Consider the following 251118-nt stretch of genomic DNA (forward strand, 5'->3'; position numbering starts at 1 on the left):
TCAAATTGGGGGTCCTAACCCAAAAGGGAGCTGCAGGGGGGTCACAGGGTTATTTTAGGCTGCTATATATTAGCTGTCGCCTCCAGCTGCCCAGCCCTGAAGGCAGTGCTGCTGCCAGCAGCAGCACAGAAGTAAGGGTAGCAGTACCGCATCCCCCCACAATAACCTATTTCCTAGTTGCGATCTCCCACACACACACACACAACTCCTTTCTGGGTCAGGACCCCTACAATTTCAACACAGTGAAATTTCAGATTTAAATAGCTGAAATCATGAAATTTACGATTTTTAAAATCTTATGACCATGAAATTGACCAAAATGGACCATGAATTTGGTAGGGCCCTACTCATACGTGCTAAAGCTTGTGGCCGAGGGCTACATCCCCAAATGTGCCTCTGGGGCCAGAGGTGTCTTTACGATGCATGCTGGGGAGGAGGCCATAGGGGCCTCAGTGGTGCATGCCTTGTGGGGGAGACACGAGTGCCTTCACACCATCTTTTGGACTTCCCGATCCTGGAGGCTGTACCAGCCCTTGGCACAAGTTCGAGTAGCTTCATAACTTGTGCCAGCAAATAGCAGCTAACAAGAGGCTATTGTGCTGTCAAGGGTCACTGGAGCACATTACATTGCAGCCTGCCCCCCTCACTTCTGACAAGACCAGAAGGAAGGGGACAGGAGGGGCTACGCCAGCCCCCCCCCAACTCAGGCGTCTAACTCTGGAAGAATACTCAGCTGCTGCCTCAAGGAGTGGCACAAATAGTGAAGAGAGAATTTTATTTTAGCCATTACTTCTCCCAGCCCAATGTGCCAAAGGTATGTTCCTGGAGCATGGGTGAGTTGGTACCTGAGGGATTCTGGCGTCTATGGAGCTAGGAACACTTGTAGCTCTTATGTTGCTGTTTCAGAACTGTGCTGAAGAGCTGGCTGGCTGGCTGGAATGAGACCTGCCTTTTTGCAATATATTTACCACATAAGCCTTTCACCACGTTAAATGAGTTTGCTGGCTCTCATCCTATCTCTACCTGTGCACATCACAAAACCATCAAACAATGTGGTACATATGGCAGAAGGCCAGGACAGAAACAGCTGGAGGGCTGATGCATTGAAAAAGTGGTGCAGGGTAGATTGGGTTCCAGAATCGAAATACAAAAAGGGGACTGCAGGTCAGCATTTACATGTGATGGCAAAGCTGTGGGGGGATACAAGGATTGGCATAAAGGATTTATATGGAATGGGACAAGTATCTTTTCTTTTTGCAGAAGGAGAGGAAATAAAAATGCAAGATTTGTTCCAAATAAAAATTCAAGAAAAACTCCAAAAGGAGCATTTTCCTTCCGAAGTCGTATGACAGCTGCAGGCTGAGCTGCAGGCCCCTGCCTCCCGCACTGGCAGGAACACCAGCAATGCTTGTCTGATAGCTGTAGTAAAGTGCAAACTACAGAGGCTTTGATTTAAAGGCATTGATTCTTTAATCCAGGTCCTTCTCCTATATCACAGAGCTCCTCTTTAACGTACCATGCTTGCAATTTTTCAGTATTGTTCCATTAAATTTGCAGATATTACACAACATAAATTAAGCTTTTATTCATACTTCAGATGCTATTTTATTAATCCTCTCACCCAACCCGTGCTTCAAGGAGAGAATCCAAGCCCCAATGGGAAACTTCTGGGTAGGAAAGTGGACACTGAGTTCTAAGCATCAACATTACAATCACCACACAAGACCATATGCAGCACACAGTGAGAACTGTGTTATTAGCTGGCAGCTGCCTTGATAGCTTTACACTTGATGCCTATTAAGGTAAAGTGTAACTGACTTAGTTCATGGAAAGTTTTCAGCACAACCCTCTTTCACAATATTTTTTTAGAGAAACAAGTATTAGTCTTTCTGCTGTGCACAACTTAATTCTTTCATGAAGCTGAAACATGCAGCATTTATCACCAGAATGATTTTATATTTGTTTTAATTTATGCAACGCTTAAGCAGACAGAATCATCTTATATAACTGAGTCTCTTTTATTATCTGAAAGGCTTCTGCTTCTCTACATCAAAACCTTAAAGGAAATTAATGATGAAAAGCTGAATTAAGGCAGCATTGATTCAGCAGATCACTTAAGCACATGCTTAATTTTGAGCACAAGTAGTCCCATAAGTTTCAGTGGGGCTATTCACATGCTCAACATTAAGCCCATGCTGGAGTGCTTTGTTGGATCCGCCATAAGACATGTTTAGGGTCAGACTCAATCAAAAAGAAGGAAAGTTGTGAGTAAGACTGAAGCTTCTTCCTTAATTGCCTTGTTTTTAATAGTGACAGAAACACTCCTGGACCAGCCCCACCATGGGTCACTTCTTGGTCACTTACAGCAACAGAGGGAGATTATGTGGCTTTTTCGTTTTGTGTCACAAACTATATTGGATGTTTTCATGAGATTTTGTTTTAATTCTGTGTCTGCTTCATTGCTAATGAAACAGCAGATCCCTGATCAAATGTCTGCAGTCACAATTCAAATCAGAGAGAAGGTTTCCCAAGAAAGTTGCCAGGCTCTAAAGTAGCCAAAAATAAACATTGAAAAATAGTAAAAACAGAAACCAAACCCCAGAATCCATCCCTATGTTGTCATGTCACAAAATTGGTTTATTTTTTAGTACACACACAAGTAAACAGTTTCCCCCTTTATCTCTCATTTGTACGTAAGTTCCATATCTCTCTGCCTTGAGAATCTACACTACATTAACCTCTCGAGGGATCTCAGCAGGGAGGCATCTCAGAAATGGAGGCACTAAATGCAAAAGCAAACTAGATAGGTGAAGTCTCCCTATAAAACTATTTTATTACAAAACAAAATGGAAAATAAACACTTGATACATTCAATATTTGGATAAAATGTTTAATATTAAGGGTCCTTTTCTCAAAAACGTCTGCCTCACCTTGTGACCTCTGGCAGAGGCCCACAAAGCAGTTTCAGTATCTGACAAGTTCCTTCTCAAAGCTCCTGTGAGTGAGGGAAGGGCTGCTGAAAAGCCTCTGTCAGAGCCACATGGAAGAGACTTGAACAATATACCATACACACACTGTAATCAGAGGAGAGTCACATATGTACTACACTTAGAAAGGAATAAGCAATTGCACAAAACTACAAAAATGGGAAATGATTGCTTCGGAAGGAATACTGCAGAAAAGGATCTGGGAGTTATAGTGGATCATCACAAACAGCGTCAAGAATGTAATACTGCTCAAGAAAAGCACATGTCATTCTGGGATGCATTAGCAGGCGTGTAGTAAGCCAGGCAGAAGTAATTATTCTACTCTACTCGCTGATAAGGCCTCAACTAGAGTCCTGTGTCCAGTCTGTGCACCACACTTTGGGAAAGATGTGGACAAACTGGAGAAAGTCCAGAAGAGAGCAACAAAAATTATTAAAGTTCTCGAAAATGTGACTCACAAGGAAAGATTGAAAAAAATTGGTTTGTTTTGTCTGGAGAAGGGGGGGGATGACAACGATAACAGGCTTCAAGTATATAAAGGAAAGGGTGATAAATTGTTCTTCTTACCCAGTGAGGACAGGGCAAGAAGTAATGGGTTTAAATTGCAGCAAGGGAGACTGAGGATAGACATTAGGAAAAATTTCCTGTCAGGGTAGTTAAACACTGGAACAAAATATCTAAGAAGGTTGTGGAATCTCCATCACTGGAGGTTTTTAAGAAAAGGTTAGACAAACACCTGTCAAGGATAGTCTAGAGCAGAGGTTCTCAAACTAGGGGCAGTCCAGAATGTATTCTGGGAGGGCATAAGAGGCTTTAGGGGTAAAATCCTTATTCTCCCTTTTTATCCACAGCAATGAGTAGCAAAGTGGATTCCTCTGGACCTATCAGGTCCTCAGAAAGCGCTGTGCATTTTCATGCAAATCCCAGAAAGCACAAATCTGAGCAGCTAGGATTAGGAAAGTATCTTTAACATGTTCCCTTTTAGAAATGTTCTGTTCTTGAGTTTCATGGAGTGAACTCCCCCAGCAACAAAGCACCATCCCTGCTCCAAGTGCGGGGCACACTTCTCTGCGTGCCCTCTCTGCTATAAACAGAGCAGTGTATGTATCAAAAGCAAAACACCCTCCCTCCCTAATCACAATCTGGGGCGCACACGCTGCTCCCCGGATGTCAGATGGCATTAAGGACATGAACAAACTCCGGCAATGCCAGGGAGGAGCTGGGATCCTCCAGGGAAGGAGGGAGGAGCAGAAGCCTAGAGAGAACAGGAGAGAAGTAGAGGAGGCAGGTGGGAACCTGGAGCCTTTTCTTTGCAAGGGCTGCCGAGGAGCCCTGCCCCGGGCGGCCCAGGGCGCCTGTCCCGTGCTTGGCCCCGGGCCAGGCTGGCTGCAGCCGCGCACCGGCAGCGGGGGTCGCTGCAAAGCCCTCACCAGCCCCAGCGCCGCCGCCGGCTGCTCGGCACCAGGGGCGGGCTCTGCTCCTGCCCGCCCCCGCCGGGCCATGCCCCATCCTCTCCCTGCACCTGCCTCCCCCCGCGCCCCGGGAGCAGCCGGCGAGTCGGGGCGCGGAGCCGGAGCCCGCCATGGGCCGCCTGCGCTGCATCAAGTTCCTGCTCTTCGCCTTCAACTTCGCCTTCTGGGTCAGTGGGGCCGGGCCGGGCCGGGGCCGGGGCCGGGGCCGGGGCGCCCGGGAGCCGCGCTGCGGGCAAGGGCTGCTCCGCGCGCCCCTGATGGCCACAGCGGGCTGGGACCGCGGGGAGCTGGGGGACCGGGGTCTCTGTGGGGCGGGAGCTGGGAGGAGTCCGCAGGGCTCGCTTGCCATCACCCTCACCCTGCGGGCCGGACTGGCACCCACGTCTGCTTCCCACAGTCCCCCTGACCCGCGGAACCCCTTTCCGAGCTGCTCCCCACCCCCCAACACCCACTTCTCCAGGGACACCCACAAGCCATCAGCCAGGCGGGGAGGGGAGCACTGGGGGGCGCCCTCTGGAGCCTGCTGGAGCGCTGACCTCCAAGTAGTTAATCAGAATGAAAAGGAAATGTACATTCGACTAAAAGAAAAGGAGGACTTGTGGCACCTTCGAGACTAACCAATTTATTTGAGCATGAGCTTTCGTGAGCTACAGCTCACTTCATCGGATGCAAACCGTGGAAACTGTAGCTCAGGAAAGCTCATGCTCAAATAAATTGGTTAGTCTCTAAGGTGCCAGAAGTCCTCCTTTTCTTTTTGCGAATACAGACTAACACGGCTGTTACTCCGAAATTGTACATTTGACTGTGATATTTTCTACTTGGTTTGGGGGATCCCTTTACTGCACCCTTCACATGTTTTTCTCTTTGGGCTTGTGAGGTCTTCATGCCAACAGCTGTTTCTGTCTGTGCGGCATGTCAGTGCTATGCAAATGTTAAGTAAGTGTGCACACCGCCCCAGTCCCCTGGGGCAGACGCCACAGCTCTGCACCCACTGAGACACATTTCAGCCTGGCCTTACCCTGGATTTTGGTTTGGTAATTGCAAAGGAGGTCAGACGAGATGATCATAATGGTCCCTTCTGACCTTAATATCTATGAATCTTAATAATATCTATGAATTTTGCAGGCACAAATAATTATGGATGCTGTTTACATCACTTAGACACAACCAGGTATTTAGGCATCTACAGATCAGGAGGAAATCTTGCCCATTCTATTTAAAGTATGCAGCTGCAAAGTAATAATATTTGTAGGTATGTTCATTGGGGGTGCTAAAAATGTTGTCTTTTAGAATGCAGTCTCCCTTCATAGAAACAACCCTTAATTTCAGCATCCCCACAATCACAGTGCTGAGGGAGTGGTCACCAAGCCCTAGGTGCAGTTTTGGGTACGCAAGTTGACTAATAGGCTTGCATAGTGTCTTTGGCAGTTTGGCTTAAGCTTCTCAAACTCTGCTCTTGATCTTGTAAACATTCTGTTCTGTGATGCTCATTAGCAAGAATATTTTGCTTTTGACATAAAACACACACACACACTCTTCTCCCCCAGTTCTAAATACCTACCAGTGTTACCAGCAGCTAGAACAAAATAGCTAGTGATCTGTAGTGAAAGAGTATATGTGGGGGTTTGCCCAACCATACAGCAATAGAAATAAAGAACTTCATCTGTACATATTGGTTTAACAAAAATCATAGCTGTTTATTCCTTGGCATTGTTCTGGAAATTGGTATTTTCCCAGTACTGTGCTGGTATCTTGGCTTGGGCAGTGCTGATAATCATGAATCAAAAGGGAAGCAAAACCATCCATTGTTGGAGACCATGGCTCTAAATATGGAAATATTACTACAATTATGTAAAATTGCCTATTTGGATGTTTTGTCCAGTGTAGTTCTCATGTGGAGCTTTATTAAGCCTCCATGTTAGAATGTGAGAGCGTGGACCTTTGGTCTGCCAGCGGACACACCTTGTCTTGGTGATGTGGTAATAGGAGATGCTCTTGTTTTACACATAACCAACACAGGAAAGAAGGATAAGTATCTCACCTAGTTGCAACAGTCACAGGATATGTTTGTTTCAGCACTGTGACTTTGCTCTAACATTGTGGGAAGCAAATTTCTGGGCAGTGCACATATACATCAAAAGAAAGCTATATTATTTATGTATTACTTCAGATTTAACTTTTAAAACATGCCTATCCAGTGGTCTGGGCTTCTTCTTTGTTGTTGTTGTTGTTTTATTTTTTATAAACCTTAGGAAATGCCTCATCACAGAACAAAATATTCTTGATACAAAGAGAGGTAAAACTCAGCTGAGACAGCATCTTTCTTTAAAAATATAAAATGGACATAGTTAACTTTCAGAGGTGCCCAGTTCCCCACCAGTCAAACAGTAAATCTACAAGCCAAGACATCACACACATGCCAGCACCAAGCTCTTGTGACCTGAGCCTATGAACCTGTCATCTGCTGCTTTTACAAGTTCACCTTATAAGACAAATACTTTCCATCACAGTGTGGTCAGTTCATTGAACAGCATCCTGATATGGTGATGAAACATCATTCCATTGCCGCACCATACTGATATGGGATGATGTGGCACCGACCCTCAAAACTTGAGGGCCCCTAATGGCCACTGGAGGGAAAGCGTAGCACAGTCTCTGTTCTAAGGGCCTGCTCAAAATTAGGAGGCCCAGCTATGAGCAGGCTCCTTCAGTATACAGATATGTGTACACACCTACCATTTTTGATCACTAGGGGTGACTAGACATTCAGGAAACGATCTACATGCACACACAAACACGTTCCGTGTATTATCAATGAGAGTAACTGGGTTTCCCACACATACATTCCATTTCATATCGGTACTTTTTAGTGCCCTCATTACCATAGTAAATGAGTGCCTTCCAGTAGTGCATTAGATGGTGAGACTAGTATTTGTCATCTGCGCTCCATTTCATCTCCGCATCACACAGCACAAAGAATAAATAATAATAATGTGTCAGGGCAGCGCCCAGGAGCCCCCGCGTGGACCAGGACCCCATTGAGCTAGACGCTGTACAATCACAGAACAAAAAAAAGGTTCCTGCCCCAAGGAGCTTACTGTCTAAGTAAAAGACAAGAGACAACAGGTGGATATAGACAGATGTGAATAAAAGGAAACAATGAGACAGTATTGGTCAGTGTGACAGGTAGTGGTCTCAGCACATCTGCACAAGAGCGACCTGATGCTCTTCAGATGCACACCCAGTTCACACCATATGTTGCCAGTTTAGTTTTGGTCATAAGAACATAAGAACGGCCATACTGGGTCAGACCAAAGGTCCATCCAGCCCAGTATCCTGTCTACCAACAGTGGCCAATGCCAGGTGCCCCAGAGGGAGTGAACCCAACAGGTAATGATCTAGTGACCTCTCTCCTGCCATCCATCTCCACCCTCTGACAGGCAGAAGCTAGGGACACCATTCCTTACCTATCCTGGCTAATAGCCATTAATGGACTTAACCTCCATGAATTTATCCAGTTCTCTTTTAAACCCTGTTTTAGTCCTAGCCTTCACAACCTCCTCAGGCAAGGAGTTCCACAGGTTGACTGTGCGCTGAGTGAAGAACTTCCTTTTATTTGTTTTAAACCTGCTACCCATTAATTTCATTTGGTGGCCCCTAGTTCTTATATTATGGGAACAAGTAAATAACTTTTCCTTATTCACTTTCTCCACACCACTCTATATACCTCTATCATATCCCTCCTTAATCTCCTCTTTTCCAAGCTGAAAAGTCCTAGCCTCTTTAATCTCTCCTCATATGGGACCCATTCCAAACCCCTAATCATTTTAGTTGCCCTTCTCTGTACCTTTTCTAATGCCAGTATATCTTTTTTGAGATGAGGGGACCAATCTGTACGCAGTATTCAAGATCTGGGCGTACCATGGATTTATATAAGGGCAATAAGATATTCTCAGTCTTATTCTCTATCCCTTTTTTAATGATTCCTAACATCCCGTTTGTTCTTTTGACTGCCGCTGCACACTGCACACACTCTTCAGAGAACTATCCACGATGACTCCAAGATCTTTCCGATAGTAATCGAAACATCAGATGGCTCATCTAAAGTTATAGAAGATAAACATGTTTCCTTAGCACTTGTGTGTACTTTAAATGTCACTGGCTTTTAAGCCCTTTATTCAGTGGCTTGTAAGTTTCTAGCAAAATTATCTTTTGGGCTGCATTTTCCCATTTTTCTTTTCAGTGGTGCTTTAAAAATTATTATGCAGGTATTTTGGAATGGAGTGAGGGGGATTTCTGCTCTTTAAAAATAAAATCTTACTCATGACTTTCTCTGCCTGGATAACTCAAAACCAGTTTGGATAAAAGTTACCATCTGTCATCCTGTGCACCCACATGGCACAGGTGCAGATGTTCTAGAGATGCAATAGATACGTAGATTAGATAGAGGTGTGGGTTTGCTATGTCTGCAAAAAAACAAAAATAGTTTCCAAGATGAAGAAGTTACAAACTGGTGAAAACTGCATCCCGCACATACCAGTGTGTGGTATGTCATTTGCCTACCAGAAAAGGCAGGGCAGTTTTCCACATTCAGTCAAACATTGCAAGACACTTAAAGTACCCCAAAGTACTGCCAAACATACTAATAAAATTCTGCTCCCCCTGTATTACTAAGACCTTCTGTTTAGGAACAGATTGTTGTCAGTCACTGGAGTGGTCTTTTCAGACTGGGTATGTGCAGGGTCCTCGAGAGACTTTGCATACACCAAACATGGCAAGAGTCCCCCTGTCTTTGAGTTGGCAGTGTAAGGAGCACGGTTGTGTTTGGAGTCTTTCTGGATGTCATTGCTCTAGAGGTCGTGGAGTGGGACTCCGAAGCAAATGTGCAGTGTAACAATGCATGTTAGGGCTTGCTGTTAGTGCAGCTTCCAAGGCTGAGGTTTTATTTGCACAGAAGTCAAGAATACAAGGTACTTTAGCTGCAGGGGGGCTTAGTTATTGTTGCTGTGGGAACCCTCACTTTGAATCCCTGCTTTTAATGTGTTTAATGTCTTATCCTTATTGCATCAGCCTAGCTTTTGCCTTTAATATAGTTTTCTTTGCAGGAGTTTGTGCAGGGTGCCAGTGCACAATTGAAGACACACAGTGAAGTATCTATCGTAGTCTTAACAACAGGGCCAGTTCTCATGATGTCTAGTTGAATACGAGCTAAAGGAAGCTCTGCAATAATACAGCCGTTAGGGATAGTCTTAGGCTAAAAGACCCTTTCCCAGGGCACCCCTTCACATTTTTACTCTCTTTGACCTCTCAGCTGGAATCACACCTGTTGCTTATTGCCCCAGTGTCCAATAGTCCAGGGGTCACACCTCTCACTCACTCCCCAGGTCTTGTCCAGCTTGGGGGCTGCACCTCTCACTGATCCCAGGCACATCCTGACCTGTAGGCTGTGCAGGGAGCCAGTAGCCCATTTTCTTTCTCTGTGCTTTCTCGTTGGAGTTGCCACTTGAGCAGAAGGAGGTTATAATGTTGGTTAGCGCTGTGATTGCTTTGATATCTACAAACACAAGATGGCTTAGATTTTCTACCGCTGGAAAGCAGGAAGAGGACTCAAAGTCTGCTAACCAATGCCATGGCTTGACAACTCCTGACAGCCTCTGGAGAAGTTTGCTATACACACAGGACCTCAGCTCCCATAATTGCAGAACAATACAGCAGGGTTTAATGGTATTGTTATTAGGGATATAAATACCGTTTAAGAAGTTAATCGTTTAAACGATTAAAAATATTTTGTTTAAACGGTTAACCAATTAACGCACCAGCGGCTGGGGCTGATCTGGCTGGCATGGCTGGGGCAGCTCCAGGTGGTGCTGCTTCGGCTGGCGCAGGGCTGCTGGGTCCAGGCAGCCGGCTCAGGGGTTAACGATTAAGGCACGTTAACCAGTAAGACTAATGTTAACATTTTATATCCCTAGTTGTTATCAACAGTGTAGTTACAGCTCTTTGCCAGATATCCAAGTTCTCAGGGAGAGCTGCTCTGGATAAAATTGCCTGGGGTAGTACTTATCTTCCAGTTTGATTTTTGATAATATAAAAGGATTTCTTTGCCATCAGCAATTTCTGTCTGTTGTAGGCAGGTGATTTCCTAGAATTATACCATTAGCATGACCTGCATGTTGTAAAAGTGTTCAGTACTACAGGGCATGGCTCTCACTTTTTCCATAGTATGGGCCGCATCATAATAGGTTGTCTTTCAGACACTTCTCTTCCCATTCAGGTTCAAGTACCATCCTCTGGCAGATACAGCCATTGGTTACCTAGAGAAGTGATTTTAGGAAGCCTTTGCATATTTGTAGCTTTTAGTGTGAGAAGTGTTTGTCCATTTTTAAAAAAAATAGTTACTCACAGAGGCTGCTCCAGCTTTGCATTTCATCTCCCCTCACATCCACGCTGTTTCTCAGCTGGAAACAAGGAGGAAAACCAGCACCAGGTCACCAGGCAGCTTTTTGTGGACCCAAGTTTGGGAACCTTAGACACAGGACACTTCAATTGCACTTTAAATAATTTAACCAAAGTTACATTCTCAGCAGAAAGTATGTGATACTGTAACACTGACCCCATATAAAACCCATTCACAACTCCCTGCCTCTGTACACTGGGGGAGAGGATGCTAAATAGGACAACATTCTCTGTCTTCTTTCCTACTGCTAACTCTCCAAGTCTGCAGAGCTTTCTTGTGACTGAAGTTCTATCCAGTATGAAACATGCCATTGTCCATACAGAAAATATTTGATCTCATTCAAACAGCCTTCTGCCTGTTAAGCAGTTCAGTGGGGCTTGCCCAGAGCTACCTCCATCAGTATCTAGTAGAAAATGTATTCTGAATCCAAAGTATTGTATATACTTGTAATTTTCCCCATGAACTAATGTTGCAAATAACCCCTCCTAGGTTATTCTGACAGAAGGGCTGTAACCTGTTAGTCAGCTGATTGGTATGTATCCTTGTACCTTCTCCCCTGGTACTGCTTAAAAGCCTTCTAGAAACACAGACTTGCTCTGATCGCTGCTTTGTATCCTGAGCAGGGAGATTCAGACTAAATATGGTGCAGACTATAGAACCCAAGCTTGTTAAACAACTAAAGGATAATAAAGGCATTTTCTTTCATAGTATCACTTTTGGGGGGGCAGTCTTGCTATCACTGTATTTACGTCTCTCACCTAACAGTCCCCCTTCTGTAAGGTTTCCCATAAAGGAAAGAAAGAAGAAATCTGTTGTGACTGATGGAGCCACAGTGGCAACTAAATGATACAGCTTTGGGTAGCAGGCACACTTAAAGGGAATATTTGTGTTTGCCTATAGTAGCTCTTCTTTGAAATTGCTTCTCAGTTAAGAGCCTTTACAGTCGCACTCAATGAAAGACATGCAACCCACTCTGCCTGGATGCATGTTTCCTAGGCAAGTCTGGGGTCCCTTCAGCCAGCTGTGGGTAATTTAGGAAAAGTTGATTCCATAGAGACATTTCTACCATGTATGCCATTTGCAATTTCATACTCTGCAGTTTTCCTGAAGTGTGGTTAACTACTGAAAATCTAGCGGGCCCAATTCATGGCATAAATGACACAGAAAACACACATTTCCAGGGCAGTACATTAGCATCTTAATAGAATTATTTAAAAGGACACACATACTTTTTAAATAGCTTTTCACTCTTTCCCCTTTCTTTTCCATACTCTGTCAGAAGCTGCAAAATAGACCTTCTACCTTACAGTTTCAGCCTTTTCTTTTAGGCAAATATAGGTGGGGTATTTTCCCTTTTACCTTGTAGGTTTTGAATAAGGTTAAATTGAACACAGCTCCTTTAAGTGCCACAGTTCCAATGTATACAGTGCCAACGTGCACAGTGCCCTGGGAGTTCTGTTACTCAGCTGCAGCTGTGAATCCAACGGGACCAGTACAAAGCTTTGTGTTATGTGATTTCATGAAAATAACGGCTATTGTGTCTTGTTTAATGTATTGAGAAAGAAGATAGGTTTCAGTCTCTCTGTTCTTGATTGGCTGGGAAGTTGCTTTACATGTACACAACTCTGACACTATCAGTCAGAAAACTTGGCTGAACCTAGAAGGGCACATGTAGCCCAAGTAAACCTGATTTTCCCAATAACTCCTACTGGTGACCCTAATAATCCTAAGGCTAGCCTATGAGTCTGGCTCAGGAGTCTCTAGCAGCATGATCAGGGCACTTGGGGACGCTTGGCTTGTGTACAATGATGAAGTTCACTCCAGTCCATTTGCCTAGGGAAGGCTATGTCTCTGTGTAGGTAGAGTTAAGCCAGACCTCAGAGTCAGTCCAACAGTTTGCCTTCTTGTCCTGTTGCTCATTTTCAGACCATCCTCTCAAGTGCTGCGTCCAGTCTGTGCTGAATTCACTTGCACCAGTATTGAACAGGTGCACAGTAGGGTGAGAGAGACCCAGACAGACCCATCTTTGGCATCTACTGTCAGATGCCAAAGATGTGATGAAGCAGTGGGCTCCCCCACTCTCCTCCAGGTTGGGCAGCGGCTGCAGATATTGGCTCTGGACTCTGTCAACAGTGTTTGTTCTGTTCTGTGTTGGCTTCATCTTTACCTAAATTAGCTTTGTGAGCTGAAATCTGTTGTTATTGGCCCTGAGCTCTGGTTTGCAGGGTCATTCTGAAGCCTCCTGTCCCCACATTGGTGGAGCCCTGGCAGAATTGCCCTTAACAGCCAGGCTGATGTCTGTTGTTTTCATGGTCCTCTTTGAAGCATCTGGATTTGATCTATGCTGATGTGACAGGTTCAGCCGGATAACGGAGAAGGTATTTTTGCCCTTATCTACCATAGGAGTGTCCTTTGCGGAGCACCAGGAAATCGGCCATTTCTGCATTGACAGTGCACTTAAATGCTCTGCACTCAATTCCTCTTGGGGAGCATTGGGTCTGATCCTGCAAAGTGCTGAACACTTCAACCCAATAACATTAGTGGGAGCTGGGGGACTCCTCAGCTCCCAGAAGAGGATTAGCACTTTGCAGAACTGGGCCCATCATCTAAACATTTCTCCTGAGCTGACATCCCATTGCACTGGGTTTGTATTTGTATCAAATGGGATTCTTCTTGATGTTTGAAAAAATTGATACCTTCTTTGCTAGACACGCGTATGGTCAGAGTGTCCCTCATTGGGACAGTGCCCCTAACTCCCTGCTGGGGCTCTGGGTTCAGTAGTGAAGACTGTCCTGTACTAAAATGCCATTGTTACTCCCTGTAGCACTAGGGTTGTCCTTGGTGGCCTCCCCTCCAAGGGCTGATCAGACCTAGCCCTGCTTAACTTCAGCACATTCCCCGCAGTGAAGTAGGATCCTTTTTCGGAATCTTTTCTTCCTGGTTTGAACGTGCCCCTAATCAGAATCTGGCTTGTCTCGTGTGGACAGTGCCATTTGGCACTTGGAGCTCCTGAAACAGAGAGACTATCGTTTATAACCGAGGTGGGGGAGGAGTGTGTGCCCTGGCTTCATCTTCCTCAGAGTTTCAAAGCAGCCACAGGCTGGGCCCATTGCATCTGTGCTCCTCCTGACCATGCAGCAGGGCTAGTGACACACTGGCAGGGGACTCGCCCGGCTCTAATGTCTGTTTATTCAGCTTCACAGCAGCCACAAGATTTTGGTTGAAAAACAGTCAGTGAAGTTATTCCTCTCCCAGTAGCTCTGTCTGTGCCAAGCAAGCGTGGGCCGGCAGCACCATCTCAGCTCCTGGGGATGCACCAATTCCATAGACCTCAGACTTATGTTCTGGGCTTAGAGTAGGCTTGGTTGACCTGCCTTCAAATTAGTCCAGTTGAGTATCTCTGGTGGTAAGGAGCGGAATGGGGAGTGGCTGTGGGGCTAGGAGGGAATGAAGAGAGAAGAGGAAAATGAGCTTTTCTCATCAGGGAACTTTCCATTCGGTGTTTTTACACCACCAGGAAACACCCAAGTAAGTAACAGCACATTGAGCGAATTCTCCAAATTCTGCCTGTTTGGGCTTGTGGGAACTAGCTGTGGCCTCCTGAGCACTGGCTCTCTTCCCCTGTGCCTCTGTTTGGGCCCTGTCATTTTCTGTGGCACTCAGAACCTACACGGCTGCTTGGGGCCATTTTGATGAATGTCTGAGGTTGGTTCTTTGTAATGTTTGAAAGTCATTAATGGGTTAAAAAGCACCGTGGTGTTAAAGAGCCAGAGGAGAGGATAAGGCAAGTTGTTCTGTAACAGAAATTCATTGGTATCCAATATTGGGAGGGGCCTGCTGAGTTCTGTGACTTTGTAATCCTGCGGTTTTGGAGTTTCCGGGAAGCACAAGGAGTCACCCGTTGTAGCTCTTTGGCATGCTCCAGCTCTTTCTGGCCCTTTGCAGTTGTTATTAACTGGTCTGTTTGCTTTCCAGCTGGCAGGGTTGGCTGTCATTGCCTTTGGACTATGGTTGCGATTTGGTGGGGTCCTGAGAGACTTAACCTCAGAGGAAAAATCCCCAGAGTACTTCTACATGGGTAAGTTAAGGCACTTAGACTTTGGCTGTATCTCCAACCTCAGTTTCACCAGCAGGTATGATCCCAAACACTACTCTACACTACACATACAAAAGTGGTGCTTGAAAGTCTGACAGGTGAATGGCAGTAACCTTGTCTCCTGCCCTTCCCATGGCACATTAAGTGACAGCCTCTCTCAATTCTCTCCTTGGCAACAACTTTTGCAGACCTGAATTAATTCTTAAATATGATTTCATAGTTGAATTTTTCTGTAATGCTGATGCTTATGAAACAGAAACTGGGAAGGATTGTGCACTCCTTCAGGTCTGCCTACCACAGCACCCTTTGAGGCCTTTCCTTTCCCATGCTAGCCAGCAGTATGGTGAAATTGGAGTGATCCATATCCTGCCACATTAGAAGCAGTGGCAAGAACATGTTTCCATGAGATTGCAACAGGATCATTTCTGCATATTTCAGGTACAGCTCCAAACACAATGGGAGGACTTACTGCTCATCGCTTCTTCTTGCTCCTGCACACACAGGCCCTCAGTGTTGTCTCAGTGGAATTGGAACAAATCCTGTCATGGTTGAAAAGTAGAATTGCACTGTCATCACCTCCAGAATTGTTCCCACAACCTGAGCAGTGACTAGCCCAGCTCCTCAGCCCTAGGGCGCTTTACTTCGTCTTATGTAAATTTAAAGATGTAATTTTTCCAAAGCTCCAGATGTGCTTTTCAAGCACTGTTGGGGTGTTCTGGGGGCTCCAGATGTTACATGTATATTATGTGCCTAACTGGTTGTTGTGCATTGGTTGCCTGTGGTTTCATACTTCCCATTTCTTCATCCATCCGTTTCCAATTGTGAGACACCTCCCATGCCCTTGATTTGTTTCCCCTTTCCTCTCTGATCACGTTAGGAGAAGTCAGATTCTGTCTATTTTAAGCTTTAAGCAGGTTCACTCAATGCAATCTGATTATCACACTCATTTCATCCTTCTCCAATGCCAAGTGCAGAGCAGCAGCTGGGGATCTCCAGAGAGAGAGAGAAAATCCTGGCTGCTCGTGTAAGAGTATTAAATATGAATCACTGGAGGAGTTGAATGCCTGCCAGAAGTGAAAGCTGATTCAGCGGCAGTGCACGGCACCAGTTATTTCTATCCTGGAGTCTTAGTCCAAGTTTAACCTTCTCTCCAGTTACCTTTAAATGACCATTGTACAGTTAAGAATTGACCCAAACCCCAGTCTCTTGGTGGGTCAAACCCACTTCTACAGATGCATGGAGTGAAAATTACAGATAGAGGCATAAATATATATTGACACATGAAGAGAAGGGAGTTACCTCACAAGTGCAGAACCAATGCTGAAGGCCAATTTAGTCAGGATGGATGTAGTCCACTCCTAATAATTGATGAGGAGGTGTCAATACTAAGAGAGGGAAAATTGCTTTTGTAGTGAGACAGCCACACCCAGTCCCTATTCAAGCCCAAATTGATGGTGTTAAGTTTGCAAATGAATTGTAGCTCTGCAGTTTCTCTTTGAAGTCTGGCCATCATGTACAGCCCCTAGCTAAAACCTCTCCAGCCGAACTGGACAGTTTCTATGTAGATTGGATACATGGACACAAATCAGACATCAGGAATGGTAACATACAAAAGCCAGTAGGAGAACACTTCAATCTCCCGGGACACTCAATAACAGATCTAAAAGTAGCCATTCTTCAACAAAATAACTTCAAAAACAGTCTTCAAAGAGAAACCGTAGAGCTACAATTCATTTGCGAACTTAACACTATCAATTTTCCCTCTCTGGGTATTGACACCTCCTCATCAATTACTGGGAGTGGACCACATCCACCCTGACTGAATTGGCCTTCAACATTGGTTCTCCACTTGTAAGGTAACTCCCTTCTCTTCATGTGCCAAAATAAACCTCTTAATGTAGATTCCATCATCCTTGCTATGCAAAAAGTAGTTTCCTCTGGTGAATGCATAGTGGCATTTCTGAAAAGTCTAAGCTGCTGCTGTAGCCTTAAATGGAAATTCCAAGTGTTATTTAGATTTTGGTCATTTGAGCAGAGGCTTTGAGAATGTCCTTGTAAAAGTTCAGCTGTATCTCCTGATCCAAAACTGGATTTAATTTCTGCCACGCTAATTTTCTTTGGCTGGGTATTTGTAGAACCCCTACACTGCAGTACCTATCTGCTAAGAGGGAAAGTTGAGGAACAGGACAGAAATGTACTGGGAAGTCCTTTGAACTTACACTGTTGCCTGCCCCATGTCCAGTCAAATCCCAGCTGAATAGTACTGTGGCCTGTGGGTAATCTGGCAGGGCTGCACTATTAGCAAAGATTTTAGCACCCTCTACATCATGAAGAGCTAGGAAGAGAGTCAGTGTTTCTCTGTGCAGCAGGTTGTTCTGTTTAGGTGTTTGAACCTCACCCATTGCTGAGGTGCCCCAAGCACTTGACTCTCATTGTAACTTTCAGGTATGAGTCACCCCTCCCATTTTGTCCCCTGAGGCCTATTCAGAGAGATTCCAGGAGTCTCATTTTTCCAGGGGGTGCACAGGAGCTGTGTATGTATCTTCTGTTCCAGACAAACTGGCCCCTTCATGCTGACAGCCAGGATTTTGCAGCACTGAGTCCAAGTGCAGAGTGTGTTTGTGCTATGGAAGGGGCTGCTGCTCAAGGGCACTGCTGTCATCAATGTGACAGGGAGATATAAATATGTTTGGTTATATTAAAAATCTTTCCTCCAGCCTATTTATAATAGCAGCTCTGCAGCCACTTTCTCCAAGCCTGAGGATCCAGATCTTCACCTGTAATCGTATCAGCTCAGAGGCAGTACTGGGGCCTGCATTAGAGCTGCTTTCAGAGTCTGTTTTGTAGCTATGTTAGAGGTAGCTTTTGCACCATTCTGTCCTTTTGGCATGCACCACGTGGCAGGGAAAGGTGAGCAGTAAGGAACGGCTTAGAAATATGCACATTTGACATAGGGGAGACTCTAGAGAACCAGGAAGAGAAAAAATCTACTCTACTGAAAATGATAAGAAGACCAAGAGGAAAGCATTAGAGCAGTGAGTATAACATCTGCTGTGGGACATCCTGGGAGAGCTCCTGGGGACCCCAGTCTGATCAGCATAGGACTGTTCTACACTCCATTTTTGTACCACTAGAACTATATCAGTTTAGAAAGAGAGATGGCTAAAGCGGTGCAACTCTAATGTGGACAGTCCTACTGGCATAAAGGTGCTTCAACATGAACTATACTGCTATAAGGACCTTTACACTTGTATAACTGCATCCAGACTAGGTAGCTACACCGCTTTAAACCATTTCCAAACCAGTTTATAGAAGTACAAAAATGGGGTGTAGACCAGCTCATAAACTTGGTCATGGGATTCATGCTGAACTTGGCTGCGTAAGGCTTGTTCTCTGAGGAGATAACTGCTGCAGAAGAGAAGGGTTGTGCAGGGGGAGTGTTATGCTTAGTTTTAGGGCACTGGCTGTAATCTCCTTCTGAAGGACCATGGATTGAAGGACGTAGTTAAAACTAGGCAGATGGAATGTAGTTAACAGGCCAAATGGACTATGCCTGTGGTGGGTTCTAAGGCTGTTCAGACTAGCTCCCGGGGAAGACACATTCTGCTCATATGGTACCTGGTTTGAACTGGTGTCCCTCTCACACTTATTTATGGAGTGAGATTTTCCTGCATCTGAAATACTTTAACATGATTGATAATTATACCCCTGTATTTTCATTTGGCTGGCATGAACCACCCCAATAACCTTGTCCCTCACCAGCAATCCGGCATCTTCCTTGCCCCCTGGATTTAGTTCTGGCCACACTTGCCAAGCAATCCAGCCAACTTTTCGAGCCACTGAAATACTCCTCTTGGTTGGAGACCGACTGGCAATTTTGACATAGGTAGATTTCTGTGTCAGAGGCTCAGGGCCATCTCTGGTTTGGCTTTTTGTTGGTGCTTCAGGTTCCTCATCACAGTTCATAAGAGCAGGATTGGCAGGAAGGGTATATTTTAGCACTATAGTAATCAAATCTTTTGACTCCTGCAGTCTCTCACCCCATATCAGTGGGCACGACACGTCTGTTTATGAATGAATACGGGAGAGCAAGAGGAGGCAGCTATCCTAGGCCTTAGCAAACTGCACGCACTGCCTAGACTGCTTGAGGGTGTTCACACCTGATAGCAAACATGCCAGTGCCTCTATGTTTTACACCATTTCACAGCATGTGTTTTATGTCTCTGCTGTAAGCAGTGAGATATAATGGCAGCATTTTGCTCCAGCTGTGATTATGCTCCCAAACAGTGATTTTTTTCCATTAGATTTCATGATGAATCTTCAAAGTCTCTTTCCTTTAATTATCTTCTTTCTGGGATATGGTTACAGTGCCGGGCTGCTACTATGCAGACTCATCTCGTCTGTGTTGTCTGCGCTGGTTGGAAGAACAAAGATCTTTTGATTGTTTATTTCCTGAGACCATCAGGCCAAGAAATCTGAAATTAAGGGGCTTGCTTTCTTTGGGAAGAAAAATGAGCCAGGTTCACGTGCCGCCCTCTAAAGGGGATAATGGCCGCGGGCTGAACCCAAGATTTTAGTTGAGTGCATTTCAAAGTGTCTCTGTTCGGTAATTTCCCATTCCTAAGTGAACTTCTCACGCTGGTAGGGATGTTACCTGTGGGGCTGCTGCTTTTAAATTTAAAATGTTAAAACCCAAAATGAAGACAATATGATCCCGTCAAACAGGATGTTAAGTTTGTGACGTGAGAGCTGAGATGGGGAAGCTTCTATAGCAGGGAGTTAAAGCAACAATACGGGACACTCCAGCACAAGGGCTCCCAGACCAGCCCTCTCAGCCGCCCACAGAGTCAAGTTAGAATTCCCTGTGTGACGCTCTGAGGAATCTCTCTTCCCTGTGGCAGTTGGGATGTTCAGCCTCATGGGTCCTAGACTTCCCCAGGTAGGGGCTGGGAACAGAGCCTTCTCCTAGACTCTGGAGGTCACTTCTCCACTTGTCTGTTAGAACATGGATGTATTGTTTCTTGACTTTAGCAAAGCTTTTGACACGGTCTCCCACAGTATTCTTGTCAGCAAGTTAAGGAAGTATGGGCTGGATGAATGCACTATAAGGTGGGTAGAAAGATGGCTAGATTGTCGGGCTCAACGAGTAGTGATCAATGGCTCCATGTCTAGTTGGCAGCCGGTATCAAGTGGAGTGCCCCAAGGGTCGGTCCTGGGGCCGGTTTTGTTCAATATCTTCATAAATGATCTGGAGGATGGTGTGGATTGCACTCTCAGCAAATTTGCGGATGATACTAAACTGGGAGGAGTGGTAGATACGCTGGAGGGGAGGGATAGGATACAGAAGGACCTAGACAAATTGGAGGATTGGGCCAAAAGAAATCTGATGAGGTTCAATAAGGATAAGTGCAGGGTTCTGCACTTAGGACGGAAGAACCCAATGCACAGCTACAGACTAGGGACCGAATGGCTAGGCAGCAGTTCTGCGGAAAAGGACCTAGGGGTGACAGTGGACGAGAAGCTGGATATGAGTCAGCAGTGTGCCCTTGTTGCCAAGAAGGCCAATGGCATTTTGGGATGTATAAGTAGGGGCATAGCGAGCAGATCGAGGGACGTGATCGTTCCCCTCTATTCAACATTGGTGAGGCCTCATCTGGAGTACTGTGTCCAGTTTTGGGCCCCACACTACAAGAAGGATGTGGATAAATTGGAGAGAGTCCAGCGAAGGGCAACAAAAATGATTAGGGGTCTGGAACACATGACTTATGAGGAGAGGCTGAGGGAGCTGGGATTGTTTAGTCTGCAGAAGAGAAGAATGAGGGGGGATTTGATAGCTGCTTTCAACTACCTGAAAGGGGGTTCCAAAGAGGATGGCTCTAGACTGTTCTCAATGGTAGCAGATGACAGAATGAGGAGTAATGGTCTCAAGTTGCAGTGGGGGAGGTTTAGATTGGATATTAGGAAAAACTTTTTCACTAAGAGGGTGGTGAAACACTGGAATGCGTTACCTACGGAGGTGGTAGAATCTCCTTCCTTAGAGGTTTTTAAGGTCAGGCTTGACAAAGCCCTGGCTGGGATGATTTAACTGGGAATTGGTCCTGCTTTGAGCAGGGGGTTGGACTAGATGACCTTCTGGGGTCCCTTCCAACCCTGATATTCTATGATTCTATGATTCTATGAACATGAGTCTGTTGATGTTTATGGGACAGTTCGAGACCCAGCCCTTTCCTCCAGATTGGCTGGGCAGAAGGGGAAGGTCTGTGTTCTGGCCCCCCAGAGCAGGCTGACGGACACTCACTATATATCTCCTAGCAAGTAAAATATTAAACCATAGCATTGTCAGTTACAGTAAGGTATAAACTGAATATAGCCAGTCCATGTGGCCTTGAAATGTACTAGGAAAACTGATCTGTGTGAATGAATCAGCCTGGATGATAACTCCCTGCAGCACACTCGGCTCAGAAGCGCAGCACTCCCTTCACATTACAAGTTCTTCACCACTTTATTACATTGTACTTTCTCCACCCCAGTTATATAATCTGATCATTTGTGGGGGCTAGAGTGGCTGTGGTTGGAAATACAATGAAGGCTGGGGCTCTCCTTTCAGATCACTGAGGAGACTGAATGATCCTACTAGCTTTGAGTGGCTATAATGAGACAGTGCATGCTTTAGGATATGAAGTCATGTCTGCAGCAGACGGATATTAGCAGCTTTTCTCCATAGTCGTGGGTGCCCACGCAAACAGGAGCAGCCCAGCAGCATGACACCATATGAACTGCAGCTGTCTACTCCTTTGCTCAGACCATTTTCAGTGCCACCTAGATGTATCTTTTGGGTCACGCACTGTATCCTGAGTCAGCACTTTAAAAAGTCCTGTTCAGTCTTTTCCGAATCCACAAGCCCATCAAATTCCAGCAGGCCTTTAAAATTAGAACTGGAGGCAAAAGCAGCATCTGCACAGAAAGGCACAATTCCACACCTGACACCTTCTGCCCAGGGACTGGGAATTGCTGCTGGCAATCCATGCCATTGCACATCAACCCTTAGCTTGCAGATACCTTTAACCTCCACCTTAGATTCAGGTGGTAAACTCGACTACCTCTTCTCCTGCACTCCCAATGTGCAGGTACCTCATGCTGCAGTCAGAGGAAGGTTTGTACAGAAAGGGCCCTGAGTGGAAAATGAAAGCTACTGTGCTGAAAGCCACTAAAGGAAAAACTGATTGATTCAAAACTGAAACTGTTAGAAGCTCCTCAACTTGCACTGGCTTTTATCACCTGCCGAGAGCTCCTGAGAGCCAGGACCTTTCCTGTGTTGGCATGGGGAGGTCAGGTAATCAGTGTATTTAAATGGCTTTTTGTTGTCTGAACCCTTATTTCATGATCACAGACGGAAATGTAGCGGTGGAAGATCATCAAGCCCATCCCCCTGTGATGGGACAGGACCAAGTAAACCGAGACCGTCGCTGACCAATGTTTGTCTAATGTATTCTTAAAAACCTCCTGTGATGGAAGCCTGTTCTAGAGTTTAATACCTTTGTAGTTAGAAAGTTCTTCCTAATCTCTAATTTAAATCTCCCTTGCTGCAGATTAAGCCCCATCACTTCTCATCCTACCTTCAGTAGACAAGGAGAACAGTTGATCCCCATCCTTTGTATAACAGCCCTGAACATAGTTGAAGACTGTTATCAGGTCCCCCCTCAGTCTTCTGTTCTCAAGGCTAAACATGCCCAGTCTTTTAAAGCTTTCTTCAGAGGTCAGGTTTTCTATACCTTTTATCATTTTTGTTGCTCTCCTCTGGACTGTATCAATTTATCCACCTTTTTGCCGAGACTTGTATGCACTACTCCAGTGCCTAGAGGAGTGGGACAATTACCTCCTTTGTCTTACATATGATATTCCAGTTAATACACCCCAGAATATTAGCCCTTTTTTTGCAACTGAATCACCTTCTTGACTCATTCAATTTGTGAGCCACTCTAACCCCCAGGTCCTTTTCACCAATATTAGGCAGTTATTCCCTATTTTGTAGTTGTGCATTTGATTTTTCCTTCTAAGTGTCGTACTTTGAACTTACTTTATTGAATTTTGTCTTGTTGATTTCAGACCAATTCTCCAATTTGTCAAGGTCATTTTGAATTCTAATCCTGTTCTCCAAAGTGCTTGCAACCACTTCCAGCTCGGTGTCATCTGCCAATTTTATAAGCATATTCTCCACTCCATTATCCAAGTCATTAAGGAAAATATTGAAAAGTACCAGACCCAGGACTGACCATGTGTGACCCCACATAGATATACCCCAAGCTTGACAGTGCTGTTTCTTCTTGGGTTTTACATTTTCTGTATACTTAAAATCAGGAGGCATTTAATGAGTATAATGAGCCCTTTAACCAAGAAAATACATTTTAAAACTGATTTCTTTGTCTCTTGAAGAGATGCTGGGTGATGAATCTGCCTTCACTTTTCTTCTTCTCTTTCCTTGTGTGGAGCTGCCATTTCTTGTAGATCTCCACCCTACACCAGCAGCAGCTGTTTAACTTAGATTCATTAATGCACTTGCTCTTTAACTGTGTAACTGTGAATGACACATTCCCTTCCCCAGGCCTATGATTCTCTTATATAAAGCACTTACAGATCACCTTGGCACCTGACATTGTGTGTGTTGCTCTCCCCTATGACAACGCCATTTAGCAACAGGCTGTCTGGGTCTGGGTCCCCACTGTCCTACCCCCTTGTGATTCACTGGGCTGATGAAAACTGATTCTGGGGTCAGAGTCTAGTCAGGGGTAGGTAACCTGCGGCACGCGAGCTGATTTCCAGTGGCATTTACGCTGCCCGAGTCCTGGCCACCGGTCCGGGGGGCTCTGCATTTTAATTTAATTTTAAATGAAGCTTCTTAAACATTTTAAAACCCTTATTTACTTTACATACAACAATAGTTTAGTTATATATTACAGACTTATAGAAAGAGACCTTCTAAAAATGTTAAAATGTATTTCTGGCACGCAAAACCTTAAATTAGAGTGAATAAATGGAGACTCGGCACACCACTTCTGAAAGGTTGCTGACCCCTGGTCTAGTCAGACTACCAGTAGTTAGACTCCTAGCTGTACAGTTGTTCCTAGTCCAGACCCGGTCATCAAGACAACACTTGCCTTAATTCAAGAAGCAGACACCCTAAAGCAGGTGATTCAGGTGACTGGGGATAAATTCCTGGTTGTCTTTTAACAAATGAAGAACATTTTGCTGTGACAGTGTATGACGATACCAAAAGCCCAGGCACATACAGGGTTCTTAAATTAGATCCCTTATACATCACACACCCTCTCCTTTTTATAATATCCCAGTTTTAGAATCAAATCTTTAAAAAGGGATAGAAAATGGCTTATAGAAAAAGGAACAGCACAAAAAGCTGATTGTATCATGCGGAAAGCGTCCTACCCTGTGTTACACTCTAACAGAGCTGGAAACACTCACAATGGGAATATCCACTGGGAGTATCAAGAGCAGATTTTCATGGATGCTATAAAGAAGCCAGGATCCTCTCTAGCTTCTGCCCCATCTCAAATGACTCTGAGCACAGATGATAAGGCAGATTTGGAGCAGAGACATGTTAGGGATGGTCCTCATTATTTTCCTGCACTTTCACCCAGAAATTCTCCATGCTTACATTTAAACATCACAAGGGCAGTACATTTCATCGTGTTGACATAACCAAAGGTGCTGGGAGATAACAAGTCAGCCTGCAACACCTTTGCAGAGATTTACACAGCGCTAGGGAATATAACTTTTCTGTCACTAATCAAGCTGCATGTAATCTTAAAGTCCACTGGGACTGTTGAAGTTCCATTAAAAATTGTCTATCAGGTTTAATAGACTAGCATACACTGGTACCTTATTCAGATATTAGCTCAGTGTTTTATAGCACATGCTGAACTAAGCATGGAGTGGAGTCAGCTCCCTGCTTACTACCTCCATGTTCTGGCATAGACAATGGCTGCACTATGTTAGTTTGTATATTCTTGCAACATAATTATTTAGGGTGGTGAATGTGATTTAAGATGGGAGTAAAAGCAACAGTAGTAGGCTGATTCTACTCTGAGAGTGTGTTGTACAGTGTCTACCCAATGGGCCTCTAGACTCTAATGCAAATAAAAGAAACAAAGATTCTGTTTTCATGGAAATATCCTAACTAAGGGGGCGGAAATGCAGGATGGGCAGTTACATTGTAGTGGTGTTTATTTTAGGATTAAATTCAGAAATTATAATGTATCAACAGAAGTATATGTTCTGGTTGCTATTTGGAACACTCAAGTGATTCTGAAATCAGCAGCCCTACAATGCAATTTGTAAATTGGAGTATGATAATCTCTTGTCAATTACTCTCAACAATATCACATAAAAGCTTCATTTGCTTGAAATAGCTGTCTAAATATAGCATGTTTGACAGTTACATCTGAAAAAGTTGCAGGAAGGAAAAAAGGTAAATTAGGCAAATATTACAGAGAAGTGGTCAAACTTGTTTTATCACTTTTTCAGTTAAAAGCAAACCTCCTAACCACAAAATAACTATTAAATTCACAGTAGTTACAGGGTGTGCTTGTGTTTATGTGCTATGCTCATAGGAAGCTGAGAGTTCCATCTCACTCTCTTTGTAAATCCATGTAATTCATTTCTCTCCAGTTGCAAACAGCAGTTGGTTGCTCTCCTGTTTTGTAAACCTGTTGGATAGGAATATTTATAGTAAAAATCTGTGCACACAGAATAATGGGGCCAGATCCTCAGCTGTTGTAAATCGGTGAAGCTCTTTTGGAGACAATGGCACTTTGCCAGTTTACACCAGCTGAGGATATGGCCCATGATTTCCAACAACTCAAGTTTGTTTCTAATTTTTCCGCCACAAAGCATGTGCATCTTTGGTTTCTCGATGTCACCAAATGCAGCCTTGGGATATGATAGCCCCTGTCACAGTTGTGTCAGCCCTTGACAGGGAGAATAGGCAATTGCCGATGGGACTGTAGTTACTTTCAGTCCCATAGTAAGCCAGTAACCGTTCCCTGGAGTTTACTGAGAAGTTCAGTGGAAATCTCTTCCGGTCAAGTCTGGATGCTGGGATCTTCTGCCATCGCTGCCTCTGGCTCCCTCATGCCAAGAATGGGGCTACTTGTTTTCTCAGGTAATGGAGGCTGAACACTTGGCTGTGTGTGCAGTGTTGGCTTCTCAGCCCAGGAGAGAGAGGAGACCCATTTAAATGGAAAAAATACCCATGAAAATATAGAGAGCCAAGTAAATAAGAAACCCATGTGAAATAAGGCCACGTAGAGACACTGTGCCTTTATCTCCCACTGCTCCACAGTGATGGACCTCAGACATGGGTCCATGTCTCAAAGTTGTGAGCAGGATTTTGGAGAAAACAGACCCTATGAATGAGTTTAACTTCTCCTGGCAGGAGATGCTGCACAGAACTCGTGTGTACTCAGATCCTCAGTAAAACTGTGTCACAGGAAGGTAAGTAGCTGAAGAAGGCCATTGGTTTGCATTGTCTGGGAAGAGGCTTTGCTTTATCACACGCTAATAAGTTCCTGGGTCACTGGCTTGTGTTTTCATGTTTCTCCTCTACTTAGAGCAGAATTTTAATTCCTATTCCTATCCATTGTGTGATCCTTCACAATGCAAACAAAGATTGAGACTGGTTCTGAGGATACATTTGTTATTTCGTCAACAGCTGGGATGTTTCTGGTGCTGTGGGATTTCTGACAGATTACAAACTGGTAACCCAAACAAGCAATCTTCCATTGAGGTTAATTAATGTGAAGTTGTGTTGTTTGTAGATTCGCATGTGTGTATAAGGGCTCGGAGGCAGCAAAGGAGCAGATCTCTCACAGAGCCTTTCACTCTGTCTCGGAAATGGGGCCGTCTCTTGCCCCCAACACACGCACAAACATGCCCCAGTTTGCAGCTGTAAAGTTCTATCCTTTCCTTTTCCTAAACAATTCAGAGTGATGGAATTCCACAGTCAGTGCTTAGGACAAACGTTCCATTCAGCTGTGCGTGGTGCACAAAATGCCCTTTATCCTTGTTACTAGATGCTGTTTAAGGCTAGGTAGCTGTTGCCTCGTACCCATTCCAAAATAGAGTCTGTGTCCTTATAGCCAAGGGAAAGAAAAAGAAATAGCATCCTGTACCCAGAGCTTTATATCAGTAACCAGGGAAGACTGATTTGCCCATTCCCATGCCGAGCAGGACACAGGCACTAGCAAGGAAGGCTAGAAAGTGCAAATTAAAGTGTCTGAGTCTGTCATGTGTGGGGTTTTTCCTCAGGCCACACAATAGTGTGGAGCTCCATACTGTGAACATGTGGGGATCTCAACCTTACATATGCATTTGCCCTCCTTCCCTGCGGGTGGCCATAGGCCTCTCTGTTTGAGATTGCCATTGGCTCATTGTCAGTTGCCATCATTATCACAAACAGAGCTGGCTGGAAATTGGAAACCTTTCCCCTGGGAATTGTCATTGGAAAAATCCCCAAATGAAATCTTCCCATTGGGAAATAATGGTTTTCCTATAGGAAAATTTGAAAAATTAAGGAAGTGTGATCCAAACTACTTCTCCCCACTTCCTTTCGCCTTTGCAACTTTTGCCAGTTGGAAAAGTCTAAAAGGTGGCTTCTTTTCCATTTTCTCCCACTTTCTCTTTTCTGACTGACAAAGAAGTTGAAGTGTTATGTGTTGTTTTCTCACTTAAAGAGGAAGAATGTTATTGCTAAAAATGAAAGTGTTGCTTCCTGTTTTTAAATAACATTTTTACCCACTTTTTTTAAGGGAGAGAACACAAAACAGTGAGGTGAGCATTTCCACAAAAATCTCCAAAAATACTGAAAAACTTGAAGGGTTACCCACCAAAAAATTTGTTTAAGAAAACAAAAAATGTAGTCAAAAATTAGATTTTTTCACAAAAATAATAGTCTTAGCTGAGACCCCTTTTTTTTACCAGCTCTATTGCAAAGTGACACTTCTCCCCAGACCCTTCACAGTCAGCTCTCTGCCTTAGAGTGATAGACTCAAGGAGCTCACTCTTTCTGGCTTAACAAAGAGAAGATTAAGGGCAGGGTGGATTTGATTTAAATCAAATTGATTTAAATTGTGATTTAAATCACTAGTCAGGAAGACTCAATTTAATCATGGATTTCTACATAAAAGTGCATTCTTGTTGGTTGTTATAACCTTAATACATATTCTTCACAACTCAGAGACAGACGTAGGTTTCATTTTTAGAAGGTATACACTATACATTTTTAAAGTGATTTATTTTGAAAACTTTTCAGATTAGTTTTACAGCTATATCAGAAAATGAATGATTGTTTGGTTATTTCATTTACCAAAGTAATTAAAGCAGATATTTATGAAGTTATTGGGAGGTGAACTATCTCCAATTCAACAGGTTAGTCATTAATATTTGGAGGATTTTCTTGCCGTGCTCTATTAGGAGGAGAACTTAGCAGACAGTCATTTAAATTGCTTTATTTAAGTAAAACAACAACATTATGTATTCTGGATTTTTTTCTTCAACAGCAAACATATAATATTTTAACAAAACAAGCATATGAATATAGTTAAGCATATAGTTAAACATTCAGGTTTTTTAAATCAGGTTTGTTTTTGTTAAAAAAATTTTTTTAACTGAAATAGTTAAATATTTAAAAAAAAAAAAACAAAAAAAAAAATAAATAAATAAATCAACTATGTCAGCCAGGTCAACATGAGAAACTTAAAATATTGGCTTTTGCAACTAACTCAGTCGTCTTCACCTTCATTTTCCTGTTTGTTCGTAATCTGGAAAAGAAAAACAAGCTTTCCTGCTTTTTCAGGTCCCAAACAATTTCTCAATTTGGAATGAATTAGTCCAAAGGAAGAAAATATTCTTTCTACACTGGTAGAAGAACCTACTGCTGTTAAAAGTGAGATTATCACCTCAACAGTCTCTGAATCCAGATGCTTAAGTGACTTCCACCAGTTCACTGGTGTGACTTTCTTTAAAACATCATCAGCAAACATCTATTTCTTGAATGGTTCACCCTTAGCTCTGAAGTTTATTATAGGTGGCATTATGGGGGGATGGTTGCTGGATGTCCATGTCACAGCCAACTCCTCTTCTTCAGCAGTTAAGGTTTGACCCTAGTATCGAGTATTGAGAATATTTGCAAGAAAATGAACTGGAGATAGTGCTTGTTTCAATCATTTTTTAATGCTTGTAATTTAACTCTGTCATTGCATATTTCTCTCTTTTTAAGATCTCACTCAGTTCCTTCCAAATTTCAACAGCATCAGCAATAAAACAGCTATTTCCCTGCATTTTGTTGAAGGCTGCAGAAATAGGCTTCAGGGTACTCAGCAGGTGTTCAACATTTCTCTTAAGCTCGATATTGAGAACTTTGGCTGTGACAGTGCCATCTATTTTTTCACTGTTTTGTTCACAAACTGTCATCAGATTAGGCCAGTTCCTGATACAGTGCACCAAACAGTCCACTGCTGAGTTCCATCGCACGTCTTATGGGAGAGTTAGCTTGGTTCCTCCCACTTTTTTCAGAGCAGCTGCTACAGAGTGGTTGTTACGGAAGTATTTTGCAATTTCAACAACATTAGCCTTTATTTCTGGAACACTGAAGTCTTTGACTAGGAGGTGCATCAAACGAGCACTGCAACTGTATGTTATTAGCTTGGGACTCTCTTCACTCTCTTCTAAATAATTTCTTGTCATCTTGGACATATTTTCAGCATTGTCTGTGACCAAGCTGCATACTAGACATTTCAATTTTTTTTTCACAGTTTGTTATAGTTTTTACTGCTACTTCTTGTATGTATTCTGCTGTGTGTGCATTTCCTGATGTATCAATTGTTTCTGTAAGGAAGACATTCCCTTCTTCTGTTGTCACACAAGCACATACAACAGGATCATTGTGGATATTGCTCCACCCATCAAGACTCAGGTTAACAATTTTACCTCTAGAACTTTTGCACACTGCTCAATTTCTCTTTCATACACTTTATCCAGCAATTTGCCTGTGAAATCTGTTGGGTGCGACATCTGTTTGCCTGCGGCTCTGTTGGGTGGACTGTATCCTTGTCTTAATGACTGAACCATGTTAATGAAGTGTGGGTTCTCAATCATACGGAAAGTAGCGTTTATTGCATAAACAAACCAGGCAATTTTTTCATCAGTTACCTCTTTTTGTAATCTGCTGGTTCTTATCACAAACTTATCTATGGTTGTTTCTGGATGATGGAGATTTTTTTTTTCCGTTTTGCTCCAGGTGATATACTGTGACTGTGTGACATACATGATGTGACTGAAACACTATCATTGGCAGATAACTCTGAAACTATAGAAAAGTATGGTGATCTTAGAAACATAGAATATCAGGGTTGGAAGGGACCCCAGGAGGTCATCTAGTCCAACCCCCTGCTCAAAGCAGGACCAATCCCCAACTAAATCATCCCAGCCAGGGCTTTGTCAAGCCTGACCTTAAAAACTTCTAAGGAAGGAGATTTCACCACCTCCCTTGGTAACGCATTCCAGTGCTTCACCACCCTCCTAGTGAAAAAGGTTTTCCTAATATCCAACCTAAGCTGCCCCCACTGCAACTTGAGACCATTACTCCTCCTCCTGTCATCTGCTACCACTGAGAACAGTCTGGATCCATCCTCTTTGGAACCCCCTTTCAGGTAGTTGAAAGCAGCTATCAAATCCTCCCTCATTCTTCTCTTCCGCAGACTAAACAATCCCAATTCCCTCAGCCTCTCCTTATGAGTCATGTGTTCCAGTCCCCTAATAATTTTTGTTGCCCTCCGCTAGACATTTTCCAATTTTTCCAAATCCTTCTTGTAGTGTGGGGCCCAAAACTGGACACAGTACTCCAGATGAGGCCTCACCAATGTCGAATAGAGGGGAATGTTCACATCCCTCGATCTGCTGGCAATGCCCCTACTTATACATCCCCAAATGCCATTGGCTTTCTTGGCAACAAGGGCACACTGTTGACTCATATCCAGCTTCTCATCCACTGTAACCCCTAGGTCCTCTTCTGCAGAACTGCTGCCTAGCCATTCGGTCCCTAGTCTGTAGCATGGGATTCTTGCGTCCTAAGTGCAGGACTCTGCACTTGTCCTTGTTGAACCTCATTAGATTTCTTTTGGCCCAATCCTCTAATTTGTCTAGGTCCCTCTGTATCCTATCCCTACCCTCCAGCGTATCTACCTCTCCTCCCAGTTTAGTGTCATCTGCAAACTTGCTGAGGGTGCAATCCACGCCATCCTCCAGATCATTAATGAAGATATTGAACAAAACGGGCCCCAGGACCGACCCTTGGGGCACTCCACTTGATACCAGCTGCTAACTAGACATGGAGCCATTGATCACTAACCGTTGAGCCCAATGATCTAGCTAGCTTTCTATCCACCTTATAGTCCATTCATCCAGCCCATACTTCTTTAACTTGCTGGCAAGAATACTGTGGGAAACGGTGTCAAAAGCTTTGCTAAAGTCAAGGAATAACATGTCCACTGCTTTCTCCTCATCCACAGAGCCAATTATCTTGTCATGGAAGGCAATTAGATTAGTCAGGCATGACTTGCCCTTTGGTGTATCCACGCTGACTGTTCCTGATCACTTTCCTCTCCTCTAAGTGCTTCAGAATAGATTCCTTGAGCACCTGCTCTATGATTTTTCCAGGGACTGAGGTGAGGCTGACTGGCCTGTAGTTCCCCGGGTCCTCCTCCTTCCCTTTTTTAGAGATGGGCACTACATTAGCCTTTTTCCAGTCATCCGGAACCTCCCCCGATGGCCATGAGTTTTCAAAGATAATGGCCAATGGCTCTGCAATCACGTCCGCCAACTCCTTTAGCACTCTCGGATGCAGCACATCGAGCCCCATAGACTTGTGCTCGTCCAGCTTTTCTAAATAGTCTCAAACCACTTCTTTCTCCACAGAGGGCTGGTCACCTCCTCCCCATGCTGTGCTGCCCAGTGCAGCAGTCTGGGAGCTGACCTTGTTCGTGAAGACAGAGGCAAAAAAAGCATTGAGTACATTAGCTTTTTCCACATCCTCTGTCACTAGGTTGCCTCCCTCATTCAGTAAGGGGCCCTCACTTTCCTTGACTTTCTTCTTGTTGCTAACACACCTGAAGAAACCCTTTTTTGTTACTCTTAACATCTCTTGCTAGCTGCAACTCTGAGTGTGATTTGGCCTTCCTGATTTCACTCCTGCATGCCTGAGCAATATTTTTATACTCTTCCCTGGTCATTTGTCCAATCTTGAAGGTGGATAGTCTTCAGAATCTTGTAGGTTGAGGATGGATTCTCCTAAACAAAATAAGGCAATGCAGTTATTTAGTTATTATTACCATACTGCTCATTTAGTATTACTCATTGCATTCACTGACACTCAGTACTAGTTTAAAGGTGAAATTGTGAAAGGAAGATCTGCCTATTTCAGTTATTTATTTTTTAAATAACTGCATCTAAAATGATAGTACCATAGAGTAAAAACTGTATTTTTTTGCTCCAACATGAGAATTCAAGTGTAGTCCAGAAGGAAGACAGGTGGAGATGGATGGCAGGAGAGAGATCACTAGATCATTACCTGTTAGGTTCACTCCCTCTGGAGCACCTGGCATTGGCCACTGTCATCAGACAGGATACTGGGCTAGATGGATCTTTGGTCTGACCCAGTATGGCCATTCTTATGTTATGTTCATTTTGCATACATGCCTGTCTTACCCACAGGTAGAAAAACTCCATTAAAATATTCCCAAACTGGGTCTCTTTTACAGCCTGCTGCCATTATAGGTTTTCTCTTCTAGTGAGAGAATGGTATGGTAGATCTCAAATCAATGAAGGTGTAGGGAGCCACGGTGGCTCCCCTCCGAACCAGAGGGTAAAGAGCCACCCTTTCAGCCTGAGTGGGCGGGGCCAGGCCAAGCTTCCGCCAATCCCCGGAAGGGGAAGGGTGGGACAGGAAGTACAAAGGGCGGGGCCCTCTGCCCAGTGAAGAGAGCACCAGGGAGGGAGGGAGACAGACACAGGCTGCTCCCTCGCAATCCTGCTGCTGACCCAGGCAAGGAGGAGCCTGACCGGGAGGAAGGCCTGTGGCAACCAGGGCTGCCAGCCGCTGAATACCCAGAGGACCTGGAGGGGCCTGGCTGCAGCCCGGGCCAGCGTGACTCCGATACCGAGGGGGAGCGGGAGTGGCCCGCAGCGGAATACCCGGAGGAGATGGAGGGGCCGGAGCTGCCCGCAGCGGAATACCCGGAGGAGATGGAGGGACCGGAGCGACCCGCCTGAGAGACCGGATAGGAAGTAGCCCAGGGCCTGAACTACACCGTGGGGTGGATGTGTTTGGTCAGCGGGCGTGGATGGCCCCACTGACCCAGCGGCAGGACTTTCACCTCCCGCCACTGTCAGGGCCCTGGGCTGGAACCCAGTGGCGTTGGGTGGGCCTGCATTCCCCTACACCGGTGCTCCCCTGCCGGGGGGGGCGGACTACCGACTCTTGCCGGCGCTCCCCTGCCTGGGGGGGGGCGGGCTACCGACTCTTGCCGGCGCTCCCCTGCCTGGGGGGGGGCAGGCTACTGACTCTTGCCGGCGCTCCCCTGCCTGGGGGGGGGGCGGGCTACCGACTCCGGCTGGCACACCTTCCCCGCTAATTCCCCAATGCCCGGAAGGTGTGGCTGAGACCTGCCACGGAGACCATAGCTCTCCATCACCCCTAGGGGCTCGGAGGACCGACTGACACCTGTCACAGAAGGCAACACTCAGAAAGACCTCCAAGACTTCTGGAATATGCTGATCAAACAGTTTCACTTTTGTTTCTACTGCTTGTCCTTTTCTTCTCACATTTATCTCCAGACTTATTCTCCTTGTCCAGATCTATTCCGCCCCCAACAATCTTCTATTCATTGAACTTTTTGAAATGTTGCACTTTTAGAGAAAGGTAAGGGATGGACTCTGTGTACACAAATTTGCAGAGGGACAATAGGGTTGAGGTCTGTTATATCGTACCTCTCTACATTATTTATCTATTTAAAAACATTTTTGCTGTTAACAAGCATGTTATCTCTGGAGACACAAATCCACAACTGCAAAACTAAGCATCTCTGATGGTATCTTCTAGACTGATCACTGAGTCCCATTGGGTAAATAGAAAGATTAGCCTAAATAATCTATACAGAAGCCCATGGAACCCATAAGATTGGGTCCCTCATCCATGAACTAATGGAACTCATTTACAAAACTTTTCTTAAACATTACATGAATATATTGTCTCATACTATAGAATTAGAATTTATAATCCCTATTTAATGAGGAGCTATATTGTATCTTAATTAAAACTATCTTTTAATAGGTTTTTTAACCTCCATCGGAATGCGTGAGTTGTTTGATGTGGTGAACTCCTAAACTGTGAGGAGCCACAGGCTGGGCCATTCAAATGGCAGTCTTCTCCAGGTCTGTAATAAGGTCCCACATTCGGCCTTCACAGTCAATGTCACATTAATGTGGCCATATTCAGTACTTTCTCTTCATAGAATAATAGAATATCAGGGTTGGAAGGGACCTCAGGAGGTCGTCTAGTCCAACCCCCTGCGCAAAGCAGGACCAATCCCCAACTAAATCATCCCTGCCAGGCTTTGTCAAGCCTGACCTTAAAAACCTCTAGGGAAGGAGATTCTACCACCTCCCTAGGTTACCCATTCCAGTGCTTCACCACCCTCCTAGTGAAAAAGTTTTTCCTAATATCCAACCTAATCCTCCCCTACTGCAACTTGAGACCATTACTCCTTGTTCTGTCATGCAGGCATTTGCCCCCAGCATCCAAGGTAAAGTACTGAAGTGTACCATGGCACCGAACAAAGAGCAAGGGACTCAAACCAGCACATGGGCAGATCTGACCTTGCTGTCCCCAAAGCACTGAGAGAGACCAGGGAACCAGAGGATATGTGCAGTTGCAAGAAGAGGTGGTGTGACCAACCTGTCCTTGGAGTCCAAACAAAAAAACTTGCTTACAGAACCCAAACAATGCGGGCTTCCTTTCACCTGTAGTAGGGTGACCATATTTTCCAAAGGAAAAACGGGATACCATGTGGGGTTAGTCCGAGCCCGTCCCCCATGCGAGGCTGGCCACTGGGCAGGGCTTAAAAAAGGGACTCTCCAGGCCAAAACGGGATGTATGGTCACCCTAACCTGTAGAGATCTTACTCAGCTGCAAACAAAAGGTATTTGTGGTAAGAGAAGTGGCTAAAACTTGTCAGGCTGAAACTGGCCCCTTTTGCCTTGATCTGCCACTCACTCTGTTTTCACTTGCACCAGATTATTACTAAGAGGTTCTTTGCTTCAGTGTCTGTGGTAATCAAACACCCACCCCATGCACACACGCTCGTAGTTTTTGCTCTTCCTCCTCCTGCTCTGATGTGGGTGCAAGATTAGTGACCTCCAGGGCTTTGTGGTTCACAAGGGAAGCAGCTCAGAGGCAGAAAGCAGAGCCAGATTAACCCATAGGCTAAAAAGGCTATAGCCTTAGGCCCTCCTATTTTTAGGCGCTACTGTAGGCCCTCCATTCCATACTGAAGTAACAGTTGAGCGACGGTAGCGGGGCATTCAGATTTTTTTTGTCTCATTAGATATTGCTTTGTACAAGTGAATCCATCAAGATTGTGAATTCAGTTGATGGTGATTGTGATTTCGTCTTTGTGGGCTAAGTAAGTGTTTGTGGGTCCAAGCAATATTGAACTTTGTACACAGTAGGCCTACACTGGACAATAGAAACCATCTTAAAGAAAGGAGGATGGCAGAAATTGGAGGAGGCCAGAGAAAGATGGCAAAGACAAGATGTAGTGCTGAAAGGTACTCCTTCTCTCCTCATGTTTTTTCCTCCTGCTAAGTCTGGCGGTGAGGAAGTCCAGGCGAATAGTGAACTTGCTGTGCCTGCACCTGATGAAAAGGAGCAGCCTCCTGTGACTTCTCTAGCTGCAGCCACACCCCACTCCCCTGAACCCTTTCCCAGTGATATACAAAAACATCCTTCACCAATGATCCAGGTGAGTGGGACACAACTTCTCAAGATCTCATGGCATATTGGACTGAGAATGGCCCACAGAAATGCCAGAATCTAGATACTGATTTTTCACTGACAAAGCGAGAGTATACCAATCAGAATCGTTATCTGACCAAATCAGTGTTTGAATATGTGAAGCCTAACAAACAGATTGGCAAGCGAGAATGGCTCATCTATTCGCCTTCTCAGAAGAAAGCGTACTGTTTTTATTGCTGCCTTTATTCTGATACCAAAAAGTGAGGAATGTTCTGCGAAGGCTTCAATGATTGGAAGAATACTGCATACATTACCAATCATGCAATGAGTGAGCAGCATACATTGTCAGTTAGCAGCTACCATTCCCGAAAGAAAGTTAGTGGCAGAATTGATACCCAAATGGAAAATCAGTTTTTGGAAGCTCATGCTTATTGGAAGAACGATCTCAGACGTGTCGTTGAAACCATAGTTTTTCTTGCTGAGCGTGGTCTGCCATTCCATGGCTCAGATGAGACTGTTTGATTGAAACACAATGGCAATTACCTTGGCGTTCTAGAGCTAATCGCTAAGTTCGACCCTCTGTTAACTCAGCACATCAGTGAACACACAAATCGTGGAAAAGGCCATACATCATATCTATCAAAGACTATTTGTGATGAATTGGCAAAGACGACGCTATCAGTCATTGTAGAGGAGATCAAAGATATGGGATATTTTTCAGTGTGTGTTGATTCAACACCGGATGTGTCACGTAGATCAGTTGACTGTCATCTTGCGTTATGTGCCACCCAGTGGACCAGTTGAGCATGTCATGACCTTCATAAACATCACCAGCCACACAGGGGAGAAACTTGCCTTGTTCCTACTCAATTTCCTCACCAAAAATGGGATTGACATCAGCCTTTGTCGTGACCAAAGATCTGACAATGCAAGGAATATGAGTGGCAAATATTCAGGGGCGCAGGCAAAGATAAAAGCGCGCAATGCTTTGGTTGATTACATACCATACCATGTGCTGCACACTCCCTCAACCTAGCTGGCCAGTCTGCCATGGATTGTTGAAACAGTTTCTTTTTTTGGATTTGTCCAAGAATTGTAGAGTTTTTTCTCTGCCCAGTGCCCAGATTGCTTTCAGGGACACAGAGGAGTGCCAGCACTGAAGCTGTGAATGCAGTTATTCTGGGATATCCCAACATCCTTGAAGCACTACAGAGCATCAACGATGATCCTCAAAAATCAGCAACAAGAAAAGATGCGAAGATCCTGAGTGTGCAATGCACACTTTGGAAACTGATATTTTGTGGTTTCAGAGGAGCAGCCGTATTAGTCTGTATCCGCAAAAAGAAAAGGAGGACTTGTGGCACCTTAGAGACTAACAAATTTATTTTGTGTGAGCTCTGGAATGATATACTTCAGCCATTCAGCAGGGGCAGTCTAAGCTTGCAAAGTGCTCAAATTGACCTTTCCACTGCTGTAAACCTAATGAGGCGTCTTGGAACTGTTCTTCAACAAATGCGGGATAGTTTTGATGAGTATGAAATTCAGGGGGCTGATAGGACTGCTTACCATGAGTATAAGTCAGCCAAACACCACAAAAGACAAGACGTGACAATGCAACTGCCCACTCATTCAGTGACAAGGAGGCCTTCAGAGTTAATACCTTCATCACAATCATCAACTAACCGAAAAGTTCATTAGAACATCAGATCGAGGCTTAGAAAAATATTGACAAAACCTTTAGTGTACTGACATTTTTCGCCTAACATTTCAAGTTCCGAAGTCAGTGGAGGAATCAAACATCTGTGTCAGAAGTACCCAGATGATCTCCCAGTAGATTTTACTAAAGAATTTCTTCACTTTGTTGAATTCACATCACGTTCAGAAATAGAGAGAAAAGATGGCGAAAGCAAATCTATTTGGATGTACCGAGTTATCACTGAATCCAATGTGGTAGAATGAAAAGGAGTACTTGTGGCACCTTAGAGACTAACCAATTTATTAGAGCATAAGCTTTCATGAGCTACAGCTCACTTCCTCAGATGCATATCGTGGAAACTGCAGCAGGCTTTATATATACACAGAGAATATGAAACAATACCTACTCCCACCCCACTGTCCTGCTGGTAATAGCTTATCTAAAGTGATCATCAGGTGGGCCATTTCCAGCACAAATCCAGGTTTTCTCACCCTCCACCCCCCCACACAAATTCACTCTCCTGCTGGTGATAGCCCATCCAAAGTGACAACTCTTTACACAATGTGCATGACAATCAAGTTGGGCTATTTCCTGCACAAATCCAGGTTTTCTCAGATCCCCCCCACCCCCATACACACACAAACTCACTCTCCTGCTGGTAATAGCTCATCCAAACTGACCACTCTTCAAGTTTAAATCCAAGTTAAACCAGAACATCTGGGGGGGGGTAGGAAAAAACAAGAGGAAACAGGCTACCTTGCATAATGACTTAGCCACTCCCAGTCTCTATTTAAGCCTAAATTAATAGTATCCAATTTGCAAATGAATTCCAATTCAGCAGTTTCTCGCTGGAGTCTGGATTTGAAGTTTTTTTGTTTTAAGATAGCGACCTTCATGTCTGTGATTGCGTGACCAGAGAGATTGAAGTGTTCTCCGACTGGTTTATGAATGTTATAATTCTTGACATCTGATTTGTGTCCATTTATTCTTTTACGTAGAGACTGTCCAGTTTGACCAGTGTACATGGCAGAGGGGCATTGCTGGCACATGATGGCATATATCACATTGGTGGATGTGCAGGTGAACGAGCCTCTGATAGTGTGGCTGATGTTATTAGGCCCTGTGATGGTGTCCCGTGAATAGATATGTGGGCACAATTGGCAACGGGCTTTGTTGCAAGGATAAGTTCCTGGGTTAGTGGTTCTGTTGTGTGGTATGTGGTTGTTGGTGAGTATTTGCTTCAGGTTGCGGGGCTGTCTGTAGGCAAGGACTGGCCTGTCTCCCAAGATTTGTGAGAGTGTTGGGTCATCCTTTAGGATAGGTTGTAGATCCTTAATAATGCGTTGGAGGGGTTTTAGTTGGGGGCTGAAGGTGACGGCTAGCGGCGTTCTGTTATTTTCTTTGTTAGGATACTCTCATAAAAAAACAACCTTCCACACAAGCTTCCTCGTGGCTGGATTTTATTAAAACTAGACAAGCCATTTACAACGCACACTTTGCTTCTCTACAAAAGAAAAAGGACACTAAACTTTCTAAACTACTACATGCTACAAGGGGCCACAGCAATGGTTCCCTCAACCCACCTAGCAATATTGTTAACCTATCCAACTATACTCTCAGCCCAGCAGAAGCAGCTGTTCTATCTCGGGGCCTCTCCTTCTGCCCCTCCACCCCCACGAACATGATACAGTTCTGTGGTGACCTAGAATCCTATTTTCGACGTCTCCGACTCAAGGAATATTTCCAAAATACCTCTGAACAGCATACTAATCCACAGAGTTCTCCCTACCAACACTACAGAAAGAGGGATTCTAGGTGGACTCCTCCTGAAGGTCGAAACAGCAGACTGGACTTCTACATAGAGTGCTTCCGCCGACGTGCACGGGCTGAAATTGTGGAAAAGCAGCATCACTTGCCCCATAACCTCAGCCATGCGGAACGCAATGCCATCCACAGCCTCAGAAACAACTCTGACATCATAATCAAAAAGGCTGATAAAGGAGGTGCTGTTGTCATCATGAATAGGTCGGAATATGAACAAGAGGCTGCTCGGCAGCTCTCCAACACGAGTTTCTACAAGCCATTACCCTCTGATCCCACTGAGAGTTACCAAAAGCAACTACAGCATTTGCTCAAGAAACTTCCTGAAAAAGCACAAGATCAAATCTGCACAGACACACCCCTGGAACCCCGACCTGGGATATTCTATCTACTACCCAAGATCCATAAACCTGGAAATCCTGGGTGCCCCATCATCTCAGGCATTGGCACCCTGACAGCAGGATTGTCTGGCTATGTAGACTCCCTCCTCAGGCCCTACGCTACCAGCACTCCCAGCTACCTTTGAGACTTCCTGAGGAAACTTCAATCCATCGGTGATCTTCCTGATAACACCATCCTGGCCACTATGGATGTAGAAGCCCTCTACACCAACATTCCACACAAAGATGGACTACAAGCCGTCAAGAACACTATCCCCGATACTGTCACGGCTAACCTGGTAGCTGAACTTTGTGACTTTGTCCTTACCCATAACTACTTCACATTTGGGGACAATGTATACTTTCAGATCAGCGGCACTGCTATGGGTACCCACATGGCCCCACAGTATGCCAACATTTTTATGGCTGATTTAGAACAACGCTTCCTCAGCTCTCGTCCCCTAAAGCCCCTACTCTACTTGCGCTATATTGATGACATCTTCATCATCTGGACCCATGGAAAAGAAGCCCTTGAGGAATTCCACCATGATTTCAACAATTTCCATCCCACCACCAACCTCAGCCTGGTCCAGTCCACACAAGAGATCCACTTCCTGGACACTACAGTGCTAATAAACAATGGTCACATAAACACCACCCTATACCGGAAACCTACTGACCACTATTCCTACCTGCATGCCTCCAGCTTTCACCCTGACCACACCACACGATCCATCGTCTACAGCCAAGCTCTGCGATACAACCGCATTTGCTCCAACCCCTCAGACAGAGACAAACACCTACAAGATCTCTGTCAAGCTTTCTTACAACTACAATACCCACCTGCAGAAGTAAAAAAACAGATTGATAGAGCCAGAAGAGTTCCCAGAAGTTACCTACTACAGGACAGGCCTAACAGAGAAAATAACAGAACGCCGCTAGCCGTCACCTTCAGCCCCCAACTAAAACCCCTCCAACGCATTATTAAGGATCTACAACCTATCCTAAAGGATGGCCCAACACTCTCACAAATCTTGGGAGACAGGCCAGTCCTTGCCTACAGACAGCCCCGCAACCTGAAGCAAATACTCACCAACAACCACATACCACACAACAGAACCACTAACCCAGGAACTTATCCTTGCAACAAAGCCCGTTGCCAATTGTGCCCACATATCTATTCACGGGACACCATCACAGGGCCTAATAACATCAGCCACACTATCAGAGGCTCGTTCACCTGCACATCCACCAATGTGATATATGCCATCATGTGCCAGCAATGCCCCTCTGCCATGTACACTGGTCAAACTGGACAGTCTCTACGTAAAAGAATAAACGGACACAAATCAGATGTCAAGAATTATAACATTCATAAACCAGTTGGAGAACACTTCAATCTCTCTGGTCACGCAATCACAGACATGAAGGTCGCTATCTTAAAACAAAAAAACTTCAAATCCAGACTCCAGCGAGAAACTGCTGAATTGGAATTCATTTGCAAATTGGATACTATTAATTTAGGCTTAAATAGAGACTGGGAGTGGCTAAGTCATTATGCAAGGTAGCCTGTTTCCTCTTGTTTTTTCCTACCCCCCCCCCCCAGATGTTCTGGTTTAACTTGGATTTAAACTTGAAGAGTGGTCAGTTTGGATGAGCTATTACCAGCAGGAGAGTGAGTTTGTGTGTGTATGGGGGTGGGGGGGATCTGAGAAAACCTGGATTTGTGCAGGAAATAGCCCAACTTGATTGTCATGCACATTGTGTAAAGAGTTGTCACTTTGGATGGGCTATCACCAGCAGGAGAGTGAATTTGTGTGGGGGGGTGGAGGGTGAGAAAACCTGGATTTGTGCTGGAAATGGCCCACCTGATGATCACTTTAGATAAGCTATTACCAGCAGGACAGTGGGGTGGGAGTAGGTATTGTTTCATATTCTCTGTGTATATATAAAGCCTGCTGCAGTTTCCACGATATGCATCTGAGGAAGTGAGCTGTAGCTCACGAAAGCTTATGCTCTAATAAATTGGTTAGTCTCTAAGGTGCCACAAGTACTCCTTTTCTTTTTGCGAATACAGACTAACACGGCTGTTACTCTGAAATGTGGTAGAATGTTTCCCAGATGTTGAAACTGCTTTACGGCTGTATTTGTCACTAATGATTTCTAACTGTAGTGGAGAATGTTCCTTCTCTCTTCTAACAAGGGTCAAAAATGACCTCTGATCCACCATGACTCAAAAGCATCTCAGTGCTTTGTCCCTCTTGAGCATTGAGAATGCAATCGTCAGGTCTTTGAATTACGATGACATCATTCATTACTTTGCCACAGCTAAAGCTAGAAAAAAAAATTTGTTTGTTTGAAGAAATGAGCATAGTGAGAGTAGAATAAACTTGTTAATTTTACATAAATAAATAATGTGTAAATATGTATGTAGATAAATGTTTGACTTTATAATTTTGTTTGCAATATGTAATTCATACTTAGGCCCTTCCCTCCCATTAGCCTTAGGCCCCTCATTACCTTAATCCGACCCTGGCAGTAAGAGCTGAAGATGGAGGTGTTTCCCCATGCCTCCCAGTCTCATCGAAGGGAATGAGCCTAACACAGGCCTCTGACTCTGCATCTTAGATTACTGATGACCCAGTGCTCCATTTCAGTGATTGTATTAGGATGACTGGAACTGATCCCTCATTGATCTTGTATGGGTCTAACTCCATTGAGTTCAGAGGGGATATTCCTTGTTTTTTCAAAGAAGATCTGAGTCAGGACCTGTGTCTCTACGCAGGGTCATGAGGGGGATGGGGTCTGTACAATGCTATTTCCCGTACTGCCAGTTGATTCAGTGGCAGCAGCTATCACATTCCCACACCCTCCTGCTGCCCTTCCACTTCACACAGAATTATTCTGCCTGGCTCTTTAGTGGGAATCTGTTACTACTTCTGAGCTTGAGAAGGCCTCACCCTTGTACTTCTTTGTGTTTGGTGCAGGGACATATCTGTGTCTCCACTTCCTCTGCTACCGTTTCTCATCTCTCACATATCTTCCCAGTAAGTCTCTTCCAGCTGAGAAAGCCCGGGCCTGGCTCTCTCCTGGAACCCTGATACACAAGTCCCAGACTTGCACATTGGGAGGGAAACTTGCTCACTCTGAGTTTGTTTTCAGGCAGTTTTTAGACGCATAAACTTTAAGGCCCGAAAGGACCATTGTGATCATCTAGTCTGACTGCCTGCACATCGCAGGCCACAGAACCTCGCCCACCCACTCCTCCATCCTGTGACTAAAGATTTGGTGTCTGTGCGCATGTGTGTTTGAAGAAGACACTTAAAACCTATTTCAGTTTTGGGGCTTTGTAAAAATCTCTTATTCATATTTTCCAGCTAGAGGCAGCAGTGTGCGTCTGGCATCGGCAGTCCCTGCAAGAGCAGGGATGCATTCTGGGATGAGATCTCTTGAGTGGGAGATATACAAAGGTGGCTTTTCTTGGTGGGCACAGCCTCTTGCAGCCAGCAGACCAGGCAGCCCACTCCGGGAGCTGACAGATTTATTTAGTGAATGCAGTGAGAGGCACTTCCTATAACACGCCTTAAAAGGGAAGCTCCGATGAGAGGTAGAAGTTCAGCTATGAGTCATGTGAGTAAAATGTTAAAAGGCTTTGCCATTGAAGTGAGAGCAAATCCAAATGCAACTAGGACTCTTCAAAGTGGTCCGAGCCCCAGACCCCAAAGAACCTCGTCTGATCTAGCTAGAGGCAACATGAACGGAAATAGGAAAGACCCGAGCCAAGATGTTCAATGACTGATAAAGAAGGAGGCAGAGTGTAACATACAGAGCAGGGTCCAGGAAATTTGTATCGCTATTTACACTGGTCTCATCACCATGGGAGCTGAGTGCCCCCTCAGAAAATGAGAAGACGTGACATTGGGCGACATGATGAAAGATGTTCTTGAGGCATGTCACAGATAATATGATTTACCCTCCTCATGCTACGCATGGAGATGAACTCTGATTCCGACCCATGTACATCCCCACCTTAAACCCAGTCAAAAATAGTCAAAAGCCTGTTGCAATGTGCATTTACATTGGCATGGATTATGCTAAGACTCTAGGTAAATAATAAGCTGCATGGTACTAAGATGCTGGTAAATTCAGACTCTGTGAACTCCAAGGAGGAGTTCAGGAAATCCAGCTTCTCTGGTGTAACAGCTGGTGCAGCTGCTTCTCCATTAACATTTCACAAAAAGAAAAGGAGTACTTGGGGCACCTTAGAGACTAACAAATTTATTTGAGCATAAGCTTTCGTGGGCTACAGCTCACTTCATCGGATGTTACCACAAAAATAATCTGGGTACTAGCTTTTAGCAGGATTTATATTGCATCAATTCTTGATGATGATATTACAGAGGGAGAGAGACAGAGAAGCCACTGGGATTTGGGACCCTCAGGCGTGGCACTTTAATGACAGCAGTGGCTTGGCAGTGAGATCTTCCGTTGCTCCTGGACAAGCGGGCAAGAACTCTGACATGGTTTGAGTAAACTGAAGTTCTGAGGCTGTCAGTATTATAATAAGATTATGATGAAAGTTTTTGTTAACATTTAACTATTTTCTGTAGAATTTTTGCTGAAATATTTTCCATTTCTCGACTAGCTCTGCTATTTTGCCTAGCATCCCTGTGTGCTGAATATATTGTGCACAAATGCAGAGAGAGCCCCAAAGAATTTATCCTCCAAAAGAGAGATGCCACGATGCACTGGGGAATGCAGAGCTTTTAATTATTTCCCTCTCAATTATTCCTACACCCTTCTGTGGGGTCTCTGTGCGGGTCTGGATGTGGCAAGGCCTAGTGCATATTCAATGCTGGCAGCTATGTGAATGATAAAGATTCAGGTCAATTTTAAAAAATAAAATGTTAAACATTAGAAAATAGTGAAAGTATGAAAATGCACAGTGTGCAGTTGACTCTGAAAGCAGGGCTGACTGTGCCCTCTAGTGGGACAACCGACCGTAGCATCCCCCACATGCTGCGTGGGACGGAAAGTGCTGCAGGCTCATTTTAGCATTTGATATGCATTAAATATGTCTGTGTTCCCAGCCCCCATGTAAAGATGGCAAAGGCTGAAGTAGCAGGGTGCTGTGCTGGACAGCAGGCCTGATTGTGGTCAGTGCTGCACCCGAGGCCAAGGAATCATAGACTCCATCAAGTAACGAGCACCCTCCTGGCATTCTGACTGAAAGCCTGCAGCCAGGCAGAATTATCATCCATTCATCATTAAACAGTTTACAAATCTAAATAAGATGTGATCTCTGCTCGGAAGAAGCAGCCCCGACCTGTCTCCCTCTCCCCCAGATAAAGTCTAGAACACAAAACCATGCAAGTGACCTCATGCCACTATGAGGTGCACAGAGATTCTGGAGATGGCAAAAGCTGAATAGCTCTCAGGGTGGGGCAGAAATGATCGTTACAATATTTTCTATAGTACTGTACTTTGGCCAGTACTAGTTTTAAATGTATGAGGTGCCAAGCCTGTGTCCCTCAGTGCTAGGGGCCTTTCTGTGCTAGGGGCCTTTCCTCTCCTCTCCAAGCTGAGCTGCACTGGCAGGCTCATCCCAGCATGCTCTTGAGACATCTTGCAGTACCCACCAATACATTCCATGTTATGATTGTCACTGTTTCTGACCAGTCTTCATGCCATGCAAATTCCATACAGGCAAATTTCCTTTGGCAAGATGGGCCCAAGCTCTTCTGGCAACAAGTCCAAGAGAGAGGTTAGCCAGAGTTTCTGGACAGTACCCACCACTCCCAAGTTATCTCTGAAGCACTTAGCCATGAACAGCCAGCCAGAATATGGAGGCAGTTCACAGTGTTCCCATCAGCTATTGCAGGGTCACTCGGACCCTGTCTGATGAAATTGAGGGCAATATGAAATATGGCTGGAGGCAACAGGCCCTGCAGGAGGTGCTGCCTGCAGTTCATATGAGAAGGACTGTGTGTTTTACAAACATAACCACTTTACCAGACCATCTGACCATGGTTTGTCTCTCTTTCTTTATGACGCTGCCTACTATAACACATGCTGCTTTTGCTGGCAGCTTCTGTGGAAGAAAGTCCCTGGCCTTCACATGCTGATAACATGAGCCCCTCTCAGCTCATGTTGTCCGTCATTTTGGCATCTGCATCAGTATGCTATAAGGGCATGTGTGTGTTAATGGATCTGGGGTGTGGCTATCATACGAAGCACTAGTGTCCCTGCCATTTGTTCTGCAGGAAAGAAGCCACACTCCAAATAGAGAAGCATCTCATGTATCCACTGACCTATTGAGAGATGCCCCACCTCTGTGAAAGTAGAGCTCAGCACTGGGATTCACAGTGGCTGACCCTCAGCAGCTTCTTAGAGAACGTTGACTTTTTATTGCCAGTCTTTGTCCACAGGAGTTGTAATGTGATCATCTCATTCCATTTCTCCTGAGACATCAGTTTTCCAATAGGCCCCACACCTTCTCGATTCCAGTAGCCAGCACTATCCTCCAAAGCTGAAATACTGCTGCCAAGGACAGACGGCATCTTGCAATAGATCCTGTGCCTTCCCTTCTGGAGGAGACGGAGAGTGTCATGTTAGCCCTGTGCCCAGACATCCCAGCAGCATGGTTCCATGGGGCTTCCCACACTCACCCCCTGCACAGCAGTGAAGTGTGCTTCCCAACCACACATTGGGCCAGCTGGCAAAACCAAGTCCATACGCTTTAGAAAAGCTAGGGAGGGTTCTATGAGATGGGTCCCATTAGAGGCCAGTGTGACTTTGCACTCTATATGATTTCATGAAAATATGCTAATAGGTGTGAATATAATGTAACTGGAATATGCTTCGTGCAAAAGGTCTCTAGTAAGGTATCATTACAAAGTTTATAATCTACTGAGTGTGATCATCCAGTTTATATAAATGTATCATTCTTATATCTGAAACTAGAAAAATGAAATATAACTCTGAGGTCCTATTGTAATTATGCAAAATGTGGACCATTAATGGCGGTTTGGAATCTTGATGGCTCCCTTTAAGCAGGACAATTGGTTATAAATGGCTCTGTTTACTTGTAAGTCTTCCTGTGTACATGTGTGCTGGCAAGTGGGTAATGAAGTCTTACAGTGACATGTGATCATGTCACCTGAACTGGAATCCATCTTTAGCCTGGTGCTTTTCTATTTAGAAGGAAGGGTGGGAACCCAGAGAGGGACAAAGGATTCCCACCTTCTGCAAAAGATATATAAGGGGGTGGAACAGAACAAAGGAGGCTGCAGTCATGAGAAATCCCTAGCTAACACCTGAGCTGGAACAAGGACTGTACCAGGGGAAAGGATTGTGCCCAGACTAGAAACGAGTCTAGTCTGTGAAAGAAGCTTATTGGAACATCTCTGAGGGTGAGGTTTCATCTGTAATCAGTTTCTTACTGTATTAGGCTTAGACTTGTGTGTTTTTGTTTTATTTTGCTTGGTAATTTACTTTGTTCTGTCTGTTATTACTTGGAACCACTTAAATCCTACTTTTTATATTTAATCACTTTTTGCTAATTAACCCAGAGCAAATATTAATACCTGGGGGAGCAAACTGCTGTGCATATCTCCCTATCCGTGTTCTAGAGGGTGAACAATTTATGCGTTTAACCTGTATAAGCTTTATACAGAGTAAAACAGATTTATTTGGGGTTTAGATCCCATTGGGAGCTGGGTGTCTGGGTGCTAGAGATAGGAGCACTCTCTAAGCCGTTTTCAGTTGAGTCTGCAGCTTTTGTGGGACGCAGTTCAGACCTGGGTCTGTGTTTGCAGCAGGCTAGCGTGTCTGGCTCAACAAGACAGGGTACTGAAATCCCAAGCTGCCAGGGAAAATGGGCTCAGAAGTAGTCTCAGCACATCAGGTGGCAGTCCCAAGGGGGTCTCTGTGACCCAGCCCGTCACAGCCAGGTCAGGTGCTTCAGTGTCACAGGAATTCCGTGTGGCAGAGGCTCTCTCTTCTGCAGAGAAAGTACACTCCAGGGAGATGTGATCCTGAACAGTGCTGACTTCAGAGGATTGTCTTTCCTGCTTCTTGTTCTGTGGTGACTGCTATAAGATGATTCTATATGATGTGATGTATGAAACACAGCACCTATTGGTGGGCAGTGGACTTCTTGCTGGACTGTGCAGGTTTCCATACAGGAGACCTGGCAGGAGGAACCCTTTTCATGCTGGCCTTTGTGGAGCTTAAGGAAGCTTATGAGATCTAAGGAGGTGACTGGTTCCCTTTGGGGGACACAGCAGCCCTGCTGAGGAGCTGTAGAGATGGAGGGGACTGTCCCTTGGGGCACAAACACAGGACTGAGAATGGATGACAGGCTCCTCCCTGCCAGGAAAAGTGATGTAATGTCTGAAAGACTGTTCTGGTTTGAACTCTTCTGAGACGGACTGGTTCTGGTTTCCCCACAGGGCTGTATGTGCTGGTGGGAGCAGGGGCGTTGATGATGACAGTTGGATTTTTTGGGTGCTGTGGAGCAGTGCGGGAGTCTGAGTGCCTGCTTGGAGCGGTAAGTAACGGGCTTGATGGACATCTCTCTGCTGGAGGTTATTCTGATAGAAATCTCCTTCAGGGGTGCACCATTGCATCACTGGTGGGAACAGCTCTTGGGTCAGAGATCAGTAACTTGATTTTACTCTTCATAATAAGCAGCTACTTTATTAACCCAACATCTCCAACAGGTCGCATTCAATAGCTTCCATGTGTGAATTTATCCCCTTGCTAGCTTGACTCAGCTGCTGCCTCCTGGGACTGCCTCCTCTGTCACTTCCACCATCTGTAGCGACCTCCCGGGGTCTATTTCCACCTCATCTGCCCTTTATCTCATTGAAAATCTAATCTGAAAACACCACTCCTTCTCCCTTGCTTCTGCCTGCTAACACCTTCCTCCCTCCCTCAGCTGTTGTGTATTATTGAGCCTTGTGGAAGGATTTGGGATGCAAAGTTTGTATAAAGGCCCTTATGTAAAACTAGTACAGACTCTGTTTCTCCTCTGCAGTTTTTTGCCTGCTTGCTGGTGATATTTGCTGCTGAAGTCACCGCTGGAGTGTTTGCATTCATAGGCAAAAAAGCGGTGAGTAGCAAGGTGATTCTGATGCTATGGGCTGGGTTTGGATTCCTGCTGCTGACTGATCCGAAGAGGTCAGGTAAAGGTCACATTTTAGGGAAGGATTCCACAGAAACAGGAGGACTCTGTGACCCTCTAGACATGGAGAGCTTGTGTTGTCATGAGCCTGAGAAGCTGGGCTTCAAAATGGGACATAGTCTCCATTCCCACATATGAACAGAAAATCCAACAGTATAAATAATCCCTGTATGTGAGAGTAATATCAACTTCAGAACTGCCTGGAGAGCTGTAGGGGAGTGGGTGATGCTCTGGGGAACTGTACATAATCAAAACAATGAACATCTCTTGTTAGTGAACCTCTTCTGGGTTCTGAGTGCCTCGCAGAAATATAGTAAACAAGTGCTGTAGGGTTCTGCCCAAGTTCTCATAAGTTCCCAAGAGCCCTGCTCTCCCAGAGCACCTCTATTACTGTTTCAGTCCACCAGATCACTAGGGATAAAATAGTGTGGAGGAGTCGCTCATGACTCTAGGGGCTGGAGAGGAAAGCCAGGGATGTATATTGGATTTGGAGTAGGATCTGATAGGTCCCCTGTTGTCTCCAGTTCAGTATCTCAATGGACTTGTCTGATTTCTACAGGCAGTACAGGAGGTCCAGACCATCTATGAAGAAGCTTATAAAGACTATGTGATGGACATGGGGAAGAGTAACAAAACTCTCATTCAGTTCCACACAGCTGTAAGTAACTCATGTGAGCTTAAATAGTGCTCACAGTGGTGGCACCCTTCAAAAATTGAATGCCAGGGTTTGCAGAAGGGTGACTGCTTCCCACTCTCTGGGCCCTGAGGGAGTGGAATTGAGGAGTTTGTTTAAAGGTAACCTGGTGGCTCAAGTGTATGCAGCTTGCTTTAGGTGCCAGAAGTCATGGGCTCAAATTGCAGGTAAGTACTAGCATGGGAAGTGCAAACTGCTAGACCTTCAATTTCTGAGTGAAATTCTGTGGGCTGCTTTATACAGGAGGTCAGACTAGATGACCTTAATGATCCCTTCTGGCTTTAAAATGTATTAATATGCAAATATAACTGTGAAAAAATCAGAATTGGCAGGAAATTTCTGAATCAAACAGCATTTAAAGGGCTGCATCAGCCACAAAGGGCTCTCTACAGCACCAGCTATTGAAGGGATTTTCTACATGGGAAGTTGATTGAGATAGTCATTCCCAATTAACTGTTGCTAACTGTCATGTATGGACAAGCCTTAAGGCCAAACTGGCCCCATGCCTCATTCATGTACTTGAGGAAAAAATACCCTACAGTGACAATACTGTGGCTTCCTGCTCCCCAAAGCAAGGAATGTTCCCCATCGGTTTCTGCAGCTGGTGTTTGGGCCAAGTTCTCCCTAGAAAAACTAATGGTGAATGAATACTGTCACCACCAGGGATCTGGACAACGACATTTGTTACCATAGAAATGAAGAAGCCACAACCAGGCGTGCAGTGCCAACGATTTCTCTTGTACCTCAGTTTATCAATGTGTTTCCTCCAGCACAACATTACACATGCCCTTCCCCCTCCATCCTGTTCCTTATAGCCATAGTGCTGAGTAACTCCAGTAACTGACAACAGGGCACAGGCTTAAGAACAATCCAAGGGAGTGGACTCTGTTCACCTGAGTCCTGGGCAGATCTGGTCTCCAGTGCACTAGAGGTGTTATTTGCCCAACTAGAAAACAATCCCCAAAAGAATCTACAACAACCAGCTTTGGCTTCTCCAGCAGGGTCCACTCCAGCTCAACAAAGAGGCCTTTTTCCCATGCAATGCATCAGCACCTCTCTCTGTCAGACACATGGGACAGTTAGCCCTCATGTCCCTTGCTCAAGAGCTGGATGAGTTTGTGAGCATCCCTGAAACTTAGCCTAACAGTAGCTGTACAGACAGTAACTAATTACACCCTTGTGAGAGGTCGTAAACCTTCACAGTGGGGACTGAGTTCACCTCTATGTCTGTATGGTGCCTAGCACAACGGAACACTGATCCTGCCCAGGGCCCCCAGGCCCTACTGTGATGTAAACAGTATTAAAGGTAGATCCTGTCATCATTCCCATTGCACAGCCAGTGAACCTGAAGCACAGAATGAGAGACTTGTCCCAGGCCACACAGCAAGTCAGCGACCAAGCCAAGATTAAAACTTAGCCCTGGTCTACACTAGGACTTTAGGTCGAATTTAGCAGCGTTAAATCGATGTAAACCTGCACCCGTCCACACGATGAAGCCCTTTATTTCGACTTAAAGGGCTCTTAAAATCGATTTCCTTACTCCACCCCTGACAAGTGGATTAGCGCTTAAATCGACGTTCCCAGCTCGAATTTGGGGTACTGTGGACACAATTTGATGGTATTGGCCTCCGGGAGCTATCCCAGAGTGCTCCATTCTGACCGCTCTGGACAGCACTCTCAACTCAGATGCACTGGCCAGGTAGACAGGAAAAGAACCACGAACTTTTTAATCTCATTTCCTGTTTGGCCAGCGTGGCAAGCTGCAGGTGACCGTGCAGAGCTCATCAGCAGAGGTGACCATGATGGAGTCCCAGAATCGCAAAAGAGCTCCAGCATGGACTGAACGGGAGGTACGGGATCTGATCGCTGTATGGGGAGAGGAATCCGTGCTATCAGAACTCCCTTCCAGTTTTCGCAATGCCAAAACCTTTGTCAAAATCTCCCAGGGCATGAAGGACAGAGGCCATAACAGGGACCCGAAGCAGTGCCGCGTGAAACTTAAGGAGCTGAGGCAAGCCTACCAGAAAACCAGAGAGGCGAACGGCCGCTCCGGGTCAGAGCCCCAAACATGCCGCTTCTATGATGAGCTGCATGCCATTTTAGGGGGTTCAGCCACCACTACCCCAGCCGTGTTGTTTGACTCCTTCAATGGAGATGGAGGCAACATAGAAGCAGGTTTTGGGGACGAAGAAGATGATGAGGAGGAGGAGGTTGTAGATAGCTCACAGCAAGCAAGCGGAGAAACTGGTTTTCCCGACAGCCAGGAACTGTTTCTCACCCTGGACAGGGAGCCAGTACCCCGCAAACCCACCCAAGGCTGCTTCCTGGACCCGGCAGGCAGAGACCTCTGGTGAGTATACCTTTTAAAATACTATACATGGTTTAAAAGCAAGCATGTGAAAGGATTACTTTGCCCTGGCATTCGCGGCTCTCCTGGATGTACTCCCAAAGCCTTTGCAAAAGGTTTCTGGGGAGGGCAGCCTTATTGCGTCCTCCATGGTAGGACACTTTACCACTCCAGGCCAGTAACACGTACTCGGGAATCATTGTACAACAAAGCATTGCAGTGTATGTTTGCTGGCGTTCAAACAACATCCATTCTTTATCTCTCTGTGTTATCCTCAGGAGAGTGAGATATCATTCATGGTCACCTGGTTGAAATAGGGTGCTTTTCTTCAGGGGACACTCAGAGGAGCCCGTTCCTGCTGGGCTGCTTACCTGTGGCTGAACAGAAATGTTCCCCGCTGTTAGCCATGGGGAGGGGGGAGGGTTGAGGGGGTAGCCACGCGGTAGGGGGAGGCAAAATGCGACCTTGTAACGAAAGCCCATGTGCTATGTATGTAATGTTAACAGCAAGGTTTACCCTGAAAGAGTGTAGCCACTGTTTTATAAAATGTGTCTTTTTAAATACCACTGTCCCTTTTTTTTCTCCACCAGCTGCATGTGTTTCAATGATCACAGGATCTTCTCCTTCCCAGAGGCTAGTGAAGGTTAGAAAGAAAAAAACGCACTCATGATGAAATGTTCTCTGAGCTCATGCTGTCCTCCCACACTGACAGAGCACAGACGAATGCGTGGAGGCAAATAATGTCAGAGTGCAAGAAAGCACAAAATGACCGGGAGGAGAGGTGGCAGGCTGAAGAGAGTAAGTGGTGGGCTGAAGACAGGGCTGAAGCTCAAATGTGGCGGCAGCGTGATGAGAGGAGGCAGGATTCAATGCTGAGGCTGCTGGAGGACCAAACCAGTATGCTCCAGTGTATGGTTGAGCTGCAGCAAAGGCAGCTGGAGCACAGACTGCCACTACAGCCCCTGTGTAACCAACCGCCCTCCATACCCAGACGCCCAAGAACGCGGTGGGGGGGCCACCGGCCAACCAGCCACTCCGCCGCAGAGGATTGTCCAAAAAAAAGAAGGCTGGCATTCAATAAATTTTAAAGTTGTAAACTTTTAAAGTGCTGTGCTTAAAGTGCTGTGTGGCATTTTCCTTCCCTCCTCCACCACCCCTCCTAGGCTACCTTGGTAGTCATCCCCCTATTTGTGTGATGAATGAATAAAGAATGCATGAATGTGAAGCAACAATGACTTTATTGCCTCTGCAAGCAATGATTAAAGGGAGGAGGGGAGGGTGGTTAGCTTGCAGGGAAGTAGAGTGAACCAAGGGGCGGGGGGTTTCATCAAGGAGAAACAAAGAGAACTTTCACACCGTAGCCTGGCCAGTCATGAAACTGGTTTTCAACGCTTCTCTGATGCGTACCGCGCCCTCCTGTGCTCTTCTAACCGCCCTGGTGTCTGGCTGCTCGTGACCAGCAGCCAGGCGATTTGCCTCAACCTCCCACCCTGCTATAAACGTTTCCCCCTTACTCTCACAGATATTGTGGAGCACACAGCAAGCAGTAATAATAGTGGGAATATTGGTTTCGCTGAGGTCTAAGCGAGTCAGTAAACTGCACCAGCGCGCCTTTAAACATCCAAATGCACATTCTACCACCATTCTGCACTTGCTCAGCCTGTAGTTGAACAGCTCCTGACTACTGTCCAGGCTGCCTGTGTACGGCTTCATGAGCCATGGCATTAAGGGGTAGGCTGGGTCCTCAAGGATACATATAGGCATTTCAACGTCCCCAACAGTTATTTTCTAGTCTGGGAATAAAGTCCCTTCCTGCAGCTTTTAAAACAGACCAGAGTTCCTGAAGATGCGAGCGTCATGTACCTTTCCCGGCCATCCCACATTGATGTTGGTGAAACGTCCCTTGTGATCCACCAGAGCTTGCAGCACTATTGAAAAGTGCCCCTTGCGGTTTATGTACTCGCCGGCTTGGTGCTCCGGTGCCAAGATAGGGATATGGGTTCCGTCTATGACCCCACCACAGTTAGGGAATCCCATTGCAGCAAAGCCATCCACTATGACCTGCACATTTCCCAGGGTCACTACCCTTGATATCAGCAGATCTTTGATTGTGTGGGCTACTTGCATCACAGCAGCTCCAACAGTAGATTTGCCCACTCCAAATTGATTCCCAACTCACCGGTAGCTGTCTGGCGTTGCAAGCTTCCACAGGGCTATCGCCACTCGCTTCTCAACTGTGAGGGCTGCTCTCATCTTGGTATTCATGCGCTTCAAGGCAGGGGAAAGCAAGTCACAAAGTTCCATGAAAGTGCCTTTACGCATGCAAAAGTTTTGCAGCCACTGGGAATCGTCCCAGACCTGCAACACTATGCGGTCCCACCAGTCTGTGCTTGTTTCCCGAGCCCAGAATCGGCGTTCCACAGCATGAACCTGCCCATTAGCACCATGATGCATGCATTGGCAGGGCCCATGCTTTCAGAGAATTCTGTGTCCATGTCCTGATCACTCACGTGGCTGCGCTGACGTCGCCTCCTCGCCCGGTATCACTTTGCCAGGTTCTGGTGCTGCATATACTGCTGGATAGTGTGTGTGGTGTTTAATGTGCTCCTAATTGCCAAAGTGAGCTGAGTGGCCTCCATGCTTGCCTTGGTATGGCGTCCGCACAGAAAAAAGGCGCGGAACGATTATCTGCTGTTGCTCTGACGGAGGGAGGGGCGACTGACGACACGGCTTACAGGGTTGGCTTCAGGGAGCTAAAATCAACAAAGGGGGTGGCTTTACATCAAGGAGTATTTCAGGCAGGACTTCACGGAGGGTTCCAATAAGAAATGGTGCACCTAAGTTATTGTTCTTATTGGAACAATGAGGTTAGTCTGGCCTCTGATTGATACATGGCTAGATTTACCTTGCTGCACCTTCTCTGTGAGTGACTGCAGTGTGACCTAGAGGAATGAGTCCCCTAGACAGGGGCGGGGGGAAGCAAATGCGTACAAAACAAATCTGGTCTATTTCTTGTTTTGATCCACTCCATCTATCTTTTACATCTTTGGCTGGCAGCAGATGATGCAGAAGGACTGCAAGCCATCCACATCTCATGGCTGCTCGGCAGAAGATGGTACAGTACGACTGCTAGCAATCCGTATTGCCTGCCTGCTCACCATAAGACGGTTCAATAGGACTGACTGCAGGACTAAAGAGAATGACCTGGTCCAAATTAGTCCCTGCGCCCATGTCTGTCCAGGCGCTCCCGGCCAACGCGGCCAGGAGCCCCTCGGACATGACGATGACGGCTACCAGTCATATTGCACCGTCTGCTGCCAGAAGGCAATGGGTTGCTGCTACTGTGTAGCAATGCAGTACCGTGTCTGCCAGCACCCAGGAGACAACTGTGACGGTTACCTGAGCGGGCTCCATGCTTGCCGTGGTATGGAGTCTGCACAGGTAACTCAGGAAAAAAGGCGTGAAATGATTGTCTGCCCTTGCTTTCACGGAGGGAGGGAGGGAACGGGGGCCTGACGATATGTACCCAGAACCACCCGCGACAATGTTTTAGCCCCATCAGGCATTGGGATCTCAACCCAGAATTCCAATGGGCAGCGCAGACTGTGGGAACTGTGGGATAGCTACCCACAGTGCAACACTCCGGAAGGCGATGCTAGCCTCGGTACTGTGGAAGCACTCCGCCGAGTTACTGCACTTAATGCACTTAGAGCATTTTCTGTGGGGACACACACACTCAAATATATAAAACCAATTTCTAAAAAACCGACTTCTATAAATTCGACCTGATTTCGTAGTGTAGACATACACTTAGAGCCCTACTTGTGCCCAAGTCTGTGTTCATTTCGTGAAGCAATGCTGCCTCCCATAGAGATCAAGCCCTTCCTTTTGTCACTGTTTATATCATTCCAACATTCTTCATAACTAACATTTCACAACCTCTGAACCTCTTGTCCTTCTCCCATGCCTATTAATTATGACCCAAAGAGGAATTCCAAGCATTTTCTCAGAGATGTGTAAATGGGAAAAACAAACCCACTGAAACATTCTGTTGATTTATCACTAGCCACAAACCCAATAGCATGTTCTGTCTGTAATAAAGACTCTAGCATACTCTGCTGCAGCTTCAACATGGTGCCCACATTTCTACACATAGTGCTTGAACTATTTCTGTTTTCCTGGGTAAACGGATTTAGAAACTGCTGGCCCGTCCATAGCAGGGATTTGTATTGCCTTGAGCAGTCAGGCCCACTTGCTGCCATTGAATGCAGAGTCTCAGTAGGAAACTAGCCTGTAGTTTCTTCCTTTTTTGACTTTCTGTCTCTCTCTCAACTATGTAGCTTCAATGCTGTGGTAAAGAAAGTGAGGTTCAGGTGAAGCCCACCTGTCCAGAGGGCATCCAGGTGCCCAAGGTGAGTGTCTTCTGTGCTGATTGTTTTAATTACCGTTCCCCACAGATATGTCAGTTTGAAACAGAAGTTTCTCTGACACACAAGGAGCAAAAATAGCACTAATGATGACACTGGGACGGACTGAGGTTTATAGCCCAGAGGAGCTAGCTGAGGAGAGACTATGTCCACAGTCGGATCAGCTGGCTTCAGATGATTCAGATATCCTTTGTCCATATCAGAGTTACTTAAGATGAAATTGGAGAAATGTGCAAGTAGAATCATATTCGGGAAAGTCAGAGCAGCTATCTGCTCTGAATAAGCTCCAACACCTTCTCAGCCATGGGCTGTGCAGCTGAACAGCATAGAGGCAGAGGAGAGTGAGGGGTCAGACTCAGAAATGTGAACAGCCCCTGCTCTTGTTGTCTGCAGCCTCCCTACCACCTCCCCAGGTAGCTGTGGCAGTAATGTCACACAGTCTGAAGAGCAGGGGCACTTAGATGTTGGTGTCTAGGAGTCTGTATGAAAGGCCTGCTGAAGGTTGAATTATGGCATGTACCTGTCTTCACCATGCTCAGAGGACCCTGGCTAGGAACGTGGCCAATTAAAATGAGGGAAACACTCTCATTTCTAGTTTTTGTGGCACCTGCCTGCAGTTGCACCATTATCCTGAAAGGCCATATTCCCCTGATTTAGTGTATCCAGACACATAGCTGGCTTTAACTTGTGGGGAAGCTATTAATGAAAACCCACATGTGAGTGCTATTGAGATGGCACATGGGTATAGAAAGGAGTATGGTGAGGACAACAAAGGAGATTATTCCTGGCAATTGAAAGCCTATTGATTGCTCAGATGAGGGGAGAGTAAGCTACCTAGTAGCAAGAAATGTCGAGCAGGGCACAAGGCATAGAAGGCAGGTTAGCAGACAGGTCACTGTGTTAGCCTTTCTCCATGTACATGAAGGCAAGAGTTTAGGGAAATTATATAGAAATATTTGTCTAGGAGTTAAGTGGAACTTTCATTCTGTTTTTAATAGAACTGCCTGGATGAAATCCAGAATTTAATTAACTCGAATCTGCATTTAGTTGGAATCGTTGGAATTGGAATTGCTGGCATCACAGTGAGTAAATACATCATATCATTGTCTTTTCTGTCTATACGAAATCCCTGCACCCTCCCCGAGTCCATATTTCCTGGGAGATGCTCTGCAGTAGCTGCTGGGGAGATTTCCATATGATATCAACTGTCCCTGACGCTTTTCTCTGAGAGTCACTCTCACTCTCCACATAAATTTTGGCAAGTCCCAGTTTTATCAGTTTATTTTTCATCCCCATAGAGTGAATACAAGCTATCTGGGAGAAATTCCACTTTGTTACTGTTGTAAATCAATATAAATTAATAATTTCAGCCAAAAAGGCTGAGTGTACTGAAAACCAACCAGCTATCCTGAGATTTCACCCATTCCAACCCATTGTTGGCACTGGTGTTGTTTGTCCCTAAATATTTGGATCCAAGCTGTACACTCATAATGGATTTGAACATGAAGGATGATCTGTGATTTAACCAGTTGCTTGTAAGGAACTGATTTTCCCAGGTCACGCACATTAACAATCTGGTGAAGGAAAACCTATGATATTGTGATAGATGTTCATGGCTTACCTGGAAGCTAGAAATCAGTACATCCTCATTCCTATGCCCATTGCTTTAACAGAACTGAATTTAAACTAGGCAGATGGCTTCAGGATATATCCCTCTTCTAACTGTTAGGTATCCAGATTAAACAACACCATGTTGTCAGTGACTGATTCATCTAATCGTATCCCCAAAGCTTCTCACTTCACTTGTTTTAAACTTCATCTTCTCCCACAAAAAGTGTGCTTTGCCATTTCCAAAAATCTGTGCGTTCATAACTGAGCTGTGTGGCCACTAGATGTCACACTAGTGCATGAATCCAGCAAGAAGACACATCAAACTGACAGAGGCTTGGAGATTAAAAGCATTTTCCAGCCTGCATCTGCTGCGATCTGCTCCAGATTCAGCAGCCAATGACAGTCTGAAGACACAGGATGAAACCAGATTTCTGAGGAATTACACTCCCACCTGCTCTCTGGAGGAGGAAGTTAATGGAGTTACCTGTACTTTCCAAAGCTCACTGAGTTCAGATGTGGAAGGAGGGTTCATATATTTCAAACTAAAGAGCATAGTAATATGGTCGCTACACCTGACCTGTGGGGATGGAGAGAGGCAGGGGGTGTTAAACATTCTCAGAAATATGGGGAGGTCATAACAACCAGTTAGCCATAGGCAACCTGAAATGTGACTTTTCTAAAATATAATGGCATGCATGGAAAATATGGCAAAGCAATCCAGATGGAACAGAGCCTCAATAAGCAGGCTGTTCAGTGCCTAAGAGTACGTGTGCACTGCATACAGGGATCCAATCTTCATAACGTCCCATTGAAATGGGCACAGATATGGTAAAAGGAGATATCAGATGCCACGCACTTGGGGTCCTCGTGGTCCTGCATTAACTTCACAACTCTCAGGCATCTGGGCTGGAAGGAGAAGCAAGTGCTAGTCCATGGCTCCTATGTGGTAAGGCTGGCCAGCTGTTGTCCTGTGTTCCTGGGGAAGGGATTCAATGGCATGATCATGATCATGGATGATGTCTTTGCTTATTGCCTGTAAACTCTGTTCTGGAGCTAAAACCTGTGACTAGGGAGGAATTACTAGAGACTCTAGCTCCCTCCATTGGATTCCATTCTAACCCCTGCAGTTTCCTGAGCTTTAAGACTATGGATTCTATTTACATGCAGTGTATAAACTTGCCTCATGTACAGTAATTATTAAGAGTTTAAGCTTCTCTCTAAACCCACAGTATCCTGCAGCAATCCCATACGTTAGCCTATCTTACACCCAGAGCTGAGCTCTGCTCTGATTCAGAAGTACACATGATACTCCATGAACAGAGACCTCCTATAACCACGTTTCTGTGCTAGACTGAAATTCAAGTCCTCTGTTTCAGTGCTGGATTTGATACCAGTGACAGTGCTGATCTTGTGTCAATGCAGACAGTATCAGTAACAGTGTTAATGATCTCCCCAGTGATATTTGGGAAGGGCATTATGCTTGCAGAGCATTTAAAACTTCCATGGCACTGCTATGGTCATATCATCTTAGCTCTGAGTAATGGTGATGTTCCTTCCATGTTAACTGTCTTCTTTCCTGAGACTTGTAGAGAGGAACAGTCATCTGTGCCCACTACCCCTCTGGGAAGATCATTAGATTGTTCTGAAATGACAGTTTTGTAACTATATCTACTTTTGTAAGAGGAGGCATTCCATGGAAATCTCTAAATCACATTCCTTCTCTTTTAGATCTTTGGCATGATATTCAGCATGGTTCTCTGCTGTGCTATCCGCAATACAAGGGACATGCTCTAAAACTCACTGCACAATTTCTATGCTCCGGGATTTCCAGACCTTACAAGACTTTACAAGATACATTCTCAGAGTTTAATAATTGTAATACATTTTTGATTAGTGTTTTAACCAACTGAGAGGAAAAGGCCTCATTTGGTGAGTGTGAATTGCATTAATTGTGTTCAAACTTTTAAGTCAGAAAACTGAAATGAATAAAATGAGGGTTTAAAATGTACTTTCCTAAAATGAAAAGGCAAAGGTGGTACCTAAAATTAATTTGTTTTTAAATATCTTTGCATATATATGGCTGAGTGCTTGCGCATCTATATACACTGGATAAGCACCTGCCTGTCTCCACGTATGGATCTGCAAGAGTGCACAAGTACAGATATCTGTATATATAGTACATTGTGTGGGTGAATGCATGCATATGACATATGTTGTGTGGGCACGTGTTTGCATGCACATTCCTGCAGTGTCCCCACTATGTGAGAGTGTGCATAAAGCCCTGGCATATATACAGGTTGAAACCCTTTCATAGTGACCCCTGTTGGCTAATAATCAGTGTAGGAGCAACTGCCATTTTTAAAATAAAACCTTTAATGTAGTTTTTATCCACTAATCCCAAAATTAAAAGGAAATACAATTAATAAATAGGATTTATTCAAATGAGTTGATCTCTAAGGGCCTGTTCCTGAAAGTATGTACGCCATGTGAGTAGTCCTGTTGACTTCAGTGTCACATGCAGAAGTGTTGGTAGGATTGGGCCCTACATCTGAACAAAGAAGGATTCTTGGGGAGTCCTAGGACCAGGCAAAAGGGGAAGGGTTAAGAGAGAGATGGGAGGCTGATGGGCAATGCAGAGTCAGTTATACCAGGATAAAGCGTGCCTTGGCTTCCCAACCCAGTCTGTGTGACAAAATCACGGTTATGCATTTGAAAGTCTCTAAAATCCTATTAATTTTTAAAGCGGAGATTTCAAAAGAAAGGGCCAAAGAGAGCTGAAGCTGACAGTCCCACACTGGGAGCAGCTAGCATGGACTTATACTTGTACAAAGCCCAAATGACCCCAGCAGAACCCCACACAGCACAGAGGCTCGTGCAGGATTGAAGCCTTTATCCAGAAAAGCAGCAGAGTTGTGGGATATCTTGTGCCCAAAGTCTTTGGCTAGCCGTGCTGTAGGGAACAAATAAATTGTGAAGACTGTTAGGGAGAAACAAAAGTGGCACTTTAAAACCTTCATTTCTTCCTCTGCTCTGAACTACTGCGACTATCACCATTTCAGCAGGGCTTTTACCTCAAATCTCTCGCCCTCTCCTTTGGGTATAAGGGCAGGAAGTAAAGGCAACACATTTTTACAGAGTCATAAAGAGTCATTTTCTTATTGGCAATTATGCTTTGCGGGTAAGAGATGTAAGAATTACATTGTATCCTTGAAATACCTCAGGGCTTGAGTTTACACAGCTTGCTTCCATATTTTTATTTTTCTTATTTATTCACAGTAGAATGTTCCTTTTAAAACATTCGACAGCCTGGAAGTATTCTCCCCACAAAGGGAAAATAAAGTACATGAGAGACTAAGAGTCTTATATCTTTGGCTCATTTCATTTGGGAAAGCAGGCTCTTTCTCCCCCCTCCCGCCCCCTAAATGTTTCAGAAAGGGGGCTGTGCTAGAGATGTGCATGAACTCATGTAGTAACCCTGCCTCTCTGCCTATCCTGTCCAGCTTTCTAATGCAATTGTGATTTGGTTTTCCTGGGTTCCAAATTAGAGAGTAAGTATAATGGAGAAGGGCTCGTCTCGACTGATGTCTTAATAAAATGATCTTTGCTCTCCAAAAATCTAGTGCAGTTACTATAATAGAGTCTTTGCTCCATTTAAACATACTGGAAGGATGTAGGACTTCAGGAAATATTTCCTATATCAGGGCATTAATTCAAGTACTGCGTGAATCCAAGTGCATGGGTTTGTATGTAATACAAATACCCAAGTGTGCAGCCCTCACGGTCCCAAGGAACCTCATATTTATACCACCTCAAGCTTATTTTGGTGCTGGAAATCATTCTACTGTTATACCTTTTCTACAATTCATTTAATAATATTTGAGTGTCAGACCTGCCTGTCCTTTACATTTGCCATTTGTAATTTCTCACGAGCAGCATTTGAATGGCCATTGATATCCTAAGGCAGCTGTGTTCTACTAAAAGTAAAGCAGCTGGGTATGCAACACACTGCCATGCCAGGAATTTCTGGGCTTAGCCTCAGGCTCCCCAAGCCAACACGGAGACAGTGTGGCTGGCTCCAAGGAAGAGAGTTAGGTTTGCATCCTTCTGTAGTGACCTCACTGGAGGAGAGTCTTGTGGACACACCTTGTGTAAAGGTAGGGGCTGAGGAGGTTACTGCACTAGCCTAAGGCCAGAACTTCAGGGCCTGACAAAATAGTTCACTTTTAGGAGAGAGTATGAGTCTCTCGACAAAGCATAGAGCCATGTGGCAGTTCTGTGGAGCTGGAGAATACCCCATAAAGAGAAGGCTGGCAAAAAATACACATAGCTATACGGAAGCAGTTGTCTTAGCCTTTGCCAGTCAAATGAAAGGGTCTTTGCAGACCAGTAGGTCTAACACACTAGACGGACATGATGGCATCAGTGATCTTTTATTAACTAAGACCTAACTTTTGTGAAAGACGGGTCTGTACATTGCTGGCCTCGCCGGTTCTCCTGGTCTGGATAGTACAGATAACTGTTAGGCTCACTGCATCCCATGTAGGAGGGCATTTACTGTACACACAGATCCATCTCTCTCATGCACACTCTGAAATGAATATTTTTTTAAACACACACAAACACCCTTGCCATTTTTTAAAAAATTACTGAATCTTGTTTGGCACTAGAACAGGAATAAATAGCCAGAGTTTGCTTCCTTTTTCACTTACAGCAACACGGAGTCAGCCCGGAGATGCCCACTTCTGCTTTTGAGATGCACCAGTACACGAACTGGTGCTTGCAGAAAACTTTTTGCTTGTTTACCTCTAAGTGCCTTTTAGAAACAGAGACGAGTGCCAGTAAGAAAAATATTTCAATACATTCAGACTTGAATCACCTTGCTTTCTAATGAAATAGTTTTTTTCTATACAGTGCTTTCATATTTATATACATAACAGTTATGTGTACTCTGGGTTCTAATGCTATCCAGGAATATTGGATGCACTTTGTACTGAAGATCAGGAATATAATGGTACCAGTTATTGGTTTAATTCTCTGGATTATTATTGTGCATCAGGCCAGGAAGCAGCATATTTAAAATGTCTATCAGGGCCTTTAACAAAGTGTGGCCTTCCCATCTTGCTATTTCATGCTGTTGTTTTGTAGACAGTATATTACTGCATTAGTAACAGTTTCCTCTATCCTGTATTAGCATTTGAAGGACATTTTACTCTGCTCCAGTGGTTACTAGCAATAGGAGGTGAAATTACTATCTTATTCTTGCTGGCCCTTATAACTATTATTAGGATTCTTCTGTAGTGCTTTACAAGCAATAACTAATTAGACCCTTCCTTGGCATTTCTGTGGCTAGACTGAGCAATCCTGTTTATAGTACAGTTGTGGTTGAGCTATAAATCCTACCCTGACATCTGGGAAGAAAAATACTCTCAGTTTCTGTGGAAATATGCCCCATTCGTTGTGCTGCTTCCCCTTTGGTTTAAATCTGGCACTCTCATTTTATTTCCAAACTCTGCACTTCTGCCAGATGGCACAGCACTCTTCCCAACATGCTCCATCTGGCTACAATAAGGAAACTTTCTATAGCATCTGAATCAAAACCACTCAAAAATATAGTCTGTGCTAGAAAATCAGCACATCAGGATTGAATTCATTCAACCCAATTCTGTCCTCAGATACGTATGTGCACGAGAACATCCAATGCACCGATCAGCTCATGGCTCCCTCTAGACCAGTATCCAGTGTCTCACAGTGGCTAGTACCAGCTGCTTCCAAAGAAGTTGCCAGAAACATCTGTAGCAAGCAGCAGCCTGTAGGGGAAGTTCCTTCCTATTCCCATCAATTGGCTTATTATTCTCATTATTCATATAATTGTCTAACCTCTTTTTAATTGTACTGAGCTCCTGAAATTCTCATTGACCTCTGTAGGAGCCATATGTGCCTATTTGAGGGCAGAATTTGACTAGTTTTGGTAGCATTCCGGGGCCAAGCAGGAACTGAGAGAAGTAGATCCCTGGAATATCCATGCAACAAAGAGTTGTGTTTCATTTCCAGTTGTCCCACTGGAAACAAGTGGGATTGTTCCATGGCAAAATATATTCCATCCCTACTGAAAAAGAAAGAGAGCTGTTATCTGAACCCTTTTAAACCCACTTTTTGTGGCCTTTGGAAGACTAACTCCTTTAAATTTTTTGTTTCATGTTCTCTATGTATATAAATCTCCTCACTGTATTTTCCACTGAATGCATCCGATGAAGTGAGCTGTAGCTCACAAAAGCTTATACTCACATAAATTTGTGAGTCTCTAAGGTGCCACAAGTACACCTTTTCTTTTTGCGAATACAGACTAACACGGCTGCTACTCTGAAACCTATTCTTATTAAATGTACATTATAAACATAACTCACCGTCAAATCCTTTCCCCTTCTGTGTTGGCGAATTACGATGCTCGTGTCTTTACCTCCCTGCGAGACCAGGATTGTCTCTTTTACATTGCCTGAGACATGCATTTCCAATACTGAATGCTTGTTCCTGTATTCCAAGTACTAACATTAGGCAGGACTGGGACATCACGTTATTATTATAGGGCCTGTGAGAGCAAGAGCATTTGTCTATATGAAAGTTTCTCTGAGTTGTAAATGTTGGTCAGGTGATTGTGCTGTTGCTGAAACTAGTTTTCATTTGACATGTTCTGAACTGGCTTTTATTGACTTTGCTGTACTGAATTTAAAGATTCTAATAAAAATAACCTGAAATAAAAGAGAAGTGGAGGAAACAAGTCTATGAAGTCCAAGTTTTTGTGGCCTCACAGGAGTGCTAACTGGCCCTGTCATTCACATACATACACACACTATATACTTCACCCTGCTTGGGAAACTTCCAGCTGTGGGAGCCCCACAGTTCTTGTATGAAGAACAAAATTCCAAACACTGCTGCCAGTGATGCACTGGAAATAGTCCTTGTCACCAAGCTGAACCCCTTTGCCCTCACTCTATGCACTTTGCAAGTCAGAACATCCTATGCCTTGTTTCTCAGTAACAAATCAGACAGTAGTACACCAGCCCAGAACCCAAGACACTAAGCGCCAGCTCTGTATTTAACAGTGGTGCGGTGTCCGTCTAACTACAAAAGCGCATTTTTCTGCTGTAACCCAGCATCCCAGTAACTGTGAAGGGTGCAAAGATCTCTGGGGGAAAAAACTGCTGTGATAAACTCTCTCTTTGTCCTTATACACTTTTTCCTAGTTCCTTCCCTTTCATATCCTGGCCCCATTCTCCAGGTCTTTCCACACTCACGTTGGTTTCTGAACATTCCCATTTACTCTGTGATCCCCATCCTGTCTCAATCAAACCACAGCCCCCACAGCCCAATAAAGCTCTCATAGTTTGAACCATGCTCAATGACTTTTCAGTACAGTAGGTGAACACAAGGAATAAAGTTGTATAGGAAAGGGATATGTATTAATAAATCCTGGAATTGAGGTCTATCTGAATTCAGCTCATGCTTTTCACACATTATTATTTGTATTACTACCATTGTTAGCCGACGGCCAAGGATGTTTGGTGAGGTGCCAGCTATGCCCGTTTATACCATCCGTGACTTTAACCGCTAGGACGCACTGTCCCTTCGCGGCGGGCAGCCCGGGCTAGGCTGACGGATGCCCCAAGGTCCTAACCACCCATGACTTTAACTGCTAGAGCTCAGAGCTCCTTCGCAGCGGGCAGTCAATACTGACTGACAGGTGCCCCAATGGCAGCACTAAGAGCCTCTCCACACCCGTGACTTTAACTGCTAGAGCTCAGAGCTCCTTCGCAGCGGGCAGCCAGGATTGACTGACAGGTGCCCCAAGAGTTTGCCCCGTGGAGGCGGCACAACTCAACGCTAGGCTCTTAGTACTCTCACCTAATGGCCAGGCTTTAGAGCCAAAACGGCTGAGGTTCTTTAATTGTGTTGGCTGCTTTACAGTAAACCAGAGAAAACAAGTCAGGCTTATGCACAAATGGTTACCAAAATTTATTAAGCTAGATTCTAATCATATGGTTACAAAATTGCTAGTGCCTACTTATTTAAATGTAGAGATGTTACACACACAAACAAGTTACAAAACTGAAGCCACAATCCCAAAGAAAGAAAAAGTATAGAGCTCTATTTCAAAATATGTGTACACTAAAGATAGGAGATCAGGTGTGGGTGCTTCTTGCCCTCCTTGCATCTCTCGATTCCAGCGGTGCCAAGCCAGGATCGGTCACTCAATTCCGCGGAAAGATGAATAAGGGACAAGGCTTAGGGACCCTCTTAGCTGCAGAAGCCTTGGGAGGCTGTCACTTATCTGACCAGCAGATAGATAGTGAAAAGCACTCAAAAATCATGGTGCTGTAGGTCCCCTACTTATACCTCTGTACTCCTTTATTCTCTTTCTCCTTTCTTATGCCAAATTGAGGCTGGTCTGTCTGGGTGACGCCAGCTTTCGCAAGAGTAGTTTACACTTGCAAGGGAGAGAAACAATAAGTGTCGACTACTGGACATTTCTTTTATCAGGGTAAATATTTTCCCACCTAGGATGTTGGTGTGTGTGCATCACGCTATTTAGTAGGGGCTAAGAGCCATGTCTGTCACAGGGCCTCTGCCTGCTGTGAGCTGAATCGTTGTATCTGTTCCCAGAGGCACACCTGTGCTTTTCACAGCTTCAAAGGCTGTGCTGGAATATATGTTAAGTGCCCTGTTCCGGCTTCCTCCTGTGTTTCCAGCAATGCTGGTCTGGGGGGGAGGGGGGGGCTGGCTGGCTGGCTACAACCATGCCTTAGTGATGTAGCAGGAGCCCCATTATGCTAGGTGCTGTACAAACAGAACTAAAAGATAGGCCTTGGCCCAGAGAGCTTACAGTCTAAGTATAAAACAGAAGACAACAGAAGGATACAGACAGATGTAGGAGTACAAGGAAACAGTGAGACAATATTGATTAGCATGCTAGCCAGGGGTATTCATTGTCAAGTGTTTTTGTAGCCAGCATGGCAAAGGCAAGTTTTCAAGGAGGGATTTGGAGGGGGATAATGCGGTAGCTTTGCAGTGTTTACAGGTAGCTCCTCCCAAGCGTGAGGGGCAGAATGGAGAAAGCATGAAGATGCTTGTTTGAAAATATAAGAAATGGACAATGGGGACTGGCAATATTGGCCAGTTGGAAGTGGTAGTCAACTTTCTTTCATGCCTCAGGAAGCTTGCTCTTCTCTGAGCTCCCTGCAGTTTGTGGAGTATTAGATCATGTGATGACCAGATCTGAATGCAATATACCAGGTGTGGTCAGTCACACGAGACCTGTATAAAGAAGAGTGTCACCTCCCTGCTTCATGACATGATGACTGTGTATATGGCCCAAAATTGTTTTGGGCTTTTTTGCAACCATATCACATTGCAAACTCAGATCTAATTATCTGTCACTATCTCCCTTAGCTCCTCTCATCGGTATTGCTTTCCATGTTTTTTTCCTCTCATTGAAATATGTATTTTGAATCATTTCCCCCGCAGTGTATTAGCTGTATTCATCCAAAGGGAGCCTGTGACTCTATCTGTATCTCCATGCAAGAAGGCCAGGGGATCACTTCTGGTAGTGAGTTTCAGCTGTTCCAATTGATTGTCATAAACTGAATCTGATATATGTCGTGTAAGGTATCATTGGAAAACTAATAGCATACTGATCATTAATAGTCTTGTGTGGTATATGTATGGTAAATGCCCAAAGGACATACAAATATGAAGGAAATGTGAAACTAAAATATGTTTAGCAGACAAGTCAGGCAGGGTAAACAGGTTCCTCCCAAAGGACAAGCTGACACCTCCAGCAGATGTCATCACAGTTGATTAGCAATCACATGTCAAGTGGCCATTTATTTGCATCGGAGAGGGCAGGAACAGATCAATTTGCATTTTAGCAAATACCAGCAGGGGAAGAAACCAGCATGGTTTCACAAAACTCACCACAAAACTCCATGTTGAACTTGAATAAACATCATTGGGGGGGCAACTTTCAGAAGAATCCATTTCATTAAGTTCACAGAACTATAAAAGAAATGGGCAAAGAACCCCAAGTTATCTTTCACCTATGAAAATAAGGGGAACTAGCACCGTGTATATCTGTGGAAGATCCTGACTGAAAGACAGTCAGCCATGCTGGACAAAGAGTGATTGGTGAATGAAACCATCTTAAACAAAGTCTGTACTTTGCTAAATTGTTTTAGACTTTTAGAAGCATGTTTTTTCTTTTATTTGCTTGTAATCATCTCTACCTTAATTTCTTTTACTTGACATGACTTACCCTATGTCCTGTTGTTAATAAACTTGTTTTATTTTAATCTAAACCAACCCAGTGCTGTATATGAATTGAAGTGATTGTTTACTCAAGTTAATGTGGCAAGCTGTTGGGTACTGACTTTTTAAAGGTGCAAACAAACCTTATTATGCTTCTGAATGGTCCAGGAAAGGACTGGACATTTCAGGACACATGGTTTGGGGAAAATTCAGGACTGGAAGTGTGTTTGAAGTCACTTGGATAACCAAGGCTAGTGGATACCAGTATGGCTGGGATGTAACAAGCAGGCTGCTAGAATCAGAGCTGTTAGCACACAGACTCTTAGTACATGCTTGTCTAATGGCTATCGGTGTACAGGCTGTGAGCCACAGCAGGAGAGCATTGAAGGCACCTAGCCCTCACTGGTCTGGATTGCACCCCAACGTGACAGAACCTCCTAAAATGTTCTGCCCTCGTGCCCCACTTATATTTTTACTGTCCTCATTAATGTTTGTAACTTATCCCAGTTTGGGATTATCTGTGAATTTCATTAGCATGCGGTTTAATTCCTCTTCCAAATCCTTACTGAAGATATTATATAGGAATAGGCCTAACGTTAGTCTTTGTGGTACCCCAACACACAGTTCAATACTGGCCTTTGTCATTTCACATTACTTTTTTTCCTTTTAAATAGGTTTTCATTCCCCTGAGTGTTTTTAGCCAAACCAGTCTGAATTCATTTGAAATGATATTTTGAGAGACAGTATCAGATGCTTTATTATTCAAATTTTATGCTAAGGTTTAATTTTTAGAACAGCCCCCCTTCCCTCAACACACACACCATGCTACTTATTGCTTAACATGTCATATGGCTGCTTCCCCACCAAACAACTCTCTGTACGGTATTCCATGTCACCCCTACATATGGAACACCTTTCCTCAGTTAATCTGCAAGACCACCATTCTCCCCTCATTGAAATTCCTCCTGAGGCCCCCACTCTCCTTGGTGGTTTCAAGTGCTACAATGGCATTAAGAATTAGGTGTAAAGATCTTTTCTTTGGTGGGTGACACCCTCTATGAATGCAGCAAACCCCGGTGTTACAGAGTCTGAGCTCGAGATTCAGGGGGACTGGACCTGACAGGCTGCCCTAGAGCTGAGAGCCATGCCTGTGGATCTATGTTAAGATTGCAAATGTAAGGCACAACCTCTGAGGCTTTTTGCAGGTAGCAGTTGACTAAGCAGTGTATTAATGGAGGACTACAAACCAGGAGTGAGGCAGCTGGGACTGCAGCATTCGGAGGAAGTTGACGGAGCAATAACAGAATCCAACTCCATTTATGAAAAACAGATTCATTTTATCCTAGAGTAGCACCAACAACTGACTTAATTAAAAAAAAAAGTCATTAGTGCTCTTCTTCCTGTCCTTTGTGGCAGCAAGACTCATTTGCTGAGGCGGTCTGAAATGGAAAGAGACGTGCGATTGCTAATGGGAGATTAGAAACGAGCCCTTTGCACTGGAAGTAATTAACCGCCCAGAAAGTATTTACAGATGTGAACTGATTACTGGGTCAGGTTTCCTGTGTATTGGTTTGCTACGTGTCTCTCTGAGCCCAGAGTGTACAATGCCAACGTGCTGTACAGAGAGCGCAAGGGTTTCCTCCCTTCCCAGCTGCTCACCCCACAGCGCTTGCACCCCTTCGATAGGAAGGCAGGGAAATGACACTTAGCAGCTCGTCCTGAGGGCTTCCTCCACCCCAGCTCTGGAATTTGAAATCCAGGCCCAAGCTTTGGGGCCCAGCGGGATCACCCCTGTTAGTCTGTGAGCCAGACATGCCAGGCAGCAGGTCAGCACACAAACCTGCTGGCCACAGCATATGTCTATCTCTCTTCTGCAGAGCCAGAGAAACCAGAACCAGCCCAGGCGGGACACAGCCAGGGGTGGTGCAAGTTCCCAGGCCCGCCCCTCTGCATCCCTCCACCAGAGTCCAGAGCCACCTCCATCCCCCGCAGCCACCAGTCCCCACCCCAGGCTAGCTCCCCCCAGCCCAGCTCCACCCAGCCTTGGAGCCCTGGGAGGGCGGGTGGAGCGGCCCGAGCCGGGGCCACCCTACAGGGAGACAGGACTCCAGCTGCATGGAGCAGGAAGCAAAGGGGTCACACCTGGTACCTGATACCCACCACCCATGGACACAGCCAAGGGTCAGACGGGCCAGGGGATGATCTCATGTCTGAGGAGAGGGCAGAAGCAAAGGAACTGCTACATCAGAAGCATCCCCCACTGGAGCCCTGCGAAGAGCAGCCACCAGCGGTTCCCCTTGCTTTCCATATGGGCTTGGGGGGAAGAAACATTCTGTTGCCACCTGTGGCATCCCCCAGGGCCCTCCCATGTGGCTCTCACAGGCAGAGACTGGAACACTTTCAGGCTGGAAGGGACCATCATGATCACCTAGCCTGACCTCCTGCACGTGACAGGCCACAAACCTCTCCCACTAGCGAAATGCCCTGCAGCAGGATTCTGCATGGAAGAGTTCAGAGACACGTACCAAGCACTAGCAAACCCTGTCCCCCAGTTGTTCTGCACTCTGCCCCAGGAGAAGTGATTTGGAAGCCCCCATCCCAGTTGCCAGGGAAGGGGGCTCCATTCTACACCCTGATTATTTCTTTGACATGGCCAGATGTAACATTTAGATAAGTACTGCTCCCACAGGCATGGCTGCTCTTTGACACGTGAGAATCAGTGGAGCTCTCATGGATTACATGGGAGTTGACATGCTGCCCATCATTTCTCTTACAAGTTAGTGTTTGGATGGCACGGCTCAGCTGCCAAGCAGACAGAACAGGGACTTTCTCCCTGTGATTTGCCCTGCTGTGGGGGCTGGGGGGGGGGGGGGAGGAGAGAGGTGTGTTGCTCAACCTTGGACCCATTACTCCAGTCAGGAGGTAGGCACCATACAAATGCTTGGGAAGAACCAGTCCCTGTGTGCTCATAAGCTAAAATCGATAAGGCAGAGTAATGGGGATACAACACAGAAGCAAACCCATCCTGTTTCCGGTTACCACATGCCCTAGCTGAATCTAACTGCTCTGTGGATCTGGATCATGACGACGTTGGAATGAAAGTGCTTCTCAAAGTTTAGGAAATCCCATTTCCCTGCTTGCAGAAATCCTTGTGCATTTCTCTCTAGTTTCCCTTAGGCCACAAGCACAGCTGGGAATATAAATCTTGCTGCCCCATGAACCCAGGACCGTTCAGACTGCAGCACCAGCAGTTTGCAGCCCACAGTTTGGCCTGAAGCAGTCACTGCACGTTTCCCCCCCTGCAGCTATATACAGCGTGTGGGTTTTTCCAATATGACTAGTAGTGCACCTTCCCAAAGAGTCAAGACCTTCCCCTTTGTGAGCCAACCCAGCAGAGCTGGGAGGCTGTCTGCACTTCGCCTGAGTCTCCCCTGTCTGCAGAGCCAGCGTGGGAGCAGTTACAAGAGGCTCCCGGAGGACATGGAGTTACCAGCAAGGCCCTCGCCCTGCAAGCTGACTCCACAGGCAGAGCGCTGTGCTCAGCAGTTTGTCCCACCTAGGTTTAGTTTGAACCCCTCTATTTTCAGCCCCTCCATAAAGCAGTTTTCTCCATCCTGCTGCCTGCTCTCATGTGTAGCCCATGTTCCCTAGCTGGCAGCTGTGGTCTGTTACAGGAGCACTGGGCTGGGCAGCTCCTCTGGGTGTTGGTCAGGCAGCACTATCCCCCTTGCCCAGTGCAGTACTCTTAGCTATACACGTTTTGCATGGCTACTCTCCTAAGAGGTGTCACTACCAGCTAGCTTACACCAGCGAGCTCCAGCCCTGCAGGCTAAACACCCTGTGAAAGGGACCTTCTGAAGCAGCCCCTCTCTCCGCTTTCTCAGGGTGTCCCTGGAGCTAAGCTCAGGTGCATTGAACCCACTGCTCTAGTGTGGGAGCTTCTAGAGGCAGCAGTTCCCTGCCACCTGCCGTCCCTTCCATTCAGAGTCCTGGCCTTGGCCCCTGGGCAGCTACAGTCCACTCCAGTTTGCCCAAGGCCTGGCTCTTCCCCTAGGTCAGCTAGAAAAGGAATCTCTCTAGCAATGGCTGCAGTGCAAGAAACTAACAGCCCTGCCCTCAGCTGGGCACAGGTTACAGAGCCTGCCTTGTGACCCTCCTGAGATAAGCTCTCCTGCAGCCCAGTCAGCACCCTGGAACACCATACACCTGTGTAGGCTTTAACCGGAGCCCAGCAATTAACCCTCCATTAACCCTCTGCACTTGTGCTCTAACGAGCTCTGGCCTGTCCCGCCCCTTGCTCTCTAGTTCCCCAGGATTGTTCTATGGGGTGAGATTAGAAGAGATTGGACAGCCTCTGTTTACTTTTCCTCTAATTACCTCATGTTGGTTCATGCGTCAAGGTCTCCCAATCCACCTGTTATCAGACTGAAAGGGCTCCTGTCTCAGCTTTAATGCCCTTCTTTAGATCCCTAATTACACAGAAGTTTGTTGGATTTCCCCAGGTTGGAACTCAGCAAGGAGGGGATCCAGCTATTGCAGCCCAGCTGCTTCTTACCGGTTCTTACATTTACCCCGGTTCTGAACAAAGATACCTCGTTGTCCTTAGAATTCCAGTCAGCCCTGCCCTAGGGAGGAAGCACGCCCAAGTGGATGGAGCCTCTGGGTTCTGTCACTGAACCCCTGTATGAGCTGGAATGAGCCCCCTGCCCTGCCCCCTCTGTGCCTTAGTTTCCCCAACTGTAAAAGGGAGCAATGACAGCGACCTGCCTGTGTAAATGCTTGTGAGATGTATGGATGAAAATCTCACATATATTCATCCATATGAAATAACGGATTTTATTGAGAGTTCTGTTGTTATTAAGGCACTGGATAAGCCCTCATGGTTCCTTCCTCAGCTATTCTGATCTCTATCTGAGCTAACTGGGCCCAGCCATCTAGCCTCACATTCTGAGTTACAGGATCTGCTCTTCACTTGCACTGAAGAGTCTATACAGTGACATCCAAGCATTAAGAAAAGGAGTACTTGTGGCACCTTAGAGACATGCATCCGATGAAGTGAGCTGTAGCTCACAAAAGCTTATGCTCAAATAAATTTGTTAGTCTCTAAGGTGCCACAAGTCCTCCTGTTCTTTTTGCTTATACAGACTAACACGGCTGTTTCTCTGAATCCAAGCATTACTATCCCTCCCGCCCACAGCCCCTAGCACTTACCCAAATGTAAGCGGTGGAATGTTCCTGCTATCATGGGGAACTTCCCTGGCCTATACCTCACCCGGGTGAAATTGGCTAGCGAAAGGAGTCCTGAGTCCTCACTCCCACTCCCTTTACCCAGAGGCCTGCCTGCCCTCGAGGACTCCCCTTCCTCCCTCCCGTGGGGCAGAGTCCTCATAACCCCAACAAGGCCAGACCCAGGATCCCTGGGGGGGCTGGACCCCCAGTCTTGTCGTGGTCACTTAGGACAGTGGCTAGGGTGTCCCCACGGTGGGGGGGTCTCTCCGCCCCGGCCACGTCCCTGACCCACTGCTCATTACATAGAGTGGTTCAAAGCAAACACGACTGATTAAACAGCAACCAACAAACAAAATAAGGACAAATGGGCCGGTTACAGGAAACCACGTCACCCCCTCGGTGGGCCGGGGACACACCACCAGCCGCCTCTGGGCTGCAAGGGAAGGTCAGTCCGTCCCTCGCACGTCCCAGGCCCTGGCCGCGCGGCAGGGACGTCGCGGGTGAGTTGCCAGGTGTCCAGTTTTCACCCAAACACCCAGTTGAGAAAGGGCCCTCCCCAGCCCGGTGAAACAGAGCGAGTGGGGGAGGGGGGGAGATGGAGGGGGCGGGGCCTCGGAGAAGGGGCGGGGCAAGGGTGTTCGGTTTCGTTCGGTCAGAAAGTTGGCAGCCCGGCGGGTCGGACACTTGCTCTGGCCGGAGCCACCCTCAGGCTCTAGGTGGCAGGGCCCTTCCCCCAGTGTTGCCCCCTCCGCCCGTCGGGGTCACGGCCCCCCTCCCGGTCCGGCCTGGGAGACCCCTGGGCTGGTGACCTCTCCCTGCGCTGGGCCCTCGGCCTGGGGTCCCCCCTCGCAGTCCCCAGCTGCTCACCGCACGCGGCTCCGGACGGCCCCGGCCTCGGCCCCGGCCTCAGCGCGGCTCCCCAGGCGCCCCTCCGGCCGGCCGGCGCGGCTCTGCTCCCGGCCCGGCCCGGCCCTCTGGGCTGCTCCTTTCTGGCTCTGCTCCCGGCCCGGCCCGGCCCTCTGGGCTGCTCCTTTCTGGCTCTGCTCCCGGCCCGGCCCGGCCCTCTGGGCTGCTCCTTTCTGGCTCTGCTCCCCGCTCAGCTCGGGCCCCCGCTCCCCTTAGCTCGGCCCTGCGCTGCCTCAGGCAGCTCCAGCGCACACGGAGGACGGGACCCCGGGCTCCTGACTCCCCCATTGGCCCGTCTGCCCTGTCAATCGGGCTGACCTGGAGGTTGGCCCCTCCCCATTGGCCCCGGGGACCATCAGTCTCAGGCTCCTGATTTCCCATTGGCCCTGCCCCTGTCCTTTGGCACTGGGCGAAGACCCACCAAAACCGCCACTCGGTGTCAGCGAGGGGCCGACGGTCCCCTTACCCAAACGTCTGTAGGGCAGCACCACACCCGTCAGAACGGATCTGCGCGCCCACCACGTCGGGCACCCAGCTGTCCTGTCTCCTGCTCTGCGCCGGCAACAAGTGCATTATCACAAACTTCAGCACAGCCGCCATGTTTCCCTGGCCTCGGGCAGCCCTAGTTGCTATCACAGCGAGTCGTGTGGAGACGCTGTCGCTGGAAAATAGGCTTTGGGGGTCAGACTCAGACAGCACTGAACAGGAATTGTCGCTTTACGAGTGGGGTGACCCCAGAGAGCCTCTGGGTAACATGGAGGCTGGATTTTGTTCTCTGGACCCAGTCACATGAACTGGGGCTGGGTGACAAAGCCGCTACCCTTAATAGGCTGCTGTTACTCCATGTGCAGTCAGAGCCAGGAGCCTTGGTGCCCAGAGGGTTTTGTGAAAAGGCCTGTTTTGTGCACTGATAGGGAGATGCGTCCAGGGCCGGCGAGTTCTCACCCCTCTACAGCTCCTCTCCTAATGGCACATCTGACAGAGTGGTGTGTCCCTCCCTCTCTGTAAGCAGCTGGTTGTTCAGCCTGGTTACTCAGCTCTCCCTCCGCCAGCCTCATGCCGCAGCTCAGAACTGTTTGGAGAGCGACATGTGGAAGAGAAGCATATGGAAGAGAAGCATCTGTTCAGATCTTCAGCCCATTCCTTCCCTTCCCCTCTGGGGCAACATCCCAAGCCTTGGCTGATCATTTACTGAGACTGATCCTGCAAGCTGCCCACACAGACAGGTGGCTGTGCCTGGAAAGAGCCATATGCCATCCACTCTGGCAGCAGGGCTTCTTGGGCTGGGCCTAATGCGTGGCTGCAAAATGAGGGGACGCTGGAGGTAAAGGGCTGGCCACGTTACACGAGGTCATGATGGCTAAGGCTGGAAATTTACCCAATTAGCTATTCTGAATTCTTACTCTGGGATAGTTATTGCACTATAAACCCCGGGTGGACACGCTTATTCTGGAATAAAAGATTAATCAACCGCCAAGATATGGATGATTATTCTGGACAAGCTATTTCAGTCAATCCCAAGTGCAGACAAGCCTTATGTCTTTACTGCCCAGTGAACATGAGTCAGTTGCATTCTGGCTAACTCCTCTCGAGCTCGCCTCGCTCAAGTGAGAGCAGCCACACTGCCCAAGGACATGCAAGTGGCACGGAGAGCATTAGCAGCTGACAAGTTGTGCTAACTCAGCCTGAAGGCTATACCTGCCGACAGGCTAACCAATTTGAGTTCAAAGCACCACCACACTTGGGAGTGTGGACAGGACTTGAATTAGAGCCAACACTTGAGTTATTCTTCGAGTTAACTCCGCAGTGAAGACAAGGCCTGGGAGCTTTCCATACGTGGCACATCAGGTGAGAACCTCCTGATACTCTTGAGTTCCTAGCTTTAGTCCTTGCCACTGTCTTTCCCAAGGGTGACTGAATGCTCTGGGATAGATTCCTGGGAGTAAGGAGACCCAGAATATGCAGATGGGGAGATGTGCAGCAATCACTCATGGGGCAATGCACCAAAGGGAAAAAAGCCAGGGGAAAAAAATCTCATGTCCATTAGTGAACTGGACCCACCAGAATTAAAATCCTCCCTGCTCCAGCTGTCATTGGCCCTCAGTAGCAGCATTGTCCATCTGCCCCAGATCAGCCAGGGGAAGTTTTTGCCTCACACATGGCTTAGGCATCTCTGTACACTGTGCTGCTGATAGTCCTTCCCACAGTACAGTGATTTCTTGGCCTTGTTGAAGTATTTATCCATGTTTTCCATTTGCCAGTGAGAGTGCTAGGTCCAATATCTGGCTATATGTCAGTGCCTTCTCTCATTGACACACAGGATTCCCGGCTGTGGGCGGGAGACTCAATGCTCTGCTTACTGGTCTCTTGGCTCCACAGGCCTTCATCTTCCCAAGTGACAGTGGTAGTTGGTGCCCAGTGCACAATGCCATAAAGGAGCTGGTTTTCAGGCCATGCCAAGCACCCACCCTCTGAGAGCCAGGCCGCTCGAAGGTGTCTAGGCACCCAAAATCATTAGCCTAATAACCAGGGAAGCTGTAATCCACATGTGTTGTGTAAGACCCAGGAAGCAAGAGCAAAGCTTGGCTCATGTCCTCAGGAACTAAGCAGTTCCCTGAATGTGCCGCTTTGACGTTCCTGTGAGATGCTTCCATCACTTTATGGTAATTTTCTTGCCTTCCTAAGCTTTCCAGTGAGACTTTTTCCTCTTGTTCATTCGTATATTTAATACTTCTTGGGGGTGACTCTGAGTCTGGTCCCTGAATGTTCCAGCACTGTTTGGAAATCAAATCCATCTGAAGGCCCTGATTTCTTGGGGTGCAGGAGCTCTACAGTTACAATGACCCGCATTGTGACTAGGTTGGCAGTCTGGTGTTTGACACTGTCCTAGGTACAGGAAGTTCAGTTTTTCTTTGTTCAGGTATATAGGATTTATAGTAGTGGATCAATCCCTTAACCACAGTCTGGTATCCTGCCTCTTGCTGTGCCAGACCATCCATCTGTCTACTCAGCTAGCTCACTACCTTCTCCACCAGCTCCAACCACTGGAACATACAGTCTGGCAGCTCAGCTTTGGAGGAGGTAGAAAAAAAATCTTCCAAATGCCCCTGTCCAGCAGTACCACGCTGCACATGGAGGGAAATTCCGGGGCCCAACAGAAATGTATTATAACCCACATGTCAGGTGGTATGAGGAAGACGCTATAGGGGAGACTGGCTGTTGTGCACTTGGGCTTAGCTGGGCATTGCAGCCTCACTGGCAGACACTCAAAGAGGGACAGGAAGGAACAGGGGGAATTGTGGGTTGTTTGTTTTCATTTTATTTTGTACTTGACAAAGCTGCAGGTTATGCTCATCACCATGGGTGTTTTCCATGGCAACAGAACATATATTAAAATGAAGACTCACAATGAACCATTCTAAGTTATTTTATTAAATTTAATAAACTACATTTTTGAATTCATGTCTAGACTGGATTTCGGAAATAAAGTGTATTGTAAATTCCTTTTTCTTTTTAATTAGGAGTTAAATGGAAAAAATAAACTATACACATAGTTGCATGCTTAATGCCCTGTTTTAAAATATAGAGACTCTCTAAAGACAAAGACAATCACTGCAAGGCACAAAACTGTACAATTATTTTACACATCTAGGTACAGGAAATAAACATTCCTCATAACACAAAGATTCAAGTAAAATTGCCAGTGATGGTGCACTGAGAATGTAAGGCACAAGGACTATCCCAAGATGTTTAATGCAGTCATGTACTAAGTGCCATTCTCTGTAAACCCAGGCTGACTGTAACAATGAGTGAGAGCCTTAGTCCCAAATTCACCATGGGCAGATGACCAGAACAAAGTCTGATCTTACCAGAAATTAGACTTTAAATGGCGCAGTGGCCTAGTTTTGGCCCTTTTCATGGGGCGGCATTCCTTCTTGGGCAATAGAAGCAGCCTACATCTTTCCCTTCTGCACAGTGAGGAGTGAGTAGGGTGACATATTTCCCAGAGAGAAAATGGGACACCCCCAGCTGCTTGCCCAAGGACCATTCTCTCCACACACCCCCTCCGCGAGGCTGTTGCCCATGGCTAGAACCCTGCAGGGGTTGCGGGGAGCCCTCAGGAGGCTGTTGGCCCCTTGCTAGAACCTTGCCACCCTCCCTCCCCCCGCCCCATACTGGAACACTGCCTCCCCTCCCCAGCCCTGCCTCCCCTGTTGCAGGGAGCTGGCATCTCTGCTTGCCCTTCCCTCCCCCCGAAATTCCTCCACACCGCACCCCACCTTTTTGAAAAAGTGGGCATTTGTCCCATTTTCTCTTGCCAACTGTGCCAGCAAGAGCACAAGGGACAAATGCCTCCTTTTGGAAAAAAAGGTCAGGACGGCCAGGGCAGGGCTTAAAAAAGGGAATGTGCTGGCCAAAACGGGACGTAAGTTCACACTAGGAGTGAGCCACTCCAGCCCCATGCACAGACACACACTGCAGCTGATCTTCTCAGCAGGGCCTGTGGAATAAGGTGGCGATCCAAGACTGAACCCATTGCTGGAACGGACTACAGAGCACAACACAAAAGATAAGGGAGACCCAGGGCATTGAAGTCCTGACTGAATGATGGAATCAGTAAGGGCAATTTCCTTCCAATTGCCTCACAATGTGTGCATGGACTGTGGGAGGTTGTAACTGTGACAGCCACGGGTAGTCTGCACAGCACGTGCCCTTTTCATGCACACTTAGCAAAAAAAAAAAAGCACAGTCCAACTTGACTGCACACTGTGCCGCAGGATTCCCACATATTCACAACACAGCTAGAGCTAAAACAATGGTCCTTAGGGTGCTCCAAGACTTTTCTCACCTGGGAGGGCTTTTTCCTTGCCAAGGTTCGGCCTCCAGCCCTCTGCCGTTTCTGCTGTGCAGCTGCTAAAGAAATGACCAGAATGTTTTTCATAAAGGGAAAAGTATCTTCCCTTGCTGCTCATACCAACAAAGAGGACATTTTACATTTGGGGACAATGTATACCTTCAAATCAGCGGCACTGCTATGGGTACCCGGATGGCCCCACAGTATGCCAACAATTTTATGGCTGACTTAGAACAACGCTTCCTCAGCTCTCGTCCCCTAACGCCCCTACTCTACTTGTGCTATGTTGATGACAGCTTCATCATCTGGACCCATGGAAAAGAAGCCCTTGAGGAATTCCACCATGTTTTCAACAATTTCCATCCCACCATCAACCTCAGCCTGGTCCAGTCCACACAAGAGATCCACTTCCTGGACACTACAGTGCTAATAAACGATGGTCACATAAACACCACCCTATACCGGAAACCTACTGACTGCTATTCCTACCTACATGCCTCCAGCTTTCATCCTGACCACACCACACGATCCATCGTCTACAGCCAAGCTCTGCGATACAACCGCATTTGCTCCAACCCCTCAGACAGAGACAAACACCTACAAGATCTCTATCAAGCATTCTTACAACTACAATACCCACCTGTGGAAGTGAAGAAACAGATTGATAGAGCCAGAAGAGTTCCCAGAAGTCACCTACTACAGGATAGGCCTAACAAAGAAAATAACAGAACGCCACTCGCCGTCACCTTCAGCCCCCAACTAAAACCCCTCCAACGCATTATTAAGGATCTACAACCTATCCTGAAGGATGACCCAACACTCTCACAAATCTTGGGAGACAGGCCAGTCCTTGTCTACAGACAGTCCCCCAACCTGAAGCAAATACTCACCAGCAACCACATACCACACAACAGAACCACTAACCCAGGAACCCATCCTTGCAACAAAGCCCATTGCCAACTGTGCCCATATATCTATTCAGGGGACACCATCACAGGGCCTAATAACATCAGCCACATCATCAGAGGCTCGTTCACCTGCACATCCACCAGTGTGATATATGCCATCATGTGCCAGCAATGCCACTCTGCCATGTACATTGGTCAAACTGGACAGTCTCTACGTAAAAGAATAAATGAACACAAATCAGATGTCAAGAATTATAACATTCATAAACCAGTCGGAGAACACTTCAATCTCTCTGGTCACGCGATTACAGACATGAAAGTTGCGATATTACAACAAAAAAACTTCAAAACCAGACTCCAGCGAGAGACTGTTGAATTGGAATTCATTTGCAAATTGGATACAATTAACTTAGGCTTGAATAGAGATTGGGAGTGGCTAAGTCATTATGCAAGGTAACCTATTTCCCCTTGTTTTTTCCTACCTCTCCCCCCACAGACGTTCTTGTTAAACCCTGGATTTGTGCTAGAAATGGCCCACCTTGATTATCATACACATTGTAAGGAGAGTGATCACTTTAGATAAGCTATTACCAGCAGGAGAGTGGGGTGGGGGGAGGTATTTTTTCATGCTTTGTGTGTATAAAAAGGTCTTGTACACTTTCCACAGTATGCATCCGATGAAGTGAGCTGTAGCTCACGAAAGCTTATGCTCAAATAAATTGGTTAGTCTCTAAGGTGCCACAAGTACTCCTTTTCTTTTTGCGAATACAGACTAACACGGCTGTTACTCTGAAACCAACAAAGAGCTGAGCCATTTTTGCTCACCCTTAAAAAGCTCTTCTGGACAGAGAGCAAGCTTGGAATATGTCAGCCTGGAAAGGGAACGTTTCAGAAAGTCTGACAGCAGCAGAGCTCAGGGGTTTATAATAGAAACGGTCACAGCTTTTTAGCTAGGAGTTGCCCTGTGCTACCTAAGAGATCAGACTTGGTGACAGTGATCTTCTATGAACTCTGGGTGAAGTTTCTGCTAGAATGACGTCCAGGTTGCTGGAGAATATGCACCTGTGACTGGGCTTCTGCTCTAGTAGAAGTCCATGTATAGCAAACTGCTGACAGCTCTGCTCTGGCAGAGCTCGCGGCTGGATTTGGCTACCAACATGGGGAACGACACTGATCGCACACACTGGACGCCACAGGAAAGATTTTCTCTTTGGACCTGTTGCCCTTCTTGCCTATATGCAAAGCTTTGCTACAAAATAGAGAGTCATTAATACATGTGTCAGAGAGATTATCCCAAATCTGTCTAATTGGGGGGCTCTTGCACCTTCCTCTGAGGCAGCCAGTGCCACTGGCAGAGCCAGGATACTGGACTAGATGGCCCCCAGATCAGATCCAGTCTGGCAGCTCTATATTTCTATTGGCTTCTAGGGAAAGCACGTGTGCAAAGTGCTTTGCTGGATCAGGGCATAATGTCCCAACTGCATAAACCTTTCCCTGGCTCCTGGCATCGCAGGCAGACTTTGGAACTTTCTCAAACTGGCACAGATGCTTGCTGGGAGAGCTCTCACTCAGCTGAGGGTCCCATGATTGCAAGGGGGAAGGACTGCTCAGGTACTTCACCACATTACCAAGACAGCTGCAGGGAGTTAGACAGTGGGGGACACACTCACTGCATGGCAGTGCTGAAGTTCGTCTTCTGTATTTATTGCTTTGGTCTCTCTCAGATAACGGCACAGAACCTTTATTTATTTCTTAAGGCTTTGTAAAGCCTCTCTGGCTGCTCTGGCCTCCTTTTTCAATTTGTCCAGCTGTGACAGTCTAAAATCAGGGCCCAAAGACTTCCTTGAGATGTAACAATAACTTGCTAGGACAAGGTTCCTGTCATCAGCAGGTCTTGGGCTACTGGTGCTTAGGAGAGTTTCCTGACACAGCAACTGGCCTGGAATCTGTGGCAGATGGAGGAAGATGGCCAAGCTCCCCAACTAAAAAGGACAATTTATTTAAAAAGGAAAAGAAGATATTGCAATAAACTAGTCCTTGGGGGCCTAGGGAAGGAGGGCAACCAGCTGATGGGATACTTGTCAAGCAAGCCTTGTGAATTGTGGGGAAGCAATAGATGTGGTATATCTGGGCTTTAGTAAGGCTTTGGATACTGTCTCACATGACCTTCTCATAAACAAATGAGGGAAATACAACCTAGATGGAGCTACTATGAGGTGGATGCAAACTGGGTGGAAAATCATTCCCAGAGAGTAGTTATCAATGATTTGTAATCAAGCTGGAAGGGCACATCGAGTGGGGTCCTGCAGGGATCCATCATGGTTCCAGTTCTATTCAATATCTACAGTGATGATTTGGATAATGGCATAGAGAGCTCTCGCGATGTGACGGAGAGTCTGCCGAGACTCATCAAGCCCTCGGACCACTACCCCTTCCTGCTTTTCCACGTGGGCACCAGTGATACTGCCAAGAATTACCTTGAGCGGATCACTGCAGACTACGTGGCTCTGGGAAGAAGGATAAAGGAGTATTAGGCGCAAGTGGTGTTCTCGTCCATCCTCCCCATGGAAGGAAAAGGCTGGGGTAGGGATCGTTGAATCGTGGAAGTCAACGAATGGCTACGCAGGTGATGTCGGAGAGAAGGCTTTGGATTCTTCGACCATGGGATAGTGTTCCAAGAAGGAGGAGTGCTAGGTAGAGACGGGGTCCACTTAACGAAGAGAGGGAAGAGCATCTTCGCGAGCAGGCTGGCTAACCTAGTGAGGAGGGCTTTAAACTAGGTTCACCGGGGGAAGGAGACCAAAGCCCTGAGGTTAGTGGGGAAGCGGGATACTGGGAGGAAGCTCGAGCAGGAGCGTGTGAGAGGGGAGGGCTCCTGCCTCATACTGAGAACAAGGGGCGATCAGCTGGTTATCTCAAGTGCCTATATACAAATGCACAAAGCCTGGGAAACAAGCAGGGAGAACTGGAGGTCCTGACAAAGTCAGGGAATTATGATGTGACTGGAATAACAGAGACTTGGTAGGATAACTCGCATGACTGGAATACTGTCATGGATGGGTATAAACTGTTCAGGAAGGATAGGGAGGCCAGAAAAGGTGGGGGAGTTGCATTGTATGTAAGGGAGCAGTATGACTGCTCAGAGCTCAAGTATGAAACTGCAGAAAAACCTGAGAGTCTCTGATTAAGTTTAGAAGTGTGAGCAACAAGGGTGATGTCGTGGTGGGAGTCTGCTATAGACCACCGGACCAGGGGGATGAGGTGGACGAGGCTTTCTTCCAGCAACTCGCAGAAGCTACTAGATCGCATGCCCTGGTTCTCATGGGCGACTTCAATCATCCTGATATCTGCTGGGAGAGCAATACAGCGATGGACAGACAATCCAGGAAGTTTTTGGAAAGGGTAGGGGACAATTTCCTGGTGCAAGTGCTGGAGGAACCAACTAGGGGCAGAGCTCTTCTTGACCTGCTGCTCACAAACCGGGAAGAATTAGTAGGGGAAGCTAAAGTGGATGGGAACTTGGGAGGCAGTGACCATGAGGTGGTCGAGTTCAGGATCCTGACACAAGGAAGAAAGGAAAGCAGCAGAATATGGACCCTGGACTTCAGAAAAGCAGACTTTGACTCCCTAAGGGAACTGATGGGCAAGATCCCCTGGGAGAATAACATGAGGGGGAAAGGAATCCAGGAGAGCTGGCTGTATTTTAAAGAATCCTTATTGAGGTTACAGGGACAAATCATCCCTATGTGTAGAAAGAATAGTAAATATGGCAGGCGATCAGCTTGGCTTAACAGTGAAATCCTTGCTGATCTTAAACACAAAAAAGAGGCTTACAAGAAGTGGAAGACTGGACAAATGACCAGGGATGAATATATAAATATTGCTCGGGCATGTAGGAACGAAATCAGGAAGGCTAAATCACACCTGGAGTTGCAGCTAGTGAGGGATGTTAAGAGTAACAAGAAGGGTTTCTTCAGGTATGTTGGCAATAAGAAGAAAGCCAAGGAAAGTGTGGGCCCCTTACTGAATGAGGGAGGCAACCTAGTGACAGAGGATGTGGAAAAAGCTAATGTACTCAATACTTTTTTTTGCCTCTGTCTTCACGAACAAAAGTCAGCTCCCAGACTACTGCAGTGGGCAGCACAGCATGGGGAGGAGGTGGCCAGCCCTCTGTGAAGGAAGACGTGGTTCGGGACTATTTAGAAAAACTGGACATGCACAAGTACATGGGGCTGGATGCATTTCATCCAAGAGTGCTAAAGGAATTGGCGGATGTGATCGCAGAGCCATTGGCCATTATCTTTGAAAACTCATGGCGATCGGGGGAAGTCCCGGAAGACTGGAAAAAGGCTAATGTAGTGCCAATCTTTAAAAAAGGGAAGAAGGAGGATCCTGGGAACTACAGGCCGGTCAGCCTCATCTCAGTCCCCAGAAAAATCATGGAGCATGTCCTCAAGGAATCAATTCTGAAGCACTTAGAGGAGAGGACAGTGATCAGGAACAGTCAGCATGGATTCACCAGGGGAAAGTCATGCCCGACTAATCTAATTGCGTTCTATGATGAGATAACTGGTTCTGTGGATGAAGGGAAAGCAGTGGACGTGTTATTCCTTGACTTTAGCAAAGCTTTTGACATGGTCTCCCACAGTATTCTTGTCAGCAAGTTAAAGAAGTATGGGCTGGATGGATGCACTACAAGGTGGGTAGAAAGTTGGCTAGATTGTCGGGCTCAATGGGTAGTGATCAATGGCTCCATGTCTAGCTGGCAGCTGGTAACTAGCGGAAAAAGAAAAGGAGTACTTGTGGCACCTTAGAGACTAACCAATTTATTTGAGCATAAGCTTTTGTGAGCTACAGCTCACTTCCTAGCGGAGTGCCCCAAAGGTCGGTCCTGGGGCCAGTTTTGTTCAATATCTTCATTAATGATCTGGAGGATGGCGTGGATTGCACCCTCAGCGAGTTTGCAGATTGACGCTAAACTGGGAGGACGTGGTAGATACGCTGCAGGGTAGGGATAGGATACAGAGGGACCTAGACAAATTGGAGGATTGGGCCAAAAGAAATCTGATGAGGTTCAACAAGGACAAGTGCAGAGTCCTTCACTTAGGACGGAAGAATCCAATGAACCGCTACAGACTAGGGACCAAATGGCTCGGCAGCAGTTCTGCAGAGAAGGACCTAGGGGTGACAGTGGACGAGAAGCTGGATATGAGTCAACAGTGTGCCCTTGTTGCCAAGAAGGCCAATGGCATTTTGGGGTGTATAAGTAGGGGCATTGCCAGCAGATCGAGAGACGTGATCGTTCCCCTCTATTCGACACTGGTGAGGCCTCTTCTGGAGTACTGTGTCCAGTTTTGGGCCCCACACTACAAGAAGGATGTGGAGAAATTGGAGAGAGTCCAGTGAAGGGCAACAAAAATGATTAGGGATCTGGAACACATGACTTATGAGGAGAGGCTGAGGGAACTGGGATTGTTTAGTCTACGGAAGAGAAGAATCAGGGGGGATTTGATAGCTGCTTTTAACTGCATGAAAGGTAGATCCAAAGAGAATGGATTTAGACTATTCTCAGTGATAGCAGATGACAGGACAAGGAGTAATGGTCTCAAGTTGCAGTGGGGGAGATTTAGGTTGGATAGTAGGAAAAACTTTTTCACTTGGAGGGTGGTGAAACACTGGAATACATTACCTAGGGAGGTGGTGGAATCCCCTTCCTTAGAAGTTTTTAAGGTCAGGCTTGACAAAGCCCTGGCTGGGATGATTTAGTTGGGATTGGTCCTGCTCTGGGCAGGGGGTTGGACTAGATGACCTCCAGAGGTCCCTTCCAACTCTGATATTCTATGATTCTAATGTGTGCATATATGTGTATAAATCACTATAGAAACTAACTAGTCTCATTAAAATTTATTTTATCAGGACATGGACAATCGTAACCTGGTCTCCTTACAAGTTGTTCCCACTTCCTCTAACCTCCATATCCATTTAGCCTTACTTTAGAGTGTTTGCTCTAAGTCTTCCTGTGTCTCATCAGTTGTTCGTGATTTTTCAAAAGCAGTCAAGGGTGCAATAAGTTCTCTGGCTATTCCCCTTGCTATCCTAGGACATATATAATCTGGACAGGCAGATTTTAATAACTGTGATTTTACCAAATATTCCCTTTTCTGCTCTTTATAAATTGTTATTTTTACTGGACCTGCCTTACTAATTTTTCAAACTTATTTATATTTTGTGTTTTGTTAACTGCTCCTTTTTAAGTTGCATTTCAGTATCAGCCATTATAATCTCATCCTCCCCCTTTACTAATTGAGCTTCAGTCTCTTTAATATTTGTAGAAGCTGTTCTTATTCTGCTTATAATTAAAAAGGTACCATTTTTTGCAGTGCTTATCTTTTCCCTGCAGCCTTGACTCACTATTTAAAAAATTTGGTTCTTAGAGTCAGTCCTTCATGAAGCCAAATTGGCCACTTCTTGTTCCTTGAATGTTTCTTTTTCAGAGGATTTGTACCATAGTCTGTTATACCTTAATTATGGTGTCCTAAGCCGTATCCCATCATGGTGGTTTTTAATCCTGCCTACTGCTGCACTTTACATGCTAGATCTGATGTCTTAACTACCCACAATTTGCTTTTCTGAAATCATAATCTAAAAACATTGAAGTAACACAAAGAATATTCATATGTGACACATGCACACATATGAAAATGCTGTTGGAAGTGCACTGTGCCTATCCTCCTCCAGCTCCCCTTCAGCCTTGTTCCCAACACTTTTTCCTTTTTTCTGAACTGCTCTGTTGTGTGACCATTTCTGAAAATGATTCTGCTGGAAAGCCAAGCAATCATAGGCCACAATGCTATTATTCCTCCCCACCCCCATTTCCTGAAAGAGGTTTCTCAGAGTTCATAGATCCAAACATGTAACATACTCTCACACATACTTCCCAATCACACTTTCTGCTGTAAAATGCCCACTTCTTCTTAACACCAACTTGTTCTGCCTCCTTTTAATCACAAACAAGCTTCAAAAGAACAAAACACACACATACAAAATACTGTTAATTAGCAGAGTGAATCGGGTATGGAATAAAAGAGTGAGTTTTAGGACATTTTGGTAGATTTGACCTGGTTAATGGCAAATGTATTTGTTATAAGTAATAAATCATTGTAAAAATAACAGCTTTTACAAGCAGCCCCATTGGCTCCAGATTACTATTAATGCTGTATATAGCACCTTTACTATTTGTTAGTTGTTGAGAATATGCTTGGCCATGTACAATATACAGAGACCTGGTTCCCCTGCCTGAGCTGCCAAGAGCACACAGATACTAGGACTCTAAGCTTAGAGATAACCTCAAGACATGCGGTGGGGTGATGTAGCAATGGCATGAGATTGTGGCATTTGGGAGCCTTGGGAAAGAGCTGTGTTTTCAGAAGGATCTGAAAAGAAGGTGGGAACTGGTGCTAGGATAAGGACTGAGCAATTCGTACAGGGATGAGCAGAGGTCTTTTATGTAGTAGAAGACATTCCCTGCCCCAAAGAGCTAAATTGAGCCTCTGTGCCCTAGGTGATCCATGTAGTGAGTGTGCATACGACACTAGCCCAGAGCCTGCACAGGGTAGCATCCTTGCCACAGGAGCAGCTGCAGTCAGTGCCATGCAGGACATGGAGTGCATTCAGTGAATCCTCAGCCAAGACAGCATGGCAGAGCATAGCTGCAGCAGCTGCTGGCTTCACAATGAGCTGCTGCCAGGTGGCCGTGCAAAAAGCAGAAATGGGTGCAAACTGGAGGGAATGAATGTCTAAACAAATGCCTGGGTGAATCAGAGACTCACTGTTCAGCTGAATGAGTGAATCAGAAACAAGTGTACAAAAGAACAACTAGTCAGAGGGGGAGAGAATGAACATAAGAATGGCCATAGTGAGTCAGACCAAAGGTCCATCTAGCCCAGTATCCTGTCTTCCAACAGTGGCCAATGCCAGGTGCCCCAAAGGGAATGAACAGAACAGGTGATCATCAAGTGATCCATCCCCTGTTGCCCATTCCCAGCTCTTGGCAAACAGAGGCTAGGGACACCATCCCCGCCCATCCTGGCTAATGGCCATTGATGGACCTATCCTCCATGAACTTATCTAGTTCTTTTTTGAACCCTGTTATAGACTTGGCCTTCACAACATCCCCAGGCAAAGAGTTCCACAGGTTGACTCTGCATTGTGTGAAAAAAACTTCCTTTTAAACTTGCTGCCTATTAATTTCATTTGGTGACCCCTAGTTCTTGTGTTATGAGTAAAGAACACCTCCTTATTTACTTTCTCCACACCAGTCATGATTGTATAGACCTCTATCATATCCCCCCTTAGTCATCTCTTTTCCAAGTTGAAAAATCCCAGTCGTATTAATCTCTCCTCATATAGCAGCTGTTCCATATCTGGTACGCAGTATTCAAGATGTGGGCATACCAAGGATTTATATAGTGGCAATAATATATCTTCTGTCTTATTTTCTATCCCTTTCTTAATGATTCCCAACATTATGTTCCCTTTTTAAACTGAGTGGATGTTTTCAGAGAACTATCCACAATGACTCCAAGATCTCTTTCTTGAGAGTGTGAATGAGTCATGGGAACACAGGAATTGTCAGACTGGCTCAGACCTATAGGCCATCTAGTGCAGTATTTTGTCTCTTTGACACTAAAGTACACTAGCTTCAGAGGAAGGTGTGTTAGATACTCTGCAGTCTACAAATTTTGGATATTCTGTCCCCTACGTTACGTGTCCTCATGGTCTCTAATAGTTAGAGATTGGCTTAAACCTTGAAGCATGAGGGTGAACACACCTTCCAAAATTGGTTAGCATCAACAACTGTAACTCTGGATGTATGTTTTCCATATAAATGTCCAATCTCTTTGAATCTTGGTTGGTTTCTGGCCTTGATAACTTCCTTTGGCAATGAGTTCCACAGCTTAAGTATGCGCTGAGTGAAAAGTTATTTCATTCATTTTGATTTGTCTCCTTTCTGTTTAATTGACTGTCCCCTTGTTCTTGTATTAGGAGACAGAGAACAAGTTCCTGAGCTGCTTTCTCTAGACCAAAAAGAAAAGGAGGACTTGTGGCACCTTAGAGACTAACCAATTTATTTGAGCATGAGCTTTCGTGAGCTACAGCTCACTTCATCGGATGCATATAAATTGGTTAGTCTCTAAGGTGCCACAAGTCCTCCTTTTCTTTTTGCGAATACAGACTAACAGGGCTGCTACTCTGAAACCTTTCTCTAGACCAGGGGTTCTCAAACTTCATTGCACCACAGCCCCCCTCTGACAACAAAAGTTACTACACAACCCCAGGAGAGGGGGACTGAAGCCTGAGCCCGCCCCACTGTTCCAGGCAGGAGGGGCCAAAGCCCAAGGGCTTCATCCCCAGGCAGAGGGCCTGTAACCTGATGTGGTTGGGCTCAGGCCCCAGTCAGCCTAACACCAGCCCTGCTGAAATGGGGTCGCACATTTTTGTGTGTATTTATCGTGTCCCCTCTTCTTACCCATCCCCAGTATGAGGTAACAAGCCCAGTCTTTCCCGCCTCTCCCTGTGAGAATGTCTGAGTGAGGAGGGGGGAACAAGAGAGCAGGCTGGTGACAGATTGTGGGAAAGTGAGAGGGAGCGAGCCTGGCTCGGTACTGGGCGCCATCAGGGGCTCACGCTGCTGGGCACACTGAGGGATCAGGAGCTACGGGGTCTCTCTGCCGGGCAAGGAGGGGCGGGGCGTTACGGGCTCTCACTGCCCAGCGGCAGGGGGCTCGGGGGCTCTGTGTTGGTTACGGGGTCTCTGTGCCCCGCACGGAGGGGCGTTACGGGCTCTCTCTGTCCGGCGCTGAGGGGCGAGGCGTTACGGGGTCTCTTTGCGCGGCTGAGGGGCCGGGCAGGTGGTTACGGGGTCTCTGTGCCCCACACGGAGGGGCGTTACGGGCTCTCTCTGTCCGCCGCTGAGGGGCGAGGCGTTACGGGGTCTCTTTGCGCGGCTGAGGGGCCGGGCAGGTGGTTACGGGGTCTCTGTGCCCCACACGGAGGGGCGTTACGGGCTCTCTCTGTCCGGCGCTGAGGGGCGAGGCGTTACGGGGTCTCTTTGCGCGGCTGAGGGGCCGGGCAGGTGGTTACGGGGTCTCTGTGCCCCGCACGGAGGGGCGTTACGGGCTCTCTCTGTCCGGCGCTGAGGGGCGAGGCGTTACGGGGTCTCTTTGCGCGGCTGAGGGGCCGGGCAGGTGGTTACGGGGTCTCTGTGCCCCGCACGGAGGGGCGTTACGGGCTCTCTCTGTCCGGCGCTGAGGGGCGAGGCGTTACGGGGTCTCTTTGCGCGGCTGAGGGGCCGGGCAGGTGGTTACGGGGTCTCTGTGCCCCACACGGAGGGGCGTTACGGGCTCTGTCTGTCCGGCGCTGAGGGGCGAGGCGTTACGGGGTCTCTTTGCGCGGCTGAGGGGCCGGGCAGGTGGTTACGGGGTCTCTGTGCCCCGCACGGAGGGGCGTTACGGGCTCTCTCTGTCCGGCGCTGAGGGGCGAGGCGTTACGGGGTCTCTTTGCGCGGCTGAGGGGCCGGGCAGGTGGTTACGGGGTCTCTGTGCCCCACACGGAGGGGCGTTACGGGCTCTGTCTGTCCGGCGCTGAGGGGCGAGGCGTTACGGGGTCTCTTTGCGCGGCTGAGGGGCCGGGCAGGTGGTTACGGGGTCTCTGTGCCCCGCACGGAGGGGCGTTACGGGCTCTCTCTGTCCGCCGCTGAGGGGCGAGGCGTTACGGGGTCTCTTTGCGCGGCTGAGGGGCCGGGCAGGTGGTTACGGGGTCTCTGTGCCCCGCACGGAGGGGCGTTACGGGCTCGCTGTCTGGCACGGCGGGGCGTTACGGGGTCTCTCTACTCTGCGCTGAGGGGACGGGGGGCGTTACGGGCTCTCTCTGCCCGGCATGAAGGGAAGGGGGAGTTACGGGCGGGGTCTCGCTGACTGGGGCTGAAGGGACCGGGGGCGTCGCTCCAGGCTCTCTCCGTTCGATCCCCGTTTAGCGCTTGGCGCCAGACAGAGTCACGGATACGGGCCACAGGAAGGACGCGCCACTGAGCGCCGCCATGACGGGGGGGAACCGGCCCCAGCCGCTACCATGGGCCAAGGGTGGGGCAAAGAGCGGCGCCCGCTCCGCACTGGCTGTCTCTAGGGGCGGCTGGTGCCAATCACTGTGCACCCTTGCGGCGGGGCGGGCTCAACCGGCGGCGCCGAACCGAGGGAGTGAGCTCGGGAGCGCGACGCTGTCTCTACTGTGTTAGGCCCGGAGCAGATGGCGCCTACCGCCCCGCACGTTATTGGCTCTTGCGCCTGTCTCTTATACCCCTTCCCGCCGCTAACAACACCTCAACCCTATTCTAGTCCCCCTCGAGCAGCGCCATTTATCGGCCGCACTGCGCATGTGCACAGTATCCGGGTGGGGCTGGCAGTGACGGGGGGAGTTTGTGTTGGGTGCGTGACCGAATCCCAGAGGGCCGCGGTGCTGTTATTGCCCCGCCCCCTCTTCCCATCCCGCTGCACGCGCTGCACAGGGGAGGTTGGGGTGTCAGGAGCCTGGGCCTACGGGGCTGGCTGGGAAAGCAGGAGGAGGTCGCGTGGGGGGGTGCAGTCCCTGCTAGTGTGATCTGCATTACTCAGGCCAGAGCGCTGCCACTCCTGTGTCCACGCCAAACTTCTTACAGCTTCATGGGGCCCCACTTGGAGGTTTCTGGCATTAACGGGGGACAAGCTGCAGGAGTGCAAGTTGGGCGGTACCCTCCAGTATGCAGTACTGGCAAGAGTTTTTTAGCAGGTATGGGGTATCGGAAAGACTTGGGGCTAGCCCACTCCCGCCTCCATGGGGGGCTGCACTCTGCTCCTTAAAGGAGCAGAATGCGGTTAGGGAGGGCTTTCATTCTTTATATGGTTTTAACAGCACAATACATGTGCTAACAAACTTAAACAAAGGCTTTGTTTAAATTTGTTAGCATATGTATTGTGTTGTTAAGTTGGTCAGGAGTCCTCAGGAGGGATGGGGGGATGGAAGGTGTTTAAACAGTGGTTTTGTTTCTGTTTCTTCCCATTAGTCTGAATTATCCATATAGCATCCGTATGGCATCACATCAAGGCCAGATCATTAGAGGAATGCCTCTGCTTACTCCACCAGTGCCACGACTACACAGCCGTGGCAGCGCTTTAACGTTGGTAGTGAAGACATACCTTTGATAAAGGTAAGCTGGCAGAAGCTTAGTATGGACATAAGGGAGGCACTGATAGTGTGTTAAGGAAAAGGGGGGTGATTGAAAACTTCTTAAATAAGGATAGGGAGGACAATTTGGAGTGCTGCTGGATCCTCAGTGACACCTGGAAGTACAGATGGCACCAGGGGCCCAAGGCATCATTTTACAACTGCATCTATTTAACAGATGCAGTTGTAAAATTTTAGACAGGTAAGGGGGGGGTGTTGGAGGGGACAGGGAGAGTGTGGTGGGTGGGGAGGAGTCACATGGAGGGTCACGTGTCCCTCCCATGAGCGCAATACTGGCAAGATATTACTTCTACTTGCACCACTGATCAGCTGTCACTACAGCTGGGGGCGGGTGCTGATTTGTCACACGTTCCCTGCACATAGAATTTGAGTGGCATGGAGCTGCTTGAAATAGCTTTATTCTCATACAGTCAGTGAAGTAATATTGTGTTATATATATAACAACCAGAAGGTTTTTAAGCTTCATTTTACTTCACAGAGACTACTTGGAATTTTCTGCTTAACAACCAACTCCTCTCCAGGAGCATCTGTATTGAGTGACCAAAAAGTGCAAACACGTTTCATCTGGTGAATTTCAAAGAAAATGACTGAGAAACACATTGGGTAGGTCTCATAGTTCTGGAATGTTAAAAAGCAGGAGTGCTGAAAGTTAGCTGTGTTCCTATGTGAGTACAATAGAACGTCACTAATTCACACTAAAAACTGTGAGATCCTTTGCTAGAGTTTGGAAATTAGCGAGTAAGCCAACAAGCATACTTTAAATGATTAAGATACATCAAAATCAAATAGATTGAAAAACGTATTGTATTCATTTATTTTGACAAATTTTCATTTGTAACTAAAGTTTTCTGTAATATACTAGCATTGTTGTGGATATAGTCTGCAAAATAATGTCTCTACAACGTGCAAAGGTCTGACAATAGTACTATTTAAAATTGACAGTTTTCCTGCACCTGTTCAGAGAATTCAGCTTTGTTTGGAGGTTCCACATAAAGTGTTCAGAACTGGTTTGTTTTTTGTATATGGTTATTTAAGCTATTTGCAGAAGAGGTGTAGCACTAAATTTAAATAACGAATAGAGAGCTTCAGAGCACGCTGCTTGTGATAGTAGTGATGATTGAATAAGGGCAGTATATGCAATGCAAAACTAACACAATTCCAAACTCTAGTTCAAGTTGAAAGGGAGTCTGAGATTACATTAAGTAACTCTAAGGAGATGCTGAGCTTTTCCAGTTCAGCATGAAAAGGTATCAAGGAGACTTGTTGGTTTTACATAGCACAGGTGAGCTTTGAGAAATAAAGATACTTGCTTCATTTGCTTCCACTTAACATGCACTTTCTCTTGTTCAGTCTGCCTGCTAAACTCATCAATGGGGGAGTTGCAGGGATCATTGGCACTACCTGTGTTTTTCCAATTGATCTGACTAAAACCAGGTTACAGAACCAGAGGAGTGGACAGCAAGTATACAAAAGCATGTGAGTGAACATTGGAAATGAATTCTGAAGACAGAAGAGTTTGTATGTGTATGCTGGAGACACTGCCACCAACAAGAAATTTGTGGAATAAAAGCCCTTTCAAGAAATGTTAGAAATTGTGTTAACATTTAGCCTCTTTTGAAATTCGTAATTTAGTTAAGCAAAGAGGGACACACCACTGTGGTACTGTCATGCTGGGTATTCATTAGACTTTGTTGCCTCCCTATTTTGTTGCCTCCCATATTGACCAGTTGCAGGTGCTTCTGCATTAAACATGTGGCTGCACTGCAGTAGTTTGATATGAGCCTTCAGTCTTTTGAATCTTTTTGTGCTGAGACTCTCATTTTCTGTTGCTGCCAAAGCCCTGGTGTCAGCAAGTTAAGCGTCTCTTGAAATAGGCAATTCTATGCTCAGATGACACAGGTTTGGCTGTAAACTCTTTCATTACGATGCAGCTTCCTCTAATGATGATTTAGTTTTTCCTTTGGAATTTCCACTTTTAATATTAATAACTGGAATAACTAAATACATAGATACTCTCCAAAAGTGTATAGAGTATGTTTAGATCTTTGACAGATGAATTCAAATTACTGTGTTGTGTATTGGTCAGGCTGGATTGTCTAGTTAAGACACTGCGCTCAGAGGGCTGTTTTGGGATGTACAGAGATAAGACTTTTTCCTGTTTCGTAGCTAGTTATAGGTAACTCTGTAACACATAATCACAGTGATTCTCATTCCTTTTCGCCAACATTTTCCAAGTGTTTTGGGTTCCCAACATCATACACCATGGACCAAAATTTCAGCAGTATTAATATCAATCGGAGCTGCAGGTACTGAGAAGCTATGAAAATCAGACTCAACATGTCTAAAGCTGGGTACCCAATGTTAGAGGCCACTTTTGAAAAGTTGGCCCTTCAGGACCTAAGAGTGGAACATTACAAAGCACTAGAAAAAAATCTCATAAGTAAGACTGGACGCTTTTAGAATTTTTTTAAATTGTTGTTGTTATTATTATTATTATACATTTTATCCAAACGTTCTGTTGTTTCCATGCTCTGATATGCAAGTACTGGTAGCTAGATGGCAAGCAAGGAACTCAACTATGGGCACGAAGCGGTTAGTTAAAAGCAGCTGTGTGAGCGATCCAGTTTTCAGGTCTCTTCTGGATTTGTGAGAGGCCTAATATATCAAATGGAATCATGATATCCATACCTAAGAGGAGGACAATTAAAATTTAAGGACACACTCACTACAGGAAGGGCTTTGACTCTGCCAAGTAGTGTATGAGGCTCCTTTATTTACTGCATATACCATGTCTTTCTATCAGTTCAGTCCAGGGAAGGATTCACATCCAGGATTGGGATGTGTTAGAAAGGGAGATGGGTATGTCAGGATCCTCTATAAATCCACTTTTATCAAATTGGAAAGTTAGTTCCTAAGATAGCTACTTTTTGTTCACAGGTTCACTATACCTAAAGAATGTTCCCCTCTGATAAATCTGCTTCAAGAGAATTAATTTAGTTTTTAGGAGCCAAAACCGCATAGTGCAGAAATCTTGGCCAAGGAAAAGAAGCTTTCAGACCATGTGAATGGAGACTAAGCAAGAAATGATTCCTTAACACAAAAGCCAGCATTTCAATGTGGAATTTAAGAAAAATATAAAGGCAGACATCCTAATTATTTTCCCTCAGTGACTTTTACTGCTAATACCTATGCAAAGTAGAATGTTTTTTGTGGCATGTGTTTTTCATAATACAGACCTTGGCTCCTGAGAAGTTTGAAGGCTAGTCAATCTGGCCAAGCCACAATGGAACGTTTAATGGTTTTGCAGTGCTGCTTACCATTGCAAACAGGCGTAGTTCCCTTTTTTTCCTGTCTGTAGACACTGCCTAGCTTTAGGTGTTTACTCTCTCAGTAAAGATTTTTTCCCTTAACTTCGATATAAATTCTTTCTCTGCCAAACATCTATTTTAAAGGCTCATCGATATTGGGAGAGTTCCCACTGAATATTGGATTACCAACAAGGAATCTTGACACTATGGATGTTTAACAAAAACATTCAGTCTCATCTTTCCAGCAATGGAAGGTTGCCTTTAATTTGGGATAGATTCTAAAAGTTTAATGGGTTGTTATAGCTTTTAATCTAACATTTAAAATAATTTCTCCCACCCACTAAGGCTGGATAGTGGTGAGCAGACAAAATAAAGGAGTTTGTTAGATAATCTAATTTGTACTATGTATTGCTGGTATTTGGCAAAGTAAGTGAATTCTACAGATCTTTAGTGTGGCAAATGAAAAATTATCGCTTAAATGTACTGTTTTTTATCGCAACCATTTTACAAGCCATTAATCTCATTTGTTTCAGTGTTGGGCAAATTCAGAGTTCTCTCTCACACGTGTGTGACCCGCACTGCTTAAGTGTATTAACCATTGTGGGTGCTTTCCCGATTTATTACTGCCAAAAAATAGTCTGCAAAATTTACCACTGCACGCTGGAGTTGGGGACAAGGCCTTTCAAAAACTTGATCTGATTATAACAATAAAGGACTTTGCCTTTTCTTCTCTTTCCCATTTGCTTTGACTTGTTTAACACACATGCTGCTTTCAGTTGTGTTCCTCACACTTTCTGCATGTCTGTGTGTTATACTGTATGCTTTGTTTTCACAAATAAGAGGAACATAAGAACGGCCATGCTGGATCAGACCAAAGGTCTATCTAGTCCAATATCCTGTCTTACAACAGTGGCCAGTGCCATGTGCCCCAGGGGGAATGAACAGAACAGATAATCATCAAGTGATGGATCCCCTGTTGCCCATTCCCAGCTTCTGGCAAACAGAGGCTAGGGACACCATAATAGGGACACTGTAACAATTTTATAGTCATATAGACTTTAGAATCATAAGCTGTTCTGCACATCATGACTGCATGGATTTAACAGTTGAAATTGGGGATGTAAAACTTTCTGACCCCAAAACACAGTCTTCAGTCATTTGAGTTACAGGTGCATCTCTTGCTGTAGTAGTATTAGAGGTAATAGCTTCTATGGGTCTCTTGCTGTAACGTGCAGTATGAAAACTCATACCTGACAGCTGTGACATTCCCAACTAGTAGAGAACACTGATGACATATATAATGTTAGCTAGTGATTGATACCACATCAATAAACAAGATGTCTTCCAAGCCTTTGTGGTTCTCCATTGATTAAAAATAAGAGCTCGTTTGCAGAGTTAGAAATTTGAGGATCACTTTATGAGGGAGAATCAAACTTCTGTGTACGTATTACATAGAAATGTGACTAGAATATAAATGTTGCAGACATATCACTAACTGCCCATGACAATTGCTCTAGGTAAAGGCTTTATTATAATTCTGCCTAATCTGATTCCATTAGTCTGTCAGAAGCTTTGCTGCAATTAAAATAAAACAAAATGAAGACATTTGGATTTGAGTGCGAGGTCCTAAAGCCTCTTTCCTGTCATTTGCCAAATGCAAAGCTATATGTTACAAGCGTTGTTAGTTTCAAGTTTATACAATACACATCCCATGGATTTTTAAGATTTCTTGCACAGTAATCCAGGGAATTGTAATTTAAATTCACCTGTTTTGTTGGAGCCACATTTCTAGAGATATTCTCCAGGAGAGGGCTGGGAAGTACAGGGTGTTCACTTCTGGGGGAAAAGCTAAGCCTGGGAGTGAGTTGGGGTCACCGTTCAGTATAACCCAGGCTGGTAAGAGCCAAGGTGTGCCTGGCTGGCTGCAGCACACAGACATGGTGGGGAGTGACTTGCAGGCTGGAGGCTCTTTGTGAGCACTCCAGACTGGAGGCTACAACAGCAAGGCAGTGTAAAGGGCACCCCGGGTTAGAGGGCAGGTGTGACGCAGCTACTTATTAGTCTGGATTGTACCCTGGGTATGTCACAGTGGTGTTAAAAATGCCTGCACTCTGCCATAGTACACTGGAGCTGAATCAGCAAAGGAAAGCACATAGGATGCCGCTCTGCTGGTGATACAACAGAGACACTGGTGTAGACAGAGCATTTTTACCACCACTTTTCACAGTAGAGGGCTGAAAACACTTCAGCTCCAGCTGCACTACCCACTTGGCTCTCATTGGTGTATCATTGTTGAATGTTGCTGTAACATAGATTCCGTTTTTTCTATTGTGGATACAAAATTTGCGTAATTGGAAGAATCCCACTCCCCACCTTTGCAGATAACACTGATTCAGGGAGTTTACATAATTTCCTGTACAACTTGTCATAGGTTCACGATCAAGTTGAGCTAACTTAAAGCAGAAATTCTCCCCTTTATGTCATTTCTTGCATCTGAGCCTCCACTTTCAAATCTGCACTGAGCAAATAATACTACGGGCAGTTAAAGGCATTTCTTAGTCACCTTCATAGTTATCACTAAAGAGGAGCATTTAGAGCCTGCTATAAAACACCAGCTGCTTAAGGTTCTCTATTTGATAAAGTGTTGGGTGCACCTGTGACTGGCTCAGTCAGGCCTGGGGATTTCTCTGGGGGAAGTTTCCACAGTGTTCAAAACCCGATTCTTATCTAGTTTCACTTTACAATAGACCAGGTGCCAGCCACAGCACGTACAGTCCTACAGTGACAAGTGACTAGTTTGGGACAAAGCTTGCTGGAAAGTGATCCTCCTGGTCCTTAACTAGAAAGTCCAGGCCCCCGCGGACAGCTGACAAGCTGATGAGGAGAATATTTTCATGTCACATACAGCCTCTGTTGGTGACAGGCATGGGGCACAAGATGCCATTTGTGACCCAGTCTGTGGTTTCCAGTCATTATTGCCAGTGAATGGGGGGTGGAAAACACTCTGCAGGCAATAAAGTGGAGTCGCTTCCTTTTCACATAGCCTCCTGGCTGCTCATGTGAGGCTGGGGCATTGTGTCCTTCACTATGGACATGGAGGAGGTTCAGAATTGCATGGGAGCAGAGCAGAAAGCAGCAGAAAGGTGGGTTTCCATGGGTCCATCTTTCAAGGAACACTGAACCTACCTCGTTAAGGGCCCAAGCCAGAGCGCATTGAAATCCATGGTGAGACTCCCATGGACTTCAGTAGGAGTTGGCTCGGGTCCTAGATATAGCATGCACCATAAAATCTTACTCTGGTACTGGTAGCACAAGTAAGAAATGTGGACCATAGAAACTGGCGTACTGTCATGGATGGACATAAACTGTTCAGGAAGGACAGGCAGGGCAGAAAAGGTGGGGGAGTAGCACTGTATGTAGGGAGTAGTATGACTGCTCAGAGCTCCGGTACGAAACTGCAGAAAAACCTGAGTGTCTCTGAATTAAGTTTAGAAGTGTGAGCAACAAGAGTGATGTAGTGGTGGGAGTCTGCTATAGACCACTGGACCAGGGGGATGAGGTGGATGAGGCTTTCTTCCGGCAGCTCGCAGAAGCTACTAGATCGCACACCCTGGTTCTCATAGGTGACTTTAATTTTCTTGATATCTGCTGGGAGAGCAATACAGCAGTGCATAGACAATCCAGGAAGTTTTTGGAAAGCGTAGGGGACAATTTCCTGGTGCAAGTGCTAGAGGAGTCAACTAGGGGGAGAGCTTTTCTTGACCTGCTGCTCACAAACCGGGAAGAATTAGTAGGGGAAGCAAAAGTGGATGGGAATCTGGGAGGCAGTGACCATGAGTTGGTTGAGTTCAGGATCCTGACACAGGGAAGAAAGGTAAGCAGCAGGATACGGACCCTGGACTTCAGGACAGCAGACTTCGACTCCCTCAGGGAATGGATGGGTAGGGTCCCCTGGGGGACTAACATGAAGCGGAAAGGAGTCCAGGAGAGCTGGCTGTATTTCAAGGAATCCCTGTTGAGGTTACAGGGACAAACCATCCCAATGTGTCGAAAGAATAGTAAATATGGCAGGTGACCAGCTTGGCTTAACGGTGAAATCCTAGCGGATCTTAAACATAAAAAAGAAGCTTACAAGAAGTGGAAGGTTGGACATATGACCAGGGAAGAGTATAAAAATATTGCTTGAGCATGTAGGAATGAAATCAGGAGGGCCAAATCACACCTGGAGCTGCAGCTCGCGAGAGATGTCAAGAGTAACAAGAAGGGTTTCTTCAGGTATGTTGGCAACAAGAAGAAAGCCAAGGAAAGTGTGGGCCCCTTAATGAATGAGGGAGGCAACCTAGTGACAGAGGATGTGGAAAAAGCTCATGTACTCAATACTTTTTTTGCCTCTGTCTTCATGAATAAGGTCAGCTCCCAGACTGCTGCGCTGGGCATCACAACATGGGGAATAGATGGCCAGCCCTCTGTGGAGAAAGAGGTGGTTAGGCACTATTTAGAAAAGCTGGAGGTGCACAAGTCCATGGGGCCGGACGAGTTGCATCCGAGAGTGCTGAAGGAATTGGCGGCTGTGATTGCAGAACCATTGGCCATTATCTTTGAAAACTCGTGGCGAACGGGGGAGGTCCCGGATGACTGGAAAAAGGCTCATGTAGTGCCAATCTTTAAAAAAGGGAAGAAGGAGGATCCTGGGAACTACAGGCCAGTCAGCCTCACCTCAGTCCCCGGAAAAATCATGGAGCAGGTCCTCAAAGAATCAATCCTGAAGCACTTACATGAGAGGAAAGTGATCAGGAACAGTCAGCATGGATTCACCAAGGGACTGTCATGCCTGACTAATCTAATCGCCTTCTATGATGAGATTACTGGTTCTGTGGATGAAGGGAAAGCAGTGGATGTATTGTTTCTTGACTTTAGCAAAGCTTTTGACACGGTCTCCCACGGTATACTTGTCAGCAAGTTAAAGAAGTATGGGCTGGATGAATGCACTATAAGGTGGGTAGAAAGTTGGCTAGATTGTCGGGCTCAACGGGTAGTGATCAATGGCTCCATGTCTAGTTGGCCGGTGTCAAGTGGAGTGCCCCAGGGGTTGGTCCTGGGGCCGGTTTTGTTCAATATCTTCATAAATGATCTGGAGGATGGTGTGGTTTGCACTCTCAGCAAATTTGCGGATGATACTAAACTGGGAGGAGTGGTAGATACGCTGGAGGGCAGGGATAGGATACAGAGGGACCTAGACAAATTGGAGGATTGGGCCAAAAGAAATCTGATGAGGTTCAATAAGGATAAGTGCAGGGTCCTGCACTTAGGACGGAAGAACCCAATGCACCGCTACAGACTAGGGACCGAATGGCTAGGCAGCAGTTCTGCGGAAAAGGACCTGGGGGTGACAGTGGACGAGAAGCTGGATATGAGTCAGCAGTGTGCCCTTGTTGCCAAGAAGGCCAATGGCATTTTGGGATGTATAAGTAGGGGCATAGCGAGCAGATCGAGGGACGTGATCGTTCCCCTCTATTCGACATTGGTGAGGCCTCATCTGGAGTACTGTGTCCAGTTTTGGGCCCCACACTACAAGAAGGATGTGGATAAATTGGAGAGAGTCCAGCGAAGGGCAACAAAAATGATTAGGGGTCTGGAACACATGACTTATGAGGAGAGGCTGAGGGAACTGGGATTGTTTAGTCTGCAGCAGAGAAGAATGAGGGGGGATTTGATAGCTGCTTTCAACTACCTGAGAGGTGGTTCCAGAGAGGATGGTTCTAGACTATTCTCAGTGGTAGAAGAGGACAGGACAAGGAGTAATGGTCTCAAGTTGCAGTGGGGAAGGTTTAGGCTGGATATTAGGAAAAACTTTTTTCACTAGGAGGGTGGTTAAACACTGGAATGCGTTACCTAGGAAGGTGGTAGAATCTCCTTTCTTAGAAGTTTTTAAGGTCAGGCTTGACAAAGCCCTGGCTGGGATGATTTAATTGGGGATTGGTCCTGCTTTGAGCGGGGGGTTGGACTAGATGGCCTCCTGAGGTCCCGTCCAACCCTGATATTCTATGATTCTAAACAGCCCCCCCCCCCCCCCCATTCTGCCTCGCAGGACACAGTCTGCCACAAAGACAGCCGGCGGCACTACGTCACAGTGTGATTTTGTTAGTGACAAAGAATCAAGATGCCAGTTGGTATTTCCTAATCTCAAACCCCCTTAATCAAAGACTAGCACCTCCTAGGCCCTGCCCAGGCTCTGACCTGAACGTTAGCAAATGCGCCAGCCTTCATTAAGGCAGAGTTAAGGTTGCCCTGTGCTGCTCTATGGCCTTCCAGAATGTGGAGAGCCACTAGACTTAAACCTCTGTAAACTAGGAACTAGAGAGTCAAGGGACATGCAAAGCAACCGTAACCCCTGGCTCCGGCCAGAACCACTGGGAATGGTTCAGTGGGGGGACATAATAAGTAGCCTGAGGATCCCCTTGCCCAAGTGACAGCTTTGCACCACAAGCTCTGCGCCCTACACCATGGCAGCATACCAGGTTTTAAAGCGGTTTGCAGACCTGTGGATTTTAGTGCACTTGGACAATGGTAAGGAGCTGATTTTGGGGCACGCTGAATTCCTGGAGCCCCGGAACCAAACGTCTCGGAATTTGCACCACAAGGGCTCTTTGCCTTCCCATGAGCCCCTACACCCACCTGCTCCCAGGAGCCTCCCTCAGCACTTGAGAGAGGAGACGCCCCCTGCAGTCCCCTAGAAACTGGAGCCCCTGCCTTCCCCGCAATGACCCATGCACTCCCAGGAGCCTCAGCCCCCCACCGCCCCTGCCTCCCACCCCCATCCCACTCCTTACCCCCCTGCTGCCAAGATCCTGCTGCCAAGATGCCAGTGCCAAGAGGAGCAAGAACCGCAGTTGCTGCAGTTTTGGCACCTTGAGGGCCCAGTACTTAAAGTGGGCCCCGGGTGCCATGCTGCCCATGCTCCTGGCCACGTGGCCTGTGTGCCAGAGTAGGGAGATTGCTGTACAACTCCCCTGTGCACACCCACAACTTCCAGTTGCAACGTGCCAGTGTTTAACAAGGGGTATAGTGCAACCAGCAAGGCAGCAGAAAAACTAGCCCAGCCAGGTCTTGGTGGCAACCCCAACACATGGTTAAAAGTGGCTGGTCGTGGGTGGGCACCCCCCAGCTCCGTGGCCTCTACAGTCTACCTGGTTCCTTGTTATGCTATCGCAGGTTTCAAGCCAAATTCCCTATATGAGTGGATTTTAGCGTACCTTGCTTATTAACGTCTACTTATTGGAGGGCCCTAGGTGAGGAATCCTTGACCACAACACGCACTGCCAGCTCATCCCCCAACCCTGGTGTGGCACAGCACTATCATGGTGGGGAGCAGCAACACCACAGATAAGACTGCACCGAACTTTCCTTCTTCACGGGGGAAAAGGGCTGTAAACAATTCCATCGTTTGGGTTATTGCCCCACTGCAAACCATCACCCGCTTCCAAATGTGATGGGCACCATGGTGAAAACCAGCTCAGTTAAGGGGTTGTCTACACTCGAAAATGGGGCCACTTTAACTAGGCCAGTGCAGTTAACGAGGCAACGCTCGGCTCCGTAAGCTCTGCCCCCAAGCCCAGTGTGGCTGCAGTGAACCAGTATGAACGTCTAGTCTGGTTTGGGAAGCAAAACAAGCTGTGTAGCTAGCCAACACCTTGAGCCTGATAGACTTGCATCCACACTAGGGCTCAACCCAGTGTAACTACAGGGGTAAAATAATTACAGCCCAACTGACAGTTAGCCCAAGATACCGTCTCTAGCGCAGCACAGGCCTAAGCCTTTGCCAATAAGCTCCAGGCAACAGTGTGGGAAGGGACTGGGCAGAGCCTGGTGAGAAGACACAATACTTTGGCCTAGTGGCTTTGCCTTTGATACAGTGTGTTGGTACTGGAGCCAGCTGATGTAAGTGAAATGATCGGGTATGTCTACATAAGGGTGGGATTTAATCCGAAGAATTCGCAGCCAAAGAATAAAGCTAACATCGCAAACAGTCTCCTCGCTGACTGGACCGTGATGTGTAAGCAGACCTTGTCACCTTGCTGGTGAGTTTCACGATATCGCACGAGCAGTGAGACTAGGGCCTGGCACCCGTACTGCAATACCAGAATTCAAAGCAGATCACAAGCAAGCAGATTCACTCATGTTCTTGCATGTTGCTCATGCAAAGCAAACAGGATGCTAATGTGGAGCTTGGACTCAGGTTGCACTGATGTGCCCAAAATATTGCCCTATTCTTGGGGCAGATGAATTTGATTTCAAAACTGATGTTGGCCAAAAGAAGAGATGCATTCCCATTCCTCGCATGGCTACGGATCTGCGAATGGCCATTGGGCCGTATGCTGCCAGTGGATGTGACTCCACTTCAGCTTTCAGTGGCATGGGGAAAAGATGGCTGAACACAGCAGCTGAGCACCCAGAGAAGTGAACAGAGAAGTTTAGAGCTCTTCTCTCTCCACACACACCCCCCCCCACAGATGTGCAGATGCCTCTCACACACCCATTTAGACACCCCAACACCCAGGCTCAGGCCTCTGTGTCTGGGGCATACATCGAGCCTGCCTGTTCTCAATTCCCCACCTGGGGTTTTGGGGGTGAGGCTGGGGGATGCACTGATGGTGTCTAGTCTGCACTGCCCACCCTGATCTCAGTGCTCGCGGCAGTAACAAAGCATGCCCACTCTCAGCTCTCGGGGACTTAGTGATGTGTCTGTGGTGTGAACTGAACAACCCCTCTTCTTTGGTCGGAGGGCTATTCACCTGAGTCATGCCCATTCCCAGCTCCTGTACAGTCTTAGTGATGTTTGCCTGTAATATAGGCCCAGACCCCGTCTCAGTTCCCCTCTGGCTCAGCACAAAGGGACTTAGGTGTGGCAATTCTCAGTATTACCAGCCCGCACTCATTGGAAGACCAATGGGATCCCCTAAGCCTGAGGTAGGTGCTTAGGCTCCCTCTTCAATAAATGGGGAGAGACAGGCACCTAAGAATGGGAACCACAAAAGCCAGCATGGTAGGCCGGGGGACACCTAAGGTAGCCACTGGGAGAGGCTATCGAAGGGCAGGAAGATGGGGGATGTTAAGCCTGGCCATTCACAGAGTTTGATCCCTATCGCTGCATGTGCTCCACAGCCAGGAACCTGTCTCCCAGGGTCAGGTGACTTCAGTGCCTAATCCCTGTCTTGTGAGATTGTCAAGTTCCTGCCCAAAGCCATACAAAACCAGTGGGGAGAAGGAGACAGAAACCTCCTGTCTGTCCCTTACCCCAGTGATTAGGCTCCTCAGCAGAAGGTATGTAAAAGGGGGTCCAGCACCTCTCAAGTGAGTGCCTTAATTGCTGAGCTAAAGGGTAGTCTGGTGTGGGCTGCTCTTATTGCAGCTGTTCCATTTTAAATATTTAAACATTAATTGGGCCACAGAAGCTGTAAAACTCAGCCTGTAGTCCATTGGTTTGGGGACTCTCCCAGATTTTTGGAGCATCTGGTTTAATCCCCCTTCTGCTTGATGAAAAGGGGTTTGAGCAGTGAGCACCTGCCTCCCCAGTGAATGGCCTAACTGCTGGGGTGTAAATTATTCTGCTGTGGGGCTCCCTCAGTCTTTTCCCTTGAAGCTGTTCCACTTTACTGAACTATGAATTGGGCCAAAGCAATAACAAAGCACAAGAAGCTGAGCACGGTGGTTTGGATATCGTGCTGGACAGTTGGGCGCCTTGGTTCAAGTGGAGAAGGGCTTTCAGCAGGGCACACCCAGCTTCTTGAAGCTGTTCCACTTTAATTAATTGGGTCAGTAAAAGGCTCAGAATTGCTTGATTGGCTGCTGATCTCAAAAGTGCAAGCATCTGCTTCAACACCTCTCTCAGCCTGTTAAGGATGGGTTTGAGGAGGGAGCTTCTTTTCTCTTGAAGCTGTTCCACTTTAATTAACTCTTAATTGGGCCAAGATATTTGTAGGGAACCCTACATAGCCTGGTGGTTAGGGTACTCGGTGGGGCTGGTTCAGTCCTCTTGCTGTGGAGAAGGAATGTGCACAGCAAGTTTCTTTCCTCTGGAAGCTGTTCCACTTTAATCAACTCTTAATTAGGCCAAAGCAGTGTTGCTGTGTAAGAAGCCCTTTTAGAGCCCTGTGATTAGTGTACTCACGTGGGTGCTACAGATGTTGGGTTAATTCCCCCCCTTGCTTGCTGAGAAGGGATTTGACAAGCTCTGAGCTCTTTTCCTCCTCATGCTGTTCCACTTTAATTGACTATTAACTGAGGAAAGCAAGTATCATCCACACCACTCTGTACTTAGCCTGGTGGCTTGGGTCCTGGTTTGGGGTGCTGACACAGTGGGTTCAATTCTTCCCTTGGCTTGAAAAGGGAGTTGAATGGGCACTGCATTAGTGTTTTCTCTTTAAGCTGTGTAATTGTTTAATGAACGATTAAATGGTCCACATCAAAGCAGCCCTTATGTAGCCTGCTAGTCAGGCTGCCTGCCTGGGTTGGTGGTGGCTGCAGCAGCTCAATTCTCACTGTGCTTGATGAGCAGAAAGGATTTGAACAGCTAGCAGCTTTCCTCTGGTTCACTTTAATTAACTATTAACTGGTCCAAAACAAGCTTCATTCCCAGCACTCCCTGGATAGCCTGGTGGTGCAGGTACTAGTCTAGGGTGATGGAAATGCTGCTTCAATTCCGCCCCCCTTGGATTTAGAAGAGAGTTGAGCAGTAATTGCCTCTCCTCTTGATGCTTGTCCACTTTAATTAACTATTAAATGGTCAATCAAAGCTGCTTACTGAATAGCCTGGTGGTTTGGGCCCCACCCACGGTGTTGGAGAGCCTGGTTCAAATCCCCTCTTGCTTTCTGAGGAGAAGGGATTTCAGCTCTTGAAGCTGGTCCACTTTAATTAACTATTCGTTGGGCCAAAACAAGCCTCCTTTATAACACTGCTTTCACAGCCGGGTGGTGCAGGTACCAGCTGGAGCTGCTGGTTCAATTCTCCCCCAATCCCCTTAGATTAAGAAGAGAGTTAAGCAGTAATTGCCTCTCCTCTTGATGCTTATCCACTTTAATTAACTATTAAACGGTCAAATCAAAGCTGCTTACTATAAATCCCTGATAGATCCTGGTTCATAATCCCCCTCTTACTTTCTGAGGAGAAAGGATTTCAGCTCTTGCCTCTTGAAGCTGGTCCACTTTAATTAACTAGGAATCAGGCCACTTCCTGAGCTAGGGTCGCTCTATAGTCTAGTGGTTTGGTTGCTTGCCTTTGCAATGAGAGATGCTAGTTCAAATCTTTCCTCTAAGGATTTGGAGAAGGCTGTCCTGCCTCCCAGAAGGGAAGTGGGAGGTTCCTGTTTAGGTCCCCTTGCGCTTGTAGGAGACCCTTGTCTTTCTGGAAACAGAAGGGGGTTTGAACAGAGATCGCTCACTTCATAGGTGTGATGGAGCGAAGGAGGGGTGGGTAGGGGGCCTGAGAGGAGGGAGTGGCGGTGGCTGGGGCGCCAGGTGGGGCTGTGAGGTGTAGGGGGTGGGGCTGGGAGGCAGGAGGGTCCTTGGGAAGTGGGAGAGCCTTGGTCTAACCCCTTGCAGAGGGGTTGGACCTGGGGTCTCCCACTGCCCGGGTGGGTAGCCTAGCCGCGGGGGACAAAAGAGTGATTTGCTTTTTTAATGTAGCTCAAGGAATATTTAAATAAAACAGAGGCAGCTGATATGTGTGTTGTAAACCCCTTGCCCACAGCAAAGATTGAACCAGGGTCTCTCACATCCCATGCGAGAGCCCCCACCACTATACCACAGAAGGCATCTCTTTTGGCCCAATTCATAGTTTAATTAAAGTGGAACAGCTTCAAGAGAAAGGGACACTACTCACAAGGCAGAGGGAGGAATTGAACCAGAAGCTCCTACACCCCAGTAGAGTACTCTAGCCCCCGTACCATACAGGGCTTCTCAGACTAGGCTTGGCCCAGTTAATAGTTAATTAAAACAATTTCAAGAGAAAACACTCACTTAACTCCCTGCCCCAGAGCAGAAGGAATTGACCCACAGCCTCCAACAGCCCAGGTTAGTACCCCTAGCATGGAGGGCTTCTTATGCTTGACTTCTGCTTTGGCTGTTACTAGTTAATTAAAGTGGAACGGCTTCCAGAGGCAAGACCAAGGCAGCCCCCCATCAGAATAACTCATAGCCCTGTAGTGCGGACATCCTCTTGAGAGGTAGGTGATCACTGCTCAAATCCCTTCTCATCGAATAGAAGGGGGACTGAACCAGACTGGCCCACAACCTAGCTGAGTACCCCAACCACTGCACTGTAAAATGATGCTCCTTGTCCCCCAGTGGCCCATTCGGTTTTGGTAGCCTTCTTGATGAGCAGGAGGTGGTCCCTCCTGACAGGTTCACAGTTTCAGAACAAATATTTTTTACAGTTATAAAGCAAAAACTTAAATATTACCTTACAGCATGTGATAAAGATATTTAAGGGAGATTAATGCATACAGACACTTACAAGCATTTCATAAAGTCTACACACATTGTTATAAGTCCAATACCCACCTTACCTGTGCTAATCCACAGGTGAAACAGACTGTCCAGCAAGCAATTTGTCAGTGCTTGGCTGAGGCCTAAAGCCTTGGCAAGAGCCGGCACTTGGTTTGCCAGTGTCACATAGCTTCTTTTGTTTGGGGAACTGTAATAAGCTACACTGGCAAAAGCATTCTTTTGTCAGTGCAAGATGGGTGTATACTACAAGGATGTGTATATAGTTAGTTCTCTAAAAATTAAATAGAAGAAAAGCTCTGTTTCAATTAAATAGAAGTGTATTTATTTTTAGGTGCCGCAGTAAATCTGACCTTAGTAACACCTGAGAAGGCAATCAAGCTCCTCGCAAATGACTATTTCAGGCACTTCTTGGCCAGGGATGGGTACGTTCCTCTCTGGATAGTCAAGATATCTAGAACATGATACTTTGTATATGGTAGAGTTTGATGTATATACTCGGACTTGCCCTATTAGTCTTTCTGTGGAATACATTCTCAATACAAGGTTTAATTTTAATTAAACAAAGCTGTAGCTCCATCAAAGTCATGTGAATTTCTAGGACCACAGGCAAATAGCCTAGAGAGGGAGTGTCTTAGTTTGTATTAGATGTTTGTTCAGATACTACAGTGATGATAGTTATATACATTAGATAAATATGTAACTTAGCTTTTGAGGGTCCAGTCCCGCATCCTTCACTTACACAGGTAGCCCCGCTGAAATAAATGGAAGACAGCTTCTCTGGAACTCTGAACATGTGTACAGAAAGGCAGAAAGTTAGTAGAGTTTTAAAAACTGAAGTAATATGTTCATAACAATGTAATATTACAATAGCCTGTTAGGTTGCAAGGACACTTGTAATGTTTGACCATCATTACACAGCAGCTAGGAGCATAAAACATGTATGGTGGAGGAAAAAGAAGAAAAACTTCTTCTCATAGGGTAGACATGGCTTTTTCTGCCAGTTTTATTAAACTTAACTTTTCCCCCTTGCTTTGAACAGAACTGAAAGTAACTCAGCTGTTTAACAAAACTGCTAGTTTTATACAGCACCTTATGCTGCCAAAGATGTAAGTAGGAGGTGCAGCACAGTGTTGGGTACAGTGCCAGATAATTAACTTGTTGATTGGAAGAAGTTAGTACCTTTTAGACTCTGCCTCAGCACATTGGAATAAGGTTACAGATGATGAGATTGTCAATGAGGCATTCTGTTGCTCCTGTATGATTTGTGGTCTAAACAGATATTGCTATACCATAATCTTTTTCGTCCCCATTTTAGAACGGTCCTGACCACATCCAGAGAGATGGTGGCAGGCTGTGGTGCTGGAACACGCCAGGTCATCATCACCACTCCCATGGAGATGCTGAAAATCCAACTTTAGGATGCAGGGAGAGTAGGTAATTGAGCACTTATCCCCTTCATTTACAACGTGCTTGGCTTTGAGTGTCAATTTCTGGGCATTAATGTGTCTCTGCTAAAAAGACACATTTTCGCTAACACACAGATCTCTGACGTCGTGAATGATGGAGCTGTTAATATTGTTTCAGGTTTTAGCTCTCATTGCCTGAGAGCAACAATCAGTGCAGATCAATCTTTGTACTGTACAACACTTTGGCCCCAGAGGAATGGAGGACAAAGAGGAATCTTGTCCTGATCTTCTGTCAGTCTGTTGTGGCTGATTGGGTGTGGTAACGTAGAATTGGCAATATCTTGTCAGGTAGGAGCACCGTTTAGTGGTTGGGAAAGATCAGCGAGAAGTAGCAGCTTTGGTATGAGACTTCTTGAGTGCAGGCCAGTTCTTGTAAGAAGGTGCTTTGGGTGGTGGCCATGACCAGATTCTCCAGCCTCATTGTACTGAGGATGAAGAACTAGATCTGAAACTTCAGGAAGAGTGCCAGGAAATAAGTAAGCTTGACATTTCTGGCTTCATTTCAGCATCTCAACAGCTTGCAAGTGGAATCCACTGTTCAAGTTCTGGCTATAAACTTGTAGCTGTCAGCTCTCCCCTGACCAGAGCATATAACACTGGAGCTGCTACACAGATAGCAGCTGCACTTCTGCATACACAGAGGGCATTAAGGGACTCTACAGGGGTCTTGGAGCCACTTTACTGAGGTGGTAATGGTACATTTCTCATTTTCTCCTTTCATTGGTGAGAACTGTTGATCAAGGGGTGTTATGTAAACATGGTGTCTTCTTTACTCAGGGATGTTCCCTTCTCCATCATCTACTTTCCATTATTTGCACGTTTGTACAGACGAGGACAGGAGTCTCTGGAGGAGAGAGCCCCGTTTTATCAGTTATTTCTAGCTGGTTGTCTGGCTGGCTCTGTGGCAGCAGTGTCTGTCAATCCATGTGATGGTAAGAGGCTTTTTATTACACGTTTGGAATCCACATAGGGACCATCGCTTGAAGAACAATCCCCTTCCTGTCTGTGCTTTGAGATAGGCACCTCAACAGCGGTACCATGGATTAGTGAAGAGTTGTTTTTGAGGAGGGCAGCTGTACCAATGGGACCTTAAAAACAGCCCTTGAGTGCTGTTAGGATGTCCCAACAAAGAATGCTGATGACTCCAGGAAAACTCAATGGAAATTAAAAGTCAATATCAGCTACTTCACACAGACATGAATGAAACTTTCTATTGATTTGGAAAGGAGGAGGAATATCTTGGTAGGTGTATTATACACCATTATTGAAGCATTAAGTGTTGGCTATTGCAGAAGGCAAGACTGGCAGACCAATGGTCTGATCAGTGTTGCAGTCCGTATGTTCTTATACAGTACAAATAACATGAGACACCAACACCAGCAGCTCTGTGGAACATTGGGCAGGTAACTGTTCAGTGTTCAACCATGTCAGTGGAAACACATGGCACTTTTTTTAGGCTAGAAGGGGAGTCAAACAGCATTGAACACACTTGCCTTCATCTTTCTGGGTATGGGGCAGAGGAGCTCATTCTGGTCTCTGCTGTCTACTAAAATAAAACAAGAAAAGTCTTAGTATGGATAACAGACAAGATGTGTGTCTTCAAACAGCATTCAGGGGTCCTTTCCTGGCCCTGCCTGTGTAAATCTGTTCAAGCCAATACTATGCTTTACCATGGAACATTTTGATTTTCCAGTAATAAAGACACGGCTCCTGTCACTAACCAAAGGAACAAATGAGGACAGCTACAGCGGACTTGTTGACTGTGCAAGGTAACAAATGAAGAATGATGATGGGCAATATTTTTCAAAAACGACTAATTAAGGGTGTATATGACTTGGACAGCCTTCAGAATTGTACTCTTTGTGGCTTTGAGTCATTTTGTGTAATTGTGGAGATCAGTGAATTCTTAATGGTGAACTAGTTTTGTAGCACTAGGCAGACAGCCAGGGAGTTAATATCCCAATTCGTTTATAAATGGGATATTTTTTGCTGAATATGAATTCATTTTCTTATTTGCTAAAACACAAGTAATAACAGTCTTGTCCCTCAGTGCAAAAGTACTGAGAATCAGCCACTGCCTGGATATGAACTGCCTCCGCTCAAACACCATATCACCAACAAAAATGTGGTGATATCCTTCATCATTGTATTGTTTCCACTTAGGTATGGACAGCTGTGTGCACCCATGAGGGAAATGGCATTGGTGAGCTATACAAGTGGGAGCCCTTCTTAGCTGTCTACCATCATGTAAATGTCAATACACTTTCACCTAGATCAAAGGCATTTAGGCCCCGAACTTGCACTGATCTCAGTGCAGTGGCATGGGGCTGGAAGTCTGTCTTGCCAGTGATCTAAGAACTCCTACCATTAGAATATATTCTTAGCTTTTAATAGATTGTGAAGTATTAGTGCTGAATTAGACAGACATGCTGCTGCCACAGGTTTACATTTGTGTTTTTTCTCTCTCTTTCATGAAAGCTGAACACGTATAAGGAAAAACACTGTGTGTGCAGTGGTAGCATGAACGTTAAATGACCTGTTTGAGAGCCTGGTAACAAAAACAATATATATTGTCTTCTATTTTCAGGAAAATTTGGTGGAAGGAGGGTCGCCTTGCCTTCCTGATTGGGGCTCGCTGCAGAGCATTAGTCATTGCTCCTCTCTTTGGTGTAGCTCAAGTTATTTACTTTACTGGAGTAGGGGAGTTCCTTGTTGAGCTTTCCCAATATGGCAGATTTTCATCCTAACTCCTCATGCCATGGACACGTTGGAACAGAACCTGCAAGAATCATCGGTATAGAGAGGACCCAAGAAACAAATGGCAACTCAGACTGATTTACTTACATTCTTAGTGAATCTGGGGTTCCCTGAATAAACTGTTACTCATCAACTAAAGTTAACGGAAAGTTGGGACAACGTATCCCTGGGCTGCTGCTCAGTGTTGCACCCCAGCTTGGGGATGCTGTATGTCTCCTTTTCATGGCATTTCCTATTTTGCACCACGAGTCAGACTTGTGACACCAACAACCAGTGCAGTATAGGAGTCTGCATATTGTTAGTGTATGGAAATGTCTCCCAGTGCTGAGGGTTGTAAGAGATATAAATCTCTATATGTGAAATGACCATAGCTGCTTTTCTGAATTTTGTGTACTTTTCAGAGGATAGCGTGATCAGACATTAGGGGTATTGATTTGGAACTTCAGTAGGTAGTGGGATTTAATGGGACAGATTAAAGACTTCAGTCTTACATGGAGGTTAAGGACATGCTGTTGAAGGGATTTCATTATTTAATGAAGGGAACATGAACGACATATTTTTTAACGGGTTTGGGGCCAAGTCTTTCTCTATTAACTGCACTTGATTATCCAGCTACCAGACTAGGTATTTCTCTTTGTTCTCTGATCCATCAGTGCTGTTTCATTAATTCACTCGTCACAATTAATTGGGAACAGAAGGCTAGGGCTTATAAAAAGTCATAGTTTACAACTTGAAGCATTTCCTTGTAAAGAAGGTGGTTGCTTTGGTGACAGCTAAAAACAGAAGCCATTTCAGACCATACATGCACAGTAGGCAAACTATCTTAGACAGGCACTCAGGATGAAATTCATCCTGTACAAGGCCTATGTATCACTTACAATATGGGTTCTAGAGAAAGCCCTCAGACGATTTTGTATGCTCATAAACCCATGATTGTTCAGCAGAGACATAGGTGCTACTTGAACTGGTTAGCATAACTCATTCCATACTTGAAGTTCTCAGCAATTAGGGACCAGTTCTTCCCTCAAACAAACATACAGTGCAACCATTGAACTTGCTAGGAGCTGCACCTGAGGGTAAAACTGGATAAAGAGTTTTTAACCATGTTAAAATATTACCTTTGATTACATTTAGCCATTTCTTTTCCTTGGCAGTGAGCTCATGTAATGGCTGCTCCCAGTTTTTGTTGTTGTTGTTGTTGTTTGCGGAGGAATAAACTGGTCAGTATCTTTGGCCCCTTCCCCAAATCCACAGTGTGCAGTCTGGGATTTAAATGTATATGGTGCAAGGAAAGCTTGAAGCCCTTTGTGACATGAATGGCAACTTTGTAGAAGCCATCCAGACCCTGTGCCTGCCATACCACCTTGCAGTAAAAGCTAGTGATCCTTCAGTATTAGTGAGGCATATTTTTTCTTTGCTGCAGCCCTGCATGGCCCCCATGCAGTCTTTGGATAAGTGGAGTGAGATTGACTTGGGCAGAGGCAAGAAGGGACTGAATGGCCCTTTTCCATCTCTGACTTCTGCAATTCTGTTAATAAAATAGACATGTGAATGCTAGGGTTGTAAAATTCCATAAGTGGGTTCTGCAGCTTTTTTCCCCTGCTGTGAACCACCTGCTAGAAACTACCTCGCCTTGCCACTGTGTGTTTGGTCTGTTTTATTTATAGCTTACCATTGAGCCACCTGTTGCTGTTCCACAGCTGCAGGGGTTCATAGTGAGGCAAAAATTCATTCATTCACCTACTCTTATTTCCCTACAAATGGGCACAGACTCTTCACCCATGCCTGCTCAGTACCTAAGAGAAGGCTGCCACTTACTGTGCACAGAGTGGGTGTAGCCCCCAAATTGAGGAGCAGGGCATGTGTAATTTCACTTAATGTACATTGGGAGAGGACCATGTGCCACCTATTTTATTTTTTTTAAAGTGACCAAATGTGCCCAATATGTCCAAACCACATTTCATATAATCTTTAGAAACAAAATTCAGACAGAAGGTTCAGCTTGCCCCCACTCCCTTTACCCTTCAACATAAGTTACAGATAAGCCATAAAGCTCAACAGACGCAGGCTCCTTCAGTCAAGTGGGGAAGGGGGTTTCTCAGTGCAAAGTCCTTGATTCTGGAATTCCCAACCAGATGTTTAAAGCCACGGACATATAGTTTGCGCACCCAAGTTCACTACTCATGGGGAGAGGCATCTCTCAGACAGACAGTATTAAGCTGTGTACATGGATGTCAGCACCTGAGAGCAAAGAGGAAATGAGCACACTACAGTGACCCAATCTAGAAGGCACCAAGGGTCAAGGAACAGATCTAAAATAAATAATCACAATCAATCAGGTATTGAGCCTGGAGATGACAAAGCAGCAGATCACCACACCTTAGATCACCATCCAAGAGGCCCGGGCGCATCCCCCTGGCAATGCCTAACTCCTCCCTGCACACCAGTTATTTTTATCCTTTTTGCCTCCCTTCACTTCCATCAGTGCCCTCCAATGTTGTAGTTGCTTTGTCCTAGCAGGGTGATACAACAGTAAATTTGCTAGGATTCCTTTAGATTAAAAAATTCTACAGACCAACTTGCAGATCTGTTGTGAAATACAATTTTATTTATGACTCAGTTATAGATAGCCACTAGCTAACTGTGGGGCAGAAGGTACATTTCTAGCTCATTCAGTAATAAGCTCACACATTATAGGGCTTCTGTGGTTTAGTGCAATAGTCTGTCCTGACTGTCTCATGAATGCAGTCACTGTAATCAGTGTTACATTTACCACACTTGCAGTTCGTCGCCACTGGGTAAGAGTAATAGGGGACAGTGTGTCGTGGGCAGCCAGGGAGTACCACTGTTCTGTACACCATGTCTTTATATGTGCACACATTCTGGGACAGGGCACTTTTGAGGACTAGCTTCTTACCATTGATGTCCTACAAAAAAAAAAAGAGAGATGTTATTCTGTTTTACTGAAGGACACACAAGTGACCCAGAGACTCAAGACCACCCGGAGTCATTCTGATTGTGTTCAGAAGGCAGGCATCTTTCCCTGCAGACTGTAATGGCTGCATTTCTAGTGTAGTTCTACTGAGATCTCTCACTGAAAATCTGCATGTGAATAGTCTCCACATCTCTATAAAGACTTCCACATTATGCTGCACCTGCTGCCTGGCTGAGGTAAATCCACACGTAACACCAGAGCTCCGTGACCTGCACTGGCTGCCTATTGGTTTAAGGGTGGAATTTTAGGTGCTGGCTCTAAGGGTAGCACGGGACCTGCCTATGTGTGAGAGACACCTCTCTCCCCACACCGTACTGCCATCACTGTGATCAGTGCATTGACTTACGAGCTGCACACATGATGAGGCAGAAGTTACTGAAACAATTCACTTAGTAATCTAAGAAAAATTCTGTCCCTCATTAAATGGGAGAAGAACCTCTTTTCCATCCTAACCCCCAAATTCATAGGAGAAAAAGCCATTGCAATGTGAGCGGCAGCTGCCAATCTTCTACTACAAGATTTTTGCTATAGGCACCAGATCCATCAGATGGCTTCTCCCACCTCCCTGCATCACCTCTGTGTCTGAATGATCTGCCAAATGTGGCAAGTGTGTGATTTTCTATCTATTGTAAATAATGTAAGAAATTAATAGTTTGTCCCGCTGATTTTCTAGAGAAATTAATGAGTGAGCTCAGATGTTCATACCACTGCAGTGGGCACAACAGAAGCACCCGCCTAGAACAGAATAGTGCCTGGTACCCGTGTCATGCAGAATCCAGCACAGATGGTTGTGTTGATGGCCAGGCAGTAGGCACATTCTCTCTTCTCCACGTGGATGATATACTCAATGGGAGCACAAAAAGACATTGCTTGCCCAAAAGTCAGGCCAAAGAGAAGGGACATCAGAAAGATGGGACTCATGCTAGATGAAAAGACAAAATATCAAAGGAGAAAGCGTTAGATGTGGCCTTCTGCCATGTTCTGAAAAGCAGTCACTGGGGAACCAGTTATATTATTCCCAAAAGTGAAAGACAACGAAATTATATCTAACAAGAACCTGACAAAGTTCCACTACCCTCAGTCCTTTATCTGAAATAGTACTGACTGCTGCCAGAGGCAGGGTGCCAAAACGTGGAACAATGAGACAAATCTCATGTTCACTTCCTCCTATTAAATCCCATTACACGGAACTTTCTGTTAATGAGTCCTAAAATGCTGACACAATAAAATAGCAGGAAGTATCCCCAACCCTCCCTACTAAAGGATTTAAGAAATGTGACAAACGAAAGAAACAATGAGCGCTAGAGTTCAAACCCAAAACCATTCCATTGGCTTTAAAGAAAGCAAGTCATATAAAACGGTGAAAAAATGAAAAGAAATGGCTGTGTAGACAGACTGCATAATCACACTTCTGACGCTCCAACTGGCTGTTTTAATTAGAGGCCCATTGACTGGAGCTGGTGAGATATGCACACTGCCAGTAATTTAAGTAACATTCTAGTAAATGACAACAAATGACAGAACATCAGTAAAGAGTTCAAATCAACCAACCATCTACCAGCTCTGCTGACCTTTCGCATACATGCTGAGGGATCCCTAGAATGAAGTTCTGATTAGCTCCAGGGTCTGCTCAACAGCCTCCAAAGTACAAAGTTAAACTGACAGTGTCTACAAATTTATGGACATCATCCTCTGAACTCTCTCAGCCTCTAGTTTCCCCAGCCAAAGCCATTATGTTGTCCAGTTTACAACACCCAGTAGCTGCAACAATGCTGAACCTGCAAAGACCAACCTGTTGGCAGCTGAATCTTTCCTCAATACAGTAGCCTGTGTCTGCATTGTGGAGTTGGAGAGGCTGTGACCCAGCACAAGCTCTCACTGTGCTTTATACTCTCCAAGCTAATACCAGGCTGAGCATACTGTTTATATAATTGCATCTTTATTGCTGCTTTCTTATCTCAAACCTATCTATTGAAAATTCATACTGAACTATAAGGCAAATGTAATTGGAACAAATGTTCCATTTATATCCTCACATGGAAACTGGGACTGGAAATCTAATTACTTTAACACTCATTTTCCTCTCAGCCTTTTAAACCAAGTGTTGCTTTAAAAAAGCTTTTATTGATGAGTTTAGTGACTACACAGGACAGTAACATCATGACAAAAAGGCTACCATGGACATATAGCCAACCTGGGTGCTTAGAACTGAGAGCTGCTATAGGAATTACAGATGATTATTTTCCCCTAATTGTTTATTTTGGGGAAGGACTTAACTCTGGTTCCCACTGGATGCAATGATATAACAAAGAGGCAGTAGCATGCACAGAAAGGGCTAGATTCACAAAGGAACTTAGATGTGGAGATGCTGAGTGGCACCATGCCTATAACTTTCAGGTGCCTAGAAAATCACTGGGATTAATGAAGTCAAAGTCAGGCACTGGGGCTCCCTGTACAATGAATGTGGAGAGACAGGCATCCCAGAATGGGATTCGCAAAAGCCAGCATGCTAGGCAGTTCCCCATCTCAACTAGCCAATGGGAGATTCCAAGAAGAGGGGGGTGTCCTAAGCTCTCCTCCACTCAGGAAGTTCAGCACCTTGCTTTGCTTGGGATTTTCAGTTGCAAACTCTCTCTTGTGGTTAGGTGACTACACCATTTTTGCAAGTAGATGCTCCCTCATAACTTTTAGCAAGTGGTTAGGGTATTATACCTGGGATGTGGAAGACTTCCAGCTCAAGACCCATCTCCACCTGAGGTGACAAAGGATCTGCCATCTGTCAGATGAGTGCCGCACTCACTGGGCTATATATGGGACATTCTGATATGTGGTTCCCTCAGTCTGTCCTGTTGAAGCTGTTCCACTGTAAATAAATAATGACTCACTCAACCAGAGCAAGAAAGATCTCAAGCATGAGAATGACTCTCTATCCTGATGGTTAGAGCACTACTTGGAGACTCAGGATCCAGTCTCCCTGCTCCAACTACTTTTTAAAATTATTTCTTTACAATGGAACAGCTTCAACAGCAGAGACTGATGGAGACCCACATCAGAATATCCCCTTGCTCAGTGTGTAGGCACTCACCTGAAATGTAGTACAACCCTGTTCAAATCTCTTCTCTCTCTCCAGTAGAGGGGGGACTTGAATGCGGGGGGGAGGGACGATGTATCTCACAACATCCCAGTTGAGTACTCTAACCAGCGAGCTGAAAGTTATGAGGGAGGTCCTCTCTGCCACCCGGCCATTTTGCATCCCCTATAGAGATCCAATTTAGTAGATGAGCTATGACCACACTTGGTGGATCAATCCCCACAGGCAACTTTGGCAGAGGAATGCCTAAATTCCCCCAGCTCATGCATCGTTCTGGGGCTTAGGTATCCAGAGGTCTGGGGTAGGGCTGCAGTGCACATGCAGAAATGTAGGCACATAGAGAATGCTTACTGCAAAAATTTAGGTGCCAAGCAAGTTGTGACACCTACTGGCTTCAGTGGCAGATTATGGGGTTGTGAATCCCAGTGGGGCTTCGTTCTGGAATACAGGTGCCTAAAATGGCAGTTAGAGGCCTAAGTCCTTTTGTGAATCTAGTCCAAAATGAATAAGATTCAAACTGTAGCTAATCTGAAAAAATTCCCTCAGTCACTCCACCATTTCACATGGGAACAGGAGTTTTCATCTACCCACACAAGCAGATATAGAAATGATTTGGGCATTGAACCTATTTTGCAAAAGATTGATAGCAACAATTGACTCAAAATTAGTCATATCCAATGGGAGTCAAGTCTCTAGAAACAGCTATATGCAGCATGGCTAGAAGCACCATATTCAATATCTATGTCTGGAGAATGTCTAGAAATGGGAGTGCTCAGGTCCCAGTGGAGAGTGGACAGATACTGGGGAAGCACTCTGGGTGGCTAAGGGGGTTGCATGGCTGCATGTGAGTTGGCCTCAATGAAACGTGTGCATTCTCATTTATAGTAGGGCTGTTGCCCTCTCCTGCTTCATCAGGAGCCAACTTGCCTTCCCATCTCATTTATTTTGTCCTTTGAGCTTTTCTGGTTCTTACTCCACTGTTAGCATCCCAGACACATCCTCAGTAACCACTAGCTGCTGTTAAGTTTTCATGAATCTGATCCAAAACAGCCCCGTTCTCCATTTACATGGACATGAGAAATACAATACAATTAAGATTAACTTGACTTTGGTGAGCACACAGTGATTTGGGCAGGAGGAATCCAGTTAGCCCAGACTAGTGCCAAGCTACTCCACTCGCTGGCACATTAGGTTGCGTCACTGCCATGACTTCAGACTGCAGTACGTGTCTCTTTGTTCTGGGTAGTCCTTCAGTGATACCATAATGTCAGAAAAAACACATTTTACTCCTCCCACCTCATTTCTCAGGGTCTCTAATAATGGGTTTCTTTATATAACCTGCCAGGAATTAGGTATGACTCTTTCTGGCTTAAGGGTATGAGTGTAGTATTAATTGTACTCTCGGTAACATCTGTCTATGCTGCCTCAGCAGTAAAATTATAATACTGATATTTTGCTACTATTACTATTTAACTCTTTCTTGTCCTGATATAATTAAAATGTAACTAGATATACTGTTTGTATGTGTACATATATTTTATACAGGTGAGTGTATGTGCATAAAACTAGTCTCAGGGAATAAGTTCCTGCCTGAGAAAATCTAATATTTACAAGCATGCACAAGGAGACTGGAGTTTCTGTTGAGATCCAGAAAGGATACAAAAGGTCAATGCAAGAGAAAACATACTTCCTCCAAAATGTGGTAAAGGGGAGATAAAATCCAGTGAGATGCAAAAACTGCATAGACACCTGTCCTATCCAGAGTCCCTCTTCCAGTCCTGCATAAGTCAAAGCACTGGCATCTGACACGTCACCTTCCCAGAATACCTGCAAAGGGTGCAGTTGGGGAACAACTAGTGCCTTTCACCCACAGATCTCAAAGTCCTTTACATATAGGACCCCAGGCTGTTGGGGTTGTGCTTGTATCTGTTGGTCCTGACATGAGGAACCCAGTGGATAAGGAATTAATGTGCTCTCACCATATTACATGCTGTTTATATTTAGCATGAGCAAACAGAGGACACACCCAACCAGAAAGGTATACACTAAGTACTTCAAAAGGGGTAATTTTCCAAAGCTGAAGAATATTATGAGTGAAACTTACTGGGAGAAAACCTTTAGACACAAAAATATGAATGAAGATTGGTAGTTGCTTAAGAAGAGTTCATTATGTGTCCAAAAGAGCCACAATTCTACAGTCACCAAAGAGGAAAACTTGGGTTAAAAGCCCATCCTGGTTTAGAGGGGAAATAAAGACATCAATTAAAAATATATAAACAAATGGAAAAAAGGGAAATCAACTAGCAATCAATTTAAATTGGAAGTAATAAAGTGCAGAAAATAGATAAAGGAAACTAATGAAATCAGGGAAAAATCCCTTGCTGACAGGGCCAAGGACAACACGGAGGAGTTTTTTTAGTATGGAACAAAAGAAATCCTAACAATGGCGTAGACCCATTCCTAGATGGAGACAGTACATTTGTTAATAGCAATGCAGAAAAGACAGAAGTAGTCAATAAATATTTCTGTTCTGTATTTGGAAAGAAGGATGATGTACTGGTATCATATATGGAGGATTGAGTACTTTCCAGTCCATTAGTAACTGAGGAGATAGTTAAACAGCATGTATTAGGGATAAATATTTTTAAATCAGCAGGCCTCGATAACTTGTACCCAAGAGTCCCAAAAGTGTTGGCTGAGAAGATCTCTGGCCCGCTAAAGTTAAATTTTTAAATAAATCTTGGAATACTGGGGAAATTCCAAAAAACTGGAAGAATGCTAATATTGTAGCAGTACTATAAAGGTCAAACAAGAGGATCCAGGTAAGCAGTAACCTGGCTGGCTTCACAGCAATCCTGGGAAAAATAATGGAAAAGCTGATTCAAGATTTGATCAATAAAGAATTAAAGGATGGGAACCAAGTTAATCACAGTCTATATGATTTTAGGGAAAATAGATCAAATCAGGTTTGTTTGACCTCATTTTTTTATGAGATTATGCATTTGGTCGATAAAGGTACAGTAGAATCTCAGAGTTACAAACACCTCAGGAATACAGGCTGTTCATAACTCTGAACAAAACATTATGGTTGTTCTTTCAAATTTGCAACTGAACATGAACTAAATATAGCTTTCATACTCTACTCTCAAGAAAAAAATGCTGCTTTTAACCATCTTAATTTAAATGAAACAAGCACAGAAACAGTTTCCTTACCTTGTCAAATCTTTTTTTTTAAAACTTCCCCTTTATTTTTGTAATAGTTTACATTTAACACAGTACTGCTCAACACAGTATTTGCTTTCTTTCTTTTCTTTTCTTTTCTTTTTTTTGGGTCTCTGCTGCTGCCTGATTGCATACTTCTGGTTCCAAATGGTTGACCAGTCAGTTTGTAACTCTGAGGTTGTCATAAACATACAGCTAAGGGTAGCATAAAATCCCTTCTACAGTCTGATTAACTAATTAGCACTATACAGTATCAGTAAAGCAAATGTTAACTGAATTAAGAACTAATTGAACAACCCCAAATAGTAGTAGTTGTAGGCCTTTCAGGAACTCTTGGTGTACCTAAAAGTGTGAACCAAAGTAAGTCTTGCGAGAATAGTAACACTAGGTATTAGCTAGCAATGTAAACACATTTTTGAGAGGATGATACAGGAACACACATACCTTTCAAGTAACTACATAAACACATTCTTAAAGAGAATGGTGCAGGAATACACAGACCCCACATAAAATAAGGAAGTAATGACAGAATAATGGATGAGGATGTTTTGTTTGAACTATAAAGGTACAAGTGCAAGGATAGTAACTAATAACATCTGTAATGTAATACATAACTTGTTTGTATCATTGTATAAAAGGAGAAGTCACAGGAGGGGCAGTTTTGCATTGTCCTAGGGGACAATATTACATTGATTAAGCAGCTACCTTGTCACTCGCATCCATTCATTAGTGAACCTGCAGCTTGGTACGTGGGGCTCTGATACTGTGCCTTGTTGACAATAAACCTTTGCTGAGCCTTCGCCACTGAACCGAGCCTACAGTCCTCCTTTAGGAGTAACCTGAGGTGTGCTGAATCAATAATCTATGCAGGTGCAGAATGCACAGATTCTCCAAGCATTAGCAACACTAACAGTAGTCATCAGTTGGGTATCGCCATCAAATGGAGGGTGTTTCTAGAGAGGTTCCAAATGGATTTGTCTAAGCCTACTGCTTTCTACAGTTTCATCAATGATCTGGAAGTAAAAGTAAAAAGAACCATTACTGATAAAATTTGCAGATAACACAAAAATTGGTGGAATGGCAAATAATGATGAAGACAGGGCAGTCAGACAGAGTGATCTGGATCACTTGGAAAGTTGGTCCCTTTCAAACAAAATGTGTTTTAATATAGCCAGATGCAAAGTCAGAAATCTAGGAACAAATGTCTCCTACAGAATGGAGGACTGTTCCTGGAAAGCAGTGACTCTGAAAAGGAGACACAGTGGACAAACAATGCAACCTAAGTTCTCAGTTTGACACTATGGAAAAAAAAATCTAATGCAACCCTTGGATGTAGAAACAGGGAGCAGTGAGTAGGAGTATGGAGGTGATTTGATGGCTCAAAGCTAAAACCAGAACCATTCAAATTAAAAATAAGGCATACATTTTTAATTGGGAGAATGATTAACCATTGGAACAAACTACCAAGGAAAGTGGTGGATTCTTCGTCTCTTGATGTCTTTGTAACAAGAATGGATGTCAAACACGTTATTGGTCTCCATACAGGGATAATTTGGTGAAATTCTTTGCCCTGTGTTATACAGACAGACTAGATAATCTAATGGCCTTTTGGGCTTGAACTCCATGAATAAATTCAGTGCTACAGGGAGCCATTGCACAGAATCTGGCATGGTGTATGAAGGCAGTGGAGCATAATTCATCACTATGCCTGGTGGTATTTCTGTGGTACATTTGTTCATTGCAACTCAATGTCCTGACTAGTGACTTTTTCAACCTTGCCACCATTGGGCTCAATTCTCTGCCTGTACCACTGAGGTACCCGAGGCCTCATCAGACAGGATATAAGTCTGCTGTTTTCTCCAGTGACTTACATAAGCCATTAAACTGATGGTGTGCAGCCTTCCCTTGTGCACTGGACTGTGTAGTTTCCTTTCACCCTGGGCCTCTGTCTAAACTTGGGGATCCTCTCACTGTAGCTAGGTCCCTGTCTGACTGCCTCGCTGATTCCTGCCACTATGGTCTAAGAGCATTTCCTTAAGTTCACAAGGCTGCTTTTGCAAGTGTCTCCCTGAATAGTCCAGTAGAATCCAGAGTTCACTCTTAAGACTCCTATTGATCCATTTCTCCTCCTGACCCACTGTTGACCTGGTGCCTGCTCAGTTATACAGATTCTCAATGTGCCACTGCAGCCCTCGAGCTCTCAGCTGCATTCAGTGACAGTCAGTCACACAGTGAATTATTTATCTCTAGCCTTTCTGCTAACCAAAACAATTAGTTCTCTGACATCAGTAATCTACATTTTCATGAAGTGAAAGCCGTCTGTGCTGCTGCTACACAAGAAATGTTATGGGTGATCATAATGGAAGGAACCAAATAAGGGGTAAAAATATGTGGTTTGGTATGCAGGATTGTCAGAAAGATTCTGGTAGGCCAGAGACATTCTATACATACACTGGCATTCACTGAATCATTTGACAAGGATCTACAACAGAGAACAATGCCTAATGTCAAGATAGAGTCAGGAAAGAGAATATCAATAACAAGAGGAAAGCAATGACGGAAAACTTTGTAGGTGTTATGAGTGGGCTAGCCCATACATTTGTGTGAGTAAATCTGTTCTTACTACTACATGTAAGATTCTGGGTTTTGGAATTTAAAAAATCTCCATGTTGGCAGATAATACTGGAATTGGAGACAAAGCCAACATTTAGGAACAAGGCAGCTAGATCCCAAAGTATTGGGATAGTTTAGGTGATTGAGCGGAAGAAAAATGTTAGGAACAGGACCACAGTTATGGTGCAGGAATCATTGCCAGTATCATCCCAAAGCAGTGCTCCAGTGACAAAGGGAAATAAGATCCTAGCAAAGAGATAGACACATTAGCTTTCATATTTAAAATGTTTGTGGCTGATGAATTTTCAAAGTCCATTTGTCCATCGCAGGCTCTCAGAGTAATCTCTTCTAATGTTTCCTTCTAGCTCTAATCTTTTGTAATCAACGATTCACAGACCACAGTTCTGGTCCTCTGCTTCCAGGATTAGCTGCAGTATTTCCTTACCAACCAAGGATTTCAAAACTAATACTCTCTCTTCGTTGCATAGCATATGATAATGATCTCCATTTAGATATTGAAAATACAACATAGTCCGCTTAATTATTGTTGTTTATACAGAACAGAGCACTGTGTGCAGCCAGAATGACTGGAACTGAGGTTTTAGCCTTGTCTACCCAACTTTTCATCACTGATCACAACTGTAATTTTAGTATGTATTTAGATCTGCTATCAATAAATCATTCTTGCTGCACATGAATCTGTCCTAAGAGAAGGCTGAGTCTGTGAAGTTCTATTGCTCTTATGCACTAATCTCAAGGTACTTGCAGTTTGACTCCCTCTCTTCATAAAAGCCATTGAACTTCAGTGGAATGTGTCCTATCTTTGAATATTTTGTGTGCACATGTGTTTGGGGAGGAGAGGACACTACACCCCTTTCTGAAGGGCAAGCTGGAAGTACCAATGAATGTTCATCTCTCTTTCAGAACTAGAAATCAGAGGCAGATACAGGTATTGAAGGCCAGGATTGCCCCTTACCCTTCTATCTGCTGTCTTGCCTTCAGATACAACTGGGAATCTTGCAAAGAATGACTGCAGAATTTATCCCTGAAGCCTCCGTCTAGTAGTCTGTGCTTCCTCTCTTTATATTAACCACCTAACTCATTCTAAAGTTGGGACTCATCTGTAATTGGGCCTGGCCCATGCTTCAGTTGCAACAACATGGATTAATTAGCCTGGCAGACCCACATTAACCATTTCATTAACTGTGGGGGGCATACCCCATCACAATATGAAAAAAAGAGCAAAATTCCCCTAAGAAAGGTTTCTTGACTCCTAAGATTAACAATTCTACAATAAAGAAATGTTGTAATCTGTGATGTCCCTGAGTGATACTTTCATTAATTTCCAACTCCCTGTCTAGTCAGTATCTCATACTTACACTACTCAGCCTTATTATTTATGCTGATTCCTTACAATGAGAATATAATTATATCTATTAAAAACGGGCAATTACATGTTTCAATGGATTAGAAACACAAGAATTCCTAGACTGGATCAGACTGGGGTCCATGTAGTCCAGTCCCATCTCTGCCAGTGACCAACACCAAATGTTACAGAGAAATGTGCAAGAACTCATGGTTTGTGTGTATAAAAAGATCTTCTGTACTTTCCACAGTATGCATCCGATGAAGTGAGCTGTAGCTCACGAAAGCTTATGCTCAAATAAATTGGTTAGTCTCTAAGGTGCCACAAGTACTCCTTTTCTTTTTGCGAATACAGACTAACACGGCTGTTACTCTGAAACCTGTTACTTAGTGGGTAATTAGGGAGAAATCTGCCCATAGGTGAAGCTTCTTCCTAATCCACGTTAGTAAATCAAAAGGAAGTATATCTAATGCAGAAGTCAAGCTGTGGAACTCTTTGCCAGAGGATGTTGTGAAGGCCAAGAATATAACAGGGTTCAAAAAAGAACTAGATAAATTCATGGGAGGCTAGGTCCATAAATGGCCTTTAGCCACAATGGGCGAGGATGCAAAACCATGCTCTGAAGTGTCCCTAGCCTCTGTTTGCCAGAAGCTGGGAATGTGCAACACAGGATGGATCACTTGATGATTACCTGTTCTGCTCATTCCCTTTGAGGGACCTGGCATTGGCCACTGTCAGAAGACAGGATGCTGGGCCAGATGGACTATTGGTCTGACCCAGTATGGTTGTTCTTAACCCATGTAATGCAACTGTGGATGTATTCTGTATCCATATAAATGTTTAATCCCTTTTTATCCTGCTAAGATCTTGGTTTCAATGACATCTTGTGGCATTAAGTTCTACAAATTATTTGTACAATGTGTAAACAAATTTCTCTTTAATTTGTTGCCTTTTAACAAACTAAAAAACAAGCTGTTGAACAATGGAAAGTGGGTGTCTTAGAGCTTTGGAAGCACTCTATGCCTTTCCCTCTGTGACAATTTAGGCATGCTCCATTTTTAGGTTACCTATGCCCCATGAACTATTCTGAACTGAAATGCAAATACTAACATTTATTTGAAAAACTTTGTCTACAAAATAATATAATGGTAGGAAATTTACATTACTGTCTCTGTAAAATAAAAACACCAACTTTTATTCAAATTGGGTTTTATTATAAAATAAGTAACTTTCCAAACTTGTCTTCAACCTGCTTTGCTGAATGTAGTTGTTAACAAACATAGCAAAATATGTTTTGCTTTGGCCATTCTGGATTTCATGTGTTTGTTTCAACTGGACTGCTGTTCACAAGTTGTTTTAATTACAATCTGTTATGTGAGTTTTCAAGGGACATTGTGAGAGTCAAAATTTGCCCGTCATTTTGTAGCATGTCGGCCCTTTATTTATCCAAATCTATCCAGATAAGATTTTTTGCCACTGCTTTTCAGGTGCCACAGTTTGACCTAAACTACCTGGGAAAACAAAAGGTCCTCTTTTCCACTTGTACTGTGAATGCAAAATGGCACGTTAATGATTTACCTACCTGTGAGTGTTGCCAAAACAATTATTACGTTCAGTCAGTTAATAGGCTTGAGGAGATTTAGTACTTTATTCTAGCACAGGTAAGGGATGTTCTCGTAAATCAGGAAGGGGATTCTACTGGTAAGTTCATTTTTCCTTTTCTTTTGCATCCAAGATATTAATAGTGCTACTGTGAGAGAGTGAGCCAAGAGCAGTGGCCTTTTTGCAGGAAAGTTTTTCAGAATGAAAAGGGCTGATTTAGTTCCCGAATCCAAGGTAGATATATGGATGAAACCTGCCCCCAAAAAGACTTCATGCTCTGTGATAAACTTGTGTTTCTCCCAGAGAGCTAGCATATGAGATGGATAAAGAGAAGAAAACAGGCCTTGAAAACAGGACGATCACTCTGGGGAAAAACCTACCACCACTGACACTGTCCTAAACCCAGAGTAGTTCCTTTGGCTTCAGGATCAGAGATCAGCAGAACTTAGCCCAATAAGAGAACATGCAGTCAAATCTGCTTTTTACTTCCAGCCTACAAGCACCAGCTCACCTAACGATTCCGAGATTGATTTTCTTTTATATTAAATATAATTTATTCCCATCTTAAAGCCCCTTCATGCTATCAATGGTGTAAAGTGATCTTAATGTAAATGAGAATCAGGATTTTCATCTCTGCATCTTCTTCAGAGGAACATAGGAGTGAAAGATGGAAAAGACATTGCAGATCATCAAATTCACATCCTTCCCCAATTCTGAATTTTTACTGTTTATCTCCAAGAAACGCAAATTCAAAGACACAGGCGATTAGAGACAAAGAGAAAGCTGAGAAATCTGCTTCAGCTGAAGAAATGGGCAGTCAAGAGTTGGGTAGAATACTGACACTCACAGGAAGGAAAGAGCCCCTGGAGTATAGGGATAATGGAGCTTCACTTTTCCTGGGTCTTGTTTTATTACTTTCATTTAATTCCTGTACCTTAATTTTTTTTTTTTTTAGTCCTTTTGTATTCAGAAGTTGCATTGAGTATTATCTTTGTTCTGGGTTTAATTTGTCCTTTACTGTAACTATAGCTTTCAGAGTAGCAGCCGTGTTAGTCTGTATTCACAAAAAGAAAAGGAGTACTTGTGGCACCTTAGAGACTAACCAATTTATTTGAGTATAAGCTTTCATGAGCTACAGCTCAATGCATCCAATGAAGTGAGCTGTAGCTCACAAAAGCTTATGCTCAAATAAATTTGTTAGTCTCTAAGGTGCCACAAGTACTCCTTTGTAACTATAGTGCATGTCTGACAGGTTTTCTAAAACTCACTATTTCTGATCAGAGAATGGTATTGCTATTAGCAAGAAGATTTAAACACCTACACCACTTCTGAGGGAAAACATTTGAAGTGATTGCTACATATATTCTTTACAAGAGTCTAAAATTGTCTCTAGGTCTGCAAAAGCTGCTTTTTAAAACTATTGTGAAATTAAGTTATTGGTAACTGCTAGCATGACACACACACCTACCTGTAATGTGACCTTGCTAGATTCATGAACAGGTGAACCCAACCCTAGTGCATTTATCTCTGACTAATCGCAAAACTCCACTGCAACTCCACTGGTTACCATAGAGACATCTCAGTGTTTCACCCTGCCCTCAACGGAGTGTATTCCAGAATCTGAATAAACAGGAACATGCTACGATAGTGTATCTGTTCCTCGGAACTACCTGCAGATACAAGTGCCACGTGTTTCATAGGTTAGGTGAGTTCTGAAAGTATTATTTTGATAAAATTTGTTCTGATTTGATATTTCCATATGGCATTTAAAAATTCCACTTATTTTGAGTACTAAAGCACAGAATACAAAGTGTGTGGAATGTAACTGCGTCATTAATGTCAGCTCACAGCTACAACTCACCCGGAAATACTTGGACACACTTGGTTTGCACTGTAGTTTTAAGTTCCGAAAGTGTTTGATATTTCACTTGGAGTCTGTAAATTTGGGGTTTCTTTGCAGTTATCAAGACAACTTGTTGGTTTGACTTACAATGTGTAGTGTTGTGTCAGGTACTGTATCAACTCTACTTTATTCTATTGTTTGACAAAACCAAAACAAACAACTGATATCTAAATCCCAAAATACTGGCATTCTGGGCTAAAGCAATAAAAACAAGCTAATAATTTTGAAATAATAGGTAATATTCCAATTTTCCATGCTTAAAAAAAGGCTGATAGGTGATAATAGAAACTACAGTGATTGACATTTCAATATTTTAACAGGAACTCATGGTAAACACAGAAACTAGCTGAGTACTGCAAACAATTTTCCATTAATATTCATTCATACTTGTAACAAAATTGGCTTCAGCTGTGTTTTCCTTCAAACCTCCCTCCCTCCACCCCCCCAGCTTGTTTTCTGCAAATCTAGAAAATAAGTTCACCGGTAACAGTGAATATTACTGACAAGAACATTTGCAGAAACCGTAAATTTTGAGTGAATATTGCAGAATATTTGCTTTAACTTCACACCTTAATTCATTTTAACTTTGCTACCTTAATTCATATTTACTTTCCTGAGTGTCCCTGTGTAGATAAGCAAGCCCTCAAATCCCAAGTAATAAAGCCCAGCTAATGTCACAGCCATCACCCAAACCTCCTGCAGGAACTAGCCCACAGGTACTAAGCTAATCTATTTTGCTTATCTTCATGGCTTTGTTTGTTTGTATATTTGCATAGAGAAGGGTAAATCTTCAGCTGAGCAGAAAGAGTGAGAAGCCATAATGGATGGAACACAACTTGCGTGTGTCAAGCTCCTTTTGATTTATCATATAGTAGTGAAGTTTTCTGTTCAGGCTGCAGATCAACCTCCCACTGTGAACGAAGACATGCAAACAGAAGCAACATCCAATGAATCTGGAAATACAACCATATCTAGAAGCATTGTAATGTCCACCATTTCAGATAAAGAAGCAGTTAATACAACCACAGTGCAGAATATAAATGCCAGTTGGAATACAATTACTGTGCCAGCAAAGATAACTAGTTCATTGGCTTTAACAACTTTGTCACATTTTGTACGAAGCACTCTACATCCCCACAACACAGACAATAGCAGCCCTTCAGATATTACTATTAGATTCAACACTGTTGTGACATCACCTACAGTTTCAACCTTTAATCAAGCAACTGATAAAGATTCTAATCCCAGAATGTCCTCAGTCACATTGAAACCAACAGCTCAGTCTTCTACAGCCACACAGCTACATACTAGCAAAGCTTTGGATTCAGTTCCTATAACACAGGCTTCAGGTAAGTGTCATTAGATTCTATGGCAGCATTTCCTAACCTGCGGTGTCAGACTAGTTCACTGTGTGCACCCAGCTGTTGGAAAGAAGCAACGGCATCAGGCATTGGGGTTCATCATGTACACACAACAAATGTGTCAACAAGTATCAGGTATTGGCTGCTTTCAGGGCACCAACATTGTCGTCCCGTCCCCCCCCCCCCCCAGCTTACGTGTTCAGGGCCCCAGGCCCTGGGAACAGACCATCAGCTAAAGTTTCTCTTCTCTGTTCCCATGAACTCAGTTCAGCTGCAAGAGCCATCATTGGATGCCCAAAAGTGTGTAACTTCTGTTGAGTGGAGGACTTGAGGAGAAGGAGTCTTTCTGGGAGGGGAAGGAAAAAAAATTTTAATGGAAAACCAAAGATTTGAAAATTACACAGAAAAGAAAAAATTCAAGATGAGAAGGTGGAAAGCAGAGACAGGAAAGGACAGAAACAAAGAGACATGCCGAGCCAAGTTGTCAAAGAGTATGAGAAAGAGGGCCACCCATGCCTTCTGAAAAGTAGGCACAGGTTGATGGAACAGGTATTGGGGATCTATGCTAGCAACATAACAAAGACAAATCATCACGTAAGCCAACATTTTAAAGTGTGGTGGCTTAACGTTAGATAACTATATCCTTTTTTAGGCCCTTACATCAAAATGACCTGATTTTCAGATGGCTCATGACCCACAATTCCTATTGCCTTCAGCGCAAGCTGCAGGTCCTCAACCCCTGTGAAAATCAGGTCATTTTAATTTAGGCACCTAAGTATGGATTTAGTTGACTAACTTTATGTACCCTGATTTTATAAATTTTGACCATATGCTATATCTTTGATCTGCTGTCATATATTTACAGTAAACCTGGGAGGGTCAAACCCAAACTAAAACATTTACTTTGAAAATTCACCACAATAATAATAAAATAACCAGACTTTACTACAAGACTCATTTGAATAAACACAGCATCTTGGGTGTGTTGCTGTTAGGTTGCCCCATGGCAGCTTGGAGGTTAAGGCAGTTCAAATCTATTTTAGGGAGGTTTTTTAACAGAGAGGTTAGAATTTGAATCTGTCTCTTTAATACTTAGCACATTAAAACCTTCTGTATTGCCATACTGAAACCTAAAGATTGAGATTTGTTGTTTTTGTAGCTGTGAAATAAGAACAACTTTCTAAATGATTTTATTGAAACAGGAGGAATTCATCTAAGGAATTCAGAGGCCATTCTGATAATTATTTTCAGCAGCATCCTCACATTTGCTGTTCTAGCAATTGTCATATGCAATCTTGATAAGTACAGGAAGAGAAGAGCTCAGTATTCCCATCACCCACTATATGACACCTCTTCTGAAACAGGTTGGCATATTTTTAATAAGATGTATCATATAAACAAACGTGCATTCTATATGTGCACATTACAAATTGTTTATTCAAGGCAACCACTCCCCCCAGTAATGAAAGGCAGCAACCCCTGAGGAAGAAGGTGGTAACTTTCTAACACTGTAAAACAGTGGTTCTCAACCTATTTACCACTGTGAGCACATATGCAGCTCTCTATGTGTTATGTGGACTTCATCCACACAATATACATACTATCTGTGTGGCCCTGAGGGTGTCACACAGGCCGCAGCTATGTGCTGATTGGGCTGCAAGCAGCCCATAGGCCACGGATTGAGAACCACTGGTGTAAAGTAATGCTACACAATGGTCTAAGTGCCAGATCTTCAGTGGTTGTAAAGCAGTATCGTTCCAAATATTTCAGTGGAAATACATCAATTTACACCTGCCGAAGATGTGACTTTTGGGCAGAAACTGAGAACTTACCATCTTTTCCAATTACAAGTGGGGGGAGGGATACCTCAGTGGTTTGAGCATTGGCCTGCTAAACCCAGGGTTGTGAGTTCAATCCTTGAGGGGGCCATTTAGGGATCTGGGGCAAAAATTGGGGATTGGCCCTGCTTTGAGCAGGGGGTTGGACTAGATGACCTCTTGAGGTCCCTTCCAAACCTGATATTCTATGATTCTATGAACTGTTGTCAACAATTAGGCAGGCAGGTTTTGAAACTGGAATTTGACCGAGAGTGTATATTATTATACTTAAAATTTATTTATGTGTTTGTTTTGTTTAAATGAAATTAATTATGTTAAATGAAATAGCAACAATGAAAAATCCTTAAACACGGAGGGCCAGATTTCAAAGGTATTTAGACACCTAATGTGCCTAGGGGCTTTAAAAAAACCCATCAGGCACGTATCTGCATCTTTAGATGCTGCTTAAAACAGCTAGCCAAATTCAGACTGGAACCACAATAAAAACAGGGCACTTTAGTTTTATTGCAAGATAAACTAGAGAGGTTAGCATTATACCCCCATCTGGCATTGACCTCACCTAGTTTATCTTGCAGTAAAACCAAAGTGCCCCATTTTTACTGTGTGTTTATATCAAGGTAGCTTTAGTTACCCCAAGGTAAAACAACTTTTTTAGCAGTAAAGACAAAGCCAAAGAATGCATGATACGCACACCCACCCAAAGTCAACTTTGGCACCAGTGCTTCCACAGCAGTAAACAATATTTGTCATTTATGAAAGCAAGAAAGCATATGGGTACCATGGGCCTTTTGTTACAGAATCTTGGCTTACATCCCTTGGAGCATATTTCATTTAATGGAAGGCTTAGTTTCATAACTTTAAATGAAGTGGGAACTGAAAAGACAGCCAGTGACAGTTTTGACAAAAATCTGCTTGTTAATCTTGCCACAGTGTATAATTAGAGAGAATCTTCAGAGCTGCTGATGACATTGTAACAAGCCAAAGAATCCTTTGTACTGGCACACTATCCTACAAATAAATCTGGAAATCTTCCAAGATATTTATTTGTTTAGCTTACAATAGAGATGCATTAATGAGACAGTCCCCAGAACAAACTCTTTTTATCTCTAGTCCTTGTTTTGTATCATTGTTTTGTCTTTTACTGACTATAGCAGTGGTGACAAATGCAAATGAGACAACACCAGCAACTTATTTTTGGATAATAAATTTGGTAATTCATTTTATCAGAATTTTGCACTGGTAATTAGGGTCACTTACTGAAAACAAGTAATTATTTAGTATCTGGAGGTACACTGGGGTTATCGTTTTCAAACTGTGCCTATCTCTAGTTGGTGAGATGCTTTAGAGATCAGGTTCTGAAAGGCTATATCCTCCCAAGAACTGGTTAGGTGGATTATCTTCACAAAATAAAATGTAGTATAACAAATGTATAATGTGTATGTACTTCAGGTATAAATTAGCTGAGTTAAAGGAGGTGAATCACAAATATGCCTAATAAATTGATGTCAACAGAATCACTAATATAAATTTGAATTAAAAAGCCATTGACAGAGAATCATCCAAATATTTCTTTGTATGGCTAATACATACAAGCATTGGGAAAACGACAGCTAGAAATATGCTTGTGCTGATTATACTTCTTGCAGATAATGGTAGAATAATATAATTTTCTTGAATTGAATGGAACTGGACAGATAACACGGATCTGGGATAACCAAGCATTTAGTCTAAAAACTTAAATAAAAATGCACAGGAAAATGCATCAATGCTTCAATAGTTAAATGCTTCAGTATTATAAATTATAACCTTTAAAAATATTCTATTTTCCTGACTAAATGGATACAAATAAACCCGCATTTCCATGTAATAACAGTAATATTTTTGTACTTACTATAACATCTTTCATGGACTATTGAAAGGGCAACTGGCTGGCAATTAAGGATTCAATAAAATCCTGTATTAAAATGACACATCTGGGTGGTCTCTCACTCAGGTCTTGACTGAGAAAATATTCCCTGTTAAAACATGTGAAGATTTGTCAAAGTACTTCTACATTTATCATACCCCCTCTTTTTTAATACCACTCACCCAAAACAACCTGGCATTCTTTCAGTGTTTTCTGGTACTTCTATTACTTCTTTTATTAAAGGTTATTTTATTAATATTCTGATCAGCTTAACAGTTTGTTAGAAACAGATAATTTCTACCACTTTACTACCTGAAGAATGTACAAACCAAAACACAGATTATAAAGAAGTAGATTAGCCAATTTTTCATTTGCTATTTTTCATTTGCCTCCTATGCTATCTGGATTAGTGACTGGGACAATGACGCTTTTTTATGTTTCCATTTTTACTTTAACATATACAGTCAATCCACATATACACAAAATAGTAGTTCAAGGTGAATACATCGATTTTAGGCCTTGTGATTTGCTTGAATATGCTACATTTCTCCCCAGGTTCCTTTAATAATGCTTTCAATATTTTACAGCTGACATATACACTACTCCAGACGACACACTGATGATATCAGGAGGACTATATGATGCACCAAGGATTTATAACCCCAATATGACTGTATTGGACGATGATGAGCTTCAAGCTGAATACTTACCATTTGGCTCCAGACCTGGAAAGTTCAGACTTGAAATTTTATCTGGTGAAAATGAAAAAGGACTTTCCCCAACCTTTGATAGATTTCAGCCACCACCACAACACTCATAATGTAGTAATAATGCCAGTAGTATAAAGCACTCTCTTTAATTCGTTGTAACATTTGTTTTTAAGTAGCATTTTATTACAATATTAATAATTATACTAGCTCTTAATCAATAGACCGTAATGCACTTCACAAAGGAGGCAAGTACTGTTATCCCCATTTTAATGATGGGGAAACAATCACAGAGAGGTGAAGTGACTCACCCAAGGTCACTCAGCAGGACTGTGGCAGAGCAAGAATAAGTCCCAGGTCTCCTGAGTCCCAGTCTACTGCTCCATACTCTGTGTATGCCACTCTTCCTCACAGCTTCAGTTTCATCCCCAATATACTGATTAATATAATGCTACTTGTATATGTTCGGTTATACATGCTCAGTTATACTGAAGATATAATTTATTTCTCATAGGAAGTCTCACTGCAACACTGGATTAAGCCTTTCACCTAGGCAGGCAAGCATTCACATTCCTGGTATGCAGGGATATAGCAAAAACATGAAAATGATTAGTAAAGGTTAAACATGGATTTTAAATCTTAATCTTACTGCTGCAAAATTTTGAAATGCATGGATTTATAACTGGGTCATAAAAGAGACGGGCCAACCACTATTCTTCGTTCCCTAGCAAGCTCAGTGAGTAATTAAGGTTCACATTTTAAAATGGTCTCTGAATTTAGGTACCACTGTTGTTGAACAGAACAAAAATGGCAGCACTCAAAACTTGAAATTGGCTGTTTTGAAATGAAATGGTAATTAATAGATACTTGGAGCCCTGGGTGAAATCTGGGCCCCATTAAAGTCAATGGCAAAACTAATAGGGCCAGGATTTCACATCTTATATTTAAGAGGGAGGAATTAATTTTTTGTTGCAAAGCAGCTACAGATGTATCAATAGTAATATCCATATCCATAGGTGGTTTTGACTGTCAACAAACTAAGTGATTGCAGGGGAATAGTTGATTTTGAGTCACAGCCCACATACATGGTTCTAAAAAAGTAATTAATGTATTTGGCAAAGGTTAACACAGAGAGTTTTACAGTATTTAGAGAGAATAGTTTCTGGTAAACTGCTGTTGTCTGTGTTATAAGAGGGTCTGTGCATTGCCTTCTAATATATCTGTTAAAAAATATACATACTGAAAAAAACTAGAATAGAACACAATATTCTGTGTTTGTGTCAAGTCACTACTTTCCTGTAAAAAAAGAACCTGTGTACAAATGATCCTGACTACTCAGAAGCTGCGACACCCCCTATATTCCAGTCACAATATTCTGAAGATATTTTGTACATCTTTTAAATCCCCCTCTGTTAAATGTTTATCTGCTTTAGCTATATGCACTGGAACAGTTATAATGACGTAAGCGTCATTGCTCAATAGCCAATATATCAGGACCAAAGTTTGTAGCTTAACTTCTAGACACAGAGTGAAATCATGATCCCAGTGAAGTCAATGGGAGTTTTGATTAACTGCAGACAACAGCAGCATCTTCCTTGCCACTCAGGCCCATGACCCATGTGTTGTATTTGATTCAAACCTGTCTCTAGGTCCTCACAACCAGGCTATGTCTAAAACTTGCAGATTCTTTCTGCATAACATCTCTAAGAGCAAGTCTACACTGGCAACGCTGAAGTGCTTCCGCAGCAGTGCTTTAACGTGGCTTGTATGGGCACAGCACAGCGCTGGGAGAGAGCTCTCCCGCAGTGCTCTAAAAAATCACCTCCACGAGACCTGAGCGAGAAAGTTGCAATGCTGTAAATTGCCAGTGTAGAAAAGCCATAAGACACAGACTTTCCTATCCACCTTCAAGGCTAAAACTCTGGTCTCGGCTCTCATCATCTTCCATCACAATTACTGCAAGAGCCTTCTCTCTGGCCTTGCCCTGCTCATATGCATTCAGAATGCTTCTACCAATATCATTTTCCTAGCCCTTCACTTTCACCATGTCAACTCTCTCTTTGCATCCCTCCATTGGCTCCTCCTCCTCTACAGCATCAAAGAAAGGCTACTTGTCTACACTTCACAGACTATCATCACCCTACAAGGGAAGTGGCAAAGTCTACAGATGATACAAAATTACTCAAGATAGTGAAGTCCAAAGCTGACTGCAAAGAATTACAAAGGGATCTCATACGCCTGGGTGCCTGGACAACAAAATGGCAGATGAAATTCAGTGTTGATAAATGCAAATAAATGCACATTGGAAAACATAATCCTCACAAAAGCTTATGCTCAAATAAATTTGTTAGTCTCTAAGGTGCCACAAGTACTCCTTTTCATAATCCCAAATATACATACAAAATGATGGGTTCTAAACTAGCTGTTACCACTCAAGAAAGACATCTTGGAGTCATTGTGGATAGTTTCCTGAAGCCATTTGTTTGATGTGCAGCAGTCAAAAAAGCTAACACTGTTAGGAATCATTAGGAAAGGGATAGATAGCAAGACAGAAAATATCAATGCCACAATATCATAATGCCACCCATACCTTAAATACTGCATGCAGTTCTGGTCATCCCATCTCAAAAAAGATATATTAGAATTGGGAAAAGTACAAAGAAGGGCAACAAAAATTATTAGGGGTATGGATCTGCCATCTGAGAAGAGATTCAAAAGACTGGGACTGTTCAGCTTGTAAAAGAGATGACTAAAGGAGGATATGATAGAAGTCTATAAAATCATGAATGGTGTGCAGAAAGTGAATAAGGAAGTGTTATTTACTCCTTCACATAACACAAGAATCAAGGGTCAACACAAGAACCAGGCAACAGGTTTTAAAAAAACATAAAGAAGTACTTCTTCACACACTGCACAGTCAGTGTGTGGAACTTGTTACCAAGGGATGCTGTGAAGGCCAAAAGTACAGCTGGGTTCAAAAAAGAATTAGATAAATTCATGGAGGATAGGTTCATCAATGGTTATTTACCAAGATGTTCAGGAACTCAGCCCCATGCTCTGGGTGTCCCTAAACTTTTAAATGCTAGAAGCTAAGATTGGACAACAGGGGATGGATCACTCAGTCAACTGCTCTGCCTTGTTCACTCTCTCTGAAGCATCTGGCACTGGCCACTGTCAGAAGACAGAATACTGAGCTAAAATGGACCATTGGTGTGACCCAGTATGACGATTTTTAAGTACTTATCTCTCATTCACTGTTGAGATATTGGTTCCTGCCTCTGATCAGCCTATGATACCAGCCTCCATACCACACTTGTTAAATTTTCAAACAAGCACCTCTATGCTTTCTCCCATTCTGCTCCTCAGTTGGGGGGGGGGAGCTCCCCATAAACATCCACAAAACTACTGAATTATCTTTTCAAGCCTTCCTTAAACTCCTCTTTTAGGCAATACAACCCCCCCCCCCATGTACTCACCCGTTTGTTTGCTTTTCTCCATCTATTTCTTGTCTTATACTTAGAGTATAAACTATTTGCAGGTAGGGATCATCTTTTTGTTCTGTGTTTGCACACTGCCTGGCATAATGGAGTCCTAGTTCATGACTAATGATCCTAGGTGCTATGATAATACAAACAAACGAAAACTAATAGTAAGAATTTCTAGATACGAGTTAAATCCTGGTCCCAGTGAAGTCAATTGGAGTTTTGCAATTAACTTCTATGGGGCCAAGGTTTCATCCAAAGATTTTTAATTTTCCTTGATATTTGTGGATCTATTTATGTTCAGAGATCAAATTATTTGCCTTTTTTTCCTCTGAAGTTTTATTTTTAAGCTTCGAAGCCTCTGTACTATTTTTGGAGCAACTGAGATTAATCAAATACCAAAAAACATATATTAAGTTACTCTGTGCAATTTTTGTAAAAAAGGAAATTCTCATTAAATGAAGAAGATGTTAGTCCTGACAAGAATAATTTGGATAATTCTCTGCTATCTGAATATGAGTAACATTTTTGCTTTAAGACCTGTTTGGTGCTAACTTGATTTGAACTTGGAGAGTGGTCAGTTTGGATGAGCTATTGCCAACAGGAGAGTGAGTTTGTGTGTGTGTGTGTGTCCCCGGGAAAAAAAGGGGGGGGGTGAGAAAGCCTGGATTTGTGCTGGACATGGCCCACCTTGATTACCATGCACATTGTAGGGAGAGTGGTCACTTTGGATGAGCTATTACCAGCAGGAGAGTGAGTTTGTGTGTGTATGGGGGTGGGGGGGTGAGAGAACCTGGATTTGTGCAGGAAATGGCCCAACTTGTTTATCATGCACATTGTGTAGAGAGTTGTCACTTTGGATGGGCTATTACCAGCAGGAGAGTGAGTTTGTGTGTGCGGGGGGGTGGAGGGTGAGAAAACCTGGATTTGTGCTGGAAATGGCCCAACTTGATGATCACTTTAGATAAGCTATTACCAGCAGGACAGTGGGGTGGGAGGAGGTATTGTTTCATGTTCTCTGTGTGTATATAAAGTCTGCTGCAGTTTCCACGGTATGCATCCAATGAAGTGAGCTGTAGCTCACGAAAGCTCATGCTCAAATAAATTGGTTAGTCTCTAAGGTGCCACAAGTACTCCTTTTCTTTTTGCGAATACAGACTAACACGGCTGTTACTCTGAAACTTGTCTACTGATGAGCTCTTCATTTTATGGATGGGCATTTAGCGTAACACTTTCTTGAACTTTTTTCAGATTAACCGTTTAATGACATTTGGAAAGTGTGTTCACAGTAATCTGAAAGAACAAGTCTACATATAGCATTTATTATAAAACTAGATTCCTGAAAAGCAAAAGAAATAAGATTTAAATCAATATTGTTAGAAGTTCAACACTTAAATGTTTCAATACTGTTAGAAACTGAAAAACAGGCTACTGCCTCAACCAACTACTTTAAAAGAATATTTGTAAAGAACACATCAAAAGAACAAAAAAGAAGTAAATTCAAATATAAGTACTCAATTAAGTGAATGTAGTTCAACAATCTCAATAATAATAAAACAATACTCTTATGGATAAGATACTGCAAAAGTGAAAGTAAACTTTAAAAGAACAAAAACTGAAGTTATTTAAATGACTTCAAACAATTTTGCAACATATTTTTCCATTTTAACACACCATACATTATTTTTTCCTATCAATTTTCAAAACCTAAATGTGCCAAATTTATTCCCAGGTTTATGTTTTATGATGGTGTAAACTCAATGTGAAAAGTCCTCCAGAGGAGGAGGCTGTGGTGGAACAAAGGAACCACAATGAAATCAACAGGAGTTCCACAAACATAGCACTTCCAGGATTTAGCCCTAAACCAGTAATATGCTGCAAGTGTTAACTGTGTAGGATTAATACATTCTACTGTAAAAGATTTTACATGAACAGAAAATTCATAACTGATTGCTCAGGTTTAATTTTAGGCAAAGAGTTTTTCAGCTTCTTTCATTTTTTTTTTCCTGTCCATTTTAGAAACTGCAGTCCATCCAGTCTCTCGCATCTTTCTCATAGCTGTAAGTTTCAGTGCAGCACCAGGAGACTTTATGGTTGACAGAGTTGGTATCTAAGAACAAAAGTAAAACTATCCATTTACTTTTGTAACAAAATCTTTCAAGTATGTAGTTTGATCTGAAGTAAAGTTAAGAAGATACCTTTTTTGGTGTCATAACACATAAGCGAGAAGCTTGAGGACAATTTTTGTACAGCTTTTTAAACATTTCTTCCTCTGAGACTATGCTCTTAAATGAAAAAGAATGTTACATAGTCAAAAGACATCATAAACTATATGTTTTCTATGCTACCATATTTATTAACATTCCATCATGAAAAAAGAATGTTAAAAAATTACTACAGATCCTGAAAGAAAAGGAGTACTTGTGGCACCTTAGAGACTAACCAATTTATTTGAGCATGAGCTTTCGTGAGCTACAGCTCACTTCATCGGATGCAAACCGTGGAAACTGCAGAAGACATTATATACACACAGAGACCATGAAACAATACCTCCTCCCACCCCACTGTCCTGCTGGTAATAGCTTATCTAAAGTGATCATCAAGTTGGGCCATTTCCAGCACAAATCCAGGTTTTCTCACCCTCCGCGCGCCCCCTCCCCCACAAACTCACTCTCCTGCTGGTAATAGCCCATCCAAAGTGACCACTCTCTTCACAATGTGTATGATAATCAAGGTGGGCCATTTCCTGCACAAAATCAGGTTTTCTCACTCCCTCACCCCCCTCCAAAAACCACACACACAAACTCACTCTCCTGCTGGTAATAGCTTATCCAAAGTGACCACTCTCCCTACAATGTGCATGATAATCAAGGTGGGCCATGTCCAGCACAAATCCAGGTTTTCTCACCCCCCCACCCCCATACACACACAAACTCACTCTCCTGCTGGTAATAGCTTATCTAAAGTGATCATCAAGTTGGGCCATTTCCAGCACAAATCCAGGTTTTCTCACCCTCTGCCCACCCCCCCCCCCAAACTCACTCTCCTGCTGGTAATAGCCCATCCAAAGTGACCACTCTCTTCACAATGTGTATGATAATCAAGGTGGGCCATTTCCTGCACAAATCCAGGTTCTCTCACCCCCTCACCCCCCTCCAAAAACCACACACACGAACTCACTCTCCTGCTGGTAATAGCTTATCCAAAGTGACCACTCTCCCTACAATGTGCATGATAATCAAGGTGGGCCATTTTCAGCACAAATCCAGGTTTTCTCACCCCCCCACCCCCATACACACACAAACTCACTCTCCTGCTGGTAATAACTCATCCAAAGTGACCACTCTCCCTACAATGTGCATGGAAATCAAGGTGGGCCATTTCCAGCACAAATCTAGGTTTTCTCAACCCCCCACCCCCATACACACACAAACTCACTCTCCTGCTGGTAACAGCTCATCCAAAGTGACCACTCTCCCTACAATGTGCATGGTAATCAAGGTGGGCCATTTCCAGCACAAATCCAGGCTCTCTCACCCCCCTCCCCCCGGAAACACACACACACACACAAACTCACTCTCCTGCTGGCAATAGCTCATCCAAACTGACCACTCTCCAAGTTTAAATCCAAGTTTAACCAGAATGTCGGGGGGGGGGGTAGAAAAAAACAAGGGGAAATAGGCTACCTTGAATAATGACTTAGCCACTCCCTGTCTCTATTTAAGCCTAAATTAATAGTATCCAATTTGCAAATGAATTCCAATTCAGCAGTTTCTCACTGGAGTCTGGATTTGAAGTTTTTGTGTTTTAAGATAGCGACCTTCATGTCTGTGATTGCGTGACCAGAGAGATTGAAGTGTTCTCCGACTGGTTTATGAATGTTATAATTCTTGACATCTGATTTGTGTCCATTTATTCTTTTACGTAGAGATTGTCCAGTTTGACCAATGTACATGACAGAGACATGTTTCATGGTCTGTGTGTGTATATAATGTCTTCTGCAGTTTCCATGGTATGCATCCGATGAAGTGAGCTGTAGCTCACGAAAGCTCATGCTCAAATAAATTGGTTAGTCTCTAAGGTGCCACAAGTACTCCTTTTCTTTTTGCGAATACAGACTAACACGGCTATTACTCTGATACAGATCCTGATGAATTCAACAACATTCAGTCAAATTCCAGAGATATTAGAATTTAGTGCAATTGAAACGATTAACTGAATATATAATAATGTTTCTGTAGACATGCCCTGATCATGTTCTAGAATTATGTACACATAAACGAACAATCTGAGCTACTTCTTAAATATACACATACCCCACATACATATTTTTATTTTGTACAGTATATGATATCTCTGAAAGGTAGACACACATTCTGAGATACGGCAAAGAATGTACACAGAATAAACAGTGATAGGCGCTATTCATTTTGAAATTTTTACCAGGAGGTCATTGTGTTCTGAGCTATCTGAGTGAGTATCCAGCTCTAAAAGTACTTTTCTTTTTTTCTTCATGTCTTCTTCTGAAAGTGGATTCATGCTTTCTCTTTGCAATTTATATTTTGGAGGAGTCTTCACAGTATATGTCTGGGGGGGAAAAAACCCCAAAATATTTAAGATTATGTTGTTACACTAATTTCATAAATAGAGGACCAAATCCAGAGCAGAGTACAGAGTCTGAGTTGTATCGTGATCTGTGGAATTGGAGTCAGAGGGCCCATGTTTTCATGGTCTCTCCTCCATAACAGGTACTCCTGTAAGGACAAAGACATTAGTGAGACAGAGTGGACTCAAGGAGTCGTGAGAGCCACAGTGGCACAAAGTGATCTGAAGAACAAGAGCCATCTATGAACCAGGAGACAACACCCAGAGCGAGCATACAGAAATACACAAATTATCACATAATGACAGAGTACCATCCGGAGGCCACACCAAAAGGGCAGAGACTCGAAAGAGAGAGCGAGTTTGCTAGACTTGATAGCAGGGAGACAGAGACAGGTCACTTCTGGTGTGGTTGCCCCTTGAGGAGGCCAAACTATCTCAAAGACTATGCAACCAGAAGATTCTGTGGTAAAGACAAGACTTCAACTCAACTATGTGCTAGCAACCTCTGGTCCGGGGATACAGGATAGGGGTCTGGGTATCAATTATTTGTTTTTTAATGATTATATTAAAAATTAATCATAATAAATGGAACTGGAGTCAGAGGGCCCATGTTCCCTGCAGGGATTCTTATGGAGGGGATACCAGGAAAACAGGGAATGAGAGGAGTTGGGCTGGAAGCAATGAGGTCACATGGACAAACCAGTGCTTAGGGTTTAATAAAGTTCCACTTGTTCAACTTAACCTGCATCATGGGTGGCAGCTATTGTAGGCCAAGGGAGGCTGAGCCTCCCGAAACAGCCCTGCATGGTGGTCCCACCCATGCTCTGCCCCCAGTCTCCCTCCTGCTGGCACTCTTCCCCCATGGCTGGGCTGGGGTGAAGAGGGGGAGCAGGCTGCGGCCCGGGACTCTGAGGCCGCACTGCCCACCCACGCCCAGCACTCCAGTGCTGGGGGCCACGCTGCCTGCCCACTTGGCACTCTGGGGCTGGGGGCCATGCCACCGGCTGCCCAGCACTCTAGGGCTCAAGGATTTCCCTACAAGCCCCCTAAATTTACCCCCACAGTTACATGCAGTGTTGCCAATTTAGTCATTGGTTGGAAATTTGAATTGAAATTGAAATATATTAATAGATAAAATAATATACAGTATATGAGAAAATACTTGTACCTGAGAAAGCATAATGGGTTTGAAAAGTATGAACAATGTCGGCGCATTTGTTTCGGCTATATTGGCCTACCTAATAATTTCAAATTATGATTTGTAAGCCAGGTCTCAATGAACTCTCCCCTGACAGCTAGTAATGAACCAGGGGTGTGTGGAAAGGCTTCAGGACCAGACTGTATTTACATGAACACACCTATTCTGCCTAAGTATCCAGCAAACAGAGCTGTGCTGCCCAACTGATCAATTTTGGCTGGTGCTGGGTTACAAATCACATTAGTATTGAATGTGGGGGTCATGAAATGTTGTTATCCTTATTGTATGAGTAAAGGGCAGCAGAACTGTACTTAGCCTGCCTGATGAGGGGGTCTCCCTCAGTGCTTACTTTGTGCTACGGCTTGACAGGGCTGAGCCCCAGCACTCTAGGCTTCGCAGTTCATAGCCCTGGGACCTCTGGGCTTGCCACACCACTTATGAAAATAACAAATTGCTTGAGCCCCGGCACCTCTTCCATTACAAATTAAACACTGGTCACCCTCAACTGAACTGCACTCCCTAAGCAGGAGGTTTGGATGTCATATCCTAGTGAAGAGAGAGCATGATGGTGAGGCACAGGTGTTTTGCTTGGTGGTGTGGACTCTGCCTAAGAGCCACTATTTGACCTGCCCCCTCTCCTGTTTAGAGATAGAGCAGATTAGGCTCCTGTGGCATGGTGAACTAGGTCTGGAGGCCCCCTGCTGGAGGCCTTGTGGCCCTGAATCATTCTGCACCAGTATATAGCAGCGAGAAGTCCTCCTGGCAGCCTAAAGTGGCTGCAGAAAAGCAGCCAATCAGAGGCAGCTGGAGCGATCAATAAAGGGCCAGAAGGGCCACATAAAACACAAGTGCAGCAGACCAGAGCCTCCAGTTGCTGTATGGAGCTTGACTAGGGAGGGCCAGATGCCTGGCTGGCTAGACAAGCAGCAGGCCGCAGGCAGCTCACTGCAGAGAGCTCACCAGACAGAACTCAGCCCAGCAAAGGCTGCCAAAGACCAGGTGCCTGGCTGGCTAGATAGAGTAGCAGCAGGACCATGAAAAGGCCAGTGCGGGTAGGCTAAGCCCAGGGGGACTGAGCTCAGGACCTGGCCAGACCAGGAGAGAGTACCAGACTGGTTTCAGACTGAGCCCAGGGAGGCCTGTGAAAAGGACACCAGCTGAGGTTACCAATAGGATGGGCCCCAACTGGGTGGATGAAAAAGGGAAGAAGCCTTTGAGCTACGGTCTCATACCAGGGCTGAGAAAGAACTTGGACTGTATACCCCGGAAGGGGGGACAGCGCGTGTGGTTCGGCTGGAGGGCTGAGGTGCCAAAGACCATCTGAGAGAACAAGCGGCCAGGGGGTGCTTGTGAGGGCAGGCACCAGCCTGATGTAAGACCAAAAAAGAAAAGCAGGCTCACACCTAACCAAGAGAAAGAGGGCCATCCAGGAGAGATGGGTGCCCCTTCATGAAAACAACTGTGTTTTCAGGCACTATTGGCCAAAGAAAAGGGGGGGTCAACCCTGTTACAGCTCTATAGAGAATCTTTTGGTTTGTTAAGTGACCACTAGAGCTGAAATCACTGATAATCAGGTCTAAGTGCTGAGACCTGCAGTGGGACAGTGTTTCTGTGGAAGAGACGGCCCAGCCTGCATTAGCAGCGAGGTTCCCCCACTGAGAGCTGAAATCACTGAGAGTGGGTGGAACCTCGAGAGTCCGACTCGCAGAGGTCACAGTGGCAGGTGGGCAGCAGAAGGTGATGGCGCAGGGACATTGGGGACGGAGTGGCGGAGTAAACAGTGGCATGACAAACAACAGTGGCCAGAGCATTTGTTTGTTGGACTATGTTTTAGTGACTTCGCTCACGAATGCTAGATTTGTGACTGGGAAACTTATATAAATATAAGTTTCATAGGCCAAGATTTTTAAAACGCATTTTTTACCAAGGTCTTTATCTCATATTATCACTATCTCAAGAGGTCATCATCCTGGGGAGTTTCTGTACTAAACTTTATCATTATAATTAATTTTTATGTAAGAATGGCCATATTGGGTCAGACCAATGGTCCATCTATCCCAGTATGAGGTTACTCACCTTGTGCAGTAACTGAGGTTCTTCGAGATGGTTGTCCCTGTGGGTGCTCCATTTTAGGTGTTTGTGCACTCCAGCGCTCTGAGTCAGAGATTTGCAGTAGCAGTGCCTGGCTGGCCACTCTGAGCGGCTACCCAGCGCACGCAGCCAACTCCCCGCAGTTCCTTCTCTACACCAGAGGATCGAAGACAAACTCCGAAACAGAGAGGAGGATGGAGGGTAGTGGAGCATCCACAGGGACAGCCATCTCAAAGAACCTCAAGGTGAGTAATCTTCTCTTCTTCTTCTTCGAGGAGTGTCCCTGTGAGTGCTCCACAGGGGTGTAGAGCAGTGCCCCTCTTTGGAGTGGAGGGGCTTTGGAGTTAGTTAAAGCACAGTAGATAGCACCGATCATCCGAAGTGAGCATCAGCAGCTGAATGTTGCTGTAAGGTATAATGTTCAGTAAAGGCATGGACTGATGCCGAGGTAGCTGCTTTACAAATTTCAGAGATAGGTACGTCTTTGAGAAAAGCTATTGATGTGGACATAGCTCTGGTAGAGTGCATGTGAAGTCTGGAAGGAGGTTCCAGATCGTGGTTTTGATAGGATAATCTGATACAGTTAGAGATCCATTTTAAGAGTCGCTGTTTGGAAATGGTTTGGCCTTGGGAACATTCTGTTGTGGATACGAATAATTGGGATGATTTTCTCAGTGTCTTTGTTCTTTCTATATAGAACGCAAGTGCTCTACGAACATCCAGCATGTGAAGGGACGCTTCCCTGCTGTCAGCATGCAGCTTAGGGAAGAATACAGGTAAGTAGATGCATTGGTTGAACCGGAAGAAGGTGGCAACCTTGGCTATAAATCTGGGATGTGGATGTAGGATTATCTTGTCCTTGAGGAATATGGTACAAAGTGGGTTTACCATTAGGGCACCCAGCTCTCCCATCCTCCTTGCCAACATGATCACCACTAGGAAGGTGACTTTCATAGATAAGTTTAACAGTGAGCAGGTGGCTCGAAGGGTTTGCCCATGAGAGTACGGGGAACAAGGTTGAGGTCCCACATAGGGGTTGGGTCCCTCAATGTGGGATAAGAATTCTGTATGCCTTTGAGAAAGCGTTTAGTTCGGCGGGAAAGGGGGGGCCAAGACAGTGAGTCTATCTACTTTAGAGTGCTAAGTTGTAATGGCAGATAAGTACACTCTGAGTGAACTAATGGAAAGGCCCAATTTTTTGAGCATCAGCATGTATTTGAGTATTGTGGGTAGTGGTGCCGATTGTGGGGTAACTTGTATGTCTCTGCACACATATGGAAAAGCGTTTCCACTTGTGTGCATATGATTTTTGCTTAGTGAGTCGTCGGCTATTCAGTAAGATATCCTGTACCTCCCTGGAACAGCATGCCTCTAGGTTCGTCATCCATGGATTAGCCACGCCTTGAGATGGAGAATTGGAATGTTGAGGTGGTGGAAGCGTCCCATGTCAATAGGTGATGCACAATGGGAAGGATCTGTGGTGGTCTTGTGGCCATCCGATTCAGGTATGGGAACCACATTTGTCTGGGCCATGTTGGTGCAATTAGGATTACTCTGGATTTGTCCTTCTTGATCTTAAGAAGTATGGGGCTCAATAGTGGAGTTGGGGGGAAGGCATACTTCAAGAGGGCTTCCCATTTCATGAAGAAGGCGTCCCCCAGGGAATTTTGTCCAAGTCCTGCCCAGGAGCAGTATTGTGGGCATTTGATATTGTGGGATGTTGCAAAAAGGTCTATTGAGAGAAAACCCCATTGTTGGAATACAGTTTTCACGATTCCTGGGTCCAGCTCCCATTCGTGCATTTGCGAGAAGTTTCTGCTTAGGTGGTCTGCTGTGACATTCTGGCTTCTCGGAAAGTAGGCTGCGATAAGATCTATGTTGCTGAAGATGCACCATTCCCAGAGGTGAACTGCTTCTGCACAGAGCAGGTAAGATCAGGCCCCTCCCTTGGTGATTTATGTAAAATTAGTGGCCAAGTTGTCCGTGAGGATCTGGACAGTCTTGTTGCACACCAGGGGCAGAAAGTGGTGGCATGCATTTCGAACCACCCTGAGTTCTAATAGATTTATGAGGAGGGTGGATTCTGCAAGGGATTACCAGCCCTGGATGGTATTCTTGGACAAGTGTGCTCCCCATCCCACAAGGGTCCGTGGTGATTGTTACCAATGGGGTGTGTCATTGAAATGGAACACCTGTGCAAACATTCGTTTGTTTTGTCCACCAGGTGAGTGAGTCTTTTACCATGCTGGGCATTGTCAGTCATCTGTGGATGGAGTACATCTTGTAGGTCGAGGACCGAGAGCCAACCTCCTTTCTCCAATGCCGGAATTATGGTTGCTAGAGTTATCATCTTGAAGCTCTGTGTTCCGACAAACTTGTTTAGCTTGTACAAGTCCAAGATGGGCCTCTATCTGCCTGTTTTCTTCTGGGTGAGAAAGTAGTGTGAATAAAATCTGCTCCCCCTGTGCTTGGCAGATACAGGTTCTACAGCACCTAGTTGCAGGAGGTGGTTTACTTCCTGCTGTAACAGGTCCTCATGAGATGGGTCCCTGAAGAGGGATGGGAAAGGGGGGTGGGTAGGCAGGATAGAGGCAAAAGGGATATAATAGCCCTTGTGTATAATTTCCAGAATGCACTTGTCTGATGTAATGGCTGACTAGACCAGGTAGAAAAGTGTTAGGTGGTCCCCAAATGGGCTGGAGGTTATGAGTAACTTCAGCAGTGGAGTATGTGGGGCTCTTGTGTCCTCGACTAACACTTCTAAATGCTTGTCTGGAAGTGGATGGTTGAGACATCGATGATTGCTCTGGGGCTTGTCAGTGTCTCATCTGATATTGTTTGCGAGGTGCTGGTCATAATCTCTGTGAGGTTGGGCATATGGGACAGTGTGGAAGCGTTGGGTATAAAATCTGCCCTGTTTCTTTTTGTTCCCAGGGGCATATATTCCTAGGGTTTCTTTATGTAGCACGGGAATCCTTGAGAGTTTGTAAGGTTGCATCTGTGCCTTCCACGAATAGTTTTTGACCTTCGAAAGATAAGTCCTCTACTGTTGCCTGAACTTCCTTGGGGAAGCCTGAAAGGTGGAGCCAGGACATCCTCCACATGACTATGGACGATGGAGTGGGCCGTTATGTCAGTGGAGTCCAAGGAAGCTTGTAAGGCTGTTCTGGCAATGAGGGAGCCTTCTGTTATGTTAGCTTTATATTGTTATTTTTTAATCTGTTGGAAGATGTTCAATAAAAAAGTTGTCATTTGTGCAAAAATGTTGCATGTGTACTTGGCTAGTAAGGCAGAATAGCTTGCTATGCGAAACTGAAGGGTCGCTGAGGAACAGGCCTTCCTGCCAAAGAGGGCTAGGCATTTCCAAGCTTTATCATAAGGGGTGGTCCTAGCCAGATGTTGCTTTCCGCTTTGAATAACTGCCTCCACTACCGATGAATTAGGGTTCGGGTGGGTGAACAACATCTAGGCTGGGACGTAGTACTTCTTGTCTGATTTTTTACAAGAAGGTGGAGCTGTAGCTGATGTCTGCCAGACAGTTTTTGCTGGATCCATGATGGCAGCATTGATGAGTAGTACAACCTTGGCAGTAGGAGATGTATGGAGAATATCTGTCAGCTTATGCTGTATCTCCAGCAGCTCTGCCAAAGAAATGTCGAGGGAGTCAGCCACTTATTTAAATAATTCCTGGAAGGATTTAAAGTCATCGCCTGATGTGGGAGAAGGCGGCATTACTGTTTCGTCAGGAGACGAAGAGGAGATGTGGGTGGGTGGGATGGTGTCACCATCTGGTGGCTCTTTAATTGCTTCTGCTTCCTCCTCGAGAGCTTCTGGGGAAGCTGGGGCAGAAGGTGAAGGTGATCTCTGTGATCCTGGTGTTCTGGACCTGGATGGGTTGTAGGGCTGTATGTTCTGGGTTGTGTATAAGGCCCAGGGGTCCCAATATGGCCAGTTTGGTAGGAGGACCATGAGGGGTGCACCCATTGCGGAGGTTGCCATGCTATGGACTGCTGTCGTGAGGTTCCAGGTTCGGCTGAGGAATGGTGAGGGGTGTACATTCCTGTCCCCACTTCCTCCTCCTCATCGCTGGAGGGAGGAGGGGCTGAGCCAGCAGGGGTATTAGTCAGGCTTGGCCCTGGTCTGGCTGGGGTACCATCAGTATCGAAGAGAGGCATTCCCGGAGTAGACGTGATGAAGACGTCTGCCTGGCTAACTAACTGCTGTGGCACGGGTAGGCTCTGTGCCGACAAAGGAGGCGTGCTTTCGTTCAAAATCACTGTGATTGCTGCTGGTGCTGTAGACTTGCTGCAATCTATTAGTGCAGCAGGTGGTGCTATTGCGCTGCTTGGTGCTGAGGTAGCAGGCTTAGCTTTGTTAAATGTGCCTGCCTTAGAGCTAGACTGTGTAGGATCTTGTGCTCCTTGGGCCGTCCCAGTGCCTCTCGGTCCAGAGCTCTGAGTGCTGACAGTACCGGAGCAGATTTGGCGGTCGGAGATCGCCTTTACTGAGGTGATTCTCGCTGAGATGAGGAGTGGGACCTCTGGGACTGGGTCCTTTGCAGCTGTTTTTTGAAGAGGATCCCATGTCTGATGCCACCGCGAGAGAGTGCTGGCAGGGAGGGGTCCTGTGCTCAGGATCAGAAGCAGGTCGAAGGGATTTCTCCATCATCCTAAGTTTTAACTTGAGATCCCTAGCTTTTCTAGTCTTCACTGTCAGCTTTTTGCAGTGGTGGCACTTCTGTGCGACATGTCTCTCTCCCAGACAACAGACACACTGCAAGTGACCGTCTGAGACTGGTATTGACAGACTACAGGTCAAACAGCGTTTAAAGCCTGGAGAACCAGGCATGTCAAAGAGGCTGTTCACAAAGAAGGAATGGGAATAGTCCCTTCCAAGTGCCTCTGGGCTGTGAGGCGGATTTCCGCCAGAGGAGGGGGGGAAGGAAAAGTGAGGGGGTTCAATAGAGAAAAAATGAAGTAATAAATAAATAAAGGATAAAACTACAAGGGTTGAAGTAAAGGAATAGCAAGGTTTTTGAAGGTGCTTTTGTTGTTCCGAGCGAAGCCAACGGCAGTAGAGAAGGAACTGGGCGGTGGTTAGCTGCACACGATGGGTAGCTGCTCGGAGCGGTGAGAGACGGCTGCTGCGCGTGCATGGCCAACTGGGGCACTGCTACTGCAAATCTCCAACTAGAAGCGCAGCGGTGCACAAACACCTAAAATGGAGCACCCATAGGGACACTCCTCAAAGAAGAACCTGTCTTCTGACAGTGTCCAATGCCAGGTGCTTCAGATGGAAAGAACAGAACAGGGAATCATCGAGTGATCCATCCCCTGTAATCCACTCCCACCTTCTGGCAACCAGAGGGTAGGGACACTCAGAGCACGGTGTTGCATCCCTGCCCATCCTGGCTAATAGTTATTGATGGACCTAACCTCCATGAACTTATCTAGTTCTTTTTTTAATCCTGTTATCATTTTGGCCTTCACAACATCCTTGGCAAAAAGTTCCACAGGTGACTGTGCATCATGTGAAGAAGTACTTCCTTTTGTTTATTTTAAACTTGCTGCCTATTAATTTAATTGGGTGACCCCTGGTTTTTGTGTTAAGTGAAGGGATAAATAACACTTCCCTATTCTTTTTCTCCACACCAGTCAAGATTTTATAGACCTCTATCATATCCTCTCTTAGTCATCCCTTTTCCAAGCTGAAAAATCCCAGTCTTTTTAATCTCTCCTCATATGGAATCTTTTCCATACCCCTAATCATTTTTGTTGCCCTTCTCTGTACCTTTTCCAATTCCAATACATCTTTTTTGAAATGGGGTGACCAGAACTGCACACGGTATTCAAGATGTGGGCATATCATGGATTTATACAGTAAAAGTGGAGGAGCTTGGTTTGCCAAATTGATCAGCAGAGCCAATACTGACAACCTACATGAAAAGGCTGCAAAACAGCATGCCTCTGGACTGCATCAACATGCAGAAAGCCTTATAAGCCGGTCACTGTCAAAGCCAATTTTAGAAGTACTTAATAAGGCTCTTAAGAATGTTGGAGATACAACTCCGTTTATGTGAACTATCACGGCTGTTGCATCATACTTTCTATTTAAGCAAGAGATACCACACACTGCAAAGTGGAGGTCAATGTTAAGTGCATTGTCACTTGTTAATCCTGAAATTGGACACTGGTTCTGAACAAGACTGGCAAATGCTCACTATCTTTCTGTAAAAAAACTCAGCTGACTGTCTAGAAACATGGGTTGCAACAGTGAAAGACTCGGCAATTGAACAAGTGAAGAACTCTCTCACCATATTCAATAAATGTGCATACGTGGCTGATAATGCACCAGTGCAAATAGGCATTAAGTATTAAATTATTGCGTATGTTATCTTGATGTCCGTGGTAGGCCAGTAGATGCATTCTAGATGTTCAAGTTATAGAATATACACCAGCTGCATCTGTGACATCTTAGAAAAGTTAAACGCTTGTAAACTGAACCCCAAACAGATGGCTGCTTGTGCATTTGATGGTGCTACAAACTTCTCTGCAAGACACAGTGGAGTACAAGAGAAAAGTGTAACCCTAATCTCTCCTATACACATTGAAGAGGCCATCTCGTCCAGCTAGTGCTAGTACAAGCTGCAGAATCTTCAAAAGACATTAAAAAGCCATACATTTAATGGCTTTGTTATACTCTTTTTTCAGCAAGAGTCCAAAAGGACTGAACATCTTGGAAACAAACAGAAGATACACTGGGACTGAAGTTCAAATTATTCCAACCTGGGAAAACCTGCTAGCTTTCTCATGAGCGATCTTTGGCTGTTGTCTTAAAAATGACTGAAACCGTTATTACTGGCTTTGGAAAATATCTACCCAGATAGGACAGATCTAAGTAGTGAGACTGGTGGACTACTTTTGTTACTAAGTTCAGAGAAGACTATCACCATTCTCTTTCTTGTAAGTCTACTGTTAAAACCACTTGGGTCATTAAACAATGCCATCCAGGCATCTGCTACAACAGCAGTAGATCTCTGTCCAGCAATAGAAGCTAACCTTGGATCAACCAGGGAGATATCCATTGAAAACGTACTGGAAGAAGCAAAGACTTTAGTCCAGAAGTTGTCTAATGAAGGCACTTATATTTACTCCTTAAGTGAAGAGGACAAGAAGTGTTTATTAAGACAGCTGAAAAAGTACACAGACTTGATTCTTACAAATCTACAATAGTGATTTCTGGATTCTACTAACTTCTACATAGCTATTACAGATGCTTGTCTTATAAAACACCTACAGTTGCGTAGAGTGAGGCGCTATGAGCAATGGGGCTGCTACGTGATCAAGACAGAATAGAGAATTTTGAACAAAGAGTGGAATATCATACGACGAACGAAGGAAGATTTAACTTCAGCTTCTTCTTCTTTATCATCACTAGTGGTTCGACCCAATCTTTGTGCTTTGTTTCCTGGGTTGAAAGAAGTAGGAATTCATCTCTTGCTACTCCCAGTCACAACAGCTACAGTTGAGAGTTCTTTTTCCTCGTTGAATAGAATTTTGTATTCTGAAAGAAGTCGCCTTCTGCCTGATCATGAGCATATCATGGAAGTAATGGACACACAAGACGACACCAAAGAGTTGTGCAAAATTACAACAAGAAACCAAGAAGGATGTAGATGTAGTGCTTCATAGTAGGCTTGAGTAGCCAACTTTAATTTCTGTGGTGATTTTAAAACATGAGTTAAATCAAATAAAATGGTCGTGAAACATTTTTCAGTTTTTACTATGGTGCCATACAACCCACCTTCGCCCTCACAGTCCTACCCTTGTCAGCCCTCACCCACCCGTATATTCCAGGGCTGCGGGCTGCGCGACCGGCTGCCCGGCATTCCGGGGCTGGGGGCCACGCTGCCTGCCTGCTCGACTGGTGCTCTGGGGCTGGGGGCTGTGCCGCCCACTTGCCCCCAGCAGTCTGGGGGTGGGAGAGCTGGGAGCCGTGCCACCTGCCCGGTGCTCCGGGTTGTGCCACCAGCCATCTGGCACTGGAGATGCCACAGTTCCCACCTGCCTGATGCTCCTGGGTTGGGGGTGCTCAGGCGACCTGGGGCTGGGATGGGGAGACCACGGGTGGGCAGGAGAGGGGCTCTGGGCTCCGGGCTCCCCACTTTGTACTGCAGAACTATACCATGACCACAGAAGAAGGGTCTGGATTTACCTCAGAGTATACAATATGAATACATAGTTAACACTTAAATAATTATTCAGAAGACAGTACGCTAACACTTAACCACTTTGTTCTCCTTCATGTTTATTATTTATTAATTATTATTATGGTAAAATTAAATATATTCTAAGAAGAGGAGAAAAGGGTTTTAGATTTCTTTTCTAAATAGTAGATTTTACTGTTGATTTTAAATTCTTATAGATGTATTCAGCATAAAAAGTTGACCTTAGTTATTTACATATTTGAATTCTATTAGTTCAAATGCTGTAAAAAATGCATGTGGGTTTTAAAAAGAGCCTATTTTATGGCTATGATATAACAGCCATGAACACTGCATGGCTATAATAGCATTACAATCTAACTTTATTTTTATTTTTTTGGCGCTGCTTACTAGAAACATTTCTGCTGTGCAGGACACACAGCACTTTTCCACCAAGATTGTCAAAAAAACTCTTGTGACAATAATTAAATAAAGCCTCACAACAGCCCTGTAAAATGGGTTTTGCTAGCCCCATTTTACGGATGGGTAGACTGAGGCAGAGATGAGTGAACTGACCTGTCCACGATCACACAACTAGCAAGAGTCAGGAATAGAATCTTGGAGCCCTGTTCCTTTTTCAAAAACTTATTTTCCCTAAATATCCCCCAATATATGCACATGAAAAATACTCTAAATTTTTTTAACCTATGCTTTCTTTAATCAAAAGTGAAAAAGTGTCTCTGGAGACAATTAGATCAGCATGGGCCTTTAAAACAAAGTGAAAGGTGTATTTTCAAAAATAAAAAAAAATAAAAACATGGAAATAATATACTACCCCATAAGCAACAGATCTTTAATGATGGAGTGACCAAGACACTTTTAGTAGGTGTCCAAGAAGACATTTCTTTGTTTTCCAACTTGTTCTCTCTAAAAGATGTGAAATTCTGGGATAATTTTTTTTTTAATTAACTGATGCAGAGGCAAGCATCAGGTTTTAGGAGTCTCCATAAAGGATGTTTGTATTGTCTAAAAATAACAGTAATAAATTAAAATATATTAAAAATCAACATCATATTAATAAATGCCAACTCGCCAACATTTTCAGTTAGTATGAAACCTTAGTTTCATTATACGTGCCTGCTAACACAAATCATAACATTTTATAAAAATCAAAGTAAAAAGCCACCTTATGCTTTTTTTCTTTTTCAGAAACTGCATTTTCTTTTGCTTCTCTTGTAAGCTTTTCCTGTTTAAAAAAAAAAGAGTAGTGTAATATGTAGTAAATGCTCTATTTGCAAATATATTTTAGCTGAATATATCTTCTGTACAATAATGCAGTAGTACACATGTTCAGCATTCAGTTATAAACACACACAACAATATATGAGCAGCATTTAATTAAATTTCAGACTTCAGTAGATATTAAACAAGTGGAAACAAGAATTAACACACTTATCTTAATTATATATGGGAAAGGATACATCTCTTACTGTCCCTACATACCCAGTTTTCATTAGTGTTTGTTTTTTATTTATGCAGTAAGACTTTTTTTATTTCAGACTATCTTTCATTCATTTACTTTTATGGAGTTCTGCCACATACGGAGTTTTGTCCTCTACAGAGTCAGGTACATATTCTGTCAAATATTTGTGATCCCTTTTATTCACTAAGGGCTTGAATCTGCAAGCACTTAGGCTCATGAACAGACCCATTAAACAATCCATTCACAATTACACAACATGAATACAGAATTTATTTGCACAAGTAATCTACTGAACTGCAAATAAATAAAAATCGCAATCTGTTTGTAGATAATTCATGAACTAAAAAAAGAGGCTAAATTCAGGAGATTATTTGTTGCATATTGTTTGGCCAGTTCTGGTCTTGTGCTAGTATGAGTCATTTAGCAACAAATTCCATGAGAGTGTTTGAGGTTGTAATAAAAGGTAGTGTACAAGCTCAGCAATCTGTATGCTAAGATTCAGACCATCAAACATTCCTCCGACAGTTTGTATCTGGATAAGGAAAGGCTAAAATGTCTGTGTCCAAAACATAATTTCATTTTTTATATGCCTGTACGCTTGTGTAGAAAACTTCTGTAGAGTTGCAACTGGATTACTTCAGAGGCCAAAGGTGAAATCCTGGACCCATATAGGTCAATGGGAATTTGACTTAAATTCAGCAAGGCATGCTGACTTCAGAGCACATCAAGCTCTTGAGAGCAGAGTGAGGCTCACTACAAAGTTTTGCCAGCATTGCTATGTGGGCTAGAAGTGTGAAAAAGTGAACCCCTCTACCTGACATATGCTGGCAAAACCCCCAGTGTAGACACAACTATACTAACAGAAGAGTGCTTTGTCAGCATAGTATCAGAAGGGTAGCCATGTTAGTCTGTATCCACAAAACCAATGAGGAGTCTGGTGGCATCTTAGAGACTAACACATTTATTTGGGAATAAGCTTTTGTGAGTAAAAGAAGAACTGAAGAAGTGATTTTTTACCCACGAAAGCTTATGCCCAAATAAATTTGTTAGTCGTTAAGGTGCCACTGGACGCCTCGTTGGTTTTGTCAGCATAGTTAATGCTATTTGGGGGAGGTGGTGTTGCTATGCCAGCAGGACTCCTTTTGCCAGCATATCCTGCCTCCAACAGGGGGCTTTGCTGGCATACCTCTGCCAGAATATCTATACCCCCAAGGCCTCTTAAATGTACACAAGTCCTGAGAGAGAAGAATCAACCCAAATTTCCTTCATAGCACTAAACGATATAGCCACAGGGCTAAGCCAAAAAATTTTAAATGTAATGCCACAAGACATACCTTCTCTTTAATCTCTATTTTAACCTGCTCCTTAAGGGATAACAGTTCACTTTTTACATGAGATAGCTCAGTTTCCTAAAAATTACAATCAGATAAGAGTTAATAATTTTCTGTTACATTGAAAAAGAAAATAGTTTTTAAAAACTCACATAAATGTATCTGTCATATACTACTATACTGTTCAACTTTACATTATTTTAATGACAGAAATAATTCTAAAAGTTAACTGTGGGTACCTTCAAACACTTAGCCATTTTCAGGCCTATGGTTAAGTTGGATGTTTTGAAATAATGGAGTTTCCTATCTGAGCAACAGGTATGTTCAGCATGAATGAGTTAATTTGTAGACTTGGATCAACCCCTTCCCATGGAAATACATGTGAAAAAGTCCTGTAAGAAGGAAATCATAGAGTATCAGGGTTGGAAGGGACCTCAGGAGGTCATCTAGTCCAACCCCCTGCTCAAAGCAGGACCAATCCCCAATAAATCTCCATGAGAAACCCCTCACTGGGTTTGAGGGGGATGAGGATCTGAGGCTACACTGTCAGAGACTACTCAATGACTTGGTGACTACTCTCAGGACCTTCCCCAAAATGAGGTTTTGCCAGGTAAAGGAGGGGCACAGAAAAGTTAATGCAGTCATAGGCTAGGAGGTTATTATTTTTTTCAACAGATCAAGTACTATTGAGAAATGTTATCTATTAATATTTGGACAGGACTATTCAAGTCAAGCAGTTTTTCTCTCGTTATTTGTGGCATATTATTACCAGGAAAAAAATGGCACACTGTTTGATACAAAAGTTCCTTAATCAGATAGAGTGGTGAAAACATTCAGAGGCCATCAGGAGGAAAGTTGACAGGGAAGTACACTTGCTTACATTTCATTTAAAACACTTTATACTGTAACACATACAAAAATAATAATAATTAAGTATGGCGCACAGAAATTGAGGGGGCTAGCCTTCATTGTACAGTTCCAGAATATAAACTACACATCTAAAATAGAGAAAAAACAAACAGTAAAAAAGGAAAAATTGTTATCTAGTTATGTCACTCATCTGCAGCTGTTTCTTTTAATTTTCTTGTACTTATTCACTATTAAGGTTTAGCTCTTACCAAGGATTGCTTTACTGACATTTGTTCTTGTTCTTTCGTCTTACAGAGTTCTAATTCTGTATCTTTTTCTTCAGCCATTTTATCATATTGATGCTGCATAAAAAGAGTCATGTGGATAAGTGTGATAAATAAACATCACTTAAAAACAGCTAGTATTCATTCTTTATTCAGAAGTTACAAAAGATTACTAACTTTGTTGGACACAAAACTAGTTTGAAGTTTCAATGATACATATCTTAACTCTTTCTACAGATGCTACTCACACTTTCTCTCTATACAATAATACTCTGTGGGGCCATTTAAAAGCATTTTATGTCCTCAGTGGGGAATCAAATGTACCTGTGTGGAAAGGCTGGTTATACTGAAGCAAGTAACATTTATGAACATATCCACTTAAAAAAGAGTGGTACAGAGTGCTTCACTAAAGTATGTTAAACTGAACTACGCAAGACCACTGAAAGGTTAGAGGCCTTACAAGAATGGGTCCGAAAATTAACACCAAAAGAAAACCTGGGGTGGGAGAATGGGACCACAAGGAATCTGAAATGCCAGAAAATCCTTCCCACAGAACAGGCATGGGAACATTCAGAATTCTAAATGATCATTAACGTCCGTATTTCCCTTCTTCCATAAAAATCTATGCAAATGTAATACCTCAGTATTTGCAATCCCCAAAGCAGCTCTAGGAGAGCTGCATCTCTGCCACAACTAGTATTACAGTATTAGGGATGGCCAAATGCTTCAGTTACAAGTAGTATTATCATTTCTGCTTATCTACATATTTAGGAGTTAAGATAGTGAAGAAATGCTTCCTGTCATTGATGTATTTCTTGTTAGATGTGAAGAAACTGAGCATATCTCCAGCTTAATTTTCCTAGATCAGTGTCCTTATAATAAAGCTCCATTTCCTAGTTCCTAATACTTGTGGTTTGTGCAATTTTACTGATTCCAGACATAATGTCATGTATTGTACATATAAAACTAGCAAAATCATTGTACCTTGTGTTTTTCCATAAGTGCTACCATTTCAGCTATCTTGTGCTGACATCGAATATCAATTTCTTTCTGCAGTATTACTGCTTCATCAGCTATTAACCTCATGTTTTCTACCTGTTAACAACACAGTATTTTCTTCTAATTTGTGAGCAACATTGAATACAATATTTTCACGAAACCCCCAAAACTACATATAGTTTAGTTTTTGTTATGACAGTCCCTGGTCTACACTAGGACTTTAGGTCGAATTTAGCAGCGTTAAATTGATGTAAACCTGCACCCGTCCACACGATGAAGCCCTTTATTTCAACTTAAAGGGTTCTTAAAATCGATTTCCTTACACCACCCCTGACAAGTGGATTAGCGCTTAAATCGACCTTGCCGGCTCGAATTTGGGGTACTGTGGACACCATTTGACGGTATTGGCCTCCGGGAGCTATCCCAGAGTGCTCCATTGTGACCGCTCTGGACAGCATTCTCAACTCAGATGCACTGGCCAGGTAGACAGGAAAAGAACTGCGAACTTTTGAATCTCATTTCCTGTTTGGCCAGCGTGGCAAGCTGCAGGTGACCATGCAGAGCTCATCAGCAGAGGAGACCATGATGGAGTCCCAGAATCGCAAAAGAGCTCCAGCATGGACTGAACGGGAGGTACGGGATCTGATCACTGTATGGGGAGAGGAATCCGTGCTATCAGAACTCCGTTCCAGCTTTCGAAATGCCAAAACCTTTGTCAAAATCTCCCAGAGCATGAAGGTCAGACGCCATAACAGGGACCCAAAGCAGAGCCGCGTGAAATTTAAGGAGCTGAGGCAAGCCTACCAGAAAACCAGAGGGGCGAACGGACGCTCCGGGTCAGAGCCCCAAACATGCTGCTTCTATGATGAGCTGCATGCCATTTTAGGGGGTTCAGCCACCACTACCCCAGCCATGTTATTTGACTCCTTCAATGGAGATGGAGGCAACACGGAAGCAGGTTTTGGGGACGAAGAAGAAGAAGATGATGAAGTTGTAGATAGCTCACAGCAAGCAAGCAGAGAAACCGGTTTTCCCGACAGCCAGGAACTGTTTTTCACCCTGGACCTGGAGCCAGTACCCCCCCGAACCCACCCAAGGCTGCCTCCTGGACCCGGCAGGCGGAGAAGGGACCTCTGGTGAGTGTACCTTTTAAAATACTATACATGGTTTAAAAGCAAGCATGTGAAAGGATTACTTTGCCCTGGCATTCGCGGCTCTCCTGGATGTACTCCCAAAGCCTTTGCAAAAGGTTTCTGGGGAGGGCAGCCTTATTGCGTCCTTCATGGTAGGACACTTTACCACTCCAGGCCAGTAACACGTACTCGGGAATCATTGTACAACAAAGCATTGCAGTGTACGTTTGCTGGCGTTCAAACAACATCCGTTCTTTATCTTTCTGTGTTATCCTCAGGAGAGTGAGATATCATTCATGGTCACCTGGTTGAAATAGGGTGCTTTTCTTCAGGGGACACTCAGAGGAGCCCCTGGGCTGTTTGCCTGCGGCTGAACAGAAATGTTCCCCCTCTGTTAGCCATGGGGAGGGGGGGGAGTTGCGGGGGTAGCCACGCGGTGAGGGGAGGCAAAATGCGACCTTGGAACGAAAGCACATGTGCTATGTATGTAATGTTAACAGCAAGGTTTACCCTGAAAGACTGTAGCCACTGTTTTATAAAATGTGTCTTTTTAAATACCGCTGTCCCTTTTTTTTTCCTCTACCAGCTGCATGTGTTTCAATGATCACAGGATCTTCTCCTTCCCAGAGGCTAGTGAAGATTAGAAAGAAAAAAAAATGCACTCGTGATGAAATGTTCTCTGAGCTCATGCTGTCCTCCCACACTGACAGAGCACAGACGAATGCGTGGAGGCAAATAATGTCAGAGTGCAGGAAAGCACAAAATGACCGGGAGGAGAGGTGGCGGGCTGAAGAGAGTAAGTGGTGGGCTGAAGCCAGGTCTGAAGCTCAAATGTGGCGGCAGTGTGATGAGAAGAGGCAGGATTCAGTGCTGAGGCTGCTGGAGGATCAAACCAGTATGCTCCAGTGTATGGCTGAGCTGCAGCAAAGGCAGCTGGAGCACAGACTGCCACTACAGCCCCTGTATAACCAACTGCCCTCCTCCCCAAGTTCCATAGCCTCCACACCCAGACGCCCAAGAACGCGGTGGGGGGGCCACCAGCCAACCAGCCACTCCACCACAGAGGATTGCCCCCAAAAAAGAAGGCTGTCATTCAATAAATTTTCAATTTGTAAACTTTTAAAGTGCTGTGCTTAAAGTTCTGTGTGGCATTTTCCTTCCCTCCTCCACCACCCCTCCTGGGCTACCTTGGTAGTCATCTCCCTATTTGTGTGATGAATGAATAAAGAATGCATGAATGTGAAGCAACAATGACTTTATTGCCTCTGCAAGCGGTGATCGAAGGGAGGAGGGGAGGGTGGTTAGCTTACAGGGAAGTAGAGTGAACCAAGGGGCGGGGGGTTTCATCAAGGAGATACAAAGAGAACTTTCACACCGTAGCCTGGCCAATCATGAAACTGGTTTTCAAAGCTTCTCTGATGCGTACCGCGCCCTCCTGTGCTCTTCTAACCGCCCTGGTGTCTGGCTGCGCGTAACCAGCAGCCAGGCGATTTGCCTCAACCCCCCACCCCGCCATAAACGTCTCCCCCTTACTCTCACAGATATTGTGGAGCACACAGCAAGCAGTAATAACAGTGGGAATATTGGTTTCGCTGAGGTCTAACCGAGTCAGTAAACTGCGCCAGCGCGCCTTTAAACGTCCAAATGCACATTCTACCACCATTCTGCACTTGCTCAGCCTGTAGTTGAACAGCTCCTGACTAGTGTCCAGGCTGCCTGTGTACGGCTTCATGAGCCATGGCATTAAGGGGTAGGCTAGATACATATAGGCATTTCAACATCCCCAACGGTTATTTTCTGGTCTGGGAATAAAGTCCCTTCCTGCAGCTTTTGAAACAGACCAGAGTTCCTGAAGATGCAAGCGTCATGTACCTTTCCCGGCCATCCCATGCTGACGTTGGTGAAACGTCCCTTGTGATCCACCAGAGCTTGCAGCACTATTGAAAAGTACCCCTTGCAGTTTATGTACTCGCCGGCTTGGTGCTCCGGTGCCAAGACAGGGATATGGGTTCCGTCTATGGCCCCACCACAGTTAGGGAATCCCACTGCAGCAAAGCCATCCACTATGACCTGCACATTTCCCAGGGTCACTACCCTTGATATCAGCAGATCTTTGATTGCATGGGCTACTTGCATCACAGCAGCCCCCACAGTAGATTTGCCCACTCCAAATTGATTCCCGACTGACTGGTAGCTGTCTGGCGTTACAAGCTTCCACAGGGCTATCGCCACTCGCTTCTCAACTGTGAGGGCTGCTCTCATCTTGGTATTCATGCGCTTTAGGGCAGGGGAAAGCAAGTCATAAAGTTCCATGAAAGTGCCTTTACGCATGCGAAAGTTTTGCAGCCACTGGGAATCGTCCCAGACCTGCAACACTATGCGGTCCCACCAGTCTGTGCTTGTTTCCCGAGCCCAGAATCGGCATTCCACAGCATGAACCTGCCCCATTAGCACCATGATGCATACATTGGCAGGGCCCATGCTTTCAGAGAAATCTGTGTCCATGTCCTGATCACTCACGTGACCGCGCTGACGTCGCCTACTCGCCCGGTATCGCTCTGCCAGGTTCTGGTGCTGCATATACTGCTGGATAATGCGTGTGGTGTTTAATGTGCTCCTAATTGCCAAAGTGAGCTGAGCGGCCTCCATGCTTGCCTTGGTATGGCGTCCACACAGAAAAAAATCGTGGAACGATTGTCTGCCGTTGCTCTGACGGAGGGAGGGGCGACTGACGACACGGCTTACAGGGTTGGCTTCAGGGAGCTAAAATCAACAAAGGGGGTGGCTTTACATCAAGGAGTATTTCAGGCAGGACTTCACAGAGGGTTCCAGTAAGAAATGGTGCACCTAAGTTATTGTTCTTATTGGAACAAGGAGGTTAGTCTGGCCTCTGATTGATACATGGTAGATTTACCTCGCTGCACCTTCTCTGTGAGTGACTGCAGTGTGACCTAGAGGAATGAGTCCCCTAGACGGGGGTGGGGGGGGGAGCAAATGAGTACAAAACAAATCTGGTCTATTTCTTGTTTTGATACACTCCATCTATCTTTTACATCTTTGGCTGGCAGCAGACGGTGCAGAAGGACTGCATGCCATCCACATCTCAGGGCTGCTCGGCAGAAGATGGTACAATACGACTGCTAGCCATCCTCATCTCTTGCCTGCCCAGCAGAAGATGGTACAATACGACTGCTAAGCAATCCATATCACCTGCCTGCTCACCATAAGATGGTTCAATAGGACTGACTGCAGGACTAAAGAGAATGGCTTGATCAAGTCACTCCAAATTTAGTCCCTGCGCCCATGTCTGCCCAGGCGCTCCTGGTCGACGTGGCCAGGAGCACCTCGGACATAACGATGACGGCTACCAGTCCTATTGCACTGTCTGCTGCCACAAGGCAATGGGTTGCTGCTACTGTGCAGCAATGCAGTACCGCGTCTGCCAGCACCCAGAAGACATACGGTGACGGTTACCTGAGCGGGCTCCATGCTTGCCGTAGTATGGCGTCTGCACAGGTAACTCAGGAAAAAAGGCGCGAAACGATTGTCTGCCCTTGCTTTCACGGAGGGAGGGAGGGAACGGGGGCCTGACGATATGTACCCAGAACCACCCGCGACAATGTTTTAGCCCCATCAGGCATTGGGATCTCAACCCAGAATTCCAATGGGTAGCGGAGACTGTGGGAACTGTGGGATAGCTACCCACAGTGCAACACTCCGGAAGTCGACTCTAGCCTCGGTACTGTGGAAGCGCTCCGCCGAGTTAATTCACTTAATGTACTTAGAGTATTTTCTGTGGGGGGACACACACTCGAATATATAAAACCGATTTCTAAAAAACCGACTTCTATAAATTCGACCTAATTTCGTAGTGTAGACATACATTAGTTGGGTTTCCATTAGCTCAAAAGCCACTTTGTTCTTTATATGGTTCACTTGCAGTGCCTGCATTGTTGCACAGTTTATCTTTAACTGTAAGACAGGCAAAATTTTGTGGCATCAAGTTAAAAAAATAAAATAAACTAAGCTAAAAATATATTTAAAAGGTTAAAATACTATATATACACACACATGAGAAGAAATGCTTTTTTCACAGTGGACTTGTCTGACCATTTTTGTATTTTTCTCAAATATGAAACCACAGCTATTCATTTAATGAAATACACAAGATACATTTTGAAGTTATTCTAACAATTACAGTAATATGGATGGAATGAACCACTTGATTTGGAGTATTTTCTTCTTTGTGATATTATAATCTACAGTATTGAAGACTAAAAAATGCCTGGTTGCCCTGCAAAAATCTGTAACACAGATATTTTAAAATCTTAGTTTTTTCACTCTCATTGTATTTCAGTCTGGTACTTTCTAGAACAAAAAAATCCTGTGCAATTAGTTTTAAAAATAACATTTTTCATTTTAAAAATTCCTGTACTAAAATGCACATTAGTTGAAAGGCAATTTTACAAACTAAGGCCTACATTTTCAAACCTGGATTCCTAAACTGACGCACTAAATCCTAGCTTTTATTTAGGTGCCTTGCTTTAGAGACCCAAATATGAATGTTTTCACTTAAGGACTCAATGCTGAAAGCCTATAAATCACCAGTATTCATAGTTCACACACAACCAGTTCCACTGACTTTTTCATGGCACTGGTCAAACTCCCCCTACTAGACATTCACCAGGTGCTGCGTTTCGATCACCACACTGCATCCATGTGCTCTTATGCTTCCTGAATCTGAACAAAGCCCATGCATTCCCTGTCTCTTACTCTGGATCTCTAGGCACACTTTCAGGCTACAAATACTCTGCAAACAACCCATCTGCAAGCTTAGACTCCATGGTCCAACTTCCTAGGCCCTGAAAACTGGCACTGGCTTCCCTAGGCTCCCCAGTATCTGACTCTCACACCTTCTCAGAGCTCCAACCTTGTGGGCACTCTGGTTTAATTTCTCTTCAGGGACTCATGATAGTTGAAGCAAACATACACAGGCTTTACAACAGGTATTGCTAAAGTAATTACTTTTTATATTAGCGCAAAAGAAATTCAGATCGTGCAAAATAAAACATCTATATGCTATTCCCTGTCTCAATTTCCTCACCTGTTTCAGTTTCCTCCTCAGTGTTTTCTGGGATTTGGTTAGAGTCCTCTAGGGTGTCCGGGACACCCCCCCCCCCGCTGCCCATAGTTTCTCCTCCAAATCATGGAGTCTCTCTCTCTTTCCTCATGCCGGTTTCCTTTGACCTTGACTGGTCCCCCAAAGTCAAAAAAGTCCTCTCTCCTTCCAAAACCATGTGTCTTTGTTCCTCTCTCTGCACCATGCCTTCTTCATCTGTCTGACCCTCCCCTCCCAGATTTTGTGTTTTTAAAAACTAGCACTAACATCTTGGTACTTTGTTTTGCTCTTTGGGGATTTTCCACTTTTCAAACCCACTTGCAGAGAAGTTAGAGAAAACCGTTTCTCCAAGGCTTCAGCCATCACATTGTCCAAAAAATGGTCCCATTTGAATGGGATCCATTCACATTAATGACTTAATTTGTTTGATCTGTAACTTCTCCCAGCCCTTGACTGACTGACTTCAAATTGAGTGTTGGAGTTACACATACAATCCATGATTTCACATAGAAGTAATAAATTGTATATAGTCAGCTTCCCCATATGGCCATGGGTGTCCACAGGACTATAACATGTGAATGGAGTTCAGGATCAGCTCTAAATAATTTTACAAAGCACATTAAACATTGGGTAAATATCAAATTACTCAAATGAATCCAAAGAAACAGTACATTTTAGTAATTCTTACCTTTTCAATAAGTTTTTCTTCGGTTACGTTTTTTGCCTCGATTTCTTTTTGGTAGCTGTCAACTGTTTCTTTATGTTGCCTACTTACATTTTCGAGCTCTAGTTGTAATTTATTCATCTTTTAAAGGATAAAATCATTTCAATTAACCATTCAGGATTAAATTTTAATATATGTTGATTCATTTAAGCGGTTATTACCTAACCTATACTGGAGATACAAGATGAGTGAGGTAATATCTTTTATTGGACCAACTTCTGTACTGGGACAGTTTACCTTCAAGTCAATTTTTTTTTTAAAACAAGGATCTGAGCTATGGCCTTTCACATTTTTTCCTAATTAGTGGGAAAATAGCAACAATAATTTCAATTAAATCACCCCCTCCAATGGAAAAACATATGAAAAAGGAAAAGTGAAACGTAATGAGTTTCAACCAATACTGTCTCCAAGACATCATCACCTAAAGAGGGGGAAGTTTCTGATTACTTGAGAGGAGAGGGCCCCCCCCCCAAGTGTACATGATGTCCTAAAATTCACAAGAAAATAAGACCATGCTTGCTATTCCCTGGAAATTCATCCACTGGCATTATGACTTCCTCCCAGAGCTGTGCAGCCACAGAATAGTCTTCCATTCCTGTACTCTTCCTGTTCTTGGGGGGGAAGATTTGCTATGGAAAGCAGGGCTCTGCAAGGAGTCTCCATTGACTCCCATGCCACCTTTGCAATCCCCATCCTGAGCAGTACTGCGTACTCTTCAGCCACAGTCAATGATCTAGTCCTGTGGTTTTTTATAATTTCCATTTAGAATACCATTGATTGAAGAACAGGGAATTTTCCTGGCCCATTAGTCTTAGTAGGTTTTTATTATTATTAATAGTAATCTCTATGAAAGGAACTGTGTTTGTTCAAACGTTCTTTTAAACTGCTGATTTTGCTGGCAAAATGCCTGGAAGAGGCCAACAATTTGCATGTTTGACTGAGAACTGACTTCAGTGAAACCAGGACAGGAATTAAAAGGGTGCACCCTAGTAAAATTAGTTTATTCAAAATTAAGTACTTAGAATATTTAAACAACAGCTCATATTATGGCAGAAACAACTTATCACAAAAATTACATATAACCAGTTAATATGCATTTGAATAATTAGGCTAGAGAAATTTCTTGTGCTACTTTCAGTAGATGCTAGAGAAAAGAAGTTCAGAAGGAGAAAAACCATTTATATTATTTTGTTCATTTTAGTAAAGCACAAGGATATTAGTAATTTAAATAATGTTATATTGCTGTCAAAGTACGTAACTGTATTTTTAAAATTGTTGTTGTAGCCATGTTGGTCCCAGATATTAGAGAGGTAAGGTGGGTGAGTTAACATCTTTTATTGGACCAACTTCTGCTGGTGAAAGAGACAAGCTTTGAGCTACACAGAGCTCCTCCACAGGTCTGGCTGACCTGACCAGCTACAATGCGCACATAAAATGCTCATTTATGAACAAATCATTTGTGGTTTAACCCTGCTCGAGTCAAGTCAATGGGACAACTTCCTTGATCTGAATGATACAGAAGCAAGCCCCGAATAACTTTATATTTTCCAGGAAAACTGAACCTGACAGAATTAAAAGTAAAGAGAGATTCTGAACTCCCAAACTCCTATTTGGATTTGAATTTTGTTGCTGACCTGTATCTCTGCAATGAGCCAAACTAAAATCTAAATAAAAATGTGCTTATCTATCTGTAAAGGTCCTTATGTGGTCACAGACATTGTAGTATTGGAATGCTACATCTGAATATCGCAACGTGGGCCAACTTCTAATTAAAAGTATTAACTAATCCAAAAAAGATAATACATGCTTGGGTGCTTGGCAGCACTGAAAGTCTGACTACCCTTGAAATCTTGTCCTAGAAACAGTGGATACAATTTCACAAATTTCTTATTAAAGGTTTGATTCAGTGAGGTACAGAGCATCTCCTGTAAGATTCTGAGAAACTTCAATCCTTACTGATTTCAATGGGGAGCCGACAGTCTCCAATATATCATAGCTTGATACAACAAGATGCTGAACATTTTGGCCCCAATCCAGCAAAACAATTAAACTTGCTTAATTTTTAAGCACAGAAGTAATCTCATTGACTTCAATGGGACTGAAGGACAGACTCATGCTCTTCAACTACTTGTCTTTCACTTTTACAAGAAATATTTAGTATACACCTACCTTCTCTTCATAAATACTGGATTGCTTGCTTTCTGCTGCAATATTTTTTTTCAACACTTTATTCTGTTAAAACCAAAATGAAGACTAAAGGTATGCATTTAAACATTTACATTATTTTATTAACACACTGGAGTATTGCTTTGCTGCTTCGGTAGCTAAAATTAGTATAAAACACAGGGCAAATTGAGGCGGGGTATCTTCAGCTGTCCATTTACAGCAGTTTTCTGCATACTGTGTACTGCCTCACCAGCACACAACAGTCAGAACTGGGACTAAAGATTGATCACGGTACCCTCTCCTTTAAACTTTTTTTTTTCCCCCCACAATCCATGTCCCATATCAGGGCCCCTAAGATTTGTGCATTGAAAAATCCTTCCTGTGGAAGGAAAGCTCAAGTACCAAAAACCAGTTGGAGAACACTTAAATCTCTCTGGTCACTCGATTACAGACCTAAAAGTGGCAATACTTCAACAAAAAAAACTTCAAAAACAGACTCCAACGAGAGACTGCTGAATTGGAATGAATTTGCAAACTGAATACAATTAACTTAGGCTTGAATAGAGACTGGGAGTGGATGGTCATTACACAAAGTAAAACTATTTCCCCATGTTTATCCCCCACCCCCCATTGTTCCTCAGACGTTCTTGTAAACTGCTGGAAATGGCCCACCTTGATTATCACTACAAAAAGCTTCCTCCCCCACCCCCGCCCCGCTCTCCAGCTGGTAATAGCTCACCTTAAGTGATCACTCTCTTTACAGTGTGTATGGTAACACCCATTGTTTCATGTTCTCGGTGTATATAAATCTCCCCACTGTATTTTCCACTGAATGCATCCGATGAAGTGAGCTGTAGCTCACGAAAGCTTATGCTCAAATAAATTTGTTAGTCTCTAAGGTGTCACAAGTACTCCTTTTCTTTTCACGTACCTCAATAAAACTCTTTTTTTTACTCTTTGTGGACACTGTGGAAAACTCTCCACATGGTTCAAGGTTCATGTGAGCAACATGGGTGGAAGAAAGGAGCAAAAAGCAGGATGCAGAACATCTCTGCCTCCTGCTTGTTGAACTTCCATGAAAAAATTAATACAGGCCCAGGCTGCACTGCAAAGGAATCTCCAGAGGGCCAGACCTGATGCAGTGATACAGAGGCTCCATGCAGACGGCCCAAGTTTCTGGATGGCTTTTCTACAAGGAGACAACTCTGCCCCCTTGTAGGGTGAGATAGGGGAAAACTCTGTGAAAAAACCTTCAATGAGATTTTCTCACAAAAAATCCACTCCCATGGCTTTTAACAAGAGAGGACAATCTGAGCTCAGATTTTTATTTTTCTGCTTTTCCTGATGGATAATTAACATAACTCAAGTGTTTATTTAGAAGTATACTGATAACACTGTGTATCAAATACAAAATAATCAGAATTCATTATAAATATATTCTTTCTACAATTACTTTTCACAAAAGTAGACCAAGTTTTACAATTAAAAAGAACCATTTTAAAGACCAAACTTTCTTTAGATTTGACCTGAATTAAGACTATCATAGAAAAGGGAACCAGTTATGTAATCTCATAGACATTTGCAAAGACTCCACATCTATTTAAAATCCTACCAGAGACTGAACAACAGTATTGCTCTACACAAATGCAGTTGGATTTCTTGTGTTTCATGTTCCTGTAACTTTAAAAAATTCTACATACCTCTTGCTGCAGTTCTTCGTTGTATTTGGTTTTATTTTCAATCTGTTTCTTTAAATTGTTAAACTAAAAACAGAGAGATTTCAAACAATGAATCATTGCAAAATTATTATTTTTAGAATTTGTTAATTTATTTGATTGATATTTTAAGAACAATTGCAATTGTCTTTGCTTAGGTCCCAATTCAGTAAGGCACTTAAGCATACTCAACTTCAATAATGTGATTAACCTCACTGATGCTCATTGGAACTATTCTTGGCCCCAACTCAGTAAAAACACTTAAGCACATGCTCAAGTATCTATTTAGTACAACTTTTAAGCATGTGTTTAACTATAATCACATGCATAAAACCCACCGATTTCAGTGGGACGTAAATTACAAGCTTACGTGTTTTGCTGAATCAGGATTTAGAGCACTAAAGCTGTAATGGTTTTGATAGTCTACTGCTAGCTAGTAAAACTGTAGTAGGACAGCCCAACAAAACAGGGTGACCAAATGTCCTAATTTTATAGGGATAGTCCCGATTTTTGAGTCTTTTTCTTATATAGGCTCCTATTACCCCCCACCCCATCCCGATTTTTCACATTTGTTGTCTGGTCGTCCTACATCAAAAGCTGTAATTAGAGCAGAGCAAAAATTTGTAATATGGAACCATAATCACCTCTTTTCTGTTCACAAATTGTATATAAAATACTGCAGCTAATGCTTATAACGGAAAAGAATTTTTGAAGTTCTCTCTAATTCATAGTATAATAGTACACTCTCATACCTTATTTTCTAGCATCTTCAGTTGCTTTTCCTTTCTTGAAATTTCACTTTCAATGTTTCTAGTCTGAAATACATTATTTTAAAATCTGGCTAAACTATTATTAGAAATTTTACCACAAATTGCCCCAAAATATGCAGCTAGTTTTCTTCTGCTATTTATTTATACTTACAGAACAAGCAAGCAAATATCCCTTGTTCTGGGTGTCTTTATCTAATTTAATTTCACAGTAAAACTTCATAAGACACTGTTTAGCATGCTCCAAGATATATTTCTATGCACCAGAAAACATAAGAAAATAAAAATCCTCCACACCAGACATACTAGTATTAAAATCTCGTCTAACCCACAGACACCCATGGGTCACATTGGTCATTATAATCATTCAGAGACATACATATGGAAAACATGGGAGGTGTTATGCATGATGAAAATTACAAGATCTAGATCTTGTAGTTAAAGGCAGGTCATTCAAAGGTATAGGGCGTTGAGACAAACTTCTACAGACAGGAAGTGGGAGACATTTTTCCCTGATGGATCACTGTGTATTGCAGATCTTACAATATAAGTCTCTTGATATACTTAGTAAAATGCTAACAAAGAGCTTGTGGAGACTTCAGAATGAAATGAACAGTAAGACAAACAGCTAGGGGACACCCCTGTTTTGAGGTGAAGATCAAAGGGATAGTCCGGTACAGCTAGTGATGCAGAGAAATTCCGGCATTCTTCAATCTGTGAAGACAAGGCACCAGCAGGCTTGATCTTCTGAAAGGTCCCGGTTGAAAATGCTAGGGAAAGACTTTGGGTAAGTTATCCTATAGGAGACAGAGGAATGTCCTGTGAGTTAAGAAAGAGAGAACCTGAAGCACGGGCCTAGTGCAAGGCCTGAGGTCTCAACCAACGTCAGCAAAAGTTATGCTATGAGCAACAGTTAGGCCCTGTCAAAAGCATATGCTTGCCTGCAAGTCAGTGTCCGGTACACGATCTCGGCACCAATATTGCTACCATTGCTAAAACACAATGAATATGTAAACACATTCCAGCAGGCCAGTACAAGAACACTCCAACCAAGCACATGATAAAATGGTTTGACAAAAGTAATGAATAGTGATGTTCTGTCTGAAACATCAGGAAAAAGTACAAGGGTGATAACAAACATGTCATGAAACACGTAAGGTGATAGATAAGTTGTCTACCCCAGGCTGTTTGTCTCAGTCTATAAACATTGGGATACCTCGTTTTTACCCTTCGTCTGGCCTAAGGGGTACTGGAAAATCCATTGTCACAGGCATACGTGTTAGTGTACCTGTAACCATTGAGCCAGGGCATTAGCACTGTGCTTTGTTGGCAATAAACCTGGCTGGGTGCCTTCACTACTAAACTAAGTCTTGTGTTTATTGGTCAGTTCGATCAGAGCCTGCTGTATTGGCTATCTGGACAAAGCTAGTGCAACATGCAGGAACACACGCATGCAGCCAAACATCTGACAAAGTGTAAGCTCTAGAATGCATTTTATGATTTTGTTTTATCTGCAAACATAGGTTTCCAATATTCTGATTTTGTATCATTTAAATCTCTGTTTGATAATAAACTTATTCTTGTTTTCACTATAAATATATCTAAGTGCTGTATATTAAGTGGTCTGGTGATCCTGAATTAAAACTGTAATTTGGTGTGTATTATTCCTTTTTGAGTAGCAAAGCTGAGTTCTGTGAACATGGAACAGGGGCTGGGCAGTCCAGAGGGACATTCCGAGGACTTGGGGATTGGTGTGTTCCTATCACTAACCTGCACAGGGTGTGCAAGGCCCGAGGAGTCCTGGAAGGTAGTGTTTGCATTGTCAGAGGCCAGTGCAGTCAGTGAGCTGATCCACAGCAGGTACTTTCTCACTCTAAGGGGTAGGTAGGTGCCTCACAACCCTGGGTACTCATAGAAAGCATCACAACCAGCCTGTTCCTACACAATTATTATTTCCTACTCGCCATCATCTGTTTCCTAAGGATACCTTTTTTTGGCTCAGACATTTACTGCTATAGCTTTTTCATAATAAGATATAGCACTGTATATATCCCATACATTTTCTTCACTTTCATCCAGTTTAGTTTTAGCTTCTTCATCTTTCTTTTTCATCTTCTCCTTCAGAGACTCCAAGTCATTTCTAAATGCCAAATTAATAAGTATTAGTAAATAATTAATTTTAAAATGAAGATTTCTTTCACTGCTGCTAAAAAATTTTTAAAAAATCACAGCTTAGCTCGAAGCTAGAAAGGCAGCTTCCTTTATAGCTAATATTAAGGGTGCTTTATGCCAGTCTTTGAAGATGTCCCTAAAAGGTACAGGGCAGTGGCGCAGACTTTCACTTCTGAGCTGTATGTATTTTTCACAGACCTAGAAAGTCCTATGCATACAATAAGTTTATCTATCTACATTATTTTAATGCATCTATCTCCATAATATCTGAATCCATATTATGGAAGGCAGATTAACAATGAGACTTGTCAAAATATACAACACTTCAGATGGTAAAATTTAATAAGAATCCTCTTCTCCATAATAATCTCATTTTTTCCACATTTAACTAATAACTTTGTATATGCTATTTTCTTTAAATTTCCTCTATAATTAAAGGGTTTTTCTGAGAAAACTGAAAACCCAAACTTCTAACGTCTTAGATGAAAATGAATGATGCAGTATAGCTCTTGGTATAAACTGTGCAACAATTACAAAAAAAGAACCTAACTAACAAATATAAAGTGGGAGTAAATTATTGTCATAGTAATTTTATGGCTCTGTACACTGCCAGAATAGTGCAGAACAGTCTTAATGTAAATGAGAATGTGACACAGAGGCAAAGGGGCCCCTGTTCTTTGCAAACAATTCTCACCTCAAACCTGACAAGCTCACTACACTAAACACACATCTTGCAGAATATTTATCAAAAAGTAACACATAAGGTATCTACAGAAAGCTCATGACTTCTCAAGACTCATAAGCATTGCAAGATGAATGTGTGGGTAATATTTAAGGAACTATATGGAAAGTCTGCTTTTTGGACTTGAAGCAGAAGTTCATCACCAGAGGATAAGTCTCCACAATGGCTCATTTGAGGAGGTCGGAATTGTGAACATGTCTTGGTTAGCCAGTGACGTAATGCAAGGCTCAATAGTCTAGTCTTGCTTCATCCCAAGACTTTCAATGGAAAACCATCAGACACAATCACAAACAATCAAAACCACTTGGAGGTAAAAAAAGGAACGGTACAAAAGACAGAAATCACCCTGAATGAATGAATGAAGACAAAAGACTGTTTCAGTATAACACAGAAGGGGAAAGGCACTTGGTATTCTTTCACTGAGGAGACATCTTGAGGAGGGTGCTTGATCTCACAAAAAAATTGGAGCGGTGTTCCTTTGAAGCCAGCCAGCTCTGCAATGCACTGAACTTTGGCAGGGAAAACCTACTTTATTAGATTGGAAAAGTAAATATTAACAAGTGTAGACCTAGGTTAGTGTTTTATGATTTAGTTGTGACCATCTGTTTCCAATACTCTTATTTCTAGTAGAATTGCTATCCTTTCTTAAATAGACCTTATTTAATTTTATTACAAAGCTGTATCTTCTGGAGGAGGAGGGTTTAAGGTAAAACTGGTAAACTGGAGTATGCTCTGCCTTTGGGGACAGAGGATCTGGAATTTCTGTGAGTAACCAGAGTCAGGGACTGGATATCACAGCGAAATGCTCCAGAGGAATTCATACACAACCAAAAGGACCTGGCAGAGCCTGCAGGAAGGGTGCTTGCATGGCTGACAGGCCACCCAGTCATCACAGGCAAGACTCTCCTTTGTTACCTCCTCCTCGTCAGGAAGGAGGGTAACAAGGTGACTCTCAGTCCTGGGTGCCCCAAAAATCACCAGAGAGAGAGTAAGACCCATTACATTAACATACAGCCTGAAAACAAATATATTAATCTGAAGTCATAGAAGCCAATGCGTAAACATATATATCTAAAAAAGGATAACTCCAAAATCTAATGGTAAATAAATGAATCAAGACTTTCTAAGAATATGCTACTTATATTTTTGTTTTTCCTTCCCTTAGCTGGCCGTTTGTTTCTTCAAGGTTTTCTATTAGCTTCTTAGTCTTTTCTTCTTTCTTTCTGTTATCCTAAACAAAGATGCATACAATCAATTATTTATTTTGAGTGAAATTCAATCTGTGCAGTGACAGATAGCACAAAGAAGTACATATGCTTTTATCTAGTCCTCTGCAAAGGGTGAATTTCACCATTTGTATTTTAAAGTGCAAAAATTGTGTTTCAAAATTAACTAACATCATGAAAATGGTCCTGTGTCATATTTTGATATACCATATGCTTTAATCACATTTTATTTTGAGTAAGAAGTGTCTTCCAAAAGAAGGTAAGTTTACTTCTCAACTTGCCTTATGAACTTCTTGTAGTTTCTTGAGCTCAGTGACAGTATCGCTTTTCTTTTGAGATATTTGTTCTTTTTCTAATAAAAGTTTACTGCAATTCATATTTAGTTCCTCATTCTGTATCCTATAAAAATAATTGGGAGATAAGAGGAATAATTTACTTGTATTCTCAAATTCCCTTTCAAATCAGATCATGACGAAGCTTCTTGAACATAGGGTAACTGAAACATTGCTGACTCACCACTGTACAGTTAGTTTTTGGTTATGTAAATCCCTGCACGCTGGCTGGATTAAGAGGTGGCAGATTTGCCTAAGAGTACAATTATTTTTCAGTGACTGTACAGAATGCAAATCTGTGTGCCCTCAGGCCCTGATTCTACTAACTGCTTAGCATGCTGACATAGCTGTACATTTAAAATGACTTTGAACTACCAAATTATGTACACAGCTAGAATATGTAACCATATGTTTTTATTGCTGTTATCTTTGTCCTCCTCCCACCATGTGTTACATACACTTAATATATCTTGTCTTAAAAAGCGAACATCATTCGGGGATGTATTTGCAGTAGGGATATCAAGCAACCGTTTATTTAAATATATTTGAATGTTTTCTACATTTTCAAATATGCTGATTTCAATTGTAACACAGAATACAGAGTGTACAGTGCTCACTTTACATTTTTTATTGCAAATATTTACATTGTAAAAAAATAGTATTTTCAATTCACCTGATACAAGTACTGTAGTGAAATCTCTATCATGAAAGTTGAACTTACAAATGCAGAATTATGTACAAAAAAAAACTGCATTCGAAAATAAAACAGTAAAACTTTAGAGCCCACACTTCCACTCAGCCCAACTTCTTGTTCAGCCAATTGCTCAGACAAACAAGTTTGTTTACATTTACAGGAGATAATCCTGCCCGCTTCTTGTTTAAAATATCACCTGAAAGTGAGAACAGATGTTCGCATGGCACTGTTGTAGCCACCACTGCAAGATATTTATGTACCAGATGTGCTAAAGATTCGTATGTCCCATCACGCTTCAACCACCATTCCAGAGAACATGCATCCATGCTGGTAATAGGCTCTGCTCAATAATGATCCAAAGCAGTGCAGACCGCTGCATGTTCACTTTACATCATCTGAGTCAGATACCACCAGCAGAAGGGTGATTTTCTTTTTTGGTGGTTCAGGTTCTGTAGTTTCCGCATTGGAGCGTTGCTCTTCTATGACTTCTGAAAGCATGCTCCACACCTCATCCTCTCAGATTTTGGAAGTACTTCAGATTCATAAACCTTGGGTCGAATGCTGTAGCTATCTCTATCTTTAGAAATCTCACATTGGTACCTCCTTTGCATTTTGTCAAATCGGCAGTGAAAGTTTTCTTAAAACGAACATGTGCTGAGTCATCATACCAGACTGTTATAACATGAAATATATGGCAGAATGTGGGTTAAACAGAGCAGAAGACATACAATACTCCCACAAGGAGTTCAGTCTCAAATTTAATTAATGCATTATTTTTTAATGAGCATCAGCAGCATGTCCTCTGGAATGGTGGCCAAAGCATGGAATATTACACAAATGCTTAGCATATCTGGCACGTAAATTCCTTGCAATGCCAACTACAAAAATGCCATGTGAACGCCCATTCTCACTTTCTGGTGACATTGTAAATAAGAAGGGAGCACCATTATCTCCTATAAATGTAAACAAACTTGTTTGTCTTAGCGATTGGCTGAACAAGAAGTAGGACAAAGTGGACTTGTAGGCTCTAAAGTTTTACATTGTTTTTGTTTTTGAGTACAGTTATGTAACAAAAAAAATGTACATTTATAAGTTTCACTTTCATAATAAAGAGATTGTACTATAGTGCTTGTGTGAGGTGAACTGAAAAATACTATTTATTATTTTTACAGTGCAAATATTTGTAATCAAAAATATAAAGTGAGCACTATACACTTTGTATTCTGTGTTGTAAGTGAAATCAATATATTTGAAAATGTAGAAAACATCCAAAAATATTTAAATAAATGGTTGTTTGATAGGTTAGACATTAGGAAAAATTTCCTGATAGTAAGGGTAGTTAAGCATTGGAACAAATTATATAGGGATGTTGTGGAATCTCAGTCATTGGTGGTTTTTTAAGAACAGGTTAGACAAACACCTGTCAGGGATGGTCTAGAAAATACTTAGTCCTGCCTCAATGTAGTGGACTGGACTAGATGACCTATGAAGGTCCCTTCCAGTCCTCCATTTCTATGATTCGAAATAAGGCTATAAAATCATTGTGACAGGCAATGGATTCTTCTAGATGTTTCTACACTGCACAGCTTGTGGAGCTCTGATCCTGACTGGGGCCTCAACCATAATACAAATAATAGAATAACAGGGTTGGAAGGGACCTCAGGAGGTCATCTAGTCCAACCCCCTGCTCAAAGCAGGACCAATCCCCAACTAAATCATCCCAGCCAGGGCTTTGTCAAGCCTGATCTTAAAAACCTCAAAGGAAGGAGATTCCAACACCTCCCTAGGTAACGCATTCCCGTGTTTCACCACCCTCCTAGTGAAAAAGGTTTTCCTAATATCCAACCGAAACCTCCCCCACTGCAACTTGAGACCATTACTCCTCCTTCTGTCATCTGCTACCACTGAGAACAGTCTGGATCCATCCTCTTTGGAACCCCCTTTCAGGTAGTTGAAAGCAGCTATCAAATCCCCCCTCACTCTTCTCTTCCACTGACTAAACAATCCCAGTTCCCTCAGCCTCTCCTCATAAGTCATGTGTTCCAGTCCCCTAATCATTTTTGTTGCCTCCACTGGACCCTTTCCAATTTTTTTCACATCCTTCTTGTAGTGTGGGGCCCAAAACTGGACACAATACTCCAGATGAGGCCTCACCAATGTCGAATAGAGAGGAAAGATCACGTCCCTCAATCTGCTGGCAATGCCCCTATTTATACATCCCAAAATGCCATTGGCCTTCTTGGCAACAAGGGCACACTGTTGACTCATATCCAGCGTCTCATCCACTGTAACCCCTAGGTCCTTTTCTGCAGAACTGCTGTCTAGCCATTTGATCCCTAGTCTGTAGCGGTGTATGGGATTCTTGCGTCCTAAGTGCAGGACTCTGCACTTGTCCTTGTTGAACCTCATCAGATTTCTTTTGGCCCAATCCTCTAATTTGTCTAGGTCCCTCTGTATCCTATCCCTACCCTCCAGCGTATCTACCTCTCCTCCCAGTTTAGTGATTATACTAATAATCTCTCAGGTTATCTAAAGTGGGTCTCCAGCTGTAAATACTAATACTAGTATTAGTCTAATTTTAAAATGCACAGATAAATACAGTAACAGTGTTGTGGGGGGGGAGAGAAGAGGAAGGTGGTAGTCCATTCAACTTTTACATTACTGAAAAATACTCTGAGCAGAAGGGAAGGGAATTGAGGTATCAGCAACAATTGCACCTTGATTTCTCTTTTACAAACTTTTGACATTTGTTACAGCTTAAGCAGTTTTCCAGGGTTCTTCCTAAAGACAACCCCTTTTCATACGTAACGCTTCCCCCCTTTGTGCTCTGGTACCAATAAGAGGGAGAGACAGCAGAGACAAGTGTGAAGTGAGAGATGCACAGTAATTGCAAAGGGGTACAATGTAACAAAATAAACCTTACATTTTTCATTAGAAAACAAATCACAGAATTTAAATATGCATTAAAAGGAGCAACAACTTTAAAGGTAATGTAATTAAAAATAAAGTCATACATCTCTTTTTCAAGCTCTGCATTCAGTACTGTAATCTGTTTTAAACAATTTTGTTCATTTTCAACTGCACCAGTTAACCGTACTTCCAAATCACGTACTTCTTTCTGCAGAAAAAAATGTCACAAGTGCTTATGCATTTATAATATATAGTTTCTGAATACTGCTGCAAAGAAACAGACAACCCAAAACTTCATAAACCAATCTATGGACAGCTGTTAGTCAGATTACATTTATATAGCATTGTATGGACTACTATGATATTAAATGTTTGCATTAAAATATTTCATATAGCTACACAAGACAAATCCTCTCCCTAGTGCATAGCCTGAGTAACCAGGTTGTAAGTGTTTTGTTTGAGTGCATAGATGGGCATATGCACTCCTCACAAACCCAATGGAAGTTTGGGAATACAAGGAATTCAGGATAGAGCCTTCAGTGAGGAATACATAAGATGTTATTAGGATGTATATGCAAGGGATGTGCTACAAAGAGGAGGGCAGAGCACACCCGCACATCCCTCCATTCCATCACCAATACAGAATCCCAGAGAAACAGGAATCCATAATAGTTGGAAAGGGCAGGTCATGGAATCCTTGTGGACAATACATGTCAAAGAAACAGTTACTGTAGGGTAACTAACCATTCTTTCTTCTCTGACAGACTGGCCACATGGATTCTCCTCTTGGTGACACTCAAACAGCTACCCATTTGCTTGGTTGATGCTAGTGGGAGTCCTACTTAGATAACGTCAGGAATCTTCCAACTGTGTGGACTAACAAGCTCTGAACAACATCATACTGAAAACTGGTACTCCTTTCATAAATGAGCTGTTTGAAAGACTGTTCTGCCAAGGTCTTTGCAAAGTTGGACTTCTGCAGAGCTTACAAGCTGTTAAGGATCTGGGAAGGAGACTACGTTCCATACCAGGGCTGGCCATGTCAAGCATCTGATCATGCCGTTTTGCATTGTGCAACACTCCCAGCAACCTTCCAGCATTTCTTTAATGACATCTTCAGGGACAAGCTGGACAATTTGTCATCATTTTTCTAGATGACATCCTCATTTTCTCTGAAAGTCAGTATCTTCATTTTCATCCCGTGTGCATTGTCTTGGAGAGACTCTGCCAGACCTCTACGCTAATCAAGAGCAACGTGAGTTTGATAAGGATATAATGGAATTGTTGGGATTTATTGTCTCACGCGAGGGACTCACCCTGGACCCCCATAAGGTGGCAACAATATCTGAGTGGGCCACTTCCAAGGATGTATGCAATGACTCCTGGGGTTCACCAATCTCTTCAGGCAATTTATTAAAAGGATTCTCTAACATTGGTTGCACCCATAACGGTGATCCTACGAACAGTGGCCTGGTTTGCCTCGTCCATAGAAGCTCAGTTGGCTTTTGATCAACTGAAATCGGCATTCACCTCAGCACTGATTCATGCAGATCCTACAAACCATTTATGATTGAGGCTGATGCCTCAAATTTTGCCACAGATGCAATACTATCTCAATACGTGGGCAGCTGCAACCAACTCCACCCCTGTACCTTTTATTCTCAGAAGCTAACCCTGGTGGGAAAAAAATGATATTTGGGATAAGGGGCTATTGGTTATTAAGTCAGCTTTCAAGGAATGATGACACCTCTAGAAGTAGCCCAGTTCCTGCTCAAAGTCCTGACAGACTACAAGAACTTGGAATACCTATGGATTGCTAGACTTTTTAACCATTGCCAGATCCACTGGTCTCTCTTCTTTTCTTACTTTGCCTCTGTTGTAAGTTATCACCTTGTGAGAAGAAATGGAAAGACAGATGCCCTCTCCCACAAAGACAAATATCTCAAAGCAGGCGATGAGTTCTCTGCCACCAGGCTCAAGATGTCCAGCTTTGTCAACAAGATTACTGATAACAGTCTGATGTTCTCCAATGACATGTTCACAATCCAGATCCAACAGAGCCTGAACGATGTGGGTACCCAACCTGACTCAGAGTTCTGACTACAAAATGGCCTCCTCTACCACAAGAGTTGTATTTCTGTTTTGGAGGGATAAGTTATGCTTTTGGATTACATTTGTTTTGACAGCCCAAACATCTGCAACTTCAGACAAGAGTTCCTGGAATACCCAAAAGGCATCCACTGTTGGCACCAGGGCCAGATTGATAGCCTCATCAGGTGAGGAAGAGAATTCCCTGGGCATTGAGGGAAACTGCAGCGTCTCCCTAGCCTGCCCTGTTGGCTCTCCCTCCTGCTCTTTCAATTCCAGTGAGGAAGCCCTCGCTATCATTGACAAACAGATAGCAAGATCTCCTCCTCATGGCAGCTTTTACCACAGGGAGTGACTCCAGGGCTGATGGGATGGCAGGCCCCAATATGGGCAATACAGCCATGGTGGCATCTCATATTGATACTGTCTAGGTTGTGGGTGGTCCATTCATTACCATCTTGCAGAGGGCCAGATACTGATTGTCCTTTGGGTATCTCCTAGGGTATCATTCCACATTCTCTGACGAGGAGTTGCTGTAGAAGCTAGGAGAGAAAAAGGAGAAAACCTTCTTCAGGAATGGTGGTGCCATCAGGTGTAGGTCCAGCAAGGATGGTGCTGGTACCAAGATTGGTGCTTGAGTCAATGTTGGGAGGCACAGTGAAAGTGAAACCATCAAACCTTGGTGCCTGAAATGATTTCTTAGTCAGTGTCATGGTCGGGGCTTGAAGGTATCTTGGTGCCAAAATAGATATAGGGGCCAAAGTCTCTCTGGCTTTCTTTGATATTGGTGCCCTGCCACTGTCTCTAGAACTGGAACGCCTCAGTAGTAGGTCTTTGAACTTAGAGTCCTCCTTCCAGGGAACCCATGATGTTCACTGAGGCAAATGCAGCTTCAAGCGCTCTGTGCTGGATTCAAAGTGTCCTGGGTCTCTCTCTTCCAGTGTCAGTGCCAAGGAGGTCAGCACTGATGTTCTTCTTCGAGTGCTTGTTCATGTGGATTCCAAACAGGTGTGTGCATGTGCACGTGCACAGTAGCCAGAAGATTTTTCCCTTAGCAGCTGCCGTAGGGTCAGCCTGGGCGCCCCAGGAGTTACACCTTCATGGCGCCCAATATAGAGTGCTGTTGACCTGCCACCCCCTCCTTCTCACCGCCAGTGATGGTAGCTGGAACTTCCCTCGCTCTTGCTCCGGCAAATGGCTTAGCAGCTTGACTCTCGTTGTATTCTTCTTGTTTAATCAGTTTAGTTTGTTACCTAGTTAATTAGTTGTAAGTTCCGTTACAGGGTTTTTTCCCGCAGGCTTCCCCCCATTTCTTGCCACACCGGGACATGCCGTGATTCCCGGGTTTCAAGACCTGCAAGGACTGAGCAAAATGCATGCCAGGGAGCAAAGTCAGTCCCCAGACTTCCGACACTTCGAGGTGCAGCGCTGCCTCGGTCCTCGTATTCCGATGCTTCCAAGTTGGAGTGGGACTCGTACCGCTCCGACTATAGTGGGAGCAGAAAGTCATCCTCCAGGCACCATAGGAGGTCCCGACAGTGGGCCTCTCAATGGCAAAACCCAGGTCGGTTGCCCTTCTGGACTCCATGGGCTTTCCTACAAGCTCAGGGTTGGAGCCAAGGCTCTCGCTCAGGTGCCACTTCAGTCATGTCTGCTACCTTTATCCCACCACGTCCAGTGTCTGAGCAACTACCTCTGGCATCTATGCCAGCATCTGAATCAACATTGCCGACGTCGGCACCAACATTGGCAGCCCCTTCGGCAGTGCCCTGGGCTCCAGAGGTGCCAGCGCTCAGGTCACGACGCCAACAGCGGCCTTGGCACTGACTGCGGCACTGGCTACAGCACCAGCCCGTACTAAGGCACCAACGCCGTCATCGACACTGCCTGCACCGATGTTGACAACCACCATGGTGCAGACACACTACTTGACAGTGCCTCCTGCACTGACCGGGGTGGGGGTGGGAGGGCGATGTCAACGCTGGTGCTCTTCTCGGCACCAAGACCAGACTATCAATCCCCACTGGCTCACAAGATCCCTCATGCAGGGATGGAAGGGAACAACCACCTCCCTTAGTGACCTCCTCCTCATCTTCCCCAGAAGAAGCACTCGCAGGCGCTACCATCGCCTCAGCCCTGGAAGACTCCAGGGTGTTGCAGCAACTGCTCTGCCAGGTCGCACAGGGTCTGGGCATTAAGGCGGAAGAAGTTACAGAAGATGCAGACTCTATGGCAGACATCCTGCCCCCTTCAGGCCCTTCCCATATCGCCTTACCGCTAATTAAGACCCTGACATGAACAACACATCTCAAAGAACAACAGTTATGAGAAGGTGAGTAACTGTTCTTTTGCAGTACTGGAGTACCCATCGGTGCCAGTGTCAACTTTCTTCCAACTCTTCTCCCTGCTGGAATCAGAAGTGTGCCGGGTTGCCAGGGCACTTGCAGAGGAGAGCCTCCTTAGTGCCTAACAGGACATATCTTCTCCTGGATTTTTAAATGTAATATATGTAATGTAAAAACTCATAAAAACATTTAAATGGTGATACTGGGTCAGACCAATGGTCTATCTAGCCCAGTATCCTGTCTTCCGACATTGGCCAGTGCCAGATGCTTCAGAAGAAATTAACAAAGCAGGGTAATTATGGAATAATCCATTCCGTCATCCAGTCCCAGCTTCTAGCAGTCAGAGAAAGATTTAGCAACACCTGGAACATGGCATTGCATCTCTGACCATTTTGGCTGATAGCCACTGATGGACCTATCCTCCACGAACTTATCTAATTCTTTTTTTAACCTGATTATACTTTTGACCTTCACAAAATCCACTAGCAATGAGTTCCAGAGGTTGACTGTGCATTGTGTGAAGAAGTACTTCCTTATTTTTATTTTAAACCTGTTATTAATATCATTGCATGCACAATAATTTCTGTAAGTCACTAATCAGGATATTCGAGCGCATTATATCAATAAGATATTTCTGAGAAAAAAGTCACCCTTTCTACAGACCTCTCTGATTTGAAGACTATCCTTCATCTCTTTTTCTCTCTCTTGTAGTTTCACAATAGTGATCTCAAGATGTTTCTTTTCAGATAAAAGTCCTTGAACTTGTTCCTGTTTAAGAACATTGAGCTCAAAATTTACAAAAATAGGGCTTGCACATATAAAGAATAAGCTTAATTGGCTAAATTCAGCCCTGGCATACATGGGCATATTTTTAAATATAATTTCTAATTACACAACCAAGTGTAGGACCATAAGTAACATTGTATAATAAATACATATACATTGCAACCAAGTTAGACTGCATTAATGATTTGGGGAATTTGTCGATGTAGATTTATTAATTCTAGTTGATATTATAAAGTTGTTCTTATGAAACTGTTGTATCACGGATTGTGGATGTGGCATCCACCATTTTCTGCCAGACCAGGAGCAATAGTCATTCATTAAACCTAAAACTGTTGCCTATTAAGGTGGAAACACCTTGGGCCAACAGGTTGGCAGAGGCTGGGAAAAGCTAGTCCCTACATCTCCTCTCAAGAGATGGGGAGTGGAAAATCCCCAGTAGCAAAGGATTGTTGGTGGCCCGTATAACATGAGTGACAGGCTCACCGAGACAAACAGGAAACTTTGACAGCAATGAGGAAGAAATCGACTTGCCTTCACCGGGGGAGGGGAGGGAGGAGCTGGGAGGGTCCAGTTTAACTGTGGAACCAGCCAAGATCAGAGAAAGTTAGCTGACCTAGAAAGGCTCTGTAGTGACAGAAGGATCCCAGACACCCCAGAGGAATCTGCCCAAGCCCAAAAAAATCTTCAAAGTGGTAACAAAATTGAGGCAAGGAAAACACAAATTCGTGTGTTTATTATTTCATCTAAATCTGCCTCTCTCTCATATGCTGTTACGTAAAGAGTAAATGTTGTAGAATCCTGTAAAAAATCTGTTTGATGGCTTTCACTATCACATGTCCCTGAAGGGTTAAACACAGAAGGCTAACACATTCAATAGGATTCTAGGAAACAAACAAGAGCTGCTCGGGAAGCTTGCAGGAGATGGCACTAGAATCATAGAATCATAGAATATCAGGGTTGGAAGGGACCCCTGAAGGTCATCTAGTCCAACCCCCTGCTCGAAGCAGGACCAATTCCCAGTTAAATCATCCCAGCCAGGGCTTTGTCAAGCCTGACCTTAAAAACCTCTAAGGAAGGAGATTCTACCACCTCCCTAGGTAACGCATTCCAGTGTTTCACCACCCTCTTAGTGAAAAAGTTTTTCCTAATATCCAACCTAAACCTCCCCCACTGCAACTTGAGACCATTACTCCTCGTTCTGTCATCTGCTACCATTGAGAACAGTCTAGAGCCATCCTCTTTGGAACCCCCTTTCAGGTAGTTGAAAGCAGCTATCAAATCCCCCCTCATTCTTCTCTGCTGCAGGCTAAACAATCCCAGCTCCCTCAGCCTCTCCTCATAAGTCATGTGTTCTAGACCCCTAATCATTTTTGTTGCTCTTCGCTGGACTCTCTCCAATTTATCCACATCCTTCTTGTAGTGTGGGGCCCAAAACTGGACACAGTATTCCAGATGAGGCCTCACCAATGTTGAATAAAGGGGAACGATCACGTCCCTCGATCTGCTCGCTATGCCCCTACTTATACATCCCAAAATGCCATTGGCCTTCTTGGCAACAAGGGCACACTGCTGACTCATATCCAGCTTCTCGTCCACTGTCACCCCTAGGTCCTTTTCCGCAGAACTGCTGCCTAGCCATTCGGTCCCTAGTCTGTAGCGGTGCATTGGGTTCTTCCGTCCTAAGTGCAGGACCCTACACTTATCCTTATTGAACCTCATCAGATTTCTTTTGGCCCAATCCTCCAATTTGTCTAGGTCCTTCTGTATCCTATCCCTCCCTTCCAGCGTATCTACCACTCCTCCCAGTTTAGTATCATCCGCAAATTTGCTGAGAGTGCAATCCACACCATCCTCCAGATCATTTATGAAGATATTGAACAAAACCGGCCCCAGGACCGACCCTTGGGGCACTCCACTTGATACCGGCTGCCAACTAGACATGGAGCCATTGATCACTACCCGTTGAAACTATCCTAGTTTCAGGAGATATGCATTTGGACCATAGCATCCCCACTGCCAAGAGTTGTCAGACACAAGATCTGCACTTGGAGTGTATGCCTAAAGGCCCAAAGCCAGGGACAATGCTAACCACCACCCAGCCCCAGCAAGCTAAGGGCACGTGGGGTTCAGCATTTACATCCCCTCACTGCAGTGTGTCAAGTGCCTAGCACGGGAAGCTTAACCAGATCTGTAACAGGGAGTCAGTGCTGCCCGAATCTAGGATTCACAGGGCCTGGAGTTGGCCCTAGGGTGACCAGGTAGCAAGTGTGACAAATCAGGGCACTTTGGGAGGGCTTGGTGTGTGTGTGTGCATATAAAAGACAAAACTCCTAATATTGGGACGGTCCTGATAGTATTGGGAAGCCTCGTCACCCTAGTTGGCCCCTCGGCCTGTTCTAAGGGGAAGAACGCTCCCCACCTGATCGAATGATGTGGGATACAACTCCAGTGAGGGAACTGTGGCAACTAGGTCCCTGAATCCTTTGTATAGCTTCAGACCCTTGAAGGTTTTGTCTATAAAGGGGCACTTGCACTGCCCCAACAGGCACTGCTATCTATAGTTTGCCAACCTCTGCAAGCTGGGCGTGTGCATCACTATAAATGGGAATCTTATGTACTGGCGATTCTCAAAGAAAAGCATCTTCCCTTGGGTGGTGGTGGGGGAAATCTATAAACAAAAAAATCTATAACTTTTGAAATAGCTAGTTCAAGAGGTAACAAATAAAATGAAATTTTAAGTACAATTAACAAGAAAAACCACATGGTCTAACCTTAAACTCTAAGTGGTCAGAGTCCCTAATTTCTCTCTCTTTTATTAATATCGTTTTTTCTGATTGTTCACACACTAACTGCTGCTCCAAATCTTTTTGAAGTTTTACTGACCTCTCCTAAACAGTAAAGGAAAATGTTTTAACATGTATCTTACAGTAAGCTGAGAAGATTTATTAAATATGGGTTATTTTCAGTCATATTTTTATACAACAAAGAATACATACTACTCCCTCTCCCCCATCCTGCCCCACTCAATGTCAATGCTAGAAGTGCCTCCTATCCCATGCCTGGGTAAACCCCACAGATGACGGAACGCAAAGGGGACCATGAAATCCACTATGAACCATACTATGCCAATCTAATAAAAGTGAAGAGTACTCAGATAATACAGTCATAGGCACCAGTATAAGACTCTACTGGATTTAAGGAATTCATATTGGCAGTGTCACAGGGTGACTGGCCCCTTGTAAGAAGGGATGGGGCCAGCTCCACCAATGCCCTAATTAATTAGCTCCTTCCCAGCCTGAGGGGATGATAATAAGAGAATTGGCTGACACTTAATGGACACATGGGCCTTAGAAAAGAGCTGAGGGCTGGCTGGCAAGGCAAGAGGCCAGGTACTCCAGGGGAACCAACCTGGGGAACAGTGCTCTGTACCAGAGAGACGCAAAAGTAGCCCAGAAAGCAGCAGAGAAGAGTGTTCAGAAAATACGCTGAAGAGAAACCCATGAAGGGCAGAAAACAACATTTTTGTTTGTATGGACTTTTAGTAGGACTTTTGCTACCCCAGAAGGTGTTGTTTGTGACTTGATCAGAGGGCCAAGCCACATCTCCAGCACCAACTTGCGTATGTAGAGTTTAAAGAGGCTCTGAAGAAGAGGGAAACGGAGGCAAAGTACTACAGAGCTACCCTGGGCAGGCAAGGGGTGCTGCCGAACAGACACACTCTGTTAGAGGGTCAGCACTAATTCCTGAAGGTACTTCCCTAAAGGGAAATACCTAGTATGTGTCATTCCCGTCCATGATGATTCACTGGGGAAAAGATTGATAGAACTGCAATTCCTTGTTATGCCTGACATACAGGAAAAAATAATGCCTCGTAGGGAGAAAATGCAATTCCATTGAAGTATTTCCAATGGGAAATTCAAAAGTGTCTGTAAACATCCACAAAAGGCTCACGCCACTTCCCGCAACCCCACAACATGTCTGTAAAAATGGGAAAAGTATACAGGATACCCTAGTGTGAGCGCTTTGATGAAAGACTGTCTATGCTTCAAGCTGGAAGGTGTAAATTCCAGCTTGAGGAGACATATACACTTTAGCTATGATCATGCTAACATGCTAAAAATAGAAGGCAGCCATGACAGTGCAAGCAGCTAGTTGCCTTGAATATATAGCTGGCCTCTTGGAAAGGTAAGTAGTTGGAGTGGCTAGCGCCACCTGCTGCTCATGCCACTGCAGCTACACTCTATTTGTATCACATTAGCTTGATTAGAAAAAGCATGAGTATACCTCGAGTTGAAATTTATACTTTCCAGCTCAAAATGTAGACATGCTCTTTGTTAAACATAACATTCTCAAAAATCTATAGCACTTTGTGTGAAGTTAGAAGTTTAACAATCCATACTGAACACCAAAATAGACAGTCGCTCTAAAAGAGCTTACATTCTAGTTTTACAAACTAAAAGTTACAGAAAAAACAGACCACACTGGGAATCCCAGAAGGTGGCATTAAAAATATTTTTTTAATTATTATTGGAACTCATTTCACACTTCAGCCTCAAATGTAATGTCAGAGGAGTTCAACAGGGGTAGGAGTTTGCAGACATCATGGAAGAAATTAGTATTTAGAAAGGTATCTGAATGAAGACAGGGTGAATGCTTGGCATACCAAGGCAAGGTCATCCCATCCATAGGAGATGGCATGCGAAAGGATGGAAGTGCAGAAGAAAATGAATAGGGCATCAAGGCTCATTTCATAGCCATACACAGGAAACAAACATAAGAGATGAAGTCCAAGACGTAGGCTGTGGTGGAGTCGAGGAAGGCCCAGGCAAAGGAGAACCAGAAGTAGTATTCAGAGACTTCAAAAGAGATGAGTGAAATAGTCTAAATCAGTGGTTCTCAAACTAGGGGCGCCGCTTGTTCAGGGAAAGCCCCTGGCGGGCCGGGCCGGTTTGTTTACCTGCCGCATCCGCAGGTTTGGCCGATCACGGCTCCCACTGGCTGCGGTTCGCCGCTCCAGGCCAATGGGGGCTGCGGGAAATGGCGCGGGCCAAGGGATGTGCTGGCCGCCCTTCCTGCAGCCCCCATTGGCCTGGAGCGGCGAACCGCGGCCAGTGGGAGCCGTGATCGGCCAAACCTGCGGACGCGGCAGGTAAACAAACTGGCCCGGCCCGCCAGGGGCTTTCCCTGAACAAGCGGCACCCCTAGTTTAAGAACCACTGGACTAAATGATCGGTTAGAAAGTTAAGTTTAGTGGCAGCTTTTGAATAGATTGGAGATGGTTGATATGGGTCCCCAGGAAGCCTCTAGAAGGGACGCTGGACCCCAAATGAAAAATAAATGTCTTTAGACTATTAACATCTAGGACAATTTATATTTACCAAGGCTTCTGTCAGATCTTCAAGTTGTATTTCTTTGTCACTTTTTAGTTTGGACATCTCTTCTACAGCAAATACAATGTAAAGATATAATACAAAATGGATACAATTCTCTATATTAATATATTATCAACATTGTTTGCCCCCTCAAAAGCCTTTTAGGCCCTAATTCAATAAAGTACTTAATTTTGTACTAATTAGTAGCTTTATTGACTTCATTGGCACTGCATGTGCTCAAAATTACAAAATATACTGAAGTATCTTGCTGAATCAGGGCCAAACATATTGCCTTTTTATTTTTAGTTTCAAGTCATGAATGAAAATTAATTTATATTTTACCACTGAACATATTTTTCTATGGAGTTAAAAAAGACATTGGCCCAAATCCAGAAATCTTGACTCAAAGCTATATTCTGCTCTAAATTATATATTGGTAACATGACCTAATTGAAAGCTGAGCTGGACAAATATTTCAAAGAAGGATTCGTGAACATATATTTCAATAAAAATTAAATCATTCACTTCAATGGTCTTCACAACCCTTCTTAGGTTTTCCACAAACACATCTATAAGTGAATTGTTGTTTGCAAGAATGTACAGAGAAAGCTAGTTTTAGAATACATATGCAAATGTCTGCTTGCACAAACATTTGGACCGCAAGTATTTACATGGCTATCCTGAAATCTCACTGATTTCCCTCCTCCTGTTTAATAAAAGTTGCAGCTATTCAATCAGGAAGTAAATTCCATAGTACTGTTTTTTAGACACCAATCACATACCACAAATAATGATTGCTAATATTCAAGACAAACAGTTCACAAAATACCTTTTGGCTGAAATATTTTTGCATAAGGCAATTATGAAAAAAAATTATATATATTATTTATAAGACTATGAAAGTAGTGAACATCTTAGGGCCAGCATTCCGGATCAGTTCAAACTCTGCTTCACAAGGGATCTGGGAAAAGGGAGAAAAGGCAGTTTATGTTGTCATCTTTCTACTTCCTCAATCCTGGAACTGATCCTCAGTATAATTTAGAGCAGTCTAAAAAAAGACAGGCACTCATCAACATTACACGTCCAGAGGATCTCTCCACATTGATCATATACACACTACACTATGAATCAAAATACAAGACACTGGAGTGGGTATTATACAGATAATACCAACCTTCTCAAAGAACTAATACTGATATTTTTACCTGTAACCAGCTCTTGCAAAAAAATTCATTCCTTTTTCAGCAAATCTTACCCAGTTCAACAGATTTATTTTGGAGCTTTGAGGCAAGTATTTCTGACTCTTCTTCAAGTTTCTTCAACCTATTTAAAAGCATAATAAAAAACAATATTTTTCCGTGTAGGATTTAAACTAGAAAAGTAAGTCATATTTCTGTTGGAAATACAATATGTCTATCTGCCTGCTAACAAGCAGATAGGTAAATATATTACACATATAGGAAAGTAAGCTATGAGAAATTTAAGTACCAAACATTCTATCAACATGTTGCTTGAATAGCAGGCATAATAAAATTAGTTAAAAATAAATTGATAGAAAGATACATTCCCAAAATGTAGATTTTTTTTAAAGTAAATGTTACATTTTTTCAAAAACATCATGTCCAGATTTTACCCTTAGACCACTATGAATCTGGAGTAATCATAGAAAAGTCAGTGCAGTTACTCCAGATTTACACCAATTTATGTGAGAGCCAGTTTTAGCTTCATATCCCCTGAATTTCTCATAACTTCTACTAGTGACATGACATTACAGTGCAATGCAGTCTCCTGAAAAACTCCATTACAAGAACTGAATAAAATACCCACTTTATAGATCAATTTCTAGTTTTGCTGAGATTAATTTTGATTACCATCAATTACTTCTTGCAAAAAACCCCAAACATTTTAATGACAAATGAAATGAAAGAACATTAAGTAGCACTAAACAGTAATACTATTATATACCCACTGAATGTCCATATCACTACATTTATTATTATTGAACACTTCTATTACAGTACTGCCTACAGGTCCCAACTGAGATTAGGGCCACACTGTGCTAAACACAACACACACACAGTAAGAGGGGGAAAAAAACGGTCCTAAAAAGCTCACAGTTCAGAAAAAAAAAACCAAAGGATGTGGGAAAGTAAGGATGATACTTTACAGGTAGAAAACTGAGGCACAGAGATTAGGTAGTTTACTCAAGGTCACACAGAAAGATCTGGGAACTGAACACAGTTTAGTGCCTTAAATCACAAGATCATCCTTTCACTCTAAATATAAAAACTTTTTTAACCTATTTTGTTCTCTTTTCAGCAACTCTTTCAAATTAGAAACAGCAATTTCAAATTCTTCAGCCACTGATGCATGCAAAGCCCTAGTTTCTTTAAGTTCTTCCATTTGTGCTTCTTTTTCTACAGTGACTTCAATTAAGGTTTTCATTGCAGTCCGTAATTCGTTTTCTAAACTCTTCTGAGCAGTCTAAATAGAAAAGTGTAAAAAAATAAAATTTGTTGTAAATATGTGTAAGACATTACCCGCCATATTCTTCATGGAAATATGGATATGACATATCTGAAATGTACTTTATACAAGATGGCTCATGTAAGGTGTCACCGGGAAGGTTATGATTTACTGAATGTGTTTATCCAATTTGTATGCATGTATTATTTTTGTATCTGAAGCTGGGAATATTGACCATGTCTCTGTATTTCAAATGTGCTACATTGGATGAGGCCAAATAATGTTAGTGGCTTACTGAAGACAATGCACACAATCATAAAGGTTACCTCAGGAACTGTGTGCAGCAGAAACCTCTCAGAGATAGCTCTACACAATGGGAACTGTTTGACCCAGGTCACAACAAAAAAGCTTTCCAGCAAGTGGGGGGGGGGAGATAAAAGAGGGACAATGACAACATGAGTGACCTCACTCTCCCTACAACAACACACCTGAAAACACCTGAGGAACAAAGACTGAACTGTGGAAAGTGCTGGTCCCAGGCTGTAAGGATTTTTAGCTTGTGTAAGAAAACCTGCGAAAACCAAGGCAACTTGTGCCTTAAGAATCTGCCAGCCTGTTTTTCACTCAGGGTGAGAATTTGCTAATTTGTATCCTACCTATCTAGTGTGTTAAGCTCAGTTTGCGGCTTTTGTTTATTTACTAAGGTAATCTGCTTTGTTCCATTTGCTATCCCTTTAACTACTTAAAAATCTACCTTTTGTACTTAATAAACTTATTTTGTTTATTATTAAACCCAGTTTATGTAATTTCTAAGCAGGGGGGAAGAAGTTGTGCACATCTCTCTTCACATTGAGGAAGAGGGCGGATTTTTATGAGCTTGCGCTGTGCAGATTTTTCTAAACAGTGCAAGACAGTATTATTTTGGGTTTATCTCCCAAAAGGGGTGTGGACGTGAGTGCTGGGGGAGTCCTCTCACACAGAGCTGACTTCAGTTTGGCTGTAGCTGGGTGTGGCGCGACCTATATGTGTGTGCTGCAAGAGGCGGGGGAGCCTAATTCAGCAAAACAGGGAGTGGGAAGCCAGGCTGGTGAAGAAGGAGAGGCTCAGTGAAATCCCCGTACATTAGGCGACATCCCAGAAGGGGGATCCAACTCGTCACGATGTATAGTAGCAAGCAATTACAATTCATGGTTCAGATGAAAAGTACTGACAGTTGTTTCTACAAATTACACATCTACCTTATTTATATTACATTTTGATTTGAAAAAAAAGTTAGAGCAAGTCATACCTCTGTTTTTTGCAGCAAAACTTTAGCTTCTTCCAGTTCTCCCATCAAATGTTCCTGTTTGCTCTGTGATTCTTTTAACATTTCTTTTTGTTGTTCTAAATGACAATTGTTACAGATAAGATATACACTAATGTTTCTAAACATTATGTCATGTACCAAACAAATTTGACGGTACTCTACAATAATTTGTACAATATATGCCACTTAAATAATTTATCTCTCTCAATAGTTTAAGAGAGAGACATGAGAGAGCACTGCATACATATCACTTTTCATTATGTAAATAGAAAATACACGGAGTACTTAATAAATAGATATTATTTATAAAGTTTAATTAAATGTACCCATCCTAGGCACAACATGGTATATATAAAAAAAATATAAAAAACTTACAGCCTTCCAAAATAAATAATTATTCCTCATCTACTCAATGAATTAGGACTCTCTCCACAATTTTACAAAGCAAAGGAAACAGAAATAACTTAATTACTGATAAAATGATATAATTTTATTTGTCAAAATCACTGAAAACATACCACTATTTTTAAGAAGTATTTAATTTAATTAAAAGTGGCTGATTAACAGTTAAGAAGACTAAGTCCTTTCTTTGCCCTTTGCAAGTTTCACTCAAAACACTCATTGACATGTCTCAACCATGAAATGGAAGGCCCCTTCTAAAAGCAGTTCAATGTCCAACTCCATTCATTTGCCTGCCTACAAGGATGTCAACTCTAATGCCATCTGTAAAGGTATTTTTTGGAGATGTGGAAACATGTCCAATAGAGAAAAGAGTGAAAACACCATTTATTTCATTGGCTGCTGAACAACTGCTGGAAACTAACAACTTTCAATAACCAGTGACCTAGGGTGGTCTACACACAAAAATTGTACGCTTTTAGCTATATTGAGATAGTTAAAATGGAACTCCTCCCACAGTGTGGACATAGTTATACCAGTATAACTTATTCCTACAAGGGAATAAGCTATATTGGTATAACAGTGTCCACAGCAGCATTAAAAAAAAAAATCACACCCCCAAAACAAATGCTTACATTGGTACAAAAATTGCGTGTCCATTATACCGCTACAAAAACTGCTGGCGTATCGAGACAAAAACAGTCTACCATGCTGACCAACATTGTGTCTGAATGTTCTTGTTTTCTCTCTCTCTCTCTCTCTCTCATCAATCTGTCTGTATCCATCTGTTGTCTCATTTTATACTTAGATTATGAACTTTTGGGAGCAGAGACTATCTTTTCTTTTGTTTGTACAGCACTTAGCACAATAGGGTCCTGGTCCATGACTGGGGCTCTTAGGCAATACAATAATAATAATAAATAATTGTAGACCAGACCCTAGAAATAAAAGTTTGAACATACTGTTATGGCATAAGGTGCTAACGGTTTGTCCATTAGGGTGTCACTGATCTATAAGCACCCAGATACTGGTTAAAGAGATTGTGTGGATTAAAGCACTGGTCTGTCTGGCAGTTACAGCTTTGAGACTCCTTTGTACTGAGAAGCAGGTGAACAATGCCAAGGCTCACTTTTCCAGGCCATGTGGTCTCAGTGAGTAGCCTTGGACTAAGGGTTTCACAGGTGTGGAAAAAAAGGACACAGGAATTGTTTAAAAGAAGCTGGGTTTGTTAGCAATTTGAGACCCTCCCTGGAGAGCAAGACAACTGCTTCTTAGGACTGCGACAGGGGCACCTTACCTGAGGTTTCTACAAAAGGTATCTGCTTATCCGAAGTTTGTTACCAACTCCATTCAACCCCTAACTGCACTTGTGTATATTTTATAAACAAATCACACTAACAAAATACCCAATTCCATTTCACCCAATTTCTGCTTCAAAACAGGAAAGTGATCTGCAAGTCCCCAAATTCCACCCGTGCTCAGCAAAAGAATAACACCACCATGATCAATCTCTAGCTTTTCTGTCTCTTGCACTATTACAAATAATGCTATTTGGATTATAGCAATTAAAATTCTTACTTGTTGCTTCTTCTAAATCAATAATCTTATCCCTTGACTCCTGCAACTGAATTGTGAGGTCTCTCATTTTATTGTCTTTTTCACCACTTTGTACAGTCAGAACTGATAGCTAATGAAGTGAAGAGCAATTACAATATATAAATAACAAGGTCTAGAAAAGACTACTAACTTCATATTGTTTTCACATTTGTACATTATATGCAGGATTAGGATTTCATTGAATAACTGCAGAAAAATGAATACAGCTCAAGAAAAAAGTACGGCGGCATTAACCAAATGTCCATAAAAAAAGGCACTGCAGTCTGGAGACAGCAGATCTGCCATCAAAACTAGACTGTAAGTTCCAACAGGATGGAGGTGTAGAAACTTATATTTAGGGAGAATGGAGTATCCATTCAGACTCAAGTAGTCTCTTGATGTCATTTCCTACACTTACACCAGTGCCTGGTCAGACTGATTGCCACCTCCTCAGATCCATTCTCCCCATGAACCAACAGGTCCATCTTCTGACCCTTCTCAAATTAAAAAAATTAAAGAAATAAAACCTTCTTTCCACACTATTGATTATACTCCTAATACCACCACCACACGGTTCCACAACTTGCCCACCTTTCTTGGCTCCCTTAATACCATGACAATACCCTATTCCCTCTCCTAGTCTCAGTATTCCTCCAGTCAGTCGCTGGTCTGATCTGTTTCCTGATCCTTCCTCCCAGCTTCTACATCATTCTCTTTCCCCCATCTCTTCTTCACCAGCAGATGTGGAATGAACCTTGCTCAAATACAAAGATTGTCAGAACTCTGTATTTCTTTTATGGTGCTTTGTGGGGGAAAAAATAATGGCATATAACTCCCATTAACATTTTAATTCAAACAACATAAAGCAAGAAGCACTCAATTTAAATATCACTTATAATAATAATTTTCATCCTTCAAAAGTACAAAATCTTTTACAGACAACAAAGCACCTTTTTAAGAACTATTCTGTTTTTTTCTGCACTCCAACTAAATTAGTCAACAACAATAAAATCAGTTGATATTTTTGCTCCATATAATGCAAATTATATTTCCAAATAAAAATGTACAAATTGGACTTTACATTAAACAAACCTGCTTTTCCTTGACATCTGTTTCCATTTTGTATTCTTTTTCAAGCTGTTCTACTTTTTCTGCTGCTTCTTTTACTTCAGAAATAAAATGTAAATACTTAGTACTTAAACTAAACATACTTCAAGAAATCAAATATAACTGTCATTTTAGAATATATGTATATTTATATAGCTTTGTCATTATAGATTTACTGCTGAGGTATGTTTGAAGCTATGAACTATTCAGAGAAAATATTTTTTGCAATGTCTCTTCACATATTTATTCCAATATTATGTAAAATGGGAAGTCAATGAGAATTTCATGTATAGAAATGATGCCAGGCTGATCACTTGAGTGTAAATAATCAAATAATGAGCCCAATGTTTTTGCTGGTATAAACCAGTGCAGCTTCATCATATATCAAGAAGGCAACTACAGAAAACAAGCAGTGCCACTGTGGGCTGGGCTCCATAAGAAGAAAAACAGTGTCTGCAAAATTCCTATGGTGATAGGTACTAATACAAAACCCTAAAACAGAGGCAAAACAAGAACAAAGCTGACTGGAAAATAAATGTATGCAGTGTTGTTGTATCCATGTTGGTCCCAGGATATTAGAGAGACAAGGTGGGTGAGGCAATATCTTTTATTGGAGCAACTTCTGTTGGTGAGAGAGAGAGAAGATTTTTAGAGCTACACAGAACTCTTCAGGTTTGGACAATGCACTATATACCCCAATAACAACTAAGTGGGTGAAACAAGACAATCACTATACTCTCAAATGAACTCTCACAGAAAAATGATAAAAGACAAAAAACACAGTATCATAGAATCATAGGACTGGAAGGGACCTCAAGAGGTCATCTAGTCCAGTACCCTGCACTCATAGCAGGACTAAGTATTATCTAGACCATCCCAGACAGGTGTTTGCCTATCACTTGTGTGTGAACACTTTTCACAAAGCGATTACTTTATATCTGGCCTTTAAGTCCTTAGCCTCATTGGAAACATGCCTAACACCTTCAAAGAACGAACCTAAGAGCTTAAATTCAGAATTTTGCTAGATTCTAAAAATCATGGACTGAACAGAGACACTGGATTTATGGCTTATCACAACAATCTATAAAGTACTTACCCACCCAATAACTGGGTTGGTGTTAATAGGCACTTCAACTTCAATGGTCCCTTGAGATGTATGTTAACTTCTTATGCTAAACAATCTGTCACAGCTTGTAATTAGATGAACCTGTGACTCTGAGTACTCTACTCAGACATGAAGAGGAGCTCTGTGCAGCTTGAAAGCTTGTCTCTCTCACCAACAGAATAAAAGCTATTACCTCACGTACCCTATCTCTCAGGTGAATAAATGTTATTTTCAAGCTTTTAGAGCAGTGTTTCTCAACCTGCGGCCTGCTTGCAGCCCAATCAGCACAGAGCTATGGTCCACGCGACATCCTCAGAGCCACAGAGGTACTACTGGATGCGGCCCACAATGGTAAATAGGTTGAGAACCACTGTTTTAGAGTATTACAGATATACAGGTTCCAAACCTACTAAGGGTATGTCTACACTACGGAATAAGGTCGAATTTATAGAAGTTGGTTTTTTAGAAATCGGTTTTATATATTCGAGTGTGTGTGTCCCCACAGAAAATGCTCTAAGTGCATTAAGAAAAGGAGTACTTGTGGCACCTTAGAGACTAACCAATTTATTTGAGCATTAAATGCATTAAGTGCATTAACTCGGCGGAGTGCTTCCACAGTACCGAGGCTAGAGTCGACTTCCGGAGCGTTGCACTGTGGATAGCTATCCCACAGTTCCCGCAGTCTCTGCTGCCCATTGGAATTCTGGGTTGAGATCCCAATGCCTGATGGGGCTAAAACATTGTCACGGGTGGTTCTGGGTACATATCGTCAGGCCCCCGTTCCCTCCCTCCCTCCGTGAAAGCAAGAGCAGACAATCGTTTTGCGCCTTTTTTCCTGAGTTACCTATGCAGACGCCATACCACGGCAAGCATGGAGCCCGCTCAGGTAACCGTCACCCTATGTCTCCTGGGTGCTGGCAGATGGGGTACGGCTTTGCTACACAGTAGCAGCCACCCGTTGCCTTGTGGCAGCAGATGGTACGGTACGACTGGTAGCCGTCATCGTCATGTCCGAGGTGCTCCTGGCCACATCGGCTGGGAGCGCGTGGACAGACATGGGCGCAGGGACTTAATTTAGAGTGACTTGACCAGGTCATTCTCTTTAGTCCTGCAGTCAGTCCTATTGAACCGTCTTATGGTGAGCAGGCAGGCGATACGGATTGCTAGCAGTCGTACTGTACCATCTTCTGCCGGGCAGGCAAGAGATGAGGATGGCTAGCAGTCGTACTGTACCATCTTCTGCCGAGCAGCCATGAGATGAGGATGGCTAGCAGTCGTACTGTACCATCTTCTGCCGAGCAGCCATGAGATGTGGATGGCATGCAGTCCTTCTGCACCGTCTGCTGCCAGCCAAAGATGTAAAAGATAGATGGAGTGGATCAAAACAAGAAATAGACCAGATTTGTTCTGTATTCATTTGCTTCCCCCCCTCCCCCGTCTAGGGGACTCATTCTTCTAGGTCACACTGCAGTCACTCACAGAGAAGGTGCAGCGAGGTAAATCTAGCCATGTATCAATCAGAGGCCAGGCTAACCTTCTTGTTCCAATAAGAACGATAACTTAGGTGCACCATTTCTTATTGGAACCCTCCGTGAAGTCCTGCCTGAAATACTCCTTGATGTAAAGACACCCCCTTTGTTAATTTTAGCTCCCTGAAGCCAACCCTGTAAGCCGTGTCCTTAGTCGCCTCTCCTTGCGTCAGAGCAACGGCAAACAATTGGGCATCTGAGAGTGCTGTCCAGAGCAGTCACAATGGAGCACTCTGATGGGGCTAAAACATTGTTGCGGGTGGTTCTGGGTACATATCGTCAGGCCCCCGTTCCCTCCCTCCCTCCGTGAAAGCAAGGGCAGACAATCGTTTCGCGCCTTTTTTCCTGAGTTACCTGTGCAGACGCCATACCACGGCAAGCATGGAGCCCGCTCAGGTAACCGTCACCCTATGTCTCCTGGGTGCTGGCAGACGTGGTACGGCTTTGCTACACACTAGCAGCAACCCATTGCCTTCTGGCAGCAGACAGTGCAGTATGACTGGTAGTCGTCCTCGTCGTGTCCGAGGTGCTCCTGGCCACGTCGGCCGGGAGCGCCTGGGCAGACATGGGCGAAGGGACTAAATTTGGAGTGACTTGACCAGGTCATTCTCTTTAGTCCTGCAGTCAGACCTATTGAACCGTCTTATGGTGAGCAGGCAGGCAATATGGATTGCTAGCAGTCGTACTGTACCATCTTCTGCCGGGCAGGCAAGAGATGAGGATTGCTAGCAGTCGTATTTTACCATCTTCTGCCGGGCAGGCAAGAGATGAGGATGGCTAGCAGTCATACTGTACCATCTTCTGCCGAGCAGCCATGAGATGCGGATGGCATGCAGTCCTTCTACACTGTCTGCTGCCAGCCAAAGATGTAAAAGATAGGTGGAGTGGATCAAAACAAGAAATAGACCAGATTTGTTTTGTACTCATTTGCCTCCTCCCCTGTCTAGGGGACTCATTCCTCTAGGTCACACTGCAGTCACTCATAGAGAAGGTGCAGCGAGGTAAATCTAGCCATGTATCAATCAGAGGCCAGGCTAACCTCCTTGTTCCAATAAGAACGATAACTTAGGTGCACCATTTCTTATTGGAACCCTCCGTGAAGTCCTGCCTGAAATACTCCTTGATGTAAAGCCACCCCCTTTGTTGATTTTAGCTCCCTGAAGCCAACCCTGTAAGCCGTGTCGTCAGTCGCCCCTCCTTCCGTCAGAGCAATGGCAGACAATCGTTCCGTGCCTTTTTTCTGTGCGGACGCCATACCAAGGCAAGCATGGAGGCCGCTCAGCTCACTTTGGCAATTAGGAGCACATTAAACACCACACACATTATCCAGCAGTATATGCAGCACCGGAACCTGGCAAAGCGATACCGGGCGAGGAGGCGACGTCAGCGCGGTCACGTGAGTGATCAGGACGTGGACACAGATTTCTCTGAAAGCATGGGCCCTGCCAATGCATGCATCATGGTGCTAATGGGGCAGGTTCATGCTGTGGAACGCCGATTCTGGGCTCGGGAAACAAGCACAGACTGGTGGGGCCGCATAGTGTTGCGGGTCTGGGACGATTCCCAGTGGCTGCGAAACTTTCGCACGCGTAAGGGCACTTTCATGGAACTTTGTGACTTGCTTTCCCCTGCCCTGAGGCGCATGAATACCAAGATGAGAGCAGCCCTCACAGTTGAGAAGCGAGTGGCGATAGCCCTGTGGAAGCTTGTAACGCCAGACAGCTACCAGTCAGTCGGGAATCAATTTGGAGTGGGCAAATCTACTGCGGGGCTGCTGTGATGCAAGTAGCCCACGCAATCAAAGATCTGCTGATATCAAGGGTAGTGACCCTGGGAAATGTGCAGGTCATAGTGGATGGCTTTGCTGCAATGGGATTCCCTAACTGTGGTGGGGCCATAGACGGAACCCATATCCCTATCTTGGCTCCGGAGCACCAAGCCGCCGAGTACATAAACCGCAAGGGGTACTTTTCGATAGTGCTGCAAGCTCTGGTGGGTCACAAGGGACGTTTCACCAACATCAACGTGGGATGGCCGGGAAAGGTACATGATGCTCGAATCTTCAGGAACTCTGGTCTGTTTCAAAAGCTGCAGGAAGGGACTTTATTCCCAGACCAGAAAATAACTGTTGGGGATGTTGAAATGCCTATATGTATCCTTGGGGACCCAGCCTACCCCTTAATGCCATGGCTCATGAAGCCGTACACAGGCAGCCTGGACAGTAGTCAGGAGCTGTTCAACTACAGGCTGAGCAAGTGCAGAATGGTGGTAGAATGTGCATTTGGATGTTTAAAGGCGCGCTGGCGCAGTTTACTGACTCACTTAGACCTCAGCGAAACCAATATTCCCACTGTTATTACTACTTGGTGTGTGCTCCACAATATCTGTGAGAGTAAGGGGGAGACGTTTATGGCAGGGTGGGAGGTTGAGGCAAATCGCCTGGCTGCTGGTTATGCGCAGCCAGACACCAGGGCGGTTAGAAGAGCACAGGAGGGCACGGTACGCATCAGAGAAGCTTTGAAAACCAGTTTCATGACTGGCCAGGCTACGGTGTGAAAGTTCTGTTTGTTTCTCCTTGATGAAACCCCCCGCCCCTTGGTTCACTCTACTTCCCTGTAAGCTAACCACCCGCCCCTCCTCCCTTCAATCACCACTTCCAGAGGCAATAAAGTCATTGTTGCTTCACATTCATGCATTCTTTATTCATTCATCACACAAATAGGGGGATGACTACCAAGGTAGCCCAGGAGGGGTGGTGGAGGAGGGAAGGAAAATGCCACACAGCACTCTAAGCACAGCACTTTAAAAGTTTACAACTTGAAAATTTATTGAATGACAGCCTTCTTTTTTTTGGGCAATCCTCTGTGGTGGGGTGGCTGGTTGGCCGGAGGCCCCCCCACCGCGTTCTTGGGCGTCTGGGTGTGGAGGCTATGGAACTTGGGGAGGAGGGCGGTTGATTACAGAGGGGATGCAGTGGCAGTCTGTGCTCCAGCTGCCTTTGCTGCAGCTCAACCATACACTGGAGCATACTGGTTTGGTCCTCCAGCAGCCTCAGAATTGAATCCTGCCTCCTCTCATCACGCTGCTGCCACACTTGAGTTTCAGCCCTCTCTTCAGCCCGCCACCTCTCCTCCCGGTCATTTTGTGCTTTCCTGCACTCTGACATTATTTGCCTCCACGCATTCGTCTGTGCTCTGTCAGCATGGGAGGACAGCATGAGCTCGGAGAACATTTCATCGCGAGTGCGTTTTTTTTTTCTTTCTAAGCTTCACTAGCCTCTGGGAAGGAGAAGATCCTGTGATCATTGAAACACATGCAGCTGGTGGAGAAAAAAAAAAAAAAAAAGGGACAGCGGTATTTAAAAAGACACTTTATAAAACAGTGGCTACAGTCTTTCAGGGTAAACCTTGCTGTTAACATTACATACATAGCACATGTGCTTTCGTTACAAGGTCGCATTTTGCCTCCCCCCACCGCGTGGCTACCCCCTCAACCTTCCCCCCTCCCTGTAGCTAACAGCGGGGAACATTTCTGTTTAGCCACAGGCAAACAGCCCAGCAGGAACGGGCTCCTCTGAGTGTCCCCTGAAGAAAAGCACCCTGTTTCAACCAGGTGACCATGAATGATATCTCACTCTCCTGAGGATAACACAGAGAGATAAAGAACAGATGTTGTTTGAATGCCAGCAAACGTACACTGCAATGCTTTGTTCTACAATGATTCCCGAGTACGTGTTACTGGCCTGGAGTGGTAAAGTGTCCTACCATGAAGGATGCAATAAGGCTGCCCTCCCCAGAAACCTTTTGCAAAGGCTTTAGGAGTACATCTAGGAGAACCGCGAATGCCAGGGCAAAGTAATCCTTTCACATGCTTGCTTTTAAACCATGTATAGTATTTTAAAAGGTACACTCACCAGAGGTCCCTTCTCCGCCTGCTGGGTTTAGGAGGCAGCCTTGGGTGGGTTCGGGGGGGTACTGGCTCCAGGTCCAGGGTGAGAAACAGTTCCTGGCTGTCGGAAAAACCGGTTTCTCCACTTGCTTGCTGTGAGCTATCTTCTTCATCCCCAAAACCTGCTTCCGTATTGCCTCCCTCTCCATTGAAGGAGTCAAACAACACGGCTGGGGTAGTGGTGGCTGAACCCCCTAAAATGGCATGCAGCTCATCATAGAAGCGGCATGTTTGGGGCTCTGACCCGGAGCAGCCGTTCACCTCTCTGGTTTTCTGGTAGGCTTGCCTCAGCTCCTTCAGTTTCACGCGGCACTGCTTCGGGTCCCTGTTATGGCCTCTGTCCTTCCTGCCCTGGGAGATTTTGACAAAGGTTTTGGCATTTCGAAAACTGGAACGGAGTTCTGATAGCATGGATTCCTCTCCCCATACAGCGATCAGATCCCGTACCTCCCATTCAGTCCATGCTGGAGCTCTTTTGCGATTCTGGGACTCCATCATGGTCTCCTCTGCTGATGAGCTCTGCATGGTCACCTGCAGCTTGCCACGCTGGCCAAACAGGAAATGAGATTCAAAAGTTCGCGGTTCTTTTCCTGTCTACCTGGCCAGTGCATCTGAGTTGAGAGTGCTGTCTAGAGCGGTCACAATGGAGCACTCTGGGATAGCTCCCGGAGGCCAATACCGTCGAATTGTGTCCACAGTACCCCAAATTCGAGCTGGCAAGGTCGATTTAAGCGCTAATCCACTTGTCAAGGGTGGAGTAAGGAAATCGATTTTAAGAGCCCTTTAAGTCGAAATAAAGGGCTTCATTGTGTGGACGGGTGCAGGTTTACATCGATTTAACGCTGCTAAATTCGACCTAAAGTCCTACTGTAGACCAGGGCTAAATTAACAGTTTTGCCATGGACTTTAAGGGGAGTAAGATTCGGCCAAATGAGTACAAAGAATGGATGAGAATCTCTTTTATGCCCCTTTTTAGAACCTAGTTGACCTTCCTCAGGAATTGTTGCCATATTGTAGAACCAAGTTATGCTGTAATAAGAGCATCTGCTCCCCTTATTACCACATAAGCATGTCCTATAGACATTCTTAACAGTGTGCCTATAATTCATTGGTTCTAATAAATCCCATCACTCCTGCCAAAAGTGCATGTTATGATCTCCAAAGATCAAAGAGATTGTTACATGTACTCTGTATATTATGAGTATTGTAAACATTAGGTGGAATTCTTACATTTAAAACACATTTCCAATCTGGAGTTCTCTGCTTGCACATGAAGTTCCTCAAAAGCCAATATCATTCTCTAAAAAATAAAACATAGCAATAAATGTTCAAAAACAAATGATTTCCTATAATGAAAAAGGAATGTACATACCATTTAAAAATATGCAGTATTATAAGCCAATGGTAACGTTTCCAGATTAAAAAGTACTTTGTTAAAACAGACAGCTATTATTTTAAATCAATGTTACTAGAACAATTATTTAAAAAATTAGAAATTGAAGTAATCCCATACTTAGATGGTAAGCTCTTTAGAGCAGGGACCATCTTTTTGCTAGCTATTTGTACAGTGCTTAACTTAATGGAGCCCTGGTGCACAACATGGGGTGCCTAGGTGCTATCACAGTACAAATAATAAATAGAAGTCAAAGGTTAAAAAGAAACATTTAACTTAACTATTTTAATATCAAATTCTCTACCCCAGATAAAAATTCCTCTCCCTTCTCATTGACAAATATTCAAAATTCTCACTATATTCCCACTGAAGTTCAGAAAAAAACTGAAGGTCAAATGTACTTTGCAAGACTCTACTGATGGTTTTACATTTTGTTTAAAATACCAAAAGTCCAGACAAAAAATGGTGTAAAAGAACTTAATACCTCCCTCTTATCCCTACTTACTCATCTGTTCCTCCACAAAATATATTAAGGGTTTGTCTACAATACCACTTAAGTTGATGTAACTTAGTTGTTCAGGGATGTGAAAAAGCAACCCCCCGAGCGACGTAAATTACATCGACTTAACGTGGCATCTACACCGCACTATGTCGGTGGGAGACACTCTTCTGCCAACATAGCTTCTACCTCTCGCTGAGGTGGAGTAATTATGACGACAGGGGAGTGCATAGTGCGGTAGTGTAGACCAGCCTTAAGACTAAATTTTCACTCTACTTACTATGCTGTACTATACTTAAAACTGGTGTATATTTTCAATTCTTATGTCATGATACAATTGTATTGCACCTTATGTTTGTAAGCATGTTTTGTATTAATACATGTATATATTTTTCAAATAAAGTTCTTTATGTTAAAAAAAACCACCACCAACTGAATAGAACAAACTCTTATCATTATATTCTTATCATAAAGACTTGGGCACTCAGCACCAGCAGCTGCCCATGTGACAATGGCAGGGAATGCTGTGGGAATTCTTGTTTTATTTTTATGAACAATCCATGTGACTCAGTTTTACTCTGTATTGTTACCCACTAGGTACAAAGAGGTTAACTTCTCCCCAGGGCACAGAGAAGCAAGACATAAGTGGATGTCACCCTTGAGAGACAATGGGAGACCCAATGACTGAAAATAAACATTTAACTGTCTGGGAGATAAGGAATGCTGCGTCTATAAGGTGCAACTGGAATGGTTTTTAAGACTAGCTGCTGCCCAGAGCAGAGACACAGGGTCAGAGAGAGTGAGACTAGGATAGATTCAAGGATAACATGGAACAGTGCGCAGTTGTTTTCTGCCAATATAGACTCTTAAGTTTTCCATGATGATCTAAGGACCCTCAAATGCTGTATTCCAACTGACTAAGAAATGCTGGCTTGTTTTGAAAAGGCTACACTCTGTCACTGCAAATACTGGTTATATTGCTCCCTAATAGTGGAAGTTTCTAAAAGGAGTCTGAACTTGTTCAGACTTGCTGTAGAGCCACAGAGAAAAATCAAGAGTGCTGGCGCCTAAAGGCCTAGCCTTGGAGTTATACAACTGTGGGTCTCACCCTTGTAAAAAGCAAAGGGCTTGGCAAAAAATAGGAATACTCCAAAGAGACTGTATAAAGACTGGGGCTATAAGGATCCAGGGGTTTCGGTCCTCAGTTTTGGCAGGTCTACAACTCAGGTTTTGGGGGTGGGGGTGTGTCACAATCCCTTGTCACCACCAGTGAAGACAGACAAAGCAGTATCTGATTGTCTCACACCCACTACTTACACCAGGAAGTGTCCCAGGCAGGGCTGTCCAAGCAGCTGCGCAGACTCCTTGATGTTGCCGCAACAGACTCCACTCTTATCTGGCTTCTGCAATCTGCATCCAACCTTGTTCCTAGTTCCACTCCACTCTTGTCCTGTTCCTGATCCCTATCTTGCTCCTTCCCTCACTCCTCAGTTCCTGCCTTGTTCCTGATCCTTGCTTCATCTCTGGTTCCTTCCCCTATACCTTGTTCTGACTAACAGCCCTATCAATCCTGTCTGTGATCCCCAGCTTGTTTTCCGGCTCTGGGGGTCAGGTCAGAGTGCAATTACGTATCCTAGCCTCTCCTATTAGGTCGGACCACCTACATCCCAGCTCCTAGCAGAGGCACTGACCCTCCTGTAGATCAATGACAAATGTGTTTTGCATTTAAGAAAATCTCAGCATTCACATCAACTCAATTCAGCTGTTTAAATTTATAGTATTTTGAAACCTCTTATAATCAATCACTTACCTCAATATTATTATTAAGTGCCATATATAGATGTCTGGTTTCTTCTCTTTCATGTTCATCTGTCAATATAGAAATATTTTGAATAAAATTTTACTTTTAAGATATGCACAACAATACAGCAATAAATGTAATATACAAGGGCATATTAGATTGTACATATGATTTTAAAAAAAGTTTTGCCCAAGCATTTCAATACACCATGCATCAAGAATTAAAACACGGATATGGTGAGCCTGCTTTTTCTCGTCATTTTACCAAAATGTCTGCAAAAATATTGTTGGCAAATGTTATGCAATGCAGAAAAAGTGTATTCTCCATCTAAGTAGCATTCCAGATCAGTTTACATGGTTTCATTCTGAATTCCACTTCTTCCAGACAGAATGGCAGGCTAGATGTAAATCCAGGATCAAAAAGTATAAGCATATTATCATGTTTTTATTATTATAACAGATTTGGACACATCAAAACACAGCGACAGCAGGAGTATCAAAGATGAGTTGATAATTCCTTGAGTAGCCCCACTGAAATCCACTCTGTTTCATTGAGACTACTTGAGGAATAAGGTGGTCAAGTGATATGGTCACATAATTAAACATACTATTAGTGCCGCAAACAACTAGATGTTTCGGAATCGAACATTTATATATATTTATTTACTTCCTGGATTGCCCCCTCAACCTAACCATTGTTAGTTGGCCAATTTCCAATAACTATCATGGCAGAAATGACTCGAGAGATTTGAGAGGGTAGTTATTTTAAAGATAAATTCAGGAAAGGTGTTCCATATGTAAGAGATGGCATAGAAGAAAGCGTGAAGACACTTGTGAGAAAAGCAGTCAAATGGACCATCAAGTCTGACATCATTGGTAAAGACAAGGAACCATGAGGCTGATGTGATAAATGACGAGAACAGATAACTAAGATGAGGCAAAGTTGTGAAAGGCCTCGAAGGTGAGAACAAAACATTTGAATTTGATGCAACAGAAAACTTGGTCAGCAAAGAGATCCAAAGAGATTTGTGTGATATAGGTAGTGCAACAGGCAAAGAAGATTATCTTAGCATCTTCGTTTTGTACAGACTAAAGAGGGATGATGTCAATGTTTCAGCTATGTGAACAGAAAGAAAATATCTTATTTTAGAAATGTTATGAAGAAAAATACAGGAGGATTTGTACGTGACCTAGATGTGAGCACAAGGGAGATAAGAGAGTCTAAGTTAATGTGCCAGTGTGACCAACCACACTGCTGTGGTAGCTAAGCACCTTACAAAAATGTCATGGGTTCCCCATATAGTGTAATCAATACTGATTTTTGGTTCTGCCCTGTCTTCCATTACTGTAGAAGGAAGAAAATATTTTTACCATTCTGGGAACGGTATGATGCAAGGTTTAGTCTTGCATTTTGTCCTACACAAGGCAAGATGCAGGTCATTCTCTTCTCTTGTGAAAAGCCATGAGACAACTGTTAAACATCTGCATCTTGCACTTAAGACTTTCATCCTTGTAGCTGACAATGCCATTGCTCCTCAGGAACACAGCGGTCATGAAAGATAATGGTCAACAATGGGGCTACTCACAGTAGTAAAGCTAAATGTGTAAATATGTACAGGATTGAGGCCAGAGAAACTGAGCAACTCTTCAGCAGCATGGATCCAGCAACTCTGAAGGTTTTGAAGATTAATTCAGATAAAAGCAAGATTATAGTTCTAAAGTCCCAATTCAGGAAAGTACTTAAGCACATGCATAATTTTAAGTACTTAAATTGAATTTAATGGGACTATTACATGTATGCTTAAATACCTTCCTGGATCAGTGTCTAAATGGGTAGCCAATGTAATGTAAAAAATACTAGTGCGATGCACTTATTTTGTTCTGCATTGTTTAGGTATCAAGCTACCCCAAACAGATCAATGTTGCTTCTGATGAATATGCCAAAGAAAAGGTTGGGATACAAATGTATAACCCTTTAACAACCTTGTTGCCTTTGGGGGAAAAAAACTCTGAAATTAAGAACACAAAATGAATAGCTATTAGGTCTATGGCTTATTTTCTCCAGAAAACTTCATTTTGGTGAGATGAGCCACGCACAACTTATTCAAACTACACTAGAATCCATGCCTGCAGAAAGAAAGCTTGTTCTCCCATGCAGCAGTGTGCATTTACAAATGTAAAACAATATCTAAATACTATTTACATTTGTTGGACTTCTCTGTGGATCGAGCACAGGTTTCCTTGAGCAGATTACACAAACGTCTTGTTGCACTGTTTCTGAAAGAAGAAAAACCTATTTTATTATTATTTACATAATATTACAGGGGTGTATAGTATTTTGCAGATATAAAAATGACAAGGTCCTTGCCTTGAGAAGCTCCTTGCCTTGAGAAGCTCTGCAATCTACCGTCTTTCTTGAGTGCAGTTAATTATTCAAAATTATAAATAAAAATGTAAAGTGTTCAGTATGAAAAAAATTTCTATAATATTTTGTTCATATTACTCACTCTTGTAGAAGATCTTTATTTTCACATATCTCATCTTCCAATTTCAAACTTAGTTTTTCATTTTCAAACTAATTTTATAAGAGATGCACATAAAAAATTAGTTATTCAAAATACAATTATCTTGCTTCATTTCTTTTCAAACCTCACCTGATAATATATTTTATGTGCTGTTAATTATACCTATTAATTTCTCTCCGTGCTGTTATTTCACTGTGACTGCAATATTTAACTCTGAACCATGTTTTGTGATATAATTTGTATGAAGGGAGAATAAACATATCAAGTTTCACTGTACTCTTTTTACAAGTTACAGAGAAGCTTCATTTCCACGTGTTAATTACATTCTTATTTTTTTTGTATATTAAGTTGCTTTTTTCTTTCAAAACAAACATTCATTATTGAGAGGATAAGTTTTTACATTTTAAAATTAAAAAATGAAGTTTTGCTTGTAAAAAGGTGAAGCTGTTGGATCAATTAGACGGTCAAATATTTTTCACAAGATGAATTGCTTAAATTATTTTTGTGAGCTGTGAATCATTATTGATTAAATTATATTAGAAAGCCAAATTATATTTGTTTACTCAGAAAGTTTTTATTCTTAAAAATATATTTTGAAGTATCCTAGACAGAAACTTGCCTGTAACTCTTGAATAGCTTTACGTTGTGCTTCAATAATCTTTTTATTTTCCTGCAATTTTCTCTCCTTCTGCTTCAGTTCAGATTCTACCGTCACTTTCCACCTCTTGATCTTTTCAGCCTCTTTGTACAGTTTTGAATAAAGCTCATGCATTGTCTCTATATTCTATTGAAACAGGTTTCACAACTTAATCTGAAATGGTGTTTAATTAAAAATATTCTACACACGTCTCTTAGAAATATCATAAGAATTTGTATTTCTTTAATAAATTGCAAAGTAAGCTGCTCTAGGGATCAAAGTTTAAACTGATTAAATATGGTAGCACCACTGATGCACTATTCTGAATGCTTACAGCAGCCACTAAAAACCACTGTGTACCAATTTGTTTCATGGAATAAGAAACAAAAAATGCACAATTACAACACAATACAAATAAGGGAAAATTCTCCTAACATCTTCAGATCTTCTAACATAGCTGAAGGCAAATCCTGGCAGTCATGGATGACTACTCCAGGTCAAATCCAGGTCCCACTAAAGTAAATGGGAGTTTTGTTACTAATTTTATTAGGGCCAGGATTTCACCCACTAGGTTTCCCATACCAAGTTCCAATGCCCAAAAGTCCAGACATTGGGAGTGAAACCAGTAGGACTCCAGAGAGCATATCCAAGAATTCCTACGTTTTTTCTGCAATAGAGGGACTTTATGTGCTGTTAATGATATCAGTCAATTAAGAGTTCTAAAAAGAACTGTAGAGCACCACACAAGAAACTGTAGATTAATGGTCTTAAACAGCTCATAGAAAAGGGGAATCGGTTCAGACACAAGGTCATATTTTTTCTACTCTTTAAAAAAACCTCAGGGGTCACCAAATTTTATCCTCCTTCTATGGCTTCACCAGGGATTATTACAGCATGATTGTGCTTTATTAGCTGCTAAGGTTAAAGAAGTGCAGTCCAAGTGGAGATGGAAACCATGAGACCCACAAGAGGAAGCCCGTTCGATCTGGAAGGGTGTGGCTGTTGTCCGGGTGCTTCTCATGTCAGGAATGCTAACTGCTGTAAACTTTGCTGAGTGTTGGAATAGAGCGCAGCAAAACAGCACTGAGGAAAATGGGCTGAAAGTACAGTACTGTAATTCAGCTTTTCAGTAGTTCATGCTAGTAAATTATTTGGTGTTGCCATAGATTGTACTATGTATAAGTGGAAGGCTGTCTAATGGTTAGGGTACTAGCCAAGGACTTTGGAGACCAGAGTTCAATTCCTTCCTCTGCCACAGACCTTCTCTGTCATTCAGTGTCTGTGCCTTTGTTTCCTCATGTGTTAAACTACTACTTGCCTACCTCATAGGAGCATTGAGAGGATAAATACATTAAAGATTGTGAGGTGCTGAGATACTAGATTCAGTCTGTACACTTAACTGACCTCTTCTTCTACCTCAGGCAAAAAATTTATTTTCTGTGAAACAGGATCTGAAAAAGATATTTTGATGAATATTTTTTCTAAATAAATTTGTATAACATATAGTATAATAGCTTAAAACTAGGCAAAATGTTACAATATTTAGAAGTGTCTTCTTAGAAGACATTAAAAAGTGCATATAACTAGAAACTTAAATTTAAAGAGACCATTGTACAAGATGATGTAATACCCTTTTTGGCCTTACCTGGATCTGTGACTTCACCATGGCTTGGTGTACTTGTCATTACAAAAGGCAAACTAAAATAATCTTCTGTGCACTTGTTAAAAACCTAGAAAATTTTAAAAATTAGTTTGTTAAGGTATATCTGAAGGCTGGGAGTGCCAATCCCAGAACAATACTATAGTTAAGGCTCTGTTCAAAATTTATTTTCCATTCCCTGTAACATTCTCAGAAAACATTCGTGATGAAATTTCACAACCTAAATCTTACCTTAGAAATCAATTTTTCATTTTTAGAAAATACCATAGAAATCTGATATGAGTATACCTGATCTTATATGCTTTTAAAAACTGAGCATATCTGGAACTGATCAGTACTTGAATAAGAGACCCCAATGAGAAAAAAGAATATGTTGAATTTATGCATATTTATGCAACAGACAATTAAGTGTGTGCAGGCCTCAACTAGTACTACTGACTGACAGAACATGAAATAGTTCATAATCCAATTGTTTTCAGTGGGACTATTTGTCAAGTAAGGTACTATTCGGGGTGAATAAGGTTATCTGAATATATCCTAAAATTTTATAATCCCTGGATAATTTTCTGTATTCTAAATTATCCACAATAGGCTTTGCAATTTTAATTTCTCGCTGGCTGAATATCTATATTTTTTTCGGTCATTGTTCTCAAATTATTGTAGCTTTCTGTAAAACAGAATATTTGGGGGGGGGGGGGATGAAATTTTTCATTCTTGTTCTTAGGCCAAATATTACCATTTTTGGAAATTCTGGTAACATTATTTTTAGTTGTTTTGGAGCTATAGTTAGGCTTGGAAGGATATTATCAGTAAGCATCAATTTCAGCATACATACACAAACCAACTAAAAATATTTCCACCTATAATAATCAACATTTACAAATAGGCAAAGTAAGAAAAATGCCCCTTATTTGTTTGATTTAAGGATTTTGTACATTTCTACATGATAATAATGTTTTAATGGCTATAAATCTTTAATTTCTTGAATTTCAACATCTACTGTGACTAAATATTTACTAACCCTTCAGTTTCTCACAATTGAAAATTTAAATCTATAAAAATTGAAAAAAATGCTTAAAACTAATTATTATCCATCAAAATTATTAAAAAACAAAACACCAAATTCTGTCGGGGCTAGCTACAACCATAATTCTCCCTGCAGCTTTCAGAGTGCAACAGATGTAACCTTCCAGATACACATACACCAAATAATGCATGGGTTTTCAACCTTTTTCTTTCTGAGGCTCTCCTCTCCCCACTCCCATGCTATACAAGTTCCACGGCCCACTTGTGACACTGCAACAGTTTTTCAGTAGATTAAAAGCCAGGGCCAGTGTTAGGGGGGTAGCTAGCAGAGCAATTGCCCAGGACCTCACACCACAGGGGGCCCCGCGAAGCTAAGTTGCTCTGGCTTCAGCTTCAGCCAGGAGCATCGGGGCTCAGGATTCAGCTTTCTGCCCTCGATTCCACTGGCCCTGCTCTCTAGTTTATTTTGGCAGAGACCCTGAAACCTGCTCACGGCCCCATTGGAGGCCCTGGACTCCTAGTCAAGACAGGGTTGCCAACCCTCCAGGATTGTCCTGGTGTCTCCAGGAATTAAAGATAATATTCAATTAAATTTTATGTCATGCGATGAAACCTCCAGGAACATGTCCAACCAGAATTGGCAACCCTAGATGAGAACCACTGTAATAAAAGTACTTCAATTAGGAAGGCCTAGAGCTTCAATTTAGAAGTTACACTACACTATAAGGCGACAATATTTCTCGACAAGGTCCTTGAACTGGTCTCCAAGAACAGGACTTCGCGGAACAGCAGGCGGGTCTGCGCGGCCCTTCTGACATCGAGCTACGAAAAGGCAGAGCCGGGTTGGAAGCGCCTTTACCGTACTGCACTAACGTTAACCCACAGCCCCGGCGTGCGGAATACAGCTGGCGAGAGACGGCCCCACGAGTCGCGGCCGCCCGCCCGCCCGGCCGCCCCGGGGTCCCCACAACCGCAATCCCTGTCCGCAGCAGGAAGAGGGACGCGGGCGTGCAAAGGTCTCGCCTTTCGTTCGCGTCTGAATGTTCTCCGCACCGACACACAGCCGCGATCGCTGCGCCGAAAAGCCGCCGTTTCATTCGTGCCATGTTTACCTGACAGGCTCCAGCGCCCCTGGCGCTCGCCTGAGGTTTAACAGCAGACACTTGGCTGCTGCTCAGCCTGGGAGGCACGAACAGTGTAAAGGGCTTTTCTTTTTCCATTTCCCCAGGCCCAGCAGCACGAGAACCAGGCTCTCCACGGCACAGGGACCGCGCCCCACCCCACCCCTGAGCGCCGCGGTCAACGGCCGCGCGAGCCAGAGGGAGGCGAAAAAGGCGGGAAGCGCGAGCCAGCCCTGAAACCTGTGGGCCGCGCGCTGCCCGCGAGGCGCTTCGAAGGGCCAGGCCGGGGGGCAGCTGGCCAAAGCCGCCTTGCGGGCGGGGGAAGGAGAAAAATCAGGCCGCCTGCTGTTTGCGCGGGGACAGCGGAGAGGGCCGGGACGGGCCGCGGTGGCTGCGTGGGGAGCCCTGGCCCAGGTGCTGGGTGACGCGAGTCTGGCCCCCGGCTCATCAGGCTGTCAGCCGGCGGGGGACGGCTCAGGTGGACACACAGGTGGGGCAGGAGAAACAGGGACGCCCCCTTCACAGCTCAGCCTTGTTTGGAAACAGACTGACCCCGAGGCTGGGGGCATCAGGGTGCTTCCCCGGGGCCGGCCCGAGAAGGGTGTAGTCTCCTGTGACAAAAGGTGTTGAGATATAGCGGCCTCCTCTGCTCCAATATGCACTGTCTCACAGCAGCTCCCCTCAGGGAAAAGGGTGCTTTGAATACCTGCCAGCCTCAAACCTTCTCCCTGGGATCTCAGGCTTACTTGGTGCAGCTCAGATATCATTTGTCATTATCAGTAATAATTCTTCAGGCAAACTTCTGCTCTTGGTAGTACTTGTGTAAACCTAATGCCTTCCATGCTATGCCAAATAGTGTCTTGGTCTGTATTTTCTTAACTATCTGAGTTGCACCTGTCTTAAAGACTACTGGCTTTGCACAGGTGCTATGGAGAGAGTAATTTCATCAGTGTGCTATTACTGTGATAGTGCATAAGGAGGAAAGAGCCCAGTGGATTTTTAAGGTGAGATATGACAAAAAAAAATCTAACATGTACACCTCCCCTGTTTACTTTTATCTAAACAGCAAACTTGAGTGGGACAGCACTGAAGGTGATAAACATGGAAATCTTGTACTCACTTTATCAGACAAGAGAGGGAGAAGAAGAAATGGAAACTGGGGTAAGGAGGAAAAGAAGATTAAATTAGAAGGAACAGCTCCCTTCACTCATTTTCTTTTATCTCCATTTCCTTTTTTGTCCTAATAATCTCCACTTGGTCTGTTCTGTTTCACCTGTTCCCTTCATTCCTTTAGTTTAAGGCTGTGGTGCCTTGTAAAGCTTTACATATTCTCCTCTCCTTTTAGTCAGTATAACAGAGCGTAGGCCACAGTACAGTCATACTTGATGCACATAGCTTACAACTGTATGTGGTTAAAGCACTCATTTGACTCTTCCTAAATCCATACAAAATGTAAGTCTCAAACTCTATAGTAAAAAACACTAATAGCATATAATTTCTGAGAAAACAGGATATCTTAAACTTATCTTTTGTATTAAAGATAAGATACTTTTGGTCTGTGTTCACTATTTGCATTATAATTCAAAAGTGATGAATGTCTCACACCTGTGGATCTGATTGAATCAAACCATATCTAATATATGAAAGTATTCATACATGGTTTTTAATCTGCCATATGAAAATATTTTAATGACAAAATATAATAGGTGCTCATTAACATTGCCAAAGTATTAGCATAATCTTGAAAACATTAGCAAAGCGAGTAAGCTGCCCCTTAAATATCATGAAACTTTACTGAAAAAGACATTCCAAAATGAAGCTAGACAAGTGTCTGGAGTAAAGAAAATGATTAGGTGCAATAACAAACTCATTGTGGGAGGAGATGCACACCAGCTGCCGGATCCTCTTTCACATTTATGATGTTTTGATTGTTTAAAAAAACAAAACAAAACCACCCTACCTCTTAGTGGTGTGTTTTTTTTTAAAATAATAATCCTGAGATAAAACTATTTGAAAGTTCATTCTATGGTGAGAAATGTTTAATGGCTGTGTAGAATGTTTAAAATAAATAAAATTTTATTATAGTCTTCTTTATATACCCATCATATCTTTATTCCTATCTTTTTAGAAAGATAGGGAGCACTAACAGACTGAATGGGATTCTACCCACACAGTTGTGGGCAGTGCCCACTGTGTGACTGGATGTACATTTCCAATGGGTGCATGTAATTTTCTAAAACTATTAAAAAAAACCACCTCAAAAAGTTATTCCCCCTTATAGGCTAGATTCTGTTCACCTGTGAGGTGGTACATCAGTGCAACAGCACCCCCTCAGGTCAAGCATGACACAGCACTGGGGCTGACAGTCTAGCAGTCCTGATGCCCAGGAGTCTGAAAACATAGAATCAGAGAATATCAGGGTTGGAAGGGACTTCATGAGATCACCTAATCCAACCCCCTGCTCAAAGCAGGACCAATCCCCAATTTTCACCCCACAGCCCTAAATGGCCCCCTCAAAGATTGAGCTCACAACCCTGGGTTTAGCAGGCCAATGCTCAAACAACTGAGCTATCCCTCCCCCTCAAACCTTTCCTCACTCGCAAGTTTTTCAGTATGGGAACCCACTCCACAGGGTTCCAGCTCTGATCCCTAAAGCTAGATAAGCAGGATCAGGATTCTTCAACAGACAGTGCTCTGAGCTCCTTCCTATCTTTCCCTGGATCTCTGCAGGCTCTCACCTGTTGGTCAGTTCATCCCCTCCTGAGCTGTTGTCTTTGGAGAGCTCTTTAGTAGCTTGCTGGCAGAAGCTCCTTTCTCTGGCCTGCTCACTCCTCTGGCAGCCACCTCACCTTTCTGCTTCCCAGCACTTTTATCCTCCCAGCTGCTGTGAGACTGCCAATCAGCAGTGGCTAGCAATGCTTGTAATAACCCTTTGGTTGCTAGCCTAGCTTGGGGTACATCCACCCCATGACAGCCTCACATAAGTAATTCTATTGATTCTGAGTAAGAGAAGGATGATTTTACTCTTCATAGTATTCTGCCTCCAACATAATCTATCATGATGCTATGTCTGATGCAGGAAAAGCATGCTGCTGGAGTCCTTGCACCCATTAAGGAAATGAGATTATATAGCCTATGCTGGAAGATGGAGCATACTCTGGAACAGCATATGCCAGCAGTAGAACATTGATCTCAACCCGTCCAGAATGTGACCATTGTTGGAGAAAAGTAACATTAATTTCTACTGTATTTCCATTTTATTTTATGATGTACAACAAATGAATTTGAGTGCCTGTAGTTGGGACTGGTGTCTTGAAAAAGAATCCTCAAATGCATGTAGGAATCTTCTACCCCATTATAGTCATGATAAATGTAACTGAGAATTCAAGCATTAATGGGGAGTCCTTATGACATTCTCCATAAAACTTCCAATATGGTTGGTAGGCAAAAATACAGAGTTAAATCCTGGTCCCACTGGAGTCAGTTGGCATTTTGGTATTGACTTCAGTGTGGACAGGATTTCACGCATAGTAGGTAAGAAAGAAGGCGGGAGGGGGGGGAGACCTATATTGCTGAAATTGAAAAAGTATATTGTGCTTATCTGCTTTGGAGAAACCATTCCAGAGTAATTCATGTGTAAAAATAATCCTGCCAGGGTCACATTCAGGTGACAAATAATTTATGCACTCAGCCTTCAAGATTTTAAAAGTTTTAATAACATACTTGCAGTGTCCACTTGAGCCACTGTATCCTTTTTCCTACTTTTTCTGGGGCCTTTTGGACCCACTGGATTATACATCTGTCAAATTTCCCAACATGGTTACATAATTCTTGCAAGGAAGATGTTGCACAAGTTGAACAGATCCCAGGAAATTAACTTTTTAGTCTAATGGCACGACAATATTAGAATCATAGTACCTAAGTAAGAGCAGAATACAACTTTGCATGGATGATTAGATTTTTTGTTTGTTTTTAAATGAAGGATCTGCTACTGTATTTTTTCTGGGGACTCAGTTCAAACTGTGAAACTGATTTAAATCCTACTTCCCCCCGCCCCCATTTGTAGTAATAAAGTTTAAGATAAATTTTATATGTTTTATATTGGATCACTTCAACAGAGCACGACTACTGCATCCAATTTTTGTTTAAAATATAGATTACTATAGATAAATACAATATTTGTTGAAGACGCTGCAGCCATATAAAGTAAGTGAAAATTTTAGTATATTTTTATAAAAGTAATATGTTTCTGAACAGTGTGCATTTCTGCAACTTTAAAGAAAATCAGCCATGTGTGTAATAACAGTAATATAGGTAAGGTGTTCAGTGCAAATCCCAAATTTCACAGAGTAAAGAGGTCAGTTTGGGGTCTTTTGTCCTCCACATTACTAGCACTTCTGAATGGTTATGATTGAGGGTCCTGAGTTCGGTAAGCCTCCCTATGAGGCGTGCAAAATGCTGTGGATCTTCTGGATGATAAATTTTTGAATATTTGTACAAAATACCTAAAAGGGGTTCTTGGAGTTTTTCCACATGTTGTTTGTTTTTTAGGAGTGGGCGATCTGCAAAACAACAATAGTATATTAATATAATTTGGGAACCAAACTTGCTCACTTTATTTTCTATGAGTACTCCCATTAATTTTGGTGAAACTACTCATTTGAATGATGAGAACAGGATTTGACATAAATGAAAGGCATAAAATGAAATACAATGATTAGGAAAATTGAACTCAAGAAATATTACACATTGAGGAAAAATTATACCAAAAAAACAACCACATAATTAGTTACACACTTTTCGCTTCTTAGGACAGTGGCTTGAGCATGTTTGATTTAAAAGTGATCAGTTACTTTTTTTTTTTTTAAGTTTTTTAAAAAATTGCACATGTAACATAATCAATCTTCATTAATCTGAAAGTTTACCTGAAAAAAATATAGTAGTTGCTACAAGTAGGGCATATTCTGTCTCAGTCACGTTAAGTTCTCCCATGCTTCTGTAGAAGTAAAATAGCGCAGTGATAAACTCCTCGGTGATACCTTCAGAAATGAAATCAAGCTATTGAAAAATCAATCCAGGAGCAAACTTGTGTTACCATTGTCAATTCATTTTCTCAAAAAAAACCTGAGTAATTTTAAAATACTCAAACTATTTAATCTCAAAATTATTCGCAAATTTAGTAAAAGAATGATCATTCTTGAGGTATTGAGAGCTAATCTACCTGTGGTAGTTGTGGAAGTTGGACTCTCTTCACTGTGAGATATTTCCATGGAATAAATAGTACTTTTATCAAGGTCTTGAACATGACAATACACAGCATGATCAGAAAATCTTACATGACCTAGAGCAAGGGAAACAATATTAAAAGTCCACTTTCTGCTTTTAACTTTACCCTATTTAAACATTGGGTTGCAGATGTTTTGCAAATGGGTCCTAGACAAGGGTGCACTATTTGTAAATCCAATACAGAGGATACACAGTACAGTTAAGTTCACATACCTCCCCACCCACCCAATACTCTGTTGTATAAACATTCCAGAAGCTCTGCTACCTCTTTGGGGCTAATGAGAGGCAAGAAAGGATCCATTTTATTGTTATTTGTTGGGGTCTTCTAAAAAAGTGAAGGATAGGTGGACATCATCATCAAAGCTATTATAAAAAACACCCTTCTATGCTTGAATGACCAACCCATTTAGGTGCAGTGTCCAGAGGAGCCAGGCTTGCTGAAAAAAATAAGTCAACAAATACAAAACTGTTGTTTGAATTCACACAACTGTTAGCATTAAAACTTACTTACTTTCACTCACTGATGATTGGCATTCATTAACTCTTTGATTATATATCTGGGCTGAACGCAAAAACATTGCTTCCACTGTTGAACCTTTTAACAATGCAATCTGGTCATCACTCGCTAAACTTTCAAATCCTGTAGGGAAGAATATTCAGTAAGACTCAAAATTAGGGGTTACTGTTTGGCCTCAGGCTACCAATATAAGTTACCAAAAATTGGGAGAATGATCACTTTAGATAAGCTATTACCAGCAGGAGAGCGGGGTGGGGGGAGAAAAAACCTTTTGTAGTGATAAACACCCATTTTTTCATGGTCTGTGTGTATAAAAACATCTTCTGTATTTTCCACAGTATGCATCCGATGAAGTGAGCTGTAGCTCACTAAAGCTTATGCTCAAATAAATTGGTTAGTCTCTAAGGTGCCACAAGTACTCCTTTTCTTTTTGCAAAAATTATTCGTCTCTGGCTTTAAGAGACAGTAGGACCCGTAGTTGTATCAAAGGCAAGATACTTACACCAAGCAGTAAAGGAGCAATCACAGCTAGCAGTGTCTTGTGGTCTTTCTAGATATTTTACATTTACATAGGAATTGACATCATGGATCAGACCAGTGATCCATCTACTCCACCATTCTGTCTCTGACAGTGGCCAATACTAGAAATTTCAGAGGAAGGTGCAAGAAACCAGTAGAGAATTTTGGAATAACCTGCCCTGCAGCCTGAGAGCTTATGTTCCTATACATTTGTTATCTTGTCTGGTGTAACTGTGGATGGTTTGTTTAGCCACAGACACGTACTCCCCTCTTGGTCTCCTACAAGAACAAGGGGACATTCAGTTAAATTGCAAGGATTTTTTAATCCTGATCAGCACAGGTTTACTTAACGTGGTGGTAAACATTCCTGTTTTTCCACGAGTGCTACCACCAGTGAAGCTGTACCAGTGCTAGATAATTAGTGTGAAAATTCCTGCTGTAGACAAACCCAATATCTTTTGACAATGAGTTCTACAAATTAATTGTACACTGTGTAAAAAAAGTATTTCCTTTTATCGGTTTTAAATGCATCACCTTTCAACTAAATCAAATGTTCCCTTGTTTTTGTATTATACGAGAGGATGAATGGGAGTGCCCGATTTGTCTTCTCACACCATTCATTATTTTATCTCTATAGTGTACCTCTTATTTTTGACACAAAGTAACTTCACTTTTTGCTGTGACAAAGTGAAACAGAGTTCAGACAATAAGATGAACAACAGTTCACTTGAGATAGCATTTCTAATTGTACATTTTTGAGAAAATATGGCTCTATTCTCACATATTGTATATGATCGGATTTTTTGATTTGGAAAAAAGGTTGTGAATTGTTCTGTTATTGAAGCTAAATGTGTGTCATACATGTTGAGTTGGCTTCTTGAAAGAAAGAACAGGGAACTGTTTCTTTGTTTTTCAAATGCTAGCGAATTAATGGCCTTCCTAATTGTCATTTGCAGGGTTGTTGTAGCTTTGTTGGTCCCAGGATATGAGAGACACAACATGGGTGAGGTAATAATTTTTAGTGGACTAACTTCTGTTGGTGGAATGAACAAACTTTTGAGCTTCACAGAGGTCTTCCTCAGTTCTAGGGAAGATAACCAGAGTGTCCCTAATTATTAACATTTGCAAGTAAAATTAATCAGTTGACTAGTTTCTGAACTGTATATCTTTTCTCAGAGTATGCATGCCACATAGATAAATGTCCTTCTTCTAGAGTAAGGCTAAATTATACTGCTTGTGGTGAAGAGTTTGTTAAATTATTTTATAAAGTTACCTGGGAGTCTCTTTGTGAAATCCACTAGTACTTGCACATGAACAACTGCTGTCTCTGAGAGCCTCAGAAAACTCTCTTCAGGGTTTGCAGTTTCCTGCAGCTGAATAAAAGAAAGAAAGATTATAAACATTTGGTATTGCCAAAATACACTAATATTATATTAATTTTTAATATTCTAGCAATTAATATCTTTGTATTGAGGCCTGTGCATTCTGAACACGTACAAACTTCTTTGCTTCCTCTAGGGGAATTGTATATTTTTGATGGGCAGCAACAATGTGATCAATAAGTTGATGTTCCACTGGAGTAAGTTCCATCCTCCCTTGGATCTTTTAAAAAAAAAAAAAAAAAAAAAAAATCAGATAAATGACAATACATGTGTGTTAAAGTAAAAATAATGTGTAACAATGAAAAGATACATTTTAAATAGGTAAAATCTCCCACTTTTCCAGATCTAGTTGTGGATGAAACATGCTTGCTGTTTACTCCCTCATCTTCCACCTTGATGCTACAAAGGAAACTGCTCTTCTGCTTGAAATTCTTTCGGAGTCGTTTTGATTTACACTGGACTTCAGTCAGCAAACCTGTAAGATATATAATTCTAGATCAAAGTACTTGTTAAAGTTCAAATACCTGTACTGTTCAAAACAAGCCCTTGTGTTATTATGCAGACTTTATAAAAGTCTGGCACCTCGGTAGCTTATCACCTATATGGAAAGCAGCTTCCTACCTATGAATGTTCTCAGCTAACAGGTAGTTCCAGGTTCTGCCTATGATGGTGGCAACATAATGAGTTTTGTCAGTCAATTCCTATCAATAGCCTAGATGTGGGCAGGGGTCAAACAGTCTGATGTCACATTCTCTTAACCTAGACTCTGTGCCATATGAACATAAGGGTTTCTCATGAAGAATGAGCATGGGCAAAATTTCTTTTTTCTCTTTTTTGTAACATGAAAGAATATTAAACACGCTTTTGGAGATCAGTCACAGTTCACCACCTTTAGCTATCTCTTGTTGGCAATTTCATAGACCCTTCTGTGATTCAGTTAAGGTGCCTGACACAGCAATTCTAGATCATAAGTAAGTCTGCATCACTTTAGAGAGGATATTTCCCAAATACTGATGGCCAGTATGGGTGGAAAGAGGAATACCACATATTCTCTGAACCTAGGAGAGGACCCTCCAAAGTTAAAACTTCCTAAAGCAAAATAAAGAAACTGGCTTTGAAAAATAGTATGCCAGAGAATTTGTTGCAGTTGTAAGGAGCAGTGGAGCACTTACATTCTGCCAACATTCCCACAGCCTTACACTTCTTCAGGCGACACTCCTGACACTTCCTCCGCATGTACATGTCCATTTCACAGTGGCCACCATTCTTGCATCTGTATATTGCATTTTTGGTAATACTACGTCGAAAGAATCCTAGAAACAAGATATTTTGGATGATGGGAAGGAATCTAAGAAATCTTTGTAATTCCACTCTCAATTATTTAAAGAGTTACTGTATGATGTTTCTACAATGAAAGGATCAGATGGTTAGATATTAGACTGATGACATTTTAATTCTCATTGATTACGTTCATTGCTGTTTTATGCCTAATATTAACCAGTGCTTGACCAAGGTAACTCCCTTTCTAGTGACAGGCACCTTACCAATAAAAAGAGGATCTATTAAGAGAGGCAGGAAATCAGCATACCTCCCCAACCCCCCATTTTTAAGTAATGGCTCAAACCATATTCCAAGTAGGAGGTCTATAACTAACACTTGACACTGTAGTTCCAAGAAAACTGAAATGAGCAAAATAATATAGGCCTGTTAGAGGCTGAGAACACAGCAAAGGCGACATGTTTAGCGACTTGGAAAAGGGGTGAACACTGAGGTGGCAAAGTTTGCAGATGATACAAAATTACTCAAGATTGTTAGAATCATAGAATATCAGGATTGGAAGGGACCTCAGGTAGTCATCTAGTCCAACCTCCTGCTCGAAGCAGGACCAATCCCCAACTAAATCATCCCAGCCAGGGCTTTGTCAAGCCTGACCTTAAAAACCTCTAAGGAAGGAGATTCCGCCACCTCCCTAGGTAACCCATTCCAGTGCTTTACCACCAAAGCAGACTTCAAAGAGTTAAAAAAGGGATCTCACAAAACTGGATGATTGAGGAACAAAATGGCAGATGAAGTTCAGTGTTAAAAAGTGTAGAGTAATGCACATTGGAAATCATAATCCCAACTACACATACAAAATAGGGTCTAAATTAGCTGTTATCACTCAAGAAAGACATCTTGGAATCATTGTGGATAATTCTCTGAAAACATCCACTCTGTGTGCAGCAGCAGTCAAATAAGCTAATAGAATGGTAGTCGGAACCACTAGGAAAGGTATAGATAATAAGACAGAAAATATCATAATGGCACTGTATAAATCCATGGTACACGACATCTTGAATGCTATGTGCAGTTCTGATTGCCTGTGATGGGGTGTACTCCCCACTCCAGCCTTGAAAGAGTTGAATTAGGCCAGGTAGGCCCAATCAGTTAAGATGCAACTGTGTGGAGGCTGCCAATGAGAAGGAAGCTGTGAGGGAACCGGCAGGAGTCCAGCAACAGTGTGGGAGGCAGCAGGGAGGAAGCCTGCAGTCTCTCTCCCTGAAGAAAGGAGAAGGAAGGGGAGATAAACCTTTTCTCAGGGGTTTCTATCTAGTAGGTTTAACAGAGAGGAGAAGGCTGATGAAAGAGAAACTGAAAGAAGCATGGTAGGAAGTAGTCCAGGGAAGTCCAGACCTTAACTGCTCACTATAGGGCACTGAACTGGAACCCAGATTAGAAGGCAAGCCTGGGTTCCCCTACCATTTACTGCAGAGTGGTATTGCTAGGGGGCAGTGAATGGAAAACTGTCTGAGTCACTGCAGCAATGATATAGTCAGGGAAGCGGGCATAAGGACTGCCTGACACTGCTTGTGAAGGGGGACATTGACAGACTCCCAGAAGGGGAAATCACAGTGTATCCTAGTCACAAAGCAGCCATACTGTGACTCAGTGAACAGGAGAAGAGCCACAACAGTGAAAAAGAAGAAAGGGGGTGATTCCCAAAATTGCCAGTAGGGGATGCCACCCAGTGATGAGTAGACCACCCTGTGACACTTCCCCCTCTCAAAAAAGATACATTAGAATCGGAGAAAGTACAGAGAAGGGCAACAGCAGTGATTAGGGGTATGGAACAACTGCCATCTGAGAAGAGATTAAAATGACTGGGGACTGTTTAGTTTAGAAAAGAGGTGACTAAGGTGAGATATGATAGGGGTCTATAAAATCATGAATGGTGTGGAGAAAAATGAATAAGGACGTGTTTTTTATCCCTTCACATAACACATGAACAAGAGGTCACCCAATGAAATTAATAGGTAGCAAGTTTAAAACAAAAATAAGGAAGTATTTCTTAACACAATTCACAGTCAACCTATAGAGCTTGTTGCCAGGGAATTTTGCGAAAGCCAAAAGCATAACTGGGTTAAGAAAAGAATTAGCTACGTTCATGGAGGATAGGTCCATCACTGGCTATTAGCCAAGATGGTCAGGGATGCAGCCCCATGCTCTGGGTGTCCCAAAATCTCTGACTGCCAGAAGCTGCAACTGGATGATGGGGGAGGGATCCCTCGATAGATGCCTTGTTCTGTCCATTCCCTCTGAAGCATCTGGCACTGGCCACTGTCGAAGGACAGTATACCAGGCTAGACAGATCATTGGTCTGACCCAATATCACCATTCTTATGTTCTTATGAGTGCCACACACCACTTTGTAGGGATCGCTTTGGCCATTGTCAGAGCTGTATTATCTGGTTCCTGAGAAATGAGTTGGTTTCCATGAAAAACAAACTTTGATAAATGCAAAATCGCAGTGATCCTCAGGGATCCAAGCCCAGCAGAGAGAGAAAAAACACAGTAATACATAGGCATTATGAGCCAAAGTCACCACCCGCATAAGCAGACACAACTTTACTGAAGTCAGCTAGGCCCGAGAGTGATGTGTAGCACTGTGTGAAATCAGTTTTCACCTCACATAATGTTTACTATGAAAATAGATATTAATTAAATTCCACAAAAATGTGAAACTGGGACCAGTATTATAATGTATTATCTGTTTCTGATAGCTTCCACAATGTGCTAAGCACTTTTCAAATGCAAAAGAGTGCACGGTCCTTGCCCTGAACAACTTAGAAGCTAAAAGATAAGCAGGCAGATAAAAGATAGAGGAAGAGGAGTAATATGGATGAAATGGTCAAGGGGGTAGTTATCCATTGCAACATATTGCTTGAATAATATTAGCTTTGTGTGTGTGTTGTATGATAGAGTTCCAGAATTTTCCCAACCTATAGTTCTCACAGCAGCAATAGATCTCAAGGAGAGATTTTAATGTAGTGAGGGTAGTGGTCGAAGACTTCTGTATGCAGTGGGAGCAGCAGGGAGGGAAAAGGGTGGAGATTTTTTTTTTGACATACCTGACAAATGAGTGGATGAGTCTGGCATCATTGGTGGAACAGAGGAGATGGGGCAACATGTAAAGAGACAAGGGTAGATAAGTACAGAGGAGTTGAGTTATGTAGATACTTGAAAGCAAGGACAAGAAGAGGAGTCTGATGAGCAGAGAAGGAGCAGTCAGTAGTGGGATTCAAAGGGGAAGATCCCATAAGTTATTCCACTCTTCAACTAGACTTCAGCTGTCCTCCAAAATGTCAATTGAAAATTAACATAAATATGTTAATTTAAAATTGCACATGTGGAATTTCAGCATGCTGCACTGATTAATATGGGGCAGTTTTCTTTCAAGTCACAAAATAAAAGTATTTCTCCCTTACCTTTACAGCCTTCACAAGTGAGCGCATTGTAGTGGTATCCCGAGGCTTTGTCCCCACATACAACACAGAGCTCTTCCTGACCCTTCATTCGCAAGGAGGAATGACTTAGTCTTGGCCTTTTTAGTCCATGATATCCATCATTATCATTATTATGGGCAACCATGCAGGAAGGCTGGTTTAATTCACAATTACTGATTATGTACTGCCCATCACTGTACTGAGAATCCAGGCTGTATGTGTTGTATTGTGACTGGGAAGGTTGTGACTGTAACACTGGAGGAAACTGAACAGTTGAATACTGGCAGTAAGGAGTAGCCTGAAAGTCTGAGTCTTGTAGCTGATAATTGATGTGCTCTGGCAAAACATCTAGATAACGAAAAAAATGAGAATGAAACAAAAAGGTTGTGGAAGAATTTGTGACTTCATTTACCTGAAAATATTAAATTATTTTTATAATGTGTCAATATTAAGATAAATTTTCAGAAGGGTAGCTTCACTTTTGCACCTAAAAATTGGTGCCTGCAATTTTTCTTAGTAAATTCTTTTCATGTGTTTGGTCAGTGTCATATTGTGGGCTACTGGAATCCTGTAGATTAGTAATTTAATTTTCCATAGATAGTTAAATTGCAGGCAATTCAGGTAGTGAGAGTTTGGTGTACTCAGACTTATGCCTGCAGTTCATTAATGATGACTAAGGTTGAGCTCCAGAAAAGAGACCGAGTGTCAGTCCAGCAGAAAATTTACCCCTAAATAAACAAACATTTTAAGTAGGGAAACATTTTTGTTTTGTATTAAAAACACATTCCAGGTACACTATATGAAAATGAAAAAAGGATTAACAAGCAGAGAAGGACATTTCAGAAATTCCAAAGGGTGACATATTTTACCATCACATACACATCTCAAAGCTGATATTCAATAGACCACAAATGCCAGAACATGTTTTATTTAATATTTCTCTGTGTAACCCAGATTTCATATAGTCATACTTGCATTTTCAGTAATATGTTCGTACAGTGTTGTGATAGGAGTTGTTTTTAGTTATTTATCATGCTTGCAGTTGATCTAAATATGAAACAAAATGTACAAGAATCACAGAAATGTAAGGCTGGAAGGAACCTTGAGAAGCTATGAAGTCCAGCCCTCTGTGCTGTGGCAGGTCAAAGTAAACCTGGACCATCCCTGACACGTGTTTGTCCAACATGTTTTTAAAACCTCCAATGATGGGGATTCTACAGCCTCCCTTGGAAGCTCATTCCAGTGTTTAACTACCTGTATAATTAGAAAGCCCTTAACATATATGAAGGCTTATCAGGTGCCCACTCTGTCTTCTTTTCTCCAGACTAAACATTCCCAGTTTTTTAACCCTTCCCAGCATGGTCCCCTGCAAATTTTATAAGCATACCCTCCACTCCAATATCCAAGTCATTAACAAAAATATTGAATAGTACTGAAGCTATTACTGCCCCTGCAGGACCCCACTAGGTACGCCCCCCCCAAGTCTGACAGCGAACCATTGATAACTACTCCTGGTGTACATTTCTGCACCCATCTTATAATAATTTCATGTAGACCACATTTCCCTAATTTGTTCATGATGGTCACATGGGACCATGTCAAAAGTCTTACTAAAATCAAGATATATCACATCTATTGCTTCCCCCTTATCCACTGGGTTAGGAACCCCATCAAAGAAGGTTTGGCATGATTTGTTCTCGACAACTCCATGCTGACTATTCCTTATCCTATTATCTTCCAGATGCTTACAAATTGATTGTTTAATAATTTGTTCCAATATTTTCCAGGTATGAAAGTTAGGCTGATTAGTTTATAATTCCTCACGTCCTCCTTGTTCCCCATTTTAAAGAGAGATACTATATTTGCCTTTCTCCAGTCTTCTGGGACTTCACCTGCCCTCCAGGAGTTCTCAAAGATAATTGTTAATGGTTCTCAAAAAGAAAAGGAGTACTTGTGGCACCTTAGAGACTAACAAATCTATTTGAGCATAAGCTTTCGTGAGCTACAGCTCACTTCATCGGATGTATTCAGTGGAAAATACAGTGGGGAGATTTATATACATAGAGAACATGAAACAATGGGTGTTACCATACACACTGTAAGGAGAGTGATCACTTAAGGTGAGCTATTACCAGCAGGGAAGCGGGGGGGAGGGGGGGACAACACAGAATGGACCTTTTGTAGTGATAATCAAGGTGGGCCATTTCCAGCAGTTAACAAGAACGTCTGAGGAACAGTTGGCGGGGGGGGGGGGGTTAACAAGGGGAAATAGTTTTATTTTGTGTAATGACCCATCCACTCCCCGTCTCTATTCAAGCCTAAGTTAATTGTATCCAGTTTGCAAATTAATTCCAATTCAGCAGTCTCTCATTGGAGTCTGTTTTTGAAGTTTTTTTTGTTGAAGAATTGCCACTTTTAGGTCTGTAATCGAGTGACCAAAGAGATTGAAGTGTTCTCCCACTGTTTTTTGAATGTTCTAATTCTTGATGTCTGATTTGTGTCCATTTATTCTTTTATGTAGAGACTGTCCAGTTTGCCCAATGTACATGGCAGAGGGGCATTGCTGGCACATGATGGCATATATCACATTGGTAGATGTGCAGGTGAACGAGCCTCTGATAGTGTGGCTGATGTGATTAGGCCCTATGATGCCATGTACATTGGTCAAACTGGACAGTCTCTACGTAAAAGAATAAGTGGACACAAATCAGACATCAAGAATTATAACATTCAAAAACCAGTCGGAGAACACTTCAATCTCTTTGGTCACTCGATTACAGACCTAAAAGTTGCAATTCTTCAACAAAAAAACTTCAAAAACAGACTCCAACGAGAGATTGCTGAATTGGAATTAATTTGCAAACTGGATACAATTAACTTAGGCTTGAATGGAGACTGGGAGTGGATGGGTCATTACACAAAGTAAAACTATTTCCCCTTGTTTATTCCCCACCCCCACCCCCCACTGTTCCTCAGACCTTCTTGTCAACTGCTGGAAATGGCCCACCTTGATTATCACTACAAAAGGTCCCCCCCCCCCCCGCTCTCCTGCTGGTAAGAGCTCACCTTAAGTGATCACTCTCCTTACAGTGTGTATGGCAACACCATTTTTTCATGTTCTCTATGTATATAAATCTCCCCACTGTATTTTCCACTGAATGCATCCGATGAAGTGAGCTGTAGCTCACGAAAGCTTATGCTCAAATAAATTGGTTAGTCTCTAAGGTGCCAGAAGTACTCCTTTTCTTTTTGTGAATACAGACTAACAGGGCTGCTACTCTGAAACCTGTTAATGGTTCTGAGATTGCTTCAGCTGGTTCCTTAACTACCCTAGGATGAATTCCATCAGGCCCTGCTGACTTGAATGCATCTAGTTTATCTAAATATTCTTTAACCTGTTCTTTCCTTTTGTTAAGAATGTGTGCATATTTCAGTACATTATGTATCATGTTTCAGTCTACTTTTCAGGCCTGATCCAAAGAGCACTGAAGTATCTTGAAAGACTTTTTGCCTTCAGTAGGCTTTTGATCAGGACTTTAGTGTTCAGTCATCCTTAGCCAGATACTAACTTCAATTATATAGTCACACTGGAGCGGGAGCAATAGTCATAGGGCCTTTACAGTATGTCTGGAATAGTTTAATGACACCTAGACTTTTAACCTTTGTGTACCAGAGGATGACAAAAACTGCTCCATGCAACCCTGGGATAAAACTGATGGCCAGCATATCACACTGAATGCACAGATTTTTGTATCTGAATTATTTTAATGAATTTTGAATCTCTCTCACTGGATATTTCAGATTCCAAGGCCAGGAGGGACCACTGTGGTCATCTAGTCTGACCTGTACAACAAAGGCCCTGGAGCTTCCCCAAAATAATTCCTAAATTCCATATCTTTTAGAAAAACATTGAATCTTGATTTTAAAATGTACAGTGATGGAAAATCCACAGTGACCCTTGGTAAATTGTTCCAGTGGTTAATTACCCTCACTATTAAAAATTATACCTTATTTCCAGTCTGAATTTGTCTAAGTTCAACTTCCAGCCATTGGAACATGTTATACCTGTCTCTGCTAGGTTGACTCGTCCATTATCAAATATTTGTTCCCAAGGTAAGTACTTATAGACTGTAATCAAGACATCCCTTAACCTTCTCTTTGTTAAGATCAGCAGATTAAGCTCCTTGAGTCTATCACTATAAGGCATGTTTTCTAATCCTTTAATCATTCTCATGGCTCTTCTCTGAACCCCCTCCAGTTTATCAACATCCTTCTTGAATTGTGGGCACCAGAACTGGACACGCTATTCCAGTAGGCGGTCACACCAGTGCCAAACACAAAAGTAAAATAAGCTCTCTATTCCTATTTGAGATTCCCCTCTTTATGCACTCAAAGATCACATTAGCTCTTTTGGCCAGAGCATCACTTTGGGTGCTCATATTCAGCGATTATCCACTACGACCCCCAAATCTTTTTCAGTCACTGATTCCCTGGATAGAGTCTCACATGACATCCGGTAAGTATGGCCTACATTCTTTGCTCCTAGATGTTACATTTAGCAGTATTACACCACATTGTTTTCTTGCACCCAGTTTACCAAGCAACCTAGATTGTGACATGTCCTCTTAGTTATTTACCACTCCCACCAATTTTTGTATCATCTCATACTGTATCAGTGATGACTTTACCTTTTCTTTGAAGTCATTAATAAAAACGTTAAATAGCATAGGGCCAAGAACTGATCCCTGTGGGAGCTTACTAGAAACATACTTGCTTGATGATCATTCCCCATTTGAATGTATAAGTGCCAAGATCTTCAAGGTAGGCACCTTTTGTAATAATAAACCAAAAGAAAAGAGTAACTGATGCAGACAATCTTTCCGAGTTTTCATAATACTTTCATTTTGCTTTACTCACCATAATATTGAATGGGTTCAGCAAGACAGTACCCATCAGATACAGTTACAAAGGTATTTGCCATACTCTGCTCCAGCTCCAACTGTTTCATTCACTTTGGTGTATGATGGGCTTTTAAGAAGAAAATCTGAGGAAGTAGAACATTGCCTGTTACTTCAAAAGGCAAGACTCAGCCTTTCATTAGAAAGAAGACAAACATTACTTCAGAAAGAATTGTGGGAGGCAGGTTAAACAGCCCTGAACAAAAAGAAACCTCTCCAGAAAATGAGGCCATTTGCGAATTATGAGAGAAATTCAGATAGGTAGAAAGTCACTGTGAGTCTACATTTCAGACTGTGTTGGTGCTAATGAACAGGGTTGAGGATTCATTTATAAGTCTTCTCATGTTGTTGATTTTACTCTAAACTATGTTCCCATCCCAAATAATTAGACGAGGATTAATATTCCCCAACACTAATCTCATAGTTAGCTGTGGAATTGCTCTGAAGCCACTACTGCAGCCTAAAGTCTGGCGCGAAATGATTGTCTGACGTTGCTTTCACGGAGGGAGGGAGGGCCTGGCTACATGTACCCAGAACCACCCGCGACAATGTTTTTGCCCCATTAGGCATTGGGATCTCAACCCAGAATTCCAATGGGTGGCAGAGACTGCGGGAACTGTGGGATAGCTACCCACAGTGCAATGCTCCGGAAGTCGATGCTAGCCTCGGTACTGTGGAAGCACTCTGCCGAGTTAATGCACTTAGAGCATTTTGTGTAGGGACACGCACTATCGACTATAAAAACGATTTCTAAAAAAACAACTTCTATAAATTCGACCTAATTTCATAGTGTAGACCTATCCTTAGTGTCCTTCTCTTCCCTCCACAGTGGTGAAGGATTAGGGGAACTGCATTGATTAAAGGTACCAGTCGATTTGACTTCTCCAGAAGAGATCAGGCTCCAAAGGGGGCCTCACCACTAAAATATTAATGGTCTCTCCTTTAGCAAAGAGGAGGGATGACAAAGATGAAGGAGGCAAATAAGCATATGGGAAAAATAAAAAGTGCATGATAGGAGTGAGTTCAGAGGGTCAAAGAGATGAAAAGTACCAGTCTGATAGCCTTGGACTCAGAAGTTCTGTACATATCCCCAGAGCAAGTACAGGATGGGCAGTGACAGAGCAAATTTCTGGCCAGCACTATCCCCAACCAATATGCTTCAACTCAGCTCTGGAGGAACCATCTGTAGAGATGAGAAGGGACATTAACTCTCCATGGCTCACTCGATTCTTGGCCCCTCTGTTGAGCTTTGTGACCAGTAGAGGGGTGAGGCAGACAAGGGTGTCAAATTAGTACTAATTGTGATGTTGATTTTGCCATTTTATACAACACAGAATATCACAAATGAAAGCTCATTCTGTTAACTGTGAAGTTGCTGTAATGCCTATGAAAATGTTGTATGCTAGAGAACCTTCAGATTAACACCTACTGAACTGGGCTGAAAATACTGTAATTATACCGCATTTCTGACTATTGAAATCATCACAGTAAAGCTATTTTAGGTAATATTTAGAAGTTTTTAAAGTTGATTAATAATCATAATTTTCTCTCTAAGTACTGAACAGTTGGACTTATGGAAAAGAGGCGACTAAGGGGGGATATGATAGAGGTCTATAAAATCATGAGTGGTATAGAGAAAGTAAATGAGGAAGTGTGATTTACTCCTTCTCATAATACAAGAACAAGAGGCCACTAAATGAAATTAATAGGTAGCAGGTTTAAAACAAACACAAGAAAGTTTTTTCACATAATGCACTGTTAACCTCTGGAACTCCTTGCCCGAGGGTGTTGTGAAGGCCAATACTATAACGGGGTTCAAAAGGGAGTTAGGTAGAGTCATGGAAGATAGGTCCATCAATAGGTATTAGCCAAGATAGGCTGGAATGGTGTCCCTAGCCTCTCTTTGCCAGAAGCTGGGATTGGGTGACAGGGCATGGATCACTTGATGATAACCTGTCTGTTTATTCTCTTTGGGGCACCTGCCATTGGCCACTGGCAGAGGACAGGATACGGGGCTTGATGGACCTTTTGGTCTGACCCAGGATAGCCGTTCTTATGATAAGTAAGGCACCTTACTTCACAGGAGGAGGGATAAAAGGAATGCCTGGTTAAAAAAAAAAAATTAAAATTGTCTAAAACATTTCTAAAATAGACTATGTAAAATATGTAGTGTGTACAAAACATATGCTGTAATTGAAAACTTGTATGAAATGCTGAAATGTGCTACAGAAAAAGAATATAGTATATACTCACACTGTGGATACATCTGTATTTGAGCTGGGAGATGTGATTCCCAGCTCGCATAGAGGTACTCAAACTAGCTTTGCCTCAGTCACATCCCCAAGCTGAAATGTAGATGAACCCTAAGGGAGATGCACCCAATATTTTACATTTCCACTAGAACTTTTATCCCAAAGAAATTCACAGTTGATACACAAAATGCAGCCACCAAGCACATAGTATGCTCCACAGTGGTTTGGGGAGGATACTAGGTTAAACTCTTACGGTATGTCTACATTGCAGCTTAGAGCACTCCTCCCAGCCTAGGGAGACAGACACTAACTTTGCTGTAACTAGCACATTAAAACCATCAGTGTAGACATTGCAGCCTGGGCAGCAGCATGGCCTAGCCACCTAAGCTTGGATCCACGGGATTGGGCAGACTTGTACTCGGGTGGGTAGCCTATGCTGCAACATCCATGCTGCTATTTTTAATGCTCTAGCTTGAGTGAAGCTAGCATGTGCCTACCCAAACTTGTAGGCACGCTTTCTTCTGCGGTGTAGACATATCCATACTCAAAGAAAATGATGGCGTCATGGGATCTGTAATGACTCCTGCAGAGCAGATAAGAGCTTAGATCTTAAGGGCTCACCTGAAAGATGGTCACAGCAGGCTACATGGAATAGTTTACTGTACCTGAGAAGGTGATTTTATGACATCAGGGAAACTGAACTGAAGCCAATTCTTAAGGTATATACACCTCCCCTCCCAAAATACATATTAATACCCTCCCCCAACATAGACATATCCATGGAATAGAAAACTTTCCCCTCATGTCACCAGCACAAGGAGAAAAGGTGCTGTGAGGCTGGAATGCTGCCATTTTGTTATCTCTGCTAGTAAATATTTGTTTGAAAGAGAAGTGACTCAGTGAATCATGGTGGGGCCCCTTATCAATCAGATCAATTTGGCATGGACAAAGTCTAAATTTTTTCCTTTGGTAAATATGCTTTTTTTTAAACTGATGGAAGTATGTGTTTCCAACATCCTTTTGATGGTGGTTCTATGTGAAAGTATTCCAAAGTAAAATAAAGTTACACTGATTGAGTCTATAAAAAAAGTAAATTGAGTTTACAAAACCCACATTCACATCTGTAATGTGTCTAAATTGATCCTGATGTAATGAACCAGTCTTTATTCAGGCGAAGCTTCCACTGATTTAAATGAGTGTTGTTTGAGAAATGATTTCAGGATTGGGCTCTTTGTGATGGTCTTTCAAGGTCATGGAGAAACAAAAGTTAAATTATGCTCTATATTTCGTTCAAAAAATAACATAATATTAAGGTTGCATAGCAAAGCTCTCCAAAATTAGGAAATGCCAAAGTTATGATTGAACATTCAACTTTATTTCTATCATCTTGTGTTTCATTGTGTGCATTTCAGTATGGGGCTAGTTCCACAAGAGGAGATAGGTGCCAACATTTAGGAACCATGGAGATCCTCAAAATTCTTGCTCTGCTGCTACCATCTAACCCTGGAGGCACCTTAAGTGCCTACATATCTATATTCCCACTGTTAAATTCCCTAGTCACTGAATTTTCTGCCAGTGAGCATACCTACAGTTGCTTCAGTCTAAGCATACCATGCCTATCTCACACTTAAGCCCCAGTGGGATACTCAAATTAGGCATTTCCTGTCTATCTATCCTGCGGGATGCAACGCAATATGCGTAATCACAGCATGCCTAACCCCACATAAAACAGCCAGACTGGGGGAGGAGATGGTAGCCTCCCTTATAATCTTTAACCAAGTGATTAAGGAACTCACCCAGGCTGTGGGAGACCCAGACTCATTTCCCTCCTCTGCCTGATGTGGAGAAGGGATTTAAACTTGGGGTGTTCCTCCAGTTAGCTGAGTGCCCCAATCACTGGACTATAGAGTCAGTCTGACATGCTGTCTGACCCAGTACATATTTAATTATGTATACAAAGTGGTATAACTTTAACAGGGGAAACCAAGAGAGGGACACTCAGCTAGTGGTTCAGGCACTCTCCTGAAAAGACCCAAGTTCATATTAATTCTCCATAGCAGGTAGATGGGGGAATTGAACCTGGATTTCTCACCAGCTCGTTGTGGGTCCTAACTACTGGGCTAAAGATTATAAGAGGACTACTGCTGCTACCGACTCCTGCCCCCAACATTTCATGTAAAAACCAACAACTTAGGTGCCTAACTCCAGAAGAAGATTCACAGCAGAGAATCCCAGCAGAGATAGGCGCCTAGCTCCTTGCAAGGTAGCTGTCTCTAATCTCTTAGACTTTACGAGGTCTTCAGGGACTGAACCAAGAACTCTTTGGAAGTATTTCCTCAGCCCACATGTTTACATGCAGTATTCCTTTCACATACTCTCAGTTAGGCATCCATATATACAGAACACAGCCTTCCTTAGTTGCCTATGCTGAACTTAGCAAAAAAAATGCAATTTTCAAAGTATCATAAATTGATCAAATCATAACCAGATTTCACCAGAACACTCAAAACCTCTTCTCCCCAATGACAGCTGTTTCTCTGACAAATTTTAATGTTTTATCCCAAACAGAAGAGTTAGAACCTTTTTTTTTATAATGGAAAAAGATCACACACACACTTCTCTTATTTGACCATTACTTACACTTTAAAAAGAAAAGACAAAAAAAAAAATCTTTGAACAGAGATGAAGATGGGGAATCTTAACCTAAAAAGTAAGTTTCTGAAAGTTGCAACTGAAAACAGGGTGATAGACTGGCAACTGTGATGCACCCCTTAATTAGAGCAATTACTATCATATCAGTTATCTAGGATCTCAATTAGTGCCACACTTAGGTCCCAACACTTTAGCCCTTAGTTAGGCTGCCTTAAGATGAGTTTTTCCTGGATAAGGATACACGTTACGCCCTGCTCATTTTTTACTGTTTCTGATCTTATTCCTGCTAAGCCTTTTGTATGGAAAGTCTTTTTTCCTAGTTTTTAGGAAGCATATAAAAGAAATAAAATGTCCTTTTCACAATGACTTAGGGTAAATTTTTCAGAAGTGCCTAATTGATTGACAAACATTAAAGTCAATGGCACTTAGGAGCCTAAGTAACGTAGGCACGTCTGAAAAATCATACTGTTTTGCTTTTCTAACCTTATTTTTGATAGTATTAAATCTCCAGCAGGTGACAAAATGTAAACTGGAACGTCTACTGAAACAGTAGGTTAGCCATTCACTGTAAATCTTGCATGTCGTACAAAGGTTCAAGAATATTCAGCTATTAATCCAAATCAAAGGATTCATCACTCATCTTCAGTTTATCAAAAGTTAAGGGAAAGTGATGTTTTAATGTATAAAAAGTAAAGTATGAACTCATGACACAAAACCATCTGAGTCACTTACCAGAAGTCACGTATACAAACTAAAGACATACTGTGCATCTGTTTTCATGTTATTAATGGCAGAAGATGCTATGTTGTTTTTCATAATTTTATTACCATGTGGAACATATTTCTTTAAGGAGACCCTCCAGGGAGCTCTTCAAAATGTCTGAATTGACAGTACATTAACATCTATCGTAAATATTTTGACAGTTGTGTCAAAACGGAAATTTCTTGTTCCAAAGGAATTTCAGGAACTTGGGCTGAAGGTCTTTTAGATTTATTTAGTGCACCCCATATCCTGGGAAAGAAAGCATGAATGAACAACCACATGAATTAGGCAGTGGATTTCAATCTCAGTTTTAATCCCAGCTTTGTTTGGTCTCCAGAGAGGGAGTTGTACTTTCTGCAGTTATGAAAATTAAACCAAGAATTGACAGGAAGTTACCAGCCACTCTCACTGGCTACTATATTCTGATATCCCAGGTAGTATATTTGGCTGCATTCAAAAGGCAATCCTCTAACCACCTCTGTGATTAAACTAAGAGTGGATTCATTTGCAAAGAAAGCTAATAGAATCAGATAACATAGTGCTGCATAAATCATGCCTTTTAATAATATGAGCTCTTGTGGGGATTTTTGTTTTTTTAATATGTGAAGAATCCCAAATTAAACTGCTCTCTGAGGAAAGCTTCACCCCCCCCACCCCATAAATAGTATTTGCTCTGTTTATCGGTCTGTATGGTACATTTTTGGGGACTTTCTGTAACTGGGATTGCTTTATCCATTGATGGATAGTTTTGTATGTGACAATTTTGTAATCTCTGCTAATTATCTTTTAAATAATGGCTATGTGTCTAATTATTTAAAAGGAATAATTTAAATAAATTGGAAAAATAAAGGGAGGCAGGTCCTTTATCACCGTACAGCTTTGATGTCTGCGTGTCTGGTTTGTGGAGAATGGGTAACATTGAAATGGATCCACCACTAAAAAAAAAAAAAGTTAGTTTAAAAGGACATCAAGAATTACATTTAATTTATTTTTACACAGTTCACAGACACATTTGTGCCTCAGACACCAGATTTACCACCAAATTTAATCCTGAATGTTGCACAGAATCCTTGGGGCTCAGAAGCTGCCATTGCATAATTACATGACTAAAATACTACTATTTATATTGCACTGAATTTTGCACTTCCTTGGGAGGGGAAAATGCATCTCGTGAATGGCCAGTATATTGTAGGTCACCAAAGCAGTTTACATATGTATAATACTCCTGAAACAAAACGATTGGCAGTAAAGAACACCTTATTTTAAAGGTATACATTTTTCTATTGTTCCTTGATCAGCATTTCAAAAATCAGATGACGAAAGTGTTCTAAACTGCAAATATCTTAATAGCGCACAGTTAATTTGTGTGTAGACTGATATTGTAAAATCCCCAAGCTTTTAGAGAACTAAATAAAATACTTACGTACAGTAGTTCTGGAGAGAATGCCCTCTCTTCCTAGAGTGGGTCTGTGAGGATGCAGCAGTTACTTCAACTTTCTGATTTCCAGCTGGAGCAAACTGGGCCTTTTCCCTATTTATCAGTTTCTTTGCATACACTTCGGCTCCAGACACTCTGCAGACCAACGCTTCAGCCTATCTGAGACACAAACTTCCCACACAGCCCTTCCTAGGGTCAAAGCAAGGGCAGCTGCAAGTCCACATAAATCAAATAATAACTGTATCATCAGGGACAGAGGCCATTGGGACTCTCACGTCATACTTTCCCAGAGTTCTGTCTAGGCAGCTTACTAAATATTTTGCTTTCTTGATAGAATTTGACATTCTCCTAATTTGATTGCTTAACACTGGCATCTCTGCACATTAATAGATAACATACATTGCAATAGTATTATTTTAACATGTATATGTGCCATAATAAATTGAATTTGGAAACTTTGTGAAGCCACTATCTCTAAACTATGTAAACATTGAACTTTTTCTACATGTTTTAATTTTAACATACGTGCTGCTGTATTGTACAGGAAGATTAATCCATGTCTCCATTACACATTGACTATAGTTTTGCCATTTGTAACAGTTGCCTAAGTGCTGACAAACAGCTGTGTATTTTATAATTTGAACATATCTAGAATTCTACAGCTCAGGATTACTCAGGATCCCAACTGCACATAATTCTGATGTGCACACCTCCAGAATGGACTCTAGAGAAGTTTAGGAAATCTCTGTATGTAGGTCTTTTGGAGTGATTTTCTGTTGCTTCTTTTCATTTATAAAAGGTTGCATAATCTGGCCATTGGCATTCTTAACTGCCCATGAAGTAGTTAGTGCTACTTTTTCATCTAAGTTAACCAGAATAATTTGTGCTACATTGTATTATGCACACTTTTGTAGTATGGTGCTGTTCTGTATTGTATTCTAGCATATTGCATTGTAGTTGAGCTGTCTTAGAGAACAGCTATATTTCTTTATACCAATTTCACTTTTGTGAAAGAACTCAAAGCTCCTCCATTTTGAAAGATTTTTATTGATTTAGCTATTCCAGCAATGGGCTTTCAGGACTTCCTAGGGTACGATTTAAGATTTTTGGAGTCAGGGCCTTCTCTCATTAAGCACCATGATTCTCCTACTCCCTGCCTGATATGATGTTGAGTAAGCATCAGATGGTTTAAATTTGGACTCAGGTCACATTTCATATTTGCCCCTGGTTTTACTGACATTTCATATTTACAACAGCAGTTTTTGCAGTTACTGCAGGAATAGCTGCTCATTATTATACTTTTTTTTGCTATGACAAAAGGCATGACTTCTCATTTTTTGCTATAGATTGTTCACAAGAACCAGTCAACCTTGATAGCATATCTTAATTCCCAACACAGCAAATTACTTCAAACAAACAAGTCAAAATAATCATGAGGCAAATAATCAGTATAAACTGATTTACAAATTGTTTAGCAATAAGGCATAGCTCAGGTTTGAAAACACTACTTACCCTATCTGGTCAACAGCATGATGGCAAAGGAAATCACCCAATTAAGTGAGCATGCTTTGCTTGACTGGGAAGGTTTACTTTATTTGACTCATACATTCAGGCTCCAGAGATTGATAGAACAGGTTGTGTTATGTCAGGAACTGGAGGCTGGAAATACCACGGTACAGTGTATGGAAGGCACATATAAATTCATATTCAAGAATAATCAGCTGTGATAATGCTGTGGGTCTGACCTGAAAGACCCTCTTATATTTGTCATGTCACACTACTTTGGAGGCCTCATTTTATTCATTAGCATCATTGTGGGCCCCTCTACAGGCCATCCTATGGGGTGAGGATGTCTCCATCTATTCAATGGCCTAAAAAATGTGATGAGCGTCTTCTGGAGTCTGAGCTCAGCAGACAGCTTATACAGAAAGTTGCTGTTCCTGAATCGTGTTTTATGTTCCAAGCCCAGCATCAATCTGAACCATTGAATTCAGAACTCTTATGGGTTTGAGTTCTCAGGAGATCTTGTCTATAAATGGTTTGGTATTCAGATAGTTAAAGGAAATCATATCTGGTCCAGCTGGATCTTTTCTGCATAACTGACCCTTCCTGCTTGATCTGGCATTGGATTGTTTATGCCATGTCAGTAATTAACCACTATCAACCTCATTAATGAAACATAAACCACCTCTTCTGCTCATTTATAAAGCACTTGTCAAACAAAATTTAAACAAAGGGCAGAATCTCAGAGGAGTAATAGTCCTTTAAAAGCTACTGAGACTGATTGCAAATCACTGTGGTTGCTTTTTGTTGTTTTTCATTAAAAATAAGATAGAAATTATGGAGTCATCTATTGCTTTTGGCTAACTCTCTGAGAGTCCATCTGAGATCTGTCATATAGGGGCAACAGTGCCTGGATAGTAATGTTGGCCATTTCAGTGTAAAATACTGATGTTTCAGCTCTTTACTGTAAATCACTACATGATAAAAGAATAGTCAAACCCAAAACAATCAGGAATTCTTGGAAAACTCATTGTTAATTGCACCACAATAACTGTTGTTGTATGTGGGACAGAGAATATGTTAAGATGATTGATTATACTATTAAAGCTTTTTTCGTATATGCCATGCAAAAGAAGCCTAACTGATGGCAGCAAGATGTTCAAAACTGGGAAAGAGAGCAGTTAAAAATGGATGTAATACTTGTTCATCAAAAATAGTCTAATTTCGGCTTATGCATTTTCAATTTTACAGGAATAAAGACAGGCATAAAGGTATAATGAAAAAATAATAAATGCCAAATATACTGTGTTCTGAGAATTATGTAAATGCACCATTTCTTGGGGAAACTGTGAAATCTGCAAGTTTTCTGCTCACCTGTTTCTTAGATGAATAATTGTCCCCATTAATATATTAAGGTGATAAAGGTACAGATGTCTTTGTAGTGTTTCTGGTATGGGTATATTTTTCCAGTCATGCAGAAGCTAGTGTACAAAATTCTAATAACTAGGGGTGAAATTCACCCTGTGCAGATCAGCCCAAAAGCCTATCCCCTATTTACATTCCACTTAAGATCTCTGGCTGCAAATGGTGCCAAGCACTTCTGCTGGCTCTCTGCACGACAGTCAATTTCATCCTCATTGGATCCATTTTTACTGGCATTGCGGTTGTAATGATTGGTTCACATGTACCAAGATAAAAATATCAGAGCCAATATCTGCCAAAATGGAAATTGTCCTTCAGCAAGTTCTGGAATTCTCTACAGCTGCTAATGTAAATGGCAGTGCATATGAATGGAAAATAATTGCCTGCCCCACACATTAGGGGTTTCATGGCCTACATGGGGAGATAACAGAACAGTAGGATCTCTGAAGAAATACAAGCTCTCAACTGCTTGCTCTTCACTTTATGGCACCTTTCATGATGCAGTACGATCATTGATGGTGACTAGAGGCCCAATCCTTCATCACTGATGTCAGCGGGTGCAGGCTCATGCACTAGGAATTGTTGAATAGATGAGGGTGGCTTTTGTAGTGATGTCACTTACTCATATAAAGACAATGATTATGAAGAGGCTAGGGAGGAAAGAACCAGAAAAAGGGTTCTAACCACATGCTTTATTGTTATGAAAAAGAGAGAGAAATAGTCAAAGGGATCTTAATTCTTTGTGTGGCAGAGCTCTGACCTTGCCCCCATGGGTCCCACGCTTCCAGGCAGTTTATGCTAGTCTCAGAGGCTCACTGCAGTCCTCCACATAGCCTCTCTCTCTACGGCCAAGGTTACAGTCTACTGAGCCCTTTTTATCATAAGCCAGCAAGGAGGTTGGTGAAAGAACTCCTACAGTCTCTGTTGTTCCTACAGGCTTATTCTATAATAGTTTAGGCCCCTGTGAGGACAGGGGCCTATCTTCCCCTCCCAGGAAGTGTTTCTGTAGTGGCGGGTTGCGGGGAACCCAGGCTCATCCTCTACTCTGGGTTCTGGCCCAGGGACCCTAATGGCAGCAGCTGCTGGCAGCCAACCTTTCACTGCCAGAGTTGCTACATTTCCTTGAGCCACTTCCCCACAGCTCTCCTGCTCTCTCTTCTTCACCCTTACCTTAGGGCTCCCTAATGGCTTGAGGGTGTCTTCATTACTCAGCCCTTCAGCCACACTTCCTCTCCTCTGGCTCCCCTCAGCCTGACTGGAGTGAGCCCTTTTATAGTATCAGAAGGGCCTTAATTAGAGTCAGGTGTTTACATTAACTTAATGGCCCCACTTGGCTCTTTGCAGGTTAATTGGAGTGAGGTGTTCTCATTAGCCTGGAGCAGCCCCTGCTCTGGTCAGTCAGGAAACAGCAAACTGCTAATCCAGTGGCCAGTATATCTGCCTTCGACTACACTGTTGTACCCAACTGCCCTGTGTCTATCACATTTGTTCCTGTTCCTTGTTAAAGGATCTAGGAAGGTTAGGTGCATACAGCCAGTCTGTGAGAAATGCAGTACTTGTGGCACCTTAGAGACTAACCAAAAGGTGCCACAAGTACTCCTTTTCTTTTTGCGAATACAGACTAACACGGCTATTACTCTGAAATCTGTGAGAAATGTTACTGTTACCCCATCCCTTCTCCCTGCCACCTGATCACCCTGTTTTTATTTCACTAACCTGTTGCATCTTGTCTTAATCTAACAATGCCTGCTCAGTAGGCCAGGGTCTATCTTTATTATATGTCTACAATACGCCACCTAGCAATATGGGGCCCTAACCTGATTGGTGTTTCTAGACCTTGTTCTTATACATTTAAAAAAAATAATAATCTAAAGCCTTGAGATCTGGGATGAGGGAATGGTTTTGTTTGCAATACAAGTTCATCCTGTGGTTTCCTTCTTTGGCAACTTTCAGGCTTGTGCTCACTTCTGTAGCTCTGGCAACAAGATTTGTTTGGCATTTCCTGACTTTTGAGCACTTACTTGTGCAGTCTTAACCTTCCCTTTATGTAGTTTTTTGTACAATGCAGTTAAATCAAAAAGAAGAATAGTCTTCAGAAGGCAGAATTCTATGTTATAGCAAGGGGGTAAAAACCAAAGATTGAGCTTCAGCCATGGAAATTTCGACAGGTAAATCCTTTCAACTAGGATTTACACAGATTTCATAAATTCCATTACTCAGCTATGACCTAGGGAGAAAAAGCTCTGAGATACAGTGAACAGCTCCTGTTTAGCATTAGAGGGTGTTCATTCTTCTCTGGAGCTTATTCCAGTTGGCTTGGTGTTAGATAATATGAAGACTCTTCTGTTTAATGTCAAAGACATTAGAAAAATCTTCCTAGTAAAATTAATAGAGAAATAATGTCAATGGAAGATATAAATTCTCATTAAGTTCTCGAATGCTTTCCTAGAATAAAGTGGTGGGAAAATACCTCAGTCCAGGGAGAAAGATGGGCTTGAATTATTTATTCTTAAAACACTGCATTATGTTCTCTTGCAATCATGAAAAGCAAAGTTTTGTTCTTATTCTCACTATTCATTAATTCATTATACTGTCAGGAATTAGGACTGGGTGTTTCATAGATACCCAAGATAGTTAGGCACCCAACTCCTGCTACATTTTGATGTGATTTGAGTGCCTAACTGCTTTAGGCTCCTTTGAAAATCCTATCCTAGGTCTCAATCAGCTTTGGAAATGGCATTATTCCATCTACAAAGATGGGGGTGTTCAGAAACTGGGTAGGAAGCAGAACTGGCGCAGTCCCAATGTGCATGGATAGTGTAGGAAACAGGGAGGTTGCATAGGGTGTCTGCACGCCTTCAGCTATGCTGAACGTTGCTGTTCTGTGGGGGTCATTTTAAAGCACCATGATAGGATCGGATAGGGAAGCTGGCTTCCATGATAATACAGATCCTTTGGCCAAACCTCCCCACTATCCCACTTGGCTGGTGGGACAACAGCCCCAGAGCCTACTTCAGCATTGAGGCTCCAATAGTAGCTGTGGATGGTAATGCTAACAAAATGGCAGGCTTGCTTCCCCTTCTTTGAAAACTCGTGGCGAACGGGGGAGGTCCCGGACGACTGGAAAAAGGCTAGTGTAGTGCCAATCTTTAAAAAAGGGAAGAAGGAAGATCCTGGGAACTACAGGCCAGTCAGCCTCACCTCAGTCCCCGGAAAAATCATGGAGCAGGTCCTCAAAGAATCAATCCTGAAGCACTTACATGAGAGGAAAGTGATCAGGAACAGCCAGCATGGATTCACCAAGGGAAGGTCATGCCTGACTAATCTAATCGCCTTCTATGATGAGATTACTGGTTCTGTGGATGAAGGGAAAGCAGTGGATGTATTGTTTCTTGACTTTAGCAAAGCTTTTGACATGGTCTCCCACAGTATTCTTGTCAGCAAGTTAAAGTAGTACGGGCTGGATGAATGCACTATAAGGTGGGTAGAAAGTTGGCTAGATTGTCGGGCTCAACAGGTAGTGATCAATGGCTCCATGTCTAGTTGGCAGCCGGTGTCAAGTGGAGTGCCCCAGGGGTCGGTCCTGGGGCCGGTTTTATTCAATATCTTCATAAATGATCTGGAGGATGGTGTGGATTGCACTCTCAGCAAATTTGCGGATGATACTAAACTGGGAGGAGTGGTAGATACGCTGGAGGGCAGGGATAGGATACAGAGGGACCTAGACAAATTGGAGGATTGGGCCAAAAGGAATCTGATGAGGTTCAATAAGGATAAGTGCAGGGTCCTGCACTTAGGACGGAAGAACCCAATGCACAGCTACAGACTAGGGACCGAATGGCTAGGCAGCAGTTCTGCGGAAAAGGACCTAGGGGTGACAGTGGACGAAAAACTGGATATGAGTCAGCAGTGTGCCCTTGTTGGCAAGAAGGCCAATGGCATTTTGGGATGTATAAGTAGGGGCACAGCGAGCAGATCGAGGGACGTGATTGTTCCCCTCTATTTGACATTGGTGAGGCCTCATCTGGAGTACTGTGTCCAGTTTTGGGCCCCACACTACAAGAAGGATGTGGATAAATTGGAGAGAGTCCAGCGAAGGGCAACAAAAATTATTAGAGGTCTGGAACACATGACTTATGAGGAGAGGCTGAGGGAACTGGGATTGTTTAGTCTGCAGAAGAGAAGAATGAGGGGGGATTTGATAGCTGCTTTCAACTACCTGAGAGGTGGTTCCAGAGAGGATGGTTCTAGACTATTCTCAATGGTAGAAGAGGACAGGACAAGGAGTAATGGTCTCAAGTTGCAGTGGGGGAGGTTTAGATTGGATATTAGGAAAAACTTTTTCACTAGGAGGGTGGTGAAACACTGGAATGCGTTGCCTAGGGAAGTGGTGGAATCTCCTTCCTTAGAAGTTTTTAAGGTCAGGCTTGACAAAGCCCTGGATGGGATGATTTAATTGGGGATTGGTCCTGCTTTTGAGCAGGGGGTTGGACTAGATGACCTCCTGAGGTCCCTTCCAACCCTGATATTCTATGATTCTGCCATGGAACACCCTGTGCCACACTTATATACTTGATCTTAGCACAGAAACCCAGGTTTGTTCCTGTAATAGTACAGTGCACAGATATTTGGGGATTTACATATGAAATATTAAAGCACCTACATATTAAAGCAAGTGGCCAATTTATAGCTAATCGATGCTAGATCACAAATTCTTGTGATGCTGGTAAATTTAAATGAACTTATAGGGTAAGATTTGAAATATTCAGCTCCTTACAATACCAAACTATGTTTTTGTAAGTACATCAATGAGATCCCAGACTTCAGACTTGCTTTCCGTAAGGCAGAGTATCTTGACACCCTGTATTAAGCACTGTAAAATAATTATTGTGGAATGCATCCATCAGCATTTTGTCAGGAATGTAGTGTAGCTGCCGGGAGACTAAAATAGCTGGATGTATATTTCATCCATTTATCAATGATAATGTTTTTCTTTTCTTCCAGCCTGGATTCCATCTTATGGAAGTTTGTTTTAATTGTATAAAGAATATTAGACTCATCAACTTAAAACTACATAGTGTTACTAGTGATTCTTCCAGATTTGTCAAAACTGGGTAATTAAGATTAACAATGGGGCTGCATTTCTTAGTAACGTTTAAATCCATTTCCTGCAATATGCACTCCTTTGTCACCCAATTTCTGTTTTGCACCGAAATGCTACACATTGGAATATAAGAATAAGAAATGGGTAGACAGGATTTAGTCAATAAAGTGGGGAGTTGTGGGGATTCTGTGGATCCTGCTAATTGCTCCAGTTTTTGTCAAGGCGAGTAGCAATTAAATCACAACATTACCTGCCCTTCACATTAATACCATAATCAAACAGCTTTTTTAAGTGAGCTATCCAAAAATTGCAAATTGCATTTATATAATAATTATATTTTAAGTACAATGTCTAAATTGTAAGCAGAGATATCCAGCCTGTAAGCACCTCAAGGCAAGAATTGTCTCTTCAGGCCTAATTCTTTTCTCACTTCCATTGATGTGAATGCAGAGTAACTCCACTGAATCTAATGGATTTTTCAGCTAGCGCGGAAGTGAGGAGAAACACTTCCAGCCAGGGACAGAGCCCATTTCTGCTGGCAGTACTCTATGGGAGCTAAACCAGCAGGGAATTTGGCCCATAGTCTCTTGTACCATGCTGGTCCCACCACTAATAGTGATTAATGGTGCCAGTCTAACGCTGTTTTTGACTAAATGCAAGAATCTCCTGTGGTGAGGAGGCCAGTTTCTTCAGTCATTCTCAGCTACCATCCACATCGCTGATATTGTCTCTTCCTTAGAATCATAGAATATCAGGGATGGAAGGGACCTCAGGAGGTCATCTAGTCCAACCCCCTGCTCAAAGCAGGACCAATCCCCAATTGAATCATCCCAGCCAGGACTTTGTCAAGCCTGACCTTAAAAACTTCTAAGGAAGGAGATTCTACCACCTCCCTAGATAACGCATTCCAGTGTTTCACCACCCTCTTAGTGAAAAAGTTTTTCCTAATATCCAACCTAAACCTCCCCCACTGCAACTTGAGACCATTACTAGTTTAGTATCATCCGCAAATTTGCTGAGAGTGCAATCCACACCATCCTCCAGATCATTTATGAAGATATTGAACAAAACCGGCCCCAGGACCGACCCCTGAGGCACTCCACTTGACACCGGCTGCCAACTAGACATGGAGCCATTGATCACTACCCATTGAGCCTGACAATCTAGCCAACTTTCTACCCACCTTATAGTGCATTCATCCAGCCCGTACTTCTTTAACTTGCTGACAAGAATACTGTGGGAGACCGTGTCAAAAGCTTTGCTAAAGTCAAGAAACAATACATCCACTGCTTTCCCTTCATCCACAGAACCAGTAATCTCATCATAGAAGGCGATTAGATTAGTCAGGCATGACCTTCCCTTGGTGAATCCATGCTGACTGTTCCTGATCACTTTCCTCTCATGTAAGTGCTTCAGGATTGATTCTTTGAGGACCTGCTCCATGATTTTTCCGGGGACTGAGGTGAGGCTGACTGGCCTGTAGTTCCCAGGATCCTCCTTCTTCCCTTTTTTAAAGATTGGCACTACATTAGCCTTTTTCCAGTCTTCCGGGACTTCTCCCGTTCGCCACGAGTTTTCAGAGATAATGGCCAATGGCTCTGCAATCACAGCCGCCAATTCCTTTAGCACTCTCGGATGCAACTTGTCCGGCCCCATGGACTTGTGCTCGTCCAGCTTTTCTAAACAGTCCCTAAACACCTCTTTCTCCACAGAGGGCTGGCCATCTATTCCCCATGTTGTGATGCCCAGCGCAGCAGTCTGGGAGCTGACCTTGTTCGTGAAGACAGAGGCAAAAAAAGCATTGAGTACATTGGCTTTTTCCACATCCTCTGTCACTAGGTTGCCTCCCTCATTCAGTAAGGGGCCCACACTTTCCTTGGCTTTCTTCTTGTTGCCATTCTCCTGACACTCACTATACAAAGAAGGAACATTTGCTTTATTATTTATTCTCCCAGTTCCAGCATTTTGGCTGCCAGTGGGGCACCATGGATGAGGAGTAGCACAGATAGTGGCACTGTTTTAAGGCCCCTAGGACCAGTTCTTGAAGTTGCCCCTGGTTTTACAGACATTGTTTTGCACTCAGAACTCTATAAAACCCCTCAGTTCTGCCCAGTGCTGAGTAATTCTGTCTTCGTCTGCACTGCAGGCTGTTTTGTGAATTCTTTCTCTCAACTGCAAGTCTGAACAAAAAAAAAAAAAAATCCATTCCTTCCTGGTTTAGGCTGTGAGCTAAACCCTTGTAAAGCACTTTACATTAATTTCCAGTGCAGTAATACTACTGTGTGACTTTTCAAGATGGCCTAGAAGCATTTTGCATTGTAGCACTTTTGTTCCTTTTGGAAGCATCATTTCCTATCTAGCACATACTTTTCATGGTAGAACCCATGTTCTATTTGACAAAATACAGCCATGTGGCTAAGAGTTATTAAAAGCATTAAAGCATTAACCTCTTGTAACCTCATTTTTCACTTTGTACACATACATAAGTGTTTAATCGAACTGAAGTTAAACACTGAAAAGTTTGAGAGGCCAACTTTATACATTCTCTTCAGTTTATACAGAGTCAATGTGATAAGAAGCCAAAGGAATTAGAAAGAAGACTCCACAGTACAGACAGTGCTCATCTCTTGATTTGTAGTATAAGCTTTGCTGCTGCAGTTTTAACAGGACTGCTCCATTTGTGGTGTTAGACTAAAACCTCAACTGATGAGAATTTCCAGTGTTCAAGTGAGTTCTGTGTTTCTAGGACATGGATCCCTGCTCCTATGCTGCACTAGATCACTCAATTGTTCTTTTTTAATTTAACAAATTATTTTTGTCAAACTATTCCATTGCGGGAGTGGAGGGCCCAATCGTTGGGCCTGAGAGAATGCAGATTGGCCTCTGTAAGGCACTTGCTGCTTCTGCCTCCTCTTCACTTGGCTCTTTTATCCCAGCCAGTGAGAATCTTAAGCAGGGATGCCTTACTTCCTGAAATGGAACCCTAAAACCGTGATATGCTCCATTTTACCCCTCTTCTTGGTTTTCTCCTTCTCCAGGAGTGACAGGCCTTGAATCTTCTTTAAAGTCAGAAAAATTAATAATAAATAATCATTAAAGCCCAACAGAAAGACAAATGGCTTGAAGCCAGGTATTGTTGATGCCTGGGATGGGACAGGCCAGAGACAAAGACTATTACATAGAACTATATAATTATATTGCAGCAGAGGTGCTATGCCCTTTGCTGCAATATAATGAACTTGCTGATGGTCTGCTAGCTGCTCTAGTGAAGCTGTTCCTTTAGCAGACTCAGTCAGACTAGAGTTAAACTAGAGTTCTTGGCACTGAAGTTCCGAATGGTTCTTAAAGTTATATGCACTATAAGTAGGATATGGCTCATTGCAGACTGTCTCCTGACGGTGGGACTGAACTCCTATGAACCCCATATATTCTACATTCTTTGAGTTCAAGGATGAACTCTTCCTTATGCTGGGCAAATAGGCAGAGTACTGTTTTTTGTACATATGTACCATTGCCCCCACAGAACTGTATCAGATGTTCTCTGTATAACAGTTCAGGAGCTCTGCCAATTTGTAATTAGATGCATTGACAGAGCTGTAGGACACCCACTGATATAGCAGAGCCTGCTACAGGTCAGATCTGAGATGCCTCAGCAGCAGCAGAGTTGAGATTGCTTTAGGACTGGAACAGCAGGAGGTGCTGTGGGGCAAGACAGAAATTAATTGAGAGAATTAGTTGGAAGCCTAGCACTGGCCTAGCCCTGTGTACAGTAGGTCAGGATTAAGATGCACTGATAGAGCTGTAGGCCTGGAACAGTAGGGGTGTGTTTTAAGTAGGACTGAGGGGCACTATGCCCATCTCAGACCAGTGCCATCAGTCTTTTACCTTCCCTCTTTCTGTAATTATAAAGCACCTATAGTATCACTGTAACATGTGTGAGCATTCATGAATGTACTTAATTTACCCAATATGAAAAAGGAAAACAGATACTAAAAATATTCCAAGCTTAACATTCAGCAATGAGAAGACAACTAAGAAAAGTGCCCAGAAAGTAACAGAAAACTACGCTACAAAACTCAGGCCAGTTTCTACTTCCATAAAAGACCTACCATAGTCAAAGTAACATTACATTTTCCAGGATTGCCAAATGAGTCACTCTAATATGTTACTAATTATTTAAATGATGTGTAAGTGTTCCAAATATGGCTGCTTGAACTATACCTAATTGACTCATAATAAAATCTTAAAATTCACT

The 251118-nt window shown here is 43.4% G+C and overlaps 6 protein-coding genes and 1 long non-coding RNA gene across 15 annotated transcripts; 3 read left to right on the forward strand and 4 right to left on the reverse strand.

Annotated features, from left to right (window-relative positions):
- Positions 1-4495: 4495 nt before the first annotated feature.
- TSPAN2 (tetraspanin 2) lies at positions 4496-64357 on the forward strand. Its single transcript, XM_073319959.2, has 8 exons — positions 4496-4626; positions 14892-14994; positions 48445-48542; positions 49032-49106; positions 49738-49836; positions 56560-56631; positions 57645-57728; positions 59986-64357. Exons 1-8 carry the CDS (start codon positions 4570-4572, stop codon positions 60049-60051), a joined length of 654 nt encoding a protein of 217 aa, XP_073176060.1. The 5' UTR covers positions 4496-4569; the 3' UTR covers positions 60052-64357.
- Positions 64358-91945: 27588 nt separating this feature from the next.
- LOC140901449 (mitochondrial glutamate carrier 1) lies at positions 91946-126299 on the forward strand. Of its 2 annotated transcripts, none has more exons than XM_073320327.2 (7): positions 91946-92277; positions 92552-92695; positions 93212-93336; positions 94084-94209; positions 110789-110943; positions 111705-111780; positions 125614-126299. In XM_073320327.2, exons 3-7 carry the CDS (start codon positions 93317-93319, stop codon positions 125717-125719), a joined length of 483 nt encoding a protein of 160 aa, XP_073176428.1. In that variant the 5' UTR covers positions 91946-92277; positions 92552-92695; positions 93212-93316; the 3' UTR covers positions 125720-126299. The 2 variants fall into 2 exon arrangements, with proteins under 2 accessions (XP_073176428.1, XP_073176427.1); XM_073320326.2 differs by lacking the exon at positions 125614-126299 and adding an exon at positions 112599-115006.
- On the reverse strand, positions 115388-135910 carry TSHB (thyroid stimulating hormone subunit beta). Of its 2 annotated transcripts, XM_073320330.2 has the most exons (6): positions 135684-135910; positions 131117-131267; positions 122782-123089; positions 120959-121087; positions 116523-116685; positions 115388-115695 (listed from the first exon to the last, which is right to left on the reverse strand). In XM_073320330.2, the coding sequence occupies exons 5-6, from the start codon at positions 116682-116684 to the stop codon at positions 115453-115455; spliced, it is 405 nt and encodes a 134-aa protein (XP_073176431.1). In that variant the 5' UTR covers position 116685; positions 120959-121087; positions 122782-123089; positions 131117-131267; positions 135684-135910; the 3' UTR covers positions 115388-115452. The 2 variants fall into 2 exon arrangements, with proteins under 2 accessions (XP_073176431.1, XP_073176430.2); XM_073320329.2 differs by lacking the exons at positions 120959-121087; positions 122782-123089; positions 131117-131267; positions 135684-135910 and having other exon boundaries at positions 116523-116755.
- Positions 127498-139179, forward strand: LOC140901448 (uncharacterized). 4 transcript variants are annotated; one of them, XM_073320321.2, is made up of 4 exons: positions 127498-127756; positions 130337-130909; positions 132124-132285; positions 135253-139177. In XM_073320321.2, the coding sequence occupies exons 2-4, from the start codon at positions 130381-130383 to the stop codon at positions 135483-135485; spliced, it is 924 nt and encodes a 307-aa protein (XP_073176422.1). In that variant the 5' UTR covers positions 127498-127756; positions 130337-130380; the 3' UTR covers positions 135486-139177. The 4 variants fall into 4 exon arrangements, with proteins under 4 accessions (XP_073176422.1, XP_073176425.1, XP_073176421.1 ...); XM_073320320.2 differs by lacking the exon at positions 127498-127756 and adding an exon at positions 128857-129362; XM_073320322.2 differs by lacking the exon at positions 127498-127756 and adding an exon at positions 128857-129357.
- A 1222-nt stretch (positions 139180-140401) lies between these two features.
- On the reverse strand, positions 140402-214404 carry SYCP1 (synaptonemal complex protein 1). Its single transcript, XM_078849817.1, has 30 exons — positions 214297-214404; positions 212144-212228; positions 211903-211949; positions 210481-210645; positions 209844-209911; positions 209540-209613; positions 207347-207405; positions 204875-204944; positions 197048-197121; positions 195938-196046; positions 193943-194037; positions 192488-192672; positions 191444-191511; positions 190195-190256; positions 184694-184798; positions 179702-179805; positions 175943-176060; positions 175600-175666; positions 173580-173665; positions 171507-171569; positions 170740-170802; positions 169043-169105; positions 166838-166954; positions 159883-159993; positions 158884-158976; positions 157769-157843; positions 156138-156197; positions 143298-143441; positions 141053-141139; positions 140402-140964 (listed from the first exon to the last, which is right to left on the reverse strand). The coding sequence occupies exons 1-30, from the start codon at positions 214402-214404 to the stop codon at positions 140821-140823; spliced, it is 2769 nt and encodes a 922-aa protein (XP_078705943.1). The 3' UTR covers positions 140402-140820.
- LOC140901452 (uncharacterized) lies at positions 202498-204062 on the reverse strand. Its single transcript, XR_012155860.2, has 2 exons — positions 203610-204062; positions 202498-203015 (listed from the first exon to the last, which is right to left on the reverse strand). It is a non-coding gene; the product is annotated as an uncharacterized LOC140901452 (long non-coding RNA).
- Positions 214405-217998: 3594 nt separating the features above from the next.
- Positions 217999-239012, reverse strand: LOC140901311 (bile acid receptor). 4 transcript variants are annotated; one of them, XM_073319923.2, is made up of 13 exons: positions 238820-239012; positions 233984-234093; positions 231690-232913; positions 226755-227120; positions 226398-226418; positions 223182-223322; positions 222345-222484; positions 222125-222229; positions 221901-222000; positions 220103-220231; positions 219527-219646; positions 219231-219344; positions 217999-218867 (listed from the first exon to the last, which is right to left on the reverse strand). In XM_073319923.2, exons 3-13 carry the CDS (start codon positions 231778-231780, stop codon positions 218629-218631), a joined length of 1566 nt encoding a protein of 521 aa, XP_073176024.1. In that variant the 5' UTR covers positions 231781-232913; positions 233984-234093; positions 238820-239012; the 3' UTR covers positions 217999-218628. The 4 variants fall into 4 exon arrangements, with proteins under 4 accessions (XP_073176024.1, XP_073176027.1, XP_073176028.1 ...); XM_073319926.2 differs by lacking the exon at positions 238820-239012 and having other exon boundaries at positions 231690-231816; positions 232781-232913; positions 233984-235766; XM_073319927.2 differs by lacking the exon at positions 238820-239012 and having other exon boundaries at positions 231690-231816; positions 233984-235766.
- Between the last annotated feature and the right edge of the window lie 12106 nt (positions 239013-251118).

This window comes from Lepidochelys kempii, chromosome 21 (genome assembly GCF_965140285.1).
Source record: "Lepidochelys kempii isolate rLepKem1 chromosome 21, rLepKem1.hap1, whole genome shotgun sequence".
Classification (NCBI taxonomy): domain Eukaryota; kingdom Metazoa; phylum Chordata; order Testudines; family Cheloniidae; genus Lepidochelys; species Lepidochelys kempii.

Coding starts and splice junctions, on each gene's coding strand:
- TSPAN2 (XM_073319959.2), top strand. CDS start 4,570: ATGGGCCGCCTGCGCTGCATCAAGTTCCTGCTCTTCGCCTTCAACTTC. Junction 48,543..49,031: donor CTGAGTGCCTGCTTGGAGCG/GTAAGTAACGGG, acceptor TCTCCTCTGCAG/TTTTTTGCCTGCTTGCTGGT. Junction 57,729..59,985: donor TTGGAATTGCTGGCATCACA/GTGAGTAAATAC, acceptor CTTCTCTTTTAG/ATCTTTGGCATGATATTCAG.
- LOC140901449 (XM_073320326.2), top strand. CDS start 93,317: ATGACTGAGAAACACATTGG. Junction 93,337..94,083: donor ATGACTGAGAAACACATTGG/GTAGGTCTCATA, acceptor TCTCTTGTTCAG/TCTGCCTGCTAAACTCATCA. Junction 94,210..110,788: donor CAGCAAGTATACAAAAGCAT/GTGAGTGAACAT, acceptor TTCTTTACTCAG/GGATGTTCCCTTCTCCATCA.
- TSHB (XM_073320330.2), bottom strand. CDS start 116,684: ATGAGTCCCATCTTTCTGATGTCCCTTCTCTTTGGCCTGACTTTTGGG. Junction 115,696..116,522: donor CTGGATTCTGCATGACACGG/GTACCAGGCACT, acceptor TTTTTTTTGTAG/GACATCAATGGTAAGAAGCT.
- LOC140901448 (XM_073320321.2), top strand. CDS start 130,381: ATGGATGGAACACAACTTGCGTGTGTCAAGCTCCTTTTGATTTATCAT. Junction 130,910..132,123: donor TCCTATAACACAGGCTTCAG/GTAAGTGTCATT, acceptor TTATTGAAACAG/GAGGAATTCATCTAAGGAAT. Junction 132,286..135,252: donor TGACACCTCTTCTGAAACAG/GTTGGCATATTT, acceptor AATATTTTACAG/CTGACATATACACTACTCCA.
- SYCP1 (XM_078849817.1), bottom strand. CDS start 214,404: ATGGAAAAAGAAAAGCCCTTTACACTGTTCGTGCCTCCCAGGCTGAGC. Junction 194,038..195,937: donor TGATTTAGAAGAAGCAACAA/GTAAGAATTTTA, acceptor ATTGTCATTTAG/AACAACAAAAAGAAATGTTA. Junction 176,061..179,701: donor GCAGAGCTTGAAAAAGAGAT/GTATGACTTTAT, acceptor TTATTTTTATAG/GATACAGAATGAGGAACTAA.
- LOC140901311 (XM_073319923.2), bottom strand. CDS start 231,780: ATGAAACAGTTGGAGCTGGAGCAGAGTATGGCAAATACCTTTGTAACT. Junction 227,121..231,689: donor TGAACCCATTCAATATTATG/GTGAGTAAAGCA, acceptor TTCGTTATCTAG/ATGTTTTGCCAGAGCACATC. Junction 222,230..222,344: donor CCACAACTAGATCTGGAAAA/GTGGGAGATTTT, acceptor TTTTTTTAAAAG/ATCCAAGGGAGGATGGAACT.